Consider the following 288,358-nt stretch of genomic DNA (forward strand, 5'->3'; position numbering starts at 1 on the left):
GGGATTTCTTAAAGGACTCCTTTCTCATCTTTTGCTTGTAGTGCAATAGTGTGTAGATTATGAGTGGTTAAGAGTAAAGATTTTGAAATCAGACTTTTGGGTCCATATTCTCTACTACTTAGTTGTGTGTTCTTGAACAATTCATATTTCAAAGTAATATTGGTACTTACCTTATAAGATGATTGAAAAGATGAATTAATATGTGTATATATATATATACATTTTACATAAACATTTTACATATATATTTATATTTATATATGTAAAATGTTTGTAGTGGCTAGCACATATTAAATACTATATAAATACCAACTATTCTTCTTCTTTCTCTAATGATATTCCTTACTTGCAGTTTTCCAAATTATAACAGTAATAGAAGTCAGTTGTAAAAAAAAAAACAAGATAAATAACACAATAATAAAAATCAGCCACTCATATTCTTTGATTACTTATATGTTTACATATAATTTTCTTTTTTAAGGTTAATTTCTCAGGAGTAAGCTTGTTCTGTCCTGAAGTTTCAAGAGATGTTGCCAGTTTGCTTTTTCCAAGTTACTGGAACAATCTACATTTCTACCAGTGAAAATTAGTTTTACCTTATATCCCTATAAGCATTAGGTCTTATACTAAAACATTTTTTTTATAATATGTTTCCTTATTTTCATTTCCCTAATTTGTAGTGAGTTAGAATGTTTGTTGTATTTATTGATCTTTTGCTAATTGTTCCTTCTCCTTCGTCCATTTTCTATTAGATTCTGCCTTTTTCTTGTTAGTTTATGAGTTCAATATATATTTCTCTTATCATATTTTGATATTATGTTTCGTAATATTTTTTCAAGTCCAATCTTGTTTATTAACTTGATTATAACTTTTGCCAGTCAAAGATTTTAAACATTTTTTTGGATAAATATAACCTCCTTCCTTTCTTTCTTTTTCTTTCTTTCTTTCTTTCTTTCTTTCTTTCTTTCTTTCTTTCTTTCTTCCTTCCTTCCTTCCTTCCTTCCTTCCTTCCTTCCTTCCTTCCTTCTTTAGTGAAAGTGTGAGCAGGGGAGGGGCAGAGGGTGAGGGAGAGAGAGAATCTTAAGCAGGCTCCATGTGTGGAGCCTGATGTGGGGCTTGATCTTAAGATCATGAATCATGACCTGAGCTGAAATCAAGAGTCAGAAACTTAACCAATGGAGCCATCCAGGTGCCACTCTTTTTCCTTTTTTAGATTCTGGATTTCCTCCCTTGGTTAAGAATGTTTCCCCAGCCAAACTTTGCATAGAGTGTCTTTTTTGCATTTTTGTTTTTACAAATTTTATTATAATATTTTAAATATATTTTAAACATAAGAGATAAGTACCAACTTTTTATATTTTTTCAGATATGATCATTTTCCAGTACAACTTATTAAACAAACAACCTTTTTATATTGTATTGAAATGTCAGTTTTGTCATTGTGTTAGTTTTTTATTGCTGCATAGCAAATTACTAAAAACTTACCAGCTTAAATAATGCATATTTATTATGTCAAAGTTTCTGTGAGTCAGGAGTCCAGGCATAAATTATCTACTATTCTGCTTAGGGTGTCATCAGGCTGCAATCAATGTGTCAGCTGGGGCCTTGATGTCATTTGTGGCATGGAATCCTTCTCTATGCTCACTGGTTTAGAACAGAATTTAATTCTTTATAAGACAGAGGTCACCATTTTCTTGCTAGCTGTCACCTGGGGGTTGTTCTAAACTTCTAAAAGCCATTCTCAGTTTCTTGACATGTGGCCTCCTCGATAAGCAGTTGCCAACATGTCTGATTGCTTCTTCCAGGGCAGCAAGATTATCTTTCCCACTTCCACTCTCCCAGCAGAGTAGTCCTGAAAGGTCAGACTCATAGATGATAATGTCCCCTTTGATTTTAACTCAACATCAACTGATTGAGAACTTTAGTTACATCTGCAAAGCCCCTTTCCCATATAATGTAACCACGTCATGGGAATGAAATCTTGCCATTTTCACAAGTCCTGCTTATACTCAGTGGGAGGGGAATATACAGGGTATGTACATTTGGAGATTGAAAACTTGAGGGAGACCTTAGATTCTGCCTACTGTAGTCTTATTAAATTCCCTATCTGTAGATTCTTTCTTCTAGTCTAGTCATTTGTCTATCCTCCTGAGTACTATAAATTCAGTATCATATTGATTTGATTATAATGGTCTTATAGAATTTTCTGATATCTCATAATTCAAATTACTCATTATCAAGTCATTTGTGCATCATTTCATACTTTTCATGGCTGTTCTAATGATTTCTTTTCTTTCTTATTAACATTAAGGTGACTTTTATCCATTTCCCAACAAAATGAAACAAAACTGTGAGGTTTTAATTTGAATTGCACTAAAACTATATATTAATCCTCAGAAAAAATATATTTCACATCAGGGTGCCTGGGTGGGTCAGTCAATTAAGTGTACAACTCTTGATCTCAGCTCAGGTCTTGATCTCAGGGTCATGAGTTCAAACCCTGTATTGGTCTCTGTGCTGGGTATATAGCCTACTTAAAAAAACCAATATATATAAAATATACAAATATTTATATACAAAAATTTATATTTATATATATATACACATATATATTTATATTTATATATATACTCATTTATCTTTGTACTGTATATCTTTCAACCTAAGAATAGAGGATATTTTAGAGTTGTTAGATACTGTTTATTACTCTTGAAAAAAGATTATAGAGATTTTAAAGGTCTTAATTTATGTTTATTTTCTAGTTTCAAAGGCAGTGTAACTTAATAATTAAACATACGGAAGCTTTTTTACCTTGGGTGATTTCTTAACCCTTTTATGCCTTCATTTCCGCATCTGAAATGTAGGGGTGAAAATAATAGTACATTATTGTGCAGATTAATTAACTTAATATATGTAAATCATTTAAAATATTACCTGGCATATAGTCAACACTTTGTGAGCATGTAGGTGTTGTAAGCATGTTGGGTGTATTACGGTATCTTGTGATTTTATTTACATTTTCTGATAAACAACGAGGCTTAGAACTTTCTTATTGGCTATTTGGAGTTTGGAAGGTGCCCATGCAAGTCTTTTGCTCATATTTCTATTGATCCTCTTTCATTTTCATATTTCTCTGTGTTTTGTATATATCCGGATACCAGTAGTATGTCAGATATTTGTATTAGAAACTTTTTTCAATTTATTTGTTGGGCTTTTCACTCTTAATTTTTTCTTGGGGTGAATAAGACATCTTCATTTCAATGTAATGCAACTTCCCAATTTTTCTCTTTATGGTTCATTCTGTCAATTTGATGTTTAAGAAATTTTCCCCTGTTGCAGGGGCATAAAGTTTTTTTTCTTTTGTTATCTTTTAGAAATTTTATTATTATACATTTGTAAATTAGGGCTATCATACATCTAAAATAGATTTGTCAAAGTTCATTTTTTTCCAATTGATGACACCATTTATTGAAAAGATCCAGTGCACTTCAAGATTACTTTTTTTTTAAATAAATCAAGTAACCATACATATGTATGGTTATACATACATACATATGTAGTTCTTTTCTTATACCTTCTGGTGTTCCATTGGTCTTCTTATCTAACACGGTAATAACTTTTAATATTTCTTGGTCTAGTAGTGTTAATCCTCCAGCTTTATTTTTTTCTCCAAAATTTTCTTGACTATTGGCCCATTTCATTTACATATAAAGTTTAGAAAATCTGCTTGTTAATTTATACAGCCGAACACATGTAAACACATGCATGTGCAACACACACATACAGAGATTTCTATGATTTTGGTTGCGATTACACTGAATTTATAGAACAATTGGAGAATAATTAACATCTTCATGATGTTTCAACCCATGAAAATAACATGCTTCTCCATTTAATTTTGGCCTTCATTACTGTCTCTTAGTAACATTTTATATTTTTTAGTAGAGGATTGCATAATTTTTGTTAAATTTATTGTCAAACATTTAATGCTTTTGACGCTATGAATGATATTGTTCTCAAGTTTTAAGTTTTGTTGCTAGCATAAGGAAATGTAAGCAATTATGTGTTCTGTAAATAATAATAGTTTTCTTTTTTTTTTTTCTCTTGCCTTATTGTGCTGGTCAGTACCTCCAGAACATTTTGACATTGATATGGTAATAGCTGGCTTCCTTTCCTAGTTCTGATTTCTGGGAGCAAATTTCAGTTTAAGATAGGTCTTTCTATTCTATTTGTGTGTATATTTCATGAGTTTTAATTTTATCAAATTATCTTTTTGTATCTAGCTAAGTGAGCACATTATATTTCTCCTTTATTCTGACTTTAAGTATAAGACATGTGAACAGCATCACCATTTATATATGTGGGAAGAGATAGATGCCATATGATACACTAGAGAACTCATGGGAAAGATCTTAAGGTTATTGTAGGTAGGTACAGTTTGACTTAGGCAGTGGTCAAAGGATAAGCCAAAAAGGAAAACACTGCTATCAAATAGTTGTGTTATAAAAATGGATAAAAGAAGTCCAAATTAAGTGTAGTGCAAATGCCTAAGAAAAAATATTCAAAGCTACAATAAGGATATTGGCATAAAGATCTTGAATTAAGGATATTGGCCCATGGTCTAAGTCAATAAAGACTAAATTCTTAAGTACTTAAACTTGTGAGTAAAAAAAGAAAAAGAAAAAGAAAAAAAAAAGAAAAAAAAACTTACTGGTTAACTTGGATTGGGATTCAGGTAAATTGGAATAAATAAGTTGATTTAACTGCTGAGCCAGAAGTTGGATTCTCTAATATAAGTTGATTATTCACAATTTGGTTACCTTGTGCATGTTATACACATTGACTCTTGAGAATGGTAGAAGAGATTATATATTGTAAATGCCCTGCTAAATGGCCATTTTAATTACCTTCTAGAGAAGAGAAATTATTAATAACAAAAAGAGCAAAGTTATATTTCACATGCTTATTCATAGTGGATATAGTAATATAAGTTGTGCTTTCCAATTTTGTAACAGATGGATTAATATGTATATGAGTACTTAGTAAATGTACAATACTACACTGATATAAGGAATAGTTATTATTACTGCTAAAAAAGCTATCCATATTTCTTCTCTAGGTGATGACTGAACAAAACCATTGGTGGTATATCAATCATTGAGCAGAGAAACAGAGAAGTGATATGGAGTAAAGGGTTTATTATAGGGATTTCGCATGATGCACTCGTGAGACCTGGGTAAGCAGTTTACTATGGCTGTTATTTCCATGTATGTTTCTAGGTCTGTAGGCAGCCAGGGATGGCAGTGGAGCAGGCAGTATTAAAAAAGAGTCAGACCTGAAGGTGGGGAGAAACAAAGGCAAACTGAAACTTTCAATGATCACCCGGAAGAATAAGGTCAAACTGGAAACCTCATCTTATCTTTTTTTTCCGATTTTGAAGACTGGGTGATCTGCTTGAAAAGCTAATGCCTTTCTTCATGAAGCTAAGCATGCCAGGAGTTAGAGAAACTAAAGAAATTCGGTCCAACTTCAATTCAGTCTGGGCTGGAGGAGACAAATCTCACCAAGGCAGACCAGGAGTAGGGCCACCAACTGTCCTGATCTCAGGACTGAAGAGTTTCCCAGGAGAAGGACTTATGGTACAGAAACTAGGACAATCTCAGTTAAATCAGAAATGTTGATCACCCTTGCAGGAGTCCCCCAATAATTTACTTGACCACTAGATTTAATACTACACTGAATTTGCAAGTGTAAACACGGCAGCTGCTTCACTTCCACCTTCCAAATCTCATGCAAATTTCTTACGAGGTCTGTCCTACCAATACAAGGAAGGGAACTCTGGGAAGTGAAGTTCCAGTTTAGCTGAGTTTGCACAGTAATGTAATCTCTAGAGGTAGCCGCTGAGAATTTTTCTGACTTGATTATATGTTTCAGAATAAACTATAATCTCCTTTACTAAGCAGTTTTGCTGTAGCAAATGCACAACAATCCAACTCTTCAGAACTGTGAATATGTCTAATTCACTTAAAGTGAGGCATAAGTGTTTTAGCCAAAACTGATAGTAACTTGTAAGGTATACATCGTAAAATCATGAGGTATGTAAAATAATTTAACATCCCCAAGTCCCTTTGAATGTATACTTTATTTTTAGATAAACTAATATAGTCTACAAATATCTCACTTGATCAAGTTCTCCTCCATTATTTATAAGTATTTTTTTTTATTTACACACCACAAATACATGGAAAGCCACCTCTGTGTTTCTGATACATAATAGACTATATCTTATCTTGTTCTCTGTGATTTTAAAAGCACCTAATGAATTTCCTTTAAGTTATGATTACATTAGTCCCTCCTTATCCACGGTTTTGTGTTCTGTGGTTTCAGTGACCTGTGGTCTTCTGTGATCCAGAAGCAGATGATTCTCCCCTGACATATGGTCAGAAGGTCTATAGTAGCTTAAAGCGATATCTGTATCTGCATCATTCACCACACTTCATCTCATCAGGTAGGCATTTTATTACCTCACATCATTATCAGAAGAAGGGTGAGTATAGCACAATAAGATATTTTGAGAGACTATATTCATCTAACTTTCATTACAGTATATTATTGTGGTTGTTCTATTTTATTATGAGGTATTGTTGTTAATCTCTTATTGGGTCTAATTTATGAATTAAATTTTATCACAGGCATGTATTATTAGGAAAAATCATAGTACACATAGGGTTGGTACTATTGTGATTTTGGGCATCTAATGGGGTCTCAGAACATGTCTGTATAGTATATGAAGAAGCAACCTACCTGTAAAAAAGAGATGCTGTGACCTTTTTATCTAAATAGAAGTGATACAGATGATGCATTTACACATATTTTAATTATTTATTATTAACTGTACAAAATTGGAGGCCATATTTAGGCAAATTAGGGCAATCAAGAAATCACTGATGGGCTTGACTTTATAATTTTAACCTCCAAGAAATTCCTTTTCATTTTTTTTAATAGACTTTAACTTTTCACAATTTAATTACTATCAGATTAAACCATTCTCCTTTTTAAAACCAAGCCTTCAATTCTGGAGAATATAGAGGCCATTTCAAGCAAAATTGCTGGAGATTCAACAGTTCATTGCCATTAAACACTCAACCCGGTGCCATGAGATATAAATGGGAGTAGCCAGAGGAAAACTTAAGTGCAGTCTTTTAGCAAATTGAAGCTGCCAAACATATTTAGTTTTGAGAAGAAAACCTCATGAAAAAAAAAAGACTTACATAGCTGATTTCAGTTATTTGAAAGGTTTCTGTGTGGAAGATAATGGATTGTATTTTCTATATGATTCCAGAGAAAAGAGGTAGAACTCATCAGGAACTCCCAGTGAGTTCCTAATGACAAAATCCAGTGGCCATGGGAGGTTAAATTTCAAGTATCTATTTAACATGAGACATTTAAGATTGTTGAATTCCACCTTCTCTTAAAAATTTTCTTGTTTTCTCTTGCTTGAATGCCCCTGCCCATTTCTTTGCTTTTATAGTTCCTTTTCCTTTGCTTTAATCCTAAAACTTGGATATTTCTGAAATCTCATCATTGTCTCTCTTCTCTTCCCTTCTCTATCCTACCCTTCCTTTTCCTTCTCTGCTATTCTTCTCTTACTCTACTTCTGGCTTCTCATTTCAGAACTTGAGCTACTCATTTTCAGAACTTGAGCTACTTTCTTTTCCCTACTCTGGAAATCCAGTCCAGTATGATTTATTTTAAGAAGTTCTAGATCAATATATCCTACTAAGAATCTCTCTTCAGAATGTTCCAATGTAACTGAAAGCTCAATATCACTTATTTCGAAACTATTAACATCCCCTTTCCTAAATCCAGTTGTTTCTCTTATAGTTTGAATTTCTGGAACTGGTAGCATCATATGCCAAATCACCAAATCCAGAAATCAGGAAATGATCTCTTTTTCTCTTCTTGTATCATTATATTCAATTGATCAAGAATTCTTTATCTCTTGAATGCTTTATCTCTTCAACATGGCTTGCAACTGATCTTTTCTATGTATGTAATGCCTCTGTAGCTGCCACAGTTTTGTTTTTCAATTATTTTTCAACCATTGCAAGTTTCCTGGTTAGCATGCCTGAGTTCAAATTTTTCATATTCTCATTCGTCCTCACCTGTATGTTAGATGGGATGTATTATAGAGGAAAATAAAGGAAGATAGGGGTTGGAAAGTGTTGGGTAGTATTTAAATTTTGTAAAAGACTGGTAGGGTAAGTTTTCCTGAGAAGTTGATGTTTGAATCATGAATGGAAAGAGACCAGAGAGCATGCAATGAAGATATCTAGGGAATGAATATTTCAGACAGAGGAAACAGCAAGTCCAAAGGGCCTGAGATTGAAGCATGGGCGCCCTTGTTACCTGAAAGGAATGAGTTAAGAAGAAAATAATAAAAGATGAAGTTTGAAAGTTACTGAGAATATTTGGGGGTGGCCAATGATGTAGAACTTAGTCAAGCACACAAAAGATGATCAATTTTACTCCCAAAGAAATGGGAAGCCACTAAACACTACAAGCTGAGGAGTTAAATGATTTTAGGTTTTATAAGGATTATTCTAGGTGCTGTGTTGAGGAGGAAGAGGAGGGGCTGGGTAAATGTTGTAAATAGGGAGGAAGATTTGGAATAGATAAGAGTGAAGGTCAGTGGTACATGGAACCAGGATGGTGTTATTGGAAATCTTGGGAAGTTACTGGAGTCTTAATAATTTGAAAAGAGAACCTAGCGGATTCCTCATAATAGATAAAGTGCCTGATAATTGTAATCTACTGTTTTTTCTTTTTTTTTTAATGCTGTCTTGACCTTGTTTTGATCCATTCCTTTCCTTGAGCAGCCAGTTAAGTTCACATCCTCAATCGCCTTCCTTATCAGGCTCCCACATTGCTGGTCACTGTACATTTATCTTAACTGTCCCAAGGCCAAGCTCTGGACACTCTGGGACAAGCCCTATTCTTTAGAACCCAGCTTAACTGATTCAAATTAGCCACTCCTAAAAGTGTTCGCCCTTCCCTTCCATTGGACCCACAATAAAGATGCTTGCTTATGGCTTCCCTCCATTCCTCTGCTTTGTGACCCAACTTAGTACTTCTCTGAGTGGCCTTATGCCATTTCTCCCCAGGGACCTGGGAGCTGCAATAACAACAGCAGCAAAAGCAACACTGGAAATCTCTGCAGCTTCTGTCTCTCTTGATATGCCTCTGGCCTCACCATACCTCTTTCAAGGTACTGTGGCTAAAACAAATAGACAATATAGAGTCCATAAATATATTTACTGAATGAGCTATGCTTCCTGGAAAGTGCTGTAAAAATTTAAAGAAGTTCCAACAATTGATAGTTGCTCAATAAATATTTGATGACTTTCTTGAATTTGTGTTAAAAATATTTTCTAACAGAGATATCAGTAGGGAAGATACTGCCTTGATGTATGTACTCCTTAGAGACTTTCACTTAGTGTGTTAATTCCGAAGAGACTCAAGTACTGGTAGGATAATTATAATGTTTCACTTAGTTTTTATTTTTTATAGTATTCTAAATATCTTAAATTAATGTTTTGCCAAGCCTGAGAGTTTTTAATTCTTTGATAGCTGTTGTTGATAATTAAAGTCTACTGAGATAGCGCAAACCAATGCAGCAGAAAAGCACACATAAAAGAACTGTAGAAACATTAGAGCTATCTTCTGTATTAAAAGGTTGTCTTTCAGGGCCGATATTGGTGGTTGGCAAGTATAATTTTCAAAGAGGACAGGACTTTGGGAGAAAAAGAGAAGAGTATTGTTAGCGCAAAAAGTATTGTGCCTTGGGTTTTAAAACGGAGGTAGTTAAAGAATTAGGAATCTGCACCCAAAGTAAAAGCAGGAAAGAGTCTTATTAAAACAACTGTACACTCTCTAAGGGAGAGCAGGCAGGTTCCTTGAGGTGGAACAGGCCCCTGTGTTCTTTTGAGATTACACATTATTGGGTCTCTCTGGGCTGGGTGGAGCTGTGACATACAGGAGTTGGTCCCTAGTGGGGACTGCTTCCAAAGACTTGGGGGACTCCTTCTGTACATGCGGGGGACGTTTGACCTATAAGCTTTGTACCAGAACACTCCTGGCAGTCTTTCTACCTAGGGGGAAGGCTGTAACTGCAATGCAAACTCATTATAATGAGTATAGGGGTTACCTTGGGGCAGAGGTGGAAGACGAGAGGCATGCTCTTCACCAGTGCCTCTTGGTCTGTAAGCCACAAGGTCAGGATGTTGCGTCTTCACATTTCTAATGTGTAACCTGTGTATCACCATCCTTGTCTCCAGCCCATGTTTCTGTCATTCCCGCCCTCGAGGACTGAGGACTCTGCCTCTGGTATTCCTTCCACTTCTTGTATCTAGCTTCTATCTAACATAGTATTCAGGGGTTTCTGGCAAAAAAAAAAAAAAAAAAAAAAAAAAAAAATTCTTGGACATCGTTCAGTGACATGTAGCGATGAGTCTTCTGTGTTCAGATACCTGTTGATTTCCTTGGTTGGACTGAGACTGAGATCTGCGATACATGAAAGCATTTAGATAAAGTTGACAGATCCAGGAACCATTATTATTTAATAATTTTATGTTTTCAAATTATAATGCAGTGTAATTAACCTTTTTTTGGACATACTTCTATGGATTTTATCAATTGCATAGTTCCATATGAATATCACCACAATCATGATACATTCTGTCACCCCCCAAGTTTTTCTCATGCTATCCCTGTACCTCCTCTCCCTACCAGCTCCTGAAATCACCGATACAATCGTGCCACTCTAGTTTTGTCTTTTGCGGAATTCTATATAAATGGAATCATATGTAAAGATTTGAGGCTAACATTTTTTGCTCAGCATAATGCTTTTATGATTCATCCAAAGGATTTGAAGGGCCCATAGTATAGTATGATGGTCTTACTCATTCACTCAATGAAAGACATGTGAATTGCTGTCAGTTTTTAGAACTTAGGTATATAGCTGCTGTAAACGTCCAGGTATAGGTTTTTGTGTGAACATAAACAATTATTTCTTTAGGGGAAATACCCAGAAATGGGATTGCTGACTCATATGGGGAGTGTGTGTTTAACTTTATGAGAAAGTGCTAAATTGTTTCTATATCATTTTATTTTCTCACCAGCAGTATAAGAATTCCAGTTACTTTACCTCCTTGCTGGCATGAGATGTCAGTACAGCATTTTCATTTCAGCCATTCTAATAGAGTGTGATGGTATCTCATTGTGTTTTTTTAAATTGTATGCATACATCTTTTAACCTTTGGTTTTGAAATAATTGTAGATTCACATGCACTTGTAAGAAATAAAGAGATATCACATACACCGTTCATCCGGTTTCCCTAGTGGTAACTATCTTGCATAACTATACAGTAATATCACAACCTGAAACTTGAAAGGTATTGATTAATTAAATAAAAAATATTGAACACATCAAATAAATAAACTGGCTTATTCAGATTTCACCAGTTTGACATTACCCGATTATGTATTTAATTTCATGTAATTTTTATCTCAGATGTAGATTTATGTGACTATCACCATACTCAAGATACAGAACAGTCCCACTGCAAAAATTTCTCAATCTACCCTTTATTAGTCACAGCTACCTTCTTCCTTCTTCTATCCCCTACTTCTTGGCAACTTATCTTTCTCTACCATTTTTTCATTCCAAGGGTATATAAGTGAAATAATGTAGTATGTAACATTTTAAGATTGACCATTTAAAACATAATTCCATGTGATCCATCCAAGTTGTGGCATGTATGAACAGTTCATTCCTTTTTATTGCTGAACAGTATTCTGTGTATGGCTATTTCACCGTTTGCTTAACCATTCACTCACTGAAGAAAATTTGGCTTGTTTCTGGTTTAATGCTATTATGGATAAAGCTGCTGTGAACATTTATAAACAGGTATTTGTATTAACATGAGTTTTCATTTCTCTGGAGTAAATACCCAGAGGTGCAATTGTTGGGTCATATGCTGAGCATATATTTAGCTTTGTAAGAGACCGCATACTATTTTCCAGATTGACATACCATTTTCTAGTCCCACCAGCATCAAATGAGTGATTTGATTATTCTGTATCCTCACCCACATGTGGTGTTATCACTATTGTTTTTTATTTAGCCATTCTGGTAACTCATTATAGCTTTAATCTAGATTTCCCTAATGGCTAATGATGTTTCCAGGTCATGTGTTCCTTTTTCATCTGTATGTATCCTATTTGGCAAAGTATCTGTTCAAGTTTTTTGACTATTTGTTAAATTGGATATTATATTTTTTTAGGGTTGAATTTTAAGAGTTTTTTGTATGTACTGTAGGCATGGCCTTTGTCAGATAATGATGTGCAAGAATATTCTACCAGTCCATTGCTTGACTTTTCACTCTATAAATAGAGTATTTTATACAGCAGAAATGTTATTTATTTTTCTTAAATCCAACATATCGATTGTTCCTTATGTGGATCTTGCTTCTGGAGTCATATTTAAAATCTCGTCAAACCCATTTATGAAGGTTTTCTCCTAGGTTTTCTTCTAAAGCTTTTAGAGTTTTATATGATACACTTAGATATCTATTCACTTTGAGTAAGTTTTTGTGTACAACGTGTGATTAAGATGAAGATTATTACTTTTTAAGTCATGTAGACTATTTTTAATGTGTTTCCTTTAGTTTGGTTAATATTTTATATTGTGTATGTTAATCAGTATTTATAAGAAAGGTTGTTCATACAGATTGGCATCTGAAACTTGTCTTGAAGATCTTCAGTAAAAAATCTGTAGAGGGAGCTATCTTTTCACTAACGTGAAAGATTGTCAGTTGAAGTTTCCCCCAACATTATATTTCATTGTGGTCACATCTAGATTTCTTGTTTGTTGTGATTCCTGGATTTGTGTATTCATGTTTTTTTTAATCCGTTCTAGGAAAATTATAGCCATCATCTCTTTACAAAATAGTTTCATTTCCTCTTTTTCATTTCCATCTTCTGAGATTATCTTGCTCTAATCTTGCATATTTTCCATCTCCTTATCTCTCTTTGACATATACTATATAAATTAGATAGACCTTGTAGTTCATTAATTCTCTTCTCAAATGTGTCTATTCTGATGTACATTTAACCTGCCTTTTGAGATTTTGACTTCCATGATTGTACTTTTTCCTTCTGGAAGTCCATCGTTTTTGAGTTTATATTCTTATTTGTGAAATTTTTCTAGTGTTTGTGTCCATTTTTGCAATTCATCTTTATTTCTTCAAATAGTTCATCTACAGAAATTCTCAGGTTTAACATCTTTAGCTCTTGGATTTCTAAATCTGCCCTTTCATATGTTGGTGTCACATTTCATAGTAACCTGAGGTGCTAATGAGGGATTCTTTCCTTCAAAGGGCCTTTGACCTCACTTCTGTCCTTGTATATATTATTGGGGACAAGTCCTACCTTCTGTCTCACAGGCCTTTTTGGAGGCTTTTGCATCAGAGTTGGAGTCTCAGAATTGGCTTCCTTGGTCATTACTGATCCAATGGTCCATGTTATCTATTGTTACTCAATCTTGATACAAGCTTACCCCTCACTGTTACCTACAGATCTATCTTGGTTTCGTATCATATTGACTTTCTCTCAGTTGGGCTCCCCTACACCAACTTCCCGATACTGAATCCTGGTTCCCACATTTTAGGGACCAGCTTCTAGAATCCTGGCCTACCTGACTCAGAGAAACACTTTGTCTAAAGGTGTTAGGAGCCCATGTTTTTTGTGCCTCCAGGCTCATTTCTAGTTAATCGTTCTGCTTGTTCTCAGTTGGTGAGGTGATCCTGGAAATCCCTTCTACCTCCAATGAAACTAAGGATGCCTCTAAGCCTGCATCTTATCAGGAGTCTAGTGGCTGTGTTGGGAAGAGAGGTGGTATAACCCAGCTCCTACTTACTCATAATGTTGAAGCAGAAATCTAGAATCTCTCAAAAACTAAGCAGTTCTCTAGAGAAAATTAGAATAGTTTGCCACCAATCTCATTTTTCATATCATCGCATATTATTGGGAGGGCATGTATTATTGTATGAAACTATTTGCCTATGCCAGAAATACTGGTCTTTCCTTAGTAACCAAAGCATAGCCTTAATAAAGATGGACAAGAGATTCAGCATTTTTCTAAGTAATGCAAAAGCAGTTTAAGAAACATGTCACTGATAAAACTCAACAGAAAGCAGAGTTCAGCAAATTTTGACCTCATGACTACAAAACAAACCTAAATGTCATCCAGTGATAGCCATTAGATATACATGTTCTACATTTTTATTAAGCCCTTTCCAAATGGTTCTGGAATACAGATAGGAATATTATTTTTTCTCAAAATGTCCTCTACTTATTTCTGGGTTGCCCACACCCCCACCCCTACACCCCCCTCATTAGATCCTCTCAAAGCAAAGAGTCTCTGCAGGATTCTTACGATGCTATGATGTTCTTCTCTTGCTCCCTCTCTGCTGGTACACATTGAAAGTCCACAGTATCACTAGAAAGAGGTGCCTACCCTGAGAATGCCAGTGCCTAAGCTAGTCACATATCATCTGCCTCTTGGTTTGCCAGATTGGATTCCATCCAGGGAGTAAGAAAGTACTTCTGTCTGCAAAGCTAAGCCTCATTCAGGTCTGCCTTTGTGCCCTGTGCTTTACAGAGGGTCCACAGTACTCACAAAAATCATTCTACTCTCTCAGCAATCACATTTACCTGTCTCAAATTATTTCACAAATCAGTCCTAGCAGCTTCTAGTCCTTTTCCATAGTAAACCTACTCCAAGGGATTAATCAGAGAAGAGATTTCACGTCACTACTGTGTTCAGACTTCTCCCACATTTTTGCTTCTTCCACTTTTACCTCCCACAGTTAATAATCATAACACCTCTATAAATAGCATTGATAAGCTCCTTGGGTGAGGTAGGTGAGGAGGCACACAGCTTGAGTGTACAAGTATTACTTGAATCCTGATTCAGGTAGCCAAAATATCCTTTTCCTAAAACAAGTTTATTTATTTATTTTGAGAGAGACAGAGCAAGTGAGAGTGGGGGAGGGGCAGAGAGAGAGAGAGAGAGAGAGAGAGAATCTCCAGCAGGCTCTGCCAATTCAGTGCAAAGCTGGATGCAGGGCTCAATCTAATGAACTGTGAGATCATGACCTGAGCCGAAATCAAGAATTGGACACTTACCTGACTACTGAGCCACCCAGGCACCTCAAAAATATTCTTTTATTTAAGTTAAACAAGGGTTTAATAAGCTAGGCTTAGCATTCCATTCCTTCACTTTATATGTCTCACCTGATAAACTCAGCCACCAATGAGGGAGCAGTGACATCATCAATAAGGAGTATTGGGGCAAAACAGGACAGCTAGTTTGAATGCTTATTTGATAACAAATAATCAAGGGCCCTTAGTCTCATTACAAACACACACACACACACACACACACACACACACACACACACGTTTTAGAAAGACATTTCAAACATTTTTTGTGCTCATTATTTGCTTATTCAAAATGTAAGAAAATAAAGAATTAATATTGTGTTCTATAAAATTTTTAAATATCTCTATCACAAAACACATATTTTAAAAGGTAGTGAAGGTTCTATTTCCATTAAGCTTCAGTATTTTCCCTGGCATTGATTTCTGTGACATAGTTCTAGGATGATTTTTAATAAATACCATGGCAATTTTGTTAGAGGTTTTAAGATTCAATAAATAAGGAGAAAAAATATTTTTTTCTTATCTAATTCTCAGCTGAGCAGGTTCATTTTTTCAATTGCATCTATCTTATAAAAAGCTCTTTGCAGTTCAGCTTTTAAAATTAGGTTGAACATATGAAGTCACCATTTTTTATAAAGCCCAGAATTTATTCTAAATTCCTATATTGACTGCATCCTCCTTATTGCCAAATATTGTCAAATTGTTCATTCCTCCTTATTGCCAAATAGCATCCCATGAACTGGATGTACCACATTTTGTTTAACTCCTCACCCACTGAAGGACATCTAGATTGGTTCTAGTTTTATGAATTAATAAAAATTCTTGTGCACAAAAAATAAAAATAAAATCCTATATTTCTTCCCTGTTTGTTTTCTTCTTAAATGGCAAATAGTTTTATGTCTATGTGTGTATGCCCTCTATGCATATATATGCATGCAAACTTATCCATCTGTTGCCCAAGCATCTATTATATATGTACATGTCCTAGTGAGTTTATGCTCACACATTTCAATAATAACATGTATTTGACAACTTGAATCTCTGAATGAGTCTTAAGCATAGACAAGTGAAAAAAATAAGTAAATACAGTCAAGCTTTTTAATTGAAAACTGGATGAGAATTTCAAATTTTAATTCACTCCATGGTGAAAGTAATAGGAATCTAGAATACATGGCATATATTTTCTTGAGTTTATCAAAGTTTATTGAAATTCCATTCAGTGTTAAATCTGGTCGTGAGGGATGGTATTTTTTTCCTTCAGTTTATCTCCATTTTCTCTCTCTTCCTTTCTTTCATTCCTCCATCACAAAATTATTGCAAAGGCACTGGTTGAAATTCTGACTTACATTGACTTCAGAGAGAACCATTGTTTGGTCTTCTCTTTAACACATTCTGTGTGCCTTACATATAAAAGTATTTTGGTGTTTTTAATAGTTTATTTTCATTAATGCTTTAATTAAAATGGAGTATACAGTTTTGCCCTTTAATAAATATTTGAGTGGATTTTGTACTAGTATGATTTTAAAAAGATTTTTGTCTTTGAGTGTTAAAATAATATGGGCTAAATAATTGAAAATTTTAAATCCAGAGAAGACCAGTGATAAAGAACTGGTTAAGAAAATGTGATATAGCATGATATTGAGATATTATACAACTACTAAATTAATAGTTTATAAGTATTTAAAAAACTGATAAAAATATAAATGAGTGAAAAGGAAAATAAAGCTGCATATATAGTATGATTTATTTTCAGCAATATGCACCTATCTTATTATATGTATGCACATTTTTGTGTAATGAAAAATATATATTAAGATACACAAATATTAAGCTTTAATCTCAATACTCAGCCAAAATCTGCCATTAGGCACTGTCTTTGAGTTTTGAAAGGTTAAAAGTCCACTTAAATGTCATTTACAAAATCCCTGAACTTTGCACAATCAGTGGTCCTATGACTGTATTGCTTATCATACATAAGCATCATGACAATGTCAACAGTGCATAGAAAGCATGTCATTGGGATTTATTGTTAATATTTGATTAACTAAATACCTATTTCAAATATACGTCATCATTCTTGTTGCAACTTCTATTAAATCTTTATGTGCTTTATATGGTTAAATTCTATTTGTCAGGAGGAGTATGGAATTTTATAAATGTTCTAATTTAATTAATAATTCTGAAAACAGTTCCATTATGTAGTCACTTTTTGAGAATATTTGAATGTTTATATTTGTTAAAAAGCAGATTAATAATAGTAATGCTAGAAGAGAGAGCATCAATTAGATAACGTTTGCGAGAATGTATCTTTTTTAACCAATTAATATTTATTTATAAAACTCTAATATAATGCAGAATAAAAGACAAATGAATTATTTATTTATTTTTTAATGTTTATTTATTTATTTTTTAATATTTATTTATTTTTGAGGCAGAGAGACAGATAGAGTGTGAGCGGGGGAGGAAAAGAGAGACAGAGGGAGACACAGAATCTGAAACAGGCTCCAGGCTCTGAGCTGTCAGCACAGAGCCCGATGTGGGGCTCAGGCCCATGAACTTGGAGATCATGACCTGAGCCGAAGTCTGGCGCTTAACCCACTGAGCCACCCAGGTGCCCCAATATTAAATGAATTATAATGCCAATGTCAATCTTTGCAGACTTTTTTGTGTAACAACATTTATACATTAAGCAAACCAAGAGCGCTACATGATTCTTAGATATTTAATTCCATTTAGCCCAAGTCTTTCTAGCAAAGAACTTATTTTGTAATTTTCTGCCTATTGTGAGGATGAAATAAAAGTAGAATGCCAATGCTACCAAGTCAAAATTTCGTGAGAAGGAAAAACATAAAAATTATGTCAATAATAAATCATTTTTCAATAGAGTTTTTTTTTTAAACATAGAGAACAAGGAAACTAATGGAGTGTTAGGGAATAAATGAGTTACCCCTAAGTATCTCGCTTTTTCACTGACTTCATTTGAAAGTGAACATCTATTTTCTGTTGTCAATTTGCAATATGCTGACTGCAGCAGCAATCCAGGAGATGTCAGTGAAGGGAAATTATTGTTCCTATAACATAATTTGAAGCTGTGAAAATTTAGCCATTAAAACTTTTGATGAAGCCAGTTGTAACTCTAATTTTGGTATGTTGGTAATGTTTGCAATTTATTCTTGATCTCACAAGGTCATTACAGGATGCTAATATTCTAGGTTGAACAGAATAATATGATCACCTTTGGCTTTGGGGCATTTGGACAAAATGCATGTTCAGAGCATCTCTAAGCATACATATTCATAGGACAATATGAGGAAATTCTGAAAAGAACTCATTCTTGATTAGCTCTATTATCTTACCTTGATGCGTGTTTTATTTCTTTCTTCTTTCCTGGCTTTATAAGGTTGTTGTTTGAGACCCTTCACTAAGTCAAAGAGCCAACATCAATAAAAATGATTGGTGTTTCTTAACAGTAGGATGAAATTGTGTGTTATTGAGATTTGGTAGTGCAGTGAACCAAATCACCAATGCAAAACACAATTATGTTGAATAAAAATCGGTTTTAACACAAAGAACTTAAAATGTGTCCATTACTATTGATCTTCAACACTGCAGTTTTATTTAATGTTTTTTAATGTTTATTTTGGTAGAGAGTGAGCACGAGTAGGGGAGGGGCAGCAAAAGAGGGGGACAGGTAATCTGAAGCGGTCTCTGCATTGACAAACAGAAGGCTCGATGTGGGGCTTGAACTCACGAATTATGGGGTTATGACCTGAGCCGAAGTCAGATGCTGAACTGACTGAGCCACCCAGGCGCCCCTCAACACACACAGATTATTCACAAAACAGGTATTTATGGCTCACAAATCATGTGGCAAGTATCATGTTAGGTATTATGGAAGAGGAAGTAAATAATAATAGGAACCACAGGAACTAACATTTGTTGAAAGCTCTTTATATGTTAGGCCCTACCCAAATGCATTATATACTTATCAATATTCACGATAACAAAATAACATCTTAAAGATAAGGAAAGTAAAGTTAATTGGATGACTTGTTCAAGGCTATATAACAGCCAGTGTAAGCGCTAAGTCGGATCGGTGTCTATAGAACTTTAATATCATTGTGTTCAATACCAGTGTACGATGTAAACCATTGTTCCTCAGTGCACAGGGAAGGTGGGGACAAATCTAATATATATCAAGTAATTTGTGAACAAGAAAGAAGGTTTAAATGGTGTGGTCAAGACAATATATATGGTTAGAATTGAAAGAGAGAACTGAGGGCTGGGGCTTTAAGGATGATCAGGGGTTTATTTGGAGGAAGAGATGAGGGAAAACATTCTAGATAAATAATCAATAATGTGAACAAAGATACTTGAAAGGCTGATTTTTCTAGGGAAGTAAGGAAATATTTTTTGGTAGAAGGAATAGTGAGTTCGCCATCTATATTATTTCCCTAAGCACATTTCCACATTTTAAATTTTTACAGTTTGGATGCCCTGTTATTCAACTACTTTTATTAAAGATACAGATTCTGATATAGGCTGGTTAAGGCGTTTCCTAATAAAATAGCACACCATGTTAAAATTGATGATTAATAGATAATCTTAAAGTTGATAAGATGGGAAATGCAATGACAATAATACTCTCTAAGTATTCTGGCATAAATATTTCCTTCCTTCCTTCCTTCCTTCCTTTCTTTCTTTCTTTCTTTCTTTCTTTCTTTCTTTCTTTCTTTCTTTCTCTTTTTTCTTTTACCACTGCAATGAAGTTGATCATTGAAGAGGTATTTCTCATTTACAGATAAGGATTCCATAACAGAGACAGAATAATTTGCTCAAGACACAGAACTGCTTATCAGAAAGAAGGGATTCTAACCCTGTGATTTTGGCAAGCCAGTACAAGTCGAATTTTTATAGAAGCTTATAGCTGTTTCTCACATATTTTTCAGCCTTCAGACAGTCTTTTCTCTACATGAATACTTACGAAATTCAATAACTACAATTCTTTCACTTAAAAAGATTGTCTTCTACTTTGGCATTATTTCAGAGTTTGATTTCTGAGACTAAAATAATCAAAAATAAGCATATAACTTGTGACTGGGTCCGTTATTACATGAGGAATAGTTGTCACTGTATATCTGGCATTAAAATCTGTTAGACTGAAAATATTTCAGAGAAAGTCACTGATGTGCTACATCACTATATCACTGTGTATTAGATTTTTTATTCGATGCCCTTTTTTTTAAATCAAGAAAAGTGAAAAATTTCTTATAGCCAGGCATCTGAATACTGGATTTGGACTGCACATTTGATGGAATTCAGTTGCACAATTTTTTTCCCCAGTAAACTTGGAATATTACATATATTGCTGTTCTGAAATGCACTTTTTAGATGCCAGTTTCTGGAGGGAAATACTGCACAGAGATGGATTTCAAGGTAACCATCAGAAGCCAGAGATGTCTGTCAGAGACTCAAGGATTCTCTTTCAAAGTCAGGTATTAGAGAATGAACCAGATGTCCACAGTGTGTAAGCATACGTGCGCACACACACACACACACACACACACACACACACACACACAATGGGTGGAGGAGGAGCAGAAAAATGCTAGAGGGAGATTATTTAATTTCGAAATCTTATTCTGCCATCATAGACCAGAAACGCATGAGGGGATAGGAAAATTATTATTTACAGTATGGACTGTGGAGAACAGTATTATGGAGAGATGAGGGTGAGAAAACATTACTTTGGGCTAGGTACTACCAATTCCCCACTCTATTCTAGGAGTTAATAATGTGAAGATAGGAGACTGGGTTTCCAATCTGCAAAGTAGAACAGCAGTCAGTAGATTGTTAGAATTTTGTATTAATCAACTGCAAGCTTTTTTATAGGACCACTTTGTAAGTTTTAGAAAGCTGTATAAATGTTTTGTTATTAGAGCCAACACCCATTGTTCATAGAATTCACCCACACGGGAATTTTGGAATCTCTTGCTATAAAGGTTCCTTTCATTTCCTACCTTTCCAGAATGTCAGAGAATCTCTGTTTACCTCCAGGATGCCTCTGGAAACCACAGGAATTATTTCTCAGTCACTTTATTTAAGTTTGGGGTTTCCTGCCAGGAGGCTGAGTATGGAATGGTGTTAAAATTCTATCAGGACCACACAGAGGTTAAAATGCTGTGCAAATATGACAAATGCATAGGAGAGAAATACACTGAAATAAAAATGGGGGTTGTAATAAGGTGATACATAATTTTTTTCATTAAATAACATTCATGTAACTTGTTTACTAAAATTTCCAGAAGAATCAAAATTACATAAATTAGGAAGGGGGAAAACAAACGCTTAGGTCTTTAAAAGTACCAGTGTTGCTTCATGACAAAATTTTGGAGTAGAAACTCTATCACAGCTATACAATTATGGTAATTACATGCTTTTCCACTTTTTATATTTTAGAACCTCAGCAGTAGTGCAACATTTGGAATAGTAAACAAGCCTGAGTAGCTTTAGAGGAAGGCTCTTGTCAATAAAAGCATTCATTAGCATTCTCATGGATACAGTTTAGTGCTTTGCCATAGGAAATAATATTGCTGCAAATTAGATAACTGTAATTAAGTATTTTTTCCAGCTTTAATTTTCATTATAAAAATATGGTTACCTCCACATCTAAATTTGCTTTCATTTCCCTCATGTAAGAGCAGGTTGCAAAACAGGTCATTTGTGCTCTTTGAAAAATATCTATAACTTCATGGAAGAATGGCCCATATTTACAGTCTGGGAAGTAACTGACCTGGAAAATCTAATGTTATGTTTCTGCTGATTTACTGTCACTTTAATGCTGTGTTATCACAATCCTCTTATACTTTTATAGGCTAGGGTAGTTTTAGGTTAATGCACATTTAATAAAAAGTGAAGTGAATGGTACTGGTCATATGCAAATCTAACTGCTATCACCTGAGTGAATTGCCTCTTAATATTACATATAGCTATTTCTAAACTATAACCCTGTACTGTGGTAATTGAGAAGGCAGAATTTTAAATCCATGATAAGTTGGAGATGAGATAGGTTATAGGTTTGTCTGATAATCAACACCTTGTTTAAAGACATCTCTGTCCTTACTCATGGGCAAGTAAGGCCGAGGATGCCGGGGTGAACAAATGTTCCCTCCTCTTTTGGAGCAAATACATTTTCCTCTGCTTTTGCAGGAGAAAGGAAAACTTTATGGGGCAAGGTCAGCTTCGCAATGTCGTACAATAATGTTTGACTAGGAAAGAGAAATGAGGGTGCATTTTTAAAGAACTATTTATCTGCCATTAACGATGCCTCCCCTCAAAAGTTTCTTGTTTGTACTGTTTACATATGTCTAACTGGAAATATTATTTGGGGAAGACTACTGGAAATATAGACTTCATAAAATGTCATCTTTATAAATGAAATGTAAGAAATGGAGCATCTTAACTGCCTTGGTAGATAGGTGAAGAACATGAAACCCTGGTGTCTGTGGTGGCCCAGAATGGAGACCTAGGTTTCAGACTTACTCAGCCACTTTTCCTTAAGGAGTACTTAGTTTCTTTATTTGTATGACATATGGTTGTCTGAGATTTTCTCAAAGTCATCTCAAAGTCTTTTATTCTATTTTTCTGAATGAAACCTTGAATTCAAAATTCACCTAAGTCCTGCATCTACATGGTTCATGTTATTTTGCTTAACCCTCTTCCCCCCCCACTTTGATGAAATGAAGGTTTTAATTTTTTTTTTAATTTCTCTAAGCATCCTAACATCTTTTGATGTCAGTCAAACTTTTAAAAAAGCAGATGTGGGAGGTGATCAGATTGAATAAATGATTTTAATTTATAAGAATATTAAAAAGTCATTTTAGTTCAAAGACTGTATCAGCAAAACAAACAAAAACACAGACAGGTTATGATTATACCTTTCCTTATAAGTAAATAATTGGATTAGTACAGAAATCTCCTTTACAAATTATACTAAGTCCATGTTCTGAAGGAAAACTCATTCACAGATTGTAATCCTTGCTTTCTTTCTATAAATTTTGCTTAAAAAGTGATCTAATTGGGGAAAACTGGAACCATGTCTGTGGATCTGAAAAAGTTAGTAATATTAGCTGCTGCCAGTGTCTTCCTGTGTCCAGGTTGAGCTACCTGTGATCTTGGGGAAAGCATTCTATTTATAGGAAATTTGGGGGTGGAGGTGGAAATTTGAGTGTTAAATCCTGTTGGGGAAATGGATCTGTGGTTTATGATGGCCTAAGGAGGAAGAAAGAGGAAGGAGAAGAAAGTGAAAATAAGCATGCATTAATGTTTCTGAAGGTAGAATTAGCAGATTGAATTTGCTTTTGAGGTTCATGGCTTTCTGCTTTTGTAAAACATTGATATTCAACTTGCTTATACAAGAGGGCAACAGTATTTGTTCAAGGAAAGTAGTTCGTGACAATCAAGAGTTAAGTGCTTTGCACAAAGATGTGGAAAGATTGTATTCCTTGAATGAAAAGATGATTGTGATGTGAAATTATTTTTGGCTTCTAGTTGGGCCAGAGGCTGCAATTTGAAGCCTGAAATTTGAGAGACAGAGGAAAGCAGGCAGGGGAGAGATGGGAAATATCAATAGCCCAAAACAAAGCTGAAGAGAGGCTATCGCCAAACAGATAAACTGGAAAAGAAGGAAATGCTAATGGGATAATACCTTGAAAAAATATTCAGGTTTCAGTTTCCTTCCTTGCACTATAATTTCATTGTTGCTCTGGAAAGCCTCATAGTGTTGAACACTTCAGCCTTGTGTCAGTTGTAGGCGAAGCATTGAAAGGTATGGGTGTCACTGAGCCATCTGAGGCATAGTGAACTGGAGAGTGAACATGAAATGATACGTGTAAGGCAGGGGTGCCATACAGAGCAGGGAGGGTGAGAGGGACAGTAAAGATAATATCAGACATTTGTTTTATTTCTATTCTAGAAATAAATAAGTCTTTAGGCCATGGAGAAACGGTCCATGACGTGGAAGCCAATCCCATTACCAGTTGTAAGAGCAAATGCTATCCAGTCATGAGACCTGGAATCTGAAGATCAGAATTCTAGTTCAGCTTTACAGTATCTTAGCTATAAATTCTAGGACAAACCTCATGATTTCCTTTAGTTCCATTTTTCATGCCTACTAACAGATTTGCTAGAAAGATAAAGTGAGATTATATGTAGAGGTGTTAATTTTAAAGTCCTGTATATTGTTGGCCATTTTCATATTCTTTTTATTCTCCTTTTCTGGTTGTACCTTAAAAGACTGGTGAAATGACAAGTTTGGGGGATGGGGTAGGAATGAAATTAATGAAAAATGCTAAATTAAGAACAGTCCTTATCTACAATATTCTGAGTGTTCCTCCTCGGTTCTTCAAGCACTGGGGCAAGATATTCAGGGAATCTGACAAGCCACATATTTTATCATCTTTCTCGAAAATATAAGTCTTATGTTGATTGTTGATGGCAGTATTTTTCCAGTTTTTAAAAAATGTTTATTTGAGAGAGAGAGAGAGAGAGAGAGAGAGAGAACATGCAAGCAGGGAAGGGGCAGAGAGAGAGTGAGACACAAAATCCGAAGCAGGCTCCAGGCTCTGAGCTGTCAGCGCAGAGCCTGACATGGGGCTCAAACTCAGGAACTGTAAGATCATGACCTAAGCTGAAGTTGGATGCTTAAAATCAACTAAACCACCCAGGTGTCCCATTTTTTCAGTTTTTAATATTACAAAAAAAAAAAAAAAAGCAAAACCTGAGACCCCTCTATCAGTGGTGTATTATATATATTATTCACTAATTTCCTAATCAGGAATATTATGGAGTAGAATATAAAGACTAATAAAAATGAAGATCAGAATGAGATCTACGTATAAAAATATTTAAAAGGTACCACTTTCCCTATTGCCCATTAAAAGCCTAAAATATCCAGGGACATGTTAATGATTTATCATGACAAAATAAATGTTTGAAACTCTTTTTAAATAGTTTTAAAGTTTATTTATTTTTGAAAGAGAAAGAGGGAGGATGGAAGCAGGGGGAGAGAGAGAGAGACAGAGACAGAGAGAAAGAGAAAGAGAGAGAGAAGCAGAGAGAGGCAGAAAGAATCCCAAGCAGGTTCCGTGCTGCTAGTGTAGAGCCCAATGTGGGGCTCAATCCCATGAGATCATGGCCTGAGCTGAAATCAAGAGTTGGACGCTTAACTGATTGAGCCACCCAGGCACCCCTTAAATAGTTTTGAATAGTGGGATTCTTGTCCTCATACCACAGAGTCTCTTCTTGTCAGAACCTAAATAAATTAATTGCCATTTATGATTCAGAACTCTAAGAGACATCAGTCCAAAGAGTTTCCAACAGTCATCCTATCTTTCAATAAAATGTAGATATTTATTGTTAGATCAGCTTTTAAATAAAAATTAAGAGATCCAAAAATGTTAGTGGCTTGCCTGAAATCACTCAGTGAAAATATAAGGACTGCAATCCACATCTGATTTATCCTCTACTGCTTTTCTCATTATATTTCATAGCTTCTTATATATTCATGTTTCATATATATTCTGTTTTTAATAGAGTCTACTCTACAGGCTTTCTGTATTTATTTTGATCATTTATAAAGTGTACTCCTTTCCTAGATTAATATTCTGTAGAGGAAAAGAATAAATCTCTTTGACAAGAGAAAAGAAGTTGGCCTCCTACAAAGCTCCATAGAAACTAGCTACAGCCAAGTGCATGGAACATTCAGATCAACCATAAGGTTTGGAAACTGTCCCGGTCGTGCTGGTGTTCACCTGGCCATGTATTCTGAGCAGGCAGGGTAGGGCTGGAGCCAAGGTTCTGCCACATTATAGTGCTGTTGTATTACAGCCTGTGATCACATGCTGGGGTGCTGAAACTTGCCTAATCATAAAGTTCAAAAGCCCCACAGCCCAGGATCAGAGTTTATTATTTTCCAGAGTCTGCCACCCAGTGCTGTCAGATTGCTGTGAGCTGCTCCAGTGTGTGTGGGATAGTGGGGGGACCCACCTGCCTATGTATGGTCCTATCTCTGTAGGGTTTTCTCCAAGGGATCTCCTCCAGCAGGCCTGGAAGACATGCTGCTCAGCACTTGCCCTTGTGTTATGGTCTGGTCTTCGAGAGTCCTATCTATGTTTGTGAGTCATGAAAATCAAGCCCACAGACACTGCTACATATCTCAATAAGCATCCTTTGTGATGGTTTTATATAACATATAGTAGGTTGAACCATATCAAATTCAATTAATTAAATAGTGGTTGTAACAGTAATTTCATATTGCCATTACTAGGTTTTTTTGTTTATTTGTTTTGTTTTTATCCAGGGCAAAGTAGAGTTCAATGAGTCACAGCTTCTCCTTTTTCTTTCTTTCTTTCTTTCTTTCTTTCTTTCTTTCTTTCTTTCTTTCTTTCTTCTTTCTTTTTTATTTTTTTTAATGTTTATTTCTTTTTGAGACAGAGAGAGACAGAGCATGAACGGGGGAGGGGCAGAGAAAGAGGGAGACACAGAATCAGAACCAGGCTCCAGGCTCTGAGCCATCAGCCCAGAGCCCGACGCGGGGCTGGAACTCATGGACCGCGAGATCGTGACCTGAGCCGAAGTCGGACGCTTAACCGACTGAGCCACCCAGGAGCCCCTCCTTTTTCTTTTTTTAATTAAGGAAACATTTCAACATATACTATTCAGTCTAAGAAATATATGTATGCAGAATTCAGATTTAACAAATGTTAACATTTTCCTATGTATAGTTTTATTATATTTTAATTTTCTTTTGGAAAAAAAAAACATAGGTATAACAGAAGACCCCTTAACATCCCTCCTTGAATCTGTTTCTTTTCCTCTCTCGTTACGAACCTAGAGAGAGAAACTCTCAGGGAGCTGCTGAGATAAACAATATATTTTTCTTTTGTTATCAAACTATTGTGAGCACTCTATAGTATTATTTTATATGTCTTTATAATTCTTACATTCGAGTGTGATAGTGGTATTGTGGTCATACAGGAAGACATCTTTGTTAACGGGACACATTTGTATTTAGATATGAGATGTCATGGGTTTGCAAATTGCCTTCAAATGGTTCAGGAAGATGTGTATGCATACGCATGTGTGTAACGAAGCAACAGACATGACACAATGTTAGAAATTGGTTATTCTGGGTGGAGACTTTATTGGTGTTTGTCTTACTATTCTCTCATTTTTTTCTTCTGTAGGCTTGAAATAAAAAAATTGGGAATTTCAAAGCATCATATAACTAGCATCCTATATGTATCAGTAAATAAGTTGCCTTAATTTTTTCATAACTCAATACTCCATTTGAAATTTATCCAACTTGTCACATAAATGTATAATTCATTTATTAAAACTCACATATATACTAACCTTTCCCCTCTGAAAGGGTCTTTAGGTTTTGTTTTGTTTTGAGTAATGAAAGAATGGGCATCTTGTACACCGTGCAATAATTTGTGTACATGTAAGAGACTACTACATAAAAGTTACGTGTATCTTTTGCTTTGTTTGGGGGACCAGCCAGAATAGTGCACATTTTTTCATGTTGATGAGAGATCTTGGCTTTGGGGCCAGACTTGAGGTCATATGCTTGAGGTCCAATTAATTGCATCATATTCAAGACACAGGATGTACTCGCATTGAAACGGAAGGTGGTTGGGCTGTGAGTTCTGGGTCCTCCATTCCCTGTATTTCTGGGGCTTAATGTTTAGTTGACTCGCAAACTCAGTTGATATCTCCCTTCTTTCCTGCTGTCTGTGGTCCTTTTGATTCCATGCTCTCAGTCCAAGAGGATGATCTTTCAGACAGGAACATTATTTGTTCACAAGTAAGCAAGTAATAGGGCTTTCCTGTAAAACAAATATTTTTAAGATAAATGTGTCAAATATTCAATTTAATGTAACAGGGCACCTTTCATCTTGTTCAACTTATGTAACTTTATTTCATTACTGAAATGTATTTGAGATAACTTAAGGTTTAACTTCCCCTTCAGCAAACAGCAACTTTTCATAAAATCCCCTTCAGCAAACAGTAACTTTTCAAAAATGTGAATTTTAATGAAATAAAAAAATAGTTTTTTTTCCAGTATAAATTGGTGCCTCCACTTTGGAATACAAGTTTGGCAGTTCCTTGGAATGTCAAGCCTGTAGTTACCATATAACCCAGCAAGTATAGATTCCTGGCTATATACCCAAGAGAAATAAAAACATGTCCACACAAAAGCTTGTATATGAATGTTCATATCAGCATTACTCCTGGTATGCAAAAAGTGAAGCAACCAAAATGTCCATCAAACAATGAATGGGATAAAAAAATGTGTGGTACCTCCCTACAATGAAATGTTATTCAGCAATAAAGAGGAATGATGTATAGACACGTGCTTCACCACAGATGAACCTTGAAAATGTGCTAGAAAATATGATAGAAACCAGTCACAAAAGACCATGTGTGGTATAATTTGATTTGTTATGAAAATTCCAGAATAGGCAAATTAATAGAAATAGGAAGTGCATTAGTGGCTGCTTGGGACTGGGGTGGGGGGAGGGGAGATGAGGGGTGACTGCTGATGGAGTGGAGTTTCTTTGTGGGGGGAAGGCCAAAATGCCTAAAATCAGATTGTAACAGTGATTGCACGACTCTTCAGACATAATAAAAACCACTGAATTGTATACTTTAAATGGATGAATTTTATGGAATATGAATTATGTATATTTTAATAAAGCTGCTAAAAATAGCCTTTTTTATGAAGTTAGGCAAAACAAAATCTTTTAAGACTAATTGCATATATGAAACTATAAAGGTCTTTGCTTATTTTGAATCTTAGAAAATGCCAATACACTGAAATACATTTTTAATATATAAAAGTATATTAAATATACTTTTAATATACTGAAAGGTGGGCTACAATATTAACATCAGGGATAAGTAATTAAAGCTGACCTAGATTTATTTGAAAATGTGGCAGTTGTCGGGTGCCTGGGTGGCTCAGTCGATTAAGCATCCGACTTTGGGTCAGGTCATGATCTCATGGTTCATGAGTTTGAGCCCCATGTCAGATTCTGTACTAACAGCTCAGAGCCTGCTTCGGATTTTGTGTCTCCCTTTCTCTCTGCTTCTCCCCCACCCGTGCTTTGTCTCTGTGTCTCAAAAATAAATAAACATTAAATTTAAAAAGAAAATGTAGCAGTTGTATCATATGTTGATACAGTGTTTTTCTGATCGTAGTTCAAACCCTGTAGTTTACAAAGAGGCTAGAAATTGTCAGAAGTGCATTTTTTGCTCTTGACCTATGCTTATTTAAATTTTGGATGAAAAAGGAAAGGAACATTGAAATAAAATATGCATAGATTTTAAGAAAGAATGATTCATTCTTTTTTTTTTCCATTTCAGAAAGGACAATATATATGCCCGTTGTGTTTTGATTTTTCAATAAATTAAAAGTCTCCTAATTACATGAACAGTCTATATAAAAGTCACTCACTTGGGATGTTTTAAGTTTTATGCAGCAAACCAGATACTTTAAACAAAACTCTCCACGAGACTTACTTTCCAGGAGTAGTTACAAAATTTAAACAGTAAACCTAATAAATAATTGAATGATTGCGTGTTAGAAAATAAAAGAGCATTGGAAAAGAAAAAATGAGAGCAAAGAAAGGGGAGCAAAAGTACAAGGGGCAAAAGGTTAGAGTTGTCACCACTGAGATGGGGAGGCTAAAGGAAGAGCGGTTTTGGTATGTCAGTGTGGGAGATCACAAGTTCAATTTTGACATGTTAGTTTTGAGATATCCATTAGACATGCAAATGGAGAGGCTGCATTGGCAGTTGCACAGATAAATGTGCAATTCAGGGATGTGATTTAGGCTGAAGGCATTAACTGTGACACAGTAAGTACCAAGAGGTTGGTATTTATGGATGTCATACTGGATGAACTCATCAACGTAGTAAGTGTAGAGAGAGGAGAGAATCTGCAAATCTCAGAGGTCTTATAGAAAAGGAAGAATCACCAACAGAGACTGAGAAAAGAATTAGCTATTAGTTCAGCCACAAACAAAAGTTATGTGGTGTACTATGAAGAGAGGGTGTTACCCAGAACTGGGCTTGAATATAACTTGGGCATTTTTAGCAGCTACAATCGCAAAGACAACATTGGACTGAGAATTTCTTGCTGATCAGGTTTAAGCTACCCACACTTTAGATCTTACTGGATCACCCAACTTGCCTCGAGTTATGGTGTTCATAATTATCAGCTTCAGTGGAGAGGGGAGGATATCTAAACAGGCAGTTAATAACTGTTGGGGAATTGCTGTATTGGGTGAAAAAAAATTGGGGAAAGAGGAGAAAAAAACATACTCAAATTTGAAAGTTGGAGGCTAGGAGTCATTATAATTTGATTATTAAAATCCATTTTGTACCCCAAAATGGTAAAATTGGCTTATGTATTACAACAAAAATTCCACATTCTAGCAAAATGCTTTATGTAAAATAATATTCCTTTAGATCAGAATGTCCTCAGTGCATTTTTGTTTCCTGGTAATAGGCTAATGATGCCAAGCCTAACAAAAAGATTCCAGAGACTTAAAATTAATAAAAGTATATTGCACATCCTTTTCACACATGCAGTGTAGATAGTCACTAAACACAGTAATTTCCAGATCCATCCATAATGAAATAGGAATTGAAACACATAAAAATTAGCCAACCTTCAACAGATAGGCAGAGGTTTTCATTCATTTTAATCACTAGAGGATCATAGCTGAAGGAAACACCAACAATTTATGACACTATCATCTCATTGTGAAGCTTCAAGGGTTCTCCATGACTGGGTCCAATGTAGACAATGAGGATTGAATATTAAATGCTCAGGCTCGTTATGACACGTATCTCTTCAGCTCATATTTTCCCGATGAAAACAAAACACTTGGCTATCCCTAGTTTTCTGGGTACAAACAGGTGCATCTTCTGTGTCTGAAAGCAGGCTCCCAGGTGTGTTGGGGGATGATAGTGATGTCTGTTAGATCCAAGTGTCTCTTGTGGCCTGATAATCAGAACTGCTAAGCCTGCACCTGCCTGTTGATTCTCCCCTCTGCATTTATTAAAAAAAAAAAAAAAAAACCCTTAAAAATTTCTTTTAAGTTTAGTTTATTTATTAATCCTGAGAGAGACAGACACAGTGCAAGTGGGAGTGGGGAAGGGACAGAGAGAGAATCCCAAGCAGCCTCCCTGCTGCAAAAGCAGAGCCTGATGTGGGCCTCGAACTCACCAAACCATGAGATTATGACCTGAGCCAAAACCAAGAGTCAGATGCTTAACGTACTAAACCACTCGCGTGCCCCACCTCCCCTCTGCATTTGTAAGTACTGTGTATTTGACTTGAATTGGAGAAGGTGAGGAAAGAAAATAAAATAGTTCACTATGACCCTTAAAGAGTTTATCAAGAAAAGGCGGGGGGGGGGGGGGATAGCATGATAGCAGGAAGTGTGGAGTGTCAAGAATTTTTTAAATAGACAATCTTAGATTGTGTTTGTAACGAAGTATTTTGAATTATTGGATGATGCGTTGTTATGTCCTTTTCTTCTCCGTCACCATCATTCGCCCTTCCTCACTAGGAGGACATTCCTGGTAGTTAGAGTAAGCCGTGTCACCCATTGATTTGGAGACGGGTGACCATAGCAAAGAAATGATGGCAGCAAAATTAAATTTAAATTTATGAACTCAACTTTGAAATCTCATATAAAAAAATTTTAGATTTGAGCAGTAGTTTTGTGTTTGTTTTTCCTACTCTCAGACTACATTGTGACTCCTTTGGCTAACAGAGGATTATTAGAGACAGCCCAAAGATATAGGATGTGGGAAGAAAGAACAGAGGAGAGACTTTCTTCAAAGATTTTTCTGCAAGTCTTAGATGATAAATGTTTCAGAAAAGTAGACACACCTGTGGTAAGTTGGAGAGTAGTGGGGATGTGAGAGGGCAATAAGTAGTATCTGGGAATATGAACAGATGAAATCTAACAAAGAAATTGATGAAGAATAGATAGTAGGCTTAAAAGGACCAAGATGCACTGAGGGAATGTAAACTTGGTGTGAGGTAAGTAGGTTTTGGTATGAAAATTTCTTCTTTGTTGCCTGAAGCAAGAGAGAGGAGAAATGTCGGGGAGATGTTTCGGGGCATGGCAGAAAAGGTTATATAAGGGAAATTTAACAGAAAACCCTGGGGTACTACCAACAATACCATCTTAAATAAAAGAATTATTATAAACTAAACTAAAATACTGTAATATACCTTTAAAATTGTTCAAAAGCAAACTTTCCAAGGGGGAAAAAAAATCATCTTCCTTAGAATGCCATTTTAGAAGCTTCTGAATTGTTTATTTGTTTTCTCAGCTCTGGAAATGTTAAAAGCCTTTGGGAATATGTTGATGTTAAAAGAAGTTAATACATTCCACATGCTTCTATGATTTTCTATTAAGTTCAAGTTATTATACTCATAAGAAGTGACACAATAAATCCTTTTGATTTTGTTCACTTTACCTCTAGAGTCTATGAGGTTTTTCTGGATAAGAGGAAGCATGGTATAACAGTAAACACAAACACCTGATGGCCAGATACAGTTTACTAGATGTGTGTGCCTCAGTTTTCCCAACTGTAAAATGACACTCAACATACACACTTCTCAGGTTTGTTGTGAAGACTAAGTGGCTTATGTGTGTAAAATGCTCAGCAAAGTACCTGACACAGGAAAGGCTTTATGGCTAAGGTAGATTACTTTTTGTGTTACAAGAGATCTTGGTCTTTAGAAGCAGCTGTTCTCTTGTGATAAAATTTCTTTATAAAGATAATAGAAGGTAGAGCTAGATTGATCTCCATAGCATGGACTTCAGTCTCCCAGCAGAGCTGGACTTGTGTCTTCAGAGTTCCAGATGACATTCCCCCAACCTGCCCTTGAATAATTTCATCGTTAGCACACACGTGATGTTAAAAGGGTGCTAGACCCAATGGAAGAGAGCGTCAACTGTTGAAACATTGTTCTACTGATCCAGCTTTCCTTCCTCTGAGAGTCCCACACATTGGTATTTGTTCTGCCTGTGGAACTATATTGAGAAAAGCCTTTGCTATCTTCTATGGGGAAATCCTTGAAATAACAACATATTTAAAATGTTTCCCCTACACTTATTCTTCAGGGCAAAAATAATCTTTGTTTATGTATGTGGATTATAGTAGAAAATCCTTATCATTCAGTAAATACTCATTTTTTGAGAGCACAATTCAGTTTTAAAATATAATTTAAAAAGGTTACCTCCCTTTTTTTTTTCTCTTCTAAAGTAATATTACTATCCGTCACTCTTTAAAATGTGGTAGAAACAACAGTGATATATGAAATAGAAAGTCATAACACATAAAATTTATCCAAATCATTTGTAGGTTAGGTAAAATTTAAAATGCTGTATCACTTGTTGGAGAAATATAACTGAAAACAAAAACTTCCCCCAGCCCAGAAAATATCTCCACGAAAGTAGAAGAGAAAGAAAACAATTTTGTTATTGTATGAACATTAAACCAGAATGCGATGGGCACTGGTGTCCATCTGGTAAGAGATTGGAGAGACAGAAAGAAATCTCACCCTTCTTTATAAAGCCAAACCTATACCCGCTTCATACATGCTTTCAAGATAAACCATTAGATCTCAAGTAAGAAGAATTAATAGCATTATTTATTATGCATAGTTTATCCTAAAGTCACCTGGTAATTGGGGTGACCATCTGTGTTAGTGTATTGGTTTTATTCAAAGGAAAAATAAATTTCTATCTTTATGACAGGACGTAGTTTTATAACTGGGAGCAAAGCACCCACCACAGTTAAGCTCCTTCCCTCCCACAGATACAGGAGCCATCTCTCTGGATGTTTTCTATTTCAAGAGGTGGCCCTCAGGTCCAATAATGCCCTATTCAAGGCAACGAGGCTTATTTAGTTTCTAAAAGGATTTACGTATATTTCAAAGCGACAGAAGAAGAACTTACAACCTTTCTAAAATTAAGTATATAAAAAAAGACGGGGGGGGGGAGAAATATCTCCCTTTTTTTTCAGTAGAGAGAATTAAGTCTCTTATTTGTAATTTTTATCTGTCTTTACACCCTTTAATCCATGTTTGTTATTAGATTTTGGATTATATAATTATCATGGAATTCTATGAACTAGACAAGTTCTTTCCTGGAAACTGGTAAGCCCCAATATTTCATGTGTCATGTAGGGACACGAGAAACTCGAAGAAAATAATGAAAGGAATTTGGGTGTGTTGCAAAGAGACTTTGACACCTAAATTTATCCATTAACAAGATAGAATGATGGGATTTTCATTGTGACGTGTGGAGAGTTTGAACATTCATCCTCACTCAAGAAGAAATGGAAAGAAATAATCTCCTCTTTAGGGCACAGTAGAGCATTCTTGAACTTGATATTTATAAAATGTATGCCTACGTTGCACACCAGGGTTCCATGAGGCTCAATGAAACACTGACTCCCAAGACACTTGGCATGAGTCTACTCAGGACAGGAGCCATAACCTGTTAGCAGGGCAGCCCTGGACATTCCTTGATCCTCTCAGCAGGAATCCCTGTATTAACAGTTTTTGCAGCAGTTCAAACACTTGTACGGAGTTTCCTTCTCCCCAGGTGACAGCTCATGTTCAAGGAGATGGAACCCACATTGCTCACATGTGGGAACTGTCCTGATTCAAAAGCTTCTGCTTAGAAGCTACATGGACCACAGGAGAACATCTCTCTTACAGCAACTGTATAGATAAAGGATCCAGGATTCCTGCAAGCAACTGTTTATGAGTCTTTGAACCCAGGGAAGCTAAAACCATGGCATGTCCAACATTGACTTATAACCCACTCATAGTTTCTTCTATTCCAGTACAATTTACCAATCTGGGTTCATTTTTGTAATAAGCAATGTATGTATATCTACATGACATTTTATATTTAACAGAGCTATGAGTTAAATTGAAACTGAAATGGCAGCAAAGGATTATGTTGATCCATGATCCATCATGATTTTATGTAAACTCTTCGTCTGTTTTCATCTCAACTTTCTCATCTCTAAAATGGAGGTCATGTCCTTATCTCATAGTATAAGCTGTGTAGATGTGACATGATAAGGTGAGAGAGAGTGTCAGTCAATCATTAAGTGTCTTTGAAGCTGTCAGTGATGGTGTATGAAGTTATGATTGCTCAGATCTTGTTTATGGAAAGTTCTGTTCTCTAGAGGCGTTGTTGAGAGAGTAAATCTGGAAGTGATGAAAACAATGCCCACTCTCAGATCTGGAAAACTCCTCTTCAAGGTGTAATAATCTGTAGCTGAATTGTAGCAAACTCATGGTTATGACTAACCTTGAACACAGGTTTCACGTGAGTGGTGGGCAAGGCGTGAGGCCAGGGGATCTGGGTTTCAGTCTAAGTCCTATTGTGGTTAGTTGTATAGAAATCATGTAATCTACTTTAAGAAAACATTAATCAAGGTAAAGCAATAATATATTTTAATATATGTGTGTATGTGTGCATATGGATGTGTATTAATTTTTGAACCAAATTTCTTCCTTGCTTCTCAGTCTTCAAGCTTTATCTTACATTGTACCTTCTATGGAAAATCACGTTCAGAAACCATAGCTAGTGTTGATCTCTGCTTTGAAACTTCATACCAATTATATTCAACTTATTCCATCTCTGATATATACCTAATAGATTTGTATTTGTTAGAGCACAGGACTATATTCGCAATACTTCAAGTGCTCTTTTTAAAAAATTTAGTACTCTACGTAGTGGCTGAAATTTGATGATTGTTTGACAAAAGGTGGTTAAAAGCAATTTGGAAGAGTAAAGTCCTCTTAGTCGATACCTTCTTCCCTATCCCAAATTAATGGCAGGCTGGATTAATTTGTTTCTTCCTTTATGTGGGGGCCTCATCAATATTTCAATTCCATGAAATATTCCTGAATCTTGTTCTCTTTTTTTTGTGCTGAATTGTGTTATCTCCTTTTCCAGCCCTTCCTAGCAGTAACTATTAATAAACTCCATGTGCAAATTCAGTCCTGTATTGTATTGGAGTCAGGGCAGGAGGTATGTCAGAAAACCAAGCCTTCCTAGCTAGAAAGGCAGTGTTTGTCTTGCTATATTTAGGCCCTATAATTTATATGCCCAGACTGAATGCTGGCATCCTTTGAGCCTTCTCTCCTAGTAGTTTGTCTGCTCTTGTCTCACTCTTCTGTGGGGTACAAGGATTTTCCTGAGTCTGGTGCTCCTATCAGACCAGCCATTCACCTCACTCTTGTTAGCCCCGTTTGTTCTGGACTTTTCTCTCTCTTCCCAGTTACCTGACTTTATATTTCAGTTTGGCACTCAATTCTGTCTTGTAATACTTTTAACTTTTCCTAGTAGGTTTAATTACTCATATTAAAAATAATTATCTCATAACTTCTCTGGCCTCAAACTACTCGCACACCCAGTTTCACTATCATCTAATGATCTTCGTTCATTCTTCAGTTCTTTCTGAGAGTTTTCTCATGTCCCAAGTTCAAATTTGGAAAACTATAGTAATTTCAATGTATTGTCTCCTTCTTCCCATGTATAATATTAAAGGAAGTGCCCTTCATCATGGCCTATGAGGTTGAATTCTCCCTGTCTATAATTTCCTCTTACTGGCACTCACCTAAGTACTCACTACATGGCAGCTTTTATCTGGAATGTTCTTCCCTATAGTCTTTGCATGACCACCTTCTTCCCATTCACTGAGACTTATTCTGAATGTTACCACCTTAGAGACCCCTTTCCTGACCACCCGACCAAAGAAGATCCCCCCACTGTTACTTGTGTAGAGCTCAGTCTGTAATCGATTCCCTGCAGAGTGTCTATACCTTGTCAGCCACCTCCACTAGATTGTAATCCTTGAAGGGAGGAATTGTGTCTCTCACCTTGTCCCATCCATTGCCTCATGTCTTGGTATATAAGTGTCCTGCCAGTGTTTGATAAGAAAATAACTGTGATTTCCAAACTAAAATGTAAACCCGCCATCGCTACCTCAGTTTCTACCTCTTACACACGCCCCAGTGCAACTGGACGTATTGCATCTCAGCTAAATATTTGGCATGCTATGTGTTTGGTTCCAAGTTGCTGCATGTGGTGTTAACATTAAACAAATCTTAGGGCCACCAGAAATTTGTATAGGAAATTCATCAAATTATCTAATGACTAGTTACATGCTCCATTACCCAGACACCTCATGGGCTCACAGTTCCCAGGTTTTCTTTATCCTTGGACAACAAAATATAGAAAAATCCAGATTTTTTTTCCCCCTGCATGTAAACACTTGTTATAGGACTCTTACCATGTGCTCAGATGCTGCTTTTTAAATTGGACCATTCACACCAGATTTGCACTGCTTGGCTGACTTATTGGACTCAGTCTCTGAGCAAGACAAGATTCTCTGAAGCAGTCTGGCTTTGTTCCATGCCCAGTTCTTATGGCTGAGGTTCACACGTGTTCTACACAAAAGACATTTGTTTATAAGTATTGTTTGGTTTAGAAGGCAAAACAAAAATTTTAGAAAAAAGTCCAAACAACTAAAGCACAGGGATTATTAAATTGTAGCAAAGCACTATAAAACAATGTATTATAATAATTACTAGAACTTATTAGCTATTATATGTAATATTTTCTATTTCTTTAACTTTAATGGTTAAGAGTGGTAAGAGAAACATTAGTGCTTATATAAAGCTGCAGATGTGATTATCTTTTAGCATAGAAAATATAGGCCGAGCTTGAAAATATAATTTTACTTCTTAGTTTTTTGAGATCCTTAAAAACTTAAAAATTTTTAAAATGTTTATTTATTTTTGAGAGAGAGAGAGAGGCAGAGAGAGAGAGAGAGAGAGAGAGAGAGAGAGAGCACAAGCAGGGGAGGGGCAGAGAGAGAGAGGGAGACACAGAATCTGAAGCAGGCTCCAGGCTCCGAGCCATCAGCACAGAGTCTCATGCGGGGCTCCAACCCACAAATCATGAGATCATGACCTAAGCTGAAGTCAAAAGCCTAACCTACTGAGCCACACAGGTGCCCCAAGATCCTTAAGAATTTTAATTCAGTAAAGCAACTTACCTATCTAAAAACAAAAAAAAAGCTATAAACTTTCTTCTTTTAAAAGTTTCTGATTATTTTATTGTCAACCTGTGTGGTCTTCAACTTTTAATTAGCTGGATAGAATATGAACATGCGTTTTGTTCTCAAGGCTAAATGTGAGTAGTGTATTTTATTTCCAGAGAAACATTACTCATATAATGGTCATATGATTTCAAAGGTTTCAATATATCCAATTTTTTAAAAAAATCACTGTTGCATGCACACACACACACACACACACACACTATAGATAGATTTTTGTAGGACAGAAAATGTTGAGGTAAAGATAGAGATGGAAGAAAAACTGCAGATCAACAAATTTCCTTTCTTGAATACAGACATTTACCAGACTGATGTGGATATGTGCAAGGTATTTTATGGATATAATTATGTGAGTATTATGAATATAATGTAGGTACTACACTAAATTAGCCTACTCTCTGGTTCAGATAGATTAAAAATGTCTGGAGATGGGGCGCCTGGGTGGCTCAGTCAGTTGAGCATCTGACTTTGGCTAAGGTCATGATCTCACAGTCTGTGGGTTTGAGCCCCACATCAGGCTCTGTGCTGACAGCTCAGAGCCTGGAGCCTGGTTCCGATTCTGTATCTCCCTCTCTCTCTGCCCTCTCCCCCACTCTCACTTTGTCTCACTCTGTCTCTCAAAAATAAATAAATGTAAAAAAATTGTTTTAACTGTCTGGGGATATTATTTTATGGTAATGTAGTTTTATACTTCCATTAATGTGGGAGATAGTTTTAAGTAACAGCTGCTATCACCCCAGAAGCCCTGATTTGAAACAATGGCATATACTGGTAAGAAACTGAGTATTTCAACTCAAATGAATTTACTTCAACTTAAAAATTGTTTCTCTTGCATACTTGGAAATTGCTCAGAGTAGATTGTAAGCGTTCTCAACACATACACACACACACACACACACACACACACACACACACACACGCGCATTATGTGAGATGATGGATATGTTAATTTTCTTGCTCTTGGTAATTCCACAATGTTAATGTCTATCAAACAATCATGCTGTACTCTTTAAGTATATACAATTATATTTTTCAGTCATTAAAAAATAGTTAAAAAATGTTTCTCTTACAGGTACCGTGTAAAGATTTTTAACTTCCTTTCCTGTTAGGTAGATCTTTTGGCTGTAATTCTGCACATATCTCCAGACCAAATCATCAGGCCTTGAGATTCATGTCTTCTTTAAAACAATATTCTTTGGGAAGTGTTTCTGGAGACATTGGTTCTAGCGGGCTGTTTATGCCCACAGTAGCCTTTGCCTTTGTAGGTTCCAAGGTTCATTGTGACTATGGGCCTGTATGAATGTTTCACTGTTACTGGGTGATGCTTTATTTTTCATTTTTTTGAAATGCGATTGTAGGACTGAACATATTATAATACATAACAGCTCAACATAATGTTTTTTTATATTTTTTTAAGTGTCCTAACATAACTTTGTTCCTATATGCCTCAATAAAACAATGTCTGTAGCAAATGAAAACAGGTATATTGCCTAGCAGTCATCTTTCCCACGCAATCAGAGTTACTTTATTGATAAGAGGGGATTTAGGACAGAGTATTAAGATTTTACCCATCTTCATCTTGAAAGGTCCTCTAGACATGAAACTTTTATTGTCACCTGTACCTGAAAGTGACAGAAGGAAAGGTCTTATCCAAAGAGCAGCTGCCCCAATTATAGAGATTTTGTGAAAATCCCACCATTAATCAATCGGGAATGTTGACGATAGGTTAAAACAGCAAATGCCCTTGACATCTGTTTCTGAGTTGCCATTTTTCCTTGATTGATGGTGGCATATCCTGAGAAGAAAGCTGTAAAGCTGTACAGGAGGATTTGTTAAAGATAAAAATATATTTTAGAAAGTTCCAGGAAGTGATAGGAGAGAAAATAACTGATGATTTGATTTGACATAATTTTCTGTAAATTTAGTACTGATTCAGTAAATTCAGCAATATGAAACTAAATAAATCACGGGATTTCATACTGAAGAATGTTGTGACATAATCATTTTGAATTATGTACAGACGTAATGTGGTTCATTACAATAAGCTGTGGGAAAACAAAGAGCAAAAAATAATTGCTCCAATAATGATTCTACTACACTTATATTAAAAAATGAAGAAAAACTATTAAAATCCATAAGGGCCAATAATACTTTACTAAGTAAAATTTGAAACAAAATTTGCAGTTAATTTGGGAAAACATATGACACAAGGGAAATTTTAAATACTAGTCTAAAATTAATTGCAAACATAAAATATTAATATTTACTTTTGAGTTGAGTAGAAATTATGCCACTCTAGCCTTGTGGTATATCCCTGACACATTCGACTCCCACCATTGCTACACATTCTCACTCTTCTCTACTTTCTTCTCATATCCAAGGTACCTTGCTTTGAAGAATGTCTCTTATTGTGGCCGGTGATATTTAAAAAGTAAAAAATCCTTTTATCTTTCTCTAACCTGTACACCATCTTGGTAGTGGAAGCTTATTGGGGTCAAAGTTCAGAGATATCAGAAAGGATCTTTTTTTGTCAGTGAATTCTCCTTTGACCTCAACAACCTAAAATTTATTGTTTTCCTCATGTCATTTAGGAGATGGTTGCATTTGCTACCTTTTTTTTTTTTTATTTTTTTAACATTTATTTATTTTTGAGACAGAGAGAGACAGAGCATGAACGGGGGAGGGTCAGAGAGAGAGGGAGACACAGAATCTGAAACAGGCTCCAGGCTCTGAGCAGTTAGCACAGAGCCTGACGCGGGGCTCGAACCTACAGACCGCGAGATCATGACCTGAGCTGAAGTCAGACGCTTAACCGACTGAGCCACCCAGGTGCCCCTACCTTATTTTTTACTGTAGAATGAAAAGGCTTTGTCTCAGTGTAGAGGGTTGCGAAGTATCATTAGCGGGTAGGGACATGAACTTATCTCTGAAATGGCATCACAAAGATAGTCACATACTCTTTTCCAACCAAAGACAATCCCTGGGTCAAATTCACCTGTGCTATGACCCTTGAAGTGGATTACTTTATATAAAATCATTTAGAAAAACAAAAATAAAGTGCAAATATATACACACATAGAGGATAGAGTATTACAATTCTCAATGGTAAATGCATCAGAATTTAAATCTTAGGGTGCCTGGGTGGCTCAGTTGGTTGAGCATCCAACTTCGGCTCAGGTTTGAACCCTGCATTGGGCTCTGTGATGACAGCTTGAATCCTGGAGCCCGCTTCGGGTTTTGTGTCTCCCTGTCTCTCTCTGCCCCTCCCCAGCTCGTGCTCTCTCTCTATCTTTCTCTAAAAAATAAATAAATCAACTTAAAAAATTAAAAGAAATAAATCTAAGACATGGGCTAGTTTGATCCTGTTAGTTATTGAATCAGATGTCTTCCAATATTATAAACTCCTTTTCTACTAAAAGTGCTTCTGAAAGTGTTTAAAGCCTATATGTGTCCTGAGGGGAAGGGGCTCCTTCTCTCCAGGGCTATGGAGAGATTATGCATTACTGGAGATTCTTGTTTCTCTTTTTGAAAAATCATTTAAGAGCATTAATTTTTTTTTTTTGACACCGGTGATGAATTGTTCCTGCTCACTGAGAACTGAGTTAATTAGATAGCCCAGGTACTTTAAATCAGCAGAATTGTTCACATGACATATTTGAAATAACCTAACATTTTAATTATATACACTATATAACTGAGAATATTAGGTTGTCATTAAAAACATGCTATAGAAGAATATTTAGTATCTGAAGAATTGGCCAAATTATAAAGTTAATGAAAATAAAAGTCAGGTTACGAATCTCTATGGACAATGGATCCAACGTAATCTGTGTTGTATTTATACAATTTATATAAAAATGGAATGGAGTTTTTATTAGTGGTGGGGCCACAGATGAACTTAAAATATATTCAGCGCTGGAGTCAGTATTTTTCTTTCTGTTTATTTTTATTAGTTTTAGTTTTTGTCCAAATTGTACATGCCTGTAGTCTGAGTCAAAGTATTCTATCAAGTTATTTCAAAACTCAGCCGTCCTTGCTATTTCCCCCTCTTCGAGAGTCATCTACTTGCAACTTCTGTAGCAAACTCTGTGGCATTTCCCTCCACGGCTAACCACTTCTGTGTAGTTCCATCTGTTGGCTCTTTAGTATAGGTGCTGTCTTTGGGCTTGCTTGCTTCCATCACTTTCCACGAAATAGGAGCCAGTTCCCTTGACACGATTACATGGCACTTTTGGTTACGTCAGTATTCAGTGTTCACATTTTATGATGAGACAGATGCTGTTTTCATCTGAGCTGTATTAAACAGTATGCTATTTTTCTTCCACAACTGTTTGGTGTTCCTGGAAGTCCTAATGGCCATGACTTTTGTTGGTGTTTTTGTTGTTTGCTTATTTTTCTAAGAATTTCTCACTAATGTAAATTCTTGACCAGTTGTCCAATTCTGCTCTCTAGGCATCTGGACAGATTATGTATTACATGAAATTTATCTTTTAGAGTGGTACTTTTGATATCTTTTGTTGTGCTCCAGTTTGGGATGGTTGCCTCTATGCTACTACTTGGGAGCTCCTTTTGACATTCACCTGGGCATATCTGTGTTATTTCCAATGTTGGATCTCCTGTTTATTGGATCTCTCTCCCCTTTCTTTTTTTTTTTTTTTTTTTTTTTTATTTTTTTTTTTCAACGTTTTTTATTTATTTTTGGGACAGAGAGAGACAGAGCATGAACGGGGGAGGGGCAGAGAGAGAGGGAGACACAGAATCGGAAACAGGCTCCAGGCTCCGAGCCATCAGCCCAGAGCCTGACGCGGGGCTCGAACTCACGGACCGCGAGATCGTGACCTGGCTGAAGTCGGACGCTTAACCGACTGCGCCACCCAGGCGCCCCTCTCTCCCCTTTCTTAAGTTACTGTCCCCTTTTAGGTGGAACCTATCCTCCAGAGGCATCCTGAGAAAGATGGATGATGAAAATGCCCTTATTCTCCATTTACACTGGATTGATGGTTGGATTGGACACAGATTTCTGCATAGGGAATTATTATCTATCATGATGTTGAAGGACTGGCTCCAGTGTTTCTAGCCTTTGTATTGCATTTGAGAAATATGATGTGTTTTGATTCCTGCTTCTTTTGTTTAGCCTTTCTTAATTTTTTTCTCTAACCCTTTGGCAGCTGATAAGATCATCCTATCCAGAGTTTTCTGAGACTGTAAACATTAAGTTAATGAAGCTATCTAACTTTATCCATTATGTGGGCATTAATAGATCTTTTTCACCATGAAAAATTGTGTCTCTCAGTATTTGCTTGCTTGCTTGCTTATTTGCAGCTTTAATTCTCTCCATTGTTTATGATCTCTTTCTTTCTGGAATGCATATTACCAAACATTAGATCAAATGGGCTGCTGTCTGATTTTCTTATCTTTTCCATTATGTGTTTGTTATACATTTCATGACTTTCAGGGAAGCCTTCTAAACTTTATTTCCAAAATGACTTGATTTTTTGAAATCTCTGCAAATTTTTAATTTTCAAGAGTGTTTTGAACATTTCTTTTATTTTTAAAGTTTTTAAAGTTTATTTATTTTGAGAGAGAGAGTGAGCACGCACAAATGAGCACAGGTGGGGAAGGGGCAGAGAGAGAAGGAGAGAGAATCCCAAGCAGGCTCCATGCCATCAGGGTGGAGATCTCAAGAATCGTGAGATCATGACCTGACCCTAAATCAAAGAGTCTGATGCTTAACCCACTGAGTGACCCAGGTGCCCCTTAGCATTTCTTTTAACAATGCAATATTTTCTCTTTTTCTCCAAGGCTGTTGGTTTAGTCCTTGATTTTTCCCTGTTGCTGACCATAAGATACAGGTCATTCTTTTCTTTTTCCCTCTTCTTCTTCTCCTTTTCCATCTTTCCCTCCTCCTTCTACTTTGGTTTTGTTTGCTTGTCTACCATTTATCCATCTGCTCTCCAGCTTGTAAGAACTCTATTACTATTATCACCACTCTTCCATTCCTGTGGATTTATTTCTCTAAAAACTCTCTTACTGTTGCTTTATTGCTTTGTGGGGAGAGAAGAAAATCATTTTTTCCATGTTTATCTGGACAGATACTCTTTGCTTTTTTCTCTGTGTTGAAAAAGCTATACTCTAAAGGAAGTTAACACATCTAAGGTCACCTGTTCATTAGCCTGGGTTTTTGATTTGGGCTCCAGTGCTTTTTCTATTACAATATATCATGGTTTAATTATGCGTGTGTGTGTGTGTGTGTGTGTGCGTGCGTGCCCACGTGTGTGTTTGAGTATATATGCTACCTAAGTTATGGAAGCACCAGATTAGGTAACTTGCCTAAAATGATTAATGACAGAACTGATATTTAAGCCCTAGCTGAGGAGATGCCAATGATTTATATGTCCCTGCAATGTTGCTGGTGCATTTGGTAATGTGGTAGTGTTCCTGTCAGGCATTCTAAAGCTCTACTTTGATTCATGATGCTGTGTAACATTGGAACTAATTGCACATATGAAGAAAACAGTCTGGCTAGATATGACTCCTGTGTCACTGTAAGCAAGTTACTTATGCCCCATGGTGCCTCGATTTGTTTCTGTGTAAAATATGTATTGTAATAGCATTGACCTCGTAAAGTTATTGTGACGATTACAAGAATTAAAATATTCAAAAGAGTTTGAAAGTGCTTAGCATTAGGAAACACTCTTCAAGTGTTAGCAATTGTTATGGACTGAATCCTGTCTCACCACAATCCACATGTTGAATTCCCCCAATGTGACTCTCTGTTGAGATAGGGACCTTAGGGAGGTAATCAAGGTTAAATGAAGTCATGAGAGTGGGCCCTAATCTGATAGGGCTGGTGTCCTTATAAGAGAAAGAGAGGGAGTGGAGTCTCCTCTCTGTGCTTTTACAGAGAAGAGGCCATGGGTGAAATAATAAGAAGGTGGCTGTCTACAAGCCAAGAAGAAAGGCCCAATCAGAAATCAACTCTGATGGTACCCTGATCATGGACTTCTAGACTCTAGAACTGTGAGGAAATACCACCTAATTTGTGGTATTTTGTTATGACAGCCCACACAGATTAATACAGCTATCATCATTTACCTAATGACTTTCAGTGATTTTTTTTGCAAAATGCTAATTAATCATCTACCCCATCTGTGACCATAGTCCCATGTGACCCTGGTGCTGTCCTCACCCTCCTCAATGATAAGTATTTACTGATGGTATTTGGCTAGAGTCTGGGGACCCAAAGACCTGTCTGGCCTTTGGCAGGTCACTTATCCTGGCTCAGCTGTAGTGTTTTGTCTGTGAAAGAGGATGTTAGTAATAGAGCCTGATGTGTTGTCTATGTTTACCTTTCAAACACTTGTCAAATAGTATTTATGAACATGGCGTGAAGCCGTTTATCACATGCGTGGGGTTAAATAAAAAACTGAGAGAAAACTAACAGGAAAATTTTGGAGAGGAGCACTGGGGCCACGTTTTGGACAACACTGAGTCATAAGTTTTAGGGTTCACCCTCAGAGGCACCAAGGAAATCCTGAATGTTTATAAGGATGGCCATGGTATTGTTTCAGACCAATTAAGCTGTAACCTCGGAGTAGGATGTTTTAAATAATGACAGAATTAATATATACATATTAGTCATATTTTACGATATTTTAGGAGACAGGATGCTGATTAGCTTTACGGTTATAATATTGGGAATATGAAAGGAAGAATTATCAAAAAGAAAGTAGTATCATGTGGTATGGACAAAATATATGTGGGGGAGTGGGCCGCAGGAGGTATGATTATGAGATTTTTGAGCCTATCCTAGTATCAAGGCAAGTGATGGATAAATTATATTGCAGAGGCAACTGTGCTATTTTTGTTTGAAGTGATTCACGCACGTCTATGGGTACGTCTACACGAGCGTGCATTCGTGTGTATGTGAATATAATATGTACCAAGCCGAGATACTTTAGTAGACACTTCAGCCATGAGGCTGAATGAAAATATCTGAAAATAAATATACATCTTCTGAATATAATGGCATTTACATAACAATAGAAGACAGACTTTTAAGATAATACTGGTTAATGTGACAGAAATAAACCGTGTTTTGTTGCTGTTGCTTAATCACATAAGCAAAGAAGATTTGACTCCAGCCAGATGCGATCAGTAGAGCAAAAAAAGTTCAAAATGTCTATTACATTTAAAATTTGAAACTTAAGGGGCGCCTGGGTGGCTCAGTTGGTTAAGCGTCTGACTTCGGCTCAGGTCATGATCTCGCGGTTCGTGAGTTCAAGCCCCGCGTCGGGCTCTGTGCTGACAGCTCAGAACCTGGAGCCTGTTTCAGATTCTGTGTCTCCCTCTCTCTCTCTGCCCCTCCCCCGTTCATGCTCTGTCTCTCTCTGTCTCAAAAATAAATAAATGTTAAAAAAAAATCTATAAAATTTGAAACTCAAATCTAAATCTCAATGATGTTAATATATTTGTGGGTCATGTACATTTTAGTTCTTGTTTGTTCACTCACTTTTAATACCAAGGCATCAAATCTAAAGTCTGAGTGTGATGTATATAATTATTCAGCATGCCTTAGGAAAATCAGAGAGCAACCCAGACCAGCACAGACTTTCACTTACTACTTTAGAATAACTGTGATTTTCTTCTGTCTTGTGTGGTAGCTTTCTGACATTTTTTTCCTTGAAACTTATAATCTATGTCTTACTCTAATGATAGATTTTAGATGAGTCAAGGCTCAAAATTAGCAGGAAGGGGCAGAGACTAAATGAACCTTTGCATCTCTTGTGATTCGAAACATTTCCCGTCTGACTGTCCGTCTTGTAAAAATCTTAATTCAACACCAATTTATGTTCACAAAGCAAGATGGGTCTAAGGAAAAACATTTCTAAGAGAGTATGCAGTCTGCAAGAAAGCATTGATTTTAGTAAGAGTGCAACCTTACATGTTCCGCATTATGAGCTATATAATATGCGTAAACTTTTCCCCCTTCTTTATAGTTAAGTCATTTTAAAGTAGTGTTCTAAGGAACTTACGACTATAAAGATTTTATTTTTATGACAGCTTCAAAGAGCTGGATTAAAAAACAAAACCAAAATGAGAAGCCTTCTGTTGTTAACTCAAACATTTATTCTTACCTAAAATGCAGAAAACCCAATTTTCCCTAAAACTTGTATTGATAAGTCTGTTTTCCATCTTTCTCAATTTAACTTTTGACTGGCTGAATTCAACAGTTTTTTTGTCATGTAGGTAGTAGGTGGAAGGGAACATTACCTCAATTTAACCAAAGTTCAGTAGGGTGAATTTCTGTCACACCAGCATAGATAGACTTTACAAAACAACTTTGGGAACTAATTATAGCTAACATTTATTGAGTGTTTACCACCTTAGGCACTGGGTTCAGACAGATTAAGTCATTTAACCATCATGACAACAGCAGGTGCTATTAACATCTTTATTTTACGGATGAGGAACTCTAGTCTTATTACTCAAGTCAATAGTTCCCAAACTTTGGTGTGTATGAGAATCACCTAGATGACTGCTAAAGAATATGGAGCCTAGACTTCTTGAAATAGAGGCAGGTCTGGGCCTTTGTATTTTTACTGATCTCCCCAGGTGCTTCTGAATGCCGCCAAAGTTATAGAAGCACCAGCTTAAGTACCTTGCCTAAAATGATAAATGACACAGCTGATATTTAAACCCTAGTCAATGAGATGCCAATAATGTATGCTCTTAACCAACATGCTATATAGTCTCCCACGGTATTAGAAAGTAAAGGCATGGCAGAAATCGGCCCATAGTGGAAGGATGTGTGGTTAAAGGTGACGAATTCTGAGATGCCTGCCAATCCTGCGAGGCTAGCCACACACCTCTCCAGCTTAAAATACAATGAAACGAACGTTGAATACTGGGCTGCCCTTATGCACTGGGCATTCAAGTATTTGCACTATTAAGAGTCTAAACTGAAGCTAAACATTAATGGTTTGACAGAGAAACCATCCACTTTGCTGCTCTTATTCTAGATCTGTTTTTTTTTCTCCCTTAAACCAGATAGTTCAGCCCTGAACCTCGCCAACAACTACTGTCCCCATGAGAGACACTGATAGCAACTACAGATGTAGTTAAGTTTTCGTCTTTCTGGCCCATGAGGATTTTTTCCCTGTGTGTGGAGTAGAAAACGATTTTCAGTTTGTGGGAAGATTCTGAAAAAGCTCTGACTTGCATTTACGGACATATGGCTATAGCACCCCCTGCTGGTGACTGCTGGGATTGACATTTGTGCGATGCGGACCTCAGAATCCACAGTTCCTCGAGCCATTTCAATTTATTGGTGAGACGTAAAAACAATGCTACCTCAACTTGTCTTATCCGATCTTTAAACCGCTGTTAGGTTTCCTCTGAGGTTCTAAATCCTCAAATTTCACTGGGCTATTGATAATTTTTATGACCTGTTGGAAATTTGTTCATTCATTCAACAAATATTTATTGAGTGCCCACTCTAGCTGAAGATGTTCTAGTTGTCCGTGATGTAGGTGTGAACCACACAAAACTTCCTCCCTCATGGGTTAACATGTGGGGAGAGAGAGACATAGAGACAAAGAGAAGACAAAGGCAGGTGCATATATAGTAAATCTGGTAATGACAAACATTATGGGGAATGAAAAAAAGAAACAACATGACAGAAAAAGCATATGCAGGTGAGGGTTGGGAGAGTCTCTTTTTTATAGGTTTATCTGAATTTTGTGGTTTCTCTTCCCACCGTTTGAGAGAGTACACTAAATACAAACAAAAAGAGAGATATCTGATTCATAACACAGCTACTTTAGGAAAATGCACAAACAACTGCTCCATGACTTTGTTTCTAGCGCAAAGAGCTTCAGGTTCTCCTGCAGCAATGATAATAGTAAAAAGTCCCTCACAGGAGTCAAAGCACAAAGGGGAGGCAGTGCTAGGCAACCCACACCTGAGGGATGGAGTGGGGGGCGTCTTTGCCTTGCATCAGCACCACATCTGAGGTGGTTTTTGAGATCAAACTGCTTTTATTTATTTCCTTTTTAAACATCTGAATTATCTGTCACTTATAAAGCTAGTGGAATAGAGTGCTACAACAATGATACAAGGTCACAGCTGTTGGCACATTGCATTTCAAAATCTGAAAGCATGTTATTATGAGACCGTTTTTAACATGAGCACATCTGTGCAATGGAGGGGGAGGGCCTTGAGCTTCGTTTCTGTTTCTGGCCCCTGTCCGGAGACCCCCCTGGGTGACTATGGCCTCACATTATCCATCTCTGCTGGTCAGAGCACAGAGAGACCACTTGTATGGAGCTCATATGAGCTAAATCTCAAAGTAATGGAATGAATAATTTCGATTTCCAGTTATATTGAACCAGGAAAGGGAAAAAAACATAGTTGACTCTATTAAATAGTGTATGTCAGTAGGAAAAGTGTATGTCAGTAGGAAGATGGCAAACACCGCTAGGGCATGGATTGCCTTTTATTCCTCTGTTTCTTCTCCCCATGTGTGCCACCCCCGAGGTCAGCCCTAACTCTGAATCGATCAAGGCTCCTGCCTTCTCAACATTTACACCTGGGCTGCTATACATGTTCAAGAAAAATCACATGATTTTGTGGGATTGGGAATGTGACAGATTCAAATGGAAAATGGTCCTCAAAATAGCCTGGAAGGTTCTCAGGGTGTTTCTAGTCAGTTCTGATTCCTATTTTTGACCTTGGCTTCCCTCCTTGACTGCTGATGTCATCACACCTTATCACAGCCTTCCGTCTCAGGAGAAGAGCTACCTTTGTATCACAGGCAGAAAATAGAGAGATACTACCTGGTTGCTATTTCTTAATCTTTCTGACACGTGCAGCACCTGCAAATATTATGAGCATCTGCGGGATTCTTCCTCGTCCCCTCTTCCTCTGGAGGCAGAGGTCTTAGTCCAGCTGTCCTGGGATGACCCTCGCACATGGTCGCTGACGTGGCCGTGTCATTCGCACACCCAGCTGTCCGTCTTCTGTCTGCCGCCTTTCCCAGGTCCTGTGTATTACAGTAAACGATGGGCTTTGGAGTTAGAGGGAAGCAATCCTGGACAAGTTGTAGAGTTTCTCTGAAACTCAGTTTCCAAATTTGACAAGTGGAGATCAGGGTACCTCTCCCACGGGGTTTTCGTAAGGATTAAATGACATAATATGCAAGACCCTTGAATCACTGCAAGCATCAGGAAAAAACAAGAGCTTTTAGTATTGTTTGTAATTACTCCTACTGCAGCATCCTGGCCATTTCAAAACGTGTTTACAAACATTTTGAATTTTATCTTACAAAAGCTTACAATAGAAGCAGGACAGATCTTGAAATGCAAACAAAATAAAGAAGTTGCTTTCTCGAGGTCACAGAAATAGGTTGGTGGTGAAATTGGGACTGGAAATTAGATTTTTTGAATCCTGTTTCAGTGTTTGTGCACCTACATTTACTGCCTCTTTTAGTAGCTGATTCCTTATGGGGAGTGTGCTACTGTCTGTGAATTTTGGACTCAGTTGAACTTAGGAGCAAATGAGATGCTATTGTTACAAAATAAAACTTGTATCTCTCTGTGCAGATATCACTCGTGTTTTCCTTTGTATGGCAGGTTCCTTGCAAGTTCGATGTTCTTTATATATGCAAAGTGGTACAGGCATTAATTGTATTACCTGCAGCAAAGAGTACAGCTGTGTGAGGTTAATGAAACTGCCATAGATTTTACAAAATGCTTTGTGAATAAAACTCCAAACGCTTATGACAACGACTGTATAACATATGGCTTAGCATCCATTTACACTTGGAAATGTACAGCATCCAGGGGGAGGAAGTATGTTTTGTGTTTTGTTTTTTTGTTTTTGCTTTAGTAGTTTTTTTTTTAATAGGCTTGTGGTTTAAGAGAAATTTTGAGGAGTCAATTAGTTAAGTTGGCTGTTTTCAAGAATATACTTAGGTCACTGGAGTTTCAAGATGCTTTACAGCTTATGTAAACAACTTCCATCAGTATAAAATCACTTTATGGGAATGGTTTCTTTATTCCATTTGGCAGAGAAATCACTTTATTTTTTTGAAGTATTAAAATAAGAACAAATGTAGTAGATGAAGAATCAGGAATATATGAGGAGGTGCTGGCATAAATTAAGATGGAGAAAACAAAGTTCTTGCAGGAATTGTCAGGATCAAAGTACTCATTCTCCTAATTGCTGGGAATGTTGGAATTGCTGAGGAGGAAGAAAAATGCCTCATTTGAGATCATGTCTGATGCCAGGGACAGCCCCCATCCAATGGCCAATAAATGGGATGGTAGAAACGTCTGGTCTTCTTGCCCCAACTGCAAATGGTTCAGAAGGGTGTCAGAGAAAAACAGTACCAGACCCTTGTTAAAGGTGGCAAGACATATTTTATTCACACTACTGCCCTAGGAGAGACTCTACTATGAACTAAGCTCAGCTCCAAGACAAATGTAACTGAGATTTTTAAAGGGAAAACAGAGAGAAAAACACAGAGGTTGGAGGAAGTGAAAAGGTCGGGCGGGGGTGGGGGACAAAAAATTGACCAAGGGCCTACTCGGAAATGGAAATTACAGAAGGGGAGTAAATAGGAAATTACTGAAAATGGCTTGGCAACGTGGGTCGGGACAATGTGCATCCTGTGGCTTGTCAGCACTGCATTTTGTTATGCAAAGGATCAGCACAGGGTCACGGTGGAAGCCAGGCCAAAGCTTGGATGAGTCTCTTGGCAAGTGTTCATGCAGGTCTTTTGTGCCGTGTGGGAGCTCCAATTCACAAGGTCATACATTTTTCGGAACTTTCTTGTAGGCCTGAATGGGCATCTACTGAGACTGCAGTGGGGCATGACTTCTCCCTCTGTGCAGTTTGGCCTCTATTCACTCTCCTTTCTTCCATAGAGGTGGATCCTAACATCCCTAATAAATGTCCTACATGCTAACCTCCATTCTTTTCGGGGTATCCAACCTCTAGCAATGTGCTTCTTACAACAACAGTCACTAGGCAGTTTCTAAATCTGAAAAAGATGTTGTTTTTTTTTTTAATTTTTAAAAGCGTATTTATTTTGAGAGAGAGAATGAGAGAGTGACACGAGCAGGGGAGTGGCAGAGAGAGAGAGAGAGAATCCAGGCGCCTGGGTGGCTCAGTCGGTTAAAGGTCCCACTTGGGCTCAGGTCATGATCTCATGGTCTGTGAGTTCAAGCCCTGCGTCGGGCTCTGTGCTGACAGCTCAGAGCCTGGAGCCTGCTTTAGATTCTGTGTCTCCCTCTATCTCTACTCCTCCCCTGCTTACACTGTGTCTCTCTATCAAAAAAAAATAAATAAACTTTAAAAAATTAAAAAAAAAAAAAAGAGAATCCAAAGCAGGCTCCTTGCTGTCAGTGCAGAGGCCAATATGGGGCTCGAAACCCACAAACTGTGAGATCATGACCTGAGGCCAAACCAAGAATCAGATGCTCAATCAACTGAGCTACACAGGCGCCCTGAAAAAGACGATTCTTTACTCTCCCCAAAGACATCTTGTGATGTAAGTCAATCATCATTATAGCCTTAGAATATGTACCAGCTAAAGGATTGTGGCACTTCATTTTAGCTAAAAAGATATGATTCATTTTGGCTAACATGTTTTGAAGTCATCTGTATGTGGATTTCTTCACATTCTACATTTGAGTTTTTGTTTTTTTCTTTTTTGCTATAATGGTCTATAATATCCCTAAATAACTGAAATGCATCATTGGTTCAAGGGTGGCCCACTAAATCATAAATATAAAGAGACATCACAACATAAATGCCATAGCTCAAACATTATAAATACAAATATATTATATTTTAAGTACAGAATTAATTGGATGACCACAGCAAGTAAATCTGACATAATGCTTTTACACAAGTGGTCAAAAGAGTGTCAGCGAGAACTGTGTGTATGAAAACTGGATTTAATTGGACCAGTGATCCATCCACCTCTACTCCTTGCACTCTGTATTGAAAGTTTGTCAAATAACGTCATGAAACCATTGAAGCTATTGCATAAGTTTCAAACAAAGCAATGATCTAGCAAGTCAACCGGGTTGTTTTTTCAAGAATAAGCGAAAAGTATTGCTTTGTTGCACAAAATTAATGAATTTAGTTGTTAAACATAGAGAAGGACCCAAAGTTTTAGTCCTTGAACAAGATTCCTACTATTGCCAAAAAAATTTAAAACCCAGTACAAAATTGCGAATAAATATTAGCTTCATAAAGAAACAGAAGCAATTGTCAAAATTTATTTTATTAAATATCGCTGATGAGTATCAAATTATATAAACACATACATTATTGAAAAGTAGTCTCTCAAATAACCTTATGGTGGGACAAATCCTTGATATGCAGGGAGGAAATGAGTTCCTGTTACATATGTGAGACACACGTGAGAAGTAAGAATCCTACCAGATTCTGCTTTTCTTTGTTTTTTTTATTTAAAAAAAAAAGGTTTTTTTTTTAAGTTTATTGTTTTATTTTGAAAGAAAGCAAGCATGAGCAGGGGAGGGGCAAGATAGAGAATCCCAAGCAGGTTCTACACTGTCAGCACAGAGCCTAATGTGGGACTTGATCTCACCAACCAGGAGATCATGACCTGAGCGGAAATCAAGAGTCGGATGCTTCACTCACTGAGCCACTCAGGTGCCCTGATTCTGCTTTCTTTATTATGAAAACCCCATGCTACAGAAGAGTTGCGTTTTGATTTTTGTAATGATTACTTTGTTTCAACATAGTGAAGCCTAGAAAAAGTGTGCTGCTGTTAACACTGAAGAAATATCATTTATATCAAGGCAACAATGAAGTCCATTGTTGTTTGAAGGCAGCTATACATATAACTACTACAAAGTTTATAATATACACATATTATACATATGCATGTACATAGTATATATTAATATAATAATTATATATAATATTCAGCCATAAAAAAGAAGGAAATCCATGTCATTTGCAACAACATGAATGGATCATGAAGGCAATATGCCAAGTGAAAGAAGTCAGAAAGACAAATACTGCATGATCTCACTGCCATGTGGAATCTAAAAACATCAAACTCAGAGAATGAGTAGAATGTTAGTTGCTGAGGGACCAGGAAAATGAGGAGATGTTGGTCAAAAGGGTATGAACTTTCAGATAGAAGGTATGTGTCCAGGACCTATGGTGCAGCCTGATGACTATAGGTAACAGTATTATATTGAATACTTGAAGGTTGCTTTGAAAGTAGAGCTTTAAGATTCTCATCATAGCGAGAAAACAACAACAAATTGGTACTTATGTGAAGGGTGTGTTAACTAACCATATTCTGGTAAACATTTAGCAATATGTGCATGTCCCCAATAATCACATTATGCACCTTAAACTCACAGAATGTTACATATAAATTATATCTCAGTAAAACTGGAAGAAAGTTGAAGTACACAGATATTATGGATGTCCACTATAGTAATACCAATCCTAGAGAGTTTGGGTGGATTAAAGTCCAGATTTTCTGAATAATTTAACAGCTTTAATAAACACCAGAAGTATTTTTAAAATAGCCAACTTCTATATTAGTTGTGCAAAATATTTTTTAATGTTAATTTATTTTTGGTTATCACCATAAATTATGCAGAGATGCTAGAGTTCATTATCTATATTTATTAGAATTTATGCTTGTGTCACAAATAAAATCAGAACATGATTCCATGGAGGTATACGATAGTTAAAAGGCTTAGAAGATTTCAAGATGTGAAAAAATTAATGTGGAGTTAAGCTGTGTTTCCCGGTTTGGTTTTTACTATGCACAAATGAAATATTAATGATAGCAAAGCTAAAGGATGGAATGAGCAGCTCCAAACTGAACCTGTTTTATTGGTTAAAGTTCAGAATACCCTTAGAAGATAAGATACCTTTGCTTCCATCCCGAAGATGGTGAAATTAATAGAGGCAATGATTGTCGTGAAATTACATGGTAGTTGGGTCAGGAACAGATCTATGCATTTTGGGTCTCAGAATGTTTTATTCTTTGTAACAATATTATACTTGTGTTACAAGTACCACAGGAATTAAGGAACTAAACCACAGCTGATTTAGTATTTTCCCGTGCTGTTTAGGTTTTCTTAAAAGAAGGCGGGGTACCATTTTCTGTGGTGAAAATTCTTTCAGCCTGAACTGGTGGTTTATGAATGGGCAGTTGGTTCAAAGGCAAGAGAAGGCAGGGCAGGGCGCCTGGGTGGCTCAGTCGGTTGAGTGTCTGACTTCGGCTCAGGTCATGATCTCACAGTTCGTGGGTTCGGGCCCCGCATTGGGCTCTGTGCTGACAGCTCAGAGCCTGGAGCCTGCTTCAGATTCTGTGTCTTCCTCTCTCTCTCTCCCCTTCCCCTGCTCACACTCTGTCAATCTCTCTCTTGAAAAATAAATAAACATTAAAAAAAAAAAAAGCAAGAGAAAACAAAGCTACCAATAAACCAGAGCATCAAAGTCCATAGCTACTCTGCCAGCAGGATGTCTTAATGTTATTGTTATCTACATAGAAACTCATATTGAGCTTCATGTAACGAATGCCAATTTAATTTTGCAATAGTTAAAATTTTCTTATTAAAAAAGTAAGGCCCAAAGAATAAATCCAAGACAAAATGAAATGAAACAAATGTGACACCTTTTTTTCACAAGATAACTGATGTTAAAGGTGTAGGCTTTATTGTATATGTGTGAACATGTTTTAATGAACATAGGATATTTAAACGAGATATTAGATATAATAACCTTAACCTGCATTCTTCATTTATCAGTATGTTGTGAATGCCTCTTCCTTACTAGTGAATACTCTTCTACATTTTCTTTTCTTTCAAAAATATTAACTTTCTTTTTTATATGATAGATAAGACAGCTAAAGGAATAGCTAAAGGTATCATACAATTAGATTTTAGAGAAAGAAAATTACAGCATTTTTAAGAAGAACTAATTTAGATATTTAACCTGAAGTTAGTAATGCATCAACACTAGAATTTATCTTGTCTATACTCAATCAGTGTTAGATATTCAACAATGGGAAAGTAAAATGAAAATTTATATTTCTGTGAGTACATGATTGTGTATGCCTCTGTGTGTATGTGTGTGTGTGTGTGTGTATTTACGTGTGAAGGTTAGCTTAAGAATTTAAGGAAAACATCTCTTTGCATAGTATGAAGTTCAGAAGAATATTTGTCAGGTGTCCTCATTGCCATAGAAATATTTCGACCAGTAGAGAGGAATTCTTAGAAGAAATAGATTATAGGGTGGGGCACCAGATGCTGAGAAATCCCCTATTACTAGAAGAAAATATCTTTGGGGGTACACATAGCCCAGCTGGAGAAGCAGGCATGAGGAGAAAAGGCAGAAAGTAATAAAGTGTACCTCTTTTGCTTATGTAGATTTACAATAAATCTGCTGTACTGGTGAGGAGGGAAAAACTCTTTTGGTTCTCTCTACCTCAGGTTTTATGGCTGGACCCCTGTAGATTAGACTGACAAAGACAGAGTAATGAAAGAAAACAAACAAACAGAGGTTTATTAACCTTTGCATCCTTCATAGGCATGGAAGTGCTAAGGGATGAGTAACTTAAAGCGATGGTTAGAACTTAGGCGTATATAGCATTTTAACAAAAGAACAATCATCTTTTATTTATTTATTTTTTAAAAAAAATTTTTTTACGTTTTTTATTTATTTTTGAGACAGAGAGAGACAGAGCATGAACAGGGGAGGGGCAGAGAGAGAGGGAGACACAGAATCCGAAACAGGCTCCAGGCTCTGAGCTGTCAGCACAGAGCCCGACGCGGGGCTCGAACTCACGGACCGCGAGATCGTGACCTGAGCCGAAGTCGGCCGCCTAACCGACTGAGCCACCCAGGCACCCCAGAACAATCATCTTTTAGAAAAGTGACATAACAAAGGGAAAGAACTTTGAGCTTCTAGGGGTGGCAAACAATGGGAAGGCAAACATATGGGGAAACTAATGGTAGATAAGGGATAGTTTATCAAAGTTTGTTATGTGGAATCCTCTGGTGCCATATCTGGGCTGGGAAGGGTCTAGATTCATCTCTGGTGATTAACGTCTGTCAGTCCTGGTAGAGAGGGAAGAGGAAGACATCTTTACAAATTCGCGTTCTGATCTTAGGCAGATAGATGGAGGGCAGAGAGCTTTTCTTTTATCTTCTTGTCAATTGCTGTCAGCTCAAAGTAATCCTTATGCCAAAGGGTCATATTTGGGGATGACATATTCTGCTACACTCAATACCATTCTACAAGTTAGTACACATTGCTTGTACATCTGCAGTCCTAGTTAAAAATAGGTTGAAGTAAAACCCCCTTTAAAATATCATATAAGTTCATTGAGCCGAAAGTAAAGACAAATTCATTCCTTTTTCAGACTCTTGATTTTAAACTTTGGTTCATCAAAAAATTTAATAGCCTCTCCACAAATGCAATTTATACATTATAATATGAGCCTGGTATCATCATTTTTTTTTTTTTAATTTATTTTTGGGACAGAGAGGGACAGAGCATGAACGGGGGAGGGGCAGAGAGAGAGGGAGACACAGAATCGGAAACAGGCTCCAGGCTCCGAGCCATCAGCCCAGAGCCTGACGCGGGGCTCGAACTCACGGACCGTGAGATCGTGACCTGGCTGAAGTCGGACGCTTAACCGACTGCGCCACCCAGGCGCCCCTCATCATTTTTGATATCATGACACAGCTTCAGTTTCCCGAGTTGCACATTCAAGCCACATTTAATGCTTGTGTATTTGCCTATATCATAAGTTTTATTTTTGAAGATCCCTTCCTTGATATTAAGAAACATTTTACTGACTGTATATGACATAATCAGAAATTTGGCATGAAAGAAAATGAAAAAAGGCTGAATAATAGTGTAATATGCTGATAATGAGGTGAAGTGTCACATAATTATTGCCTAATAAGAAGATTTCACAGACCACTGACAGAGACAAGGGTTAATTCTGTGAAGGAGATAGTTAATGAAAAAGGCATACTAGGATTATTCAAATAGGATAATAACAACATATTTGTAATCTAGTTTTCATTTTCATAATACTGTCAAGAGTGGTATCAAATGCCAAGTTGTTAACCAATATCACCAGCTAAATATGCACATGTTTTGGATTTATAATTAAATCATTCAGTAGTTCAATAACACAGAATATATCAACATAAATTATTGCATAGGAGGCAAAGACAGTTGCTAATCACATAATTCTTAAGTACTTCTGCTAGTTCTTCAAATTGGGTTTTACAATCACCTCATCGTTTGTGTTAAAATTTCTAATTCCTTTTCACCAAATGTTCCATCTTTTGCTGCTGCTGAAGCGTTACTGTTGTAGGGGCACCTGGTTATTGTAGGTGGCTCGGTTGGTTAAGCACCTGACTTTAGCTTGGGTCATGATCTTACAGTTGGGTTTGTGGGTTTGAGCCCTGTGTCCATCTCTGTGCTGACAGCTCAGAACCTGAAGCCTGCTTTGGATTCTGTGTCTCTCTTGCTCTCTCTGACCCTCCCCTACTCCTTCTGTCTGTCTCTCTCTCTCTCTCAAAAATAATAAATAAGCATTAAGAAAATTTTTAAAAAGTCTTAATGTTGGAAATAAACTCCACTTCCTCTTGCTGAATTGCAAAATCATCAGCATCAACTTCATTAATCCTACAAATATTTATTAAGCCCCTATTAGGAGCCAGATAGTGTTCTAAATGCTGAGGTTACAAACTTATGAGGTTAAGTGTTGTTTGTTTTGTGAAAAGTATAAGCCTAAGTTCTATTTTAATAAATCTATAAACAAGTTTACTCTTATATCACAGAAGAACTCATTAAGGGTTTAAAGGGGTCACACATTGTTTCATGCAGCCAGTTGCATGGAAGTTTGGAGAGAGTTATGGGGTGCCTGGGTGGCTCAGTGGGTTGAGCATCTGACTTTGGCTCAGGTCATGATCTCACAGTTCGTGAGTTCGAGCCCTGCGTCAGGCTCTGTGATGACAGCTCAGAGCCCGGAGCCTGCTTCACATTCTGTGTCTCCCTCTCTCTCTGTCCCTCCCCTGCTCATGCTCTGTCTCTCTCTCTGTCTCAAAAATAAATAAAACATTTAAAAAAATTAAAAAAAAAAAGAAAGTTTGGAGGGAGTTTGGCAGATTGGTCTAGCTAGTCAGTTTGTAATCAAGTATTCCCCAATAAAGGGAAGATATCTGTTTTATATATAATATCGAGACATGGTTCTTTCAATTTTTTCCGGGCTCTCCTCTGCACTCCTTCTCCATCCCAAATCCAACGTGTCCTATATGATTGAGGGCTCAACTTAGTCTTCCTATTTTCTTCATTTTGCTTCATTACCATCTCATTTTAATTGGTGAGTTCACCTAGGGTCTATAGCTTCCACAAGACTGAAAAAAAATCAGTGCAGGCAGTTTTCATCCTGACATTTTTGGCTGAACCTAACATTATACAAGACACAGTTGTACCCTCTTTCTGGGTCAGATCAGTCCTTCCTGTTGTCTGTACAGTTTCTACTTTTCCCAGAGCTAAAGAAGCCAATATAAATTCTCTTTACTTAAACATCTTTACTGCAACAGAGAGAAATATGTATCTTTACTTCATACATAGGGTTGTATGTAACAACGGAAGAAACAGAATATGTACTTATGTCCGCTAATAAGGCTTTGTGCTTTCATGACATACTTGGATTCTCAAAACGAATCTCATTATTTATTTTTGGGAAGTGCAGCTCTGAATTGTTCAAACAAATCAGTAAGTTGATTGTATACTCAGGTGACTGATTACGGAGAACGTGTGGAGTATTTATTTGGTTGGGGAATTTTTGATGCCAAGCTGTTTTGAGGATTTTATAACAAAGCGCTGCCATGTAATGAAAAGAACCAGATAGACTGAGGCGTAAGCCTCCACCCTTTGGCCTCTTTTGTGTCACTTAACTTCTGTGTGACCATATGTATATTATTTAGTCTTTTTGGTTCCTTATACACTCATTTACGTATCATGAGATTATGTTGTCCTGAACTGAAGTGATATCTTGAAGTCCTTTCTGACCCTCGCTGCTCTGATTCGATGTCTTTCGATAAGATCGAGAAGGTTAAACATGGATTCCAGTGTTAAAGAGAGGAGGAAATGGATGTTTTATTAGGTTCTAATGGGTAGGCTGCTTTATTATGCTGAGAAAGTGGATTTCTTTAATTCTAAACCTTTGTTCTGTAAATTTGTCTAACTAGCTACTAGTTAAATAGGTCTGTAGTGCATTACACACTTTCAAATAAATTTTAAATGTGAGCCTGATATGTGTGGGTTTTTTTTCCCACATTCCGTCAGGGTGCAGAAATCTGGATCATATAATCCCTAGAGATACTTTTCGAGCTCCTTTAGTCTCTGAATCTATGTCAGAAAATAAGAGCAAAATCCATTTAATTTTTCATATCCGAAAGAGTTCATTGTACTGAGGCCTTCACAGGCCTGGAGACTTTATTCACTAATTCCACCCCTGCTCTCCTTACATGCCTCTTACTTATATTTGATCTGAAATGATTTCAGGCATAAGTTTGTTCTGTCATAGAATAGTTATCCCTCGACTCTATTATATTGGAATCAAATAAAATGCATATACCAAACCAAAAATACATTGCGCATGGGTACAAGTTAAAGTGATCTGGCATAGGGGAAGGAGATTGGGGGGACGTTGCAAATCCATGTGACTTTTTTTGTGAAGCATTTTATTCTCGGTTTTGGATGTACAGATCCATAATATGTGAAATCAATGATGATACATTTCTATTTACAAATTTGGGGATCATCTAATCACTCTTGGAGTTTAGGGTTTACTTTAACTGTGACATAATGGATGTAAAGGATTGACTGCTTCTGTGTTAAAACATTCAGCATTTCCTGAAAGTTACAGAAGTGAGGAAGGCTTTCTCTTGAATACCAACACAGTGCATAGTAATGCTGATTTTCTTACTCAAACTCCTTGGACATTAGTGGTTTTTTTTTCTGTAAAATGATGTCTTACTGATAAACTAAACTTGAATTTAAGTTATTAAATTGATTTATAATAACTATTGTAATTGGGGTGCCTGGGTGGCTCAGTTGGTTAAGTGTCTGACTCTTGGTTTTGGCTCAGGGCATGATCTCACAGTTTCCTGAGTTTGAGCCCCACATCTGGCTCCACGCTGACATTGCAGAGCCTGCTTGGGATTCTCTCTCTCTCCCTGTCTCTGTCCCTCCACCACCCACGCTATCTCTGTCTCTCTCAAAATAAATAAATAAACTTAAAAAAAATAACCATTGTAATTTCTTTTTTGGTTTTGTTTTGTTTCCATGGCTTTAGTTTTTTATTTGTAAGGTTGTGTAACACTCGCTTGAGTAGTTTCAAATACTAGTTATCTTTTATGAATTGGCAACGAATCAAAAATACAGTCACACCTGCCACTCTGGGTATTTTCTGTTTAAAAATAGGTTGTATTTATTTTACATAGCTAAATGTAGAAAAAATGTTTTTTCAAATAAGAATGATTATAAGAATGTCCTCTAGAGGGATCCATTTTATTGCTTTATAGCCACAGGCTTGAAGTTACCCTAATTTTTTGTTTAATACCTATTAGAATATTGAAGATTTACTGCCATGACTAGTTGGGGGTGATGGGGTGGGGAGGGACAAAATCACCAATAAATCATGAAAGATTCAAAAATTCATGTTTGTTTTCTTTTTTATTTTTTTGGTAGAGATGGAAAGTTCATTTTATTCAGATAAACATCTTTTAATATGGTATGAAACTGATGATGAAATAGACTTTCATGAAAACAAAGAAATTTCTTTTTCCTATATTAGAACTCTTAGACCCTCAATATTAATTGGAACATACAATGCCAGTTAAATTTGAATCTTAGTTTGATACAGTATTCCTCAACCCATAATGTCAAGTCATGAATTCTCTTTGACATTCTGAACAGATGTAACATGGTGGCAAATTATGAAATGCTACAAATTTTCATTGGTTAAAATAAAACCATTAAAGTTATAGCATAACTAAATAAAACTAAAAACATTATGTTTTAAGTATTTATGTGTAGGTATTATATAATGTGTAGGTATTAAATAATTTATGAGTTCATTTTGATTTCATATTTATAATTTTGAATTCAGTTTCTTTGAGGCATTTTCTAAAACATCCTTTAAGCCTATCATTCCTTTAAATCTATTGTACCATTTATTTTAGTTATATTAATAAAGTAATCACATATTATTCTAATATTAGTGATAATAAGGAAAGTAATGCTATGTTTTGTTATTTTATTATTATTATTTATTTTATTTTATTTTATTTTATTTTATTGTTTATTTTTTTAAATTTGTATCCAAATTAGTTAAGTGAAGCAATGATTTCAGGAGTAGATTCCTTAGTGCCCCTTACCCATTTAGCCCATCCCCCCTCCCACAACCCCTCCCGTAACCCTCAGTTTGTTCTCCATCTTTATGAGTCTCTTATGTTTTGCCCCCTACCTGTTTTTATATTATTTTTGTTTCCCTTCCCTTATGTTCATCTGTTTTGTCTCTTAAAGTCCTCATATGAGTGAAGTCATATGATTTTTGTCTTTCTGTGACTGACTAATTTCACTTAGGATAATACCCTCCAGTTCCATCCATGTAGTTGCAAATGGCAAGATTCCATTCTTTTTCATTGCTGAGTAATACTCCATTATATACATCTTCTTTATCCATTCATCCATCGATGGACATCTGGGCTCTTTCCATTCTTTGGCTATTGTTGATAGTGCTGCTATAAACATGGACGGGGGTGCATGTGTCCCTTCAAAACAGCACACCTGTATCCCGTGGATAAATGCTTAGTAGTGCAATTGCTGGGTCATAGGGTAGTTCTATTTTTAGTTTCTTGAGGAACCTCCATACTGTTTTCCAGAGTGGCTGCACCAGCTTGCATTGCCACCAAGAATGCAAGAGAGATCCTCTTTCTCCGCATCCTCGCCAACATAAGTTGTTGCCTGAGTTGTTAATGTTAGTCATTCTGACAGGTGTCAGGTGGTATCTTGTTGTGGTTTTGATTTGTAGTTCTCTGATGATGACTGATGTTGAGCATTTTTCACGTGTCAGTTGGCCATTTGGATGTCTTCTTTGCAGAAGTGTCTATTCATGTCTTTTGCCCATTTCTTCACTGGATTATTTGTTTTTTGGGTGTTGAGTTTGAGAAGTTCTTTCTAGATTTTGGATACTAACCCTTTATCTGATATGTTGTTTGCAAATATCTTCCCCCATTCTGTCAGTTGCCTTTTAGTTTTGCTGATTATTTCCTTTGCTGTGCAGAAGATTTTTATTTTGATGAGGTCCCAATAGTTCATTTTTGCTTTTGTTTCCCTTGCCTCTGGAGACGTGTTGAGTAAGAAGTTGCTGCAGCCAAGGTCAAAGAGGTTGTTGCCTGCTTTCTCCTCAAGGAGTTTGATGGCTTCCTGTCTTACATTTAGGTCTTTGATCCATTTTGAGCTTATTTTTGTATATGGTGTAAGAAAGTGGTCCAGGTTCATTCTTCCACATGTCACTGTCCAGTTTTCCCAGCACCACTTGCTAAAGAGACTGTCTTTATTCCATTGGATATTCTTTCCTGCTTTGTCAAAGATTAGTTGGCCATACATTCGTGGTCCATTTCTGGGTTCTTTTTTCTGTTCCATTGATCTGAGTGTCTGTTCTTGTGCCAGTACCATACTGTCTGTCGGACGCTTAACTGACTGAGCCACCCAGGTGCCCCATCCCCTTATTTTCAATCTGAAGGTATCTTTAGGTCTAAAGTGGGTCTCTTGTAAACAGCATATAGATGGATCTTCTTTTGTTATCCATTCTGTTACCCTACGTCTTTTGACTGGAGCATTGAGTGCATTGATGTTTAGAGTGAGTACTGAAAGATACGAATTTATTGCCATCATGATGCTTGTAGAGTTGGAGTTTCTGGTGGTATTCTCTGGTCCATTCTAATCTTTGTTGCTTTTGGTGTGTATACATATTTGCACATATATACATTTACTTATTTACACATATTTGTACATATATTTATACAATTATTTATTTTGTATATATGTATACAATTTATACATATATGTACATGTATGTATAAATTTGCATCTTTTCTCCCCTTAGAGAGTCCCCCTTACAATTTCTTGCAGGGCTGGTTTAGTGGTCATAAACTCCTTCAATTTTTGTTTGTCTGGGAAACTTTTTTTCTCTCCTTCTATTTTGAATGACACCCTTGCTGGATAAAGAATTCTTTGCTGCATATTTTTATGATTCAGCGCATTGAATATATCCTGCCACTCCTTTCTGGCCTGCCAAGTTTCTGTGGATAGGTCTGCTGCACATGTGTCTTCCCTTGCAGGTTAGGGACTTTTTTTCCCTTGCTGCTTTCATGATTCTCTCCTTGACTGAGTATTTTGTGAATTTGACTATGATATGCCTTGTTGATGGTAGGTTTTTGTTGAATCTAGTGGGGGTCCTCTGTCCTTCCTGGATTTTGATGTTTGTCTCTTTCACCAGATTAGGAAAGTTTTCTGCTATGATTTGTTCACATAACCCTTCTACCCCTATTTCTCTCTCTTCCTCTTCTGGGACCCCTATGATTCCGATGTTGTTCCTTTTTAATGAGTCACTGATTTCTCTAATTCTTAAATTGTGCTCTTTTGCCTTCATATCCCTTTTTTTTCTGCTTCATTTTTCTCTATAAGTTTGTCCTCTATATCGCTGATTCTCTGTTCTGCCTCATCCATCCTTGCCGCTGCTGCATCTATCTGTGATTGCAGCTCCGTTATATCATTTTTTATTTCATTCTGACTAGTTTTTACTTCTTTTATCTCTGCGGAAAGGGATTCTAATCTGTTTTAAACTCCAGCTAGTATTCTTATTATTGTGATTCTAAATTCTGGTTCATATATCTTGCTTGTATCTGTGTTGGTGAAATCCCTGGCTGTCGTTTCTTTGTGCTCTTTCTTTTGGGGTGAATTCCTTCTTTTTGTCATTTTGAAGAGAGAAAATGAATTAATGAGGTAGAAAAATTAAAATAAAAAAATAAAATTAAAAAATTACACACATGTACACACACACATCAAATAAATGATGCTAGATCCTAGGTGTGTTTTTGTCTGGGTGTTGAAAGTGATTTGACAGATTAGAGAAAAAAAGAGTGGGAAGGAAATCATTTGAGAATTTGAAAAAATGAATAACTTAAGTAGACTAAAATGAGATGATGGGAGTAAAATAGAATTTGGAAAAATTTACACAAAAGTAAAGAATATAGTAGAAAAAATTAAATAAAATATTTTTAATAAAAATTAAAAATAAAAATGTTTTTTTCTTTTTCTGTATTCAAGAAAAAGAGACAAAAAGGAGAAAAAAAAGGAAATTATTTGAAACCTTGAAAAAGTGAATACACTGTAGTAGACTAAACTAAAATGTTGTCAGTAAAATAGAATTTGAAAAAATTTACATGAAAGGAAAAAATATAGTAAAAAAATTAAATAAAATATTTTTAATACAAATTGAAAGTAAAAATGAAGTTTTTCTGCATTCAGGAAAAAGAAAAAAATGAAAAAGAAAAAAAAAGGAAATCGTTTGAAAATTTGCAAAGGTGAATACACTGAAGTAGACTTAAATAAAACGATGGAAGTAAAATAGAATTTGAAAAAATTTACACAGTAGTAAAAAATATAGTAAAAAAATTAAAGAAAAATATTTTTAAAAAAATTGGAAATAAAAATGATTTTTTTTATTTTTCTGTATTCAAGAAAAAGAAAAGAACTGTAGAAGAGAAAAAAAAAAGAAAAGAAAGAAAATTGAATAGATGGACCTGCTAACAGATTGAAATAGGACTGAAATTACTTCGTTTTCCCCTAGAAGTCAGACTATGTAGTGCTTATAGTCCATAAACTAGGTGGTGAGACTAGTGTTCTTGAAGAGCGAGATTGGCCCAGTTGGGCGGGCTCAGTGTAACATCTCCATCCTCCACTAGATGGTGCTGCTAGCCTAGTCGGGTGGAGTGTTGTGGCGCTCATAGGTGTGTATGTGCATGCGTGGGAGCTGTGAAAATGGCGTCACCCAGCTACCCAGTCTCTAGTATCAGCACTCTGTTCTCCCTGGTCAGCAATCGTGCACCTGTTCTCTGTCTTCAGCTTTTGTCCACTCCCCATTTTTTCACTGTCTGTGACCACGCCCCAGGCAGTACCTCTCTCCCAAGTTTTGTCTCTGATGTGGCTGTTTTCCCTGGCCCCTTACTTCTGAAGGACTGCGGCTTTGATCCTTTCTGCCCCTCTGCAGGAAGGGTCTCACCGAGCAATGGCTGAATGAACAATGGCTGAATGTCAGCTGCACCCAGGAATGCTTGCTGGACCCTGCTGCTGCTGGTGCCCCGAGACTGCAGCCAGGTGCCAGCCCGCCTCAGAAAAAGTTCACAAGATAGTGTAACAGTAGCGTTTCAGGGATTATAGAAAATCACAACACACATCTGACACCAGGCTTCACCCTTAACGACCTTGTTCCAGCAGCAGCGAATGTTGCCATTTTCTGGGGTCTGCTGGGACCAGGTGGCTTCAACAGTCTCTACCAAATGTCCTTCCAATAGTGGAACTGCTTTTCCCCGTGTGGCCCCAGAACCTCCTGCACCCCACTCTATTCCTGGGGATTCACCCTTCCCACCAGAGCACGGCCAGATATTGAGCTGTGGAGTTGCAGCCTTTGCGCTCCCCTTGTTTACAGTCTTAATGGAATTTAAACCCTCTCCTTTCTCATTTCTCCTTTTTTAGTTTAGTCCCTGCGGCTGTTTCCAATTTTCTGCTTTCTCTCCAGCTACTTTTGGGGAGGGGTGCTTTTCCTGTATTTCCCCCTCCCCACCAGTCTCTGTCCTCTCTCTGCTCACAAAAGCACCTCCCTTCCCGTGCCTTCTGGCTCCCTAAATTCACCTCTCCGTGCCATGTACCTGCTAAATCTGTGGTTCAGGTTGTATAGATTGTTGTGTTAATCCTCCAATCAGTTTTCTAGGTGTGCAGGATGGTTTAGTGTTGGTCTGGCTGAATTTCATGGACGCGAGACACGTGAAAAACTTCCATGTTGTTCCACCATCTTGGCTCCTCCCCTAAGTTTTGTTATTTATGAATAATGGATTTTGCTGGTGAATTATATTAAAGTAGCATGTTACCCCAGTTATGTTTATCTACCTTTAAGTTTTTGATGTATGTACTAGTATACAGAATACAAGGGCTGGTTTGGAGCTCAGAAAATATATATCCTGGAATAGTTCTTCCCTTTGGTCAAGTGTCATTGAACAAATTCCTCTTTGAAACTTAGTTTCCTGAAATGACAGGAGGGATGGAAGGAAGGGAGGAAGGAAAGAGAGAAAGAAGGAAGGAAGGATGGATGAAGGAAGGGAGGAAGGAAGGAAGGAAGGGAGGAAGGATGGATGGAAGGAAGGAAGGGGGAAAGGAGGGAGGGAAGGAAGGAAGGAAAGGGGGAAGGGAGGGGGCAAGGAGGGAATGAAGGAAATTGTAATCCATATCTTAACTATGTCATTCTATTTTTGGAATGTTAAGAAAGATTGTGTATTCAGAAAAGCTTTGTAAACTATAAAGAATTTCATAAGGGCAAAGCATCGTTAAAAGTCATATGCACCTGTTGGAAAACATTTCTGGGCTCACGAGTGAACATTTCAAGAGGCCCTTGGCACCCATTAGCTGTCAAACAAATGACTTTTGTGAGATATTTAGATCTATGCCTTAGGTCTTTCTACTGATGTTTTCCTTTGCTATAAAGATCACTAAAAGTTTACACTTGATTTTGTTAAATTTCGTGAGATTTCTCTTCATTGTAAGTGAGGTTTCCTGCAGTACACAACTGCACAGTACACAACAAAGATGCGGTATTATTGTTTGCCCTGGGACCAGAGCTGAAGCAACTTTGAGTGAAAATAAATTGTGTACAAATTCCACCTAAAAACTAGGAAAATAGCAACAGAATAAACTTGAATACAGTAAAAATGAAACTAATAAATATCAAACATGAAAAAGGTACAGAAAAGAAATAGATACAATTAACAAATATTTTGGTAAAGGTTCATAAAATATATAATTACCCAGAAAATATGCTAAGAGAATATGTGAAAAAAAATTTTATTTTTATTTTTTTTATTTTTTTTTTTTTTCACATTCTTGAATGATTTATTGTACCCTCAAGTTTCAAAAATTTTAAATCACAAATACAAGTGTCAGGAATGTGAAATAAGATGTACCCATGGCTTTGGTAGAGTGTTAATCAAATGTTAGGAGAAGATTACAAGAAATATTTAATTTTTTATTTTTATTTATTTTCGCTTTTTTATTTAAACATTTGTTAATGTTTATTTTTGAGAGAGAGAGAGAGAGAAAGCACAAGTGGGGGAAGGCAGAGAGAGAGGGAGATACAGAATCCGAAGCAGACTCCAGGCTCTGGGCTGTCAGTGCTAAGCCCGACACGGGGCTGGAACTCGTGAACCATGAGATCATGAACTGAGCCGAAGTCAGACGCTTAACCGACTGAGCCACCCAGGTGCTCCAGGAAATATTTTTAAAAATAAAAAATAGGTAAGAAATGGACAACTTTCTAATGAAGTATAAAATTCCCTAAACATATAAAAATTAAATATATTATTAAAATTATAAGAATGAAAGTTTTCTAACACATTCCTAATATTTTTTTTCTTTTTCAGTTTTCTTTTTCCCCAGTAGGATGTACTATTTTACTTTTTTAATTTTTATTTTTTACTGATTCTTCTTAATAGCCTTTTTAAAACTAGGCTTTTTAAAAAATAAATGCAATCTTCTAATGGTAATTTTTGCCTCCATTTACTTATTGCAATCAAGGACCATTTTAGAAGCTTTTCTAGGAGTTATAATCCTAGAATTTCTTAAGAGCAAATATAGTTATCACCTCTATTTTATGTATAATTTTAAGAATAAATTGTCTGCTATTTAAAAAATACTGCATCCTTGAGCTGAAGTATTAAGTTTTTGTTCTTTATCTTTCCCTTACTTGACACAAAAACTTCCATAGAATTTTTGTACAAAATAATAGAATTTTTTTGAAGGTATGACTTTTTATAAAGTAGTAGCTTATGAACTCATGTTTTTATTATTTATCTCAAAACCAAAGAGAGAGTTGATGACGTTTAGTCTCTGATAAATAGATTATAAACAATTGTGCCTCAAATTGTTCTTTAAAGAAAAGACAAAAACCCTGCTTGAGTTTGGTTTCCAAGTACTTCTTTAATTATTGTGTACATAACATTGAAATTCTCCATAGTGTTTTATTTTCTTAAATGATTCTCTCATTGTGAAATAATTCTATACAAAACATTCCAGTTCAATGTATGTTCATTATACTGTTCTTGTTCTAAACATAACACTATAAAAGAAAATAAAATCTCAACAAGCTTTTTTTTAACAAGCTTTTTAAATAGGGACTGTAAATTGTTTTTGATGCCTTTGAAAGTCATATGGGAGTTGTTTTGAAAAACATGAGTTCTCAAAAACTGAATTTTATGATGCTATTTTATTATTATAAAGTAACTCTACAAATGATTTTTGAATCTGAAAGGGGAAAAACTAATTTTGTCAAGAATCAAATATCAGATAAATTAAATGGCATCATCTTTCCTCAGCCCAAGCCCTCCTATAATTTTCTTGCATTTTTGGTCTCAGTAATTGGTATTTCTTTCACCTAATTCAAGTCATTTTACATCCATCTTGTCTCTTACATCCCTAACTCATTGATAGCCAGCTTCTCCTCAATATTTCTCAAGTCTATTCTTTCACCTCTCTCTGAAAGCTGTCATTGGCCCCTATTCCCCACCCCCTGGCCAACTCTGTATCTGCTCTTAGCTCATGTTGGTTGACCTGGCTGTTTGAGAAGCCAGTCTTGAACACATGCATGATCTGTTGGTTGTTTGCAATTTTTACCTGCATAACTGTAACCTTGCTTTTGTTTACTAACTCCTGTTAAATTTTAAAGTAGCTAGAGTAGGGGCGCCTGGGTGGCTCAGTCGGTTAAGCGTCCGACTTCAGCTCAGGTCACGATCTCGCGGTCTGCGAGTTGGAGCCCCGCGTCAGGCTCTGGGCTGATGGCTCAGAGCCTGGAGCTTGCTTTCGATTCTGTGTCTCCCTCTCTCTCTGCCCCTCCCCCGTTCATGCTGTGTCTCTCTCTGTCTCAAAAATAAATAAACGTTAAAAAAAAATTTTTTTTTAAAGTAGCTAGGGTTGTAATTACAAGCTGCCTCAATTAGATATCACACAAAAGGTATCCTTTCAGGTTTTCTGGTGGATGTTTTTCCTTTAGTAGGTCTCCAGGTTGTTGTTAACTGTTTGGTCTGACCCTATGATTACCTCCAATTAATCTTTAGAATCCAAAGGTTACTGAGACAAAATGCTTACTTATGTTATTTTAAACATTAGCTAATCTTTAATATGTCTTCTTAATTCCTATTAGCTTTCCAGTTTTCTGACCCTATATTTGCCTTATTTACTATTTTTAATACTAAACATTATACAGATTATTGGTCAGAGAGTTCCAGGCTTCACTTGAGGGTTGGCCAGGTTTTAAGACCTATTTACTCAGCTTTTTGAGACACATTTGTCAATAATAAATGAGGATAATTATATCTATGTCATGAACTCTTTGGGAAAACTTACCTAGAAAGCATATGTGAATCACCGAGCATAGTACCTGGTTCACAAAGGTACGCAATAAATATTATTTCCTTCCTACCTTCTATGTGCTGTTTTCTCCATTTTGGCCGCTTACCAATACATTTCAACCTACTGCTGCCTGTCTCTGACCCCGTATTGCACAATTGGGAATATGTTGTTTGAAGCATATCAGATAGAGGAGAAATGAATTATAGCATAAAGCATTCCTTGACCTTTCTACCTGTACTAACCAGTGAACTCTGACAGAGCTAATGGAATTTGTCTGCCCTGGAAAATTTAATAAAGTCTCAGGGTTATTTCATGTTGATGTGATTAGTCAAGCCAATGCTATTTTGGTAAATTCTCCTAACCAGTAAATGCTATTTTGGTAAATTCGTCAAACCATTGGGGAAAGGAAAGTCTGCATGGAAGACACTATACTATTTCATTAAATACATCTTACACAGTCATAATTAACAGATATATTAAAGGTGGGAAAATTTCTCCTTAGGAATACTCTTCCAATTTGTCATTAACTGTTAACAATAATGTGCTTCAATAGGGAAATTATATATATATGGAACATATATATGGAATATATATATGTGGAATATTTATGTATGGAATATATATATGGAAAATATATGGAATATATATATATGGAAAAAATATATATGGAATATATATAGAATATATATATCGAATATATATATGGAACATATATATGGAATATATGTATATGGGCCATATATATGGAATATATATATATATATATATAGAACATATATATACATGGAATATATATATATATATATATATATAGAACATATATATACATGGAATATATATATATATATGGAACATATATACACATGGAATATATATATATGGAACATATATATACGTGGAATATATATAAATGTAACATATATATACATGGAACATATATATATACACACACACACACACATGGAATATATATATGTGTATATATACATGGAATATATATATATGTAACATATATATACATGGAATATATATATATGTATATATATACATGGAATATATATGTATATGTATATATATATACACACACACACAGGGAACACATATATACATGAAACATATATATGGAACATATATATACATGGAACACACACACACACATATATATATATATATATATATATGGAACACACACATATATATATGGAACATGTATATATATATGGGATATATATCTATGGAACACACACATATATATATGTATGTGGAACATATGTATTTGGAACATATGTATCTATGGAATATATAGATATAGAACATATAGATGGAATATAGATATGGAACATATAGATATATCCCATATATATATCTACATATCTATTTATGGGATATATCTATACGGAAAAAGAAATATAAATACAAGAGTACCTGTATTTGAAATTTGAAATACAGCTTGAAAATTTGATACATGTTGACTCCAACATGGATAAAACAACAATTTAATTTTTCTCATAAAAATATCCCTGCATTATAGTCCCTTAGAGCACATAACAAATATAACTGAATACATATGAGAGCCCTGTCTTACTTAGACATCAAGTGTGCTCAGAATCTTGTCAGAGAACAAAACCCCCTAAAGTCCAAGAATACATATTGTCTTTTTCTCCATTTAATGCTGAAACCTCCCAGTGATTGGCATGGGTCCCCGCCTTCTGACACTCTCCTGCACCTCATTATCTACAGCCAGAATGCTCATTTTATACCAGCTGCACCCTATCCTCATTAACTGTCACAGAACCCCTAGCTTCGAGGCCTCTCCTTTCAGCAGCCAGGCAGAGCCGCATTGCCTACAGCAAGGCATCACCTGCGCCTTCAGATTGAAGTAACTAGCCGGGTGCTTTGGGAGACAGGCTGCTGAGAGGGAAGCAAATAAAGGCATCTGATGAGGAAGCAGGAGAGGAGGGAGCTGGGGTCACAGAGCCCTCAGCAAGTCGGCTGTGGACATGCTTAGCAAAAGTTGCTGTTGATGTTTTCTTTCTTTGTTTTGACTATACCCTTTTTCTTCTTTTTTACTCTTTTAGAAAGTGGTTTCTTCAAGTCACCCGGGTTCAGAAAGCCCTCAGTCCATAAAATGTTTCAAGCTTACCTTTATGAGCTCTTTAAACTCTTTTTTTTAGGCTACAAATTATGATCATATGGAAAGGGGTTGTTTTTCTCATTAAAAACATTTTTTTTCAAGAGGACAGAAGAAACAGCATGAAAGGAATTATTGTTGCGAACTGTAAACAATCCACCAACCTAATGTTTGCTATAAGTGGGTAAAAGACTCCATTTTATGTTATCTTTTATCATTCTGACATGTATTTCACCTAGTTCCCCCTCCAAAAGACAAAATTTCCAAGTTTTATAAACTTACATTTATAAAAACTAATTTGCTGTGGAACCTACACATACTGCTCTTTAAGTCATAATGGATTGTGATATGAGTAGATATTTTACTTATTTATTTATTTATTCATTTATTTATTTTGCGAGAGACAGAGACAGCATGAATGGGGGAGGGGCAGAGAGGGGGAGGGGAGAGAGAGAATCCCAAGCAGGCTCTGAACTGCCAGTGCCGAGCCCGATGTGAGGCTTGAACTCGTGAACTGCGAGATTATGATCCAAGCCAAAATCAGGCAATTGAGCCACCCAGGTGCCCCAGGAGTGGATATTAAGTACAAATAGGAAGTGGACAAATGGCCTTGTATTCCTTGCTACAATCTCAAAAGAAGTTGAATTTTGCCTTCAACATACATGAAAAGTTAAATGCAGTGGAACTGCTATAACGTAACTCTTCCATATGCCACAAGTTTGTTTATACTATGCATCAACGGAAAGAATGTGGCATATAGCAAATAGCAAGAGCTTTCAGAGTTCAACAAGCTGTGGTTTGTATTTCCTGTATGAATATGCAGGCTATGCAACCCTGGGAAAGTTAATTTGACCTTTTTGAGTCTTAATTATCTTCTCTGTCAAAAGGAAGAAACAGAATGCAAACTGTGATCCAGTATCATTCATGCAAATTAAAAGTATGCACATAAAACAGTACTGTATATTAAAAAAATACATGTCTAAAGAGATGGATGGACCACATTAAAATAAATGCCATGCAGAAGGGAAAGGAAATATGGCTCGGGAATGTGGAGGCAGTAAAATAAAATAGGACGCTTAGCTCATGCAGTTACGAGAGTGCGGTCAGCCTCTTTCCACAGCCACCACTGTCATCACGTAATGAGCTCCCGAACAAAGTGGCATGGTGGCAGGGATGGAGATTCTGCATGGGCTCACTAACATGGACTTCCACTCACCAAGGCCAACCTGGCTACATCCACCACTGAGTGACCAGTCTGCCAGCAGCCGAGGCCAATACAGAGCCCCTAATACGGCACCATTCCCGGGATGTTCAGCCAGCTGCGTGATTATATTGAGCAGCTCTCATCATGGAAGGGCAGCATTTTGTTCTTATTGGAGTAGACACTTACTGGATATTGATATACCTTCTTGGTACATAAGCTTCTGTCAAAACTTCCATTTATAAGCTTGAGGATTGCCTTATTCACATTCATGTTTCCCGTGCAGCATTGCTTCAGAGCAAGAAACTCACTTCACAGGAGAGGAAGTGTTGCAGTAGGCCCACACTCATGTAACTCACCGGTGTTACCGTGTTCCCTGCCGTCCTGAAGCGACTGTTTTGATAGAATGGAGGAATGGACTTGTGAGGACTCAGTTATAGTGAGTGCCAGTTAGGTGGCATACTTTGAGCTCTTCCTTCCTGTGAAGCAACTGGCAGGGACGGGAGTTACATGTGTTGGATGGGGTGATTGATCCCGAATACCAGAGGGAAACTGGACTGCTCTTCCACAGTGGAGGTAAGAAGGAATATATTTGGAATACAGGAGATCCCTTAAAGTCTCTCTTAGCATTACTATGCCCTGTGATTAAAGTCGATGGAAAACTATAACTACCCAATCCAGGCAGGACTACTAGTGGCCCAGACCCTTCAGGAATGAAGTTCTGGTTCATCCCACTAGGTAAAGAACCATGACCAGTGGGGTGCTTTATAAAGGCACAAGGAATACAAAATGCATACTAAATGAAGGTAGTTATGAATATCAGCGATGACCACATGAGCAGTTATAGAAATGAAGACTGTAATTGCCATGAGCAATTTGTTATGAGTATGTGTGTGTATACATATACACATGTATACACATGTGTATACGTTTCCCATTTTGTTATGAGTATGTGTGTGTATACATATGCACATGTTAAGCAAATATGTTTGTCTTCTTTCCTGTCCATTCCCTTATGTAACATAAGATATATTGACTTTATATCTGTATTTAAATATTATTAATTTTATTTCATAGTATTTAAGTTATGGGGTATGAGAAGGGTAAACAACACTCAAGGACTTTACTTTCTCTTCAGGGGAAGAGGTTTTAATGCTTTTTCAGTTGTACACAGGATAGTTGTATCATCTTAGGGGGAGTTATGAATATGCTATACTTTATTTGGAGATTAAGCATGGTTTAAGGAGATGCAGAGATTTCTTTTATAGATATCCCTCAGTTACCACCTGGGCTTCAAATTAATGATCAAAAACTTTCCAATCAGTAACCTCTAAGTTTACACCCACTTTAGAAGCTGTCTCTAAGCTTAACTCTGCCTGTTCCTCTTCCTGTGGTCACTAGGGCCATAAGAAAGACATTCCTAAGTTTTTCTCCTAAATTATGGATGTTTCTGGAAACGTGAAAAAGCTTAAGATCCTAAACCTGGTGGAAAACAAAGGAGCTAACAGAAAGCTTTCCCCATCCTCATCACTCATATCACTTCTGTTTTGAAAGGTTCCATGGTGTTTGCTCAGAAAGGGAGATCTTTAGTTGTGGGGTATAGAGTTGTATATTTCCATGAGATCAAGCTTGCTAATTGTGTATTAAAACCTTCTCTGTTCTTACAACCTTTTAAAATGTGATTAAACCGTCAGTTTTTGAGAAAATTGTATTTCAGTTTTCCCATAATGATACTAATTTTCAATTTATTCTTCTCCTTGTGTTAGTTTTTGCCTTAAAATTGAGACAATATTATTAGACACATGCACATATATAATTGCTATAGGCTTTTGGTGAATAATTCATTATATCATCTTTATCCCTAACTAGCGTCTTTAGGCAAAATGTCTGTTTGATCTTTCTTTGATATGGCTTTTGCAATTGTTATTGTTGTTAGTGTTTGGTATGCAATGTCTTCTATCCTTTAATTTCAACATTTCTCTGCTTCATATTTTATAGGAGTATGTTATAAAGGGTAAATGCCCCAATTTTGCTTTTTAGCCAATTTTTAAATCTGTCAACCAGAATAGTTGATTTCTTTACATTTATTGCTTTACTGATACATTCACATTCATTTCTGACATCTGCTTTTGGATTATCTAGTTGTTTTTTTATTCCTTTTCTTTGTTTTATTGTCTCTTCATTTCTATTTGTTTCTGATTTTTCTGTATTTCATTATCTCATGTAGATAAGCTTTGCTATTTTTTTGTGCTGGGGACAGATTTTATTGTACTCCTTACTTCCTTCAGTGTTGTAGACCTTTAAAAGACCCAGAGTTAGACCAGGGCATTTTCTCCTTTCCTTGCATCCAAAGTCCCAATGTCAGTGGTTTCCCAAGTGCACTTACCCTGTTAAAGAATATCTGAGATGAACTCCCAAACTATGCAATGCTCATTTATTTTTAAAGTTTATTTATTTATTTGAGAGAGATAGAGACATCCTGAACAGGGAAGGGGTAGAGAGAGAGGGTTGGAGAGAGAGTTCTAAGCAGGCTCGACTGTCCCAGCTCAGAGCCTGATGCGGGGCTCTAACTCATGAAACTGCGAGATCATAACCTGAGCTGAAACCAAGAGCTAGATGCTTACCCGACTGAGCCACCCAGATGCCCTGCAGTGTTCATTTTTATTTGTAATTGTTCACTACTACATTACGATACTAACATATTGAACAGCCAAATTTAGAAAGTAAAATATTATATTTAAAATAAATGTAAATAGATAGTTTAATATTTTGTTGCAGCTCCCTAGTGGAATGTAGCGGGATATACCCAGTGTCTCAGGGTATCCACACACACACCTGACCTTAAAAGTTGATACGTTATGTACACAATTATCTGCCAGAGAAGCCGTAAAGTGTTATTGGGGGCTGTCATTTTCCTGTTTTCAGTCCTTTCATCTTTGACCCCTGGAGATTTCTCTTCATTTTTGTTAATTCCCTGATGCATTTATATAAACAAATAAATGAACAATTCAGGATATATATCTATCCAAGATTTCTAGATCTTTTGTGTTCCTTCTGAAGTTCAAATGCCATTTTATCTGGAATATTCCTAAAAGTTGAACCACCTACTAACCTTTATATATTATCCCCCCCCCCACATTCTATTTATAAAGCTGAAACTATTAAATATATAATGAAAATATGCCCTAGAAGTAAAAAACAATGGCAAAAAAAAACCCTTTTCTACTTTTTTTTTTTTACTGATCCTTTTGTTTTAATAATTCATATTTAACTGACTATATACCATTGATTTAATTGGAAACTTTTCTGTCAAGAGAAATAGAAATGTCAACACAGTATTCCTATAGCAATCATTTTCATCATTGTTATTACTATTGAACATATGTTGTTCTAATATAATTGAGACAAAATTGAGTAGTTCTTGAGGCAAATACAAAACATATAAATTTTTCTGGCAACAGTTTTTTAATGAACACAGGGTTCTGGTAATCTAATAATACACACTGGTAACGTTTTGTCAGATGACATAAATGTTTGGGATGGTTAGCCTACTGCTGTAATACTCTGGGCTTCTCAGACATCAGAAAAGGAGAATAAAAACAAACAAACAGATAGGGTGGGATTTTCAGAAAGATGGGTAAGGAACTCAGGAAATCTATCTTCCAAAGAGACATATATTAATCTAGTCAGAGTTAGCAAAGACAATCATCCAAAGTTTATAGACATTGACCAAAGAGCTTACAACAAATTGAGAAGCATTTATTCCACAAAATCTATGAAAACTCAATAAGAATGAGAAGTCATGGCACTGGGGATAGAGACTGCACCTGTCCCTCCAAAGCCATGCCTAGAGAAAGAACTGATTCAACTGTTTCAGCAGCTGAGTGGGTCTCACCCTCTCCCACATGTTCCTGGGGGTAGAAGAGATATTGGGGGTGATTTGGCATCCTGACTGTTGCCATTTTCTGAAACCTACATGCCTCAGATGGCCTAAATTAGTGGATCGTGGCAGTCAGGTGGTGGTGTCCATTTCCCCACCCCAAGCTCCTACTTCAAGAGGTTCTGGGTGGAGGGATGGCAAAGGGTGAAGCCACTATTCTGGCATAGCTCTATTTTGCAAGAAAGTGTTCAAGTAGGTTCAACCAAGTGGCAGCTCCCAGCTCCCCCAGCTTCATAGTGTGGAAGACCTATTCTGGTGGATTTTGCAGTCACTGAAAGTTGGGAGACCCCTTTCTCCCTAATTCTGGGCTGCACATTACTAGCAGCCAAGGTAGCAGCCAAACAGTGGCACTGGTTTCCACCCTCATGCTGCTCCCTTTCCCCCTCCACTCCTGTTCCCCAGGAAAGATCCAGTGGGCAGTCAGCGAAGAGCAGTTTTCCATTGCTGCCTTTTAGTTCTGTTCCAAGGTACAGAGTTTCCACCCAGGGGAGGGTCATAGCAAGGCTCAAAGATTAGAGCTTCCTGCCAAGGTATCTGACTTCAGTTTGTTTCAGACACTGGAGCAGTTCATGTTCCAAGGAATTATAAAAAACAACAAAGGCTAATAGCTATGAGTGATGCCAATAGAGGAAGACCAGTTAGAAGTCTAAACAGGAGATCAGGAAAATAATTCGGGAGAATCCAGTTCAAACCACGATCATTCCTAATGGTCAGAAAGCCTTCATGCAGTCTTGATGAATGACATCAGAGGCTTCACACTGTGGGAAAAATAGATTCACTGACTGGTCCAGCCAGTTCACTAAACAATTAAAATAAGCAAGCAGAAATGACAGCAAGCCTAGAGTCAAGAGATATCAGTATCACAAATGTTTCAATATATTAATTAAAAAGTCTAGTTTTTCACAGAAATATTGAACGGTATTAAAAGAAACAGGAAAGTGTGACAAATAAAACAGGTAATATAAACTGCCTTGGAGAATCCAATGTTGATCTTAGCAGACAAAGAGTTCAGAGCAGCTAATTAGAAATGTGTTCAAAGATCTAAAGGAAACCATTTTTAAGGAATTAACAGAAGATTTTATGACAATAGCTCGTTAACAATAGAATATAAATAAAGAGATCGAGATCATAGAAAGAACTAAATGGAAATTCAGGAGTGAAAAAGTACAATGATTGAAATGAAAAATTCACTCAAGGGGTTCTGCAGCTATTAGCAATTAATAAGACTAACAGCCAGAACATTTAAACAATCTCAAACATCTTTTAGGCCTTTGGTGTTGTGGAGGCAACATATTCTTTATTTATGAATTTTAATTCAACTCATTTATGCCGCTACTCACAAATTGATCCACCTTGAAGTAAGTCTCCCCTCCCTCCAACCAAAGGCTCTAGAATCTGTCCAAGCTGTAATAGAACAGACACTCTCGATAATGCTCCTAGAAACTCCTTCACTGTAGAGTCTTTAGCAACTTCCTTTCATGCTTCCATGAGTCTCTGGACCACTCATGGATTGCTATACGTTGCCTATGGGCTTCTGACAAGAAACTTCCCTCTTTGGCTATGCACCATGCACCATTAGAGTAGCACCTGCTATCTACATACTGGAATCTCTTAGAAACAGAGGCTTGTGTAGGTCCTGAGCCAATGACCCTCTATACTCTGCTGCCATGATGCTTTGGGTTATGGAATTAGGCACCCCCCCCCCCAAGCTTGGCATGGCTACTAAGCCTTCTTGCTATAGGGTGGAACCCAACCTGGGCCCTATGGCATATTCTACCCTCAGGTGCAGGTTGTCACCCTTGGCCTCAGTCCCTTCCTATATGCCATGGGCCTGGAGTAGGTCACTCAGACCACTTGACAACCTGGGGAACACTTGAAGCTTAACTGAGTGAGCAGCAAAGGGAGTTCATGTACTTTACATATGGACTTGCCACCATTATTCATGGTGGATCTCAGTGGAATGTTGCTATTTTTCATCTCTAACCTGGATATCTCTAGTAAAGGACAGGGTCCAAGGTCAGCATAATTGGTCAATCATCTTGGCACTGGATATCCTGGTCTCATCTCCACATTTTTTATAGACTCCTAGGCTACTGATCACAGTAGTCTGGCCACACTGATACAGCCAATGAACAACAATAAATCCTTGTCCAAGACTGTTCCCTTTGGGTAAGAGTTCTGGGAATCACTTGTTTTATAGATGCCAAAGTAAAAATCAAGGCCACACATGTCTCTGCATCTAGTAAAGCCACAATACAAGACCTCAGCAAGACTCTCATTCCCTTCAAAGCTTCAGATATCACTGATAGATTTTTATGGTGTGTTTGATTTTAAAAATCCTTATTGAGGTCTTTTCAACACAATGCAACTTTCAACAAATACAAAACTATTGTCCAGATCATACAGGCAGTAATGATGTTTGAAGTCTTTTCTATTTCTTAGTTTCTTCATAGCCTACACTGAATGTTATTTGTTCATTGATAGCCATGTTGTTGCATTCATATTGTAAGAGTATTTCCTTGTGACAAGATCTATTCAAATCTACTTATGGTTAACAATCATTTAGAAGTAAGATATATACGCTAAGAATTTGGATTCAGAAAGAATGGAGTATGAATTATGGATTTTTTACTGAATGATAGTTTGATCTTAGTAAAGTCAAAAATTTGAGCCACATTTCTTTTCTATAAAGTTGGAACTATAGCACTTACATTATTGCATTGCTGTGAAGAATATATGAAGGAATGCATATAAATACTTGTCATAGTGCCTAGTACAAATTGGGTACTCCATAATGGGTAGGTATTCTTACTCTTCTTAGAAGTGCTACATTTTTTTGGTACAATATATTTGTTTATGTATGTGGTGAAACAGCATTAAAAAACAAAAAAAAACAGAAATAGGAGGAGAAGAAAATAACATTTGTCATTCTGTAATGTAACATTTAGGATAGTGAAATTTGCTGCAAGCCACCATATCCCAGGGATTGCTTAGAAGTAAAACTGGATACCCACTTTTAAATACTTCACTCTATTCTTCACAACTACTGTGAAACAGCTATTATTATGCTCATTTGCTATAAGAAGAAGCAATTTGAGAGGTCTTAAACTTAAGGCATCCCCTGATCAACTTCCCCAACAGAAAAGAAGAGAAGGATCAGTAAAGACGTCAGTGCTTCTGATTACCACACTCACATGACGTTCCTTAAGTTTATTTTCCCAATCAAATGCCTCCGGAAGTTTCGTTGACAATCAGTTGATCTGCAGATGCCTAATTCTTTTCTGATAATTGTAAAGTGTGTGTGTGTGTGTGTGTGTGTGTGTGTGTGTGTGCGCGCGCGCGCGCGCCGCGCGCGCGCACGTGGGCACAGACATTATCAATGGCATTCTTCCTACCCGTAAATATTTTTTTTTCAAACAGCTGGGCTAAAACATTATTTTCCATCTCAATATGACTTTGAAGTAAAAACAAGGTAGGAAACAAAATTCAATCCATTATGAAGTTTTGATTTACACACTTGGCAAATAATTAATTCATTGGCCCTAAAGATAAATTATCTTTTCTGAAAATTTTGGCAACATTTTTGAAGGAAGAGCTCAAAATCAACTAAGCATCAAGTAAATATTTATCACACTACACTGGAAATGGGTTTAGAAAATGGATTCACGGAATGGTTTTAGGAAAATATCTCCCAGCATCCTCTTTCCATTTATTGCTGTCCTTCTCTCTAAGCACTAGATTTGGTACATTTGTTCATTCTTAGTACTTCTGTAAAGTGTCACTCAGTTCCTCCTAAACCTATCAATGGCTTAAAAGTGTTATAAAATGTTTTCTGAAGAATCTATAGAAATATTTTATGAACCCAAATCAATACTCAGAGAACTGGTATATGTTCTATTATGAATTTCTGTTTTTAGAAGTTGGGGTTTCATTCTTTTCTGAAATGAGAACGGGTGAAATGAAATCAGTGTCCAGAATACTTAAAATATCAGCCATCTATCTTGTATCATTAAATTAGTATTGATATTCTCTAACAAATTTAGCAATTTTTTCTACTTCGTGAGTAATAATGACCAAATATTTTTTTTTCTCATTCTAAAACAAAACAAAATGACATTACGGAATAATAGTTATACCTCATTTTTGCAACTCTAACAAACCTGACTTTGAATCATTGGCTCTTCCTTTAACTGCTTGTATAATTTAACTGAGAAATTAATTTCTTTGAAGTTCAAATTTCCCACTATAACATAAGAATTTTCATTCTTTAAAAATGTTTATTTATTTTTGAGAGACAGAGAGAGCATGAGTGGGGAAGGGGCAAAGATAGAGACAGACACAGAATGTGAATCAGGCTCCAGGCTCTGAGCTGTCAGCACAGGGCCCCACCCAGGGCTCCAACTTACAAACCATGAGATCGTGACCCGAGCTGAAGTCAGACTCTTAACCCAGATGCTTAACTGACAGCCACCCAGATACCCCTATAACATAGGAATTTTAAAGATATCTACATTAGAGTGATCTGGTAATGACTAAATGTGCTGATCTGTGCAATGTGCTTAACACTGAGATTAGTAAAAAAAAAAAATCTTAAAAAATCTGTGGTACAATGTTATTTATTACTGTATTTACTATTATTACAAAAAGCATAGTACAAATGGGATTATTACACAAAGGATTTGACCATATGTGGGATCAAAGTCTTGAAAATTTCCTACCTCTTCATACTCTCTTATCCTCCACTTTCTCACAACTATTACTTCAGTTTGGGGGAAATAATTATGTTGGGTCTGTTTGTTGAGGTCTTTTTCTTTTTTGTGGGAGAAGTGGGGGGGGCGGGCTAATTCAGAACTAATCGTGGTCATCCATTGTTTTCATGTGACATATCAAAGGCATTTCTTTCCCCTGGTTGCCTGGCTTGGGGCTCAGACTGGATCTCAGGCCCCAGCTCCCACCCACCCCAACTTCAGGTCCCCCTACTGGGTGCATTTGTGCAGTACACTCATTTCATAAACTTTTGATATGGCCATTGGCTCAACAACTAATATGCCCTACTCATTATGTTTTATATTCCTTCAATTAATAAAGTCATAAGAAATACCTTCCATGTGAAAAGATCTATGCCAGATGCTACAGAGGACACAGACCTTCTTCTGAAGGTGCTTTCGATCTGCAGTGCCAGAGAGACAACAAAGACCAGAAGCTTTTAAGGCAGTGAATGTGCAATTTGCATCGTGGAAATACTGTCACAGGAACTAAGAGGAGATTGAAACTGCTTCTAAGTGGGGAAATTCTCGGGAAGGAAGTACATTTGAGGTACACGGTAGTTTTGTGGTTGCTGTGGAATGTATGTATCACTCTTGTATTTCAGGGATGCAACATCGCTTCTCAGCTGTGAAATTAGCCTTCTAATTAATCTTAGTATTTACAGTATTTCCCTGATTCAGATCATTCTCTACCTCCCTGTCGGTTAGCTTTCTAAAATACAAATCAGGTTGCATTATTCACCTGCTTAAAATCCTTTATTGATTCTCCATTTTCTTCAAGATATGATAGGAACTGCTTTTTTTTTTTTGGTTTGAGTTTATCCCTACTTATCTTTGTGTCCTCCTCTGGAGCAACCTGCAGAAATGTCTGACAGTGACCTTGGGAACTCATTCTAAGTTGCTTGGTCAGTGAGGCAGCTGGCAACTATGACCCTTTCTCTGAAGAGATGGGTCTGTACCCAAGTTCTGTCTTGAAATCCTCATGGGACATCAGGCTTTCCAAGACAACTTTCATAAACAAATAACTGGAATCTAAAGCCACACTTAGGTTTGGTCTTTTTTTTTTTTCTTTTTAGAAAATGCTTGCATTTCTGCTACTCTCAATTTTTATATGATAATTTCCCTTTCCTAGAAAATAATCCTGTAGATCTTCATGTCACTGCATGCCTTTCAGCCGGGATGACAAGAGATTAAGACACTGTTCCTTTTCTTGCTGATCCCTGGCTCACAAGATGCCTCAGTTAGGCCTATTCCTTAACCCAAACTGGATGTGGTGGCATTTGTACCGAGCCCTGTCGGAGACCATGAAGGAGCCCCCTTTCCATGACTCTTCCTAATGTTTCCTTCTGAATGCTTTGATTTTACTTTTGGCATCTGAAGCATTTTGAAATATAATGCCTTAATACTAAACCCAATTTTACCATTTTGAGATGATGGTATTTGTGTCAAAAAGTCGTATGATATTAAAATATAAAATCTACTCTTTCCTTTACACTTTATAACTCAGACTTTTGTAGCCTTTTGCATATTCCTGTTAATCACTAACCAAGTGGTTCTTTGGAATCTAGAAATGCACAAATTCGAAACTGCATATAAGGTCGTGTGTATGTGTGTGTGTAACAAATACATTGTAAGAGAAAAATCTGTGTTAGATCTAGTTGTCAAACTTTTAGGGATAAGCTTAGCAGACAGGCATGCCCTGAATGTCAGCAGCTTCCCAAACACTGGTATATTTCTTGCTCATGTTAGGGAGCTCTGAAGTAGCTACAGCTCTCTTTCTCATGTCTGCTTAGTACAGCATCCAGGCTGGGGAAGCTGCTGCTTTCCAGGATGTGCTTGTATTTATGGCAAAGAAAAAAAAAAAGGAGGCAGAAATGCGCAATGGTTCTTAAGGATTCTGCTCAGGTGTGGTATATGTCACATCTGCTCTGGTGCCATTGACCAAAGCAATGGGGGTGAGGACCTGTAATTCCATAGGAGGTCCTGGATGTCATGTGGCAATGGTGGGGTTCCATAACCTCTTACTGCAAGGAGAGCAAGTATTTTGGAACAATAATAAAATTGAGTACTATTGCTCTCTGTATTATATCCACATTTAGTATTAACACCTAGGCAATAATACTTAAAAAGTAGCATGACTTTGATGTTTTTAATTGTATATGTATGTAACACAAAGAGGGAAAAGATACTTTTTAAAATTAGAAATGGTGGTAACATTTATGAAAGATTAATTTTAGGGGATAAGAAGAGGTTTATTTGTCCTTTAAAAAAACCTACGTATAAATCACCACATTCATATCATACGTTGAGTAAACAGGAAAAATCAGTCTTGTGAATTTCCAATGACATACCAGTAACTGAATCTTAAAAAGAGAATTGAACTGGCATAACAAAGTTGAGAAATCAAAATAAACTCAAGTGGTTTTACTCAGGCACTGATGAGAATTTGGCCCTAAGATCAATAAAAAAATATGTTTCCTAGGTATTGTTGTTCTTGTTCAAAGAATGTTTCTGCATATAAATACGCGAATTAGTACTAAAGAGACTATTTTAACATACTGTATACTAATCTTAGTTTGTAACCTTCTATTAAATGGTATTATTTTCGTATGCCTGCGTTTCTCAGTTGGTTACGTGTCCAACTCTTGATTTCAGGCTCAGGTCATTATCTCACAGTTTCATGAGTTTAAGCCCCGCATTGGGCTCTGCCCTGACCCTGCAGAGCCTGCTTTGGATTCTCTCTCTCCTCTTTCTGCCCCTCCCCTCCATGTGCTCTCTCTCAAAATAAATCAACTTAAAAACATAAAAAAAAATAACCGGTATTATTTTACAGTAGTAGAGAACTAAGTAGTTTATAATGGGCTTTACCATAGAGTTCAGTTGTTTAATTACTTTGTAAATTAAACACATTATCCTATTTATTCTGTAGCCTCCATATATTTTAATGAAAACCAGTGTTAAGTGGAATTTAAATTAACATTTCCTGGTCTTATTTCAGTTGTGTGGGTGTTTAGGATTGACACAGAAATGTTTGAGATTTAATATAGATATTTTCCTCCAAAACATGTCTTGGTATAAAGGAGGACGGAAGACATCACATAGGTTCTACCATATGTTCTCGGTATTTGTCTTCTTCTTCCGTAAATTCCTTTCATAAATGTGAGGTGCAAGTTGCAAAATTCCTGTAAAATCAAAACTTCAGTACAATTTGAAATGATACCTGCTTTAAATGAGAAAATTAATAAAGATCTGTTCGCCAAAAATGTGCTGCAATTTATCCAGTGCAGACAACATAGTTTTTTAGTACTTAACAACCAAATAACGTATAATTTTCTAGTAAGTAGGAAAATACGGCAAAACTCCCAGATTATTATTTCAGGCCCTTTAATTTATATCAAAATCAGTTAATTGAAACAAAAATCATGCAACTTAGAAACCATATATGTATAGAATAGGTCTCATGCTCAATATTAAATTATATTAAGCTACCCAGCAAGCACAGAATAAGTACTGAAATACATTCTGATCGAGGTTAAAGGCTGTGGTCTGAATGTAGACTGTTCCTGTCTCTGATATTAGCATGAAATTAGCCAGTTTTTGTGTAATCTTTGGATAAATAGTATTGTCTTTTATTTTCAAAGACGGTGTTTCAAAATTGTGACTAGAATGTATGTATTTGGCTAAAGAGCTAAAGTACTTATTGTCATATTTTCCATGTGACATTATTTCCTGCATGAACTGTGTTTAGTGTACGTGGCCAAAATTCAAGGTCATTGTCATTGTGGTATTGCTTTCATTGAGAAATGGCAGTCCCATAACTTCTAGCTATATATTCATATAGAGCCATATTCATAAAGAACCCTGTATTCATATAGAGCCATTTATTTATTTAAAATTAGACATGAGTCAAAATGGCAGAACCACCCATTCTATGTGAAGACTGTATTCTCTCTATAGGCAAAGAAAAGTGAACAGTGAAACTATGTTAGAATGTCATTTTGCAGTCTCAGAGTCAGAATAAGATTTAAATAAATAAAAGACATGATGACTTCATTTAAAAATAATTTGTTTAGAGGCACTTAGGTGGCTCAGTTGGTTAAGCATCTGACTCTTGATTTTGACTCAGGTCATAATCTCACATTTCATGGGTTTAGAGCCCAGTGTCGGGCTTTGCACTGACAGTGCAGAGCCTGCTTGGTATCTCTCTCCATTTCTCTCTGCCCCTCCCCTGATTACACTCTCTCAAAATAAATACATCAACTTTAAAAATTATGAAAAATAATTTATTTAATATTTCTGAAAACAGAATCAATATTTTCAAGGCTTTCAACTACTAGTTTGCTTAATTCTCATAATAATCCTGTAAGGTAATGCTACTATTTCGTCTGATTTACAGATAAGAAAATTAAGCCACAGAAGATTAAGTTATTTGCCTAAGGTCACAAAGTTACTTGCCTGACTTAGAATCAGGCAGCCTGGACCCAGAGTGAAATCTATACTATGCTGTCTCTCTGAGATTCTGACATATTCATCTTATAAAAAAAATAACTGAACATATCTGGACATTGAATTCTTAATGGGTGCAGGCATTTTTATAACTGCTTTATTTGTATTATTTCATGTACTTATCATAATAATCCTATGTATAGTGAGCCCAGGGGATTCAGCAAAGGGCTATGTCTGTCTACCTCTCTGGACAGGTCCCCCTCAGCCTCCTACTGCTGAGGGCCTGAGCCCCAGACCCTGTCTTCCTGGGAAGAGTGAGGCTGTGGGCCAGGTGCAGAGGCCATATCCCTGTGGGGCCCACCTGTAAATATTGAAGCGCCACCTCACCCAACCACCAAGTAAGTACTATGTCCAGACGTGCTGAAGGGCACACCCTCTCCTGACCCCTAATACCTCCCCTCTCCTCACCCCCTTGTATTTCTACCCCAATGATTCCTTCTGGAACCTGGATCCTTCTTGAAGACACGATGTGCCATCCTGACAGCATACACCCAAATGACCTTCTTTTTAATATTTTTTATCTTCATTAATTCATTTTGATGAATTTTTATCTTCATAAAAACATTTTAAGATACGGTCCAAGGACAGTATGGAAGAAATCAAAGACCACATCTATTTTAGTTAACAAGGAAATGATTTAGATGTTGTCCATAACATCAGGGAACTGAGCACAAAAATGTGAAATGTATTGTCCAGAGTTGCATGTAGGCAATGGAGAGGTTTCAAGACCAGGCAGTGTGACTGTAGTCCTAGGTTCTTGAGAATGCTCTTCCCAAAGGGACAAGAATTCTCAAAGACACTTGAATATGGTCCCCTGCAAAAGGGACCCCTGGTTCTTTTCTCTAGATTGTACTTAGATGAGCACTGTCACCAATGGCTTTTTTTTTTTTTTTCATTTCCATAGTTTCTAAACAGTTTTTCTGATGACGTGTCATTCTTTAGGTGTGTTAGTACATACTATCTAGTTTGAAGCTCTAACATCTGCTTCAATCCATTTGTGATGATGTGGCTATTACACGCTAGTGAGCGATGTTTTGTTTTCCTAAGCAAATAAATTCAATGTTCTGCTAAATCCACTTAACTGTGCCAAGGTTTCTTCCGGCCTTGAAATCCTATAGTAGTTCTTATTTAAGACTGTAATGACTTATATGTAATTATTAACTTACCTGTTGTTTCGTCCATTTTGAACAATTGTTTTAGGATCATGGTCAATACCTGAAGAAATAAAATATTTGTATGTTTAATCGTAGTATTATTTTGCTATTTAAAATTAAATATAAATGCTAAGGAATCTGTATTAGATCAGAGCAAATAAATCAGTGATTTAGATTACACATAGTAAATTTTCCATAAATATTGGTTTGCTTTATAGTAACTGGGAAGGAACAGAAAAATTTGTAACTGTATGTATAAACATTAAAATTTATATGATCACACAAGATAATTCTGTTTATCAAATAAGGTGCTTTAAAAAATGTTTTTAATGTTTATTTATTTTTGAAAGACAGAGCATAAGCGGGGGAGGGGCAGAGACAGAGGGAGACAGAATCTGAAACAGGCTCCAGGCTCTGAGCTGTCAGCACAGAGCCCTTATGTGGGGCTTCAAATCACAAACCATGAGATCATGACCTGAGCTGAAGTTGGACACTTAACTGACTGAGCCACCCAGACGCCCCTCAAAATAGGGTGCTCTTAAAATATGAATCATGTAGTGATCTTATTTGCTATATCACTGTTTTTCATTCACTAAATCTCTCCCAATTTAGTTTCTCTTATGTTTAATTTAATCTTAAATTTAATTTAAATGGCATTTTATCTTAAAACGTAAACAATTGTTCTGGACTTGACTTTCCAATAAGGGTAAATATTTGAGTAAATTTATTTCTAGAAGCTGTGGAACTCTTATATATGAAGAAACTTTTATTCAAAGCATCATCATAAGGTATAGAGAACCATATGATTGAAAAACTCATGGCCAGGGTTGCCTGGGTGGCTCAGTTGAGCATTTGACTCTTGATTTTGGCTCACGTCTTGATCCCAGCATTGTGGGATTGAGCCTCACACCTTCTAAAATGACAAACCTGTGGTTTAAAAGTTAAAATATGTCAGTCTTACCATCATATTAGCAATCTACAGATCGGTATATGTCCGAGGACAAGGAAAACTAAAACCTCTAAGTATCTAATCATTCCCCAATATTCTTATTCCTACAGCTCTTTCATATCATAATTCTCATTTTTAATTCTTTCATAATTTATGAGTATAAATTTTTATTATATATCAAATAAAATATTTTATATCTGTGAGCTAACCAGTAGATACAAAACAGTCATTACATAGATATTCTAGTTTTTCTCAGGATATCATAGTGAAATGTCCATTCATGAAATAGGGAAAACAAAAATGATTGAGGTAAATTATCCTTTTTTTCCTACAGTGTCACAAATTAAAACAAATATTAAAAAGTACTAAAGCAAAATTTTCGGTTAGAAAACATTTAAGGAAGCTATGACTATATAATGAACTATTTCTAATGGAACAATCTAGTATTGTTATTTAACAAATTTCATCTTCTAGAATATGTTTTATGTTATTTTTCTTATTCAAATGAGTTCATACTCATTTATATACTATTCATTCTCTTGATTTAACACTTTTCACATAAAACAAAAGTAGTCTGAAAGCTGGCCAAGTACGGAATTATTACAAACTTAGATAATATCAAAATTGAAAATTAGTAACTTCTAAAAAGCAGCTTTATAGATTCATATGCAAATGTGAATGGCTTAATTTGTTTAATGCTGAAACTCTTCAAACATTTTCACCATAATCCAATGCAGAGCTTTTGTGTAATTATATAACATAGCTTAACAAGTTATTTCCTTGATGTTGTTTTGCAAAGATAAGGCAAAAACTTTGTTTCAACTCAGAACTTTGACTTTGTTTACAATACAAATAGATGGTCTTTATATATTTTTTAGTTTCTCAAAACATGTCCACCTTTTATACTTTTAAGTTGTTATAAAGTATATCAAAGTTACAAAATATATATATATATATATATATAGTATATGTTCATGGTTTAAAAATAATAAATAAAAGAATATTTTTTTATTCATCACCCAGCTAAAAAAATAGAATATTATATACATCTTTGAAAGCTCTGTTTGCCCCTCTCCAAATCTGTCTGTATAGCTGCCTCATGAATTTGATGTTTGTAATGCTCTTGTTCTTTTTTTTTTAAATTGTTTTACTATGTATTAATATATCTCTAACATTACACTATTTACCTACTTTATAAACTTTGTAGAAGTGGAATTAGACTCTAATATTCCATGACCTTTTCCCCAATTTTATTTTTTATTGTTATCAATGGAAGAGGTGCTAATCTAAGTTCCATTCCTGTGCAGTATTCCCTATGGACTCCACCCCATTTTATTTATTCCTGTATCAATGGAAGGTTGTGTTGTTTCAACATTAGCCCCTCCAAATGATGTTGCTATGAACACCCTAGAGATTTTCTCCAGGGCAAAAAATAAAACAACCAGAAATAGCATTGCTGGGCCATATGGTATTCACATCTTTAGATTTATTAAATCTAGGTTTACTAATGCAAAATTGATTTCCATAGTGGTTATATAAATAAATACATCCATTAGCAGTTTATAAGTATTTTCGTTGTTCCATATCCAAACCAAGAACTTTCTTGTGACATTTTAATTTTTGGCATTTAACAAGTACAGAAATTTTATCTCATATAAACCTGCCATGTTTATTTCATGGGGAAAGGAGGAGAAACTTATGCTGTAGGGCAGAGTTCCACATAAGGAGATGGAGTCTCTTGAGTTGGGCAGCCTCTGTTAACGGTTGGAATCAATTGTCGCAATCAAGAAAGATAGCGTTGTTTGTGTTCAAGACTTAACACTCATCAAGCATCTCATCTTACTTGGAACTAAAGGTTTATTTCTAGAGGAAGGAGACCTTCTTCTGGAGACTTCGATTGAAGAGACAGTTTTGATTTTTCATAAATTCATTTTACACTGTGGAGAGGGAGAGCTTTTAGTGAAGGGTCACTTGAAAAGAGGCTTTCTCGGGATGAAAATCCCCATCATCATCATCTCTTCCGATTCTGTTTTCATACCTGTGCTGAAGTCTGCCATGCTTCTTCAAGGCAATCCTGGTCTTACTGTTTGGGAAATATAGGTTGTGGGAAGAAATGTGTGTGTTTTCAGTGGACTGGTAAAACTAAGCCAAGCCTTAAGAATTTAAATATGAATAAAACACACTGTGACACTTGTTTCGGATTGGGGTACTGAGGAAATAGGATCTGGGAGGGTCAAAGCCAGTGACAGAGCTTCATTTTCTGCGGGATGGTGGAACATACTAGGCAAAATTAATACCTTGATAAGAAATTTCTCCTGGTTAGACTAAATTCATAGCTAAAGAAAAAGAAGATTGGGCCGCAGAAGATGGACATCTTAATAAGATGAAAACCCGAGTTATATATTTTTTGGAAATGTTCATTTTCTCTGCCTAATTTAGACCCCAACCAATCAAACTATTTTCAGAGCTCTTCTATGACCCATGACAAGACATAACAAAATTCTTCTCTTGGGAAATGCTCTTGCTGTAGTGGTTGTGTTTGGTTTCAGATATGGCAGCTGCAGTGATAGGAGCTATGGTTTTGATATGTTCTTGTGTGCTCCAATCCAGTTGGAAGTGTGGAAAGGTTGAACACTGTCATAGGCTGAATTCCGTTTCCCCCAGATTCATACGTTGTAGTCCCAACCCTCAGTATCTCAGAATATGACGGTATAGGGAGGGCCTTTAAAGAGGAAATTAAGGCAAAATGAGACAAATCAAGATAAATTTAACCTTAGAGTTAAATTTACAGGCATCATTCAGTAAAAGTTAACTTGGATCATGCTGCTAAATAAAGAGTCATACTTACAGCCAGTCATCAGAATATTGCTCATTTTGGCTTTAAACTGAGCAAAATATGAAATTTTGGAGAAGAAAATGTTGTACGTGAGTTCATTCTGTCATTTAATTCTATAAAGGAATAGGACTTTATTTGGGGATTTTCATGTCTCTCTGAGAGTTTTACAATTAGAGATGGTTTTAAGTTTGGGGCATTTGCTATTATATTTAGCAGGCATATTGTAAAATCTCTGTGAATTATGTTAGACAACATGAACATTACTTAACTGACTGCTTATAGTGGGATGTTCAGTGAGCTGAATACATAAAGAAAGCTGAATAAGAGAGGGATGGACTCCAGTACCTTACAGGTCAGCATCCATGTGTAAGGCCCACTTTCCCCATTCCTGGCTCCCCATGTTGTAAATAGCATCTCCTGCCCCTGTGAGATACCTTGCATATTAGCATTTACTGCAAGGTAACAAACTGCAGCTCAAACCAAAATATTTTTATAATTCTATAGCTTCTGTGGATCAGGAATCAGATATTGGCTTAGCTCAGAGTCTGTCCCAAGTCTCTGATCAAGGTGTTAGTGGTAGCTGTAGTCTAGTCAAGACTTGCTTGAGGCAGGATCGGCTTCCAGGCTCATTCAGTGGTTGGCAGGATTCAGTTCCTTATGGGCTTTTGAACTGAGAGCCCGAGTACATCCCTGGCTGTTGGACGAAGGCGATGTGAATCGTTCCACAGCGCAGCTCACAACATGGCAGCTTGCTTTATGCGAGTGAGCAAGAGAGAGAGTGAGGAAGTTCCAGCAACAAGGAAGTCAAAGTCTTGTGACTTCATCTCAGAAGTGACATACTAACATTTGGGCCACTTTCCCTTTGCATCCTATTTTTTGGCAGCCACTCTCCAGATGCAGCCCACCCCCAAAGAAAGGGATTACACAAGGGCAGGGATCATTGGGAGGCGCGTTAAAAGGCAGCCTAACTTTTGGCTTTGCTATCTGTAACTCTTTCTGGAGCTCTACACAGACACTACTTGGATCAAATATATCCTCCAGCTTGGTTTACAGATTAAAACATTCCACATCTAGGAGAACTTGCTCAGGTCCCTGGATCTAAATCATATTTTCAAACATCGGTAAGACTTGGATTCTGGGGATTCTATTTTGCCCAATTATTAGTGGTACTTTGTTTCCCATTTTCGTATTTTTTCCTTTTATATAATCATTCAGTGTTAGTGTCATCACCAGGAACATACATCAGAGTGGTTTGGTAACCAGCGAGCTGCAAAGTCTTGTTTATATATTTAGCTACAAATAGTAACTTAAGAGCAGTTTCAGAAGATGATTAGAAACAGACAGAACACTGAAGTGTATGGAATACTGAAGAGGAAGAAGAGGAGAAATACAGCAAGTGTTAACGTATGTTACTCACTTAGAACTATTTCTTCAGTGTCTTCTCATTATAGGACACGACGTAGAGGCACAGAGATATTGTGATGAATAGTTTCTAAGCCCCATTTTAGTGTGAAGAGAGGTTTTAAATAATAAATTATTGAGTTAATTTTTAACAGCAGTCATGATTGGCATTATGAAGGACCTACCCATGAGGAACATAAAAAGGCGAGTCCTGTCAGGGGTTATCAGAGAAAGCTACCTAGAAGAAAATGACAAGTGAGCTGGCCCTTTGGTAACTACCAGGAATTAGCTATGCATAGAGGGAAGAGAAGAAAATTCAAATAAGAGAACAGCATACGCAAAGGGTTTGAGTTGGGCGATGCATCATACACCCTTTAGAAAACCAAAAAGGCTGGAGATGAGTACAGTAATGGTATCAGTTGAGGATATTAAAATAAGTAAATGTAGGGGCGCCTGGGTGGCTCAGTCGGTTGGGCGTCTGACTTCAGCTCAGGTCACGATCTCACGGTCCGTGAGTTCGAGCCCCGCGTCGGGCTCTGGGCTGATGGCTCAGAGCCTGGAGCCTGCTTCTGATTCTGTGTCTCTCTCTCTCTCTGCCCCTCCCCTGCTCATACTCTGTCTCTCTCTGTCTCAAAAATAAATAAACGTTTCAAAAAAATTTAAAATAAGTAAATGCTGCATAAGATATGTTTAGAATTTAGACAATGGGAAGAAAATAATAATAATAATAGTAATAATAATAATAATAATAATAATAATAATAATAACAGCAACAACATGGCCCCATGGCCAGAATTGTTAAAAAAAAAACACGCACACACACACAAAACAACCTTCAGCGTGTAAATGGATTGGAGTGAAAATAAATGCAAGGAGACATGATAACAGACTATTTAATTGGTCCAGTAAAATAAGTGATCAGATTGAACTTAGATTTTGAAGATGAAGAAAGAGGTGAAAACATTAAAAGCTCCTACGTGAAGTTTGGAGAAGAAAGACAGCAGTAGCTGGAGGGAATTCTAAGTTGAGATTTTTAGTATAGCGGACACTGGCCATTTTGAGGGGGTTAGGGAGAAAGCGCAGGTAGAAAGAAGAATTTGGATTTAGTACTCCTGAGAAACCTATGAATCAGTAAAGCAAAATGCATACTCTGTGCCTGATTCACGTAATCCCGGTTTCCAGACTGTTCTTCAGAGTGTAAAACGGACAAGACTTTTCAGAAAATACTTCACATGTTTCTTCTGAAGCACTTCCCACTTGGCTTCCTTTCCCACTCTAAATGCTTTTAATTCCTTATCTTAAGAGTGTTTCTCGGGAGAAAGGTCATCTGACCCTGTATTTATTTGACGTTCACTGATGGAAATTCCATAGGAGAGAAAAAATAGAGTGACAAGGAAGAAGCAGAGTGACAGGGAAGAAAGAATCCAAACGTGTCCTCAACACTTTTTCCCTCAGCCCTGGGACTAGCCAATCTAGGTGTCTTATATTCATTTTTTCCTATCTAATGAACTTCCTCATAAAAATATTGATGCTTACTTGCTAGGGGAAATAGGTGAATGTGGGAAAGAAAGGATATCTGTGTATAGCAGGAAAAAATAATATGTGTCTGTATATAACCATTTACATAGTGTAAAAGTAATTTGCTTTTAGGTTTCTGTAATTAATTTTTTGTAACTTACATATCATTGTCTATAATCTTATTCTTTTTTTTTTAACGTTTATTTTTGAGACAGAGACAGAGCATGAACGGGGAGGGGCAGAGAGAGAGGGAGACACAGAATGTGAAACAGGCTCCAGGCTCTGAGCCATCAGCCCAGAGCCCGACACGGGGCTCGAACTCACGGACTGCGAGATCGTGATCTGAGTTGAAGTCGGACACTTAACCGACTGAGCCACCCAGGCGCCCCTATAATCTTATTCTTAAAACCCACAGCACTTAATTTCAGAGTAAAATATCCTCAAACTTAAAGATATCTCAGTCCTAGTTTATCACTCTTTTGAAACTCTTCTGGTTTTGGTTTTCAAGGTTTTCTTTTATTTCTCTGGATGTAATGAAAACGTTTATGCTATTTCATGTCATAGAGGGATAGAACTCCGGCTTTCTCTGTGGATTTATGTGTTGTTCCATGTGTCCTTGGTGGCTTGGACTGCAAGAGAGTAGTGAGATTTGAAAGCTGTGACCCTCGCTTGAATTGGTTAATGGATGAGCACTGCTGCTGGTCAGGCTCTTTCTACCCGAACGTCAGCTGCGTGCCTCTGACCACAAAGTCCTTGAACGCTGAGCTCTCTTTATCATGGATCCAGACTTTGGTTAGTCTTCTGGTCATCTTACCACATTCACATTCATGTGCAACCCCATTCCAGTTGTGATATATTGGATTTTGTGGATATGCCGCGATTCTTACATAGCTAGTCATGGGGACCGTTGGCTATCTAAACAGGTCCTTCCCAAACGTGCTACATTATTGTTTCTCACCATGCTGAATGCCTGAATGGAGGGCTTGAAGCCTCTTCTAAGCTACACTTTGAGAAGCATGTTATTGTTGGGACACCTGGGTGGCTAAGTTGGTTGAGTGTACCACTGTAGCTCAGGTGGTGAACTCATAGTTTGGGAGTTTGAGCCCCACGATGGGCTCTCTGCTCTCAGCACAGAGCCCATTTAGAATCCTCTGTCACCCTCTCTCCCTGCCACTCCCCTGTTCATGCTTTCTCTCTCTCTCAAAAATAAACATTTAACAAAAAGTACCCTATTGTCTATAGCATTTTCATATTCTTCCAAATTATCTGTATATTTCTACTGTATGTCCACATCAAGTAGCATCATTTAGATGACCTCATGGCCTCCTTCAAAGGCATTTAAGGAACTGAGAAAATTATCTTTTTTTTTAAATAGTGTATGACTTTCATTTCTTTCATGTTGGTATAAATTTTTTTTCCAAGTTACAATTTTGGAATTAAAAAGTCTGTGTGTGGTAACCCATTGCATTTTGGCTTCATTTGGAGACTTAGTTCTGGTATTTTACTTTACACAGGGATAAGAACCTATGTTCTATGTGGCTACTGAAACCCAAAGCTCTAGGTTTGCTGAGTTCTTGTAAAATCCCTTCGGGTTAGGCATCAGCTTACTACCTGGAATCATGTTCTTCCTTAATATTTTTTTCAGGTAAGACTGTTTAGTTTTCTGTTTTTCAGGCTCATTTATTCGTTTGAAATATTATATGTACTGCTTTTAAGTATATAATGTTTTAATTTAAATATGTAACATTATAAATGTTTTACAGTGAGAGGGTCCTCAGAATATCTAAAGGTCACTATTACTGCCTGATTTTGTTTTGGAAGTGTCTATCCTGTTTTCTCCTCTAACTGTAATTCAGAATAGTTTATTTTTTTCTTATATTTTTTCTTTGGCACTACCAAATTACTTCACCACATCCATTGTTTTACTGTTCCTTCTTCGGAATCGTTACTCTTTTCTTTGAGATCTTTTAGAGGGAGTAAATTTTCTTTAAATTCTGTAACAGAATTGAATAGCGCTATACTTTTAAATTTCTTTGTGGCTTAGATTTTTGTAATGTTTCTTCTTATTCATATGTTAATAGTTTCTTCATAGAGTTCATATATTAATATTTCTTTCCTTCCTCCATTGGGATATATGCTGGTTCCCTGTGGGTTACGAGTCTGTTCTAACAAGTGACTGAAAGAAAGTATGAGAGAAAAGGAATATGAGGCAGAGCCCAGTCAGCAGAAAACTTGGCTTCTGGTCTTCAATTCCATTCTCTCCCATACTCCGTCTTTGCATCTCTCCCCTCTAGGCTGATATGAAGTGACACCCAACTAACAAGGAAATTCCATATTTACAAACTAGGGAGACTCTGGTTATCTTAAATCAACTGCAGAATTCTTTTTGCCTACATCTTCTCTTCTGTCCTGGAAAAAGAGAGTCTCATTCTTTTATAGCTAACCTGTCTGAAAATGTCCTTGTTCTACATCATTCCCCTTGTATTCACCAACATGAAACAGCATGCTGGTTTGGGGCTTCTGGACTTGCAACCTACTTAGAAACAAGTGTAGCGGGGCGCCTGGGTGGCGCAGTCGGTTAAGCGTCCGACTTCAGCCAGGTCACGATCTCGCGGTCCGTGAGTTCGAGCCCCGCGTCAGGCTCTGGGCTGATGGCTCAGAGCCTGGAGCCTGTTTCCGATTCTGTGTCTCCCTCTCTCTCTGACCCTCCCCCGTTCATGCTCTGTCTCTCTCTGTCCCAAAAATAAATAAAAAACGTTGAAAAAAAAATTAAAAAAAAAAAAGAAACAAGTGTAGGGGCCAAGGAGATGGGCCACCCTGGGATGGATATTATCTTGTGTTAAAAGCAATCCAAACCCAGCAGATTCAGAAAAAGCTCTTTACCTCTCCATCAACTGCCTGCCTTACCGGGAAGAGAGCATGAACAGAGTCTTCTTTATCTCAGGAACTTATCGGTATAATAGGGAAACCTTCATTTTCCAAACATTTTCTTTCACTTTCCTGCTAATGGTCCTTCTTCACTTTGTGTCCTTAGACCCCTACCCCTCTCCTTAGCTCATATAAACATCCTTTTGCCTAACTGTCTTTGGAATTTCCATGTCTGTGTGGATTCCCCATATGTATACTATTAAATTTGATTTTCTCCTATTAATCTCTCTCATTTCAATTTTGTTCTTAGTCCAGCTAGAAGGACCTTGAAGGTGAGAGAGAATTCTTCCTCCCCATCACAGGGCTACTACTTAATATCTGCAGCATTCCCTATAGGCAACTTCATTTTACCTGATCCTATTTTCCTTGTTATACAGATTATGGCATTGTATTGGAGCTGTTTCTAGTTGAATCAAAGATGTTATTTCATCTTCTGATTTTAATTCTTGTTGATGTGTTTATTTGAATGAGGAAATTGCATCGCAGCAAAGAAAATGTTACCTCTGTGATCTCTAAACATAAATAGAACAGTACAGTTTTCAGCATTAACCTAAATGTGTGTTTGCAAGCCAAGTCCAAGTCATCTTTCACTAGTCCCTCCTTCCTTCCCCTTTATTTATTCATTCATTTCTCTTTTTGTAATAAACCCTGAAACTCTTCAAATTCCCTTTAGTGGGTAAGCGAAAACATAAAGAAAAGAAGATAAGATACTCTATGACTTAAGAAATAAAAAGATAGGTTTGTCTCCCTCACCCATATTTAACATTACCATAAATATGGTAAATATGAGGAAAATAATAATTCCTAATAATTGATAGATATTAATATGTTTCAAGTAAAGCAAACCTTAAGGCAGACAGCTCTGTTTCTCTTGCAATTCTTGTTATAATAGTGTTTCTTTTACTTTGCTTTGCCTTGCTTTTTTGTTCTGCCTTGAAAGACTGGGAAATGACCATAATAGCTGTTTTCCTTGGGCAGTGAGCAGTGAGTGAATGTCGAGCTCCCTGTGGACTAAGCATTTTGATGCAAATTTCCTCAGAAAAAGAAACAATGTGGCTGATTGCTGCAGAAGCACTGTACCTCTGAGTAGGGAATGCTTCACTGCTCTTTTATCCTGGGGCTGAGTATTAACTACACTATTGAACAGCAAGTGCTTATCATCCCTACCATTCAGGCCACATAAATCTCTGGAAAGAGACAATGTCCCTCCAGGGACTGTAGCTAGTCCATAAAATGTCAAAAAAAAAAAAAAAAAATCAACCTATATTTAGTCCGAAGAACTGCACAAGCTAAAGTAATTGGGGCTATTAGAAAAATATTTATATTATTACTATCATCAAAGCAATTGATTTCCAAGAAGGCTTTGGTTTTTTTGGGCAGAAAAGAGTAATTTCTTTAAAAGTATTTCAAATGGAATGGAAACATTCAATAATTCTGCATATGTTTCACTTACTGTTACTATTTCATCGCGTGGCCAAATTATTCTTAGATACCTGCTAGGTATACAGAAAACTCTGAGATGGACCAAGGAGAAGTATGAGACCGGGTACCCCTCCCTGGTGTTGCAGTTTTCCCCAACTCTTGTAGCTATTCCTAATCCTGGGAGGCTCTAAGGGATCAGGGAGAAGGATTAAGGTCTGCAGTTTCCAGGTCGCACTGTGGAATGATGGAAATAGCAAGGGTTTTGGAGTTAGTTCTATTAGTTTTATTGCTTAAAAACTGTTCCATTACAGTATGCTAATTTTTTAAAGTTTTTATATAAATTCCAGCTACTTAACACACAGAGTAATGTTAGTTTCAAGTATACTTAGGTAGTATTAGTGTCAGGTGAACTAGCGACTCGACACGTGTACGACACCCAGTGCTCCTCACAACAAGTTAGTGCACTAATTTTTAACTGGGATTATACTGAAAAAGAAATGGAATGATACATGCATATAGTAAAGTATTCTAAGAGCACACAATTCTAGAATTACAAGTAAGTTTCCCTTGTACCTAGACCCAGCTCCTATTCCCAGCAGCAAAATTCTGCTATCATCCTGTGTTCACGTATATACATTAGAATATGCACTCCAAAATATGCCTCATTGGCAAATGGATTATTTTGAACTGAAGGTCATCGAGAAACAACAGATGCAGGAAAAGCTCTAAATACTCGGCAAAGTTTTCTTTTTCCAAAGGAAATTCCCATTTGCAAAGATATTTCCATCTCCTACACCAGGCAGAAGAGGACTCTTAACAACTCTTATCAACAGAGGAGACAAAGTCTTAAAATAGCATAATAAAGCTTATAAAAAGGCCTTGTTTATTACTCTTCTTCAGGTCTTCTTCCTATAACTTGCCTCCTCCCTTCAGAAGCCCCAAACCCCTTTTTCTTTGTTTAGCCTAAATTGGTATACAAATCCACGTTCTAACCATTCCTTTGGGTTGCTCATCACTGGGTTCTTCCGTGTGTACCTGAGCAGTGCACTTGTTAGTAAACTTCTGTTTATTTTTCTCTTGTTAGTCTTTTACCAGTCTAATTTGCAGGGCACCAGCTGGAGAACCTGAGGTGGACAGAGGAAAAGATATTTTTCCCTCCTCTACAATATAAAATGCCAGTATGTAAGAATATGTGTATGAGTATTTACACAAATGAGTGTATGCTAAGTAAAAAACACAAAGTCAGTAAAAATGAGTATTTCTGTAAAAATCAGTCAAGTGATCATAGTATAAAAGGATGTAAAATATGACACTACATACCTAAAATGGGGGAGGGAGAAGAGTAAAGAATGGGTTCAAACTTGAGCAAGTATCAACCTAATATAGACTGTACTATGCAAATGTTATATACAAACCTAATGGTAACCACAAATCAAAACCAGTAATAGGTATGCAAAGGATAAAGAGATGGCAATCCAAGTTACCACTAAAGAAAGCCAACAAACCATGAAACAGAGTAAGAGAAGAAAGGATCAGAGGAAAACTACAAAGCAACCACAAAAACACGTAACAAAATGGCAAAAAATACATATCTGTCAATAATTACTTTGAATGTAAGTCAACTAAACACTCCAGTCAAAAGACATAGGGTGACAGAATGAATTAAAAAAACAAGACCCATTTATATATGCTGCCTATAAGACAGCATATATTTCCGACCTAAAGGCATATACAGTGAAGAGATGGAGAAGCATTTATCATGCAAATGGATGCCAAAGAAAGCCGGGGTAGCAATACTCGTATCAGACAAAATAGAATTTAAAACAAAGACTGTAGCAAGAGACAAAAAAGGATACTTTATAATAATAAAGCGGACAAACCAACAAGAAGATACAACAATTGTAAATATTTATGCACCCAACATGATAGTGCCCAAATACATAAAACTGTTAATGACAAACATGAAGGAAGTAAACAATAGTAATACAATAATAGTAGGGAATAGTGGTAGCTACATCAAGAGACAGATCATCCAAACAGCAAATCAACAAGGAAACAGTGGCTTTGAATGACACTGGACCAGATGGGTTTAACAAATATAGTCAGAACATTCCATCCTAAAACAACAGAATACACATTCTTTTCAAGTGCACATGGAACGTTCTCCAGAATCAACCACAATAGGCCACAAAAACCAAGTCTTATGCACATTGTTTTTTATTTAGCAAAATATTTGAGGTACTTTCCCTATTAATACATGTAAGTCTTCCTCAGTTTTTCTTCCAGTTGCATGGATCTATCACAATATTTTAAATCAATCCTTTAGTAGAATTTGAGGTTGTTTTAGTGTTTTGTTATTACATATAATATTGAAATGAATATTTTGTACATAAATATTAATAGATTTCAATCTTCTCTATGACATATAACTAGAATTCGTCATCTAATAAAAAAAATCTGGACTCAGATACAAATGACTTTACTTGAGAAAAAAAAACAAACCCAAAAAACACTTGCAGAGGGGAAACGGATTATTACTATAGAGGAAGAAGCTGCAACCTGAGATCTGCAAGTGTCTCAAAGGTCAGGCAGAAAGGGCTTTTCTTTGAGGAGGAGGATTAAACAAGGCTAGAAAGAACTGGTTTTGAGGGAAGAGGAAGAGCAGGTGGAGTTGTTAGTGGGTGGTGAAACTCAAGGTTCTTGTCTTCTCCAGGGAAAGAATTCAGTTGAGAGGCTCAACGTAGAATTAAAGTAGCAAAGGTTTCTTATTTAGCAAAAAGTGACAGTACTCTCCAGAGACAGAGGAGCAGACTGACCCAAGGCTGGTGGCAGTGCACTGAGTTTCTTACCGTGTTTTTCTATGGGAGTTTGTTTGGTCTCCTCCCTCCCATCCTGCCATTATCAATACATCCTTGGCTCTGCCTTGGTTTCTTCCGCTCCAATCTTTTGTGCAAGTCTGTTAGTCATCTTCCCATGAGCGCCGAAGTGTAACCTGGGGTGGGAATTGGGGGGGGGGGAGTGCAAACCATAATGCAAATAATATAATAATGATAAAATAATAAACACAGGGTTACTAGTGGACAGGTGTTTCTGAAATGCACCTGCTCCAGAGTCGGGGCAGTCTCTGCAGTCCGCATCTTCTGTTTACCTGTCCGCGCTAAATCATAAGAAAGGTGGGTCTAAGGGGAAGTAATGGTCTCTGGGTGGAGACCGTGTGGTCGCTGGCAATTGTCCACCTGTCATCTTCCTTTCTCCCTTCCTGCTCTTGTCTAAGTGCCTACTCTACCAGAGTCAAGAGGAGGTTTATTGGGGAAGTCTTTCACTTCAGATCAGTGGATTCTCTGGAAGGGGCATTTAGGTGGGTTGTTCTGCATTGCAGTGCTTGCTTAAATCCAAACATAATTCAAGGTCCGAGGCCTGTGGCCCAGGGAGAAGGCTGATTAAGATCAGATCAAAGCATATGAGTAGACAGTTTGTCCGGATTGATCAATAGGAGAAAATAACTCAGCTAATCATTTATGAGACCAAACTAAATAAATAAATGGGAATTTGGACAGTCTGTGTCTGGCCTTTTCATAAGTTATTTTATTTATTTATTTATTTTTAATGTTTTTTTTTAAGGTTTTATTTATTTTTGAGACAGAGAGAGACAGAGCGTGAACAGGGGAGGGGCAGAGAGAGAAGGAGACACAGAATCGGAAGCAGGCTCCAGGCTCTGAGCCATCAGCCCAGAGCCCGACGCGGGGCTCGAACTCACAGACCACGAGATCATGACCTGAGCTGAAGTCGGATGCTTAACCGACTGAGCCACCCAGGTGCCCCTCATAAGTTATTTTAAAGGAATCGTCAGCAAGTCTATCTTATAAGTCATATGCAGCAGAGTGTTGCCTGCAGTAAGCTGTTTGGAACATAAAAAGCAGGAGGATTTCTCAACGTTCACTGTTTTTTTTAGGAGCACAAGGCTCTGATAAATTTCAACGTTGTCAAATTTGAGTGTCAGGATATTTGTATTTATTTTTTTTAAATTTTTTTTTAACGTTTTATTTATTTTTGAGACAGAGAGAGACAGAGCATGAACAGGGGAGGGGCAGAGAGAGAGGGAGACACAGAATCGGAAGCAGGCTCCAGGCTCTGAGCCATCAGCCCAGAGCCCGACGCGGGGCTCGAACTCGCGGACCGTGAGATCGTGACCTGAGCTGAAGTCGGATGCTTAACCCACTGAGCCACCCAGGTGCCCCAGGATATTTGTATTTAAACTCTGATAGTGTTCATTTGCTTGTTTCTTTTAATCTCTGTGTTATTCTTCCCAGGTATTTTTTTTTCTTATGGCCTTCTATCATTCCTCCATTTAGTACTTTAATTTTTCAAACAATATTTATCTTTTCTCCAGTTAGATTTTAGTCTCATTAAAAGCAAAGACTGGTTTTTTAAAATTTCTTTGTGTGTTCCATTTAATTCCCACTCACTAAATAATCATTTAGCAAATATATATACTTGAGCAGATATATATGCAAATAAGAGTAAGATACCCAGAAAATATTTAAATGCCTCTTCATGATAGGATTTAAAATTGCTCTAGAACATGTTTTTAACTGGGATTCTGTGGAACCCTGAAGGTCCATGACTTATTGTTAGGAATTCAGTGAGACAGCATGACTTAAAAAAACAAAACAAAAATGTATCTTTTTGAACTTCGCATTCAGTACAATGCTAGCACTTTCACACGTTGGTGGACCTTGATGGAGTAGCCCTATTCGCAATTTCGTTAGAAATCCTTTAGTCCTTACGGCAATGAAAAGTTGGATTGAGTTTATACGGTTGTCATTTTTTGATGTGAGATGGGAGAAGCCACTGATGATTGCTGAGAGTATAATTTGTGGAAGGGAGGATAGTAGGCTGATGACATCAGATACCTCCTTGGATATCCAGATGTCTTAGGAGAGTTAACCAACTGTACTGGGAAAATAGAAAATCAGAGGGAAATTTCCACTCTAAAGATGTTTTTATTCACTGTGATACAGCTTCTCCTTCATATTTTGCTATTGTAAACATTGCAAGGTATGGATTGTGTAGATTAGAAATGAATTGTGCTATGACTTTTTCATGTATTTTGCAATTTTATCATTTAGTTATTCATTGGTTTTGCTGTTTAAGAAACATATCTGATGATCCAGGGTGACCATTTTTTGAAAGAAAAGGGTGAGATAAAAGGGAGGGTTCTACACCTAGGACCATTGGCAATTCTGATTAAATTGCTGGTGAAAAATTATGTTTTGATTCATTTTACTCAATGGTACAACAGGAATGCAAGAAAAGCCTGTCTTCACACTGAATGGTACTTACCAAGAACTGATATAATTCCACTCTCAAAGAGCTCCAGAAGTTGTCATACTGAGTATGTGTCAAAGAGAGCTTCTTTAGGGGCACCTGGATGGCTCAGTCAGTTGAGTGTCTCACTTCAGCTCATGTCATGATGTCACTGCTCATGGGTTCAAACCCCGCATCAGGTTTTTTGGTGACAGCTCAGGGCCTGGAGCCTACTTTGGATTCTGTGTCTCCCTCTCTCTCTGCCCCTCCCCCACTCACTCTCTGTTTCTCAAAAATAAATAAACATTAAAAATTAAAAAAAAAAGAGAGCTTCTTTATCCAGGCTGATAAGTCATCAGATTTCCCTAATACATGTACTGTAGCATCTGTAAATTTGTAAGTGATGGCAAAATTCAAGAAAAGTTTAGCGTCTGTTAAATATTGCCTGGATCAAAGGCTTCATGTTTTGTCTACACATTTGTGACAACAGTAAAAGAGATGCAGTGTGATTTTCCAGTGTGATTTTTTGCCTGATACTCTTGGAATGTTTATTGTTTAAATTCAGTCACCATGCCATGATGAAACCCAAGAAGTCTATGGAGAAATCTGTGTGACAGTTCCAATCCCAAAGCCCTAAGTTCCCAGCTGTGTGCCAGCATCTTCTTGCCATTTCCACCAAGCTCCGCCCTAATGTCCAACCCATAAACAAAACAAAGGATTATTGTTGTTTTAAGCCATTAAGATTTGGGTGCAGTTTGCTTCACAGAAATAAATAACTAGAATAGATTTGGGCACTGAGTGGACTCCTGCCATGACAAAAACCTTAGGGAGTGGCATTGGCTTTGTAACCATGATAGGTAATGTCCACAAGAATTTCTAGAAAATTACTAACAGAAGTCTAAGGAGACGTTGAGACATAGTTTGCAGCGAGGGCATGAAGGAAAGTAAGGAAAATGCTATCGGAGGCTGAAAGAAAAGGGACACTTGTTATGTAGTGGTGGGAAGTTTGGCAACACAGTACTGTGCAGTAGGGTGAACCACAGTAAATGCACTCAGTAAACTTGATGATGTAGGTAAGAAGATTGTGAGACAGAATATTGGAGTGCTAACTTCTTCTAGCTATCAATAGGCAGATGGCAAGAGGAAGGAGATGAGCTCAAGAAAAACCTATTAAATCTTAAGTGAAATCTCAAGAAAATATAAATGAACCAGGACTTAATGGGTTTGAAATTAAATCGGAAAACTGTGTTTTTTGTTTGTTGTTTGTTTTAATTCCCAGATGGTCCAGATAGCAAATTATTCTGAGATTAAGAAATTACTTCTGGGGGAAAACCCCATTCAGAATAGACCTGTGAGATCCTTAAAGACCTCAGGAAAAAATATTTAGAGTATTGCTTCATAGACCCTTTCAAAGAGCCCTCAGAAAAGTCAGGGCAGGTCTTACAAACTCTATTACAGTGATCTTCTAGGAATCTTCAAGCCACTGTCCCATAGATTTTCTTAAACTATGGGTATGTATTGTCTAATAGAGTAGATTATAAATGGATAGGCAAAAAGCCTAAACGTTTTTTAAAAAAATTGTACCAGTTTGGACTGGAAATATCAAAAAGAGTACAAAATAGAATGATGCCTTACATTCAGAAATGACTGTGAGCAGGAAGCAGGCAGAGAAAATTACTGCAAACACAAATTGTTTCCTATGGAAAAGGAAGAGTGACTCAGAAACCAAAATCAATAGTCTGGTGGGTGGAGACAGGAGCTACAGAGAATAATTCTCAGGCAGTAAACCTGAGCACTAATCGAAGAATTAACAGTATATGCCTGTCTGTATTTCAGAAATTAAAAAAAAAATTAAATGTTTTATTTATTTATTTGAGAGAGAGTGAGAAAGAGAGAGTGAGTGAGCAGGGGAAGGGCAGAGAGAGAGGGAGGCACAGAATCTGAATCAGGCTCTAGGCTCTGAGCTGTCAGCACAGAGCCCGACATGGGGCTTAAACCCACAAACCATGAGATCATGAACTGAGCCGAAGTCAGACATTTAACTGTCTGAGCCACCCAGGGGCCCCTGTATTTCAGAATTTTTATAGACCAATAGCTGCTGTGTCTTTTAAATTTCCGCCTTTTAAAATGAGAGTGTTGGTAGTAATGATCCTACCTATCCCTCTTGCCTAGCTTACCACTATATGTGTGTGGTTGGTAAATAATACCTCTTTAGGTTCCTACTTCTTTAGGTGAAGAGAAACAGTACTCAAAAAAGTTGTATCTGAATAACCCTACCCAAAATGTCATCTACACCTGGAGCTGATTGAGATGACAAGTTCTGGACTTCAAGCTGACACTGTAAGGGGATGTGTCTTAGGAAAGGAGAGCATACATTTTGCTTGTGGGAGGATTCTAAATTTTTGTGACCAGAGGACAAACTATGACATTATACTTTCCAAAAATGGCTACTGAAACATCTCCCACTTCACATATTCTTATTACAGTATGAGTTTGATATTTCTTGATTTGAAATCTTGGTCGCAAGTGGCTTAGCTTTGGATTTGGATAGGCTGTTTACTCTGGTGGAAGTGAGACATTTTGACTTCTGAGGCAAGGTCATGAAATGTGATACTGCTTCTGCCATGTTCTTTTCGGGTACTTGCTCTTGGAATGTAACTTCCATGCCACTAGGAATGCCGACCAACTCAGGGAGAGGCCCGTATGAAATGAAACTGAGGCCTCTGGCCCCATTTAAGTGTCCTGTGACAAACAGAACACACTTGTCAGCCATGTGAGTGAGTCAACTTGTAAGTAGATCCTCTAGCCCCCAGTTGAGTGGATGCTACATGGAAGCAGAGAAGGACTGTCCTTTGGAACCTGCCAAATTGTAGAATTGCAGGGCAAATATGTTCCTTTGCTATTGAAAATCGCTATGTGGGGAATGCCTGTTATGTAAGTAAAATATAGGGATTTCTCAAGACCTAAAAATTATTTGAGGATTGGCCCAAAATGGAATAAATTAGAGAAGTGTGCCTCTAAAGTAAAATTTCTTTTGTCATAAGGTTTTTATTTTTTCCCACCTTTTGGTCACAGTACTCTTCCCAGGATTCTGATTGTAATGCTTTCTTATGAGAAGGAAATTTGTTTCATCTCTCTGAGGACCATAGACGTGATGCCTATTTACTTTATATATAGTGCTTTTAATGCCAGTGCTGAATAATAATAATAATAATAATAATAATAATAATAATAATAATAAAAACAGCACAAGTCCCACAGGTGAAAATTTTCAGTCTCTTGATATTTTCAGTGTATATCTGATGGTTTTAGGAAATATTGCACTTTCCAAAATAAGCCTATAATTATGGACTCTGGGTCTAGGAAGATAGCTTCACTAGAATCGCTCAGACAAATGCCTAGTTACTGTCTGGAATAATGACAATATTATCAACCATTAGTTAACATCTGCCTGAAGGTACTACATGCCACACATATTGAGGAGCACTTCAATAAAATGACATGAGATACAAGCATGAAAAAGCCAATAGCTTGGAGTAGTCCTGGATCTAGGAGCTACGTTCTGTCATCTTGTATTTCCCCGAAAGAGTGACGATGCCAGTTTTTCAGCTGAATTTGGTATTGTGAGGATAACAAAACATAGCAAACAGTGGAGCATATTTTCAAAATTACATTAATTCAGTAAGAAGACCAACTGGTGCTCTTGTGTGGCCCTATTTTCGCTGAATGTATTCAATTACATTGAGTTAATTCAAGTTTATTTCATTAGTGCCAGCTGCTAAACCTTTTTAAATGTTGATTTCTTTCCAAATGTAAAGAAAATCCTTAGCAAATCCGGTGTTTCTTTTTTTTTTTTTTTTTTTTTTATTTATTTATTTATTTTTTTTCAACGTTTTTTATTTATTTTTGGGACAGAGAGAGACAGAGCATGAACGGGGAGGGGCAAAGAGAGAGGGAGGCACAGAATCGGAAACAGGCTCCAGGCTCCGAGCCATCAGCCCAGAGCCTGACGCGGGGCTCGAACTCACGGAGTGCGAGATCGTGACCTGGCTGAAGTCGGACGCTTAACCGACTACGCCACCCAGGCGCCCCAAATCCGGTGTTTCTTATTGAATTTTGAAAGGTAGAAAATGAATCTTTATTGAAAATATTCTGTAAGAATCTGAAAAATTGAATGTAACTTCAAATTGTTTTATAATCTTGACGAAATAGCCCTTGAAGGGGTGTAGAACATGCTACCCCAAAATACGCTATTTGGGATGATGATTATTTTGAACTAAAGGCAATCAAGACCCAGCAGACCCAGAAAAAACTCCTTACCTACTACTTAAATGCCTAAAAAAAAAAATAAAAATGTTCTCATTGGTGGGGGAAATCTACCTTTATAAAAGAAATTTATGTTAGAAATTTACATACCTGTGCCAGGAAAAGAGCTAATTCTAGAGATCATTTTTACTTTATTTACATTACCTTTCTTCCACTCACCTTCCAGTGAATGGCCTCCCCAGAAACCCTAACTCCTGTCCCTTTTCTTCACTCAGGATGGTATATAAGTCTCAACTGTTTGGCTGCCTTTTGAATCTCATATCTCTGTGTGGCTCCCATGTGTATGCACATAATTAAATTTAGTTCTGTTTTCTCCTGTTAATCTGACTTATGTCAATAGAATTCTTAGACTAGCCCCAGAATCTAGAAGGGTAGGAGGGAAAAAATTCCCTCCCTTACATACTATATCACAAAGTCCTCACTTGGGAACACAGGGGAAAAAATAACCTTTAGAATATACGCCTCCTTCATTCTCTCCTATGATAATATAGGAACCGAGGGCAGCCCACCCTAGGTTGGGTCACTTGGGCATGAAGATTGTTTTGAGCTGAAGGCAATTGAGATCCTAGGGGATCAAGAGGAACTTATGCCCCTCCCTTAACTATATAGAAAAATCTAAATTAGGGGTCTTTCCCAGAATAAGGATTAATAACAAAGATAAATTTTATGAGTGACACATCTGTATGGCAGGGCAAACATCTGCTCCTCTTATCTTCCCGTGAAGTGCATTTCTTTCCCCGGAAGTCCCAGGCCTTTGCCTCCTTTTCCTTAGTTCAGCAGGGCATATATACCTAATCATGAGTGTCTTTGGAATTTCCCTGTATGGATGCCTGTGTGGATGCTGTTAAATTGGATTTTCTCTTGTTTATCTGTCTCACGATAATTTGGTTCTTAGTCCAGCTAGAAAGACTCTTGAAGGAGACAGGAATTTTTTCTCCCCAACAACAATTTTGTGCAGAAAAGAACATAATAATAATACTCATTTGGAAAGGTTATATTATGAATAAAGTCAATTAGTGGGATATTCATTAAAGAAAACATGGTTTTTGCTTAAAATGATGTATTTCACATTTCTTTCTTGTGTAAAATGTTTAATAATTAGGAAATATCTATAACTTCAACCATAAAAATTTTAAGACTTGCCTTTCTGATTTTCTTGAAATTTTAATGAATTTTCTAATCAATCTTTACTTTTCCCCTTTCCTCTTTATATTTATTACAACTTGTTGACTTGTGTTGATTATAGTACTGTTTTCAAAACTTTTGGGATTTATTTTTCTACTAATGATTTTTAAAAACCTTTCTGGCAAAATATCTCACATAAGGATTTTTATAAAGCAAATCATGAAATTTCAATGTATGTGACACAAATGAAATATGTTGATACAGTTATTTTTCATTTTATATATTCCATTATGTAATTATAAAATATTATAGTTAGATTAATATGGAGAATAGGTAAACAGTTCTTATTTTCTTTTTGTCTCTTTTCATTATGACATCCTTCAATTTCATCTGACTTCCTGGCTCAACTATAAACATCAGAACTAAATACAGTAAAACCTTGGATTGTGAGTAAATTGTTCTGTGACTATTTTGTAAGATGAGCAAACATTTCTAATAAATTTTAACTTGTTAAATGAGTGATATCTTGCATTATGAGTAGTACCTGTTGCTGAATGTCACATGATCACGACTGAACCAATGTTTTGCCTCTCTCTCTCCCTCACTGCGGAATTGTGGGTGTTCATCTACCATGCTCAGATGCCTGGTCTCATGCTGCTGTGTTTGACAGAAATCGGTGATTTTTCAGAATGTTGGAAGGTGCCCACAACTGGCACTAGTGGATTTTTTGTTACTTCAAAGTACCAATGGATAGTCCTTTGCTTTTCCATTCTAGTAAGCTTAGGAATGCTTTGCTTCATTTTAGGTCAGGCTGCCTGCAGATATAGACCCTTTCCTCTACTGCCTTATTGCCAGTTACATTAAATACATTACATTAAATGACAAGAGTTTATTAATACTGTGCTATAGTCAACATTGGTGCTAGTGTATACAACATCTCCCACACAGGAAAAGGTTGAAAAGAAAGGCGGTAAGAAGGAGAAGACGATTATGGTACAAGTTAAGAAGGAAATCATAAAGAAGTACAAATGAGCTATGCAAGTGGCCAAAATGCAAGATTTTATAAGCAGTCTACATTTGCATCTCGTTTGCAGAGGAGTAGGAGAAAAAGGTGGAGGAGGAATCCCTCACTTCAAACGAGATTAGGGAGATGTGTAAAATGTGGGAAACAGTGCAAAATTTTGTAGAAAAGTACCACCTGAATAAGGCTGTAGCAGCGTGAGCATTGAATCTGTTTAATGACAATTCAATGTCACATTTCTGTGAAATCCTCAAAAGGAGGCAAAAGCAAGTGTCACTGGACAGGTTCCTTGTTAAAGTTGTACGAAAAGAAAAAGATTCCGTTGAGTCAATAGATAGCGGTGATTCTGTGATAGTGGAAGTCTTCCTACATAGTAACCATCCAGTCTTGTCTCCCTCACACCAGCCAAGAATGTTTTCAAAGGGAAGTTCAGGTCAATTTGTTTATTTTTCTTTATATTTTATATTTTCTTTACTGTTTTGTATTGTATTACACTATGGTGATCATTTTTTTGTTTCATTTCAATGCATATTATTTTCTCTTGAGCACCATTGATAGGAACCCTAAATAATATGGAAATTACAACAGAATAGCCTAAGATCTTGTTTTTGTGGTTTTATTTATTTTTTATTTTATATTTTATTTTTTAAAAATTTATATCCAAATTAGTTAGCATTTAGTGCAACAATGATTTCAGGAGTAGATTCCTTAGGGCCCCTTACCCCAGTGCCCCATAGCCCCTCCAGTACCCTGAGTTTGTTCTAGATATTTATGAGTCTCTTCTGTTTTGTCTCTCTCCCTGTTTTTGTATTATTTTTGTTTCCCTTCCCTTATGTTCATCTGTTTTGTCTCTTAAAATGCTCATATGAATGAAATTATATGATATTTGTCTTTTTCTGATTAATCACTTAGCATAATACCTCCAGTTCCATCCACATAGTTGCAAATGGCAAGATTTCATTCTTTTTCATTGCTGAGTAATACTCCAGTGTGTGTGTGTGTGTGTGTGTGTGTGTGTGTGTGTGTGTGTGTATACCACTTCTTATTTATCCATTCATGCATCGATGGACATTTGGGCTCTTTCCATACTTTGGCTATTGTTGATAGTACTGCTATAAACATGGGGTTGCATGTGTCCCTTCGAAACAGCACACCTGTATCCCTTGGATAAATGCCTAGTAGTGCAATTGCTGGGTCGTAGGGTAGTTCTATTTTTAGTTTCATGAGGAACCTCCATACTGTTTTCCAGAGTGGCTGCACCAGCTTGCATTGCCACCAACAATGCAAAAGAGATCCTCTTTCTCTGCATTCCTCGCCAACATAGGTTGTTGCCTGAGTTGTTAATGTTAGTCATTCTGACAGGTGTCAGGTGGTATCTCATGGTGGTTTTGATTTGTATTTCCGTGATGATGAGTGACGTGGAACATTTTTTCATGTGTCGGTTGGTCATCTGAATGTCTTCTTTGGAGAATTGTCTGTTCCTGTCTTTTGCCCATTTCTTCACTGGATTATTTGTTTTTTGGGTGTTGAGTTTGATAAGTTCTTTATAGATTTTGGATACTGACCCTTTATCTGATATGTCATTTGCCAATATCTTCTCCCATTCTGTCGGTTACCTTTCAGTGTTGCTGATTGTTTCCTTTGCTGTGCAGAAGATTTTTATTTTGATGAGGTCCCAGTAGTTCATTTTTGCTTTTGTTTCCCTTGTCTCTGGAGACGTGTTGAGTAAGAAGTTGCTGCAGCCAAAACCAAAGAGGTTTTTGCCTAATTTCTCCTCAAGGATTTTGATGGCTTCCTGTCTTACATTTAGGTCTTTCATCCATTTTGAGTTTATTTTTGTGTATGGTGTAAGAAAGTGGTCCAGGTTCATTCTTCTGCATGTCGCTGTCCAGTTTTCCCAGCCCCACTTGCTGAAGAGACTGTCTTTATTCCATTGGATATTCTTTCCTGCTTTGTCAGAGATTAGTTGGCCATACGTTTGTGGGTCCATTTCTGGGTTCTCTATTCTATTCCATTGATCTGAGTGTCTGTTCTTGTGCCAGTACCATACTGTCTTGATGATTACAGCTTTGTAGTATAGCTTGAAGTCCGGGATTGTGATGCCTCCTGCTTTGGCTTTCTTTTTCAAGATTTCTTTGGCTCTTCAGGGCCTTTTCTGGTTCCATACAAATTTTAGGATTATTTGTTCTAGCTCTGTGAAGAATGCTGGTGTTATTTTGATAGGGACTGCACTGAATATGTAGATTGCTTTGGATAGTATCGATGTTTTAACAATATTTGTTCTTCCTATCCAGGAGCGTTGAATCTTTTTCTATTTTTTTGTGTCTTCTTCAATTTCATTCATAAGCTTTCTATAGTTTTCAGTGGATAGATTTTTCACCTCTTTGGTTAGATTTATTCCTAGGTATTTTATGGTTTTTGGTGTGACTGTAAATGGGGGTCGATTCCTTGATTTCTCTTTCCATCTCTTCATTGTTGGTGTATAGGAATGCAACTGATTTCTGTGTGTTCATTTTGTATCCTGCAACTTTGCTGAATTCATGAATCAGTTCTAGCAGTTTTTGTGGTGGAATCTTGTGGGTTTTCCATATACAGTATCATGTCATGCGAAGAGTGAAAGTTTGACCTCGTCCTGGCTGATTTAAATGTCTTTTATTTCTTTGTGTTGCCTGATTGCAGAGGCTAAGACTTCCAATACTATGTTGAATAACAGTGGCGAGAGTGGACATCCCTGTCTTGTTCCGGACCTTAAGGGGAAAGCTGTCAGTTTTTCCCCATTGAGGATGATATTAGCGTTGTGTCATTCATATATGGCTTTTATGATCTCTAGGTATGCTCCCTCTATCCCTGTTTTCTTGAGGGTTTTTATCAAGAAAGGATGCTGTATTTTGTCAAATGCTTTCTCTGCACATATTGAGAGGATCATATGGTTCTTGTCCTTTCTTTTATTGATGTGATGAATCACGTTGATTGTTTTGTGGATATTGAACCAGCCCTGCATCCCAGGTATAAATCCCACTTGGTTGTGGTGAGTAATTTTTTTAATGTATTGTTGGATCCGGCTGGCTAATACCTTGTTGAGGATTTTTGCATCCATGTTCATCAGGGAAATTGGTCTATAGTTCTCCTTTTTAGTGGGGTCTCTGTCTGGTTTTGGAATCAAGGTAATGCTGGCTTCATAGAAAGAGTTTGGAAGTTTTCCTTCTATTTCTGTTTTTTGGAACAGCTTCAAGAGAATAGGTGTTAACTCTTCCTTAACTGTTTGGTAGAATTCCCCTGGAAAGCCATCTGGCCCTGGACTCTTGCTTTTTGGCAGATTTTTGATTTCTAATTCGATTTCCTTACTGGTTCTGGGTCTGTTAAAATTTTCTATTTCTTCCTGTTTGTTTCAGTTTTGGTAGTGTGTATGTTTCTAGGAATTTGTCCATTTCTCCCAGATTGCCCATTTTATTGGCATATAATTGGCATAATATTCTCTTATTATTGTTTTTATTTCTGCTGTGTTGGTTGTGATCTCTCCTCTTTCATTCTTGATTTTATTTATTTGAGTCCTTCCCTTTTTGTTTTTGATCAAACTGGCTAGTGGTTTACCTAATTTTAAGAATTTGTTAATTCTTTCAAAGAACCAGCTTGTTTTCCTTGATCTGTTTTATAGTTTTTTTTTTGTTTGTTTTTTGTTTTGTTTTGTTTTGATAGCATTAATTTCTGCTCTAATCTTTATTATTTCCTGTCTTCTGCTGGTTTTGAGTTTTATTTGCTCTTCTTTTTCCAGCTCCTTATCTTGATCATTTTTATATGAATATTTTTTGGGTGTGGAACGAATCATCTGAGTTTCCATTATTTCTAATGGGAAATTTGCTTTGACATACAAGTGCTTTGAAATAAAAGCTTGTTTGTGGTATGAATTATGCTCACAGACCAAGGTTTTACTGTATGTAGGAAATTAAAAATGGAGATAGAAGTATAGGTGGGAAGTAGGAATTTATAAGAACTATCATTGTTTTTATGACATGAATTATCATGACAGTACCTTTCATATTTTATAGGACCACAGAGATTGCAAACTCTAGATTAACCCAGAGACATAGCTACTTTCTTCTGTAAAAAACTGAACCACAGACTTTCTCTAGGACATTTTGTGACTTTGCTTGAAAGTTAAAAGCAGAGAAAAAGCGTGAAAACATGCTTAAAAGTTAAGAAAAATCAGTGAATTAATAGGTTTAATTTACAAATATTTCTCACTTAATTGCCTGGGTACATAGCCTGGATTTTTAAAAGAATCATGATAGTTACTAGACATTTCTCATAAAAAAGAAAAAATAATTGAACATCGTCGAATACCTTTCCTGTCAGATTTGCACATAACAACAATTTAGTCACATCGAATAGCAGTATTAAGGACAAAATATACTATAAGATCTTGTTTGGCTATTTTCTTACGGATGGTGTTGAAGCAACATACCCACAACATGGAGACAGCAATCAATAATATTCTTTGTCAGGGTCTAAGTACCATAGATTGCTTGCAACCACCCATCAATAAGTCCTTCCTGAGCTTCTGAGTGGTATATCCCTGCATTTGTGTACCCAAGTATTGAACAGATTTTCACCGAACTAAAAGCAGTAATAGGTTAGCCTTTACAAAGTGGTCATGCTGGGCACTTAAAATAGATTATCTTTAATCCTTACAACAATCTTGTAAGATAAGTATCATCATCAAAACCATTTTATGATGTGGACATCAAAGATTGTAAATATTAGGAACATGTCCAACGTTACAGTTTGTCAAAGCCAGGATTCTAACCTGCTTCTTCTCTGACTCCAAGCCTATGTATGCTTTTTCTTCTCCACCCTACTTCTTGAATACAATTATGATAATAATGATGATGATGATGATGCTGGCAATGATGATTAAGTTACAGTTTTTTTAAATGCTTTGTATTAACTGCAGTGTTGAGTGCTTTGTATATATTTTTTTCATTTTCTTACATTATCCTTGTAAGTCTCTTTGTAATAATTAAGGAATTAAGGGATTTTTAAATTTAAATCCTTGATTATTATAATTGGACAAGACTGAGAAGTTAAGTAATTTGTCCTAAATCAAGAAGCTCATAAATGGATGAGCTTGGATTTAAACTATGGCTAACTCTTAGCTAAGATCTTTAATTTTTACAGAGTTGACTTAAAACTGAGGCTTTGAGAAAAAGAAAAGAGAAGCTGAATGTATTTAAAAAGCATAGGATCATCTTTTCAAATAGCTCTCACTCCTCAAGAAGATTCTGTGGTCATTGAATAAACCGTCTGGTGACTGTGCTCATAGTAAGAATAGTAATATTTTTCTCTCTTTTATTTGTTTACTAATATCATCTGTGAGCTTGGATCGCTTATTTTGAAATAAGGCATTCAGGAATATCTCTTGAGTTCTCTAAGAAGAAAATGAGATTGGGGCGCCTGGGTGGCTCAGCCGGTTAAGTGTCCGACTTCAGTAGGGGTCATGATCTCCCAGTTTGTGAGCCCGAGCCCCATGTTGGGCTCTGTGCTGACAGCTCAGAGCCTGGAGCCTGCTTCGGATTCTGTATCTCCTTCTCTCTCTGCCCCTCTGATGCTCACGCTCTGTCTCTCTCAGTCTCTCAAAAATAAATAAACATTAAAAAATTTTAAAAAAGAAGAAGAAAATGAGATAAAGAGAAAGAGTTTTGGGGGAAAGGAATAGTGTTCCTGGGGAAAAAAAGAAACTTTTGGGGGCTTGTTAGGAAATAGTTCTAGAGGTATCATTTTCTTTCAGTATATGAACTATTAGAGAAGTTTTTTTTTTCAGTGTTCATTTATTTTGAAGGAGGGAGAGAGAGAGAGTGTGTGTGTGTGTGTGTGTGTGTGCATGAGTGAGGGAAGGACGTGGGGGGGGGGGGGTGGGGAGAGAATCCTAAGCATGAGCTGACAGCACAGAGCCTGATGCAGGGCTCTATCCCACAAACCATAAGATCATGACCTGAGATGAAACCAAGAGTTGGATGCTTGACCAAGTGAGCCCCTAGAGAAATGTCTATAAAACTTTTTCTAGGCATCTTTAACATCTGAAAGAAAAATAGAACAGACAACTAAAGGGACAGTGGAGAAAGGGGGAGAAGGAGCTGTGGGGATGTGTAAATTACTACACTTCTGCTGTGCTGTTGCAGAAAAGGCTAACTCATCATTTCAGGTCCTTTGGAATTCACACACTGCATGTTTTTGGATTGGACTGTTGTGTTTAATGAATGTGGAGTTTCATGAGAATAAAATAGCAAGACACCACAATAAGATGAAATGCTGCAACTACAAATACTTGAGACATTTGGAAGATGGATCCTTTAATCCTAAATTTTCTTTATAAGACCATTATCCTAACAGAAAGCAAATAGGTTATAGAGTTAATTAGATATAAATATCAACTCAGATTTAGTATATTTAAAATCTGGGGGACCTTGTGCATTTACCTAACTTTGCTGCTTCTTGGTTTTTTGTTTGTTTGTTTGTTTTTGTTTTTGTTTTTGTTTTTGTTTTGGTTTTTGTTTTTGCGTCTTTAAATCTGTCCAGTAGGAATAATGGGAATAATGATATCTACTGCAAAGTGTTGTCAGGGAGACTCCACCTCAACATAGTGCCTGACATATAGATGATTAATGAATAATGGTTATTTTTATTTTCCAAAACATAGTTTCTGCTTCTAAGATGATTCTAGAGTGTAACTGTAGAAAATACAGAAACCAACAAAATTAAATTTTTTTTAACGTTTATTTATTTTTGAGACAGAGAGAGACAGAGCATGAACGGGGGAGGGGCAGAGAGAAAGGGAGACACAGAATGGGAAGCAGGCTCCAGGCTCTGAGCCATCAGCCCAGAGCCCGACACGGGGCTCGAACTCACGGACCGGACCGTGAGATCCTGACCTGAGCTGAAGTCGGACGCTTAACCGACTGAGCCACCCAGGCGCCCCCAGAAACCAACAAAATTAATGTTAATACTGTATTAAATAAAATTCTTTTTCTCTCAGCTCCAACACATATAGGACAAAACATTACATGGCACGTGCTCCCACGTTCAAAAATGGGGTTTTAGACCACTGCAGCACACTCAAAGGAGGTGGTCAAAAACCTTTTGAGTCCACTTTTACGAAATTTTCACTTGAGAGTTCAAAAGGGATGCCAGAATTTCTTGGAAGATAGCTGTGTGTATGCGATGAAACCCATCACCCTCTCTCATGGGAAAGAGACACTTCTCTTCTCCCTCACTTCTCCTTCAATGAGAACACTTGATATTTACCAAGCCCAGTCTGGACTCACACTTGAAAATGTCTCCAGGCAAAAGTCTGGCTGTATCTCTCTGTGATAGAGAAGAGGAGAGAGGACAGCAGCGAGAGCAAAAGCACTTCCACCATTTTTCCTTGCCAGGATCTGTGACCTTCTTTGGGCCACATGAATACCCCAGAAGTTAACCAAGCTGAAGCCATTTAGAAAAGACTCTGCCCCAGGAAGCAGCCTTCCAAAGCAAAGTAACCCAGAAGTAAATGTCTCTGGGGTTTATATCTTTTGAGATATGACTGGGGGAGGGTAGGATATAAATGGTTGCTTGGAGAGTAGACTATTCCAGGGATCTGGGCAATGGAGAAGGTCATTAGAAACCTCCCAAGAAACCACAAGTATGCCTCCCAAAAGAGATATCAGTTCCGATTCTTTTTTTTTCTTCTTTTTTTTTTTTTAATTTTTTTTTTTTTAACATTTATTTTTGAGACAGAGAGAGACAGAGCATGAACGGGGAGGGGCAGAGAGAGAGGGAGACACAGAATCGGAAGCAGGCTCCAGGCTCTGAGCCATCAGCCCAGAGCCTGATGCGGGGCTCGAACTCACAGACCGTGAGATCATGACCTGAGCCAAAGTCGGACGCTTAACCGACTGAGCCACCCAGGCGCCCCTCAGTTCCAATTCTTTATGAAACTCAGTAAACACTAAATTTTAAATAATACCAAGATCAGAGAGCTCTACTACCAGATCATGGTGGTACTACTTAAGTGAGGGCTTTCTTATCTTTTTTTCTATCGCTGTTCATGCCCTAGAGGGGTCAGACACCAGGACTAGCAAGAGCTAAGGAGAAAATAGCACAAGGCTGCAGACCAGAGAAGATGCTGACAACACACCTCTTCTTCTCCTTTTCCCTATAGGTTTCCAGGGGATGCTCCTTAAAGGAAGAGAGCAGCTTGAACTTTAAGTTCGGAACTTTAATGATGTTAGATTTGTATTGGTTTTCCATTACTGCCTAACAAATTACCACACATATAGTGGTTTAAAACAACACACATTTGCTAGATCACATCCCTGTAGATCAGAAGTCCAAGATAATTTCACTGAGTTCTCTGGTTAGGGTCTGATAAGGCCAACCTCAAAGTGTTGACCAGGACTACATTTTCATATCTGGAGCGTGGAGTTCTCTTCCAAGACTATGCCTCTTATTGGCAGAGTTTACTTCCTTTAAGTTGTAGGAGTGAGATATTTCCTTGTTGGATGTCAGCAAGGACATCTCTCACCTCCTTAAGAACACTCAATTCCTGGGGTGTCTGAGTGGTTCAGTGGGTTACACATCTGACTTTGGCTCAGGTCATGATCTCATGGTTCGAGGGTTCGAGCCTCATGTTAGGCTCTGTGCTGACAGCTCAGAGCCTGAAGCCTGCTTTGGATTCTGTGTCTCCCTCACTCTCTGCCCCTCCCCCCTCACATTCTGTATCTTTCTGTCTCTAAAAATAAATAGATGTCAAAAAAATTAAAAAAAGAATACTCAATTCCTCCTCATGTGACCTAATGTATGTTTAAAGGCATACCGAGTCTTTCTCACACTTCCAGTCTCTCTGGAATCATCTGCTTCAGCCTGAGAAAAGCTCTTTGCTTTTAGGAGCTCATGTGATTACATTAGGTCCACCCAAATAATCTCTTGATCTAAAAATCAACTGTGCATATCATATAACACAATCACAGGAGTGATATTTCATCATATTCAAATGTTCCAGGGATTAGTACAGCAAATGTCTAAGAGGCCACTGAGACCTACCTACCAGAGGATTGAAACTTTTAGTTATTGCAATGAGGTCATTTTTTTGGTTGTTATTTGGATTCCAAGCGACAAGAGAGTGTTTTATTATCTGAAGTAACCAATAAAATAGTAGGCCTAGCAGAAGATTCCATTTAAGTGTGAGAAAATAATTACCTTCATAAATTGGGGTGAGTGGACACTGATGGTGTTTGGTGAGAGAATTTTCTTTTTATTTTGCTGTACCCTACCGATTGCTTTAAACAAAATGAATTTGCCTTAAATAAGCTGTGGTTTGTGGTAGAGGGATACAACCAATATATAGTGATCTCCCCCTTTCCCTGCCCCAGGAATGGGTTAAGCAAATACATACTATGATCCATTTTATTTACAACCTAGGATATCCTGCTAGAATCTTCTTGGACTAGAGGGCAAGAATCTCTTGGAATCCATGTAGGTCAGTGTCCCAATGCCCAAAGAGGTAGGGAAGATGCTGGAAAGTGGATCTGAAAGAACAAGCAGTAATTATTCTTCACAATAATCTATTGTGATAAACTGAGCAAGAGGTGATGATGACTTGGGGGAAGATGGTGGAAATAGAAGGAGAGAAGATTCTAGATATATTTTGAATATATAGTGGGTAGATTTTGTCAAATGGATTAGCTGTGGGGTGTGAAAGAGAAGAAATCCAAGGTTTGGGGTTTGTGTAAATTGCCTAATTGAGATGCCATCTAATGTTATGAAAGAGATTTTAGGAGAGCAATTGTGGGTCTGCCATTAAGAAAATGGATTATTACTGGGATGCCAGTGTGATTCAGTTGGTTAGCATCCAACTTTGGCTCAGGTCATGATCACACAGTTCCTGGGTTCAAGCCTGGCGTGGGGCTTTGTGCTGAAAGCTCAGAGCCTGGAGCCTGCTTCAGATTCTGTGTTTCCCTCTTTCTCTGCCCCTCCCCCACTTGTGCTCTGTCTCTCAAAAATGAATAAATGTTAAAGAATAAAAAGGAAAAAGAAAATGGGCTATTACTAAAAATTATACCCATTTTTTATGTATTAGTTTCCTAGAGCTACCAGAGAAAATTACCACATGCTTGGTGATTTAAAGCAATAGAAATCTATTCTCTCACAGTTCAGCCAGTGGCCTGAAAGAAATCAATGTATTGGGGTGCCTGGGTGGCTCAGTTGGTTATGCATCTGACTTTGGCTCAGGTCATGATCTCACAGTTCCTGAGTTTAGGCCCCACATCGGGCTCTGTGCTGACAGCTCAGAGCCTGGAGCCTGCTTCGGATTCTCTGTCTCCCTCTCTCTCGCCCTGGCCCCACTTGTGCTCTGTCTCTCTCTCTCTTTCCTCAAAAATAAATAAACATTAAAAAATTAAAAAAAAATCAAATTATCAACAGAACTGGTTTCTTCTGGAGGCTCTGAGAATTTTTTCCATTCTCCTTTCCACATCTAGTGACTCTGGCAAACCTTGTTATTCCTTGGCTTATAGATAGACCTGTTCTTTTAATCTCTACCTCCATGTTCATGAGGATTTCCTTCTATGTGTCCCTTTCTTCATGTCACACATGAAAACAGAAAACAAAAAGCTGAGTGGCAAGTCACTTTTCAGTGAGATCTTCCTTTCTGACTTCTCATCCGTGCCATATTTGAAATACCTATGTGCTATTCTGTAAGTGCTACAATCAAATACACATTAACCAACAGGTAAAAAGAGATGCAAATAACAGACATATGGACAAATATTTGTTGAAAATCAATTACATGACAATCATAAGGTAGGAAAAACACAATACCTCTTAGAACAGATGCATTCTACAGTTACACCAGTTCTAAGAGTTAATGTGTTTTTCCTACTTTAAGATGAGTAAATGGGGAGACATATTAGTGTTCATTGCTTCATGGTACATTTGCAAGACTGTGTATTAAATCTCAGGTTTTTATATTTCAAAGCCTTGTCTCCATCACAATGTACTTGAGAAATATAATGCAGACCTGAAAGACTATAAAATATTCAAATAACAAATCCTTCATAATTGATTCTGAAAGAAATAAATACAGTTATAAAAATGAACTATGTAAAAAATTCTTTTAATGTTTATTTTTGAGACAGAGAGAGACAGAGCATGAATGGGGGAGGGTCAGAGAGAGGGGGAGACAGAGAATCCGAAGCAGGTTCCAGACTCTGAGCTGTCAGCACAGAGCCCAACGCGGGGCCCCAACTCAGGAACCGTGAGATCATGACCTGAGCCAAAGTCAGATGCATAACCGGCTGAGCCACCCAGGCACCCCAAGATGAACTATTTTAAAACCAAATGATATGGCCAAAGTTTCTTTTCTTTTCTACTAAGAGAGAGCCCCAGATTTAAAACTGTTCCAGTAGCTAAATAATGTTAATGTACAGCATGTTATTCCTTGACACCTGAAAGATATCCAATGTTTGATGACAACATTTAAAATCTTGTGCCTTTGTCTTCCATGGTTTTGTCAAGAACTCATCATAGAGATTCACATCCCCATATGATCTCATATATCGCCTAATCTTCCTCATCCCTTTCTCCTCTTTGGTTCCATAGTGACTTCCGAGCTTCTGGTCCATCATCTAAAAATCCTCCACATCCTTCCTCTCTTCTCTACATGTCCTCTTTACCTTCTCCACCTACTGAAATGTGAATTTCTCCTAAGGATTCTCCTCCCTTGTGGTACTTTCAAGCTATAGTCTCTGTTTCTCCACACTGCACATGGCTTGTAGGTGGAGTGGGTGTCTTCCTTGCTCATCCTTGCTACTTTCAGACTAATTTTCTCTTTTCCCTAAAATCCCTTGCCTTTGAAGATTTTGTTCCCAGTCTATAATATACTTCTATGTTGTGCTTATTCAGACTGATCTCCACTCAGTATTTAAAGATTTAAGTTTTTGGCTCAAGAACACTGTATCTCACAGTACTCTTATCCTACGTCACAGTGGTTGCAATGTTCTGATGTCCTAGTTTCTGGATACTTCTCTTTCAGTATTCTCTCTTCCATATCCACTCTGTCTATTCCTGTGGCTGTTCTCCAGACCTTGATATTATGAATAACTGTACCTCCTCCATGATCTCAATATGAAAAACCTTACTTTCTGATCTCCATTTCTGTTCAGCTCCCTCCTCTAAGAGCTTTCAGTCCCTTGGTTCTATCCTCTTGTCATGGATGCTTGATTCCCATTATCAGTGTCCGTCAGTTATCAAACACCAGGAATAATAAACCTATAGTTGAACAAGTTGGGTTAAAGGTTCATTTCAACAAGGGTCAATGCACACCATAAGGGCATCTGAGTAAGAGTGTGTTACAAAAAACTAATTCTTAGGAATTGGGCTCATGTTATGTGATTTTAGGAAGGGTTTAGGACTCAGGACTTCACTATGCATTTGGATGCTCTCAGGCATGTGGCATTCTGTGATTGGGTATCTGAATACATCTTATCTATAGGGTAGGAAGAATGAATCCATACCAAAGCTATGATTGGTAAAAGGAGCCACAGACATTCATATTATCTGGGACAGGGAGATGTTTGAATATTTTTGTGTTTGAACAATTCAGTTTTCTCTGTGTTTAGACATGGTTACAGAATGATCTTTTGTCTTGATCCATCATGGTCTGAGTGACCTTATCGAACGTTAGTGTTCTGTCAAATTACATTCAACAGGAAAACACCACAACCTAGTGCCAGGCCAACTTCCTGATGTCAGGAACTGCTTTTTTCTTTCTCACCTTGGTCTGTCACTGCAATCACACCTTGCAAATCTCATTCCTCCACCCCAACCCCACCAGCAATTCTAGGTCCACCCTGACAGGAATTCCCTCGTTCCTTTTAAACAGATTTATTTTTTTTTTCTGCATGTCACTTATAATTATATACCATATTATAATTCTATTATATATTTTTCTATTGTCTTTCTAGTGTTAAATTAGGTTCTTTTTTTGCCATAGAATTGCAGTTATAGAATAATTCAGCCTTTAAAATAATCAATGTGCTAGTGCTAATAAGGCCTATATAAATTAGTCATAAATTCTATTGATTATGTAAATTAAAAAGGCATCATTTATAACTTCAAAAATATTGTGATTGTATTTGCTGTCTTGGCAGTTGACTTTTAGTGAATTAAAGCTAAACCTTTTTTATAAGAGAGACATTAAGGCCATGTCAGAGAATAACCTAAAAGATTAAAATATAAAGAGATGAAGGCAATTTGTGGGGGTCAAGTTGGGTAATAATGAATTGAAGATAAATATAGGGCTCTTTAGTGTAGATATTTTTAAAAGAAGCAGTTTTGACTAAAATATTCTTTACAGTTATTAGTGATATTTTAAGGGCATAACATTTAGGAAGAAAATGAGACTATTTGCAAAGATTGTATAGAGAGATTGTGACACAGCCAAACTTCTAACCTGTTTCAGTGTTGGACATGTGCATTGTTTTTCCCCCACATCTTATTTCATAGCTACAGTGTGTGAAAAGTTTCCCCTTCTGGTATAGTTTCTGTAGCCTAAGGGCCAGTGTGAGGAAGAAGGGTTAGCCTTGTATGAGGTCCTGGTTGCTGCTGCTGCTTCTTCTGTTAAATGTTCTGTACGAGGATTTATTCCACTTAGTTTGAAAACTGTATCTTCCCTCCTAAGGTAATATCCTGGGGCATCAGATCATTGCTTCAATTCAGCATGCATGTCTAAGCCTGCTGAGATCAGAGAGCCAGGCCAGATTTTGCACTTATAAGTTCCACCCTTCTCTTCCTAGAATCGGCAGGGAGAAGAACGAAGTGATGAATAATGCAAGGTTATGGTGTTAATCGGTTCCATGGGCAAGATAGCAGTGTAGAGGAGATTTCAACTGCGGCTTGCTTGATGACTTTTCTCTGGGATTTCTGGTCCTTTAAAGGGTGTTATTTATCTTTGGTTTTCATGTCTGCCAAATCCATCACTATGGCTGGGAGGTAACAAGTCTAACAGTAGGAAATATTCTGCCTTCCTTTTTGGCTTTCCCTACAATTAAAATAAGCATTTTGAGCATTGGTGGGTGGTCTGAACTTTTTAAGAAATTGAGTGGACATTTTGCATTGCCACTCTTCTTTCCTCCCCAAACCCACTTCCCACCTAACCACATTCTCCTTCCTTTTGTCTATTGCTTTCTCCAGGAGCCAACTCTAAATTTAGTGACCACGAGTAACATTCAAGGTAGTTGCTACTTACTTTCTTTATTTGCTTTGTGTGCATGGGTTGGAGAGGAAATTAGAAGCTATGCCCTTGTAAAATCTTTTTTACTTCTTTTACCTATCACTTTTCCTTGTTTGGATGCTGTCAATGTATTTTTGACTTGCTTATTTCGGTATTTTTGAACACATTTTGTTACGTGTTGGGAAAGGCAGATTCTGTGATACGATTTCATTCTATCATTTTTGCTTTTTGTTTTGGTTCTTAAATAATATGATGGAAGAATACATGTCATGAATGATTTTGTATTTGAACTGTATATCATTGTTTAAATATTTATATATCATAATATTCTCTTTTTGTATTTGGAAACTTGTTTTGTTCCAAGATAAAAATGGAAGTTATTATTATAATGCAGGAGGTCTGAATGTCAGTATATAATATGTAATTTTAATTATTTCAACTAGAATTATTCAACTAAGTTTTCAGTTATTTTAAGTTTCCTTCCTTTCCCTTGTCCTCTTTATTACTCTGTATTTTCCCCCATTTCCCCCTTTCAACTTTTTTTTCTTATTTACTCCTTCTCTATTTTCCAATTACCAGTATTTATTGATTATCTACTATATCCCTCAGGATAAAAGACACAAAGGTAGAAAAGATGTATGTCCATGAAACTATAGCTGATTGATCTTGAGAGCCAACTAACTACAATGAATAAGAAAATATATAACAACACATATAGATTTAATTAATTAACTTACTGATTGATTGATTTGTGGATGTATTTGTTTTATTCAAAATAACGTCTACCCCAGGAGACTTTCCTCTATTCCCCTAGGTTTGAAAGCTGGGTCTGTGGATAAACTGATAATAGGCTGACTGATAGGAGAAAATAGATGCAGATTTATTAATTTTTAATATTATGTGCACAGGAGAATCTTGGGAAAAAAGTGAATACATAAAAAAGTGATGAAATTTGAGAGCTTATGTGCCTTCTTAATAGGGAAAGGAGAGAGAGAGAGTAAATGATTTTTTTTTCTTCCAAGATTTTATTTGAATTCAACTTAGTTAACATATAGTGTAGTATTGGTTTCAGGAGTAGAATTTAGTGAGTCATCACTTACATGTAACACCCAGTGCTCATCCCAACAAGTGCCCTCCTTAATGCCCACCACCCGTTTAGCCCATCCCCTCACCCACCTCCCCTCCAGCAACCCTCAATTTGTTCTCTATAGTGAAGAGTTTCTTATGGTTTGCCTCCCCAATGAAATCTTGACATTTGCAACAACATGGGTGGAACTAGAGTGTATTATGCTAAGCAAAATAAGAGAAAGAAAAATACATGATTTCACTCATATGTGGACTTTAAGAAACAAAACAGATGGCCACAGGGGAAGGGAAGGAAAAATAAAATAAGATAAAAACAGGGAGTAAGTGATTTTTAAGATTTTTAAAAAATGTTTTTAATTTATTTTGAGAGAGAGAGAGAGTATGAGCAGGGGAGGAGCAGAGAGAGAGAATCCCAAGCAGGCTCGACACTGTCAGCTCAGAGTCGGACACAGGGCTTGAACTGACAAACTGTGCGATAGTGACCTAGCAGAGATCAAGAGTTGGACACTTAACCAACTGAACCATCCAAGTGTTCCAGGGAGTAAATTGTTTTTACGGAAGATGAATAGGCCGTTAAAAGAATAAATGGGGGATATGATAGTTTGTGAGAAAGTTTGGCTGTGGTGTGGACTTCTAGTTTTCTCTATGATAAAAGTCATCTTCTCTGGTTGATGAAACACTTGGGAAGGGGATTTATAACTATTGCATTCCTTTTGGAGTTGTTTTTTTCAAATGGCTTCAGCTCAAAATAATTAGTATACCAGTGAGGCATATTTTTGGTGGCATGTCCTGAACTTCACCCAGAATATTCCATAAACTGTCCTATATACTAGGTATAGCTAGTTTCAGATACGGACATACTTGTTAAGTAAAATCTTATTAAAAGTCCTTCTTGGTACATGAATAAACACAGCTTTAGTGAGATATTAAGGCAAATGGACATTATATTAAATTCAGACTATTACAGAAATTTCCATGTATTTTGCCACTAAATTGAAATGCTATATTTAGTACAAGTAAATATTTCACTTTTTTGATTTTGGGTGTAACCTTCACTTCACTGTTCTGATATTTGAATTTTTTTGGCTGAGAATTGAAATCATATCACATTATATCAAAATTAAATTGCAATTATCAACTCTTGCTGATGTTAAGGTAAATACAAGTGGAAACTTTTGTTGATAAATCTCTACTCAGGAAAATGGCATGCTATATAAATCTTAGGTTTTAAGAAAAGAGCTGAAATCTGAACATTATTTGCTTTTCAAAAACATACTCCCTTCATATTCTCTGAATATGAGTTTCAGTTTTCTTTAACTTGCCAAGCTAGAATTATGATTTGAATTTTAAGTGTTAGGCCCTAGATTTCTTCTTTTTTACAAAATTGAATCTGACAGCACAAAAATGCAACTATAAGTAAAATACATTTAATGAGTGCATTAATATGGAGCAATTAGTATTCAGAGTTCTCCATCAAAATGTGAAATGTAATTAGGATCATTATTTTGCCAAGTTAGATCATAGTTACTAAATTGAATACCCAAAATGTTAGAGTATATAAAACTTGAATATAGATTGAAAATAAACCTACTTCACGTAAATATAGCACTTAACGTAAATTTTTCTAGTCTTCAGTGTTTCACTGGAACAAAAGTCTTGAATTAATTTGGTTAATAGCAAAATGCTTGTTGAATTTTTTTAGTTAAAAATATGTGAATAATATGAAACGAACTAGGAAAGTATGAGAATCAAGACTGGACCAAATATAATTTCCATTTTAGGCTTTTAGTAGAACTTTTGGCCTAATAACTAACAATCCAAGCCAGTGAATTTAAGGGAAAGAGAAATCAAGATGCATCATAGAAACCTTGGAAAGTCACTAAAAGCAAACTAATAGTTTCAGGTTTCAGTTCTTTACACTGTCCCTTATCTCTCTAATTTTTATTGAACAACATAAATACTGACTTTTGACATATTTACCAGTATCCTAAAATTACACAACTTCAAAAAGATTAGCAATCAAATTGGGAACATTACATTGTGTTAGGTGATTTTTATACATTAAATCTTTATAATACAATAATCTTTAATAATATAATACAATAATGTTTAAAATTAAATTTTATAAATTTCATCTTTTATGTTAGATAAATATTCTTATTGCTGTTTTAAATTCAAGGACATTGAAGTACAGAGAAGTGAAGTCATTTACCCAAGACAAATGATTAAAATATGTTCCTTTTTTTTTTTTTTCTGGCATCCAACCATCTAATGTGATATATCAGTTTTCAGTAGACAGTTGAAAATGGAAATATTTTCTTTCTTAATACAACCCTGTTTTCTGATTTCATGCTCATAGAATTTTGCAATGTTCTGAATGGCTTGGTGAATTAGTTATTTGAAAGCCCTAAGAGGTGAACAGTTTTGATTACATCAGAAGTGCTCTGCTTCAAAGAAAGATCCTAAATGTACAATGTAACCTTACACCTAAAGGAGCTAGAAAAGGAGCAGCAAAGATATCTAAAGCCAACAGAAGAAGGGAAATTATAAAGATAAGAGCAGAAATAAGCAATATAGAAACAAACAAAAAAGTAGAGCAGATCAAAGAAACTAAAGCTGGTGATTTGAAAATATAAACAAAATTGATAAACTCCTAGCCAGACCTATCAAGAAGAAAAGAAAGAGGACCTAATCAGATAAAATCATGAAAGAGGAGAGAATGCAATGAACACCACAGAAATACAAACAATTACAAAAGAATATTATAAAAAATTATATGCCAACAAACTGGGCAATCTGGAAAAAATGGAAAATTCCTAGAAACTCACACACTACCAAAAGTGAAACAGGAAGAGATCATCCATAACCACCAAAGAAATTGAATTATTTATCAAAAATCTCCCAGTAAACAAGATCCTGGGCCAGATGGCTTTCTAGGGACATTCCACCAGACATTTGAAGAAGAGTTAACACCTATTCTCTTCAAACTATTTCCAAAAAATAGAAACAGAAGGAAAGCTTTCAAACTCATTCCATGAAGCCAGCATTACCATGATTCCAAAACCAGACAAAGACCCCATTAAAAACAAGAATTATAGGCCAGTATCCCGGATGAACTTGGATGCAAAACTTCTCAACAAGATACTAGTAGATTGAAGTCAACAGTACATTAAAAGAATTATTCACAGCAATCAAGTGGATTTATTCCTGGGATGCAGGGCTGGTTCAATATTTGCAAATCAATCAATGAGATACACCACATTAATAAAAGAAAGGATAAGAACCACATGGTCCCTTCAATAGATGCAGAAAAAGCATTTGACAAAATACAGCATCCTTTCTTGATAAAAACCTCAAGAAAGTAATAGAAGAAACATTCTTCAACATTATAAAGGCCATATATGAAAGGCCCACAGCTAATATCATCCTCAATGGGGAAAAACTGAAAGCTTTCCCCCTAAGGTCAGGAACATGACAGTGATGTCCACTCTCACCACTGCTGTTCAACATAATACTGGCAGTCCTAGACTCAGCAATCAGACAACTAAAGAAAGAAAAGGCATACAAATTGGCAAAGAAAAACTAAAACTTTCACTCTTCACAGATCACATGATACTCTACATGGAAAACCCAAAAGACTCTACCAAAAAACTGTTGGAACTGAATCAACATGCAGAAATTGGTTGCATTTATATACACCAATAATGAAGCAGCAGAAAGAGAAATCAAGGAATCAATCCCATTTACAACTGCACCAAAAACCACAAGAAAACTAGGAATAAACCTAACCAAAGAGGTAAAATATCTGTACACTGAAAACTATAGAAAGCTTAGGAAAGAATTTGAGGAAGGCACAAAAAATGGAAAAACATTCCATGCTCATGCATTAGAAAAACAAATACTGTTAAAATGTCGATACTACCCAAAGCAATCTACATATTCAATGCAATCCCTATCAAAATAACATCAACATTCTTCACAGAGCTATAACAAAAATTCTAAAGTTTGTATCAAACCAGAAAAGACCCCAAATAGCCAAATAATGTTGAAAAAGAAAACGAAAACTGGAGGCATCACAGTTCTGGACTTCAAGCTGTATTACAAAGCTGTAATCATAAAGACAGTATGGTACTGGCACAGAAACAGACACATAGATCAATGGAACAGAATAGAGAACTCATAAATGGACCCACAAATGTATAGCCAACTAATTTTCGACAAAGCAGGAAAGAGTATCCAATGGAAAAAAGACAATCTCTTCAGCAAATGGTGTTGGGAAAACTGGGAAGTGACATGCAGAAGAATGTACCTGGACCACTTTCTTACACCATACACAAAAATAAACCCAAAATGGATGAAACACCTCAATGTGAGACAGGAAATCCTCAAAATCCTCGAGGAGAAAACAGGCAGCAACCTCTTTGACCTCGGCCACAGTAGCTTCTTGCTTGACTCAGGAGGAAAGGGAGATAAAAACAAAAATGAACTATTGGGACCTCATCAAGATAAAAAGCTTCTGCACAGTGAAGGAAACAATCAACAAAACTAAAAGGCAACCAATGGAATGGGAGAAGATATTTTCAAATGACATATGGGATAAAGGGTTAATATCAAAATCTATAAAGAACTTACGATACTCAACATCCAAAAAACAAGTAATCCAGTGAAGACATGAAAGTGTCATCCAGAAGACATGAATAGACACTTTTCCAAACAAGACATCTAGATGACTAACAGACACATGAAGAAATGCTCAACATCACTCATCATCAGGGAAATACAAATCAAAACCACATTGCGATACCATCTCACACTGGTCAGAATGGCTAAAATTAACAACTCAGGAAACAACAGATGTGGGCAAGGATGCCGAGAGAAAGGGGAACACTTTTGCACTGCTGGTGCTAATGCAAAGTGGTGTGGCCACTCTGGAAAACAGTATGGAGGTTCCTCAAAAAATTAAAAGTAGAATTACCCACAACCCAGCAATTGTACCACTAAGTATTTATCCAAAGAATACAAAAATGCTGATTCGAAGCTGATCCCAATGTTTATAGCAGTGCTATTAGCAATAGCCAAATTATGGAAAGAGCCCAAATGTCCATCAACTGATGAATAAATAAAGATGTCTTATATGTGTATGTGTTACATGTGAATAAATAAAGATGTGTTTTTTGTGTATACGTGTTATATGTGTATACACACAGACACACACACACACACACATATATATAACAGAATACTACTCGGCAATCAAAATGAATGAAATCTTGCCATTTGCAAAAACGTGGATAGAACTAGAATGTATTATGCTAAGTGAAAAAGATCAGTCAGAGAAAGACAAATATCATGTGATTTCACTGTATGTGGAATTTAAGAAACAAAACAGGTGAACATAGGGGAAGGGAAGGAAAAATAAGATAAAAAAAACAGAGGGAGTCAAAACATTAGAGATTCTTAAAGACAGAGAACAAACTGAGGGTTGCTGGAGGGGAGGTGGGTGGGGGGATGGGTTAAATAGGTGATGGGCATTAAGGAGGGCACTTGTTGGGGTGAGCACTGGGTGTTATATGCAGGTGATGAATCACTGGGTTCTCCTGAAACCAATACTACACTGTATATTAACTCACTTGAATTTAAATAAATAAAATTTTTAGAAAAGTGCTCTGCTTCAGATAACATGATTATGTACATCATAATTACCTACAATGAAGATCCAATGGATGGCCACATATCCCAGTACTTCAGAGATAAATCTACTTGTTAATAAAAAATTCTGAAAGACTTGTAATGGTAATTTATTAAGTTTATAAGGGAGAGCAATGGAAAATCTGTGCTTGCAGTCTTTATTTAGAAATGGAAACGTGATAAGCGGAAGGAAAAAAATAGGTTTTCCACGTAATCCAAATTATTTAACCCAGTCTATTTCTTTTTGCAAAGGAAATCAGGTTTATAAACAAGCTCTCTTTGAGGCTAACAGCGTAATGTTTAGATTAAATGAGTGCAAAATCACCTTTGTACCACTGACTGTGCAGAATAGACTCACTAGCTTCAATGCAATCAGCTTCCATTCTGGGCTATCAGTACAGACAAACCAGATAAACCAAGATATATCCCTTCGATATAGCTTCAGTCCATCTTTTATTTTATTTTATCTTTAGAGGTGGTGATTGTATTTTATCCAAAGCAAGCAAGATTCTCACAACTACAAAATGCCTGCAGTTTTCCCGTATGAAGTGACACCACATGTTGTTCTGCTTGTTATTCCTGCATCACTGGGGTAGCACTTGTCTGTTTGAATGCTGTATGGCTGCCTCAGCGATTGTTAATCTAACGATGGAATATTTCCCCGGAGGTTATAGGTACCATTTTCTGAGCCCCGTGCCTGCAGGCTGAATTACAAGATGATTGATATCATATTTTTTTTATTCTTTACTAACATATGCACATATTTATAGTAATAGGAAGTTATGGCTGTGATCCTAACAAGAGCACTTTCCAAGGAAGCATGGTGCAGCCTTTGCAGAAATGACCAGTTTTTCTACAATTCAATCTCTTTCACTGACATTGAGCTTTTTCAAAACATGGGGAAGCCAAGAAAATAAAAATGTCAGCAATTTATGCATTCTGATTTCACTCCCAGCTGAATTTCAATGTAAATATATTAAATATACATTATGTAAATATATTTAAATATGCAACACATATTTACATTTAAATGTAAATTGAGGTAATTTACATGTTAGATTCTTAATGTCAGTTATTAAAATTCACTGATTTTCTGACCCAAAGCTACCAATCAGAATGATGTATGTGTGTGCTTGTTAATTAACCATTTACTGAGTACACAAAAGGTGAAAATGCTGACCCAGGTGTGTACAGTAATTTGCAAGATGGATCTCTCCTTAAAAGAGCTACAAATTGGAGTTGTAGGGGCTGAGGTTCAGAGGTGGAGGGTAGATACAGATAAATATAGAACTAAAATAGGAGAATAGAAAAACAAAGGACTGGGGTGCCTGGGTGACTCAGTTGGTGAAGTGATTTTGATTTTGGTTCAGGTCATGATCTCCCAGTTTGTGGTTTGAGCCCCACATCGGGCTCCACACTGACAGTGCAGAGTCTGCTTGGGATTCTCTCTCTCTCTCTCTCTCTCTCTCTCTCAGCCCCTCCTTCATGCTTTCTCTCTCAAAATAAATAAATAAACTTAAAAAAGAAAAAAAAAAGAAAAGAAAAGCCAAGGACCAGAGGAAGAATGTAAATGTGCAGTAATAGACTCAAGTTTCCAAAGAAATCTATGCTTTGACTTTTAATATCTGAATTTAGAGGAGTGGTGAAATAGCACATTCTTCTAGGTAAATAAAGAACAAAAAATATATGTGTACAGTTCACCTATTAATGACAAATCATAAGAGATTCTGTCATGTCAGGGTTAATGGTCTGCCAGGAGGGCTCACTGATACAACCTTAGCTCATCCTACATATTATTAAAGCAGTCTTTTATTTTTCCCTGTCTTCAAGTATGACTTTCTATTATCTATTCTATATACTATCTAAATTTTCTAAACAATCCTTCTTTACACAAATCTAATCACATAATGTCCCCCTTAAAACAATCAAATACGGGGTGCCTGGGTGGCTCAGTCAGTTAAGCATCCGACTTCAGCTCAGGTCATGATCTCACAATCCCTGAGGTCAAGCCCCTAAAGGGCTTTGTGCTAACAGCTCAGAGCCTGGAGCCTGCTTCAGATTCTGAGTCTCTCTCTCTCTCTCTGCCCCTCCCCCACAAGCACCCTGTCCCTCTCACAAAAATAAATAAACATTAAAAAAAAAAATCGAATACTTTCCCAATGCCTTCATCTTCAAATCCAAATTTCTTTAAATGTGGTTTCTTTTTTCTTTCTTTTATTTAAATGGTTTTTCTTAATCCTGCTTTTTGATACACATCCAATGTCAACTCCTGGCATCTCTTGACTAACACCCTACAATTCTGTCATTTCAAATTGCTTGACATTCTCAGTGATCTCACTTTTGTTTGTTTTGTTTTTGCCCTCCTAGAATGCCCCTTTATATATATATATATATTATATATATATATATAATATATATAATATATATATATGAGTTTTTGGAGGAAGACCTTCCTCTGCCCTACAAGGTCCTCCTAGCTGGACTTAGAATCAAATTGACATGAGATTAAAAGGAGAAAATCAAATTTAATAGCTCACTTACAGGGAATCCACACAAACAGGACATTCTAAAGACAGTGAGGTAACAGGAAGCTTATAAGACCTAAGTAGAGGGGCAGGGCCTGAGGTTACAAAGGGGAGGAAGGCCATTGGCAGGAACACAAAGGAGATGATTTGAAAAACAAAGGTTAGCCTATTATGCAGATAAGTTTCTTAAGTAAAGAGGAGCTCTCTTCCTGGTAAAGACTCTCCTTTCCACTATAAATTTAAGTAGCTAAGGACCAGGAAGAGAGCTTTTTCCAATGCTCATGCCAAAGTGGCCCATGTTGGGGCAGCTTGTCCTTGACCCCTACATGAGTAATTCCTACTTTTCCTTTGAGATCCAGGTCAAGGCTGATCTGCTGTGGAAGTTCTTTTATCCCCATTTTCCCCAAATATGTCCACATTGCTTCTTCCCAGGTTCTTGGGAGAGATGAGGTATCAAAAGAAGATAAAGGTGTAAGACATTCAAGAAAATGCATCAATGTCGAGCTTTTTCTGAGGCCTGTGTTCTCAGAAAGCAGCAGTGTTGGAGAAATCTTCCCAGCCTTTTTTGTTTGTAAAGCATCATCCTGCCCTCACAGTTTCCTGCACCCTTCCTCGATGACTCCCTTATTTTATACAGACCTATCTCTATCCTTCCTCTTGATGCCCTTATTTTATAAAACCCCAGGTTTTCTCCATCTTTTTAAAAAAAGGTTCCTCCTTAATGAATGTTCTCTCAATTGTCAATATCTTAAACACAGTCGTCTCCTTTATCTGTCCTGAGCATTTTGTCTTCCACACTGACAACTTGGGCTTCTGTAAGTGAATTTGTTAGAGCTCTTGTCATATTTTACTGTGACTGTTGACTTGCTTGTTTGTCATCCTCCTTAGAGTGAGAATTCCTTGAGAGTTGGGGAAAAAATGTCTTATTTATATGTTCTCTAGTGTACTCAGTGCAGTACCTGGTGACACATAGCAGGTGACAGATCAACGTTTGATGGCCACCAAGTGAGAGTTTGCTATGTGTTTATGCTTCTGTTTTGCTAGAGGAAAACCATCCAGGCTCCCTCTTTTCCCCGACAGTGCCTTGTTAGCACTCTGAATCAGGCTCAGCCTACTCATCCATAGCTTCTGAAATGATTACAGAAAAGTTCACTTTCACCGTAGATAAAAATGGCTATTTGCTAAAATCCCTGTTGTTTATAGTTTATCATATAGAAACATAACCCTTACACACATCCCTTATTATATGTCAAAGTCATGTTACATTGGGATATGAATAGGAGAGGAACTAATGATGGGAGGGTGAGACATCAAAAGATGATGTGTAATTGATTAGAGAAAGCATGGAAGAAATATTTTGCCAGAAAATCTAATTTCTGGAGAGTTATACAGAGTACTGGCAAATCAAACTTCAGGAAAGATGTCTAATATTGAGGCAAATATAAAATTAGAAAGTGGCAAAAAAATTAGTGTTAGAAAAGGTAATGATCCATTGGTTTCTATATCTATGAAGAAAATAAGAATTAAAAATGAAGAATTTAGTAGGCTTACACAGTGGAATATTCATTTAGAGTTTGGTGAGTACCTTTTGTTTGCTCTGGTGTTTCAAGATTGGTAATGACTTGTGCTTTACTAAGTCATACTGAGGTATACATTGTGTGATTATAGGCTTCTGTTCAGAAAGTTTACCTACTAGTGAGTGAACCTAGCTTACCAAACAGCATTTCAATCTAGATTCTTTGGTCCCAAGTCATCATTTTGAATGCACCTGCTCTCTTAAAGTCAAGCAACTAACAAACCATATGGTGAGTGTGTGTGTTTATGCTTCCGTGTGGGTGTCTGTGACTGAAATATTATCCTGTAAAGTGTGTCAAGTATTTTTTTCTAGTACTGAAATATTATATGAGAATTCTTTCAGGCTTAAAGATAGAATGGCTCTGCAGATTTTTATTTTTAAATGTAAAGTTCACATACTGTGAAATGCACAGATCTCAGTGCAGTGAAATGCAGAATACAGTTCTGAGTCTTGACAAATGCATAGCATTGTAACCTAGCCCCTTTGTATCATCTGAGAAGCAGATGCCAATGGGATTAGATGTGCAAGAGATTTGAGGGAAATGTCTATGAAGGATAAAGGGAAAAAAGGTACAGTAGGCAGGGACAAGCTGACAGATACGAAAGGAGAGGGTTAGAAAGGATTGGGTAGACGTTTCAAACCATAGCAGAGTTTTGAGAAAGTTTCAGCCCAGTTGATGAAGAGTCCCTGAACAAAGAGTGCTTATTGGATGATTCTCATATTGAACAGGGGTGGAGGCTATGGCTGTCAGTTAACTATGCTACCTGCAGAAGGTTCTCTTGATGGGTATCTGATGTATCTCCACTCTTAAGATATAGACCATTTATATCTTCACCCCAAAAGCCCAACCCTCCGTAGGAGTCAGTGTTTTGATTTCTATCACCAGAGATTAACTTTTCTGGTTCTAAAATTTCACATAAATAAAATCATACAGTAGGTTCTCATTTTTTCTTTGCTTGTTTTGTTCATCATAATGCTTTTAAGATTCATTTATGTTGTGTATATAGCTTATTCTTTTTTTAAAATTTCTGAATAGTATCACATTATATACAGTAAATCCATCCTCTTTTTTTGAAATTTATTTTGAGAGGGAGAGAGCGGCACACAAGAGCATGAGAGAGCACCAGCCAGGGTGGGGTAGAGAGGGAGACAATTCCAAGGAGGCTCTGCCCTGTCAGCAACCTCAAAAACCACAAGATCATGACCTGAGCCTAAATCAAGAGTTGGACACTTTACCGACTGAGCCACCCAGAAGCCCCTCCATTCTCTTTTTGATAGATCTTTGGGTAGCTTCCAATATTTATCTATTAAAAAAAAAACTTCCATGACTATTCTTATACAAATTTCTTTTTGGATATGTGTTTTCATTTCTCTTGTGAAAATACAGGTTTACTGCTGGATCATAGAGTCAGTCAGCATATGTTTAACTTTATAAGAACCTATGAAACATTTTTCTAATAGGTTGTAACATTTTCTCCTTTCACTGGCAATCAAATTTCCTATTTTGCATCCTTGTCAATATTTGGTATTGTTGATCTTTACAATAATAGGCATTCTAGTGGTTTTAATTTGTAATTTCAGTATGAATAATGACATTGAACAACTTTGCATGTACTTGTACATATAATATATATAAAATATAATAATAATATAAATATAAATAAGATAATATAAAATCATATATTTTTTTTCTGTCAAGTGTTCATTCTTCCATGTTTAATTACTTTATAATTGCTGATTTGTGGGGATTTTAAAATATATTTTGAACATAAATTTTTAGTCAAATATAAATTTGCTATAGTCAAATATAGTCAAATTTTTTGCTTCAAAAAATCTCGTTCAGTACGTGGCTTGCATTTTTAATATACTAACATTGCCTTTAATGAACTCAAATTATTTTTAAAATTTTGATGTTCAGTTTGTCCATTTTTTCTATTATTGTTAGTGTGTTTTGCAACTTTTCCATGAAATCATTTCCCCCCAAGCTTATAAAAATAGTCTTTTATAAGGATTGGTGACTACAGCCCATAGTTGTGTTGCCTATTTTTGAAAAATAAAGTTTTGTTGGAACACATGTAGACCATTCATTCATTTATTGTCCGTGACAATTTTTGCATTACAGTGTCATAGTTGAGTAGTTGTGACAGAGAGAGTGTGACCCTGGACCTTTAAATATTTACTATTGGCCCTTTAAGAATGTTTGTCAACCATTGTTCTAGAAGCTTTGAGGTTTTAGAGTTTATGTTCTTCTCTATAAGTGATCTTCAATTAATTTTTGCATGTGGTATGAGTAGGGGTGGAGCTCCATTCTCCCCCGACTATGTAACAGTTGTTGCAGCACATTTAACACGACTTTATTTTCAACATCAAATGGGTAGCTCATTATCTGGACTTTCTGTTCAATTTCATTGATCTGTTTACTTATCCTTACACCAACATCAAACTCTCTTGACTGTTATAGCTTTGTATAACTCTTGAGATCATGTGCTGTTAGTTCTCCAAAATTGTTCATCTTGTTCAGGATGCTTTGTGTTCCTCTAGGTCCATTGAATTTTGATATAAATCTAAAAGTCTATATATCAGTTTTACAAAGATTTCCATTGTGATTTGAATGAGATAATATGGAATCTACATATCAGTTGGGGAAGAAAAAATGTTTTAACATTTCAATCCATTCAACATGGATCTTTATTTGGGTCTTCTTTATTTCTCTTAGTAATATTTTGTAGTTTTCAGTGTTGAGTTTTTAAATATCGTTTGTGAATTTTTTTCTAAATATTTTGTTATGTAATGATATTGGAAATACAATTGTATTATATTTATACGCAGGTTTGAAGACAGAGTAAGAGTCTATTACAATGAGTCCAGAAAATAAATGTTTTTGGTGTGGAATTTGTCATTACAAGTTACATTATAAATCTCTGATTTTTACCAAGTGCACTTGTTTCCTCATGTTGCCACCTCACCCACATTTTATTGCTGTTTTTTGAATAGTTGATGGTAATATTGACATATGATGAGGGTATACTAAGAATAAAATTCCCTTTTAAAGAAAGAAGTGTGATGTTATATAAATCATACCTTTTCTTATTTAGCATCTGTTTTATACACAGTGTCTACATGCACTGCAATTTTTCTATGGAATCACAGAAAATTTTCAGCCCAAGTAAGTTATTAATATAGTCAGAGAAAATATGAAGACAATGTAAACTACTTGGAACCCACTACAACTTTTCCTTTCAAATAAAAAAAGAAAAAAGTTGGATAAGCAGAAGCATTAAAACATTACCAATTGTAGAGCTGTTTAGAGTTGAGAAAAAGTTTCCATGAGGATTTCAAAGAGGAAAATAACTTCGAGGACCAGAAATAATCCTCACCCAAAGGGCTTAGTTCTTTCTTTTTGGAACAAGCTAAGTGTTCTCTGTGGCCAGAAATTCTCACTAAAAATGGGCTGTGGAACTGCCTACTTCCTTCAAACTGTGCTTATTTTGAAATAAAAAGAAAAGGGACAGGGTTTTATATTTACAATGCTTAGTCTTTAGGAGCCTGGTTTTCATACCTAACATTTGCTATAACTTTTTTCTTATAAAATAAACCCCATTAACTTGTAATGTGTTTTCTTTTGTGTTCAAATCTGCTAGCTATCTGTTTTTATCTAAAGTTTCCTAAAATCAGCTCATTTCTCTATCTTCTCTTATGCCACATTCAGTATATGCATATTAGTTTCTGTATGTATATTAGTTTTTTAATGCAAAATTTCAAATGTGCTTACATGGCAGATATGTAAAGAATATGCAGTGTACTTTCTATAACTTACGTGACTTTCTTCATGAGCTTCGAATCTGCTACCTAAAGGAGAAAAACTAAATTTTAATATTTGCAATAATAGGGTTTGTTAATATGGATAGTCTTCTTGTATCAAATGCTAATTTTTTCAGAATCATTTCTTACCAAATTCTACTTCTTTCACAAATAAGTTTTCGATATATGTGAAAGTGGAAAGCCTGTATATTTGGGAGAAAGAGACAGATCCCCGGCCTTGTGTTGTTTGGTGGAGCATTTAGGCCAAGATCTACTGAGAAATATTTGCGTTATCTGATTCTCGAGTATTATTCCTTGGATCTGCTACTAAATATTATGGCTGATATTACTATAGTAGTACCACTTCCAAATTATAATAATGGGACTGGCATATGATAGACATTTCTATTCTAAAAGTAGAAATCAGAAAAAAAGGAAGGGATTACAGGCCCCAAGGAAGTCCTAAATTTAGCAGGGCATATTTCATTCGATTTTAAGGTTTGAGAATTATCCTCTTTGACTTAATGCTCTATTATTCCAGCCCACCAGGGAGGTGGCCTTGTTTTCTGGGCCCACTAATGTGGTGGTCCCACCTCTTCTTCCCTGGGTATAGGTGACTTGCCTCTCTGAAATCAAGGAGGTGGCTCCACTCTCTGGAACTGAAGGTGAGGTAGCTTCCTCAACCCAATGGACCTGTGCCCTCTGAACTCCTGGTGACAATGGCAGCCCTGCTGACATTTGAGATGTCTTTGAAGTCATTCTTCCATTTTCTTGGATGATAATGCTTGTTTGCAGCTGGATAGCTTTACTGGTCCAGCCTATAAAATCCCAGAAATCTGACAGCCTTCTTTCATTTTGTCCTATGTCTGTCCCTTTCGGTCTAAGCTGGCAGGATTTATGCTGATGTAAAATTTTCAAAACCTTTGTTGGCCTCCCATGTAATGCATGGGGGTCCAGCCATCAGACAAAAGGGTTGTCCACAGATCTCTCCTGGACAACTACACCGCTGTCCCTGGCTTCTACTGGAGATGGTTGACTTCATCAGTGTATCACACCAAAATCTCAGCAAGTGATTGTCCAGCCGTACTCTTGATAGCTCCTCAGAACACGCTTTCTATGTTTTGCAATTTGGCTAGGCTAAGGATTTTCCAAATCTTCAATTTTCTCTTTCCTTTTTGCCTCATAATCCCTTTTTCAGTTCCTTTTGTCCTCTAACATTTTACCGTAAAGTAAAATGGGGGAATAAGCCTGCAGTTTCAGTACTTTGCTTAGAAATCTCCTCTGCCAGATAAACAAGTTCATTACTTACAAATTCTACTGTCCACAAAATGCTGGAATGTAATTCTGCCAAATTCTTTGCCACTTTACAAGGATCACCTCTTCTCCAGTTTTCAATAACATGTTTCTTATTTCCATCTGAATCTTCAGAATTGCCTCCATGTCCATATATCCACCGACCATCTCTTTAAGGCAATCCAAGCTCTTTCTAACATGAACCTCAAAACTCTGCTAGTCTCTACCAATAATCTAGTTCCAAAGCCACTTCCACATTTTTACATATTTGTTACAGCAGCATTCCACTGCCTGCTACAGAAATATGTTTTGGTTTGCTAGGGCTGCCATTACAACCACAGATGGAATGACTTAACAAAAATTTATTTTTTCATGGTTCTAGAGGCTAGCTGTGCAAGATCAAAGTGGGGCTACTTTCTTTTGAGGCCTCTCTCCTTGGCTTGCAGATGACCATCTTTTCTCTGTGTCTTTATATGGTCTTTCATCTATACCAGTATTTGTCCTAATCTCCTCATTTATAAGGAGTCATATTAGAGTAGTGTTGACCCTAATGACCTCATTTTAATTTAATTGCCTCGTTAAAGATCTTTTCTCCAAATACAGTCATATTCTGAGATACTGGGGTTTAAGGACTTAAATATATGACTTTGGAGAGAACACAATTTATCCATAATGATTACCCATGATACCCTAAATTTACTTTGGGTCTTTGATGTCTGATAAAGCCTCAAGTCCTGCTGGCTCAGTAGACCTTCTGAGTCTCTGATGTCCCTTACCCAGGTCTTGCCTTAAGTGGTTCACCTTATGTCTTGCCGTTATATTCTCCCATGCAATCCTCACCTCTGGTATCACCACCCTCCTGAGGAGTCTGGAAAATTCTTTAACAGATGAAAGCTCAAAAAGGCTTAGGAGTAAAATGAGGGGTTTCTTCTGTCTGTCTGATCTTGTTATTTGGCTTAACAGTACTTCTTCTTAGAGTGAGATAATCATGCTTAGCTGTATAATCCCACGGTCTCAAATGGGACAACCATTTGATTCTGTTCCTCCAACTGGTAACAAATTCATTCTATCCTTAATTCTCTTTAACTTACCTTAAACACATCTTTTCTCTGAGCCTTTTTCCTGGGGAGATAGGTCCAGAGGATATCATTGAAATCAGGTATTTGATCCCTGCTTTCTCAAACTCTGTGTCTTCTTCACCAAACTCACCGGATCAAAGTGGTGTTTGATCCAGTGGATTGTTTTAATTCTTTAGACCCTGTCAACTTTCTACCTTAAGGCAAGTGGCTTTTTGACCTACCCATCATGGGCCCAGAGGAAACACACTCTACTTCATGAAATAAATTCTCTAATACGAGTCTTTAGGGCTACTTTTGATAACTTCAATGGAAACTAAATTTAGACAATCAATTTTTAATAAAGCGTGGTTTTGAAAACCATTTTTAAATTAATAAAACACAGTATAAAATACTCCCTCCAGTCTCTCACTGATAATCTTCCCAAAGCATATGAAAACTTTAGGGTAAAAAGGTAAAATACCTGTAAATACAAAGAAAAAAATAACAATGAACTGTTATTATAGCCATTATGTTTTTTTTTAATTGTATGTCTAACTCTGTTATGTCATATGACATCTTTTGGGGAAGTTTACTGGCAAAAATAATACACATAGTAAATGAAAAAAAAATGTTACGTTTATTTATTTTGAGAGCAAGAGAGAGCATAAGCAGGGGATGGGCAGAGATAGAGGAGAAGAGAGAGAATCCCAAGCAGGCTCTGCACTGTCAGCGTGAGGTCTCATGCAGGGCTTGAATTCACCAATTGTGTGATCATGATGTGAGCTGAAATAAAAAACCAGACACTTAACTGACTAAGCCACCCAGGTGCCCCTAAGTAGAATTTGTTTCTACTCACATAGTCCTATTTAAGGCATCTGGAGAAAAATCTCTTAAATAAGTGCTTTACTGTTATATTCTGACTGCTCAACATCATTTTTCAAAGGTTAATATTGCTTAGGCACATATTTCATTTAGGCTTCCTTTTTTTTCCCCAGTGGAAGTACAATATATCCATGCTTAGCAATATTAGTATATTCCTCACTGGAAGGATCTGGGATCCAGGTGTTTGGAGCTTGAATCAGCCAATGAAAATTAAGAGATTATGGAGCCAAGTGTTCGGCTTTAGACTTCATTTTATAGATTGTAACTTTTACTTTTGCAATTAATCTCACCTCCAAAATTGCATACACAGCTAATTAAGCCACCAGGTGGCTTATTGCGAGGCTATTTAATTGCTTCCATCTTATTTTGAGGGCAATGGTTATAATTATCAAGTTGCAAGTGAAATTAAATATGATGCCATTTCCCTGCCAAATGAATTGTGATTAGAAAGGAAGGCTAACTTAGGCCAACCTGGAACACTAGTGTTAGAGGAAATATAGTAATTGCTTTTCAATTTCACAATGCAGTCTCATTCTTAAGCTCTCTGCCAATTTGAATGGCAAAAAATATAACATCACAAGCTGGATTCTTCTGGAATGCTGTTCTTTAGTTAAAAATTAACCACACAGAGATTCATAGTCCTCAGAACTTCACCAGATATGTTCAGCAGACCAAAGGTTTTGAAGCCCATTAATAGATATACTTTACATACTGATTTCCAAGGCCAAATAAACTTAAGAATTCTGAATTACCTAGATGTGAAAAAATGTAATTATTATTTTTAATATTTCCCCATAGCGTATCTCCAAAAGTATGCAGTATCCTAGAATTTATTTAAGCATGTACACCATTTTTCTCAGAACATCTTAGAAGTAGGGTGAAAGGAGGCTAACCCTAGGTTTCAATGAATTCATTTTAGGAGACATCGGATTAACTCATCAGTCATATGTTTCACTAATAAAGCCCCCCAAATGATAGGTCTAGGTCAATAAATGTTATCAGGAAAAAAATGCATATTGTAAAATGCTTAAATGACAGATCAACTTTTTTGTTAATGGTATAAGTTTTAAATGATTAATTAGCTTGTTTTATTGAATCCAAAAAGATTTTGAATACACTTTAAAACTAGGACACTCTATAAAACTGGGTAGTAAACCATGGCTCTGATTGAAATTTCTTATAGACATTGTAGACATAAAACTTGGTAAACTTTTGACACATTTATGGACTTACTAAAATGTCAATGGTTTAAAGACTAAAAGTGAAAAAATGACCTGTCAAGAAAGCTGTCTTTATGAACTTTTATTCATCTTAAAAATGTTATTTTTAAGACAACACAGACAGATTAGTTTTCCTAATATTTTTCATAATGGCATTCGTCACTCCACCTCATGAGAGGAAAAAAAAATGCAGTATTTCCTGCTCCTTAGGTAGCAAAGCAAAATAAAAATTGATTTTGGTCAAAGAAAAAAAATCCAAAGTACATTAATCCCATAAAATGTACACTGGAATCTTTCTTTGTTAGAATTTAAACTGTGGATGTATTCTCAATTGCCTAAAATAGGCTAGGATATAAAAATAGCTAAAGTTAAGGGAGGGCAATAGGACCTCTTAGGATTCCATCCACTGGTTTGATCATACACAACTGGTTGGAACTGCTCCACAACTCAGCATATATATCAGAAAAAAATCAGCTTACGCTACTACCTGTCAGGGTGCCTGAGAGTCCGGTGGTATCTTCTTGGATTAACCCAGTTCCTCCAGATCTTCCAAGAACATTAATTGTGTGTGTGTGTGAGTGTAAGAGAGAGAGAGAGAGGGAGAGAGTGTGTGTGTGAGGGGTAAGGGTGTTGTTGATGTTTACATAGTTTACATGAGACATTAATTTGTTTGGTCATCTTTTTCCAAGCAGGAGACCCCAGGTGTTTGGTGATAATGATGGGTATGTGGTTTTTCCCTAAGTCTCATTGTCTTGATGTTGAAAGCTGGTCCTTCAACCTTTAAATATACTGCTATGGTGGAGTACTCTGACAGTATGAGGTCTACTGATACATTTCCAGGAAATTATGTGCCTTTGCTAGAACACGACAGTGAAAGCAACTCCACTTTAGAGTGCTAGTTTATTTAAGGCAACCTTGGTTATTTCCTGGAAGCCCTCAGAACCCAGCCCTTTCTGTTACACACTTTGCAATTCTCATCCAGGACCCAGCCACCCAGGAGACAGTAGACCAGGCTAGTTTGGATGTCTGTCCTGTCTTTCATTACATCCAAGGCTAATCTTTCTAGTTCCAGGAAATCCATCACTGCTGGGTTGTTTTCATTTCAATATTCTAAGCACTAATGAACTCTTGTACTCTTCCCCTCCCTAACTATTGATTTATCCAGATAAGCCTCTCTCTCTCTCTCTCTGTCTCTCTCTCTCTGTCTCTCTGTCTCTCTCTCTCTCTGTCTGTCTGTCTCTCTCTCTTTTCAGGAAGGCCTCATTGCCAGTAGTCATGCTCTCCAGTTTGACTTAAACACAAAAGGCAGCTTTTGCCTCATTTTTGGATAATAGGCCTGATTGCTTCCCTTGTGCACAAGTGTTTGAAATCGAGTATCTTGTTTAAACATACTGGGAAGCAAAATTTGTCTAACATCCTGAAAGTAAATAAGCTCATCTCTTATCTTCTGGGAGACAATCAGGACAATAAAAAACAAGGCTTAGGGGTGCCTGGGTGGCTCAGTCAGTTGGTTGCCCTACTTCAGCTCAGGTCATGATCTCACGGCTCATGAGTTCCAGCCCCACATCAGGCTCTGTGCTGACAGCTCAAAGCCTGGAGCTTGCTTTGGATTCTCTGTCTCACTCTCTCTCTGCCCCTCCCCCACTCACACTCTGTCTTTCTCTCCTTCAAAAATAAATAAACATTAAAAAAAAACATAGTTTAAAAGTATGTTTATATACATTGGAATATTTATTTTTTCTTTCTTTCTTTCTTTCTTTCTTTCTTTCTTTCTTTCTTTCTTTCTTTTTCTTTCTTTCTTTCTATGAAGTTTATTGTCAAATTGGTTTCCATACAACACCCAGTGCTCATCCCGACAGGTGCCCTCCTCAATGCCTATCACCCATCCCCCATTAACCCTCAGTTTATTCTCAGTTTTTAAGAGTCTCTTATGGTTTGGCATATTTCATGTTCTAAGTTCTTATAGGTATGATACTAAGGGGAATGTCAAGGTAGAAATTGTAGATACAGCTGCAGAATTACAGGGAAGCTTTGTCTCTGAGAGTTTTAAGTGCCACAATAAAGTGATATAGAAACATTAAAAAGGTTAAAGTGGCAGAGTGACATAATGGGCATGCAATATTGAGAAATTAATCAGAATATATTTTAGAGAAACAAAACATATAGGCAACAAGGATGTATAAGAAGCAATTGTATTAGGCAAAGTGAGGGACCAGTTAGTAAGGTTGGTTTTCTCTTCTTGAGCTTGTTGCAATTTCATCCATTAATATAAATAATGGAGGCATAACTGAATTGGAAATGTTCAGCTCCTCTCAGTATGCCAATCATTTCATGTTCCAGAAGTATTACCATTCATTCATTTCCTTGTTTCCTTCACTACTATCTCCCTCTCTCTCAGCCTCCTTTCAAGCTCCAGTAGGACAGAGATCTATTTTTAATTGTGATGTATTCCAAACATGCAGAATAATGCTTTGTCTGTAATAGGCAACACAAATAGACATAAAATACAACAAATATTTGCTGTATTTCTTTATTCATTAATTTATTCGGTCATTTTATTTATGACACTTCTAATTCTAAAAAAAACCAGTTGCATGGCTTATAGAAATACATATAATACAGCAACATAAAACTTAAATTAAAAATAGGTGAGGAAGCCAGGACAAAGAAAAATAAGGTTAACAATAGGTTAAGTGAAGCCAGAAATAAATAAAAGTTACCAAATGTTTTTGCAAGATCTTATTAGATTCTCTATATAGGCAAGTCACAAATCTGGCTTGAAATTTTATAGTAGCAACTAGTATAAAAAAGGAACATAACACATGACATCATTTATGATTCAGTGCTACGCGCGCACACACACACACACACACACACACACACACACACACACAAATGATAGTCAGGGGATCCTAGCTATTCATGATGTTGAAATCAAAGAAAACTTTCAGAGGAACTTCATAGATGGGATACTTTGTAAGGAAGTAGGTAAGTATCTCAATGACAAGTCAACAGGTACAGTACTAATTTTGATAGAGTTGTTTCTTATGATTCCTACTATGTAAATGGGTTGTTTGAAGGCTCTGTGAAGGATGAACTGAATTGGAAATGTTCAGCTCCTCTCAGTTCAGAAATACCTAATTATATAAGAGTACTAAGCAAAGATGATGCCTCCTCGTGTAGATTACACCTCAGGTTTTTGTTGTTGTTGTTGTTGTTGTTGTTTTTGTTATTGTTTTTAAGGAGGGGCAGTGAGAGAGAGGGAGAGGGAGAATCCCAAGTGTTGTCAGCGCAGAGTCTGATGTGGGGCTTGATCTCATCAGCCTTAATATCAAACCCAAGCCAAGATCAAGAGTTGGATGCTTAACCGACTGAATCGCCCAAGCGCCCCTACAGTTCAGGTTTATCAGAGCACTTTGTTAGGTGGTTCTGATGAAAGTTCCTATGGTAGACTGACCAACAGTCTCTAAGACCTGGCATAACTTCTCCATGCTTCACTTCCCTCATCTATGAAATAAACTTAACTATAATAATGTACTTCACATGCTGTTATGAGATTTGAGTTATTTTGTGTAAAATTCTGCATAAATCAGTTTGGTAAGAGCTTTTCCATGTAGGTTAAATTCCTACAAATTTGCCAATAATTGTATATTTACAAAATGTTTCAGATATCTACCCATTTTAACAGTGAAGTCTTTGGAAATAATGATCTTTCCTATGGGACCCATTGAATTTAAAAACAGGTTAATTGGATGACAAATAAGTACAGGAAGATGCTCAACATCATTAGTCATTAGGGGAATGCAAATTAAAAACACATGGAGACACTATCTCATACCCACTAGTATGGCTAAGATGAAAAACATAAACCAAAAGAAAGTAACAGTACCACACGCCAGAGAAAATCTGGAGCAACTTGAACTCTTAAGTTCTTTGAGGAAATAAAAAGTGGTACAGCAACCTTTGCAGTATTTTGTTAAACATGTACAGTATCTTCCTGGGTATTCACTCAAGACATATATTCCCCCCATCAGTGTATGAATGCTTATAGAAGTGAAGGCTAACAGAATACGCCACTTCAAAATATGTCACTTTGGTATAAGGATTATTTTGAGCTGAAGGCAATTGAGAAGAAGCAGGTGCAAGAAAACCTCTTTGATCTGCCCGTATTTGCCAAAAGGAGAATATAAATTTACAAAAGATGTCCCTCCTCACTTCTTTCCGAGGAAGGGCAAAAATTAATTCTCTAAGGCAACTTTAGACATTATATTCGCTTTATTCATAATTGGCAGAGGCTGGAGTACCTCAAAAGGCAATCAACTGGTCCATAAAGTGGAGTCAATTTATGTGATAGAGTAGTACTTTTCAATAAAAAGGATTGAACTAATGGGGCTCCAGAATTGATCAGTTGGTTAAGCATCCCACTCATGGTTTAGCTCAGGTCAGGATGTCATGGTTCGTGAGTTTGAGCCCCACATCGGGCTCTGCACTGCAGGAAGAGAGCCTGCTTGGGATTCTCTTTCTTTCCTTCTCTCTGCCCGGCTGCTGCTAATATTCCCTCTCTCTTTCTCTCGCTCAAAATAAATAGATAAACTTAAAAAAGGGAATGAACTACTGATATATTAACTAACAGAGATGAATTCTAAAACCATTATGCAAAGTGAAAGAAACCATTCTCAAAGGCTGCTACTGTATGATTGCATTACATTTTTAAAATTATTTATTTTTTGGAGACAGAGACAGAGTGCAAGCAGGGGAGGGGCAGAGAGAGAGGGAGACACAGGCTCTGAAGCAGGCTCCAGGCTCCGAGCTGTCAGCACAGAGCCTGACGCGGGGCTTGAACCCACAAAGTGTGGGATCATGACCTGGGCAGAAGTCGCACATTTAACTGACTGAGCCACCCAGGTGCCCCCTGTATGATTCCATTTATATGATATTTGTAAATAGCAAAATTATAGGAAGAATGGATTCTAGAAGTCCAAAATCAAGATCTTAGCAGGGGTGGTTCCTTCTGAGGGTTATGCTGGACAATCTATCCCAAGTTGCTCTCTTAGCTTCTGGTTTGTTAGCAATCTCTCATGTTCCTTGTGTCTGCTGCATCACCCCAAACTCTGCCTTTGTCTTCACATGGCATTCTTCCTATGTGCATGCCTGTGTCCAAGTTTCCCCCTTTTTTATGGATACCAGTCACGGAGGATTAAGGCACTGTCCTATCCTACACCAGTATGAATTCATCTTAACTGATATCCACGGATGGCTTTATTCCCAAACAAGGTCACATTCTGAGGTACTGAGGGTTAGGACTTCAACATGTGATTTTGCAGTGGGACACAATTCAGCCCTTAACGGTGCCCCTCAAGTAGGGCTATGAGCTGTGCTCTTGGTCATGCGGCACTGCTCCCTGGGCTCCACTGTCTGTGCTCTGTAATCACTTCTGGTTGGGCAGGGTTGCAGGCTATGTTCCCTAGCAGGGCAGTGCCACTGGTTGGACATGATTGGGCTCTGCAATCAGCCCTGGGCAGGTGAGGCCAGCTGCAAGGTGGTCTCTATGATTGGGCAGGCTGCTTGCTGTGCTCTGCTGTTGGGAAAGGTGCTGGCTGGGCTCCATTGTCATGCAGGGAAGGAGCCAAGGCTCACCACTTGAGAAGTGCTGTTGGCTTGGTTCCTGCCAGAACATGGCTATTGGATAGGCTTCTTGGCTTCCCAGGGGTACTGGCCGGACTTCATTTTTGGGTGGGGTTAAAGGCTATCCTCAGCGGTTGGATGGAGCTGTTTGCTTGGATCCCGCCTGGGAAAGATTGTAGGCTGGACTCTGAGACTTTCCTGGGGTTGTTGATTGGGTCCCCTGGTCAGGCAGAACCTGAGACTACCTCTGCAATTGAGCAATGCTGCTGGCTTGCCTCTCTGCCTAGGAAAGTTGCAGTTTGGGCTCAGTGGCTAGTACAACCCATTTCCTGGGGACTCAGATCAGGTAGAGCTGCTGACTCTGCTCCCTGGCCGGGCAGGGCACCAGATCTGCTCTGCAAATGGGCAGAACTGCTGACTGGGATCTCTGATCAAGTGTTGTCCCCGGAAGAAATGTGGCTTACTGAGATCCCTGTGCTTGTTGCCGAGAGTGTCACTCCTTTCTCCATTTCTAGCTGATCTCTTATGGTCTCATCCAGGCTCAGGACTCATTCCTTCTGTAATCTCTATATGGCAAGACCAAATGGGCCTCCTAGAAAATATCCTGTAGTTCTGGGGAAGCTGGATATCCATTCAGGGCTCTCTTTATGTCACTGGGAAAAAAACCCACAGGCCCAGGGGACTGTCTCAATGCTGTGCTGTGCCAGGAGGGGAAGAGACGATGCAAACTCTTCTTACCCTTCCCTTGTGGTTTTTCTTTTTTCTTTCTATCTCTTTCTCACCCCCACCCCCTCTGTCTCTGTCTCTCTCTCTCTCTGCTTTTCTGGTCAAAGAGTGTACTTCAGCCTCACCACCGGGTTGTGGGATTTTCACAAAGGTGTCTCATCTATGTATAGCTGCTGCTAGTTGGTCCTTCTGTAAGAAGTTCTGAAGTTAGGAACCATCTCTTCTGCCGCCTTGGTGGTATCACTTCACCTAAAAATTATATTAAATTAAAGATTCAAAAGCTAGAAGCAATGATATAAGTAATTTAATGAAGAAGATTGAGAAATTAAATCCAAAGTCTATGAATTATGTAAAGAATAAAATTAAAGAAATTACTAATAATATTAAAACATTTAAACGTGAGTTTTTAAAAAGGCATGCTTGATTTTGTCCATGTACCCCTTCAGACGCACTCTCCATCCTATTTTTCGCTTTTCCAGGTCCAGGAGGTGGGGTGGGGCTTTGGCGGATGATGGCTGCAAGCACACCCTCTGGTCTTTTCTTGAGGTTGGCCAATGGGGCATCAGCAAATACTGGACAGAGTAGGAGGAGAGAGGGTTTGGGGCGTTGTTGCCCTCCTCGACATCTTGAGGGACATCATCTACATTCCATTACTTCCATTCTCTACCCACTGTGTTCCAATTTTAACTCTTTCTCTTTGCCCTTCAGTCCCAGGGGGCAATTGACTGCCAGCTGATATTAGTTCCTTGCTGTCTTGCCTGTCCTTTTTGCTTCCTTAACTCTATCCAAACCTCTGTAAATGGTCCCTTCATTATGTTGTCTTCAATCTCTACTTTTGACTGTTCCTGCCACCTATTTCCTGACAGGACCCTGACTGATATAAGAATGTAAATAAATATTCAATATGAGGGAAAGCAAGAAGCAGGAGAAGGAAGCCTAAAGAACAAAAGTAGAGCATATGCTTAGACGTAAAGAACCCTCACAGTAACAACAAGATATTCTGAATGATATCGGCTTGTGTTCCTTGCAATTACACACACACACACACACACACACACACGCACGCACGCACACACACACACACACAAATGCATAGGTCAATTGGAAACAAAAGAAGGAAAGAGGAAGAACAGGTGAGGGCTAGGACAGAATAAGAAAACCCAGAAGAAATTAGAATATTGATACCCTTTCTAGGATGCTGTTCTCTGTTGACACGGTTTTTAGAATAGAATTTCTCAAAGCTATTCAACTTTTAGGCTGTCTTCTTTGCAACTTGGTCACAGAAGACTTGATGTCCAAGAATCATATTTCCCTTGCCTTTCAGCTATTTCTTTTCTCTCTAATTTGGTTTATTTTTCAGTTTATCTTTCCTAGAGAATATGATCATTAAAAACAATAGTAGATGAACCAGAGTTGAGATAATCACATATACTGAGAGCAATCTTATTCTAGCAGGAAAATAAGGCATCCAATAAAGACAATCACCAGTCAGAATTCAGTGAATACGTTTATTTTGTTCCTGTAAGTTTCTAAAACCATCTCTTATTTACCAAACGTTTATGTTTTATCAAACTACGTATGAAGCGCTATTTAAGTGCCTTACAAATATTACCTGCTTGAATTCTTTTAACTGTATGAAGTAGGTACTTTTATCATTATTTTACAGATGATAGAAACAAGGCATGGAAAAGTCAAGTCACTTGCCCAAGGACTCGAGATTTATAAGTGGTGAAGAAAGGATTCAAACCCAGACAGTCTGGCTCCAGATGTTGTGCTCAGTCGCAATTGCTGAATTAATAAATATAAAAACCTAACTGTCTTAGGAGAGACCATTTGAGTTTCTCAAAATGGGGGAGATACACATTGATCATGTCCTAGTTAAGATGATTTGATTAAAAGAGGTTAGAGTGGGAGAGAGCCAAAGCATAAGAGACTGTTAAAAACTGAGAACAAACTGAGGGTTGATGGGGGGTGGGAGGGAGGGGAGGGTGGGTGATGGGTATTGAGGAGGGCACCTTTTGGGATGAGCACTGGGTGTTGTATGGAAACCAATTTGACAATAAACTTCATATATTGAAAAAAAAAAGTTACAGGCACCAGCAAAAGCTACCTAATTAACAAAACAGGGATTTTCTATGAAAATTTAAAAAATACTTTACATAAATTAATAGCAAAAATGAAGCAACAATATGTGAAGGAATAAGATGGTGAAAAATAAAAACAAACCAGACATCGTGGTAAACTTTTCTATCTCCTCTCATTTTCTTTTTTGCTTCATTCTCTCTCATACTAGTTTTTTGGCTTCTTGCTACATGAGGCAAGTCTAGTAGAATATCGTCTCCAGGTAGCTTTTAAGTTTGTATCTTCTCCACTCAGGATGCCAAGCTCTCAGTATTCCCTTTGAATACCTGGAGAGAGTCTCTATTTTTTGGCTATGATCTGTTATCCAGTTCTGGTCTGATGGGCAGAGGCAGGTTGGCCAGAGACAAAGAGTTCAGGTACAGCTGACAAGAACTGAGGGCAGTTCCCAGAGAAAGGAGGTCACTCTGTTGTAGGGAGATGCCACCAAATGTGTCCCATAGATGTTACCCTGAAAATTGACCAGGTGGGCATTCAGTGTGAGAGAAGCCTGGTGGAATGTCACGCTTCCAAATTTGAGAATGTTATTCAGAACAAGAACTCAGAACCCTGAAAAAAATCCACAAGGATTAAGGAAAGCAACAAGAACACTCTTAGAAAAATACTTAAGGTATAAGAAGCGAATGTAGCTTGAGGTGGAACAGGTACTTGTTATAAAGTGCATGCATGATGTACTTGTTTCTAAAATGTTCTTTCCTTTCTTAGTTACTTATTCATTCAACAAATATTTTTAAACATTTCCTATGTAAGAAACATAGTGCTGTTTTCCAAAATCATAGATGACTAAAACATACCCTTCTTTTTTGCTGAAGGGGATCACAGATTCTTTGGTTTATATCACACAATTACACTATCTACTTATCATTTTCAAAGAACTTATAGGAAAAAGACATATATTCCTACTGTCATTCTTATTTAACATTGTTCTAGAAATTTTGGGTAAAGTAAGATTAAAAAAGAATTTAGTTGTAAATTTGTGGAAATTTTCAAAATATTAGCAAATGATATGCTGTCTAGCAAGTAAATTAAAGAGAAACACTAAAACACTCTGAAATGTTCAAGTGAATTCCGTATGCTGGTTAAAAATTATACAAAATCAATATATTTCTACTCTATGAGGAACACTCTGTTGAAAATAAAATGGTAAAGGAATATTGTATATAATAGCAACTAAATAAATGAAACAATAAGCAATAAATAAATAATAAATAAAATAACAAGAAAGAAACTTTAAAAAAATTTTTTTTAATTTTTTAATTTTTTTTTTTTTTGAGAAAGAGAGACAGAGTGCAAGCAGGGCAGGGACAGAGAGGGAGAGAGAGAGAGAGAGGGAGACACAGAATCTGAAACAGGCTCCAGTCTCCAAAGTGTCAGCATGGAGCCCATTGCGGGTCTCGAACTTGGGAACACCGAGATCGTGACCTGAGCCGAAGTTGGAGGCTTAACCGACTGAGCCACGCAGGTGCCCCCAAGAAAGAACCTTTTAAAGAAGTATGCTGAACTGTACAAAAATGTTCACAGTTCTGCCATGCAACAAAAGTGATGATTTTAGTAAGAGAAGCATAACACAGATCTGTACTGGAATACATAATAAATATGTCCCAATATATGCAAAAATACATTTTCAAAGAAACTTATTGAATTATAAAGTTTACTTCCAAAAAGAAATGAACTAAAAAAAAGAGCAATGAGAGAAAAATTCTAATCATATAGTTCAAAATATGCTATAATATTCTTACAATTTATTATGGCATTTGCACACCATCAATCACATAGATCACTCTGTCACAGAATAGGGAGTCCAAAATCTTGTCCAGAAGAACTATGATGATTTTAGTGCATCATAAAGATAGGATTTTAAGACAGTGGAGAAAGAATGAATTATTCAATAAATGTCTTAGTGTAGCCTGGCTCATTATTTGGAAAAAAATCTCTGGGTCTCATCATAAAATATATAAATACAAATTAAGGATGAAATAAATACATAAAAAAATAATATTCAGTGTGAAAAATACTGTCACAAAATATTGATGAATATGTATATATTCTCATGGGACTAGTTTTTCAAAACTTGAAATCAAAAGCAAAAATCACAAGGAAGATATGGATTACTGAGTATTTTAAAATGTAAAGCCTTTTTATGAAAAAGTAAATCACTGTTAAGAGATTTATGATTAAATCTACAAATGCTTACCTGGATTTAGAATATGAGTCGCAAAATTAAAACTTTTAAACTTTAAATATTGGCATTCTATTTAATTACTTCTGAAGAGAAAAATAAAATATCTCAGAAATGCTTATCTCTTGCTATAGCATATAGCATTTTAATTAAATTCTGTTCAGATTGAATTTTTGGCATCTCATTATGAGAGCTCCAAGTAATCTATTTCAGATAACTCTTACTTTTCATTTACTCCAACTACAAAAATTTTCCTATCTCCTCGAAGGCAGGTATTTCTTTTTATACGCTCACTAGTCTGGTTTTCCTCATACAAAATACGATAATGATACCTCTGTGACTAAGCTGCTAGGGTTATTGTCCTGACCACACTGACATCAATGGCAATGTCACTGTTGATGATATCTTTTGGATTCAGACTGTTAATCCCATCATTATACCTAGGTGAATAAAACAAAATACTTTTTCGCTGTTATGGGAAGAAAAAAAAATCCCATGACTGTAGGTTCCAATAATGAAACAGATCATGCATAGAAGACTTTGAGATTTGGTGCTAAGGCAATAACAGCTTCTGTCAGATCCCGGTAACTTCATTTGACAGGAGTAATGTTTCTACTTTGTCTTCATTTAGGACAGCTTTGCTTCAGTGACTAGGAAACATGACAATGGGTTGTAACAGCTAGCAGTTCAAACTACTTTTCCAACTGAATCCCGAGGTGAAGCTAACAGACTTTTGCAAATAGGGAAATTGATGATTTTCACAAGTTCCCTCACGAAGTCACATAACTATGATTTTCTTTAAATGTAGATATGGAATGATAATTGAAATCATTGTGGGAAACTATATTGAACATCAGGAATAAATTTAAGTGAGAGTGACTCTTGCTGCAAGGGATGTTTTTGTCTGGGAATGCTTCTCAAAGCCTGGATTTTACGCTGCAGTGATTTTATTCGGCAATGAGGCTTGGGTTTCAAGTCATGCAAGCATTGGTAGATTTCCTCAAGGATCAAGGTGGAGGAGTCAGAGGTCTACGCTGAAAAAATGTTGTTGAAGAGAATTAAGGTGCTGTATTGACTTAATTTTAGAACAGTATAAACAAAATTAAATTACTTAATGAATCTCTGAGTGTTCAGAAAAATACAAGGTTAGTTTGTTCTATTATAAATGGAGCAATGATTCAGGAGATGGTGCATTCTGAGCCCTCCTTTGCTAGCTGTTAGCTGTGTGACCTTAGAAAATTCAGTTCACTTATTTGGATTTGGATTTTTTCCTGTCGAAAGTGAGGAGTTGCATTTAATCTATCTTAGGGTGCTTTCCATGAGAGGTCACTCTGAAATTTCACCGAACATTAAAAAGTTAAACTTTGGGGGTGCCTGGCTGGCTCAGTCAGTTAAGCATCTGACTCTTGATTTTGGCTCAGGTCATGATCTCATGGTCTTGAGATTGAGCCCAGCATTGGGCTTTGCACTGGGTATGGGTGAAGCCTGCTTGAGATTCTCTCTTTCCCTCTCCTTCTGCCCTTTCCTGCTCATACTCTCTCTCTGAAAAAAAAAAAAAAAAAAAAAAAAAAAAGCCACCAAAAAAACCAAAACAGAACAAAGCTTTTAAAATTTACTTTTTAGGTGTTACTCTCTACCCCCAAAATTCTATATACGTGATGGTTAATAAAATCACTTTATCTGCATTCCCACATTCCAGATAAACTTGACTTTTCACTTTCCACTCTTTCTAGCTTGGATCTTCCATTTTGAATATTTATTTCCTAAGTTCTAGCTCACATTTTCCAATTATGCTGAGACTGAGGGAAGAAATAGGGCAAGCTAAGGTGATAACAAATGTTTTTAGAGCACCAATTGTATCTGGTCATTTTATGTTATGTGGTTGCATTTAAGCTTCCCAATCAGCCCATGATGTAATTATTATCATCATTCAAATATTAAATATGAGAAAATATGAGAAGATTGATAACCTTTCCAAAATTTAATAGCTTGCAAAGGACAGTTTTGTGATTAGAAGACACCAATTCCTCCTTTTTCTAATTCCTGACATGATTTTAAAAGGGAAAGATTTTGGTTAGACATATTATTTCACGTGATAAATTAAATACAAAATAAAGCCTGAATTTTTTTTAAGACTCATTTTACTATCTCATTTTCTGACTAGTTTCAAATTAAAAACCTGAATTTAAGATTTTTTGTTAGATATGAGCATATGTTTGCATTAGTACAGGTTTACATGTGTATGTATATTAACAGGTAAATATTTTGAGTGATAGTTATCTGAAAAAGATTTAAAAAATTAACATGCACACACAGTGTATGTTAATGTTTCCATAAAGAAGGATTATCCTTCAAAGAAAGAGAAGGAGCAATTAGAAATTGGAGAAAAACAGAGTAGTGTGGTCTCACGGATACCAATTCTAGAGAATCTTCCCTTAGGAATAATGTGTGATTTCGAAACTCTTGAACACTATCGTGTATCTAAATATCCGTCTTTTCTCTTCAAAATGTGAATTATAGATAGGACTGATTTTTGAAATCTATGCTGAACATTGTTTTCCCTCAGAACTTTTAAGACTCTCTCCCACAGTCTTCTAGCATCTGTGTGGCCATTGATAAGTCAAAGACTACTCTGACTCTAGCCTAACTTACAGAAGTGATTTTTGGTAAATGGAACCTTTAAGATTATTCATTACCATTAGGGTTCAGAAATTTTGCCTTGTTTCTCTTTTGGGTGAGAGAGGACCTTTAATATTAATCCTTTTTTAGCATGTATTGAGCGCTTTCAATTTATGGACTCATTTCTTTCCATTCCAAGAAATTTTTTTAATGAAGAAAAGCCAACCTTGAGCTGTCATAGAGGATGAAAATTACTTGGTAATGCGGAAGATCATAGAAGGGAAATTTAAAAAATTTAGAATTCAAATGAAGTTTATATGGCTGGAAAACAGGGAAGAGTAGTAACTCATGAAACTCAAGAAGGATATGATGTCAAGTTTGAGATAGAAAATTTTAATATATAATCTAATGAGTATTAACTTCTTAAAAGGCATAGACACATTGGAATTTTTCATTTCTTTTTTTTTAAAGTTTATTTATTTATTTTGAGAGAGAGAATTTGAGCAAGGCAGGGGCAGAGAGAGAGGGAGAGAGACAGAATCCCAAGCAGGCTCTGTGCTAAAAGTGCAGAGCCCAATGCAGGGCTCGAACTCACAAATCGTTATCATGACCTGAGCCGAAACCAAGAGTCAGTTGCTTAACTGACTGAGTCACCAGGTGCCCCTGGAATTTTTCATTTCAATGTATTGAAAAAATATTAGATATTTGTGTTATAAAGATTATTGTAGACGGAAGACTGGAAGAAGGCAAGAGTTGAAACAAGGCAGCTTAGAGATTATCACTGGTCCATTTTGTAAGGAATAATTTAGTTAAAAAAGGTTAATAGTATATGTAAAACTACTTAATCAGGGACACAAATATGTAATATTTGGCTAGAAAGGAAGAAAAAAGGAAGGGCACTACTCTCAGCATCTGTCTTCTGGAACTTTCACGCTTCATGCCTGATAATTCCCTGATAGTAAATAACATGTCCTCTTTAACATCAAGACTGAACTCAGAGAGGGCACCATATTAAGTGTCATATGAAATATTAGTAATATTAACTATCTACTTTATTTTTGCTAAAATTAAGTATGAAGGGTCAATTCTATTTTTGAAGGATGACCACAAAAATATTTCCTATCCTACATACCCTCCTAGAACCTTACCATTCCTCCATCAAAAGGTGTAGTCTATGCCTTCTGTTTAGTGTGGCAGGGCTTTGTGACTGCTTCAACTAGGTGAGTGCTCAGGAAGTGACTTCCAACGCAGTCTAGCTTCCCCCTAGCTCTCTCTCTTCGAAGGATGCTTCCTTTTTGATCCCACTTACCTTGTTAGCAGGTCATGTGTACATATTCTTTCTGGAAGCCCCAGTCCAAGTGCTAGCTGACTTTATTTGTGCTGTCATGTATGTGAGTGAGGAATCTGACCGGTGATTCTAATTCCCTGCCATCTTTTGAGTATCCCCAGCGAATGCCATGTAGCAGAGGCAAGCTCTCTCCATTAAGCTCTGCCTAAATTGCACATTTATGAGCTAAATAAATGATTGTTGTCTTACATCACTAAGTTTAAGGTAGTCTGTAATATAGTACTTGATACACTAGGGCAGGAAATTAATGTATTTTGTCCACATTTCAGTGGCTTGTCTTTCACACACCACTTTGAAGAGAATTAACCTAGGTTATAACTAGAGAAATCTAAATTATTTGAGGTTAGAGAAAGGATGAAAAATACTTTTTCCTGTCAAGGGGCTCCTGGGTGGCTCAGTGGGTTGGGCATCTGACTCCTGGTTTTGGCTCAGGTCATGATCTCATGGTTTTGTGGGTTTGAGCCCCGCGTTGGGCTCTGCGCTGAGTGTGGAGCCTGTTTGGGATTCTCTCTCTCCCCCTCTCTCTGTCCCTCCTCTGCTCATGCTGTCTCTATCTCTCTCAAAATAAATAAACTTTATGCAATTAAAAAAATACTTTCTCCTGTCAATATTATAAAACATGAGCTGCTGTCTTGGATGATGGAAGTCACTCTGTACAAAAATATTACTTTGACCCAGCTGTCATTCTGCCCGGGAGTCCACCCACTATGTTATTTCTCAGATTAATACCATGTTATTCTATTGAAATATAAAGACTAATATATCAAACTGTTATATATAAATAAAATGATTTATAACCTATTCTTTTTCACTATGGAAGTAGGTGAATTGGAAAAAAGGTGTTTTTTTTTCTTTTTTTAATAAAGGAGGGATTTGTATATGTGGTTATCTGAGGGAAAAAGGATGGGATGGACATACAGGGTTGACTTATCTCTACTAGCTTTTAGTGAAGACCAGAGATATCAAAGATGAACATAAAATCTTTGAAAATAGCCCTGAGAGGCTCCAAAGAAAAATTATATATCATAGTCATTTTTATAATGGACTTATTTACCTCTGTTCAATGAGTTCTGATTTCAGGGGTATTTTAATTTTCCTCTCCTATTCTGTCATAGTTAGGAACTCATTATTGTACAATAAAAGTCATGGCTGCTACTGTATATATGATTTATAGGAGTACAGAAAGGTGTTAAGTAGAGGCTGGTGTCATTGTTTCCTTTTAATTCTGGCAGGTTTGTGGGTCTTACAACTTGGATAGGTTGCTGACAATTGAAAAGAGCAGGTAGAGGTGAGTAAGACTTAGTCACGTACTGAGTGTCAAGAATGAAATTGATTCCAATAAGGTATATATGTGGGTTAGAGGTCCTTGATGCAGTGAATTATGATATGGTTTACTTTGGGATTGATTAAAATCTTAGGAGTGTAAAAATGTAATAGACCCTTTTACTCATGTTTCGCGTAAAGCTGCAATGAGCTGTCTCCCATGTGCTGTGTTAATGTTCATTGCTGACATCTTTGCTACTGGTAGGTCCTTCTTTTTTTTTAATAATCAGTTTTTTGACACTGTGGTTATTAAACCAAAACATTCAATATACTCTCTCTATCCAAGCAAAGATTCATTTTATTATAAATGTCACATTCTTACAGCATTGCAAACTCCACTAAGTTTTTGCTTATACTGAAATATGATTCCTGATAAATAAGGCGGATACTTTAAAAATAATTTTTTGTTTTTCAGATCCTTTTTGACATCTAAATATATGTGTTATATATAAATATCATCTTATTATGTTAGCTAGACGATCTCATTGTGGTAACTTAATATGAGTTCATAACATAATATATTTTTAATGAAGTTCATTTATATTATGTTGGTCATAGTATTTTACAGTGGATTTTGTGATTTGTCTAGTGGATATTTTGATTATTTTTCTATCTCAAGTTTGCCAAAGTGGTTAATTCAATGCGGCATGATAACAAAGCTCACGAATTCATAATGAAATCTCAGGTGGTGCAAATTTAGATGAATTTGCATTGTGCTGGTCATTTAATTAAGGAGGATCTATAATTAGGAACAAAGCTTCACCCATCCACCCTACCTTTAATAACTTGATAATGGTTAATTTTTTATACATTTAGAATACCTTTTAGCGATAGTGGTAAAATCTCAAAGAGATTTTTTTAAAGACTTATTACCCTTATTCTTATATATTATTCATATATATATATATATATATATATATATATATATATATATATATTATTCTTTTATGATTATTCTTATACATTGTGTCCCAACACATGCATACTTTCCTTACCATAAACATTCCCCGCTAGAGTGATAGATTTGTAGCAGTCATGAACCTATAGTGACACATCATTATCACCCGAAGTCCATAGTTCATGTTAAGGTTCTCTTTTGTTGTTATGCGTTCTATTCGTTTTGACAAGTATTTAATGACATATATCCACCATTACAGTATCATACAAGGTAGTATCATTGCCCTAAGAATCCTCTCTGCTCCATCTATTCATCCCTGCCGCTTTCCTAGACTCTGGTAACCACTGTTTCTTTGTCTCCATAGCTTTGCCTTCTCCAGAATGTCACATAGTTGGAATTGTACAGTATATAACCATTCAATTTGATTTCTTTCATTTCGTAATATGCATTTAAATTCTTCCATGCCTTTTCATGTCTTGATAGCTTGTTTCCTTTTAGTGTGGAATAATACTGCATTTTCTGGATGTATAGCAGTTTATTTTCCATTCACTTACTCAAGGACATTTTGGTTGCTTTCCAGTTTTGGCAATTATGAATAAAGCTGCTATAAACATGCGCATACAGGGTTTTGTGTGGGCTCAAGTTTTTGATGACTTTGGCTAACTATCCAGGGTCATGATTGCTGTATCACAGAATAAATGTATGTTTAGTTTTGTGAAGAAGTGTCCAAATCTGTTCCAGAGTGGCTGTACCATTTGGAATTTTCGCCAGCAATGAATGAGCATTTCTGTTACTCCATATCCTTGCCAGTATTTGTTGTCAGTGTTTTGGACTTTCGCTATTCTACCAGGTGTATATTGGTATCTCACTGTTTTAATTTTCATTTCCCTAATGACATATGATTTTGAACATCTTTTCATATGTTTATGTGCCATCTGTGTATCTGCTTTGGTGAGGTGTCTGTTCAGGTTTTTTACCCATTTTTAAATCAGATTATTCATTTTCTTATTGTTGAATTTTAAATGTACCTTGTGTATTTTGGATAATAGTCCTTTATCAGATATGGGTTTTTTTTGTAAATGTTTTTTCCTAGTCTGTGGTTTGTTTCCTCATTCTCTTGTCAGTTATTCATAGAGCAAAAGTTTATAATTTTAATGAAGTCCTGCTTATCAATTTTTCCTGTTATTTTTAATGGAAAAAAATCCCTCATAGTTTCCTGTAAAACACAGAACTATTAGCATAATATTGTGTTCAATTATGCTTTTATTTCTTGGTTTGCCCTTTTTAAGGATGCTGTTTCTACACATGTCTCGTTTATACTCTGTAATAACACTCATTATTCTCAAAGAAAATATACAAAGTATATCCATGTTTCAAGCTCTGTCTGTTGATACGAGTATTCAGAATGAGGACTGCCAGAGAGCTGTAGCACAGCTTACAATATGAAGTGGTGGGATTTCAGTGTAGTTTTCTACATTTAAGAAAACATAGTGTATCAGTTCAGTCTCACATGGAGAAGCTGAACCAGTAGGGGATACACATTCCAAGGTATTTTTTAAAGACTTGCTTTATGTGATTAGTGAGGGCTACAAAAGTCTGAAATTTGTAGACCAGACTCACAGAAGGGGCAGTCTGGAGGCTTAGGTATGGGCTGAAGCTGCTATTTACAAGAGAAATGTTTCCTTCTTCAGGTAGACTTCAGTTCTGCTCTTGAGACATTTCAACGGATTGAATCAGGCCACATAAATTATTTAGGGTAATCATATATATTTATATGGGTTAATATGTTTATATATAGTCATATTTATACATAATATGTGGAAAAATATAACCGTGCTAGTTCTCATTTGCTCATCTGGTCATATGATCATAGCTGCTATTTATAACTACCTTCTTTCACTATCTATTCCATACAGTTTTTGTCTTCCAAAAACACCTCAGTGGGTTATGGTTCTTTGTCTGGTAGTTTGACCAAATCTTCATTTGGGAAAGGGTGTGGGACTTTAGTAGTCCTGTCCAAATTAGGTTATAGGTTTTCATTGTCGAATCACAGGACAATAGTACTAAGTGATGTCCTAAGGGATCTCCTGTATTTCGGACATACTCTCAGCTCCACTGGGAAGTGGCATTTCAGTTTCCCCTTGGTAATCAGAATCAGTCACCCTAACAATACATTAATCTCCTTCTTTGCCTCTGAAATAAAAAGCATAAGGGGTCCAAACTGGCCTGGTGCCAACTTTAGTTCGCAACTCAGTGAAATCATTGTTTCTCCCGGTAGAAGCATTCATTCATTTGAAACTAAGACCTCTAGACCAGCAGAACCTAAGGTGACCAAGATGAGAAGCAAAAATTTTTGCTAGTGAATCACCACTAGCGAGTGGATCATCAGCAGACAATAATGACTGGATCCATTCCCATCTCTACCTCTTGATTCCTGATCATGAGTTCTTGTTGTGAGAAAAACAACACCATGTATTGACTGCTAATTTGGAACACACACGGCATCTTGGAGAATATTACCCTAGCTTGCACTGTAACTGAGTCTTCAAATATCATCATACCATTCTATCAAGCCAGATGCTTTAGGATGATGCAACCTGAAAATGGTAAGACCAGTGAGTTACATGAGCAAAGGCCTATTGTTATATTTACTATTAAATGAGCTCCTTGACAAAAAGCAATGATATGGAATGCCATAATGGTGAACTAGGCATTCTGTAAGTCCATGGTAGTTTTAGCATAAAGTTTGCATAGAGATAAGACAGATCCATATAGAGTAAGCATCTATTTCAGAAATAATAAAAAAATATCCTACCCCTTCCGTGACAGAAACTAACATGATCAACCTGTCACCAGATACCTGGCAGTGGTGGTACATTGCCCCAGGAAATGGTGCCATGTTGGGAACTCTGTTGGTCTCTGCTGCTGGAAGATTAGGCAGTTAACAGTGGCTTTATTTAGCCAAAGCAGTCTTGATGAATGGAATTTCATATGGGTAAGCCCGTATATAACCTTCATCCATTCCACCATGGCTGCTTTGGTCATTAGCCCCAAGCCACAAGTGTGGCTGGAAAAGTGGCTCACTGGCATCCACAGAGAGGTCATCCTAGTCATTATTTGATTATTAAAATCCTTCTGAGCTGAAGTGATTCTGGGTGAGTCTTCACATGGGAGCCAAATATCCTTATATTTTTTTCCCTTAAAGAGCTATATCCCCATACCTCATCCACAGACCTCCTCTTCACCAACTTTCCAGTCATTTTCCTTCTAAGTCCTTGAACCATCTACCCAAATGGTTGGACACAGCCTGTGAACCTGAATAGACTTGTAGGTCTATTCATTTCTTCTTCCAGGAAAAATAAACAACTGAGTGTATTGCTTCGTTTTGCGCTATCCTTCAGTGCAGTGCCTGAAATGAGTTGTAGGGCTATAGCTTTCTACTTTCAGGTGGTGCCTGCCTGAACCATCTGTAAGAAGGGTCCGTGTTTTCTTTTCCTCAGTCAACTAATCATGGACTATTCATGAGACTATTTTTCTACCTATCACAAATGGGAGGGTTAACAAATGGAGTAAGATTAAAAAAAAATATCTATGAGCAGTTTAAATGCACAAGAGAGAAAATGATGGGTTAAAGATAACTGGTATGTGTAATCAAAAAAGAATGAAAAATATGAATGATGAATGCAAGTATGTGTGTTTACATATTGTGTAAGAATAAAGTATAGACAGCAGTAGCTTTCATGATTGTATTTGTAATTTTTTTTTTTACATTTTATTATTTATTTTTGAGAGAGCATGAGCAGGGGAGGGGCAGTGAGAGAAGGAGACACAGAATCTGAAGCACAAGCTCCAGGCTCTGAGCAAGCATTCAGCCACAGAGCCTGATGAGGGACTCAAACTCATGAACTGCGAGATTGTGACCTGAGCCGAAGTTGGACATTTAACCATCTGAGCCACCCCGGCACCCCTTCATGATTGTCTTTGTAACAACAAACAGAAATGTGCGTTGATAAAGGAAATATCATAGAATAATGAGTCGATAATTCTGAAGTGGCCTGAGAGATAGCTTTATCTATATTCCTTATTTTAAGATGAGTAAGGTTTAGAGAATCTTTCATTGCTTTCTATTACCCCTTTCCAGCTTTCTCTTCTGAAGTTGAATTTGCCAATAAAGGCAATTAACCAATGCAAATTTGCTTGGAAATAATTTGTCTTTCCTGTTTTCTCTACCTGTACTATGTTTCCAACTGTCATCATTTATATTTAATATAGCACAAGGATAGAGGATTAATTTTTAATTTTGCAAATGATGAATGACTACTATCCTCAATTCCAAACCTCTGTCCAAAAGTTGTTATCTTGATATGTAACTTTCTAGACATTTTGATATATTGTGTTAATATATAAAGAATTATAAACATCTATGTATAATCTATGTATTTATGTGTCTAAATTGAAATACTTCTGTGTCTACCTACTTCTCCTAGGGATATGGCTCCACTTATTGTTCCCGTTCAAGGCTGTTGCCAGAGGTAGTTTTCTGATTAAATTGGCTTTGTTCTTATTGACACCTGATTATTAGTACTTATTGAACTGAGTGGGGTGATATTCTTGGAATTATGGAGTAACTGAGTATATTACTTGGTAGCAGGAGGTTTGGAGAGAAATTTGTGAAAAAGAGAGTAAGAGGGTAACTAGGTCATATTAATGGTGGAGGAATAATAAGAGATTCAATAAACTGTTGCTCTAGAATAAATTGTCCCCAAATTGGCCTTAGATTCTAAATGAACTTTGAAGTTTCAGGTGGGTGGATGTGTACCTGCCTAAATGAGCATTTGTTGTTTGATGACTGGTATCCATTTCCCATTCTGGTGACTGATCTTTATTTTCCTTAGGTTTAGGAACCACTCTCTGTGCATGTCTGTGTGATCTTGACCTTACTACTGATTCTTGTGGTAGGACCTGCATTGGGGCTTATGTCAATCACTCTATTATCCCTAGCCACAAGGATTCATCGGAGGAGAGGCACAGGGTCCAATTTAAGCCAAGAAGGTTAATTCCAAAGGAGAGAAATGGCCTTTTTTTCTATGTTGAACTTGGAAGCATAAAGGTATGGTTGTTTAGTTCTGGACAGACATTTTACCACCTCAGTTCATGGACCTGCTTAAGAATGAAACCAACCACTTAAGAAAGCTGAGTTGCAACACACACACACACACACACACACACACACACACACACACTCTCACACACACTCACACACACCCTCAGAGACCTGATGACATTTTTAAGGTTCTAGATTGCAGTCATACTTAAAGCCAAAAGACCTCTAAATTTTTGTTTTGTCAACCATTTTAACAAATTTCTTAAATCAGTTTTTTAAAAATCTTCTTTCTACCTTACAACAAAAAAGTTATGATTATGATTCTTTCTGATGTGACTATTATTAAGTAAGCTTTTCTTAGTTAAATCTTCAGTATGTAGGGCAATCATGTATCACCTAACTCAGAATTCTTTTTTGAGTAAAAAGGGGAACTATTAATTACACAGGACCAAAAGGTATGAATGTGACAGTCCCTGGAAACCCCAGAAGAATGGTCACACTAACCACACTGCAAATATTGGACTGATTGGACAGGCTCCACTCCTGCAGCAAACAAATAAAAGGAGCACAGTGCCTTTTTAGGAGAGGCACTCTAAGTGTTTATAGACCTTGACTGTGTATGGAGTGTATTTACAAAAACAAATTGGAGAGGATAAGAAGCAGGAAATAAAAGTGTGCTTGCTATAGCATTATTGCTGTTGTTTATTTATTTTTTCTTCTTTTGATTTTCTAGCATTTTTCTTTTCTCACTTCATTGGTTTTTTCTCTTCATGCTTGACTAACTTGTCAGCCATCCTCATTCACAATGTACATTATAAGCTTGCTAGTGGCTATTATTTTTCAATAAATACACATTTCAAATTTTACATTGGAAATCTGTGGAAAGAGGAATAAATAATAGAAATTGTATGTAACACTTTCCTGGAATTAGCATCCTAAGGAATCTCTGTATGCCTAAAAATATTTTTAAAAAGCCTGGAGATTTATTAACACTTCACAGAACATATTGTAAATTAATTTTTAAAAATTGCAGAGTATGGTTTTTAAAAGAATATAATTGCCAAATATTTCCTGCTCCATTTCCTCAAATTATATCAGAGAAAACAAAAGCCTTTTAGCTTTCTTAGTTCTGTAGGAAACTCATGATTTAAAAAAACATTCTTTTAGTGCCAGTTCTTGATTGTAATTACAAATTAGAGCATGTGAATGGGACTGTTGAAACATACTACTTTTAGAAGGATAGTCCCATTTATTTTCTCAAATGCAAGACCTGAAACTTTTTTTACTTCATAAAGGAAGAGGTTCAGCTACATTTTACCCCCAAATGGTGCTTATAAGAATTAGTTTACAATGCACATATAATTTATAGAGTTACTGCCCGTGGTAAATCATTTACCCAGATATAGCTGCAAATCACTAAGAACTTCATATCCATTTGTCAAAACTCATTCTGTCATTTTCTCCCACATTGTAAGTTTCAAACCTTGTAAGTCTAGGTTTTCTCTCTTTACAAAGAGAACTTATGACACTTCTCAGTGTCATAGTCAATGAAATAAAAATTTAAAAATGGTTTATTCTTTCCATGCGGCCATATTACAGCAAATATTCTTGCACTCCATAACTGGTTTTGAAAATATAATTTCTGATGAAGGAATTTTATAGAATAGTTGGATTTAGGGAGAATTTCAGTCCCTGTGAAAATTATCTTCAACTTCTGATAATATATAATTATGATTGACCATTGCATTTAAATGGATATAACTATTTTTATAAGATATAAACACTTGTATTTTGATTTTTATTGGGTTAATATAAATTCTTAAGCATGTTCCCCCTTCTGCATGTATGGAAGTAAAATAAAATGGTAGACTCTATTAGATTTGTTTTTATTTTAATAAAAGCTTAGAAACTCTTTGACCATTTAAATTAGCACCAGCTTCAAAAAGACTAGACTTTTTGCATACAACTAATTATTGAAGATAGGAAGAGTTCATGTGTTTTTACCACTATTATTATTTTTAGCTATTATCAGTATAATTGTGAGACAATCTGTGCATACCACTTAAATTTTTTTTAATGTTTATTCAATTTTGACAGACAGAGAGAGACAGAACACAAGCGGGGGAGGGATGGAGAGAGAGGGAGACACAGAATCCGAAACAGGCTCCAGGCTCTGAGCTGTCAGCACAGAGCCCAATGCAGGGCTCAAACCCATGAACTGGGAGATCATGACCTGAGCTGAAGTTGGATGCTTAACTGACTAAGCTATCTAGGTGCCATGTGCATATCACTTAAAAATAACTGTCCCAGTAGGTGAAGGTACTGAACATACAAGTAAAGCTTTTCTTTTCCTCACAAGACCCTTTGCAAAGCCAACTCTCCTGAGGGAAACATCACCTGTGTTTCTCCTGGGTTTAGTTCTTCAAATGAGTGAATTATAAATTTATATTTATAAGTTCATACTTTGTATATGGGTATATTAGTTTTGAACAGGATCTCCTGGCTATCACTGGGTTGCATTCTCCTTTCCTTTCTCCCTAGTTTCTTAATTTTAACACTTAAATTTTTAAAGTATATTTTAACAAATTTCTGAAATGTATTTATTTTTGACAGAGAGAGAGACAGAGAGAGAGAGAGAGACAGAGAGAGAGAGAGAGACAGTATGAACAGGGGAGGGGCAGATAGAGATAGGGAGACACAGAATCCGAAACAGGCTCCAGGCTCTGAGCTGTCAGCCTAGAGCGCCATGCCTTCTGGAACCCACAAACCGCAAGATCATGACCTGAGCTGAAGTTGGATGCTTAACTGACTGAGCCATCCAGGAGACCCTAGTATATATTTTCAAGTTTATTTATTTACTTTGAGAGAGAAAGAGAAGGTGAGGAAGGGAGGGGCAGAGAGCAAGGAAAAGAGAAAATCCCATGCAGGCTCCGTGCTTTCAGCATAGAGCCCCATGCAGGGCTCCATTCCATGAACTGTGAGATCATGACCTGAGCTGAAGTCAAGAGTCGGAGGCTTAACTGACTGAACCCCCCAAGGAGCCCCTCAGTACTGACATTTTTGTGGTTTCTCTAATTTCTCTTTCACTTAAAATAATATGCTGTAGATATTTATTCATTTATATTATTTATATAATCTATATATTTATTTTATATTTCTATATAATGTATATTATTATAAGATATATTTATAATTGACATATTGAATCTATGTTATAATCTAATATTTATATATATAATTTCATTAAAACAAGGTTGAATATTGGTTAATTAAACACAAAAGTTACGGGGCGCCTGGGTGGCGCAGTCGGTTAAGCGTCCGACTTCAGCCAGGTCACGATCTCGCGGTCCGTGAGTTCGAGCCCCGCATCAGGCTCTGGGCTGATGGCTCGGAGCCTGGAGCCTGTTTCCGATTCTGTGTCTCCCTCTCTCTCTGCCCCTCCCCCGTTCATGCTCTGTCTCTCTCTGTCCCAAAAATAAATAAATAAAAAAAAAACGTTGAAAAAAAAAAACATTCAGGTTATACAAAAATCGTTAACTCTAAACAAAATTGTTTACTCTAACATACTGTTGTTAACTCCAGAGAGACAAAAATATAATCATATGCTATTTCATGTCCACCCATCAATGGCTCTATCTCCACAGATCTCTCTATATTTTTCTTATCTTCTGTCTCTTGCTATGAACAGATACATTAAAACTTCATTTACTTTCATCAGTAGATTCTTCCAGTTGTGCTTGCTTTGCTAATTCAGATTTGTCTATCATTTTCATGTTGTTTGCTTTCTTCAAATGTCCGATGTTAAGATGGTCTGATGTTATTTACGACTCTAAGACTATAGTGTTTGTAGCTGGTGTAGATTTCCTTCACAAGTGTGTTGTTTTGTTATCCTTGAATGCGGATGACTCATTTTGGTCTGTGTAAGAATCTCTGAATGGGCAGGAAGTCAGATGGAGAGATTCAAACTTTCCACATAAAGAAAAGTTAATTTACAGGTTAGATTTCACTGACGCTATCAGAGCGTAAATTGTTCCAGAAAAAAAATGGGGTCTAAGATTCTAATTCTACCTGGCCTGTGTCTTGGAAAACAATTTGCAAATACTTCTTTGAAGAGCACTAGAGGGAAGTGTGCATACCCAGCAGTGAGAGCAGTGTGTGCAAAAGGTGAGAGGCACGTGGAATGTGGAACATATACAGAGTTGAAGTAGCTCAGTGTATTGGAGCAGAGAGTATGTTCTGGATTGTCCCACATGACTTGCTTGAAGATGGAACAGAGATTTTAAAACCACATTCAGTTTTTTTTCCCCCTCCTTATAAATGGACTTTATTTTTTTTTTAGAACAGTTTTAGATTCAACAAAAATGGAGCAGAAAGGACAGAGAGTTCCCATATATCCCCTATCCCTACACATGCCCAACCTCCCCTACTCTCAACAACCCCACCAGAATGGTACATTTGTTAAAATTGATGAACCTGCATTGACACATCATTTTAGTTTCTTTCACTTAGTAATACGAGTAATATGCATTTAAGTGTCCTCCATATCTTTTCCTTTTTATTATTTTATTTCATTTTGTTGTTATGAAAAGTTTACTCTTTAATCCTTACCACTTATTTCACCCATCCCCCACTCCCCTCCCCTCTTGTAACCATCAGTTTATTCTTTATTGTTAAGAGTCTATTTCTTGGCTTGCCTCCCTCTCTCATGTTTTTCTCTTTTCCTTTGTTTTGTTTCATTGAAATCATATGGAGTCTTTCTCTGACTTCTTTTGCTTAGCACAATGCTTTCTAGCTCTATCCATGTCATTGCAAATGCCATGATTTTATTCATGTTTATGGCTGAATAATATTCCATTATTTATATATACCATATATTCTTTATCCATTCATCTATTGATGGAGACCTGGGCTGTTTCCATAATTTGGCTAAGGTAAATAATGCTGCAACAAACATAAGAGGTGTATATGTCCCTTTGAATTGGTGTGTTTATACTTTGAGTAAATACCTAGTAGTGTGATTACTGGATCATAGGGTAGTTCTATTTTTAATTTTTTGAGGAAACTTCATACTGTTTTCCACAGGACTGCACCAGCCTTCACTCCTACCAACAGTGGAGAAGGTTCATTTTTCTCCCTATCCTTGCCAATACTTGCTTTTTTTTATGTTGTTAATTTTAGCCATTCTGACAGGTATGAGGTAATATCTCATTATGGTTTTGATTTTCATTTCCATGTTGATGAATGATGTTGAGCATCTTTTCATGTGTCTGTTGGCCATCTGGATGTCGTTAGAGATATGGCTATTCATATCTTCTACTCTTTTTTTAAATTAGATTGTTTTTTTGAATGCTGATTTGTATAATTTCTGTATGTATTTTGGATACTAACCCTTTATTGGATGTGTCATTTACAAATATCTTCTTCCATTTAGTAGGTTGTGTTTTAGTTTTGTTGATTGTTTCCTTTTCTGTGCAGAAATTTTTATTTCAATGTAGTCTCAATTCTTTATTTTTGCTTTTATATCTCTTGCCTCAGAAGATGTATCTAGAAAAATGTTACTATGGCCGATGTCAAAGGAATTACTGCCTCTCTCAAGGAGGCCCTCTTCAAGGATTTTTTTCAAGGATTTTTCAAGGATTTTTATGGTTTCAGGTCTCACATTTAGGTCTTTAATCCATTTTGAGTAATTTTTGTGTATGGTGAAAGAAAGTGGTCCAGTTTCTTTTTTTTTTTTTTTTTTTTTTTTTTTTTGCATACTGCTGTCCAGTTTTCCCAACATCATTTGTTGAAGAGACTGCCTTTTTCTCACTGTATATTCATTCCTCCTTTGTTGAAGATTGATTGACCATCGACTTGTGGGTTTACTTCTGGGTTTTCTGTTCTATTCCATTGATCTATGTGTCTGTTTTTATACAAGTACCATACTGTTTTAATTACTACAGCTTTGTAATATAACTTGAAATCTGGAAGTGTGGTACCTCCAGTTTTGTTTTTCTTCTTCAAGATTGCTTTAGCTATTCGAGGTCTTTTATGGTTCTATACAAATATAGGATTTTTTTTTCTAGTTCTGTGAAAAATGCTATTGGTATTTTGATAAGGATTGAATTAAATCTCTGTATTGCTTCATGTTTGAGAGCTCATTTCTTTTTAGCATAGAATAATATCCCATTGATTGGATTTACCACAGTTTATCCATTCCCTAATGAAGTAGATCTTGATTCCAAGTTTTTGTGAATAAAGTTGATATAAAAAAATCCTGGTACAGGTGTTTTGTGGACATATTATTACGTTTTTTTTTTTTAAGTCAGAAACAACCCACTATTGTCAGAAGGCTCTGAGTTTTAAAGGTTTGTTTGCTGTGGCAGTTACAAATAATTATTTCTACTAATACAGCTGACCATTAATTACGTTGAAAAATCACACCCGTACCTCAGTTTGTATCAGGGAATTTCAATCTTGCCAGTTTATTTGATCTCCAAAGCAAAATAATTTGATAATTTTTATAGTATTTTTTAACTCAAAGATTCAATAATTTTTTAAATTGTCAAGTTAAATATATGCTTTAGGAAAAAGATTCAGATAAAATAAAAGCAAACTGTATGTATTTATTGTTTACAAACAGAATAAGATGGTCCCTTCTTGCCAAGTGATTTGGATTTGGCTGAATTGTCTTATTTTTATTGTAACAATATAAGAAGATATGTATTTGTGTGTGTGTGTTTGTGTGTGTGTGTGTGTGTGTGTGTGTGTGTCTGTATGTGAAAATATTCAATAAGTTATGAGACTAGGGCTAAACAAAAATACATTAGGAAATTATGCAATTACCAAACATAAAACATAAAGGTGTGTGACCTTCTACAACATTTGTGATATAGCTAGTATCATTTATTTTGATAGCCGCTCTATATTCAAAAAAATTAAACTCCTTCAGTTTGTCAGTAATCGTGCTTGACATTAGATGTAAGGATGAAAATCCTTGGACTGTGCCCTCAAGTAATTCAATCTTGTATGGAAGCTGCATATAAACAAACAACACAATGCTTGGTGATAAGGGCATCAATAAATGTCTTAAACATATTACAGCAACAGCACAGAGGAGAAATACAAGGTTACCAAGTGTGTAATTCCTTCTAGTGATTGGAAGGCTAGGTGAAGATTCAAAGAAGCAGGGCTATCTGTTGAAACCTGAATGATGAGAAGTAAAGGTCTTACATCTGTATTTACAATTTAAGACATTGCAACTTGCACGCTTACCTTGCCAGACTTTCCAAATACATACATAAAGGTATCTTATTTATCAGGCGTATAAAATTATAAAGGTCTTGAGTAAGGCACAATTTAGAGCTGATATATTTGGGATAGTGGCGTCCTCACAATACCGACTAAGCTAGAAGTACATACTCCAGTTTCAGTAGTACCTGTAATAGCCTCTGCGATGGCTTGCTTCTCCATTGCTGATAATATGCCTTTAAAAACAATGTCCTTTAGGGTTCAATGGACCATGAAATAGTCTCTGCAGAAGTACCCCTGGTGCCAGCACTGAGACAAACATTCATTTTGGCTGTCAGCTAAAAGAACTTGGAAGAAATGAAGCACATTTATTATGTACTGATATATTCTGACTAGATAATCCTTTTGAGTTGGAGGCACTATAAAAGCAAGTGCAGATTACTGTTGGCAAAATAGGAAAAAATAAAATTCAGTTGAGCTGCAACAGTATTGCTTCCAATTTCACAGCTGGGTAATTTTCTTTATAAACTTCTATTAAAAAGTTTTGTTGGGAATGAGTATATTATTAAATAAACAATTTATAATATACTAAAGTCAGATGAATCGAGACTTTCAGAATGATAGTCTTTTAGATTTTCAAAATTTGATGGTTTTCTATGTGTTATATGAGAAGTGGATTGGTTAAGTCACTTAATAAGGATTGGCATTATTATTAGCATGAAGGTGCAGTTATAGTAAAATTTTTATAAAATTTTTATTTTAGGGAATGTTATGTAGATATCCTTTGTGTTTATAGCTGTGGGAACTAAGTCCTAAATATTAGCTTTCTAATATTCTGAAATATTAAAACGATAAGCTATTTCCTATTTATCCATGGCCTTAAAAATGGGTGGCAAATGTTATTAGAAGGTAAAAGAATAAGATTACATTCCTTTTTTCAGGAGTAAAGAATAGCTACCTTAAACACGGTACAGCAACAGGCTGACCAATTTGCCATCTTTTGGAGGAAAGAGACACACATTAAACTGTATTCTGCATTGTAAGAGGTCCCTTCGATCTTTATCTAAACTGCTATCTTTTAAAACGGAAACTGACTTTTTTTAAAAAACTGATTTAGGGGCACCTGGGTGGCTCAGTCGGTTAAACCTCCGACTTCGGCTCAGGTCACATCTCGCGGTCCGTGAGTTCGAGCCCCGCGTCGGGCTCTGGGCTGATGGCTCGGAGCCTGAAGCCTGCTTCCGATTCTGTGTCTCCCTCTCTCTCTGCCCCTCCCCCGTTCATGCTCTTTCTCTCTCTGTCTCAAAAATAAATAAACGTTAAAAAAAATTAAAAAAAAAATAAAAAACTGATTTAATCGAAGCCAGTATTTGGCCATCTCTTACTGTGATTCAAAGCACTTTAGCATCTCGCCCTGTTCTATATTTATTCCAGTCATGGGTGAAATGGCATTTGCACTTAGAATGGTGTCCGGGTATTCTGATCTGGAAGAAGTGACACCGATTTTTACACCTAGCGTTTCTGCCCTTTTACTAGCGACACTCTTGGGCTATGCTATGTCTCAATTCATTGTGTAGGACAGATTGACAAGAAAAAAGCATACATAAGCATATTTTAATTTTTTTTTTTTTGCATGTACATCAGAGCCTTCACAAAAACATGAAGACCCAAAGGATCAGTTAGAGTTAATATATTAACTCTCAATATATTAAGTTGGACAAAGTATCAAATTATGAAAATGTGAGAAGGCAAAAGGGGTTGGGCGAGGGTAATTATGAAAAAAATGATTAGGAAAATAAGAATTAGTTTAACAAGGTTTATTTGTACAGATTTCTTGACTCTTATCTCTGGTGATAGGAATGTTTCTTTCTTGGGGTGCCTGGGTGGCTCAGTTGTTAAGCATCCAGACTTTGGTTGCTGCTCAGGTCATGATCTCATGGTTCATGAGTTTGAGCCCCACAGTGGGCTCTGGGCTGACAGCACAGAGCCAGCTTGGGATTCCCTTTTCTCCCTCTCTTTCTGCCCTGCTCTGACCTGCTCATGCTCTCTCCCTCTCTCTCTTTCTCTCTTTCTCTTTCAAAATAAATAAACATTATTTTAAACAAGAAAATAAAACAATGTGTCTTTCCTCCTGGTATGGGAAGAATATCAGGACATCTTTCCCAGAAGAATTTTATCTCCTGCTTTCAGAGGGGAAAAAAAAAAGGAAGGCCAAAGTGTCCTCCTTCTTGCATCTGCTGCTTTTTAATTGCCTTTAACTCAAAACAGTCAACATCATGTAGTCATGTATTTTTGGGTGATGTGTTCTGAACCCCTTCATAAATTACCGCCATGTAGTGTATTTTATCAACTTGCTATTGTTGCTCTAACAAATTACCACAAGCTTAATGGGTTAAAATAACACAGATTTATTTTAACAGAGCTGGAAGTCAGGAGTACAAAATGGGTCAGCAGAGCTGTGTTTCTTTTGGAGTTCTAGGGGAGAATCCATTTCCTTGCCTTTTCCAGCTTCTAGAGGCCACCTACATTTTTTGGTACATCCCGTTCCTCCATCCTCAAAGCCAATAGCAGAGCATCTTCAAATTTCTCTCCTGTCCTTTCTTCCCTCCAATACTTCCTATCTGCCTCCCTCTTCCTCTTCGTCTTCTCTGCCCCACATCTCTTCCCAATGATCATATCTGCTTTGTCATCACATCAATTTCTCACTCTGATCCTCCTGCCTCTCTCTCATGAGCACCTTTGGGAGTGATCACACTGAGTCCAAATGTATAATCTTCCTATCTCAAAATCCTTAATTTAGTCACATCCGTAAAATGCTTTTTCTTTTTCTTTTTTTGAATACAAAACAAAAGATCCACAAATATTGGGAATTAGCATGTGAATCTTTTGGTGCCATTATTCTACCTACCACACACATATCAAAGGAAAATATATGTGGAATAAATTACTTATGGTCTTTTATATTTTCATATCCAGAGTCTTTTAAAAAATATTTATTTATAGAAATATAAAACACTTATTAAGAAGGTATAAAAATCACATGTACAGAGTTCAATAAAATATTGCCAAGTGAACACCTGAGGCATGAAGGATAAAAAATAGAATATTGCTTGTATTCAAGAAGCTCATCCCATCTCTGAACCTCTTCTGCCTCCTTCCTTTCCAAAAGTAACCACTCTTCTCACTTATAACACTGCTTTCTGGTTTGTGTACTTTGAACTTTATACAAATTGAATGATAAAGCAAGGCTCTGTGTGTGTAGCTTGTTTTGTTTAATATAAACTCTGAAATGAATACACTTTATTGTGTGAACTGTAGGTAATTCATTTTCATCGCTGTGTAGTATTTCATTGATAGAATATAACCACAATTAAAAAAATCTATTCTGTAGTTTATGAACATTCTGGTTGTTTTCATCTTGAGAATATTTTACGTAATGGTTTTTTTTTTTTGAATAATCAATTACCTGTCTCTTGTATGTATGTATATGTATATGTTGGTTCATTGGGTGAAAAAAATTTCACCTACTGGTGAAATAACACAGTCTTTAGAAATATGTGTATTCAATTTGGGGAGATATCACTATGCTAATTTTCAAAGTGATTGAACTCATTTTTACTCTCATGCGTGGTGTATGAACATTTTAGTTGCTTGCTTTAGAGTTTCACCAAGAGTTTATTTATTAATCTTTTTTCACTTTAGGCATTCTGATGTATATGTACTTGTATGGCACAGTAAATTAGTGTTAGGTATTGGCATTTTCTTGCTTACTAATGAGGTTGACCACGTAAACATATTTTCACATTTACTGTCCTTTTGGATATCATCTTTTGAAAAGTGTCTACATAAGCATCTTGTTCATTTCTCCTTTCAGTTATCTGTCTTTTTTCTTTATTATTTAGAGAAGTTCTTTTTGTATTCTGGATCCCAAGTCATTGTTAATCATGTGTTGCAAACATCTGATCCCATACTGCACCTTGCCTTTACATACTTTTAAGGTGATTTTTTGATTACAACATTTTTGACTTTAAAATTTTTTAACGTTTATTTTTTTTTGAGACAGAGAGAGACAGAGCATGAACAGGGGAGGGGCAGAGAGAGAGGGAGACACAGAATCGGAAGCAGGCTCCAGGCTCTGAGCTGTCAGCACAGAGCCTGACGCAGGGCTTGAACTCAGGGACCGTGAGATCATGACCTGAGCCAAAGTCGGACGCTTAACCGATCAAGCCACCCAGGCGCCCCCGTTTTTGACTTTTAAAGTCCAACTTACCACACAGACATTGCTACGTGGTTTTCACACCATAGGATTTATCAATTGTTTTGACCACCCATGGTGGGATAGGCGAGAAGTGTACTATTATCCCACAGTTCTCAAATATATATTTTTATATTTACATACTTACACAAAATTTTTCCTCTGTTTTCATCCTAACAAGGTATCTTCCTGGAGTAATTTTAGTCCCTGAGGAGCCCAATAATGCAGCCTATTTCTGTGCCCAAACTGGGCATGTACATCCAACTCCTTGTGTGACCAAATCATGACTTGTGCAGTGTTTGCCCTTCTAGTCTCCCCTGTTTGACATCTACCTGGTCTGTCCCAATGCTAATCCTAGCGCTAGTTTGCTTCTTCTGGGCATGTGCTAACCATATAATGTTTAGTGATCAAAAATATGCAAGGAAACATTCACTAATGGGTTTAATAGGCACCAGCTGGAGTTAATATCACATGTTTAAAAACTGTCTTTGTTCTTTGTTTCTATGTGTTGGTCCAAGTCGTTTACTCCTTTTATTAAAGGAGTACTCAGACTTATTTTTATAATTTATTCATTTCTAGCATTGTAATTTCCCTCAAATCAGAGTTGCAAATGATTAGGTTGTGTAAAAACAAACACACAAAATGACTGAATTATCATCTTTCCCAAATAGCTGCTGATTTTTCTCCACAATTAAATATAGGAAATTTTGTTGTTGTTGTTGTTGTTGTTGTTGTTGTTGTTGTTGTTGTTACCCAGATTAAAAAAAGTCATACCCACATTTAATTCTCTATCTCAGAAGCTGTCAAATCTTATAGATTGCACTTCTGCTTTGTTTCCTCATTCTCATTCTCTTTTCTGGGTCCCAAATACAAGAATTTAGGGTTCTGAGTGGAACGCTTTTCAAGTCAAACAACGTAGTGGGTTGCTGGATTATCCTTCCTAATGCATAAATTTAATCACAACATTTTAGACCTTTGAACCCTAATAACTCCCTATTGCTGACAAATTAATGGCCAATGATTGTGATTAAGAAGGCTTCCTAGTGTGTTTTTATTTACTTTTTTGGAGTGCATTAGTCCCTATCTCTGATAGCTAACCTTTATTCATTATGTCTTGGACTTACCCTATGTATTTTTAGCTCTACAGTTTTGTTCATCTTTTATTTCTAGAATGTTATATGATATATACTCTTTTGAAAAAGCACATTCATCCTTCAAAGCCTTTTTCAAATGCCTCCTCTGTAACGTGACTTTTCCTGACTGAGCTGTGCCTCCACTGGATATTGGTGCTCCTGTCTTTGGCTTTTCGCTTCGATTCCCTCTTACAGCTTGAGTCAAGACGCTCCCATGAATTATAAACAAAGTAGTATAGCTATGTACCATCCTTCTTAAGGGATGGCCCCCGGAGGGAAAAATGTCGATGTTCTCTTCAAATATCCTTGGATCCCTCCTACTGTCTCTACCCTCACTTCCTCGACTACGTCCACCTCCTTGTGCTTTTTCTTCCAGCAGCCAGAACCTGCATTGCTTTACCAGAGGAGTGCTCTTGGGCTACTGGAGCCTGCTGGCTATAAGGTACAAGCTGTGAGAGCTGCAAAGGTCTGTGCTTTATATTCTTAGGCGGAAACCTTTAGCCAATGACCAAACTGTAGCTACAATCTGGAAGTCCAGCTCCCCTGCCCAGGACAACCCAGAAATAGCTCACGTTGCCATTTCCCCCCGGGCTCCAGCTCATCTCCTGCCTGAGATGGCAACTTGCTTGGCTGTCCTTCCTCTTTTTCCTTTCCAGTTTTTTTTTTTTTCCCTGGGGTTATGTTTTTGATATCATTTACCCAAATGCTCATTTCAGGGTCTTCTTCTGGAGGATCTAATCTAAGACTGCCACATAAGAGCAGTCCAAATATGTCCATTTGTTTCCCAGTTTATTCTAATTGGACATATCTCAAAAGTAAGTCAGATTGCTTAAGTCTTAAAACATCAAGGGCAAGATACTACTTCTCTGGTATTCTGGACAGGTTTTAATAATTGTGGACAGGTTGCTTTTGGCCCAGCTTTGAAAACCCTGTGGGTGTTTAAAAGAGGCTGTGAAAGAGAGAAGGTTGGCATTTATCATTTATGTTTGTAATAACTGAGGGCAGACATGCTTACCCGTATAAGCATATTGCTATAATGACTCTGATGGAATTGGCTATAGTTTGTGTCCCTGGCTTGAAGAGTTTGAACTCCCTTGGGCTATTAGAGTCTAGAATTTGATTAGTGTTGGCTGCAGTCTAGTCCCTTATCAGCTATTTCTCTAACATATCAATTGTGTGTCATTCAGAAATGTCTTTGCTGGGAAATAATTCTGACAATCTGGTCTATTTTAAATTTATCAAATAATTGTATGCAGCCTAGTCTTAGTGGATTTTCCACTAAAATGCTCCATATTTTTTTTCTTGACAAGCTTCATCTCACTTTCTGTTAAGTTGTGATAAGCAGCCAGTGTCTGGCTAAGAGGCCATGGATTGCTGTATTTTCAGTTCTGAGGGCTCTATCAAAATACCCAAAGTGAAAGATGGGGTTTATAGAAGACCTTTAAACTCTATCATTCTTAGAGATTGTATAGATATTGCTAAGTCTGCCTCTATCATTTTTATGACCTTGTTTCTTGAAATCAAGTATTTCTGCTACATTTTTCTTTACAATTCTTATTGTCTTTTATAAACATGGCTACAAGATATTTATACAACATAGGAGAGCCATAATTCCAGGCACATCATTTTTTCAGTTCTATGCATTACATATACATTCACAACACTGTATTTGTGTGCCCTACAAATGTCATTTTATAGTATGCTTTGTAGATAGAGACCTATTATGGCTACTCTTTGTTTTGTTGCTTTCTTTACTCTTAAATAACTTGAGTTCCTTTTCACCATAGGGAATTATTTTTATTTCCAACAAAAATTCTACTTATGTCTAGCAACTGACAGTTTTAACTAGGAGAGTCAATTACATGAGTCAAGATCTTTACTCTTTATGCAAATACAAAATATACTGAAACCGAAAATAACAATTTGCATTCTTTTTAATTTACAAAAATTGTGTTTTCATGTAAAAAATACTCCTCTGCCAGTTGAGAATATTTTTGGTAAATGTTTTGATATGCTTTAAGGATACATTTTGTATTATTAATAAGAAATAGCAGTTGATCAAATATAATAATAGTTCTTGCTACTTTGTTTAGTTTTAGGAGGATGTAACTCAGAAAAAGGTACATTCTTGATTCTGATATAATGGCCTTAGAAGGAGGAGAAAAGGCTAGTGAAAAGCTGCTTTTGTTATAAAGGATTAGAGTTCGAACAACAGTTTAAACACTTGAGCTCTGTCCAGAGAGGTGTTTGATATATAGTCACGATTGAACGTTTCCCTTAGGAGGAAGCACTGAAACCCGATCACACTACTCTAGTTCTACCATAGGGAGAGTGGTAAGAATGAGGACGACTGATATAGGTCACCCATAAGCTACAAATGCCTCCAGGGAAGAAGCCACAGACTCCTAAGAGTCTTATTTGGAATGCCATGGATGTCGTTGCTCCAGTTAAGTGCCTGATGCACCTCCTTACGCTTCTTACTCTGATCTCTTGCAATATGCATTAGCTCTTTTCACATCAAACCTGAAGGAACTTTAGCCTCCTTTACTATTTTCCATAAGAGGCACAATCACACGTGGCATGTTTGGATATTACAGCTGTACTCTTGACTCCCAGTTAATGGTATAGAATCATAGAGGCCCTGCATGGCTTCAGTTACATCACTACCATCAATCCTGATATTCCCTGCCTTCTAAAGCCCACCCACTCCCTTCTAATTATTCACCTGCCACATGGAGCACCCTAGACAGTGTATCCCTGTTCTCTGCTCTGCTTTATTTTCTTGTTGAGACCAATACAGCTACACTACTTCCCCTTCTCCAATGCTCCAGATAGTTCTGTCTGGCTAACCCCCTCTCATATTCAGATAAATGCCCTTTTATCCATCTTATTGAATAAGAATTCACTACCTTGTAATATATATACTAGAAAACAGCCATGAACAGAGTGGTATGGTAACACAAAAGAAGGAACAGTTCCTTCTCATGGACTGGGAAACTATTTTTCAACTGGTACTAACATATTTAGTAGGACATAGGAGATCTAAATGGTGAATACAGGATAAAAGAGTGTATTTATAAATTAAACACACACACACACACACACACACACACAGCTTTCTAGGTGTAAAGTGCTCTTGTACATCAAGTCATTGTGGTTCATTATCTGAGGTTGACTGCCATGATAAACAGATTCTGAGTTGGAGATTTGCCACAGGGTTTACTGAGGACAGCTCTTCGGAACAACCCATCACTGAAGGGGGAAGCAGGACTGGGCAGAGGGAAGAGTTGAACCATGATGTCCTTAGAGCAGATGCCTCGGGAGATCTTCTGAAGCTCCGGAATTGGGCAGTCCCAGCTCTGGGTGGCATACCGCAGCGTGTACCACACTCTTTGTGGAATTCATGTCTTCTTTAGTTATCAAGTTTGAGTAGATACCCGCTGCTCTCTTTTTGCACTGAGAGAGAAATTATAGCATATAATGTAACCATATACATGAGTAGAACTGACGGTCAGTTTTATTAAGTACTGGAAAGTTAATCCTCCTCAAAAGAGTTTCTGTTAATTTTCCTGAGATATACCGGCATAAATAATGTCTAAATGAGGCACCTGGGTGGCTCAGTCACTTAAGCGTCCAACCTCGGCTCAGGTTCATGAATTCCAGCCCTGTGTCTGGCTCTCTGCTCACAGCTCAGAACCTGGAGCCTGCTCTGGGTTCTATGTCTCCCTCTCCGTCTGCCCTTCCACTGCTCACACTCTGTCTCTTCTCTCTCAAAAATAAACATTAAAACAGTGTCTAAATATTGTCTTGAAAAATGTCAAGTAAAAGAGATCTTTTTTTTTCTTTACTCTGAAAACCACATTTACCATCAGACCATCTTTACCCTGGCTAACAGTTTTGAAGGTTTGTGGCAATTGGCTAATGGATTTGAGACCCTCTAATTAGGCATCTGTTTAGGTTTACTCTTGTAGGGATATAAAACATTATCTAGGGGTGCCTGGGTGGCTCAGTCGGTTAAGCGTCCGACTTCAGCTCAGGTCACGATCTCACGGTCTGTGAGTTCGAGCCCCGCATCGGGCTCTGGGCTGATGATGGCCCAGAGCCTGGAGCCTGCTTCCGATTCTGTGTCTCCCTCTCTCTCTGACCCTCCCCTGTTCATGCTCTGCCTCTCTCTGTCTCAAAAATAAATAAACGTTAAAAAAATATTAAAAAAAAAAAACATTATCTAAACTTATTTGGAACTAAGGGACCTCAATTTTATTCTGGCATATGGTTAAATCTTAAGATAGTTGAGCCAGTCCTCCTGAGAAATACAAAATGGTAAATGTTGCTTTTCTAATACGCATATTATATTTAATACAGGAAGCTCACAGGTCTAAAATTACAAATAGGCCTATAATGGATTTATTAATGATGTGACACTATCAAAAGTTAATATTTCTAAGTGTCTTGTATCGCCCCTTATTTTTTTATATCACTATAAGCAGTGGATTGCTTTACATTACAGATTTTATACTACAGTGATTACAGTAATTAAGTTCATTGAAGTCTGACTAAGTTTAAAGTGTAAAGATGTATGAATAGACATAGTCTTGCCACCTTTGCCCCATGAAAAATGCCGTGCCCTTTATTTTTGAAGACTGAGACAGTTTATTAGGAATGCTCTCATTTTTAAATGTGTTTTTGATAAGCAGAAAAAGTAAAAGGGAGTTAACTGGTTGATTTGAGTGGAAAAGTACTAATTATTCAAGAAAATTTGTACTATATATCTCTATATAAATTAAGTTAGCAAGTGGGCTAGATAGCTAGATTATCTAGATAATCACTTCATTAAATAACAATAAAATTTTTTGGCTAAATTCAGCACCCATCCATTCATTATTAACAACTGAGTGAACTAAGAACCAAGTGCAAGTTCCTCAATCTGATAAAGAACGTCTAAATATTTTGTAGGACACATGAAATTCTAAGCATAAAGTAAAACAAACAAAAAATAAATGCACACACATACACCCACACACTACCCACAATGATAAAGTAAGTATTATCAACATTAAAAACTGCTTTTCAAGAGATACCAATAATACCATGGATATGGGTAATGCTAGTGTGTGAAACTCCCACTCCAACAAGCACCCCAACCTTGAAAACCTTTGTCATTGTGTGCCAGAGAGTAAAACAGAGTGCGTGTGGAGAGGAGGAACAACAGATTTTCAAGTGCCTGTGAGATAATAACAAAAGGTTAAATATTCGTATCATCAGAGCCTCAGGAATAAAGGAAAATGAGAGTGGGACAGAAATAATGCTAATAACTTCACAAATGTTGTCAAACACACAAACTGATAGATTCAGGAAGCTGGGCGAACAACAAAAGAGGATTAGCTTGAGGAAATACACATCAGTACAAAGGAAAACTAAAAGAATTTGTCACTAGCCAACCAACTACTACAAACTGTCCAAAGGAAACTTTGAAGACAGAGGAAATGATTAAAAAAATACTCATAGAGCGTCAAAAAGAAAGAAGGAAGAAAAGACAAAATAGAAAGAGGGGTGCGTAGAATAGACTATATTTTTCCATGTACATTTTTACAAATTATATTTGATGATTTAAACAAAAATTATAGCATGAATATGATAAAACAGAAAGTGTTCTCTGAATGCGATAGAACCAAACCAAAAATCAATAACAGAAGGACAAAAGGAAAATGTCTAAACATGTGGAATTTAATGAACACTCTTCTAAACAATGCATATCAAAGAGTAAGTGTTGAAAGAAATTTAAAAGCATAGAAAACTTAATTAAAATACAGTACAATATATCAAAATATGTTCCATACAATGAAAGCAATTCTGTGTGGGAAATTCATAGTATTAAGTGCTTACATTAGAAAATAGGTAAGGTCTCAAATCAATTGATTTTCTGTATGTTCCAATTCATTTTATTTATTTATTTTTTTTGAAAAATTTTCAGATCCCACTTTAATTACAATTTAAAGATGGTTTTCCCCTAAAGTAATGTTATTTTTTTAATATATGAAATTTATTGTCAAATTGGTTTCCATACAACACCCAGTGCTCATCCCAAAAGGTGCCCTCCTCAATACCCTGCAATTCATTTTATTAATCCACCATTACCCCACTACCCCCCAACATACAATAAAAAATAACTGAGATCAATTTCTCTCATAAACTCTGATGCAGAAGCCCTCAGCAAAATATTATCACACCAATCATGACCAACGTGTGCAAGTATGGTTCTACATTCAAAAAACAATCAGTGTAATCTCTCAAAAAACAGGAAAGGAAGAAAAATGATATGATCATATAGCTTGATGCAGAAAAAGCATTCAACAAAATTCAGCACTCATTTGCAATGAAAAAAAAAAACAAACAAAACCCAAAAGCTATTAACAGTTTAGGAATAGAGAGAAATACCTAAGGTCGATAAGAAATATCTACACACATGTATTCCCCACTCTGTACTGGAACACACTTTTAATTTCAGTCCACTCTGTCTCCCAAATTACAATCCTTAAGAGCCCAAATAGATGCTTTGGCTGCTTTACAGCCTCTTTTTGATCAACAGTTTTCTTAGGAAGCATAAAGTTTTGAGGATTAAAAGCATAAAATTAAATAAGAAAACAATATGTCACATTTAATTAAAATAAGCGATTACTTCAACGTGATGTAAAATGCATTCTCTTTAATGACATTACTTAGAATAACTTAAAGCTTAAAAATTGTCAGTGAGTAACTATGACTGCCTGCTTTATTTACTTAGCTGAATTTTGTTGTTGTTTCAATAACAAGTCGTTTGCTCTTTAAAAGACTATATTTAGGGAACGCTAATCTGAATTAACTGGACAAAGATTGTTTATGTCTAATGTCTATTTAATCAATCTAAAATGTAATAAACATGTGTGAGATATTTGTTAAACAGTAAAACTTCAGATCTTGTTCTACCTACCCCCGATCTTCACCATTCAATAACAATTTTCCGAGGTAAGGTATGTTTTATTTGAAGACAGATGTTTTTAACTCCCACATTCATCAAAATTCATACTATATTATTTCAAGAAGTACTTAGTGAGTATCTGTTCCAGGAAAGACAGTAACAGAGAGCACTGAACAGCATGGGGCCTATACACAACAACCTCCGGATCCAGTCCATATTAAATACGCAACAAAAAGGAGTTGTAAAACCCTTTAAATTATAAATGTGCAAGCTGGGCCTCTATTCTCTGAATGTTCCCAGTTTACACACTGGAAAAATTATCATTACCTAAAACATGCCAAGGTGAAGCGAAGGACAGAATGAGGAACTAGAATGTCAAATCTTTATTGTGTTTTTATGGCTGTCGTTATTTACTCTGTGAAGAGTGTTCTCCTCTAGTAGTTGAAGCAAATGAATTGTGACACATCTGTAATTATCATAGCTAATTGAATTATTTATTTTTTTTTTCGTTTCTGAGTACAAGCACAAATCTTGGCATATAAGCACATTTTCCATATTTTTGTTAATAAAAGAACAATACTGAAAACAGACCAATGCATGCTAGTTTTTGTTTTGACAAGATTGAGTTTGTTGTTCACACATTTTAACTGGGGGATTTTTGTTATTTGTGATTTTGCAGAACAACCTGCTTGACAGTACCCGCGTCTGCCTATATAAAACATAAATACATAAAATATACTCTGAGATGATGACTTTCTTTTTACAATGGGACTGATCCAGGTCCGTGTCAGAGCACCAGACTGCTTCTCACCACTGTCACGTCATTGGAGGATTGATTTGATTCCTTCTGCATGAACGTTTTTAGGCCTGCCATTTTGCCTTTTTGCTTCCTACACCTCTCTTTTGAAACACACATTCTCTCTCTCTCTCTCTCTCTCTCTCTCTCTCTCTCTCTCACACACACACACACACACACACACACGCACACACACGTGTTCAATAGAATTAAAAGTATCTTTGATAGTGCCTGGGAAAGCATGTTCACATCCAGATTTATGTAGGTACTAATGAATAGGCTTTGGGAAACAGTCTCTATTTTGAATCGGTTTTATGTGATTATTAGGCAGTTTTTTAGGAGACACTTTCCAAATTCCATTAGCAAATGAGCAGAACTTTGCTCATCAAAGTATAACTCCTAAATTAAAAAAAAAATGTGTATTTCCATATTTGGAAAAAGGAACTCTTACTCTTCTCGAAATATTTCTGGAGGGCACTAATGGAAAATAAAATAGTTTAAATGCATAGTTAATCCCATTTGTAAGTCTGGACCTGCCTATTCTATTAAGTCGCTAGATGGGATGCATTCCCCTTCGCATTCAATTTGCCAATCACACTTGTCTCAGTGTTTCAATGAAGATAAATTATAACTGCTGGTAATTAGTTAATTGGTAATTTGCTCATTCATCTCCATATTGTGAGTTTTTTTTTCCTCCCATCTTGCTTATTACATTATTCTTTCCTCTTTTCTATTTATGAAAATGGGGAAGCAAATTTAGAATAAATATCAGCCCCGAAATTCCCAGGTAACATAAAAACCAAGCACCTTTTACTGCTTAGAAAATTAGATTTAATTTAGCAGTGAGTGGGGGAAGGCAGGAGGACATAAAATAAGACCCATCCAAAGTAAAACATAAAACTGTAATCTTGAAATAGTGCAAGAGGAAGAGTGAAAGTCACGGTAACTTTTCTGCAAAGTTCCTTTTGCATAGGAACTTTGTTCTGCAAAAAGCAGAACCCTTTTTGCGGTTAGAAGAATTAGGCTCATTCTGACCCTTCCATTCACCGTGGAATGACTGTGGGTGAGTTAGTTTGCTTTTTCTAAACTTAAACTTCATTGTACCAGCCAGGATTCTTAAATTCACGCAATGAAATCACTTTTGTGAGTTAGAGAAGAAAAAAAAAATAATTAAAGTATATTAGACAATCAATCTACACTCAGGAGGATCAGGGAATCAGATCTGGACACTGTGGAGCGAGGACAAATGTCCCTATCATGCTGCATTAGCTGCCGTAGGAAAGCCAACACTGCTGTTTCCACAAGGCATCGAAACACAGCTCACACCAGCGATGCTGTGCACCACAAGCCAAAATCTCCACCGTGGAGACAACTTAAATCATGACACATCCTTTACCTCTTAATCAGATAATAGTTCCTTCAGGATGTTACTTCCTCATTCAACTTTTCCAAATCAAGGACTTAAACAGTTCCATTCCATTATACAGCCTTGGTTATATACCTGTGCCCTGTTTTCAAGAAAGTTTAGGAAAGGAGTTCTAGCTTTTTCCTTAACATGTAAGATGTAATATAAATAGCTTAATATAGGATGGAGGAGTCTTCAAAAATGCTAGGTGACCACAAAATTCAATAAATATACAGTGCTGTCTCTTCAATGTCAATATATCATTTTTTTTTCCATTCTTAAATTTTCATACAGAAAAGTGATCCCATGCAAGTTGATGTGACTTTTCTGTACAGAAAGAAACAAGAGTGGCACCTGGCTGGCTCTGTCAGTAGAACGTGGGACTCTTGATCTCAGAGTTGTAAGTTCGAGCCCCACATTGGGCGTAGAGATTACTTAAAAATAAAAAATCTTAAAACAAAACAACAACAGCAACAACAACAAAAAACCAATATGATCGCCTCCTGAAAAAGTTGAAAACAGTAGTTTTGGTAGTCAGTGAATACTGTCCCTAGTCCAAGATATCTAGGTGATGTCCACCCCCGCTTTTCCTCCGCAAAAACGCATACTGATACTCTGTAACCTATCATAATATGCAAAATAAATCTCCAGACTTTTACCTTACATAAAATAACACAGAAAATGTTAAAAGGATATGAAGAATCAGTTATTATATATATATATATATAAAATATTATTACTATTTTATATATATATGAAATAGTATGCATGATGTTAGAATAAATGTATGTTTAGATGGTAGAGTCCTTATTATTGCAAACGGTCCGAGATTATAGTCTCTATTTGAACTTACTTCTCTATGTTCCCTTTTCCCGCAGTCAGAATTTTAACTTGTTCAGAACTTTTACCCGGCACCACAGCCCAAACATTAATCCCATATTAAATTGATGCCTCGGCGATCTTGCCTGTTGAAGTTTGCGGTAGTCTTTTCTTAACGTCTACATGAAATCACTCACAGATCTTGAAGAAAACCCTCAATTCCAAACATACATCTCTCAGCAACCATTTACACTTCATATGACAATCAGGTCAATCTGTGCAGTCAGCATTATAACTTTTTGTGTGTGTCCATTGCTGGCAAGTTTTTAGCAATTTTGGCTTCCAATTCAATGGAATCGGTGTCTTTCACTATGTAGAGATAATCCTTTCTTGAGTTCTGTGACAGAAACCCTGCTATGTGTTTACCTCATGTCTTTCTCTTTCAAGCTCCAGAGGAAAACTCTTATCTTTTTTTTTTTTTTTTTTTTTGGTTTGGTTTGGGCCATGTGACTGACCTTTGATTACTGTAACGTTGCCATAGGAAGTAGCAGCTGTTTCCAGATAATGGTTCTTAAAAGGATCCCATTGCAACCTATAGTTCTCTCTCCCCTTCAGCAATGGGGTTGGATAACACATGTTCTAATTGTAGTTAATCGAATGGAAATATTGCCTGGTCTGCATCAGACTATGATGAGTGTAAGTGAAAGAAGTCATGTCATGCCAAAAAGATTTAATTTTATATCATAGCATAACCTATCTTATCCTCACTTTTCTGGTACTAAGACTTCTCACCCAGCAGATTTCAAAAGCATAAAAATGAAACAGAGTCTCTGAATGGGTCAAACAACTGACATTCCAGCTTCCACCCCTTTGTTCCTGGACCCACACATTTTGGCGTTAAAAAAAAAAGTACTACATTGCCCATTAATTATTGTTATTTCAGTGGGATGGTGAAGGGGGTACTCCTTTTGTCCTTTTCTTTTCGTTGGGATAAAAAATAGTAATCTAGTTCAATAGTGGCCGCTTAATCTCTGATAAGTTTTTAATGCTAAAGAAATTAAAGTTCATGCTGGTGCTAAAGAAGAAGAAAGTAACCGGAAATTATTCAAAGGTAAATGTTGAAAATTATATTCTAGGATTTTAATAAATGTAGTAGAGGAAGGGATGGTTTGATATAGAAGGAATTAAAGCACTCAAGTTCATTCTAATACCATCCAATGCCAGTTGTATGGCTGCTCCTGGATGTTATATAGATTCTCCAAAATTCAACCATCTTATTTGTAAAATGGTCTTAATATGAACAAATATAAACAGTAAGTGGTTCACTTACTTAAAAATTATTATATAATATACTAGATAAATGTTGGATCTTAACACAAGTAACACCACTTTTGCTGTGTTTCTATCTTAATTTCTAGATCTTGGACATATAATGAATTTTTCTTCTCTGCCTTGACTCTGACTAATATTCCTTGTGAGTAATATGTTGACACCTATTTCTAGCCAAATATGTGACTAAAATTTCAGAAATTCAGAAATCCTGCTTCTCCATCTATAATGCAAGGGCAATAAATTGTGACATAAATCAGAGAAAGAATCTGATTAAAGAAATTATTATTTTAAACGTATTTTAGAGGCTGGTCCTCAAATTACCAGAGACACATATGGTGAAGATGAACTAGAAATATTTTTGTAATTAAAGATCAGAACACCTTTTTCCCAGTAGGTAAAGAAGGATAATGAAGGAGGTGAAAGGTTACAAAGCGAACAGCCAACCTCCAGGTTGATCTGCCTTGAAATCGGCAGGCACGCCTGCCTCTCTGTCCCAGCTCTTCTCCTGTTAGCCACCTAAAACTCCTGTCAGCTTCAACTTCAAAATATATGTTCAATCTAACACTTGCCTTCATCTGAAACTGTTACCTTTGCAGACAAAGTCATGATCATTTCTTGCTTGGATCTGCAATCAATGCTATTTTTTTCCTCCCGTTTATATGAAGACATGTTTCAAGTACAGGGAACTGCATATATTTAAAGTGTATAATTGGATAGGTTGGGACATAACTATACAACTGTGAAACCATCACTTGAATCAAGACGATGAACATGTCCATCACCCCCCAAAGTTTTCTCATGCACCTTTGGAATCATCTATCCTTTCTCTCCATCCCCAGGCAGAGAGGTTTGCTTCATGACATTGAAAGCTTGCGTTTTCTGTATATAAAGTCATACCTTATCTCTTCTTCCTTTTTCTGGCTTCTTTCACTTTGTGTAATTATTTTGAAATTCATCATTTGTTGCCTACAAATTTTTCATTATATAGATACACTAAATCTGCCTCTCCATTCACTTCTTGGTGGTATTTGATTGTTTCTTAGTTTTGGCTATTACGATTCAATCTACCATCAACATTTGTATACATTGTTTACATGGATTCATGTTTTCTCTTCTCTTTGCTAAATGTCAACATTTGATAGAGGCTTAATTTTAGCTATTGTGAGTGGCGTGTAGTGTATGGACTAATTGTGTTGAGCATCTTTTCATATGTTTGTCATTCACAGATCCGTGGTTGCTATATTTGCTCACACCCTTTGCCCATTTTTAAATGGGTTTGTGTGTTGCGTTGTGAGATTTCTTGACTTCTTGACAGAATCCTTCCCCCGGCATCAGTGTGGCAAATATTTTCTAGTAGTCTGTAGTGTAGTAGACTCTTAACTGGTCTTCCTGCTTTACTCTTTCATACTCTCAAAATATTAATAATTTGAGATTCAAGTTGGTCTTTTGCTTAAGCGCCTCGAGAATATTCACTTTGACTTAGAATAATATCCAACCTCCTCACCATTGTCTCAAGGCCTTTTGTAATCTGACTGCTGCTATTTTTCTGGTCTCATCTCCTCCAACTTTCTTCCTCACTCCTGCCTCCACCCATCCGACCTCCTTTCTGTACCTGGCATGCCAGACTAGTTCCTGCCACTGCTCTCCTCTCTGCTTGAAACACTCAACCCGAAACGTTTTCTGACTGTCTCCTTTTTATTGCTCAGGACTCTGTTTGAATGCAAGGTCTTCCCTAATTAGTTCTAAATTAATCCCAAATGCCCACTCTGTTTCACGGATTCACAGAACTTATCAAAAATCTGGTGTTTTTAAACTTTTGTTTAAATCCATTTTTAAACTTTTGTTTTCTGCCTGCCCCAAATAGAATGTAAATTTCATGTAACTAGGGACCATTTCTGCAATGTTTACCACATATCTTAAAACAGTACTTGGTACAGAGGAGCTCAATAAACATTTTCTGAATGGATGAAAATTAATGACCCACTGTGTAGCAGTCAGCAGTATGCTGGTGTTGGCCGGACTGACTCAGGGCACCCATGGTGTGCATCTCTCCCCAGCTGTCCATCAGAGACTGACTTCACATTGTTAGCTTGAGGCAGGTCATAGTAGAAATATTTCCACCATGGAAAATCAGTAAATGCCACAAATCAAGACTATTTTCTTTCTTTCCTTTTTTTTTTTTTTTTTTCTTGTCAAGTCAGTTATTCAACATTTACTAGTATAGCCCAGGTTATAGTTTTTCTACTGCATGGTTGTTAACTAATTTTTGATGAGTTCTATTTTGACTGTCAAGGGGTGCTGGTTTTGATCCTCAGGGCTTGGTGTTTGCCACCAGTGATAGTAGGACGAGACAGCTGAATAGCTGGTGAATGTTCTCCTTAATTCAACTTTATGGTCGGCTTACTTCTAGTCCGTCAGAATTTGCTGGCTTTAGGGAGCAGGTCTCAGTGCCCATACTCACTGCTTTAGCCTACAAGTAAATGCCACTGTTGACTGCTGCCTAATCAAGGCATCGTATGGGCTCCATGGCTCAGGCTCCATAATGCAAAATCCAGCTGATCACATGATGACTGCCCCAGGGTCCCCCCTGCCTTTTGCTTTCCATTCCTTCTTGACTGACTAACAGATTTCTACCCCCAGAACAATTCTCTCCCTTGCATATTTTCAGCTGTGGCTAACTCTTATCTTTTCTCCTATCAGTCCTATTGTTTCTGAATCCTATAATTTACAAATTTCTCCTGGTTTTTATTCAGTGCTTCACACTGTTAATTTTATATACTTTTAAAATTAAAGTTGTTAATTTAAGGGATTGGGGCAAGATATAAGGTACATATTTCTGTGTGGTGGGCCATATAATCCTGTGGTATAACATGATAATGTAAATGTGAGAATGAATGGGTTAATCAATGACATGTCATACTTTATAGTATATAATATTACTGTATTAATGAGAAACTAATCTCTCCATGGAAAGAGCATAGGATAGCTGGCTGACTAAATTTTATGCTAATTTCTATGCTATCTTTTCTACAACTAAAAAGTAGTTCATGTAAGAAACTAGAATAAAGCAAGTAGTTTAAATTATGTAATATCTTTATTTCCTTATAGTTTTTTTTAATAAAGGTACTAGAAATGAACTTAAATCTCTTGTTCTTTACTTGCCTATGACAAGGAGAAGCAAGGAAAAGGATGATAAATCCTTGCTAAGTGAACCACAGTAAAATGAAACCATTCAGCCATTTAACATATATTACCAAATGTAAACTTTGGTCCCTTTATAATTATCGACCTATTTCATTTTAGTACACATGATGAATATGCCTAATCATTCACTTTGATGGCATTGTTGACAAGTGTTTATTTTTTTAATGAAGAATGCATTAAATTGAATGAGAAACATCTTTTTTTTTTTAATAATTTAAGGTATGTGGATCAAGATTATATAATGACATTCTATACAGAACAGGACATGAATAATAGTAGCTGGAAAAGGGTTGAGATATTTTTGTGATTGGAAATATAGGAAAGTGCATATCATTGTAAATTGAAATAAAAGTAACTGCGTATGTGTACAATCAATTATGAGATAATAAACAAGAAATAGTAGGGTAGGTTTGGTAAATATTTATGCCTGTAATTAAGTACGATTTCAAATTATAAATTCCTTATAATTGCGTAATATATTATAAATACGTTCTTTTTATATATCCACTTTATATTTACCAACTAGTTTTATTAAAAACTTATGCTTGTTAAAGGTAGGGACAAAAAGAATTTAAGAATAGCCATAGCCCCTCAAGCTATTAAGAAAAAAACAAAAAAATGCATGAATACTTTAACATGTTTTCTTTTGTACTTCTTTTCTAAACACACTTAGTAATTTTTGTTTTCTTAATTTCCTTCAATAAAATTGGCATAATATTACAGCCCTAAGTATCATGGTGAGTTCTGTCCAGTGCAACAGCTTTTTCCAGAGGAATGCATGGGTCCTAATACATAGTTATTTCTCTAATGAAAGATACCACATTAGAATGAAATAGTTTACTTTTATTATTCCTAAGGCAATTAGAACTTTTATCTCTCTTATGAACATACTGTCAAATTTCATCATGCAAAATTTTGTTAAATGATGATTCTTCTGAAGACTCTTAACCAGCTAACTCTCCTGAATAGTGACAGTTTTAGTTGGGCAAGATACAAATCATTTGATACAGTGAATCTTCCTATTGACCTCTTAGTGTTGACTCAACCATCAGTTTATTTCTTTATATCTTCAAGTGATCTTTCATTTTTATCAAATCATAAGTTTACCACTGTGAATCTGAAATAGAATTTCCAATGCTATACCAACGGAAGATTGCACATAAATAATTGTTGATCACAAACTAGAAGCAATGTACTTTTAAGTGCTGTCATTCAAAATAGTGTTGACAATTCTCCATATTCTTCTAAAATTCACTTTTTCTAGGGGCGCCTGGGTGGCTCAGTTGGTTGAGCATCCAGCTTCGGCTCAGGTCATGATCTCACGGCTCATGAGTTTGAGCCCTGCATTGGGCTCTATGCTGACAGCTTAGAGCCTGGAGCCTGCTTCGGATTTTGTGTCTCCCTCTCTCTCTGCTCCTCCCCTGCTCATGCTTTGTCTCTCTCTCTCCTTCAAAAATAAATTAAAAAAAAATTAAGAAAATTATTAAAAAATTCACTTTTTGTATATAACTTTTTAAAATTTAACTCAGGGGCGCCTGGGTGGCTCAGGTCATGATCTCATGGTTGATGAGTTCGAGCCCCACGTTGGGCTCTGTGCTGACAGCTCAGAGCCTGGAGCCTGCTTTGGATTCTGTGTCTCCCTCTCTCTCTGCCCCTCTCCTGCTCACGCTCTGTCTCCCTCTCTCCCTCAAAAATAAATAAACATTAAAAAGAATTTAATTTTTATCTTCACCCTTGACACTAAAAAAAGATGAATTCCTTACATGTCAGTGTTTAAATAACTTCACAAAGATCATTCAGCCAAAAAATAACAGAAACTCAGATTCAAACCTGGATCAGCTGCCCTAACTTCCAGGCATTTTACATTACAAACAAGTAACTGAATTATTTAGTGAAAAAATATCAAAATATATCAGAACTGTTTTTTGCTCTTTAAAAAAAATTTGTATAAATTAAGGAATTCAAGGGTCTTTTGTTTGTTTGACCATATGGGTGTTTAATTTTACCAGGTTCTTCAAAATCTGTTAATTCTGTTCCCAGAAAGAAGGTAGTGCTTGATTCTAGATTCATATACAAAGGATTAATCTTTCAATGATCAACTTAGATTCAGTGTAGCAATCCTTTAATGATTTTTTTTACAAAATATAATTGGATTAAATAATAAAACATTAAATCTGGAGTCTCAACTGTTGAATTTTTAACTCTAGCATGCTCATTTAAAAATAATTTGTGTAATAATAGTTTGAAGAAATATTAATATTTGAATTGAGCCAGGTAATATTTTATTCTAATCCTATAGGCTTTACACCTATTTCTTAAAATTAATAAGTTTTCCTTAGTGAAGATAAGTAGATGATAGCATAAAGGTGACCAAAGGGACTCTATTTAAGTCAGATACTCTTTAGGCTTATGTGAGTTTCGGACTCAGTTGTCCCATCTTTGATGATGCCACAAACTTTGGTCATTATATAAATAGTTTTTCTCATATTTGACCAGTATTACTCTTTATTTGCCGACTTAAAGTGATTAAAGTTATATATGTAATTAAAAACACTAGATAGGAAATAAGTCAAAAAATTTTTGAGTAATTAAATTTTCAAATGATTCTTTTATAAGTTTGTGCCATTATGTTTTTGAAGTTATTGAGGCTCAAAACTGCACTATGATTTGGGGACCACCCTCTAGATATAACTGTGTTTTCTAATCAGTAGAAAAATTTCCTTCTACTATTTTGTCTTTTACTCCAGTTTGTGATAACAGTGCCACCTGCTTATTCAATTCTCTTTAATATCTTTTCCAGAATGAATTGTATTTATGTCATGGATTCACTGAGTCATACAGCTGATCATAATACTTTTGTTGTGTGTGCAGCTATTAAGAAGCTCCGATCCTAATTTTCCCTTTGTATCTACCAATGACTATAGGAAAAAATGAAATATATTATCTACAATGTAATCTCTCTCCCAACTTATATGTTCCTTTCTGATTTTCACACATTAGTGTTCACTCTCTTATACTCTGTGTGACTTTGTCAGCTGCCTGTAAGACTCTTTATTGAGCAAATCTGTGTTTAGAATAAACAGATGAATTGCAGTGTCTCTTCAGACTTGCTCGGTGATATGTCTGTGATGTAAACTCTGAAAAGTTATGCTACCATTTAATGCACTAAAAAATGAGGTGTTTAAAATTGGTCTTGTAAGGAAAGGGATTGTTTAGGAATATCGATTGTTTAGGAGTAAGGACTTTCATTTCTGGCTGTGCAACCAAAAGAACCAAGCAACTAATTCTGAACCTATGGCAGGTGATATTTATTGCCAACAGATCTCCATGTGAAGAAGTATATTATCTTCCATCAGGATACTTATTATTTTGAAGTGAGATTTATAATCAGGATTTATTTATTTATTTATTTATTTATTTATTTATTTAGTAGGCTTCATGCCCAGCACAGTGTGGAGCTCAACTTGGAATTTGAACTCACAACCATAGATCAAGACCTGAGCTGATGTCAAGAGTTGGTTACTTAACCAACTGAGCCAGCATTATGTCCCTATATTCAGAATTTTAAAAATCCTTATCCCTTAGCCTGGCTTTTGTAGTTCTGTACTAATTTTCACCAGTACTCTGACTCAAGAAAGCTAGGTTTTAGTCCCACTTTTGCTATTAATTAGTTTTTGACCATAAGCAAATATTTAATTTGAAAGAATCTCAGTTTTCTGTTTCATAAAGCCAGGGGCTTAGATTGGGTACTTTCAAATGTTGGTTCCAGCTTTTAAAAGTACATGACTCTGGGGCACCTGGGTGGCTCAGTCGGTTAAGCTTCGACTCCGGCCTCAGGTCATGATCTCACGATTTGCGGGTTTGAGCCCTGCCTAGGGCTCTGTGCTGACAGTTTGGAGCCTGCTTCAGATTCTGTGTCTCTTGCTCAAAAATAAAATAAACATTAAAAAAACCTTTTAAAAAATTAAATAGATGTCCATCATTCTGTTTCTTTTCATATTTTACAAATATTTCATATGTATCCAGGGAATATGATTGATATGTATTATTACAGTGAATAAATGCTTAATTTCTCTTTTTTTAAGTTAGTTATTCCCTATCAAAATATTTATGATAAACAAAGTTAATTTTCTTTCTCTTACTAAGTTCTTGTCTCACAGAAGAAAAATTGCAGAGCCCTGAAATTTTAAGAATTAGAAGGAATGCTTCACATCCCTAGAGTATGTATTTTCAAGGGGACAAAATAAATAAACCATGGACTCTTATTTTTCCTTCTTTAATAATGAACCGTTATTCTATATAGAATTCCATATTCCAATATAGATTGCATAATATGCATTTAAAACATACCCTAATAAGTCATATTGCAAGATCTACACTGAATTTACTATTATAAATTAAATGAACACTAAATATAACTTCAAAATGTTACTGAAATTCAGAAAAAAAAATATTTAAACCTTAAATTTAATTTAATTCCAAATAATGTTTCGTATCACTTGGAGTTATTTCAATTTGTCATATTTCACCGAACTATTCGGGTAGTGATATAATTTGGTGGCTCTATGCATTTAGTTATTTGTAGTCATTGTCTGACCCAAGTTTATTACCCAGACTTAGCAAAATTACTTTCCAGTACGTCAGCACTTTATATTTCTGTTTCATAACGTGACGTGATTTTTATATTTCAGTGAAAAAATTTGTCAAGGTACCTGAAAAGGAGGGAATCCCACCACTATTACATCCTTAATGTTGAAATTTGGGGCTTAGTATAAAAGATCCAAAATGAGGCAGAATGATATGGAAAAGACAATTATGTACTTTACTGATAGCCGTGTGGCCTTAATAGGTTAAGAGCCTAGATTTTGGAAATGGGTGAGTATAGGTTTAAACCAGTTTTAATCACTTACTTCCTATGAGTAGCCTGACTTGAATATTAATGCTTTTATCTTCACAACGATAAAAATAAGATTAGCACCTTGCTTCATAATAAATTGCGTTATGTAAGATGATTAACGGAATACTCGATAAGTTGTAACTGGTCAGTACATTGGAGTTGTTCTGGGTTTATTACTATTTTTGGTGCTTGGAATACTGAAAACAGGGAGAATGTGCTTTTTTTTGGTTCCTGCTGAATTTCCTTAAATCTTGAAAATAATGTCTTAGCAGACACCCTGCCAAAGTAAAAGTTCTTCACTAGAGAGCTTTTACGAGAAACTGGGAGGAACATGAGATATCACAATGAGATTGCTAAAATCTAGTTCAGCATAGCCTAGGCCAGCATTCTACACAAAGAAGAGAAACAAAGGGTAATGTCTTGGTCTTTAATTATCTGACTGTAATGGCTCTTCTACTGTCGACCCTGGATTGACAACTAACCCCAAAACATTCATTTCACTGTCCTCACAAAGTAAGACCAGCAAATTATTTGCCATTAAATTGTTGGTTAATTATAGGACCTCCAATTATCAGCCATTATCAGCAAAATGTTCCATTCACTGGACAGAGTACTTTGCTTCCTTTGGCATGGTAATTTATATGTATGTTTAATTGCTTTGGTAGATGTTTGTCCACAATAAATATCCTTTCTCCAAACATTATAAGAAGAATTAATACCATAACTTTTTCCTGATGCCCATTTGCTCTTACAGATCTTCCTCACTTTATGATGTGGTTACATCCTGATAAACCTATCATAAATTGAATATTATTAAGTTGAAAATACATGTCTTTTCTTTTTTTAATGTTTACTTATTTTTGAGAGAGAGAGAGAGAGAGAGAGAGACATGATGCGAGCCGGCAAGGGGTAGAGAGAGAGGGAGACACAGAATCTGAAGCAGGCTCTGGGCTCCGAGCTGTCAGCACGGAATCCAATGCAGGGCTCGAACTCATGAATCACAAGATTATGACCTGAGCTGAAGTCAGACGTTTCACCAACTGAGCCACCCAGGGGCCCCTGAAAATGCATTTCATACATTCACCTATCAAATACTATAATTTAGCTCAGCCTACCTTAAATGTGCTCAGAACACTTACATTAGCCTATACTTGTGCAAAACCATCTAACACAAAGCCTATTTTATAATAAAGTGTTGGATATCTCCTGTTTGCTTGCTTATTTATTTATTTATTTATTTAAATTTTATTTAAACCCAAGTAAGTTAACATATAGTGTAATAATGGTTTCAGGAGTAGAACCCAGTGATTCATCTCTTACATATAACACCCAGTGCTCATCCCAACAAGTGCCCTCCTTCATACCCATTACCCATTTAGCCCATCCTGCTACCCACATCTCCTCCAGCAACCCTCAGTTTGTTCTCTCTAAATAAGAGTCTCTTACGGTTTGCCTCATGTTACTGATTGAAAACTGTACTGAAAGTGAAAGCAGCATAATTGTGTTCACGAAATATCATAAGTATTTAGGTGGTTCACCCTCATGACGCATGGCTGCCTCAGAGCTATGGCTGCTTCTGCCCTTGCCCAGCATCAAGAGAGAACAGCTACTGCGTATCACTAGCCCAGGAAAAGAGCAAAATCCAAAACTCCAAGTACAGTTTCTACTGAATGGATGTTACCTTCACATCATCATAAAGTCAAAAAATTGTAAGTTCAGTCATTGTTGTGTCAGGGACCATCTGCTATTTTCCTTTCAGTTTAGCCTTCATATCTGAACTTTTAAAGATGTTATTTCTATTTATTTTCTGAGAGCTATAACATTTCTTTCTAGGTGTTTTTGTTGTCTACGTGTCTCACTTAAATCTTTTTATAATTCTAATTTGTGTTCTTCTATTCCAACTTCTAGCATTTTGTTCATATCTTTCAGACCATTTATTGCATAGTGTTCCTCTGCTTTTGGTTATTGTTTTCTGAGGACTCTAGTTTCTCAGGTAATTAGTTTTACAGATACCCATTTTCCTCCATTATCCTCCTTTGCTTACAGTATATTCTTATGGGGATCAAAAATCACCCTTAGAGGATGGAGTGGACCAGCAACCCGATTCTAGTTCTTCCTCTTCCCAACTAAGACCACTCCAGTACTTTCTGAGTCATAGTACTGTATTAGTCTGTGTTCTCCAGAGGATGGGGCATGTGGAATGAAATGATGCTGGAGGAATAGACATAAGTCGTGTTGCTTGGCTCTATTGGTCCTAAGTAAGACAACTGGATATTTTCCCAAGTACAGTGGGGAGTATTGGTAGATTTTCAGGCAGGTCAGTGACATGATTCAATTTAAAATTTATTGTGTATATTTAGGAATGTATTTTTTTTTACCTTCATGTATTAGGAATGGTTAACCTAATAGTACCCCAAGGTAGGGAGGAGAAATGCCAAGAGTAGAACCAATTTTGAGGGATCTCTAAAAAATGGCATTAGCCCGACATCAGGAAATCTCAGTCCAAAGTTAAGCAGGAATGGCTTTTTGAACATGCCAGAAATGGTTCTGTAATGCCTCAGACTCAAAGGCAAATGATGCAAAGAACTGGTGGGTGTCCTGGAGCAATGAAACTGGTGATTGCTTGTGGAATAGTAATCAGCACCTCCATGAATGACAACCTGCTCCGCCCTATATCTATATATACATCAATTTCCCCCTTACTCCTACTTTCCTCCTTTTTTTTTTCTCTCAATTGAACTATGACAAGCAGAGGCCTTTGCTTCAGACAGAAGAAACTTCAGCCAGATAGACATGGTAGAGCAAGAGAGAGTTTTAACTAGGAACAACAGATATTCTCAAATCTCAAAGATGAATTGTTTCATACTTTACCCTTAACATTCTTTGTGATTTCCTTCTCATCATCAGACACATCTTTTTTTTTTTTTTTTTAACGTTTATTTATTTTTGAGTCAGAGAGAGACAAAGCATGAACGGGGGAGGGTCAGAGAGAGGGAGACACAGAATCTGAAACAGGCTCCAGGCTCTGAGCTGTCAGCACAGAGCCCGAAGCGGGGCTCGGACTCACGGACCGCGAGATCATGACCTGAGCCGAAGTCGGTCGCTTAACCGACTGAGCCACCCAGGCGCCCCTAGACACATCTTAAAGTAGATAGGAAGAACAGTATTGGAAATCTGAAGGGGAGAGGGTGCCTGAGTGGCTCAGCTGGTTGAGTATCACTCTTGATTTTGGCTCAGGTCATGATCACAAGGTTGTGGGATCAAGCCCATGATGGGCTCCACACTCAGTGTGGAGCCTGCTTAAATTAACATTCTCTCTCTCTCTCTCTCTCTCTCTCTCTCTCTCTCTATCTCTCCCTCTCTTCGTCTGCCCCTCTCCCCCACTTGTGCATGCTCTCTATCTATAAAATAAATAAAATGAAATGAAATGAAATAAAATAAAATAAAATAAAATAAATTTTAAAAAAGCTGAAAGTGAATCTTAATTACAAATGCAGCCATTTCATTGAATGGTCTAAACTCAGTGGGGTAAAAACATAAAACAAGCTTATTTTATCTGATCACAGCTGTGAATATCCCTCTGTTATACTTCCCTGGATGTCCCTTAACATTTTAAGGAAAGCTAATTTTTTGATCACACATTTCATTATTACTGATGTCCTATCTGAAACTTCTATCTCATATCCAGCATATGCGTAAGCCCTCCCCACCCCCCACCCCCCCCACAGATTAGTTTTCAGAGCCAGCTACTTGAAACTGAGGAGTTTATAATCTCTGCTTCTCTTCCACATGTCAATCTTCTGTTATATTTTCTGTTATTTGGCAGGGAAGCGGGATTTGGGAAATTAGTCACTAGTTGTTGTTGATTTTAATTACCTGGGTATATAATTTCATTCTTCTGTGGGCGATGTTTCTCTGGCCATAATGATGACCATTAACGACTTCTGTGAGCAGGTGACCAAATGTTGGTCCTGCAGTGAAGTGTGTCTACACTAAATGGGGAGCACGTGAGAGGCTACTCTAGTGAAGAGTCAGTCTCCATCTGACACAAACATTGACTTTTGCTTCCAGAGTCTCTTCACTTACAAGTCATCATTTTTGATGCCGACAAGTTATGCCTAGTTGGCTACACCTCTCTTGACAACCACCTAACCCACAGGAGATCTTGGCCATCTTGAAGCCTGAGTGTATCAGCTGGTCTACTGCGTGTCCATTTCCTCTACAGGTTTCCTACTGCCTTTCTCTTTTCTTGCTGGTCCGGGAGGAAGAACAGCCAGTGTACCGCAGGGCACAAGTCCAACCAGGGAATTAAGGGTCCATTTAGTCTCCTTGCAGGTATCTCTAGGCTCTGAGAGTGGCTTCCTTGTGGCACACCATTCACCTGACTAGAGGTTGGAAGAAGTATTTCTCTGACAATGTGAGCTAGCAATAGCAAGTATTGGGAGCGGGGCACTGGGAAGATGAAACTAACAACAGCTAGTGTGGTCAACCACTTGGTTAAGCCAGAATGGAATATCTTACCCCATTTATTTTTTGGGTCTCTATAGTGGGGTACCTGATACCTTATGATGTGATATACTGAGGAAGACCTAATACTACTTAAGTATTATTCCACACCAACCCCATAGCCTCTACTTAATTAGAAGACATAATCAGAGAAACCCAAACTAAGGGACATTCTATAAAACAACTATCCTGTACTCTTCCAAAATGTCAATGTCATTATTCTTTCGAAACACACTGAATTATTTAAAGGTGAAGTTTCATTATGTCTACAAACTACTCTCCAATGATTCAGGACACAAATAAATTAGGAAAATAAAGTGTGTCAAAGAGGTGACAATCGGTGAATCCAGATAAAGGGTATATGCAATTTATTGTATTATCCTTTACAATTTTTGTGTAGGTTTAAAATATTTCAGCAGAAAAATGTTGAAAGTGGATTGAACAGTAATATTTACACTATTTTCCTGATCTGATGATTTTAATGGTTTTTGAAAATACATCCCTATTACACAGGAATAATATATGTGAAAGTTACTATTGTAATATCGAATTTTGCTAGCGTAATATATCAAATTACCATAAACCACATGGCCTAAAACAACAGAAATATTCTCTCGCAGTTGTGGAGGCTTGAAGTGCAAAGTCAAGGTGTCTCTAAAGCCATATGACCTCCAGAGTTCTAGAGGAGCATCCTTTTTTTTTCCTCTTGGGGCGTCTGGTAGCTCCATGTATTCCTTGGCTTGGGGCTGCAGAGCTTCAGTCTCTGCCTCCATAGTCACATAACCTTCTCCCGTGAGTGTCTCTCTGTATTAAATATCTCTGCTTTTCCTCTTATACGGATACCTGTCCTTGAATCATGGCCCATTTTGCATACAGAATAATCTCCTCTCAAGATCCGCAGCCTGCAGAGAATCTATTTATAAATAAGGCCACATTCACAGTGGGGTTAGGATTGGGACATATCTTTTGGGTGTGGGGGGGTCACCAAACAACCCAATGTAGATACATAGATGTCTTTGAAAAAATTTCTTATAGCTAAACTTATAATATGTTTCATTATTAATGAATATTAATTCCAGGCTTAACTTTTCTTTTTAAAATTTTTTAAATGTTTATTTATTTTTGAGACAGAGAGAGACAGAGCATGAACGGGGGAGGGTCAGAGAGAGAGGGAGACACAGAATCCGAAGCAGGCTCCAGGCTCTGAGCTGTCAGCACAGAGCCTGATGTGGGGCTTGAACTCACAAACTGTGAGATCATGACCTGAGCCAAAGTCGGAAGCTCAACCGACTGAGCCACCCAGGCGCCCCCAGGCTTTACTATTTGAGTGAAATTTTTCCTGTTTACAATCAGGTATATAAAAATATTTTGTTACCATGTTGTTAATAATACCAATAAACTGGAAAACACTCGATCATCTATCTACATAGAAGTAATCAAATAAACCATAGTGTTCATAATATGTAAAACTATGTCCATAATATGTAAAACAGTTCCTAATGCGAATGATGTAGATTTTTATGATTGGCATGGACTAATGCCCAATAGTATTTTTATACTAAAAAAGAATCAAAATCACATAAAACATGTATAACATGATCCTGTTTATTTTTTAAACATATTAAATAAAATGGTGGACTTAAAATGCAGAAACATATGTAAATGCATAGGAAGACATGAATGAAGAATATATATCAAAATGAAAACAGTGGTGACCTCTGAGGAAGAGTAGCATCTTGAGAAGTGGGCTGACGAAGGGGAAGATTTCTTCTATTATTTTACTCTATTTTACATTTGTAACTTGTAAAAGTGAATATTTCAAAATAAAATATGTAAAATATAATTTTATGTAAGCTTATAAAACATAAGAAAGTGAAGACATTCTTAAAAATGGCCACAAAGAGTAGCATATAAAGAAATGTGATGGTAGCTGGAAGTGATTTGCCTTCTAGGAAAGGGTTTGGTTTGTTTGCTTTTTAAGTAGAGTACATTTAGAAGCTTATGGGAATGATCTCATACAAAGATATGATATAAAAATAAAATATGAGGATATAGCATATAATAAATAAAATATAACATAATACAATGTAATAAAGTGATGGGAGATGGAGCTGATAAGGCTGAACGCAGGGGAATTTTGACTACATGTGGAGGGACTAGCCTTGGATAAAAGCAGGAGTATTCCTCACCTATGATCAAAGTATAGAAGGAGAAAATGAATGAAGATTCAGGAAAACCATAATATTTGTCATGGGAAAATAATAGAGTGTGCATCTGATAGGTCCAATTTTTCTTTTTAATTTAATTTTATTATATTTTTTTAAGTATTCTCTACACCCAACAAGTGGCTCAACCTCATGACCCCAAGATCAAAAGTCACATGCTCCACCAATGGAGACAGCCAGGCATCCCCAATAGCTCAGTTTTTTAATATGCAGTATGAATGATGTCATCAGTTGAGATAGAGTTTTAAAGGCAAATGGGAGTTTGAGTACAAAGAATATTATGAAATGGACACTTAGGACATGAGAACTTAAATGGTGAGTAGTAGTGGTACCAATTAGGTCTTGGTGTTGCTTTTTTTCCTCTGCAATACTTAGCTACTAAGCCAACTAGCATAGAGAATGCAGAGGTAAGTCATATATAAAGAGAAGAATTTTCCAGAAGACTAGGAATGAAGTATTTAGGAATAAGGAAGGTGAGAAAAAAAAAAATCATTGTCAATGAAATTGAAATAGTGTTTTCCTTGAATATGTGGACTTGGAGGAAAATGGGACTTTAAAATTAGGGTTTGGAAGGGCGCCTGGGTGGCTCAGTCACTTAAGCTTCCAACTTTGGCTCAGGTCATGATCTCAGGGTTTGTGAGTTTGAGTCCCGCATAGGGCCCTGTGCTGATAGCTCAGAGCCTGGAGCCTGCTGCAGATTCTGTGTTTCCCTCTCTCTCTCTGTCCCTCCCTCGCTCGTGCTCTGTCTCTCTCTGTCTCTCAAAAACAAATAAACATTAAAATTAGGGTTTGGAAGTAGTACACTTTCTGATGATGACAAGTTCAAGGTTTAACTATGGCAATGTATGACTGCACATAAGTGCAAGACACTGTTAGGTTAGGTATATATGGTTATTTATTTATAAGTTGAATTTACTCAAGATATTAATTAAAAATACTTGATGTATGACCACTAAAAATAAATTTGTGATGACAGCGACAGGACTACATTGGCATATTATGATATACACGCTTTCATTCACTCATTCATCCATTCAAGAGCTATTTATTTAGCATCTACTACATGTGGGAAAGAGTACCTCTAAGGATTCAAATTGCTTTCTCTCTTTTTTTTAATTTTTAAAAATGCTTATTTTTGAGAGAGAGAGAGAGAGAGAGAGAGTGAGAGAGAGAGAGACAGCATGAGCAGGGAAGGAGCAGAGAGAAAGGGAGATACCAGGCTCTGAGCTGTCAGCATGGAACCCGATGCAGAAGCCCCACGTGGGGGCTCAAAGTCATGAACCCGTGAGGTCATGACCTAAGCCAAAGTCCAATGCTTAACCAACTGAGCCACCCAGCCGCCCTTCAACTTACTTTCCCTTAAATGTCTGATGTCTTGAAACTTATTTTCTAATGGTAATTGTAGTTACTGCCTCTTAACTTTACAGTGGTTTCGCAAACTTAGAAAAAAATCTGAAGTCCAGAATATTTCAAGTAACCAATAATTTGAAATATTTCTTTGCCAATATAAATTCATTGTAGGAAAATAAGAAAATCCACACAAGCATAAAATGCACATGTAAAACTCAAAATTCTATTAAACTTATAGATGTGAGGTAGCCAGACTAAAGTCAAAGAATATTATTAGATGTTAGATTTTAATAGGTACTGGTAAGTTGCCTTCAAAAAAGTTTTATTGCTGATTAATATTATGAGTGATTTGAAAGCTAAAGAAAATCTGATTGTATTATTATCATCTCTGTGAAGATTTAACTCTACCTCTCCTTAATATAATTGTTCCCTAAATGTCTCTCCCTTTTTCTTTCTTGGCAGGGGTGATATGAGCATAATTAAAATTTCTAAGACCCAGAAACACATCTTGTAAATAGTTTTGTATATACTCTTTTTAAAATTTTTTATTGTCTTATTTATTTTTGAGAGAGAGACAGAGAGACAGAGTGTGACTGGGGGAAGGGCAGAGAGAGAGGGAGACACAGAATCTGAAGCAGGCTCCAGGCTCCGTGCTGCCAGCACAGAGTCCGACGCGGGGCTCAAACTCATGAACCATGGGATCTTGACTTGAACTGAAGTCGGACCCTTAACCCGCTGAGCCACCCAGGTGTCCCAGTTTTGTAGTTACTTTTATGTATGGGCTACATTTTAGAAATCAAATATATATAAAGGCTTTGCAAGATAAGGAGAGCCCATCTTTGTGTAGAAGTAGGCAGTATAAGCTGCCCCTATAGAACAAACTGACAACCATCTGAGCAAATACAATTTGTACTGTCAGTGTAGTGGGAAGAGGATCCTGGAACAGTGGGAATTCATTTACTAAAGAACTCTAGAATCGTGATGCAAAAAAGATTACTTCATCATCCATTTTCACCACTTTTTAAGAGTTTTGCAGTCTTTATTCATACAAACTAACTCAATATGCTATACTAGTTCTCTCTTTATTATATGAATAAAAGTCAGTGTTATGGGCTGAATTGTGTCTGCTTGGCCCGATTTATGTCGGAGCCCTGATAACCCAGTACCTCAGAATGTCACTGACTTGGAGATAGATATGATAGATGTGATTAATTTCAATTGAGGCCATACAAATGGGCCCTAACCTGATCTGACTTGTGCTCTCATAAGATCAGGAAATTTAGACACACAAAGGGACAGCAGGGAGGTCATACACAGAGAAAAGACTATTTGAGAACACAGCAAGAAGCTAGCCACCTATAAGTCAAAGAGAGAGGCCTCAGAAGAAATCAAACTTGCTAAAACACCCTGATCTTAGTCTTCTAACCTCCAGAACTGTGAGAAAATAGATGTTTGCTGTCTAAGTCACTCTGTCTGTGATATTTTATGGCAGTCCTAGCAAGCCAATACAGTTTTTAAGAAAAATGTGAATTTAAGTAGGAAGTGCTTTTTACTGTGCTTAATATTGTTGAAATTAGTGATCACAGTTTTAGGGTTAAATTAATTCAAATAAAACTTTTATTTAATTATGCTTATATTTGCATTATAATATATTATAAATTACCATTGCAGGTTTCTAATTATCAGAGATTATTTCTCCCCAAATCATAATAATACATATTTGCTACTAAGGCTAATAAATTTATTGTCCTAGATTTTAGAGCTTGGAAAGATGTTAAGAGATTATTTAATCAAAATTAATCTACTTTATGTATCTTCACTTTTGCGAGTCATATGATATTTTTATATTTCTCATTAAAAATAAAGGGCAATACAATGATTAAATTATTATTTCTTCAATTGCATGCACCAAATTGCACGTTAAAAAGAAATCTTTCTATGTCGTGACTAACAAATTTTTGAATTTAAAAAATTATCCAGTTAAATTTTACTGATTCTAAAATGATGCATCACTTCATAATTTTGAAGCTTTACACTTTCAAGAGGATAATATTATAATTTTTCAGTAGAGCATTCTTGACTTTTTGAAACAGGTAGACATAACAAGATAGAAATATCCACTATTAAACTGCAAGCTAATAAACTTGAAGATTTATCATGTTTGAAGGTAAAAAAAAAGCTTATGGGCTGAAGAGTGTGGGTTCTGGAGTTAGGGTGCCCAAGTGTTAATTTTGAAAGGTTAAAGTAAATTCCTGAGAGTTCTATAAACATGCGAAATTTACTTTAGTGTCTTCATGACTCAGTTGTTTCAATAGTAATCTGGGTTCTTAAAATAACTAAGTTACAGGATTAAATGTAACAATACCTGTAAAGAGAGGCATCTCGGTGGCTCAATCAGTTGTGTCTGACTCTTGATTTTGGCTCAGATCATGATGTTATGGTTTGTGAAATTGAATCCCACCATCCAGCTCTGCAAAGATAGCATACAGCACAGAACCTGCTTGGTATTCTCTCTCCCTCTCTCTCTTCCCCTTCCCAGTTGTGCGCTTGTGTTTTCTCTCTCTCTCTCTCTCTCTCTCTCTCTCTCTCTCTCTCAAAATAAATAAATAAACTTCAAAAAGTAATATCTGTAAAGAGTTTAAAACAATGCCATATTCCTATTATTATTATTATTTATGTTCATATGAAATGTGTGGCAGAGTTTAACCTCGACATAGTGTTTCTTTAAAAATAGTGGGTGCATAACTTCTTCAGCAATAATACGGCTTTGTAATGTGATATTGAATACCAGAAGGAGAAAATTGTTTTGCATTCGTTAATTTTCAACTAGCATCCAAAGTTTACTTACCATTACTACAGGTGCCTCTTCACACATGGTGGGTACTCTGTCCACGCTTACTAAAACAAATTCATGTCGTTTACTTGGAGATGGAATTGTCTCTCACCAAAGTTAGTGAAAGTTACTATGAAAAATTATTTTCCATTGGGTAAAAAAAAAAACAAAACAAATTTTATCAGAATTTCTTTTAAACGAGCTGGATGTAATCAAGGGGAAAAATGGAAGAGTTAATGTGAATTCAAAATTTGTACTTATAACTCTTTTATCCCGATAAGAACATTCTTCTCTAGTATTTATTAAAGAGCTTAAAGCCCTTTTGCCTGTTTTTATCTCTACTGGAGAAAAATGCATAAGCTAAGGCATTACATGAAATAATAGTGTTATTTGACAGAACTAATTAATCTAGCTAAAACTTAAAGTGATTTTAGAATAAATAGCCCCCTGTCCCAAGTACATTATGTGATGACATTGTAGATTTTGCAGTTCCAAGAGGATACGGAAATACGTAACCAGATTCAAGAGAAGATTAAATGATTGCTAAAAATAGCCCTACTTTGCAAAGTAAGCATGGGAAAGATGTAGATAATTAAATCTGCAGCTTAGGGCATGAGATAACTACCTTTGGGGAATGAGAAAAAAATTAAGCTACATCCTCCTTACTGCACAATTTCCTAGTTCACCACAAAGAGAAAAATCAGCAGATACTTAATGTGTCCTAAGAGGTTACTTACCAGAACAAAATGAAAAATAGTTTTATCCAAATGTATATATGTAAGTAGAGTGTCCATGTGTATGTAAATAGTGTGTGTGTGTGTATGGTGTATATGTGCATATAATAGTGTCCACGTGGGCGTGCGTTAGCATTGAGCCTTCAGACGTGTATTCCTAAAAGTAAATTCTGAGAAGAGGCATTGTCTAATCTTGAGACCAAATCTATCTGTCCTTTCAGCATAGACAATTTCTATGAAAGATGTTTAGGTAACTGTGGCACACTGATAATATATGACCACCCTGAAGATAGGGTGAGCTCGAAAATAAACGCATTGAAGAGCTATTTACAAGTCAAATTTCTTTTCTGCAACCTCGGTAAAATGTGGTAAACACTGTATAAAACATCGGGACTGGAGAACCATAGTTCTCCCCTAATTTTTCTGGTAACAATAGAAAGAAATACTGCTGCTACTCCGGGATTTGATTATGTCTGCTTAGAGAAAATGCTTTATCCCTCCAGAGGAGAATTGTTTAGTGTGGAGTCGAGGATCTGTTGACAATAAACAGAATTTGATTGAATTATCTTGTGCTCTATGTTCTCACTACTTAGGCCATACTATCAACCTGTGCTGGGAAGTAAATAATATGAAAGTGTACCTTAAATTGGATATACGTAACATTCTAATCCTACTAACTCACTTTATATCTCACGTTCGGGCATGAGGAAAACAGTAAAAATGAAAAAACAAATTTTTCTACCAAGCACCCACATTCCTGCTTTTCTACTGAAGAAGCTAAGAAAATGGGGCTAGAAATGAAATAATATTAATGTGATTTTTATTGTAAAAAAATATCCAAAATATTTGCTTCAAGCCACTTTTCTTCACATCTATTTTATAGACATGTCTGTCTCTCTAATGAAAGAGATCGATGTTCGTTAAATAATTTTTGGTTTTCACTTGTCTATACTGGGCAAGACTCAGTCATATGTTCTCTTTAAAACTACTTTTAGTTTTATATATTTTTCTAAAAGGTATTTAAAGAGAGTTTGTCCCAACCTCATTCAGGGGTTACTTAATCATAAGTTCTAATAAATCTTTAGCTCGAGTGATTCATCCCATCCTCTGTATCCAGGTCTGTGTCTCACCACAACTACTGCCTAGTAGTTTTGAGAATTTTCTTCTCAAATGCTACATACTTTTCCAGAAAATAGAGAAGGAGGGGATGCTTCGCAATTCATTCTGTAAGGCCAATATTACTTTGACACCAAAGCCAGATAAAAATATCATATGAAAAGCAAAAACAGATCAGAATCCCTTATTAACATTGATGCAAAAATCATCAACGAAATATTAGCATACTAAATCCAGCAACATAACTAGGATTATATATCTTGACTAAGTGGGATTTATCCCAGGAATTTAAATTTGCTTAACATTTGAAATTTAATTAATTAAATATACCAAATTATTGGAATAAAGAACAAATAACACATGATCTTCTAAATATAGAGAATAAAGCATTTGATAAAATCCAGGATGCATTTATGATAAAACCTCACAAAAAACTTGGAACAGAAGGAAAATTTCTAAACCTGACAAAGGGCTATGAAAAACCTACATCAAACTTACTTAATGGTGAAAGCCTGAATGCTTTTCCCTTAGGTGAGGAAGAAGTCAAGAATGTTTATTCTTGCCACTTCTGTTCAACTCTGTACTGGAGGTTGTAGCCAGTACAATTGGCCAAAAGGAAAAAAAAAGAAAATGTAAAAGAAAATGCATTCCAACTGGAAATAAAGAAATAAAAGGTAAAATAAAATTGTCAGGTGAATCATGTTTATATGTTTTTGTTCATTGTTTCAGATTATGGGAATGATTTATGTGTAGTACATAAAGTAGGAAAGAGCAAAAAATTGGTGAAGAAAACCAGTCCATATTTACACTGCCAGAATATGCCAAAGTCAACATTTTGGCATCATCTTGGTCTGTTTGGGCTGCTATCACAAAATACCACAGGTCGAGTAGTTTATAACAACGGAAATTTATTTTACACAGTTCTGAAGGCTGGCAGTCTTAGATATGAAAGCCCATGTGGTTGGGTGAGGGCCCACTTCTGGGTCATAGGCTTCTCTTTATAACTTCATATAGAAGTAGGGCCGAGAGACCTCTGTAGGATCTCTTCCATAAGAGCATTAATCCCATCCATGAAAGTTCTAATGATCTAATCAAATGGTCTAATGATCTAATCAAATCCCAAAGGCCTCACCTCCTAACATCATCACATTGGGCTTTCGGATTCCAACATGTGAATTTGGGAAGGACCAAACATTGAGACCACGTTGAGCATATTTTATGTTTCCAAGAAAATTATTTCCTGCATATTCAACATTGTATGATTGTATGTATGATGGCAGTTTTCCATACATAATGGTCAAAAATGTATTTAAAATGTAATTGTCAGTTTAATGAATTACAATATTCCCCTTTGTTGGCCCTTTGGTTTCCAATGCTGCTTCTATAAATCATTCATACAATGATTAATCTATTAGATATACATTTTTTTTTTTCATTTTAGGTTAATACCTTGAGATTTCTAGAATTAGATTAGGACAAATATACGAAAGCAATTACTATGGATTGTCAAATAATTTTTCAGAATTAAAAAATATATATATTTACCTATTTTGAGAGAGAGAGGGATGGAAAGTGAGTGGGGGAGGGGCAGAGAGAAAGGGAGAGGGAGAATCCCAAGTAGGTTCTGCATTTTCAGCACAGAGCCCTACATGGGGCTCAAACTCATGAACCATGAGGTTATGACCTGAGCCCAAACCAAGACTATGCTTAATCAGCTTAGTCACCCAGGGGCCCCTTCCAGAATTTTTTTGATCAGCATATTCACTAACAGTATTTGGTAATACTGATAGCATCACACAATTTCCAGTATTATGTGTAATTTAATTTTTTAGCAAATTAAATATAAAGTTGATGCTTTACCTAGTTAGTATTCTTATGATGACTAATGAAGTTGAAGTCTTAAAATATATACATTAGACATTTGTATGTTTTGATCTTTTTGTTGTGAAACAACATACAGAGAAGTTTGTGAAACAATTGTAAAGTTTAAGAAATCATTATAAAGTGAGGGCTCAGATAACAAACAATCGGTTCAAGAAAGAGAAATCATCAGTCCTCCAAAAATTTTCTGCCACAACTTCTTCCCTACCACCTAAGAATAACAGCTAATCTGATTGCTGTGATGGTTCATTTTTTCTGCTTTTACTCATATTTTTACTATTCCATTGTTGGGATATATACTGTTTAATTTGTTATGTTTAATTTGTTATGTTTTGAATGGAGCTCAGCAAACTGGGGTTATATAGTATGTAATCCTGGAGGCTCTTTCATAATCACTGTATTTGTAGGATTCATCCAGGTTATGTGATACTATATTTTTATTTTTTGTGCATTTCACTGTATGTACGTACACCTTATTTTTTTTTTCCATTTCTACTGTTGATGGTATATCTTAGTAGTTCCCAGTCTTGACTTTTAAAAATAAGGGCACTGTGATTATTCTTGTAAACACCTGTCTGTGCATATGCACACACATACATTTTTGTGGATTATATACCTATGTGTGGGGTTCTGAGTAGGAGTAGTTGTGCCTGTTCGTCTTTAGTAGATGGTGCCAAACTTTTTACCAAGTGAATCTATTAATTTCCTCTGCTTCCAGAAATATATAAGAGATTCCCTTGGTCTAAATCCTTGCCATGCCTGCTCTGTCAGTCTTTTTCCTTGTAGCCATTCTTTGGATAATCATAGTACTATCTTGCTGCTGTAATATACATTGTATGGCCTTACACTTATTGGCCACTTAGCTAGCCTTTCTGTCCTCATGTATGAAAACTGATATGCCATTGTCCTATTTTTTTGTCAGTTGGTATATAAACTAAATATAAAGTCTTCATCTGTTGTATGTGAGGTTAATAGCTAATATATTCTCCCACCCTGTGGCTTATGTGTTCTATCTCTGAATGATGTTTTTGATGTTATAAACATAGTCAAATATACCCAACATTTCCCTTAGGATCAGAAAATATTCCTACCAAAGGTCATAAAAGTCTTTTTATATAAAAGTTATAAAAATCTTTTTGTTTGGCCATTCTCACTTATTTAAGAAAGTCTTTAAATACATAGGAGATTTAGAACCTGAAGGCACTGACTAGTATAACCTTGGATTTCCTGATTTTGCACAAATAGGGTTCACCTTCTCCTAGTCCATTGCTTGACAGCAATATATCATTCCCTTAATTTTTGATGTCTACAGTTAATTAATAAAAGTCCCTGTTAGTGACCTTTGTCTTGGCGATGTGTGCGGTTCAATCAGGGACAGAAAAGTTGATTAGATTTTATTTGTGAAAATTTTTCTCAGGCAATAGGGCACATTGAGGTAACTTCAACTACCTCATTTGTGCTACCATCCCAGGGAAGAATAAACCACTCAGTTACAATGACAGTCCTGCCGTATAATCAATGCAATCCATAATGAGCACAGACAGCAGTGTAAATATCACACTGCAACACATGTCAGGGAAAACAATTCTTAAAAAAACACCCATTTTCTCTAATGTGTTTCTATAGGAACTGAAATTGGATGTCAGGCTGATGCCTGTAAATAGATTATTTTTGAATCTGAAGGTCTATGCTGGAAGAAGCCATTAGTTCTCAATCCTGAACAAATCATGCTGCATCATGAAAAGTGGTCTGGTGATAAATTGATCTGGTTATTGTGTTTTAGAGTCTAAAAACTATGGAAGCAACAGTCATAATTAAGCATCTTTTTATTCAAGCACATGGGGAAAGCACTTTAGTTTTCAGTCAAGAACACGGATCTGAATTCATTCATATTCATTCATCATCAAACCTTCATTGAATGCTAAGTCTGCATTTACCGCAGTCACTGTGTTCTCCAGGAGAGTTTCAGAAACACCTATTATTTCCCTTAAGGACCTCTTAGTTTGGTATAAACATGTCTTCTGTGCCAGAAAGATTGCATTCTCAATAATCTGCTCAAAACTACGTGAGCGCGTGTCTCTGAGTGTGCGCATGCACACTTCCTAAGGAGGGCTTGCCTTTGTGTCTCAAGATAACAATAAATATTGAATTACTAATTACCTTTAAGGCTCTGATGAACTTAAATTAGAAGTCAGTGTAGGACTTCATTTATTCTGAAAAGCAATTTTGCAGTATTTTCATGAGGCAAAATAAAGCACCAGCCACTTTATAAACCTGAAAATGTATATGGAAAGACCATATTAAATATTTTAAAACTATTAGACCAATTAAGTATTTAAAACTCATCAAGGCATGTGTTTCTAAGCAGGCAAATTTATTCTTCATATTTTTACAACATAATTATACTCTACCTAATCATCTCTATATAACATGAAATACAAAGCTTTTGAGAATTCGTGTGTGTTAGTTATGGTGGTGGTGGTGGTAGTAAATCGACAGCAAAAAGTGCAAAACTTTGGGTGTAGATGTTCATTCTGATGACTGGATTTTTCCTATCGAATATGAAATTTTCTTTTTTTCTAAAAATATTAACACAGTTTCCTCTTTTTTATCCTGTTCTCATACTTGCCTTCCTCTTGCATAATATGTATTTCACTTATTTATTTGATTTATTGTTAGCCTCCCTGTAGCCTTGTTAGAATATAAGCTTCATTAGAGCAGAAAATATTGTCTCTTACTTCGTGGACAGTTTTGCTCCTAGCCCTTCTAAAAATGCCTGGTACGTAGTGAGAGCTCAATAAGTATTTTCGAAGGAATACTTCTCAGTGAATATGTTTGAACAGCTGAGAACAAATTCTAGGAGTAATTTCCAGGGTAGCAAGAATTTTCTACTAGATGCTAAACGTTTGCATGGCAGTCACAATTTATTATTGTTTAAAAAATACGATCAAACAATTAACACTATGTGCAGAAGAGTAACTTCATTCCTTTCTTTTGCCTGTGTTTTCTACTCCTCTCACGGCCAAACCACCCAAGTTGCCCTCTTCTTCAACTCCTGTATAGCATAAAGAAAACCCTATTTCTTATACTTTCTGATTTGGATATAGACACCCTGCAGTCATATGGTTATTTGCACCCCAAGTTATCACCCTAGCTCTCTTGTATAGTAAGAAATATGGTATGGTGCCAGCTTTTGGAAAATGTCCTCAGTGTTCTAGAGGGGCATATACACTGTTACCATATTACCCAATTACCCAAGGTAAATGAAACGTGTGGACCAAATAGAAAAAGGATGGGGGCGCCTGGGTGGCTCAGTCGGTTGGGTGTCCGACTTCGCCTCAGGTCGTGATCTCGCAGTCCGTGAGTTCGAGCCCCGCGTCAGGCTCTGTCCTGACAACTCAGAGCCTGGAGCCTGTTTCAGATTCTGTGTCTCCCTCTCTCTCTGACCCTCCCCCATTCATGCTCTGTCTCTCTCTGTCTCAAAAATAAATAAACGTTAAAAAATTAAAAAAAAAAAAAAAGAAAAATGATGAGGGATCTGGCCAAAGCTTCACTGAAGAAGCTAGCCAAAGACCTATTTTATCGGGTATCATGGTTTCTGACATATACCAGAAATATTTGGTATAAATAAAAGTGCTCATTCTAAACAAGACCTGTCATTCTATAAACGAATCACGTGACAATTTTTGAAGAGAGAAAGAAGCCATCTGTTGCTCATGTCAATCAGAATTCACTCTAGGTTGATATGTCTTTCCAAAATAATTACCACTTTGGCGTAACTAACGCAGTATAAACATGGCTTAGTCCTTTGTTACTGCGTTTATCTGGCTCTTCTGTTTTAAACAAGACTGAGCAATTCCTGCCTGATTTCCTCAGTAGTCCTATTAATTATTACCTTCTCCTTGTTGCCTAGAAGTCACCTTTGGTTTAATAGTAAGCCTATGATTAACTAACAACATTTTATCACCAAGAAGCATCATGTTTGGAACCAAAGAACTCAGTTCTGTGAAGAAGGTCAAGTAATGTGTCATCTCATAGTATTCGTGCTATAAAATGACTATGGAGTGTCCTTAAGAAGTGTGGTACGGTTCAGGGTTCGTGCCCTGCGTCGGGCTCTGTGCTGACAGCTCAGAGCCTGGAGCCTGCTTCCGATTCTGTGTCTCCCTCTCTCTCCAGCCCTCCCCTGCTCATGCTCTGTCTCACTCTTTCTCTTAAAAATAAGTAAACATTAAAAAAATTTTTTTAAAGAAAAAAAAAGAAGTGTGGTAAATTGTATACCTTTTGGAAATATGTTTTATTGACTTTGTGCTTTACAGAGAATATGAATCTTTGGGATTTTCTTATATTGCTTTGTGAGCATTAATTTGTTCAAGTAATTAAAGTCACAGTAACAAATGTTTTTCCAAACCACACAAATCAATTCCAAAAGATGATTGGAATTCTATGGCTCCAATTTATATAATGTTTACTAGAGTTTCTTATTCTGGTAAGAGGGGTAATTGGATCATGTAGTCCTCTGTAGGATATATTTTGTTTAATTTTATTTATATATATATATATTCTACACATAGTTTAAAAAGGCAGAGGATTCAAAGGCCCAAACCAAAACCACAATTTCCTGCACTAAACATAACACACTCATTTTCCAAGCTCCAGAGGAAAACACTTTCAATTCTTTATCTCTTCTGATATAAACATAGCAGTTACCAAATAATAGGTTTATAGAGCTGTTGTTTTCCTACGTACATTACCTATCATCTGCTACTACTGAAGAGATAAATTCTCTTAAATTTATCGCTGAGAAAAGATGCTTTGGAAATAGGCCTTTGAGATCTTGCAAATCTGAAAACTGCTCATTTTACCTTCACATTTGATTGGTAATTGTATGGATTTAGCTTCTCAGTTGCAAGTAAATTTTCCTTAGAATTTTTAAGACACTATTCCTTGCTCTTCTAGCTTCTTGTGCTCTTGAGAAGTCCATTGTCATTATCATTTTGGTCCTTTACACGAAGACCTGAACTTTCTTCCCTCACTTTCAAAGCTTTTAGCATAATTCTTTTTATCTTTATTGTTTTGCAATTTCACAAATGATGTGCCTTTGTGTGTGTGGGGGGGGGGGGCAGGGGAGATCCTTTATTGTGGTGAGCATTTTGCATACCTTTCGTGTGAAAACGCATATTCTTTAGTTCTGCAATTTTATTTTTCATGTAATTTAAAAATAATTTCTTCAGCTCCATTTTCCTCCTTTTTTTCCCTTTCTGTAACTCATGTTGGCTAGACTAAGTGTATTAAGTAACTTTCCTATCACTTCTCTGTTATTCTGTCTGATTTTTATTTTTCTATTCATGATATTTCCTGAACTTTCTAATCTGTTTAGTGGTTTTAGAGTCTGTAATATATATATTTTTTTAATTTCCAAAGGCTTTTTGTTATTATCTAAATGTTCCCTTTTGCCTTTTTAATAATAAACTGGTCATGTGTAAGGAACAAAATATCTTCTTATGTCTGTGAGTGTATTAACTGTAGATTTTTTCTTAATGTTTATTCTTTTTTTTTTTTTTTTTCATTTGTGTAGGTTGCTTCTCAGGTTAAGAAGTTTTGTTCACTGAGGTGTCTCTCTCTCTCTCTCTCTCTCTCTCTCTCTCTCTCTTTTTATGGAGGGTGTAATAGGCCACGGACTGGGGCCAAGGAAGAGGGGTTTCTTTTATGTTTATTTTTGAGTGAGGAAGAGCAAACAGGGGAGGGGTAGAGAGGGGAAGACAGGATCTGAAGCAGGGTCTGTTCTGACAGCAGAGAGCCCAATGCGGGGCTCAAACTCATGAACCACGAGATCCTGAGCAGAGCTGAGGTCAGATGCTTAACTGACTAAGCCATCCAGGTGCCCCAGGGTGTCTCATTTTTTAGAACAGCAATTGGTCAACAAATACTTGTTGATTGAATGAATGGATGGACGAATATTTGTCAGTGTTTCTTACTTAAAAAGGAGATACTAAAAATCTAGTAAGAATTTCTATGAGCATAGGGTGACCTTGTTAACATCTCAGTTTTAAGTGGAGAGGCCACAGGGAGAGAGCTGGACCATTTGGTTTGATGACCCTCAAACATTAGTATCGATGGACCTTTTCTCTTGGTCTTGTTCCTAAAAGGGTTTCCTAATCTCCATCCTGATGGGGGTGAGTATGGGTAATGCTGCTTTCTAGAATCTGTAACCTGAGTGGGGAAAGAATACTAAAGGATCTCACACTCTTCCTTATCTAGACTCTCTCTTAATCCCAGTGTTTTCATAATGGTACCTCACCTGCCTTGCCCTAGAGAGTACCTGTCCCTAAATCCAGTTTCTGGTTCAGTTTCTTTAGGGAGCAAAACCCATTGCCTGCTGGTAGCTGGAGGGGTGTTCTCTTCTACGGGTGGAGTGAGAGATGAGATCTCGAGATGACAATGCTTCTTGTATGTACTTTCAACTACTTCCTATACAGCTTTATGCATCACTTCTTTTCAATTTTTTTTTTAACGTTTATTTATTTTTGAGACAGAGAGACAGAGCATGAGCGGGGGAGGGGCAGAGAGAGACGGAGACATAGAATCGGAAGCAGGCTCAAGGCTCTGAGCCATCAGCCCAGAGCCCGATGCGGGGCTCGAACTCGCGGACCGCGCGATCGTGACGTGAGCTGAAGTCGGACGCCCAACCGACTGAGCCACCCAGGCGCCCCTATGCATCACTTCTTACACCACTCTCCAGGCAGGTGAAAGGTTTAGTTTCTAAAATTAGAGGGTGCTTAGTTACATTTGAATTTCAGAGAAATGGTGATTTTTTTTAAAATAATAAATATTTGCAACAATATCTGTGCCAAGAAATATTTAATTTTCAAATTTAACTGAGTGTCGTCTATTTTATGTGGCAACTCTATCAGAGTCACATTTGCCTTCAGTTCCTAATCTCATCTTGAGTATTTTTGCTATACATTGAATTCCATTTCATTAGCTTTCCCCTCCCCTGGTTACTAGATTGCAACTTTCTCTAGTCTGGAAGTCATTCATCCACATGCTTTGCATCCTCCTAAAATATTGTTAATATATTTCATCTGCTTTCTTTTCCTTTATGTTTCCTATGTGTTTGAGATTATATTCCTTTTGTTCATTTATTATCTTTTTGTTGGAGTTTTTTGAGAGAGTGGCAATTAACAAATGTTTACTGGGAAGTCTTTGTGATTATTTTAAAACTTTGAGATTTAGTGTCCAAAATATTCCTTCACATAATATTTTGCATTTTTCTAGAATAATTGTCTAGAGTGAATGAAAACATGCTAATATTTTATGATTTTGTGCTATTTCGCTTGGTTTTATATGCAAATTGTAAAATAAAACCTATAGAAAACTTTTATTTTCACACCTAATTAAAATATTTAAGCTCAATAATTAAATATTTTGATGTGATGAAATTGTTTAATTAAATTCTATATGGGCCACTAAATTATATGATGTACACATGTGGAAAATAGAAATAGTTCTGACATGCATGCTTCTTGTCACACAAACAAGGATGAAATCAGTAGTTTCAAACCTAAACAATAAAGTCAGGATGGATTTCACACTGTCAAAGAGATCTTTAACAAGAGAAATGGATTTTCATATATTTGCACCTAGTAAACTCAAATATACATGAGCATGTTTAGTAAATTAAATGGAAACATTGTTTTATTTGCCTTAAGGAGACATTACAGTACATTCTCTAAAAGATAAATGAAGAGAGTTGAAATACGGCCTAAGATTGAACATTTGTCAAATCAAAATTGAAGGCAGCAGGCAGTAAATTGGATTTTCTTTTACAATAACATGTAGTTCACCTTCTATCATTGTAACAAATATTATAATGTATGCTTTATGACATCATATCTTTCATCTACTATTGTTGCTGAAATTTTAAGAATAACATGGGTCTTTATTGTTGCTATACCACAATTCCCTCACATGCAAAGTGTTTCCTTAAGGATGTATTTTTCCACAGAGGAAATATTAGCCATCACTTGTCAACTCAGATACAGAATAAATAGCACTATCAGTACTCAGTTCAGGTTCAAAGGAGTCTCTGAATTGTGGTGTTGAGCCTGCTAGAGGTACTAATCATCTCTCAGAGCCCAGCTGCTCTCAACTGCAGGGAAAGATACAACTTGGGTATTTTATTTCATTGTATCTTTTTTTCCCCAGATGCTAAGGAAGAGCAGGAAAAAAATAGCCCTGCTTCTTTCATCAAAACACAGAAAGTATCTGCTAACACAGGTTATGTCTAAGAATATAACTGAGTAAAAAAAGGATCTTCCCCAGGAATTTTATAACATTTATACTGTGATGTTTTGAGGTTTGATCAAGAGATGCTAACTGATTTGTGATCATTGATGGAAAATATCTGATGATTCTCATTTCCCCTCTTGAAGAGGAAATGCAGTTTCCCTGGGACTGTATTCTTAAGCTAATGTGAGATGTTTGATACAAAGAATTCTAAAAATTGAAATAGCACTCAGTGCTCAATGGGAGAAAGCACATACTTTTATGGCGTCCTTTACGTTTTTAAAGAGAAAGCCTGGTGTAATTGTTAAGTTTCTGCTATGCACTTGAGTCTAATCTGCTGCTGTTGGACTGGTTCCTTTTATGTACCTCTCATAATCTTCCACATGTGGTGAGTATTTTTACAGTCATTTTACAGGCAAGAACAATGGGTTTTAGAGAGGTTTTTCAGTCTTTCAATCAGCAACTAATAAGTGCTACATAAGGGATTTGAGCCAAGACAGACCGATGTGAAATCTGCTTGTCCGCTACAGTGAGTCACATGGTTCAATCAATCACCCATTCATCCGTTCTTGAGAGGGACAAATACTTTTAAGTATTGAAACATCCACTTGCCTGCTGATTGACAAAGATTTTTTTTTTTTTTATCTGAAAGCTTTAGCGGGGATTATTTATGGTAATTAAAATATTGAAATGTTTTAAATGATCCTGAAGAATTAAATTTATTCTTTAATTGAGGAGCTAAGTCATAACATGAAGATAGAAGATAGATAAGTGATAAATAGATCAGGTAGATAGGTAGATAGATAGATAGATAGATAGATAGATAGATGATAGATAAATGATAGATGATAGATGACAGAGAAACAGAGGTGACATTTAGAGTGACTACTATGACAATCCAGGGAACAGATGTGTTCATGAAAGGAAATTGCCCAATATGATACCTCTTCCAGAGAATTCAGTAAACATTTAAATTACTTCATAGCATTAATTACTTTTAACATTATTTTTGAATATATCATCATTTGTGACTATAAGGAAGCACAGATTTTATTAGGTTAATATTTAATACTTATTAGATGCCAAGCATGATCCTAGATGTTAGAAATACAAAGATGAAAAAAAATGAAATGAAACAAAGCAAAACCATGATTCCTGCCTTCATGAAGATTTCAGCTTAATAAGGAAGACATATGTGTAATAAAGAAATAATCATGCAAATGACAGTGGAGTCACTATTTTCTTAAGGGTTATGGGGGAAACATAACAGTACATTTTAAGTAAAGATGATGGGCAGGGAGATATTTTGTTTGTTTGTTTATTTATTTATGAGAGAGCACATGCTTGTGTCTATGAGTGAAAGCCAGGGAGGGGCAGAGTGAAAGAGAAAGAGAGAGAGAGAGAGCAAATCCCATGCAGGCCCTACACTCAGTGTGGAACCCGACGTGGGACTTGATCTCAGAACCTTGGGATCATGACCTGAACCGAAATCAAGAGTTGGTTTCTCAACGGACTGAGCCACCCAGGTGGGGCAGGGAGGCATTTTAAGTTGGGGAAGTTACATTTAAACACAAAACTGAAAGAGTATAAAAAATTAAAAGGCCAGGAAGAACATTCCATGCAGAGGAAGCTACCAGTGAGAAAGCTCCTGAGACAGGAGACTGGAGGAAGGCAAATAATGGTAGAGAGAAGTGAGACTGCTTGGGTGGGTATGAATTAAATTCAACAAGGCCTAGGATTAAATATTTACAGGCTTTCCTCCTCTTCTACCTACTATTTGCAAAGCACTGCTCTAGATGCTAGGAATATAATACTTAACCTACCAGAGTCCCTGCCCTCATGGGCTTCTATTCCAGTGGAAAATAAAAAGATGATAAAATGATATATGTAGGTGATATGTGATGTGAAGAAAAGTACAGCCAGGAAACAGACTGGACAAACATGGCCAAATAACAGCTAGTGGGTCAAATGTCACCCATGGCCTGACTTTGTACAACCACAAGCTAAGAATGTTCTTTATATTTTAAAAGTGTTATACAAATAATAATAATGATAAAAAAATATATGCAACAGAGACTATATGTGGCCTGTGATACCTAAAATATTTACTACCTTGCCCTTTACTGAAAGTATTTGCCGACATGACCCCTGGGTTAGAGAGAGGCAGGGAATACTATTTTTGATTGTGTGGTGAAGGAAGTCATCCCCGGTGTTTCGGTAAAGACCTCTCTGGGGCAAGAGAGTATCTTTTCTCCTATCAGATGATCTGCCTTAGAGACAGAGGGAATAGCTAGGACAAGGATGCTGAGAGAGGAACAGGGTTGTGGGCACAGAGAAGCGAATAAACCAGTGATACTTCAGCAGTGATGGAGATTTCATAGATGAAGACGGGAAGAGTAGTATGTTTGGCTTTATCAAGGTTTTCTATATTATTCCAAGCATGGTGGGAAGCCTTTGAATGGTTGACAGCAGAGAAGTCATATGATCCAGTGAAATGTTTAGGTGAACAGCTGTGTGGAAAAGAGCCTCCAGGGGCCAGGGTGGAAGCAAAGAGTTTGGCTAAGAGGCTTTCATGACTGTGGAGAGAGGAGTGATGGTGGCTAGTCTAGGGTGCTCAAACTGTTGAAAAGTTAGGAAGTGAGCAGTTGTTGGATTCATGTGATATGTTTTAATTAGAGCTGATAGAATTTCATTATGAATTAAATGTGAGAGATGAGAGAAAATATAGTAAGTATCAAAAGAATTTTGCTATAAAGGGGAGTAGAAAAATATGACAGTGCCTGTTAGGGGTCATGGGATCATGGTATTTATTATTTTGTGATTCTATTCTATTTACTTTATTCTGTTCTATTTTATTCTATTTTATTTTGAAGAAAGTTATTAAGGGATACCTGGGTGGTTCAGGTGGTTAAGCGTCTGATTTATGATTTCAGCTCAGGTCATGATCTCATAGTTCGTGAGATTGACCCCCGCCATTGGGATGGGCCCTGACAGGTGAAGCCTGCTTGGGATTCTCTCTCTTTCCCTCTCTCTGTCTCTCTCTCTTTCTCTCTGCACCACCCCCTCTCAAAATAAATAAACATTAGAAAAAGAAGAAGAAGATATCTAGTAAACATGTTTGGTAGCTGGTGAGACTGGCTCTGTGCAGAGAAGAAAAAATTAATTTGAAGGAGAGAGGGGAGATATTTCTAAGGGTTGAATTCTTCAGTAGGTAGGTAGAGATAGAACCTATTAAAAAAATCAGTGGTTTATCTTAATTAATGGCCCAGGCAGTTCATCTGTTTTAATTGAAGAGAAGGCAGAATGCATATATGCATGTGCTTATTGATAGTGGGAAGATGGAAAAGGTAACATATTGATTATTTTATTTCTGTGAATTTCTAAGCAAGGTCATTAGCCGAAGGGGGGGGGGGGTGAAGATAGTGTTAGTGGTAAAAGCAAGGAAAAATGTGAAATGCAGAGTTTGTAAGAGGGAGTGAGAATTTGCTAGCAGCAGAGGATAGATAGTATTACTATAAGGATATCAAGATATCAGCAATTAAGAATATTTTTCTGAGTTAACACTAACAAAACACTTGTTTCCCAGATAAATTTAAATTTGTGTCCTTAACACTCGAAAGCTACCTTTGCAAGGAAGTAGCTGCTAGCTGCGTGTGGCTGTTAAACACGGGAACCGTGAATAGCGCGTGTTGTTTGCATGCAAGTGTATGTGCGCTCACTTCATGTGTTATGCGCAGGCAGGATTTCACACATACCGCATGTATGTTGCATTGTATTTTCAATTGCATATATGAGACTGTTTTGCACCAGACTAAAACTTTAGACTAAGTTGAAGGAGTGAAGGAATACATGTACACATGGTCTTATAGAAAAGGAGATGAGTTGACATTCATGTAGTTATTGAGTGCTTATAATGTGCCAGGCACTAAATGAGTGACATGTTTCATTTAATCCTGGCAAAATGCCTTGAATAGGCATTGTTAATCCCTCTCTAAAAAGCACAAGAAAATGGTAGTTAAGGAGCATAGAACCAGAAAAGTGGCAGACGCCAGATTCAAAACCTGGTCTATTTTCCTCCCAAGCCCATGTGCTTTTCACCTACTTCCTGCTGCATTACTATTTTCCATGAAGACAAAAGTTAAATGTTTCTAGAGGCACAGACTCTTCTAATTCCCAGGGTCTCCCATAAATCAGGAACACTCGTCCCGCCTGGGGGCCCCAAAGTCTGGCCTTCATTACCCAATCTCACTTTTTTCCTATTACTGCTATTAAAACGTTAACAAAAAGGCAAGACCTGATTTCAGAACTATCTTTGGATACACGTGCAAAACAAATGAATAGCATTGAGGGCAGAGGGGAAAATTCTTGTCAGAACCACTCTGATCCTTTGGGCTTGGGATTCCTTGGGTAGTGACTGGGTCATGAACTAGGCCAAGCCTCCACACCGAGTTCAAAACAATCATTCTTTGAAGTTGTGTATGTTCAGGAACATTTCTTTCTTCCTTTATAGGCTTACAGGGATGAAAATCTGTTAGATGACACGCAACCTGCCCTTTCAAAGCTCCTCAAGGACCCTGGGGATTTTGCAGCCATCTGGAATTTGCTGTCATGCTGTGATTTCTGCAGGTTTGTTTAACTTTTAATCTCTCCATTCACATCTTTTATTGTACACTCCATGCATAATTTTTGCATTATATAGTCTTTTTAAAAAACAAAAAAAACAACAGTGGGCTGAAGTTGCTCGATTTAATCACAAATGTGACTCTGAAAGGACTCCATGTCTTACAAGTTATTTCCCTCCTTCCTCACATTTAAGAAAAAAGAAACGTGTTTTGGCTGCAACAGATTTGTTGCTCAGAAATTAAATCCCATCCTCCCGAGGAATGCAGTATTGAGCAGGTTAGAATGAAGGCTAGGTACTTTCAATAACCATTATTAGAAACCAAGATAACTTTAATTTATTTATTTACCATTTGTATTTTCCTAGGTGTTAGTGTCCTTGGCTTTTAGCTGTGTATCATGTTTCTAAATCTTAGCATGTTAAGACCAGAAAAAGAATTACTGATTATATAATTATGGACAGGATAGCTACCCCAAAGATGAGTTTGGTAAAGATTAACTACCAGGTAACTGTTCTCATCCTTTTTTGAATACAGTGGTGCCAGTTTATATCCTTTCTTCATAATAATTTTCATTTTAATAATTTTAATCTTAGGGGCACTTTCCATTTTCTTCCGGGGGGTCCCTTGATGCCCTTGACCACCATTTTGAGGGCCTGTACCTAGTGCTGCTGTTCTGAATCTCTCACACGTGTGGCTCTGTTGAACCATTCTGCTGAACCACATGCCTCCTTGCATACAAACTCATCATCTTTTCTACAGCCATAGCTGTGTTTGCTCCAGTTCTATAACCAAGTATCTCACCATTTTATTTTTGGCTCTCTGGGTCTCTCAGAATTCTGCCTGAGTCATCACGGTATGGTTTGCCGGGTTGGATATTGACCTAAACCCAATCCATGAGTGGAATTCTACTCCTAACTGAATAGAATATCCAAAGCCACCACTCTGCTGTCCACTTGACTCATAGCATTTCTCGTGTCTAGGAATTGTGTTCTTTCTTCACCTACAAGAACTGACAGCTTGGATTCAGCTGAATGTCCCTCTCCTTTCCCAGTTACTTTAATTTATGTCTCTATCTCCCAGGCCAGAAAACACCCTGAGCATAGCAGACAGTAGGGTTTTCAGCTTTGCTACTGTAAGTGAACCAAAGGAGAATTTGTCCGCCCCTAATACATAGCAAGCCAATAAAAATACTGACCCTGAGCTTTTGCAGTGAAGAAAGATAGGCTTACTTATAGGTGTGGTGACACCCAGGAGAATGGGGATCTAATGCTCCAAAGTCCTGAGTTCCCTAAGGGCTTGCAACTGAGGGTTTAAAAGCCTAGTTTTACCTTGTGACTAGATGAGCAGACTGTTTCATTTCTCGTTCCCTTGGGCTAGATTTCCATTATCTTAAGGGAAGCATATTCTAAGTCCCTTCCTGGTGTTCTCTCCAATCTTTAAATGGGCTATGTGACCTCCAGACTTAATTCTGTTGGCGGGTTCACTACTATCCTTCTCTGTACCAATCATTCAGTTATTCATACATGAAGTATCCTTAAATGGCTACTATGCACTGAGCACTGCGATACAAAAAGATACAGACCACACAATGTGTACGAATATTAAAAAATAAAAGGGAGGGAGTATTTAATTTTGAGATAAAGAGTCAAAAAAGTCAAAGCCATAAATGAAAAACTTGATACGTTTCATTATATCAACTTTAAAATATTTTGTTGAAAAGGATGTGGTTGGAGTCATTCTAAAGTAGATTTGGAATGAGTAGCCATTGGAAAGAAATTGCTTTTCTTGCCTGTGTATGAACTGGACCCAAACCTCGGGACTGGCTGAAACAGCAACCTTTTCAGGCAAATGTTTGAGAAGTCAGCAGGAGAATGGACGTCCTGATCACAAGACTGATGATTATAGGCTTTCTGAGATAAATCAGCAGTTAATTCATGTATAACACAGAGTAGTTTAGCTTGTTAAAACACCCACACAAAACTTTTTCTCTCCTTCAACTCACCCTTTCCTTTTTCCTCATAAAACACCCTGCTTTCACCCTATAAGTAGAAACACTATTTGGGTTTCTACCTGAATCTGTGCTTCTCAGATTGCATTTCTTTAATCCCAAACAAAGATTTGTTTGACTCTCTGTGTGGCTCTTTATGTTCAGGTTGACAATTTTATGTGACAAAGAAAACAAAAAAAACAAAAACAAAAGGAAACAAATGAGCAAAAACCCACTATCAAATCAGTTAAAGGACAGGGAAAGACTAGGGGCAATGTTTATATCAAATTATGTGATTCTTTAAAAAAGTACAAAGGGAAATCTACAAGTAAATAAGATAAAGATCGCCAATGTAGTAAATGCAAGTCAGGCACATAAACAGGTGATTTAAAGAGGACAGTATACAAAAGCTTGAAAAGATAGAGATACCTTGGTAACAGGGAGAAATTTAGCAAGTCTAACTCCATATTGTTTGTTTCCCTTGCTGCTGCGACCCACAGCTTAGAAACTTCTGCTTAGCCCTGCAGACAGGCATGTTAATCATCCAAGGAATTTTGCTTACAGCTGAGATTTGCAAAACCTGCTTTTTACTGGAAACTTACCACCCCCAAAGATGTAAGGAAGTACATACAGAAATCTCCATGTCATGTTTAAGATTTACAGAAACAACATGGCCAGTTTCCTGTATGCAAATTTGAACTAAGGACAAAGAAGTTCCATGACCTTCCGCGGACGTTTACCAACATCAGTCATCTTTCGACTTTAATCTCCTCCTCCTTCCCCTGTTTGCTAACATAGGAAAAGCTCCAGTTTCATGTGCGTGTGTGTGTGTGTGTGTGTGTGCGCGCGCGCGCGCGTGTGCGTAGAGGGGAGTTCTTTAGGACAGTAGTCCACCTCACCTCAGTTTGTTGGCTTTCTGAATAAAGTTGTTTTCCTTACCCTAACACCTTGCCTCTTGACTTATTGGCCTGTCGAAGTGAACAGAACACCCTTGTACTGGTTGTATCTTTACTTATTCATTCATCGAATATTTACTAGTTGTGTGTTAGGGACTGTGAAAACAATTGAGATATACTAGTGAAAAACAATGAAACCTCATGCTCTTGTGGGAAGGTACAGAAGAACTGATCCAAAATGAAAAAGCAAAGGGGTGTCTGGGTGGCTCAGTCAGTTGAGCTTCTGACTTCAGCTCAGGTCATGATCTCAGGGTTCATGAGTTCAAGCCCCGCGTCAGGCTCTGTGCTGACAGCTCGGAGCCTGGAGCCTGATTCGGATTCGGTGTCTCCCTCTCTCTGTGCACCCTCCCCCACTCGCACTCTGTCTCTGTCTCTCTCTCTCTGTCTCTCTCAGAAATAAATAAATATTTTAAAAATGTTAAAAAAAATGAAAAACAAAAAAAAAATGAACAGTGGGTATGTTTTTTTTTGTTTCTGTTTTTGTTTTTGTTTTTGTTTTTTTTTTAGTGAAGAGCTAATGTGAACAAGATAAGCTCAATCCTCTTGTTTTGACAAATGCAAATGAAAATAATGGAATTCACTCTTCTCCTATTGCATTGGAGTAGAGGAATGATGTCAACATTTGGGGATTTTTACGGATTAAATTGTGTGCCCCAGAATATATCGTGAAATATTAACCCTCAGTACTTCAGAATATGACCTTATTTGGATATGGGAACCTTTACGGAGTTAATCAAGTACAAATGAGATCATTAGGTCTCATTCAGCATGACCTGAGTCCTTGTAAAAAGGAGAAATTTTGACACAGAAACAGACCCGCACAGAAGGAAGACAATGTGAAAACACACAGTGAGAAGATGGCCGTGCTGCTGGAATGATGCATTTGTAAGCCAAGGGACGCCAAAGATTGGTGGCAAACACCAGAAGCCAGATAAGGCAAAAGGTTGTCTAAAGCCTTCCAGAGAGAGCATGGCACACTGCTGATCCCTTGATTCCAAACATGTGACCTCCACAGATGTGAGACAATGAATTTCTGTTGTTTTAAGCCACCTAGTTTTTGGTACTTTGTTAAAAGTAATACAATGAGATGGGGGTTATTAGCAGATTCTGTTAAAAGGAAGCTATTCAAAGAAACAAATAGTACAGTATAGCTTGAGCTATGTTAGGATAAAGAGAAATAAGTTCCCATGGCAATTATGCAAAGAGCACCTGATCCATAGAGATTGGATGGAGAAAGTTTTTCTTGGGATATGTAGCCTGAACAGGTACACTAAGGCTGACCCAGAACTAGGTAGTATAAGAAGAGTTGGACATTTCTGTGGCAGACAAGCAACATGGAGACCAGAAGGCATAGGGTTTCTAGGATGACAATTATGCAGTCGTTGGGGGAACTGTCAAAAGGTCAGGGTGAAGTAGGCAGAGGCTTGTCTACGCAAGGCCCTGCTTGACAGGCTAAGTAGTGGGCAATCGCTCTGAGCAATCAAGAATCACCAGAGGAATTCAAGGCAAAAATAACATCTTAGGCAAAAATAACATCTTAGGCAAAAATAACACCTTAGTGCTTCTTGATGACCAAATCCATTTAAGGGATTAAAAGTTTCTGCTGGAATACTCTGCTCAAGACCACTCAGCCCAGAAGTGAATGGGAAGCTGAAATCCAACCTGTGTTCTGCCTCTTAAGCCACATACCTGATGTATGGAACAAGTGGCATTCTCTCTGTCATTTATCAATCTGAGAGGAAAACTTTCTCAACGATGCCCTTGCCACTAAGCATCCACCTATGTCATTTACTAGGCTTTCCTAGAAAGTCAGAATAAGTGCTTTTAAGCCAACGCCAATGTGTTTTCTTCTGTAGTGCTCATCAGCTCTTCTGCTGATGGTACCTTTCTTTTTCTGCTGTCAGGAATCAACTTATCAGGGCAACTATTTCCTCTATGATCTGACCTCAACTACTAGATAACAACTCCCTTCTTGGCAAAAAAGTCCTCTGCTTTAGAGGATATCAGTTTATTTCAATCTTATAAATTCTTTGTGCTAGAAACTCCACTATCTCTGGGCTTCAAAACATTTATTTATCTCTGTAGCCTAGAGGTTCAAGCTGACCTTGTAAAAATGGACCAGATGTAGTCTAGATGGGGCACAGAAGAAGGTGTGGAAAAAATGCCACTTCTGTAGGTGGAAGAAGACTTAAGAATGAAGCTCTAAAAATATTTAGTGCTTGATCTGAATGTTAATAATGAGAGTAAAGATTTTCCACTAGCCTACAAAGAAAAGAGCAAAATATTTCAGGACAAAGAGTCAGGCTGAGGTAAGGAAATGAGACACGGGTCTACATGGTTTATCTGGAGAAGCTAAAGTCATTTCCAGGACTAGCCTTCAGGAAGGCAGGGTTGTGGAAGGAAAGAAAAGTGGGAAATAAGTCTAGAGAGTTAAGGAGGCACAAGTAAAAGAGTCTGTATATCCTATCTTTATTAGCTTTGAGGAGGTGGAAATAAAACTACTTTTTTTTCCCTTTCTGAGTTCAGATCCAATTGACAGATAATGCACCATAACCAGACAGGTGTAGGTCAATAACGGCTTTACTAATGATAAACCTGATGTGCAGAATGGAGGACTCAGATCCTTGTCCTCATTCCCCTTCATGCCTGGGGACTGTGATAAAACACTGAGACTGTACAGAGGGTGTAATACCTAGCATTGTTCTTTACTGTGCTAAACAGAGTGGGAGAGAGTGACACCCTCGGTTGTAGCAGCTTCACAAAACTGCAAATCATGCTTTCTGGAACATTCTTGTGTATTCTAGAAGTGGAATAAATTCAACGTCGGATAGACCCATATTCAACCTTGTCAGATATTGACAGTTGTTTTCTCAAGTCGTTGTACTGTGGAAGTCATGTGTTTTAGGTTTTCCACAAGATTGTATGTTGTGGGAGGCCCCACATTTGAGTGTGAGATATATTACACATACAGGATAGTGCAAATATACATGTATAGTTTAAAGATATTTGTAAATGCTGTGTACTGCAGCCCCCATCAAGCAAAAGAAAGTTATCAACACCTCAGAAGTCTACCCCGTTCTCAGGTATCATCCCTCCTCCCCTCTCAGCTAGCTACTATATGATTTTTATGACAATACCGTCTTTGTTTTAACTCATATATTATTACTTAGGAATAGATCCCTAAATAGTATTATTTAGTTTCACCTGTTTTGGATCTCATTTGTACACGTGAGATCATAATGAATGTATTCTTTGGTATCTGGCTTCTTTGTCTCAGCAATATGTTGTGAGACACAACCACGTTGTTGCATGTAACAGTAGCTAACTTTTGTTGTTGTATTTTGTGTATGTTGTTCTATTTTGTGTGTGTTGTTGCATCCTCTTATATCAATACAGAGTAAAATATATACCCTTCTGCTTTGGATGAACATATGGGCTATTTCTAGTTTATACTATTATGAAAGTTGGTGTCCTCAACTATTGTATATACCCTGGTACATATGTGAAAAGTTTCTCTCGGATGTATTCCTTCCAATGGACTTGGGGTATTTCTATCTTCCACTTACCAAATAATGCCTGTTTTTCCAAAGGAGTGGACCAGTCATTCTCTGGTACATGTGTACCAGGCGTAGTGCTCCCATCATCAGGGTTAAAATTTCTCATGTCTCATCATCACTGATGCTGGGAATGGTCAAACTTTAAACATTTTAGCTAATCAGTGTGTCTCTAGAGGTGTTCCTTTGTCATTTTAGTTTGCATTTCTTTTTTTTTTTTTTAACATTTATTTTATTATTGAGAGACAGGAGGACAGAGCATGAGCAGGGGAGGGGCAGAGAGAGGAGGAGACACAGAATCTGAAGCAGGCTCCGGGCTCCAAGCGGTCAGCACAGAGCCAGACGCTGGGCTTGAACTCATAAACCTTGAGATCATGACCTGAGCTGAAGTCTGAATCTCAACTGACTGAGCCACCCAGGAGCCCATTAGTTTGCATTTCTGTGAGTACTAAGGAAGCTGAGCGCCCTTTCATATGTTTATAGACTGTTTGGATAGTCCTGTTCGGGATCTGCTTTTTTAAGATTTTGCCAGCGTTTGAAGGTTATTCTATCTTCTTCTTTTATCCAAGTGGCATCAAACGCTAAATATGAAAGGTAACACTATTAAATTTCTAGAAGAAAATGTACAAGCACAGCCTCTTGATGTAAGAGTAGGAAAGGACTTCCCAAACAATACACAGTATATTCAATGTAAAGGAACAGACTGATACATTCAACTTAATATTTGAAACTTCACCAAAGGCACTTTAAGTGTTGTAGAAAGATAAGTGAGAGATGATATTTATACACAACATAACTGAAATAAATAACGGATTCCCACCTTTACTAGTTTAATGGGTTAGCTCCAACCAGTTAAAAAATCTTCAGTTCAAGGAAATGTCTGATTTCTTGGGATTGGAGAAAGGGAGTGGGGGGAAGGAGTATCAGGGCTGTGATTCTACCTGATGACTCTCATGGAAATGAGATCAGAAGAATAGAAATTATTTTCTATGGTTCCCTGAGTTCCTGTTATTTGTTTGTTTGTTTGTTTTCCTATTAGCCAGATGGGTTTGACCTTTACTTCTTTAGTCATCTAGGAAAGTCACTGCCTCTTTTGGGGGAAAGAGATGAACAATCTATTAGGAGAGCCCTATTTCCACTTCCATAAAGCTGGCCTACAAAAATCTATTTTCTCCTTTTTTTTAAACATCAAGTTAACCAGTCTTTTCCGTCAGTTTGTCAATTTGTCTACATTTTGAGTCATAGAATGATTTGTCCATCATCTGTGTTTTTCTGTAATACTTGTACGATTTATATTTTACATACAGATTTTAGAAATTTATCCTGGCGTCTGGTGAAGAGTGAATCTATTTTATCTTGTTTCCTGTTTCCAAGTATCCAGGTGTCCTAGCATCACTCATTATATTGTGTTAGTTACAGATATTGTCTAATATATCTAACAAAACCATTTAGTCCCTGATATCCTTCCAAAGCCAAATGCCCTAGTCACCATTGTCTTCAGGCCCAGTGATTCAGCCCTGCTCATTTTTTGTCCCACTGCTGTTTCATACAGATGGTGTGGTAGGTGGTGTGGACTGAATGTTTTTGTGCTTTCCTCAGTCATGTGCCGAAGCTGTGATCCCAAGTGTGATGATGTTTGGAGGTGGGGCCTTTTGACGGTATTAGTGTTTTTATAAGTAGGGACACATGAGAGATGATCTCTTTATGTCATGGAAAGATACAGCAAGATGAAAGCTTTCTGTAAATCCTAAAGAGGGCCCTTGCTAAGAAACCAACCACGATGGCACATTCACTTGACATCCAGCCTCCAAAAATGTGAGAAATAAATGTTTGCTGTTGAGCAGCCTAGGGTATTTTGTTATAGCAGCCAGAACTCAGACAGCAGGCAAAATAATGGCCCACCAAAGATAACCATGTCCTAATCCCCAAAATGTGTTAGTATGCTGTGATATCTGGCAAAGGGGAATTGAAGTTGCAGAGATTATTAAGGTTGCCAATCAGCTGACCTTACAATAGGGAAATTATCCTACATTTTCTGAGTGTGCCCAGTGTAATCTAAGGGTCCTTGAAGACGGATGAGAGAAACAGAAGAGAAGGTTGGACTGGTGTGAAGGGGGAAGGACTCCTCTCACTGTTGATGGATTTGAAACTATGAGAGGGGTTATGAGCCAAGACTATCCGGCAGTTTCGAGAAATTTGGAAAAGACAAGGAAATGGATTTTCCTGTAGAACATTCAGAAAGATAACATTCCTGATGCCTTGATTTTAGGCCAGTGAGAGTTTTTTTTTTTTTCGACTTTTAACAGACAGGAAATAAGAAAATTAATTTCCGCCATTTTCACCAATTAAGTTGTGGTACTTTGTTACCACAGCAATAGACAGCTAATATAGATAGTCATTCCTTTTGGACTGGAAGTCTCTTCCTGTTTTCTCCCTTTCTCGTTCACATATCAGTGCCATGTTTTAGGGAAAAAAGGATATAACTTCTTTGGAATAAGAAGTTAGTCGACTGTCTGAAGTGTGCTCATCATTCTTCGGCTACATCTTCCGCAGTTGTGAGATATGCATGAGGTATAATTTTCCTTTGATGCACTCCTTTTAAGTAGGCCTACTTCTGCATTTGTGATGCATAACCTGGCCGTGAAGTTGGTCGTTTTGCTTCTGTGTGTCTAGCGTTGGGCAGCGGCATTCCCCTCCCTCCTTTATCTTTGCTTTTGCTTTTGGGCGCCAACATTTTGGGTTCAAACGCTTTATGGCTAGATTTTTTTTTTCTTTGAGTTCACTCTGAATAAGAAATATGAAATTCAATCACTTCTAAGTGAGCAAAACGTATCTGTTATTTAAAAAAGAAAATCTTGGGGCGCCTACGTGGCTCAGTTGGTTAAGTGTCTGACTCTTGATTTGGGTTCAGGTCATGATCTCACGGTATGTGAGCCTGAGCTCTGGGTCTGGCTCTACACTGACAGCACAGAGTCTGCTTGGGGTTCTGTCTCCCTCTCTCTCTCTCTCTCTTAGAAATAAATAAGGAAACACTAAAAATATAATTAAAACAATCTTTTCTACCTTTACTTCTCTGAATTGGACAATAGCATACAGGAGATGGTTTCTAATAGGCTAACAATTAATCCAAGAAATCATTCAATCTACCATAAGCCTGCCAAGAGCCATTTCAGTATATCTCATATTCTATATCAGTATAGATCACAGGCAATACCTACATCTCCAACCACAGTAATTTTGCCATGTGAAACTCTCCTAGTAATATTTTAATACTTTGTCTGACATTCCTATTTTTGCCTCTTAAATCTGTTCATCTTTTATGTAACCACTTGGCAGAGTTGGCTCAGTCTTTAATGGCTTGTTCATCAATTGCTCTCATTACAGACTCTCTACATTAACAATATGAGTCCACACCCTGTATTGGATTTGGGATCCCTCTGGACGTATCCCTCCACCGTGACTCTCTTCATTTCCTTTTGGGTCATAATTATTCTCTTGGCTTTAGTAACACCTAAAATATCTTTCTTTTGAAATTTTCTCTTCAAAAGCAACTAGGCTCACGTTCATTTCTTTTTCATATCTGTGTATTCTGTTCTTCAAGATTTCAAACATTCTCCTAAGGAATTCTCTCTCTTCTTCCAGTTTAACAAGCTTGTTTTCCTTTGTAATTCTTTCATACCCCCACTGCTTCAGACTTCTCCTGTTTTGAAGATAAGATAAAAGTAAAGAAGCAGGCCTTTAAAGAAAATTTATTATTCTTTGATTTCATATGAAAATCTCATTTATGGAAAGGTAGTTTACCAGGCACACATGTTTCACATTTTCTTCACCTTTGGTTTGCAATAATTTCAAGAAGTTTTTTTTTTTCTTTATTACATCCAAGAAGGCGGCATGTTTCCTTCATAATTAGGACCCCTGTTTTTTTCTCACATTTTCTTTTTTAAGCTCTAGCTTCATATGTGATGGTCAGAGTCGAGGTGTCTGAAATCTAAATTCAAGGGTAGAGTTTAGGTGATTAACACATTCAGAGCCAACTGAGACCCATGTGGCACACTGCGAGTGTGTGTTCGTGACATGAATCCCACAGCGCATTTCCCTCACATGGCCATGAATGAAGTCAAAACAACAAGAAGGAAAGTATAAATTTAGACGGTGAACCTAATGCCTCTTGCTAATCATAGCACCTTGTATTTAGAGGCATGGACATTATTAATTCATAGCACTTTTTATTTCAAGGCATAAATCGATGCATAATTTAGGTTGTATTCAGTCCTAGCCTCCCACCTGGCTGAAAAATGCAGTTAAAAAAAATCGCCCTCTTCACCAGTGCCCCGAAAGCCTGAGGCTGGAGAAAACGGAATTTAACTGAAAGTTGGGAAAGTTAAGTATATCCATCAGTATATCCAAGCAGTGTATATCCATCAGAGAAATGGCATGTGCCAAGTTGCTGGGTGTGAAGAAGCATAATTTGTCCAAAACAATGCAGTATGGCTAAACTGTAGATTACATGCAAGGACATGTGGTGAGAGCAAGGAGAGAAGACAACAGAGAAAATATACTTTAGGGATATATATTATATAAATATATATCCCTTACAAATATATATTATATAAGTATGGCATCCTATAAACTATATTAAAGAATTTGGTTTTTACTCCCATATCAACCCGATGGCTGCTGAAATATTTTAAACAAGGAAGAAATAGAAAATGTTCATTTTAGAAAGATCACTCAGGCTTCATCATGAGAAATGGATTGAACACATATAATCCATGAGTCAGAAATGTTCACTAAGGAAGTGTCAGAGTCAGCCGGGCAAGAGATGTCTGTGGTCAATTCTTAAAAACATGCAGTAAATATGGAAAATAAGTGGATGAATCTGGGAGGCATTAAGTAAATAAAATCCATGGAATCTGAGAAAGTGCTGGCCGATCACAGCACTGAATCATACTGTAATATAATTCTTTTCCCACTGTGTCTCTCACTAGACTGAAAGCAGTGGGATAGCAAAGGAGCACAGATTGTGGATGATTTTGTCTGAATGAAACTAAAAGTGAAGGGGGACCTGAGTGGCTCAGGCAGTTGAGTGTCCACCTTCAGCTCAGGTCATGATCTCAGGGTTCAGAGCCCACTTAGGATCCTCTGTTTCCTGCTCTCTCCACCCTCCCCCCCCCCACCCTCACATTCTCTCTGTCTCAAAAAATAAATTTCAAAAAGGTGGAGATAATTTTTAAAAAATGGAAATAATATACATAAAGTCACGGAGAGGTAGAGGAAGGAGCTAGTGGTGAGAGCATGCAATGTTTTTTATTTCAGACATGGGATCTTTTTTTGTGATATATTTTATGTTATGATCCTGATTATGATTGATTGAAATACACTATAGCTGATGATTGTTGGAGGAGAGAAGCTAAATAATTTGAGATTGATTTGCTGGATAAAGTGTACATGTTGACAGGTGTGTGTGTGTGTGTGTGTGTGTGTGTGTGTATGTGTGTGTGTGTGTGTGTATGCACGCACATGTATTTCTTTTATGGTAATGGCAGAAATTGGATTGAGGTGGAAAGTTTTAAGCTCTTCACACACTTCCTTGGTAAAAGAGTAGTGAGACAAAATGATAAAATGATAAGTCGGCAGTCATGAATGCAGAGTCTAGACATAAAGATCATCAAAGAAGTAGAAATTTTAATACCAAAAGTAATGGGATAAAAGATGACAATAAACATTAAAGCATCAGACTGTGATATATAATCTTGGGAGACTAAACAGTCAGTGGGTAAGAGAATTCTGGAGGGAGAATTTTCCTCTACATAGAACTAGGTGTCAGGTAGAGCCTTGATGTTTTTTCAGATAAAGTTCTGAACCCTCCAAAGATGTTCCTGCAGATGAATGAAAGACCACCAATAATCCAGCAGGGATCAATTGGATTAACAAAAATGGTTATAGGCAGTAAAGAGGCCTGAAAGCGTGAAGAAAAGGACATTTCATGCTGGACCATAGAAGAATGTTATAATAAATAGTTCATATCTCCAGAGAACCCTTCTTTCTAGATTTACCTAAAAATGTTTCAAGTAGAAACTCTGAACTGAAGCATTTCTAAGAGCAGTAAAATACACGTGGATATTTGTCTGAGAGAATGTACATATGAAACAACAGATGGACAGAATCCAAGTTTGTCTGTCCTCATGCAGACACAAACCTCCAGAGACACAGACAAGGACACACACAAGCACAGACACAACCAAATGATGTGCAAGTACCTCCGAATGAGGAAACCTATCTTCTTTTTATTCAAGTTTTTTGAATAATTACTTTAAAGGTATTTAACAAAATGAGAAATATTTGTGTACTGTAAAGAGTTTCTACTTGAAATATTTTTAAATAAATCTAGCAAGAAGAGTTCTCTGGAGACACGAGCTATTCACAAGAACATTTTCATCAGGTAATTAGCTCTTATGGCATTACCGTGGTTTGAATATAGTTACTCCAGGAGAGAAAATAGTACTTCTGTCAACAGTCTCAGGGTACACTTATCCTTTTTTATTCTTGTACCATTTCTGATGACAGCTGATGTCAAGCTTGCTTTAGTTTAGAAAGGACCCAAGATAGAGTCGATTTCAGCAAGCAAATGGACTGGCTCCATTGGTATGTGTCAAACTGTGCTTATTCTCAATGATTTTTTAAAAACTGGTTCGTTAACTTGTTTTTGGAAATTGTGTGCTGAATGATGTGATATCAGTGACTTAGAACTGCTCACTTGCTTCATTAGCATATCATCTGGGAATGCCGAATTGCCTTAAAGGCAATGGCTTTTTGTTCAACTATCCTCAGGGCTCAGTATGTGAATGTGAATGTTAGCGTGTGAGTGTATGCTTGTGAAAGTGTGTGTAACCACATTCATTTGAGTTTTGTTAATATTCTGAGTCAATAGTATTGCCTTTCTCATTTATAATTTGTGTAAAGTTTATTTATTCATTTTGAGAGGGAGATAAAGAGAGAGCGTGTGTGCACATGTGCTCATGAGACAGGGAGGAGCAGAGAGAGAGGGAGAGAGAGAGAATCCCAAGCAGGCTCCACACTGTCAGCACGAAGCCCAGTGCAGGGCTCCAGCCCACGAACTGTGAGACTGTGACCTGAGCCAAAATCAAGAGTCAGACATTTAACCGACTGAGCCACCCAGGTGCCCCTCTCGTTTATTATTTTTGATGCAGTACTTTTGGTTGGCTATAGTGATTCCAAGGGGCAGGGGAGATATAAAAGAAATTCCTGGAGCATGGAAGATAAAGAGGAAGATGATGGGACTAAGTAGGTTTAATACTATACTCATGAATGGGATAAACAGGTTACTTCCATAATTATGTTTGATACAATTTTAGGTTTTATTCATAATGAATAAAATATGTGCTATGGTCTGAATGTTTGTCCCTCCAAATATCCCAGTCTCTCCAAAATTCATACGTTGCAATCTTTACATTTATTTATTTTTGAGAGACAGAGAGAGACAGAGCACGAGCGGGGGAGGGGCAGAGAGAGAGGGAGACACAGAATCCGAAGCAGGCTCCAGGCTCCGAGCTGTCAGCACAGAGTCTGACGCGGGGCTCGAACCCACGAACTGTGAGATCATGACCTGAGCCGTAGACGGACGCTTAACTGACTGAGCCACCCAGGCGCCCCTCATACGTTGCAATATTAATCCCCAAGGTGATATTATTAGGCGGTGAGGCCTTTAGACAGTGATTGGGCCACCCTCATATTTGGGATTAGTGCTTTATAAAAGAGGCCCCACAGAGTTCCCTGGCCCTTCTGTCATGTGAGTGCACAGTGAGAAGATGGCAGCGAGTGAGGACGCAGGCATTTACCTGACACCAAATCTGATGCCTTGATCTTGGCCTCCCCAGGCTCTAGGAGAGTGAAGGGATCGGCTTACACGGTTACAGAGATCAAGGAGTCCCATAATCTGCCCTCTGCAGGCTGGAGACCCAGGAAAGCTGGTAGTGTAATTCCAGTCTGAGTCCAAAGGCTTGGGGAGCAGGTGTACATCAGCTGATGCTGTGAGTCCCAGTCTGAGGGCAAGAGAACACTGAAGTCCCTGCTCAGGTAGGCAGGCAGGAAGGGGACACATTCTCTTTTGTTCTAATCAGGCCCTTAATGAATTGGATGGTGCCCACCTGCATTGCTGAGAGCAGTCTGTTATACTGAGTCTACTGATTCTAATACTAATTTTAGCCGGAATCACCCTTATAGACTCACCGAGAAATAATGTTTAACCTGGGCATCTCCGGGCCCCCTCAAATGGACACATAAAATGAATCATCAAGGTTTCTATGCGATTTGCTAACTGCTTATGTTTATTAGGCTTTACTGCTATCCTCATTTTAGTTTGTGGCTTTTAGTATTATAACGTATCTCTTCTTTGGTCTCACTTAATGCTTTTTGGCTGAAGTCGACTTTCCTATCAGATTTCTAAGCTCTGTTTTCTTTTTGTCTGGTCCATCTTTACGCATTCTGTTATTTTCGGCCTGTTTGAGTCACCGAATTTTAAGTGTGTCTCTTGTACATACCACACGGTCAGATTCTGTTTTATAAGCCAATTTTAAGTTATTTTTCTTTAGAGAGCCAAGTCAAGCCCATTCGTATTTGTCGATATGATTCTTACGTTCGGTCTCAATTCTGTCATTTCATCTTTTGTATTTATTTATCTTTAACTTTTTTATCTGAGTAGAGTCGATACATGATGTTGCATTAGTCTCAGGCGTACAACATAGTGGTTTCACTTCTCTGTATGTTATGCTGTGCTCGCCACAATTATAGCTACCATCTGTCGCTATACAATGTTATTACAATACCGCTGACTATATTCCCTATGCTGGGCCTGTTATAGCTGTGACTTACCCATTTCATAACTAGAAGCCTGTGTCTCCCACTCCCCTTCACCCGTTTTGCCCATCTCTGCAGCCCCCTCTTCCAGCAGCCATCATCCTCTGCTCTCTGGTATTTATAGGTCTGATTCTGCTTATTGTTTGTTTATTCATCTGTGTTTTTAGATTCCACATATGAGCGAAGTCATACGGTATTTGTGTTTATTCGTCTGAGTTGTGCCATCTTATGTTCTAAGTACTGTGTTTCTTTATCTCTTTGCTTTTCTGGGTTCTTAGTTTTTGTTCTTGCTGTTTCCCACTGCCCTCTAATTTCTTTGGGCTTTCAGGAAGGTTTGCCTTTCTGTTCTGGTCACTACTTTTGTATTAATACTATTTGCAGATTCTTAAACCCATTTTCCTTAGTTAACTTTTGCTTTCTTTAAATGATATCCTTTGAATCCCATACATTCTCATTTAGTACAGTCAATTTATACTATTCTACATTACCTTCTCTTCTCCTCTCATTTTATTAGCTGTATTATTTCCTCTTTGTCAAAATAAATTAGAAGTGCTATTTCTATTGATAGACTTTTAATCCACGAACCCACCCTTGTTTTAAACATAGCTCTCTAATTAAATCTGTGAAATGCTTACCTGCCAGTCCTTTTACATTGCTGTTGCAGTTATCTTTTGGCTGAAGCTCATCCCTGAATAGACTTTTTTGGAAACATTTGTAAAGTATTCTCTGAGTTCTGCCATACTCAAGCCTGTTTTCTTGTGCCCTCGAAACTTGGATAACTTGTCCTGCACTTCTTTAAGTTTTATGGTTTTTCCTTTATTTCCTTAAGTTTCTTGAAAATTCTGCCCCGTATTGCCTTTTATTACATATTTGAAAGAGGAATTTGATATCATTCTGATTCTTTTGCATTTGTGGATTTATTTTATATTTTGCCTCAGGCCCTCTGGATTTTTTCTTTCCCTTTCAAGTCTTATAATTTCACTGGAGTAGATGTTAGAGTTGTTTGTTCTTGGTCAGTTTCCTCAATAGGCTCCTTCAAAGTGGAGGTTCACATTTTCTTTTGTTTCTGAACATTTTTCTTGAATTACTCTTTTAAGTTTTATTTTATTTTAGTGTTTTGGCTTTCTTCTTCATAGTCACCATTTGTCACGTACTCAACCTCATCTGTCCATCTCCGACTTCTTTATATTTGGATTGTTTTGTTTCCTTTTTTTTCTTAATCTCATTTTCATTTTCTTGGCTGATTCCAGCTCTTCTTACAAGTTTTTTTAAAAATTTATTTACTAAGTTTTCACTTGAATCTACCCTCCCTTGGGAACCTTATACATTAGTCTTCAAATCTGATATGATTTTGCCTATTTCTTATATTACTTTCTTAAGTTCATTTAAGTTCTTATTTCAATTGTTTCTGGTTTTTGTCTATTTCTTTTCTTAATTTTCATATATCTTTTTTCAAGTTAGTTAACATACAGTGTAGTCTTGTCTTCAGGAGCAGAACCCAGTGATTCATCTCTTACATATTTAACCCAGTGCTCATCCCAAAAAGTGCCCTCCTTAATGCCTGTCACCTATTTAACTTACCCCACATGCACCCCCCCATCAACCCTCAGTTTGTTCTCTGTATTTAAGAGTCTTTTACAGTTTGCCTCCCTCTCTGTTTTTGTTTTTTTAATCCTTCCCTTCCCCTATGCTTATCTGTTAAGTTTCTCCAATTCCACATGAGAGAAATCATATATCTGTCTTTCTCTGACTGACTTATTTCGCTTAGCATAATACACTCTAGCTGCATCTATATCATTGCAGATGGCAAGATCTCATTCTGATTTAACCATATCTCCTAAAGAATGTTCCTGTTAATATATATGAACCTTTATCATTCTTTCAAAATGTTTCATGCTACTCCATTGCATTTACATATCATGACCTAGACATGTCCCTATAGGTGGGCATTAAGTTTGTTCAAAAATTTTGTATCACTACAAAAATTCAGGCAAAATGACCCTTGTAAACACTTAAGAACATAATAATATAAATGATCCACATATATAAGTGTGTTCCAGGAGTAGATAATGTAAAAAAAAAAAGGTAGGATTGCTGGGGTATAGAGAATGTCTATTTCTAAATTTAATAGATACATCAAATTTCAAGTGTTTCTTTTCCTAACAACTTCAAAGAAAGTAGATTAAAAATGTGAGAAAATCAGAAAGTTCTTGGTGACTTTTCAAGGAGAATTATCAGAGTTCAAGAACAAACGCAGTAAGAATTTTTAAAATGAATAATATGAAACTTTTAAAACTGTGTTTAAAAAACACAAAGGGGGGGGGCACCTGGCTGGCTCAGTCAGTTGAGTGTCAGACTCTTGATTTTTGGCTTAGGTCATGATCTTATGGTTTGTGAGATGGAGCCCTGTGTTTGGGCTCTGTGCTGACAGGGCAGAAGAAGCTACTTGGGATTTTCTCTCTCTCTCAAAATAAATAAGTAAATAAATAAATAAACAAACAAACAAACTTTAAAAAAGAACACAAAGGGTGGACATGGAAATGGTGTTTCCTCAGGACATAAAATACAGTGATTCAACGAATGAATTAGAATTATCTTGAAAGCAAATGCCATTTTACAATCAATCAAGAATGACACTGACAGAAGAGCATTTATAGGAATAAACCTCCAAAGAAGAATTACAGAGAATACCTTAGTTCACCATCTATTTTATCCACTACATCAAGGCCTTCATTCGCCAAGGCCAAATAAGAGACTTTATGAAATAAAAAACCTGTGACTCTACATAGCATGAGGACTTTTCCTAATGAAAATAACACCTGACCATTTATCAAACAAATCGGAAAATAGAATTTGTCTATAATTGTCTTCTGAATAACAAATGGTTCTTTCAAAGATCTGATCTTTAAACTGATGAAGATATCCACAAAGAAAAGAAAGCCCATCAATCTGACGTGCGGTCATAGCTTCATCTAGAATTTAGGTCTTCATATTTAGTGGAGAAACCACACAGGAGAAAAGTCTTTATACAAGTGGCAGCAATTTTAGAAACACATCATGCCCAGTAGACACTAAAGGATCCCTGCAGGAGAGACACTTTATAGTTACTAGGTTCTGTGGCCTTTACATGGAGCTTATATGTTCAAGTTCATCTGAGAGTTTAAAAGAATATGCCTACTTGTTAATGATTATAGTAAGGTCTTCCTTTACAGTCTGACTCTTGACACCTCCAAAGTCCACCCAAGAAAACAACTCTGACAAAATACAAAGATGACAAGGTGTTTCATGAGAGGTCAGTCTTTGCATCCATGTGGGTGTCTGTAAAATTTATATGAAAAAATAGTTATAAAAGGAAAAACTTCGAGTATATATGATGTTAGGAAAGAAATACTCTTTTACCCTTTAGTGTGCTAAGAAATATTTACCACTATCTCTTAAAAAATATAATTTTATGTCATTTAGCTACTCTGCCTTCCTCTCACTCAATTGGAAATTCTTTTAAACCTAAATCAATAGCTAAATGCCAGATTTTATCCACAGAAGTGTATATTTTGTGTTATATGCCTCCCATGTCTTTCTAATTGAAAATGTCACTTGTAGAATCTGAGGTTCTTTTATAGAAACTTTTATTGCATAGTTGTCTATAAAAGACAGTAGAAGTTAAAATATAATTAGTCGATTGATTAGTAGTAAAGATGAGTTTTATTAACAGTTCTGTCAATATCTGTGCATGCTAACTCATTTGCATTTCTCCCCTTAATCCAAGTATAGTAGTAGCCTATGGAGTTGAAAATAGGCCAGCCACATTTTGAAATTACTCCTGTATTCATTTCAACTCCTACTGAGTTTTTCATTTAACCTACAAGTATTCCTGAGATCAATCTGCTTATCTGCTCTTGAGATTCTACCATAGATTGCTTTAAAAGTACTTTATATCTATGAATTATATAAAAACCTGATATCCAAAGGATAAGCCTTTCAGGGTGATCTTATGAACAAAATTTTAAGCAAAAAGTATGGTCCTTTGTGCCTTTCCGACTTACCTCGTAATGGCTGTAACACACATAGTACAAAATAATTTTGGGGAATTTGAAAGTGGCTAAATGTGCATAATAAAATAAGCAAATCTTAAAGCTTTCTCTATACAATATTGCTTATTATATTAGCACTCAAAAGATTGAAATGGATCATATATTTGGTCATGAGCCAACCAAGATCTCACTGATAAATTCCTCAGCAGAACTGAATTTTAATGCAAATCTCCCTACTAAAAAGATAGTTTATTTTACATGTGATTTAACATGCAAACTATTTTGATTACCTTCCATAAAACTGCAAAGGATAAAAGTGAATATTAATTTTAAAAGCCCAATTTACAAGATTGTCTGAACACTTTTTATATCATCATTCTGGAGCACTGCAAAAAGATTTTCTACATTTTAGTTAGTAGAAAAGAGGTTGAAATATGATTAGTAGGCTGATTGATTCGATAAAGATGGTTTTCATTGACACTTCTGTTAATGATCTTTGGATGCCAATATTGTCAACCCCTTGACATCTCTGCACCTGTGTTCTCCCTACAAACTTGGCATTACACTAAATAACTTTCCAATATTCTTTCCAGTTCTATCATTCACCAGAAAGCTGAATTAGGAAAAAATATATCATTTTATCATATTCTTCTGGGAGAATAACTCTAATACTAATATGACTATACTAACATTGTCATGAGTGAGTGGTATGGGATGTTCTAAGAAAAATTCCACACAGTGTAAATGCCCAGGAATGCAGATGGTATTTTTTTCTTCTCAGCAAATACAATTATTGTCATTTAGTGCTTGATCATTGCCTGGAAGGGGAGTGAAGGATGAAAACATATGAAGGCCAGGGAATTTGTGGAGACATAACTATCTAAACCTTCCACCATATTCTCCATTTTATTTAAAATTACATAATCATATTGCTTTAGCTGCATAGGCCATTTGAGTGGCATGAAAGTTCAGGAAGTAACTATTAAAACCCTGGAGAAAATATCCAGGGATGGAGGGGACAAAGGCTGACTTTGCCGCCTAGTTCAGAGTATGAATGTTTCTATGAAAAGTCAGGCTTTCTCCCTGCGGAAGTGACTGTGCTGTCACTTATGGTTCAAAGGTGTATCTTGTTGCCTGGGTGGCTCAGCCAGCTAAGCATCCGACTTTGACTCAGGTTATGATCTCAGGGTTCATGAGTTGGAGTCCTGCATGGGGCTCTCTGCTGTCAGCACAGAGCCTGCTTTGGATCCTCTGTTCCCCACCTCTGTCTGTCCCCCCAATTGAGCTTTCTCTCTCTTTAAAAAAAAGTAAACATTAAAAAAAAATTAAAGGTGTACCTTGTCTAATGATCCTACAGTAGTGCCTACAATATCAAGCCATAGCCATCTTTATTGTTTTGAATCTGTACATGAAGAGATGTATATATATATACATACATATATATTTACATTTACTGATTCCAAAGACAAACAATTTTATAGTTTCCTGATAGATGATAAAAACATGTTTTGTTTTGTAAAGGTCAATATGCTTTGACAATTTTCCAATAGATTAAAATGTATTGTGATCTGTTTTGACACAATGAGGAACAAAGTTGATAATCCAGAGTCCTTGTTGATTTAATATCTAAAATAACCTGTGCTTGAGGTACGTATAAAAAATCCTAATGTGTTTAGGACTACCCAGCATATAGTAAATGCTCTAAGTCTTTCTCTACTTATAACTGTGAGAAGCTGCATTTTTGGACAGATATATTGATGGTTCAGTATCTCTAAATTAGGCAGAAATCTGGCAATAAATATAGTGGTTAAATTTGATATTCATACTGTAGTCTGTATTGTCTGCCATTTGTTAAAAATAACAGCACAACTATTTTCAATTTAAAGTTATAAGTTCTTTATGACACAATTCACTTGTGAATGCCTGATATTCATTTAACTCTAATAATTCACCCAGTGAATATTACATGTGTGCATAATGGACTGCTCATTATAGCAAGAGTTGTGCTGTTGCCTTAGAAGTTTTAGCAGCACAAAATTACCAACTACCGTTAATATGTAGTGACTTTTAAAATACATTTTAGTGAAAACGTAACATAACCTAGCATAAAATAATAAATTACTCTATTCCTATTCTCTGGATACTATCCAGTTTTAATTTTCTTCAAGGTAAGGTAGGTGTGTCAAATTGATTAAAGGCAGAGTACAAGAATATATGGAAAAGAAAGGGAAACTGAAGAGAGAAAGTAAAGAGATTCTCAGAATACGTTTTACAGCTAAAGAGGAAAGAAAGGTATTCACACTGAGTATCTGGGACTCTATGATTGCCTAATTCTCTTGCTTCTTTTTCAACAGTTTCTCTGTTTTGTTTACTGATTTGGCTACTTCCTTTCCTACTCACAAGTAAGAATTTCGAAAATTCTTTTCTCTGTGCTTTGCTTTTCTCTATCTGAATTTTTTTTCCTCTAGATTGTGATAGCTTTCATCACTTTGAGTTTTCACATACGGTGCCCATAGCTGTACCTTTGATCCCAGCATCACCCTGAAGATTAATACTCTCATTTTTATCTTCCTGTTGGACTTAACTACCTAGATGTTTTCAGGTATACCAGATTAAATCTTTTAATAACTTACTACCCCAACCAAGTTCGAGAACTTGACTCTGAATATCACCTGTATTAAATGCTTTGGATTTATGCTTGTTTCTCCTTTTTCTGCTTTCTCATAATTCACTGGTTACCAAGTCTTATGAAATTCGTTCTATAAGAGAAAAAGAACTCAAGGCACAAATATGTTCAAGTGACAAAGTTTTGAGAAATAATATGTTTTTACTATTATTGTCCTGATAATGCGGTTTGGACTTCATTGCCTTACTTACCTCCTACTTTGTTCTTAAAGACAGTGCTTCATCGAGTAGCTTTCCCAGATTCCAAACTCCTGTGGATTTTCAGGTTCAAAAGACTCATTGTTCTTGAAGTCTCCTATTCTCAGGCCTGAAACTTAAGGTCTCATTTGGCTCAAGTAAATAAAATTCCAGGGAACCTCCAGATTTGCCTAATCAATCTCAACGGACTTCCTGCCAATTTCTTTTGGAAAATAGTTTTATTTGGCATCATTTGACAATGCAGTGTCAATGGAATGCACACCCATTTTAAAATTCTGCCTTTTTCGGATAAAATTTACCTACAAAAAAATCATCCATTTTAAGAGTTCAATTTTATGAATTTTGAGAAACACATCTAATTTTGGGACTACCATCCAAATCAAGACATAGAGTATTAGTATCACTGCAAAATTCTCCATAGCAGTTTATATCAGTCCCTTCTTCTCTTCCATCCTGCCTTGCGTCTACAACCAGAATTCTGCTTTGCTTTTTTGGGATGGCATAAAACAGTCTTTTGGGTCTAGCTCTCTTCACTCAGAAAAATACATTTAAAATTCATCTATATTTCTACATGTGTCAATCATTGACTTTTTACTTTTTATTGCTAAATAGTGTTCAATTTTGAGTATACTACATTTTGTATATGCATTCACATTGCTGGCCATTTGGATTGTTTCAAGAGTTTGGCTATTAAGAATAAATTTGCTATATACCTCCTTTTACTTGTCTTTCACTTGCATAAGGTTGGATCTGCTGGGTTTCTTCATTGTAGTTTTAATATTTTTTCCCTTTGTGATTGATAAATATCTTAAGGAGGATACATTGTTACTATGCTTATATTCTATTGCTTCCAAATTTTTACTCACTGATTCTTAGCAAACTGCAGAAATTACTACTGTTTGCCTAATGGCACTTGGTCATTTCCTTCATTTCTCTAGCATTTATTAACAGGAATTCTTCTATAAGCAAATCTGTCATTTGTCTATTTATTTATTTGTTTATTTATTTATTTATTATTTATTTATTCAGTGATACAGTCATATCAGCATGGACTCGTGATATTGATTTTATCTTTTGTGTCATAATCCAGTATTACAGTTATTTATTTATTTATTTATTTATTTATTTATTTATTTATTTTTCCCCCAAATTGTTTCAGTTTTGGATCCTGTGTCCTTTTTGCCATTCCCCCCATCATTTTTTCAAGGACTTTTTATTGCCTGACACTACAATATATTCCAGGCTTACCTTGTGTTTTCTCTGTCCAAATACTAGTAATTATCTACTTCTCCAAATAATGTTAATTTCTTTTATTGGAGAATGGAATTTAGAAGCCAAACTCCAAGACTAAGCATATTCATTGCTATTGGGATGTCATTGTTTCTAGGTCCTCTCAGCAGATAGGGCTATGATATATATATATGATATCTGAGATATATATATACATATATATATACATATATATACATATATATGTATAATGTGTGTGTGTTCTGACTAGTAATACACATATATATACACACATATATATATATACACACATATATATACACATATATATATACACATATATATACACATATATATACACATATATATATGTGTATATATATGTACACACATGTGCAGAAATAAACATAATTGTGTGAGCACTCTTGAGTCAGAACACACACACATTATATATATATATATACACACATATATATACACACATATATATGTGTGTATATATATGTACACATATATATATACACACATATATATACACATATATATGTGTGTATATATATATAATGTGTGTGTGTTCTGACTCAAGAGTGCTCACACAATTATGTTTATTTCTGTCTCTCTATCTTAAAAACCGCAAGTTCTCTGATTTGTCAAATCTAATAATACTACAGGCTTATGCTAGCCCTCTCCCTGTTCTTATTGTGACACTTTCTTTGGTGGCCAGAAAACCTCACTCTTATTATTTATAATACATTTATTTATTTAAATAATCCTACAAACACAGTAATATTTGAGTTGCTCACCCATGCCCCCATGGGAAACTGATTTACTAACTAATGTACACTTCCTATTTTTAGCCTTAGAGAAAATGCTGTTTTCCAAAGTTACATAGGTTAGTTCTTTTGTTCCCCATCTCTGGAGAACCCTGACTAATACACTATGTGTATTCCATTTTGATTTCCTTCATACCTCAGTGATTTTAATTATTAATTTGTATTTTGCTTGTGTGAAACTATGCCATAGTTTGTGGAATCAAAGCTATTATGCTCAGAGAAATAATGCTTTCTTTTTCCTTCCTTACCACCATATTTCTTCATGCCAACCTTATCAACGTATTTCCTAGTAGGTAAATAATCTCTTTAGTTTGTAAATGATCTGTAATTCTTTAGTACCAATGAGCACATACATCTCTGTTTTCTCTATCTCCTATATTTTTGCTTGAAATATACTATACATTTTGTGTGCATTTAGCGTGTTTCATTTAACAATATATTCTGCAAATCACTGCAAAACTGTGCATAACGATCTTTCTGCTTCTTTTTATGGCTACGTATACTTGCACTATGTAGGTATAGCATACTTTTTTTTCAATATTCTCCTATGTAAGGGATTCAGGCTATACTATATGTGATATTTTGAAACTAAAAGCAATGTTAAATTAATTGGTCCATATATATTTTTGTATTCTTAGAGGCGCTTTAGGATAGAGCCTTAGAAATGGGACTGCCTAGTCAAAAGATAAGCACATATGTATTTGTGATTTATTGACAAATTCCCCTCCAGAGCAGTTGTACTAATTTGTGTTTCCACTTGCATTGTATGAGTGATTGTTTGCCAACAGAATTTGTTATGCTTTGCATCTCTTTAATTATGAATATGACTGAATCTTTATATATATATGTATATATATATATACATATTTACACACATATGAGTGTTTATGCACATACATACACATATATGATGGTTCACATTTTTTTTTCCATTCTTCTATTGGAAATGGTAGTAACTTGGGGGAAAGAAGTTGAAATTAGATCTGTGTATGATAGATACTAGTAAATGTACTAATAAGCATACTAATAAATTGCAGAATGATTGGAGACCTAAATGTAAAACAATCAAACCATGCAAGTGCTAGAAGAGAGGGGTCAATTCTTTTTTAATCTAGGTGTTGAGGAAGGCTTTCTAACTGTGTTTCAAAATTCAGAGGGAATTGAAGAATATAATTGACAAATTTTACGACGTAAAAATAAAAACACTTTTGCATAGAAACTAGCACCACAGGAAGTCACAGGACAGCTGGTAAATAGGAGAACGTATTTGCAAAATAGATCAGACAAGGTGGGTTTGTTTGCTTGTGTGTTTTGATGGTGAGAAAGGGATGTGAATTCTATTTTGTGGTTCTCTTTTGCCTTATAGGACCCCAAGATTTTTCTTTTCTTTTTACCTTCACCACCCAATTGCCAAACACTTTTCTCCTCTTTATGTTCATTTTTCTCCACTGGAAGGTATGCATTTCAAAACCTCCTTTATATGCGCCTGTTGCTTAAACCATGCCTGTCCTTACATTGTATTTCCTTTTTTTTTTTTTTTTTTTAAATAGCACCTGCTCCTTCAAACCACACACACTTTGAAATCTCTTCCCTGTAGTCGATGCTCTGATCTGTCTTAAAACGTTTCCAGCAATTATAGGTAGGGGATGGATTTAATATTTCTGGCGATCATGCCAAATCAGCCTTTGGCCCCTTTGCTAGTTTCCATCTTCTCTCTTCTCCTTTTCTCATTATGGCTTTGCTCTTCACATAGCCTTGTGGCCGGTTAAGGTTAAGGCAGTAGCATGAGAAATTACATGCTAAGATTGGTGATTTTTCTCTTTTCGTTCACAGTTTGTACTTTCTGCTTTCAATCATGCCGAGGGCATATTTTTGTATAGAACTTACTTATCCCTTCTTATTTTCTTACTTTTTATGAGGGAAAACTTAGGGATGCAGATAGCTATGTGGCTGCCTTTATCCTCAGCTACACCTAGAACTGATAGCATTTTATTGGCTTTGAATCAAAGACAATCAGAGCAGACTAAAGTTGAATCACTGGAAATACATTTCATTTTTTTAAAAAGAATCTACTGTAATAGGGAGAAAGTGACCTCAGTATAGAACCAAACTCAATTCTCAATACAATAAAGAAAAGTGGGTATCGGTGGATGGAAAATTACTGAAGGAAGAGTTAAGGGTGAGGGGGATTCTGACAAAACCAACTTGACATGATTTTTGCTGAGGACAGGCCAGAGTGATCAGCTATTAAGGCTGTGGGATGCCGAATTTGATCAGATATTGAGGGAGGGTGGAGACTCTTGCTAGATAGACTTGACATGATCCTTGCTAATACTAGACTGTACAAAGAAGGACACAGAAACCCTGGATTTGAATGGGAACTCAGATGAGTCTGTTTAAAGTTTGGTCATGGAGAGAATTTTGTCAGTTTCCAAATATTATTAATTTCACATTACTAAGTGTGAGATTTTGTTGTGTTTCTTTAAGTAATATGCAACCTCGTTCTTTCACACAGGCAAGCTGGTCAGGATCGGTTTGCAACTTGACAAGCTTGTTTGATTAGTCTATGGTTATTTTGTCACCTCTAGTAAGATGACATCATTCTGAGGTCTCTGACTAATGCACTGTGTATAACTAGGTCAAATAACTGTCAACTCAGATCTCTGTCTCCTTAACTGCTCGACCATGTTTCTGTCACCCATCCTGCACTACAGCCTGAGATTTGCCTCCAGGATGTAAAATGGGGCAGTCGCCTTGTTTGTTTCCTTCTCGCAAGATCTTATCCCTCTGCTAGCTGTTGTCCCATTTCTCCACCAGAAGCTATGCATTTCAAAACCTCCCTTATATGCGCCTGTTCCTTAAACCAGGTCTGCATTTACATTGTGTCTACTTTCTTTTATATAGCACCTGCTCCTTTAAACGACACACACTTTGAAATCTCCTCCCGGTAGTCGATGCTCTGATCTGTCTATAAATGTTTCTGGCAATTATAGGTAGGGGATGGATTTAGTATCTATGTGATCATGCCAAATCACCCTTTGGCCTCTTTGCTAGTTTCCATTTTTATAAAGTATTTTTTTAATGTTTATTTATTTATTTATTTTGAGAGAGAGAAAGAGCAGGGGAGGGGCAGAGAGAGAGAGAGGGAAAGAGAGAATCCCAAGCAGGCTTCATGCAGTCAGCACAGAGACCTACGTGGGGCTTGATCTCATGAACCCTGAGCTCATGACCTGAACCAAAATCAAGACTCGGAGACTTAACCGACTGAGTCACCCAGGCACCACTATCGTCCCATCTGAAAATGGTTGTTTCATGTGTTTTGCTTGGTTGTGTACTTATTTATAATGAGAGGGCAATTCCTATAGCAGTTAATTCATCCATAAAATATGAGCAAGATCTTAATTCTTACCATAATACTTATTTCAATAACATGCATGTCTATTTGAAGTTTATGACAATGGTGAACATAGCTGGGGAAAATATAAAGAAAATTCATGTATCCTTGATCTATAATTTCCTTTTGTATTCTTTTAAAGTAGGGCAACTGCTTCATGCCCAGCTGTGCCCAAATTCTTCAAGGTAATCCATGTGTAACATAAGAAAATAGCCTAATCTATCTTCTATATTAGGAAGAAAAACAAACAAACAATTTATCTTCCTTTGCCTTAATTAGAAAATGGATGGCCATACTTTCAAAAAATGTTGATTACAAGTAGATCCTTTCTTTCTTTCTTTCTTTCTTTCTTTCTTTCTTTCTTTCTTTCTTTCTTTCTTTCTTTCTTTCTTTTTCTCTCCAAATGGTAAATTTTAAAAGGATCCAAGAAAAGCTGAAGCAAATATTCTTTTGCCGATACATGATAATTACTCTCTCGAGATGTAGGTTTTAGGGTATGCAAAATATAGAGATAGAAATATAAAATACATAGATTATAAAACATGTAAATTTTAGAATATATAAAATAAAGCATTCCTCATTTCTTCACCCCCCCCCAAAAAAAAACAGGTTGTGATTTTTTGACTAATGACATGCATTTGAAATATGTTAACTGAATCCTCTGGTAATACATATGAAACAACATGATCATGAAGAGATATGATGCTTCTAGTAAAACAGATGGAATTAGTATGCATCATTAAAAACATATGAGGTATAAAGTATAATAACATTTTGTCAGAAGGATTTGGTGAGCCTCAAAAATGCGTATCTGTTGAGAGAGCTCATAGATTTCTAAGTACTCTTATTTATTACTCCATTTTAAAATTTTACAGGAACCAATTTAACATCATTTATTTCGATGCCTTTTATCCTAACCTTTCATTAACTTAAAAACAAGAAAATAAAGATAGAACTGGCAAAAAACCCACAGAAGTATTTAGTCTGTATATGAAAATTTGACTTCTATCTGATTCTAGCTCAAAATTCTTGCTGGGTTTCCTACCAAATTGCAGTTACATCAATTTTAAAAGTATCCATTAGAGATATTTTTGAGAATTAAGTAGTCTGAAAAAAACAGTCAGTCAGCTAGTATTTCTCACTGCCCAGCTGTGATATACTAATTAAGTATAGAGAGTTAACTGTTTTTATTGTCTTCTGTCATTCCTAAGTCTTTGGCTTGTCATACACTTTCATATGTGGCATCATTCTACCTTACTGGCAATTTCCCCATGCTATCCATTCCGACTCCTATATACATAACAACATATTACTAATCACCAGTACACAAATTTTCTTGCCATGACCTCAGAATATCAGGCAACTTTATTTACTTTAGCTTTGAATCTGTGAACTAGCTTTTTGTTATACCTGTAATGTCTTTCAGCTTACTTTCCTCCTTTTTCAAACTTGGAAAAATTTTTACTAATAAAAATATATTGGGTTTTAATAAAATCTAGGCGATGCTTAGTGATTTTTTTTTACAGCTACTACGTAAGCCATATATTAGCATCTACCTTATATGCAGAAAAATTCTGACTCCTGATTGAACACTTCCCCATAACCTGAAAACACACCTGTGATTTTTTAAATTACTTTCTGCCCCTGGGGAATTTCAAATGAACTTTTAATGTGATTGATATAGAAAGGTATCTGAAAAATCTCCAAACATTGGTGCACTAAATAACATTGCCTATGTAAAAGTACATAGGCAAAAGAAAATTATAAAGTTTTTGAATAGAATAAAAATAAAAATACAATATATCAAAATTGGGGGATGTTCCCGGAATAGTACACATGGAGAAGTTATAGAACTGTCTATGTCAGAAAAGAAGAAAGATACCAAGTCAATGACATTTGTGTCTGCATTTGGACATTAGAAAAAGAATCACAAATGTAAGCAAGTGAAAGGAAATAATACATGGCAGAGCGGAAAAAGATATAGAAAATAGAAAAAAATACAATAGAGAAAATCCATGAATCTCAAGGCTGTTTCTTTGGCACAAGAGATAAAATCACTAAAACTTTAACAAAATTGATCAGAGACAAAGAGAGGTATGACAGCTTACCTATATCAGGTGATGATATGAGATAGGTGGTATATGAATGATAGCGTAATGAGAGAGAAGATATCCCTACCGATTTTACAGAGATTAAGAGGATACCAGGGAACTTTTGCCAATAAGTGTGGCAATTTAAGTGAAATAAATTACCTAAATGCCACAAACTCCTCAAGATCATTCAAGAAGAAAATACCTAAGTGGAATAGTCTTATTTCTGTTAAAAAGATTAAATTAGTGGTTAAAAACTTCCTGCAAGGAAAGCTCCAGATTGCATCATGGGGCAATTCTAAGAAATATACAAGAAAGAAATACTGTGAATTCTTATGTTTCATTTCCGTATCACTTCTTTTATTCCTAACTCCATCTCATCCTTTCCTTCTACATTTTTGGTGATACTTTCTTCCGTACTTCTGAATTTAAAACAGAAGAGATAATTTTCTACGGCAGGCTTTCAAGATTTGCAGTATTCCAGTATTAAGCTGAGACCACAAGGTAAATAAATAGTTAATATAAACAATTTAAGCATGAGTATATGCTGTTCCAAGGATTATTTTACAGAAAAATGATCTAACACTTATCCTTTCTTTTGCAACTTCTCCTATATATAGTTTGCTCCCATGAGCAATTTCTAATGAAGCAATGCTCTATTGCACTAATTCCAGTAGCATTTAAAATGGTTCTTTTCGGGGCACCTGGGTGGCTCAGTCGGTTAAGTGTCCGACTTCGGCTCAGGTCATGATCTCGCGGTCCGTGGGTTCGAGCCCCGCGTCAGGCTCTGTGCTGACAGCTCAGAACCTGGAGCCTGTTTCAGATTCTGTGTCTCCCTCTTTCTCTGACTCTCCCCTGTTCATGCGCTCTCTCTCTCTCTCTGTCTCAAAGATAAATAAATGTTAAAAAAAATAAAATGGTTCTTTTCATTCTCTCTCACCTTTGTAATTTGGGAAAGATGTATAAATTCAGATCATTGTAAAATATGTATGATTTATACCCTGTATATTCTTAATTTTTCAGCTCATAACATTTTTTTTTTTCGAAATGATTTTCAACAGTAGTATTTTTTTGTTGTTGGCCAATGAATTATCCTTAGGTTTTGACATATATGCATGCACTCACACACACACACATACACAACTTTTTGCTTCATATTGAAACATTTTTGAAAGAAGCACAATATAATTTTCTTTATTTTTAAAGAAATATTGATACTAAGTATCCCTAGATTCTGCTATGACATTTATCTCCTTAACTGTTCATTAGTTTGCTGTTGTTGGGAATGTTTCTTCATGTTATATAATTAAGACCATACATTTGAGAATATACGAGCCAGACATACTACATATATGCATTTAAGTTAAAAACTATTAGTATTTTGCTATTTTGTAGCTACTTTAGCTTACTGTCTATCTTAATTTATATTTAAATAGTGGAATAGTACAACTATACACTTATTCAAAAACAATTAACCAAATATTATAAGTGTGACATATCCCCATAAACCTGAGATAAATGTTCTTAGATTTGTTGCTCAGGCAGAGAACAAATTGATTATTGATGCAAATCTGAAGGATCAACTCTTCACTTAGCCACTAGTCCTAAAAAATAACTTGTATTCTCTGGGAAAAACAAACATGAAAGAGAAAAATAGTGTTGCTCAGACAATCCTATTATTTTATACATAATAATCAATATCTAATTAAAAATGACAAATTTTAAGAAGAAACAGGAGGCACAATGTGGGAAAAATTAACACAAATTAATTCCTTAAATAACCTGGATATTGGAACTAGCATAAAAGGACTTTAATCATTATGCATGTCTGATCAAACATTCATGGGAAAGATGGAGAGAATGAGAGAAAAGGCAGGGAATCTCAGCAATAAAATTAGAACTTTTTAAAACAATATGTTCTTGAGTAGAAAAAACACTTTCTGAAATCAAAAATACAAACTACTAAGTAAATACTAGTGTGAAAGAATGAATTCTTGAATTGAAAAATGTCTATTGAAATGATCCAAAATGAAGCACAATAGAAGAAAAAAGATGGTGATTGGAGATAATATCGATAAATTAACAAAGCTGTTTGGAGTCTTAGAAGGAAAGGATGCAGGATTGGGTAGAAAAAATTAAAGAAATAATGGAGGAAGTTTTTCCAAAATTAATTAAAATTATCAATTAATAAACACAAGTAGCTCAGAAAAACCAAACCTAAGCACATGAAAGTCCAATGGCTGAGTATAATGAGAAAATACTAAGATCGGTCAATAAAAAAACACGCACACACACACGAAGGAGACCAACTGTAATGACAGTGCTGACTTCACATCAGCAATAAATACAAAACAGAAGACAATGGGATTACATTTTTAAAGTACACACAAAAGTAATACCAGAATTCTATGTCCAGTTAAATTAATTCAAATTATATTTTCTGATCAATTAAAGCTAAGGGTTTGTTGCCAACAAAATAACTAGCACTGTAAGAAATGCCAAATGAAATTCATTAGAATGACACCAGTTGAAAGTTCCCATTTACAGAAAATAATGAAATGGTAAATAAGTATTGAGAAATAGAAATTAGAGGTTATAATGTATTCCTCAGAGTAACAACTAAAAAAAAAGAGATACAGAGAAAGAATATGTCAAGAAATATAGCTGGGGCAGTTTCTGAGTTTGAGCCCTACATTAGGCTCTGTGCTGACAGCTCAGAGCCTGAGTCCTGCTTCAGATTCTGTGTCTCCCGCTCTCTCTGCCCTCCCCTCGCCCATACTCTGTCTCCGTCTCTCTCCATCAAAAATAAACATTAAAAAATTTTAAAAAAGAATTACATTTGAATATTATGTAATGATTTTTTAGTCTCAGAGAAGTTGGGAAAGCTGAATCAAAAGAACAACAACAAAAAAAGAAAACTGGCAAGATGATAGTCTTAAACACAACTCTATGTATAATTACATTAAAAGTAAATAGATTTAAAAACGTCAAATAAAAGGCAAACATTACCACAATTAATGAGAAACAGCAAGGCCTGATCATAGGCTATTTATAAGATTAACTTTATACGTAAATGCAAATACTAAGTATAAGCAAGTTGGAGTAACTACATTAATAGCTGACATAAGTCAAGATACAGAGGTGATAAATGTTTTATAGTGATTTTATAGTGATAAAATGTCCATTATAGAGGAAATTTTTAATAGTAGAACTTCAAAGCACATGAAGCAAAACTGATCAAAATTCAGGGAGAAGTATGCAAATCTGTACTGACAACTGGAGATTTTAACATCCTCTCTCACTACTTAGTAAAACAACTAGACTTAATAGACATTTTAAAACATTCAATCTAGGGGCACCTGGGTGGCTCGGTTAGCTAAGCATCCGACTTCAGGTCAGGTCATGATCTCACAGTTCATGGGTTCAAGTCCTGCATCGGGCTCTGTGCTGACAGCTCAGAGCCTGGAGCCTGCTTTGGATTCTTTGTCTCCCTCTCTCTCTGCCCCTCCCCAGTTGGCGCTCTGTCTCTCTCTCTCTCTCTCTCTCTCTCTCAAAAATAAAAATAAACATTGAAAAAAAATTGAAAACAATCCAACAACTGCAGAACACATTCTTTTTTAGTGTACGTATATGGATGGATATTATGCTGGAACAGAAGAAAAATCTCAATAAATTTCAAAGACTTTACAGAATATGTTGATGGCAGAGTTGAATTAATAATCTGCAACAGGGGCGCCTGGGTGGCTCGGTCGGTTAAGCATCCGACTTCGGCTCAGGTCATGATCTCACGGTCTGTGGGTTCGAGCCCTGCGCTGGGCTCTGTGCTGACAGCTCAGAGCCTGGAGCCTGTTTCAGATTCTGTGTCTCCCTCTCTCTGTGACCCTCCCCTGTTCATGCTCTGTCTCTCTCTGTCTCAAAAATAAATAAACGTTAAAAAAAAATTAAAAAAAAATAATCTGCAACAAAAGTTATCTAGATAATTCTCAAGTACTTGAAAATTAAGATATTTTATTTATTATTATTTTTTAAGTAGTCTCCACACCTAATGTGGGGCTTGAACTCATGACTCTGAGATCAAGAGTCTAAGTAAAGATATTTTAAAACCTTTTAGTCAAAGGAGCAATAGATTTTAAGGTGTCTTTACTTAGACTCTTGATCTTGGGGTTAATAAAGGAATACTTAGTAACCAAAAGCATATGTGTATTTTCTTCTTGGTTCATGATTGTGTCAGATAAACAACCTCAGGGTGGTTTAACTTTGCCAATATACATGCAAGCATGTCTTCAGGCTTTGGCGTAGTTTAGATTGATGCATGGCTAAGTGCATCCATGTGATTCCCAGTTGGGCAGTTAGTGATAATAACTTCAAACTAACACACTTACAATTATTGGGACTGAAGATTTATCCCTCACTGGTGTAGAGTTCATATTTATTTTTCTTTGTGTAATTTGAAACTTAAATACATAGAGCAAGACTAGGACTGCTCACTGCACTCCAAAATTCAACTCTCTACAAATAATAATAATAATAATAATAATAATAATAATAATAATAAATTTCTTTGTAACAGGTCTCATTTTATTCTGACGACAGAAGGAACAAAACAAAGTAAATTTAACATTGACAAATAAATGTGGCTCTACTGTTTACAACAAAGAGCCTCGTATGTGTATTATTCTAACACTTTAAAATTCACATTGTGTATCATGGTTGTTCACTCCTTTTGTCTTTGCACCATCACCTTCTTTCTGCCATGCTGGCATCTGGGTCAGAGAGAAGCCAATACCTTCATCACTACCTTTATCCCCAACATACAGGTACATGCCAATCAACACACTGGTGCATAATCTAAAATTAATATATTTTTACCAAATGAAACTACAAAACCGTATGCCATGCAGATTGAAGGTGTCAACACTGACATACATTGAATAAGGTGCACCTGTCCAGTAATTTAGTTAATATTTAGAGTAGTATAGACTAGACATACTATTCATTATATTACTTTCAGATTTAATATCTTTGCATAAGCCAGTTGTACTGGAACACAGCACTTGCCACAATTATTTCAAAGTGTTATTTTCATCAATAGTGTATAAATAAATTCACGATATGTAACAAGACGTTTTTATTCCAAGAAATAAAAAGACATTTGAACACACGTTTATACATTTAATTCTATCAAATAATTTGGTGCTTCTGGTAATTCAGCTCTTTTAAAGAATAATTGCTTTGAAATAGCTTCATGGTTGAATTATTCTTATCAATGAATTGAATTTAAGTTCATTTTCAAAAACAAAATTTAAGATTTTTCTCATAATTCTGTACTTTGTGACTCCCATGTTTCCATATTAAAATGACCCCTATATTGAAGTCAGTTTCTCATAATCATATATGAATATGATCCTCTCTTTAATATCTACCCATCTGACTACTATACACACACATCCATGAAAATGTATCATACATATACTATTTTCCCTAAGTTTTGAAAATTCTGATTATTGGAGCTGGTTTTAAGCAGTTCAGAGCTCAATAGCTAAGGGAAAGTATTGCTTGAGAATATTTGAATCTAGCAAGGAAAGAATGGATAAAACTCATAAGCTGCTGTAAGTATACAGAAGAAGTTAGTAAGTAGAGCTTGTATGAGTTAACCGTAGAGAGGATGGAAGGACTAAGCATGATTATTCATGAGGTGTTAAATGTGCATGAGGTACCAGAAGCACTAAATAACAGGATGCGGTAAGTATACATGAGACATATGAAGCACTCATTATTCATAAGATCTTAATTCAGCCCCCCATTGGTGACACCCATTTTGGCCCTGACAATTCTAATGCCCAAGAAACTGACATGAAACCCATGACTGTTCAGCAAGCTGATTGGCAACGTATAGCTATTAGCCAGGCCACCTTGTCCTGTGTCTCTCTGATAAAGCAAGAGTGTGTCATTTGCCCTGACCTTCTTCCTCAGTTGGGTTTTCTTGCTTGAACTTCAGCTATCATTCTAGTAACCATGTCAGTACAGGAAACGCAAAGCAATAGAGCAACTGAATATTGTGTCCCACGGATATAGTGAGATAGTCCTTCCGAGACACTTGCACCCCATCCTAAATGTGTTAACTTACTCCATTTCTTTCCTCTCGTCTTATGCTATATGTATTAAATGTAATTAATAAACTTTGTGATTTGAGCATTTTAATTTGGTCTGTGAACCTTTATGTTGCTGACTACCGGGAAAGTTTTCTTGTTAATTTATTGCATCAAGGTAATTCCCCACACAACAAAGGTACCAGGCCCTGCAAGTCTAGTAAGTATTATCTTCTTTGTTATTTTGTTGGCAGAAAATGGAAACAATGTTACTTTCAGATGAATATATACTGCAGGTGTTTTTTATTTTCACCTTCACAGAAAATCGACAATTTTCAGATACAAATTTTGTTAGCATAGATAGACCTAGATACATATTCATCTGTAGAATGTAGGTACCAATAACTCATACTCAAGGATTAAACTTATACACACACACACAGACACACACACACACACACACACACACACACACGCACACACACACAAGAGGAACTGATGCAGCTGGTAATTGTAGCAAATGAGTAAATGTGTTTGTTGGAGATGACCCTGGTAGGTAGGACTCTTTTTAAAGGATCCCTTGACAATTAGTAAAATTACAAATGTTAGCTTTGGAACAGAAAGATGTTACTATGTCACAACAGCATTCTAGTCTGTTTGCGATAACTTCTTGCTGAGACATTAGTACCTTCACTAAGGCCTTCTTGGGAGAGGTCTGTGGACTCCTCACCAGGGAATCAAATGTTTCTAGGTTAAACCCACCCAGCCAGTGTTGGTATCATATCCCCGACCTTAACCCACTGAGCAACACGAAAACACTGGTTACTGCAACTGCCTTTGAAGAGTCTCGATTAAACCAACATTGAATGCAGGGTCTAATTATCAAACCTGTGACATTACTGAAATAAGCAAAAAGCCCATTAAAATGTGCTGTGCCTTCTGTTTGCTTTTTTGAAATGCTAGTTTGCAGACGTGTTTTTCAGCCTTTCTTTGCATGGCAAGAGTTTACTTAACTCCTTTGTGGTAGTGTCTGAGTTTTCCTACTGCTGAGGCAAGGTTATCTATTTCCACATCTTTTTCTTCAGAATCATCTTTTGAAATGTAAACATTGCCCACAAGTAACAAAAACTAAAAAATAAATGTGAATATAAGAAAATATCCATAGCCAAATAACAAGTGTAATTCAGTGATGATTTTAAGAATTACAGTAATATATTTCTTACATTACCAACTTAGGCCAGACTTAATCCATAAACAACAGGAAACCATGTTTTTCCATCACATGTCACCTTTTGAAATTTTTGGAATCTGTTTTTAAGTTTGAGTTTGGTTTTAACTTTTCCAAATTTATGCATGTATATGTATGAATACACATATACACATATGTATAGTGATGTGTTATATTCTTTTGTTAAATATATTTATAATGTTAAATATAAATATAAAATAACATAATTTATATATTGCTGTAGGTTAATACTAATTTATATTAAGCATAGCGTTCTTTACATTATAGTACATAAATATTTACTGATCCTAATGCAGTGATACATGGTTTTGCTTAAGGTGATAATTGTGTCTCTGCAAGGTATCAAAATACCTGTAAATGTTTTTTTTCCTCACAATATTGCATTTTTCTGTAATCTTTTATTTCATGGACAGATTATTCAAAAATGTCAAGTTCTATAATATTAACCAATTTGATTTGTCAATAATGAATGATTTCTTAAACTGTGTTATAGGATCTAAGTATAGGTTTATGTTCATAAAACAAAGTTCAGTAGTAGAGAAATAACTCTCATTATATTTTTAAAGATCTTATTTCGAATACCCACCCTGTGCCAGGAATTGTGTTATGGTCTGGTTATCCAAAGACAAATACTAAACATGCCTTGCTCTCAAGTGGCTCATAGACTCAGATGGCCGTATGTACGTTGAAGTGCTGGAAATATTTTGCAGGTGGTAGAGGTGATGGCGTCACACCAGTGTGCGTGTACCAAACGTCATTGGATTGTTTCCTTTTAATTGTTGGGTTTCGTCGTGTGAATTTCACCTCACATTATTAAAAAAAGAGCTGGGCGGGGGGCACCTGGGTGGCTCAGTCAGGTAAGAATTCAACTCTTAATCTCCGTTCAGGTCTTGATCTCAGGGTCATGAGTTCAAGCCCTGTGTTGGACTCCACGCTATGCTGGAAGCCTACTTAAAAATATATATATTTATTTTGAGAATTGAAAAAAAAAAGAGCTGGTTCAGAGAGCAAAATGAAGAGAGAGTGCATCATGAGTACCAACTGCTCTGGATTGACCCTTTGATTTCATTTGAATAAACTTTGCTTTTACACTAAACCACAAGGAAGTTGGGTTGCATAATGATTAGAGATAGAAATGCACACTGCTTCACAGGGTGGTAAGGAGGCTGCTTTCAGGAACATACAGTAGGAAAGCTCAACTCACGGCATAGGAAATTCATTATCTTAGATTACCTGAAACTTATTGGTATGAAATTACCAGGTTTTATTATTTGATCAAAAACCCCAGTATTTTTCGGGTTCCGCTCTGCCAAATTCAGTGTGCTAGAAACTCCTCTTTCCACCTCTTACATCAGCAACAGTTCTCATCTCATTCAGACACAACAACATCACATAGAAGAAAGACTATTTCACCCGCATGAATGTCCTTTTAAATAATGGACATTTTTTCCCAAAAGTCCCTGAAGACATTTTTTTCACTTATTATTGACCAGAATTGAGTCCCATGCCCATGAACTATCCACTGGAAATAGTTCACTGGAATTGCCACCATTGACTTTCAGACCAACTCAGATATATACTCCCTGATATGGGAATAGAGTTATCTTCCATTAAGGGGGAATAATTTGGTGTCTGTAAGCAAAGGAGAAGAAAGTAAAGTTATTTTAGAAGAGAGTCACCAGAGGCTGCTATAAATAATAATGTAAAAATGCATAAATATTATATGAAATATATGAGAACTAAAATAGTAAATCTCTAGATATGGTAGAATTTTGTAATTGATGTATCCATATATACAATATGCAGTTTGGGCGTGATTATTTAAAAATTAGTCTAAATTCTTGCTTAAGCCATGTAAGAAAAATCTTTCTGTATTCTAATCCTAATGTTTCAACTGTTTTAAAGTCCATTTCAGTTCAAATTTACAAGCAGGCGGTCTAATAAAAAGAGCATAATATTTTTGCTAGAAAAACTTAGGTTCAATTTCTTTTCTATAGTTTCTTTAAATGATTAACTCTGGGCAAAGTGGTTTACCTCGTTAGGCCTCAATTTCCTAATTTATAAAATGAAGATAAATGAGATTGTACTTTCAGAATTATTTTAAAATATAATAAAATACCTGTGCTTGGCATATAGTATGTTATCTATTTTTAATTTTTTGTAAATAGAATAAAAATACATGGCAAGCCAACCTCTTCATTAGACTTCCCCTTTTAATTGTTTTGTTTTAGTAACTAAAACAAACCAAATGAGTGTATTATTAGTTATAATATATGATGTGAAGATCAGTATTGTTTTTCATTTTCCAAATGAAGACAAATCATAACAAAGAATGCTAGAATCGGGATAAATCCAACGATAACAATTATTGAAATATTTTTACATACATAGTAATTATTGAGACATTTTACATAAGTAGTAATTTATTTGGTTTCATTTGTCAAATAGTGAAATGGCTAGTTTAAGTGATAGATGAAACAATTTATATACGGAAGTTGAACTCATATAAACCAAGAAAATTAATATAATGAGTAATTAACTCTAATTATTTATCATCTGTCACACATTTTGGTAATTAATACCTACCTGGAACTCCAAGTCTTCTATAATTTTCTTTAGCCATCGGGTTTTTTGCCTCTAATGTAACTAGAAGTGATCCACACAGAAAAATGGCCTTCTTTCCTCACTAATCTTTATGCCTTTGTGTACTCAGAAGCAAATTTATTTTATATGTTATTTATCAGATTTTTATCAAAACACCGTTCACTATGTGAAAGGTATCCCTAAGAAAAGATGTAACGTGATAGACACAGGGAACAGCACTGTAAAGGGAAAGGGATTGTTTTGGAATTTTGAAAATTCAGCTTGGTAAATAACACCTGGAGGTGGTTAGCTCCTTTATATAATGTGTTGTTTTTGGTTCTCAAAGGAAATTATCCACTTCAGTGACTTAAATACTGTTTCTGAAATATTTGTGAACGATTTGGTCGTTTACATTGAATATGGGGCGGTCAAAACAGTGTTCCCACAGGCATGCAGAGAGCATTTTTCAGCTTTGGTGGAGAAAAAAAAAATTAAAAGGGCCTTTAGTAATGGGAAAGAGGCTAAAACCTTTGCAAAGGACGTGCTTTGGTGTGGGGAGGGTCCGGCTTTCCCACACACCCTCAAACCTGTCTTTCAGTTGTATTCCTTGTGTTCTAGGCTCATGTGAAACAGGTAAGTTAGGCTGTTCTAGAATCAGAGATTAATTAAGTTCTAGAAGAAGACCTAACTCAATAGAACAGTCTGCCTCTCTCCAGAGAGCCCTATAAGGATCAGATGAGTACAGAATAGCTGTACTTTTCTCTGTTGACTTACAGGAATTTAATTATATTTGATATATAATTTGTCTGTGATTAAATTTCAAGGGGCTATCAATTTATCTATTTATCTATCCATCTATTTATTTTTCTTCTTACCCACATATTTATTTCAAGAACAATACTTACCATAGCCTGGGCCTTACTCCCAACTGATGAATAAAATACCACACTTCAAGGACAGTCTCTTATTATTGAACCATATTATATAGAAGTAACTATAAAAATTATCTGCAGCTATTAGAGTGATGAAAATTTTGTGCATAGTAAAAACAAAAGCATGTATTCTTAAAATGTGAAAGTTTAAGTATTATCGTAATCTTATTTTTAGTTTGTTTTACTCAAAATAGTTTTAGTTTGTTCTACTCAAAATAAAACTATATCTCATTCAGGAAAAGTGAAAAGATTTGTGAGTTAGGTTTAATTTCAGAAGCTTGTAAAATTTCTGTGTATTTTTCAAACTTTTTAATTCCACCCTTTTCTACTGATTTTGGATACATCTATATGTTTACATTTGGTCTTTATTACTCTTGTTTTCCCTAGTTCCGTGTGGCTCTTGACAACCATTTATGTGTCAAATGACATTTGTCTATGAAGAATTTCTCCTTCCTCTTCATCCTCAAATTCTCATGCTAAGTGAGCAGGAGAGAGAGACCACTTTTAGTTATCACATCTTGGGCTCAGTGTTGTAAGTGGCGCTTTTTCCTAATCACTCAATGAATAACCACAATACTGTCAAATGACATACTGGTTAGACGTGAAAAGTTCATTTTCTAACTTTGAAATGTACTGAATTTTGTGAACTTAATAAAGCAGAACAGATCCTAACTGTGCACATAAAATCAAAACTAGTTGGATACTGAATTAAATTACCTTTGCCATTCTGCCTATAAGGCAAACATCTTTCTTATCTGAATAGGACTCCATATTACAGTTCTCTTGTGTTGGTCCTATGTGTAATAATAAAACATTTTTGCCTATTGTGTGATCACAAAGTTATATGTTTCCATAAATATAAAAATATAACTGTTGAGAAGAAAAAGAACAAAGAATACATGGCATAAATATAAAACAAATAGCAAGATGACAGTTTATACAAAACCTTATCTATATTTAAATTAAATGTAAATGATCTAGAACAATCCTGTTAACAGGGTTTACGTTACAATTATGCACATTTTTAATTTAAATTTTCTTTATTTGTGAATATGCTAGGAAGGACTGGAAAATTAAATTGGCATTTAAAATATAAGTGAATGGGATTTGCCTGAAAAATTAGGGAGCTAAATGTAATTCTAATAATTAAGTACTACCAAAGAGGATGATCTGAAATGACTTAATCTTCTGAAATTAGAAATTACGTTACAATGTTTACCAATTATGCTTAACTATATTGTTATCCTAGCTACTTTTATAATTCATTAGTTATAAATGTTCATTCACTCACATTCATTTTCCACTTACTTAAACATTTTTTGAGCACATTTTACATGCCAAACATTATATAAACGCTATTGAAAAAAACAAAATACACACACACACAGCCATTATGTGTCTGTATATATTATACACACACACGCACCACACATATGTACATACCCAGGAGTATAAAGGAGATCAGGGGTGGATAGAAAGGAAGCGTCATGTTACAATTTGGACAAAGTAAGACTTAGTGTGATGGTCACATTTGAGCAGACTTGGAAAGGTATGGAAATTGGCAAGGCAGATATCTGAGTGGAGAGCATCCCAGTGTGGGAAAATGTCCTAAGCTAGGAATGGACCTGGCCTGATCAAGTAGCAGCAAGGAGAGCCTTGTGGATTGAGCAGAAAGAGAAGCAAAGAAAATTTGGCTTTTATTTTTAGTACAATGTAGAACTGCTGTAGAGTTTTGAACAGAGGGGAGACATGATTTGATACACATGTTTAAGAGTACAGCTGAGCAAGGATAGAAACAGAGACTAGCTAAGAGGGTATCACAGTGGCCCAGGACAGAGATGATAGTGGTGAGGGAGAAAATTGGTCAGTTCCTGGATATAGTTTGAGGGGACAGCCAACAGGATTTCCTGAGGAACTAGATGTAGGGTACGAGAAGATCAAACATGTCTCCAAAGTTTTTCATCTGAACAAATAAAAGATTGAATTTCCCATCAAATGTTATGTAAAAGGCTGTGCTTACAGCAGTTTGGGAGGTGAGGAGATCAGGAGGTCAGCTTTGGACAAGTTGAGTTTTGATATTTGTTCGAGATTTGGGCAGAAATACCAAGTAGAGAATTGGATGTTCAGGTTTAAATTTGAGAGAATTTTCTTTGTTGGAAATATAAATTCTGTATCATCGAGGTTACAGTGATATTTAAAGCCAGAAACATGGGATGAGATCACCAAATGAGTGAGTATAGACAGAGAACATGATTAGGGACTGAGCCTGGGGCATACCGACTTTGAGAACAAATATAAATATTAACAATATATGAAGTCCTTCTTCAAGTTACTGTTATTTTTATTTGTGCTCAAAATATATAATCCAGTAGCAAGTATATTTAAGAATTATAGGTACAGTTTTATCATGTGTATTCTTGGTGTCTAGATAAAGTTTAGTGTTGGCTTTTGGCATAAATCAAATTTAAAACATGATTTCCCATTTTACTTCCTGTTTCTTTCTTCTTTTACTTTTTAAATTTTGTTTTGTTGAGTACATTTGTCTAGCAGCTCTTCTTTAGTAATATTTTTTTTTATTTTCATTTTTTTAAATATTTTGTGTTTTGAGAGACAGAGTGGGAGCAGGGGAGGGGCAGGGAGAGAGGGAGACCCAGAATCCAAAGCAGGCTCTAGGCTCTGAGTTGTGAGCAAACAGCCCAATGTGGGGCTCGAACCCATGAATGTGAGATCATGACCTAAGCCAAATTTGGACACTCAACTGACTAAGCCACCCAGGCACCCCAGTAATATTTTTTAAAACAAGATGAGGCTATCATGAGCCTATGATTTGATCGAAAAGAAAGTGAAAATATGAAATCAAAGATGCATTATTATGTTTAGTAAGAAAACAGAATAAATGCACTTGAGTCAAGTCAATTCTGTGTTGACTGGTGCATTTAGTATTTAAATTATTTGCTGAAATTCTCTTAATTGTCAGTTTCTAAAATTTTTGGTTGGCTCAAACATAAAAGGTAAAAGGATTTGTAAACATCTTCAGATACGCAATCTGGTTGCTATCGTTTCTTCGTAGATAATATATATAGCATTTTCCATTATATTATACATGCTTTTCAAAGTGCAATTGGAAACTTTGGTTTTTAGTTTTTCTTTATAGGATAGCATTATGATTATTTATGTGTGGATTACAATTTTACCTTTAAAAACTGTAGTTTCACCTCAATTTCCTGTAAAAAAGATTCATACCATGTTAATTTCAGACTTGTTTTGTAACATGTCAGCTCAATGTGTTCAACATGAATCGTAAATATATGGCAATATTTAATCATTCCCAGTATTCTTCTGTAGCACATGATTACATCCATTTTTCTTATTTATAAGTACATATTCAAATGTATAAATGTGTACTTCTTCCCAGTCACATCCCCTCCCTCCAACAGAGGTAACTAATCTGATTATTTTTGTTTCAGTCCCTTGCTTTTCCTGTTTCTTTTGTGGGTTTTTTGTTGTTTGTTTGCTTGTTTTTTACACAAATGAATGTTTTGTTAAACACTGTGTTTATTCTTGTTTTAAAATTTGTACCAATGTTATGTAAATGAAAAACACGATATGCCCATATTCTGGACATCTGTTAATAATCCTATTCTGTAAGTTGTTTTCCACATAATCTTAGTTAGGTTTCTCAGGACAGTATTTTTCTTCCTGTGCTAAGTAGTAAAATCCCAGCATTCTGCCTTGAAAAACTTCAGGTTCTGCTAACAGTTCACTAAAAATGTCATTGCAATGTGGAGAGGAACTATTGCCTTCTCCCCTTCAGCTACAAAATTATAAATAGTCTTTAGTATCATTAATCTGTCTTTATAATGCTGATATGAAGCAGTCTTACAAACTAAGACCTGTTAAGGTAATCTATAATTTTTAAGACCTTTCTATTCTAACTAGTCTTTTTATTTGAAAATAATATTAACAATAATATCATTCAGGATCCAATTAGAAAATGCAGGGAGCTTTAGGGGCACCTCAGTGGCTCAGGTTTTAAAAAAAAATCATCAGGGATGTAAAGCACTCTTGGGCCATCAGCAATGGGATTCTGTTGCCCCGTTGGGAGCTAGAAGAGGGGGAAATGGAGAGAGAAACTGTGGATGCAGCTGTAGTTGTAAGAGGGACAGGAAGTATGACCTTTGGTAGTGGAGTTTCATCGCTATCAACCTGTGACTTTGACAGAAAAATAGCTATGCCATTAAATACACTAATTTCACTGTCCTCTTATTACCCTATTCTGGGCCAGTGCTTCTAAATTTTTGAACATAATACGAGTCAGGGAATAAAGTAGCCTATAAATTGTTGTTCATACTGTTTGGCCTCCTGGAGAGGAGGAGGGTAGAAGGTATACCCAGATGGCAAAGGGAGCGTATCTGAGAAAATTGGTAGTATTGCTTATTCAAAGACATAAATATTTGTGAATTTTCTTTTTTAAATTCTAGCAATGTATTTAGCCAAATCCTCGGGTTCCTTGGGTGCATGTCTATATTCCAAGTTACCACAGGCAACGGTTTTAACAGTTTTTCCACCACTATATAATACAGCTTGCCATTTTTCCAGGCCGGCCTAGCAGCATTGTTGCCAGTTTTCCAAATTCTACAATTTCCTTGCGGCTTTTCCAGTCTTCACCAGCCCCAGGCCCAAAATGAATGCAACATGTTTTAGCATTTTGTTCCAGCAGCACCCCATTTCTCGATATTCATTTATCAGTTAGATTTTGATGTATGACAAAGAAAATCTAGAACTTAAAAACTTAAAAAACGTATTTGGCTTAACAAACGTATTGACTTAAAACGCTAACTGTTTCATCTAACTTGTGATTTTATTAGTGGATAGGTAGCTTTTCTGGTCTGAAGGTGTTCAAATGATTTCTGCTGGGCTCTATTATATGCCTGTGGATAGCTGGCCGGTAGGTTAGATGATCTAAATGACCTACTTCCTATCTCTGGAAGTAAATTGTGACAAAGGGTGATCACACTCCTTCTATGCACGCCCTCATCTTCTTGTACACTATCATGGGCTTGTTCATACGGTTCTCTTGTGGTTTCAAGCGTACCAAACAAGAGCAAACTCCAGTGCCTCAGTCATTTCAAGTCTCCACTTGCATCACATTTGCTGCCATCCCATTGGTAAAACCAGGTTACAGGCCAAGTCCAAATTCAAAGGGTGGAGGAAGAGATCCCACTCCCTGATAGAGCAGAAACCTCTGCTAGCTTTCATCATACACGCCATCAGAATTAGGCATCGATAGGCTGTTTTAGGCCCTTGAAATTTTGGTATAGCTACTATAGCATGACCTATCCTATCCTCACTAAAAGTCATTGGAAGTGAGGTTACCATAACAGATGTGTGAAAAAGCTCGCATTATTTTAAGGACCAGGTGATGACCAATTCAGAAAATAATTCCTGAGAATGGAAAGATGGTATTCTATGTCGTGCAATGACAAAACATCTAGTAAAACTCATCAGACCTAACTTGAAGCCTAGATCATAGGCTTTGTGAACATTTTTTTTTTTTTTTTTTTAGGTTTGGTGAACTTTTAATTCTTGGAGAAAATGTAGGAGAACTGAACTATAATTTATTGATTATTATTGACTGGATTTGACTAGGTGTTAGATGCAAATGATAAGCTCAGAAAATAACCAGATTGTTTTCAAGCCAGAATAGAAGGTAATAAAGAAATCTGAAAATTTCTGGGTGTACAAATATTGAAGCAGTAAATTGCTTTTAACTTTTACAATAGGAGATAAAACCATGAAAATATGTGAGCAACAAAGTCCTTTGAAATTCAGCTTTGAGGCAAAAATCAGATTAAGGGTATAGCCCTTTTTCCTTCTTTTTTAAAAAATTTTTTTAATGTTTATTTATTATTGAGAGACAGAGCATAAGCATGGGAGGGACAGAGAGAGGAGGAGACACAGAATCCGAAGCAGGCTCCAGGCTCTGAGCTGTCAGCACAGAGCCCGACACAGAGCTTGAACTCACAAACCATGAGATCGTGACCTGAGCCAGTCAGACGCTTAACTGACTGAGCCACACAGGCATCCTGGGTGTAGCCTTTTTTCTTACTGCTAAATTTCTTACCTGATTAAGACGATTCAGGAAAATATATCCGTATAATGGTATGACAATTGGTAATACATGTCAGTGCATAATATGATTCAGGGTATAAATCTGGCTTTGCCAGAGAAGCCTGAGAGGATAATTTGTGAAAGAGGCATTTGGCAAAAAAGTAAAGAAAGCAGAACTTAAAATGATTTTTCAAAAATAACTAGCACATGGAATTGACTGGATTCAAACATATATGAACAAAGACTGCAGTGCTGCTAAACATACTATGAGTCTAGAGTTTACAATTCCTGTGACTTGGGGCGTCCGAGTGGCTGAGTCGGTTGACTGTCTTTTGATTTCAGCTTGGGTCAAGATCCCAGGGTCATGCTCCCAGCATCGTGGGATCCAGCCCCACGTTGGGCTCTATGCTGAATGTGGAGCCTGCTTGGGATTGGCTCTCTCTGTCCTTCTGTTCCTTCCCCCGCTCGTTCTCTCCCTCTCTCTCCCTCTCTCTCTCTCTCTCTCTCTCAAATTAAAAAAAAAAGAAAAATTTACAATTTTTTTGTGATTCTATGAAAATAAAAAGCCCTTGGGCTCCCCATCTGCTGTGAGTATAGAAAGGACTTGAGGCTGGGCATATTCCACAGCAGCCACCGAGGTTTGGCCACTGAGGCTGAGAGCAAGGGAAATGTCCCTCTATCAGCCAACTCAGGTGCCATTAACAAATACCATACCCTCTCATGGCCTTTGTGCAGAGAGAGACAGACAGAGAGCAAGCACGCTGGTGTCTTTTCTTGAAAGACACTGATCCTGTTGGATCAGGACCCCATCGTTATGACTTCATTTAACTTCATTTACTTCTTGAAAGCTCCTTCTCCAAATATAGCCACACTGGGGGGCTAGGACTTCAACATGTGAATTTGGGGAACCAACAAGCATTCGGTACATAACAGCCTCCAAGAGTGCAGAGTCAGGGACCATAGAGAAAAATGAACAAAGCAGTCTCTGCTAAAAACAAAATCAATGCCTAATTTAAGAACCATTCATTAATCCCAGGAAAAGCACCCTCACGATATCAACCCTCACAATTTCAGAAATGTTATAAACCGCTTTGTCTTTCCACCAGGAGAAATTCATTGTAATTGGGTTATCCCCATGGGGTCACGTACAAAAATATGAAGCAACAGAAACGTGATTTATCAGGTCCTCTGGACCAAGAGGAGACATTTTTTGGAATGATATAGGGAGGACCACCTATCACCCAGAGACCACACACGCTGAGTGGAGAAAGTATGTGTTTTGTTCCCTTAAGAAGGATTTGATTGTGCTCCATTTAAGAAAGGAGCAAAAGGATACTTGGGAACTAGAAGGAAACATTAATAAAGGGACATGCTGACCACCTATTCACTGTCCCCAGCTCCCTTGTAGGGAAGCATGGCCATGTGACCAGTTCTGACAGATGATCTGTGTGTAGAAGAAAGGTATGCCAGGTCAAGCACGGAAGCTATCTTTTCCCCGGTTTTAAGAAGATTGCATGTTACCTGTGGTACAGTTATGTGCCTTGGAGCCTCCAAAATCCTGAGTGTTGAGTGACTGTGTGGAATTAAGCCCTCACATTCACCCATGTGGAACAAGAAGTGTGAAAAAGAACATTTACATAATAGTCCACCAAGGTCCTGAGTTGTATAATACAAGACTACAAAAATGCTTGGCCTGTTTTAGGTAACTAACTTCTACTGAAAATTAAAAAAATATATATTTTAAAAATAAAAAATCAGGCGGGGCACCTGGGTGGCTCAGTCGGTTAAGCGTCCGACTTCAGCTCAGGTCACGATCTCGCGGTCCGTGAGTTCGAGCCCCGCATCCCGCTCTGTGCTGACAGCTCAGAGCCTAGAACCTGCTTCGGATTCTGTGTCTCCCTCTCTCTCTCTGCCCCTTCCCTGCTCATGCTCTGTCTCTCTGTCCTCTCTCTCAAAAATGAATAAACATTTTAAAAAAGTTGTTTTTTTTTAAATCAGGCAACCCCCTTTTTCTCACTACAGTGAAATAATATTGGAAACTAGGAACAAGAGAGCAAAATTTTTAAATAACTGAAATTTTAAATATTCTGCCCTGGAATCAAACTATATCTGCAAATTACACTTAGAAGAGTGGAAGGAGTAATTGGTAATTATATCAGAAGCAAAGTGGCCCTCAGAAAAAGTATAAGGATTTAAACAAATTTATTGAAAAATCACATGAGGAATACAAATTTGTTAACAATAAGCTGACATATAATCTGACAATTTATAGAATGTAAATATTTATATAAACAATAATCATTTGAAATACAGTGCTCAATCTCAGTTGCAATATGGGAAATGTTAACTGACAAAGCAATGTGAAAATTTCAATTTATTTTACTAGCAACAATTATAAAGATTTTTTTAATGTTGGTAAGAGCACAAGATTGTTAATTCAGTAAACATTCACAGACACTACATTATGCCGGCACTTGGGATATAGCTGTAAATAACAGGAAAAAAATCCCGATCAAGTAAATGAAATTATAATTACCTTTTATATTTGTTAGAAGGTAAAATGTGTTACGAAAAGAAGTTATATAAGGAAGTGGGAGAGGGGTGCCTGGGTGGCTCAGACTGAGCACTGGACTCTTGACTCATGATTTTAGCTCAAGTTATGATCCAAGGGGCGTGGGATTGAGCCCCGTGTCAGCTTCCATGCTGAACATGGAGCTTGCTTAAGATTCTCTCTCTCTCCCTCTGCCTCTCTCCCCTGCTCTTGCTTCTCTCTCTCTCTCTCTAAAATAAAAAAACAAAAACGAAAACAAGACAAACAACAACAAAAAAAGTGGGATTAAAAATTACTAATGACAAAATGACAAATTATATTTTGATATATATCCAGGGGTGATATTGACAATAATTCACTCCTTTGGCCATTCAGAAGAGGTGCTGACTCTCTAGGGCACAGTGCAAGATCCGAAGGCCTTCTTTTAGGCTAAGTGTTCACTATGGGACTCCTTAGGGAGAGGGAAGTTAGCTGGAAGAAAATGGCTTGGGGTAAATGCTACTAACTATACACGTATGGAATTATTTCCACATTTTAGAAACTGCCGTGATCATATCAGAATATCAGTATTAAACTTTACAAAGATCAAACATGATCTTCATATTTGAAAACTAATACGATGTGCACAAAAATAAACGTGTTCCAGCTTTATTTATAGCTCAAATGTAACATATGTAACACACACATTTACATTTAGACACAATGTATATCTATATAAACTTTACACAAGGCATGTTATCAGATATTATTGCTTGTAAATATACACGAAAAACCTAAAACCAGTAACTGATAATGGGAGATGAAGCAGAATAGGAAAGACAATTGTAATTAGTGACTCATTTATCATTACAAGTCTCACATTTTTATAAGGAGAATGAATTTTTTGTATTGTATTGCTGAAAACAACCACATTTGTTGTGTATATTAATATTTTGTCTCCCATCTTGAGAAGAAAATGAAGTAAACAAATATGTAATTTAAAATCAAGCAAAATAAATAACTATTTTCTTGATATTTTGTTGCTAGAACCTTACAGATACTCAAGAAAGGTATAAATGATTGAACAGAAATTTGCTGTGAAGTGACTGCTTTTGTCACATGTCAATGTCAATGTCACTTTTTTCCTTTTGTTTTCGATGCAGGCAATGGTTTTGCAGCTCATCAAACACAATGAACATCTGTTCTTTCAAGTGTAGAGAATCCTACAGAGATTGAAGTGCATTTGCTGACAAATATTTTATGCAATACATCTTAGATACTGTCTGGACTATGACATGACATATTTTTCAGTTCTCTTCCACATTTATTTCATTTTTTTCCCGTTCTATAACCATCATTAACTTCTAAGAGCCCAGTATATGATATGCAAATGGAGATTTGAAAAGGAAAATAGATCATTTGGCTTTGTTAAGACAGATTTTGTTTCTGTGGTTGGCAATTATGATTATTACTATGTCTTTGCTTTTGTTTTGGGGGATTCGCCATGTGTTTTTGATATAAAATATATGTAACTTTAGATATATAAATAATGTAATAGATTTCAGATTGATTACCAACATGTCTTGTGAAATTCTTTGAGTCATCGAACTTCTCTGTGCATTAAAGTTCTTACTTTTTTGTCTATAATGTAGAAGCCAATGTCAAGCCAGCAGGGGAAGTCTCTTTAAAACCATAGGAAATTGAACAACTTAGATTGACTTTATGCCTGAGAAATAGATCTTAGATAAGGTGATCTGCCCCAGTTACCCAAGGAGCCTTTGGTAATGGGAGAACAAAACTAGATCTAAACCTGTGTGTGCTAAATTTATCAATACCTCTCTTTCTCAGGAATAAATTTAATCCTTATGTATCAAAAATGATATTATGATTGGGGCGCCTGGGTGGCTCAGTCGGTTAAGCGGCCGACTTCGGCTCAGGTCACGATCTTGCGGTCCGTGAGTTCGAGCCCCGCATCAGGCTCTGGGCTGATGGCTCAGAGCCTGGAGCCTGTTTCCGATTCTGTGTCTCCCTCTCTCTCTGCCCCTCCCCCGTTCATGCTCTGTCTCTCTCTGTCTCAAAAATAAATAAACGTTAAAAAAAAATTAAAAAAAAATGATATTATGATAAAATAAAGTAATAGGTAATAATTCTATGAAATATGTATGTCATAAATACTAATTAGCAAAAAGCTGTGGCTGTTTTTTCTCCAAACATAAGATGTCAATTCACTGCTCCTAAAGCAGGCTGTGCTTTGGTGAGTAAAACATGGATGATAACATGCAATTTGTTTACTTCCAGATAAAGATGTTGAGCTTGGGCACAGTTCATCATGTGCACTCCTATCACCTTAGCAAACATGGCACCCCCCCCTCCCCCCCCAACGAAGTCGATTTAGCAGGAGCCCTCGAGTGAAGATAAGGTAGGGGAGAGCCCCCAGCTGATCCATGGTGGACATTTGCCATGTGAGATATTGATGTTGGTTTTCTCAGCCACTGCAGATGCCAGGTAGTTTTAGCATATGACCGCCTCTCCTGATGGATACACATTAAGTTTGTCTGCTTCATATATCTGCCCTGGAAGGCAAATGGTTGAACATAAAATTTTAGGCATAGGTCTTATCAATTATTCATTGAAGATACAGAGTCCTGAGTCATTTCTAGTCACTTCACTCGAAGTTCTCATGTGTTCTCCTAACATAATTTGGACCTATATACTGTGGGGCCTGCTGCCCCGGTCTAATGACATATTTGTTCACTGCACCCCTGGATTAGATTTAGATCCTGTCTTCCTCTTTTATATTTTCTGGTGCACTTCTTCAGGTTCTTTTTGTTTTCACAACTGATATTCAGTTAGCATTGTTAGTAAACATCAAACAGAAATGGCTCATTTGGAACCATCTAGAATTTTGTTGATTGGGAAAATGAAAGATCTTAGAAACTCATTTTATTGTTGAGAAAATTGAAGTGTTTTGGAAAGATTATCAGGAAGAGAAGTGTTTTTGGTCATTATATATGTGAAAATACTTTAATATTGCCCTCACATTTGACTGTTTTTTGTTTTTTTTTTAAATTTTTTTTTTTTTTGTTTATTTATTTTTGAGACAGAGAGAGACAGAGCATGAATGGGGAAGGGTCAGAGAGAGGGAGACACAGAATCTGAAACAGGCTCCAGGCTCTGAGCTGTCAGCACAGAGCCTGACGCGGGGCTCAAACTCACGGACTGTGAGATTGTGACCTGAGCCGAAGTCGGCCGCTTAACCGACTGAGCCACCCAGGCGCCCCTTGACTGTTTTTGTTATATATAATTCAAGGATCAGTAATAGTCAAAACATGGAAGACAAGGGACTTACTACTTTGTCAGTAATTGGCATTAGACATAACTAATGAGATAATTCAGTCTTATTCTCACTATGTTAGAGGTAAAGTTGTTGATGTTATTATTATTATTATTATTATTTTATTACTAAAAATTTAGTTTTTAAAATCTTTTTAAAATCACAAGTATATGTTTAGATATATGTATATTTAATTTTCTGCTTGTCAGTGGTGAACTCTGTGAAGATGAACTGAAGTGAGAAGACGTATTCTCAGCTATCATTTACTGCCGTAAATTCAGTTTTCTCCCGTCAGTACTTTTATTTATATGGCCATTTGAACTTCTGGCTTTGTACTCCAGAACTCTAAACTTTTATATTACATTTGATATTGCTTTTACTTATTTTTGAAACTTCTGGGAGATTTTCTAATTTTAAATTGCCAGTCGCTTATACATACATTCTCTATTCTATTCTATTGAATGTCTTTAGAAATTACATTGTAATTTGTAGTTATTTCTTGTTTTCTGATTAGAAGTTCTGAGAAGTTCATAAGGTTTTCTGTATATAACATGCTTTTGATTCTATGATTACATAGTATTATGCTTTTGTCCTCAGATTCATAGATCCAGTTTTTGACTAGACCAATTATTCTCATTGTTCATAGCGAATTTTTCTTTCTTTTCTTTCTTTCTTTCTTTCTTTCTTTCTTTCTTTCTTTCTTTCTTTCTTTCTTTCTTTTGTTTTTTTGAGAGAGACAGAACACCGTTGCAAGTCAGGGGAGGAGCAGAGGGAGAAAAAGAATCTTAAGCAAGTTCCTCACCCAGCGCAGAGCCTGATGTAAGTCCCAATCTCATGACCCTGATCATGACCTGAGAGGCAATCAAGAACCTGACACTCAACTGACTGAGCCACCCAGGCACCCCCATAGCAAACTTTTCTTTAATATTATTTACATTTCTCAAATATTTATTTGCCTTTTGGTGTGCTTTTATATTTGAGAGGAACACTATGAGAAGTAATATATTTTCCTTGTAGTTGTGTTAGTCTAAAGAGACTAATTAGACTCTAAAGAGTCTAATTCTTCTGAATTAGCTGCGTCTGGGCATCCTCTGAGCATGTGGCTGCTGTAAGCAGACTAAAATAAGGATGGTCCTATGTTGGAGTACCTGAGGGTAATGTCACATTGTTGAATGGAGGGACATTTAGATTTTGTCCTTTTCATCTGTGTCCCCTATAGAGGTCTGTAGTGAATTTGACTATGTTCTGCTTTTTAACCATATGAGCTCCCTATGCAAATATTTTGCTGTGGTTAGAAAGTGATTCTCACAGCTTGAACCTAGAAGCAAATGCTGTTTATTATACTTGAGGGGAGGCGTGGTTCCAGACCCAATCTTGGTAGGTGGTCCATTATTTATTTAACTATGCTAGTAATTTTCAAACTCTCTGGTCTTAGGACTCATTTCCACAGTTTTATTTATGTGAATTATCTCTTCTAATGTTTACCATATGAATAATTAAATCCCAAAAACGTTTGAAACCCAAAGCTATACAAACCCCCATTCCATTAGCCTTCAGAGCGATGATGTCACCACATTATGCAGTCTCTGAGAACTTTTCCACTCTACATAGTGAGAGAATGAACTTGAAAAAGAGCAATTATATGAAGAATTTTCATTATGACAGAAATAGCCCCTGGGCAACAGTTTGAAAACCACTAAACTCTTATTCCATGGTCTAGCTAGAGTAAACAATACTTGGAAGGAACATAACATGTTTCCTGAACATTTTCTTTCCTCACTGCCTTTGCTAGAATTTGGTCTGGAGCTCTACAAGTTACTGCTGAGTTGCACCTGGTGACATATGTCATCTTTCTCTTTCCTCCTTTGCTTTATCCATGACCTGAAAACTGATAGACACATTACTCATTTCATTGGTTCACTCTGAGCTTTGACTCTGTTGGGACAGTGACAGCTAACTCTGAAGCAACCCTCTTTGAGTTTGATCAGCCTCCTGTGTTCTTTTGTGTTGGTCTCCTTTCCTCATTCCCATCTCCTGGCAACCATAGATCACTATACTTTGCCTCTGTTAGAACTTAAAAAAATGCAATCATCCGATATGAAGTGGATTTTGATGGACTTCCTTCACTTAGCATAATGCCTTTGGGATTCATGTATATTATGTGGATTGGTAATTTGTTGCTTGTTATAGCATAGTAGTTGGATCCATTTTATTGGTTGTTCATAGACATTTGATTGTCGATTTTTGCTATTCTAAATAAGGCATTATGTAATGAATATTTTGTACAGGTCTTAATGTGGAGAGGTTTTCATTTAACTAATTTATTTTTAAATGTATTACTTTATTATTTTGATCTTGAAGTTACTTGCCATCTGTTGCAAACATGTAATTTTTCATGTTAGTAAAGAGATAGAAGATGAAATAGAGATATTAAGTGAATTGATTTGAGCCAGAAAGGTTTCTTTTCAGTTTGTTTGTTTGTTTGTTTGTTTGTTTATTTATTTATTTATTTTAGTAATCTTTATACCTAGTGTGGGTCTCAAACTCATGACCCCCTAGGTCAAGAGTTTTACGCTTTTCCAGCTGAGCCAGTCAAGTGCCCCAGAGACAGAGAGTTTTGATACAAGGTCGGTTGTAATGGAGGAATTCTACATCAGGGCATTTTGAAAAATTTCAAAGGTGTTGGGAATATTTTGTTATCATAAGAGGTCATAACACAAAACAGGACTCTTAAATAAATTGATTTGTTATAAGTACTTGTGACTTACAATTGATGCTAGACTACAATAATAAAACTTTATGCTTTTAAAAAGGTCGTAGGTCTTAGTATTTTAAAAGTTTATTCTCTAGCATAGGAGTATTACTATGTGTTTTGGAAATATTAGGCTTTATTAAGCCTATTGATTTTTTTGGTCTTTAAACCTCATATTTGTTATTTTCATGGTGTTTCTCATTCTACAAAGTAGTTTATTTTACTCATTAATCAAATACTTGCTGGGCATGTGTGTTAAGCACTATCAAAGAGAAGAGATATAAATATGCAGAGAACATTTCATAGCTGAAGACACAGCTTCAATTGTGTCCTGTAACCATGGACATAATGACACAGACAAAAGGCAAATTTCTGAGAGTGCCCATCCTTAATTTTTGTTAGTTTCCTCCCTCACCGTTTTTGCAGTTCTTTATTCTCTATTTGCAACTTGCCCCCCCGAGTGGAATTTCATACAAGTAACTATCTCTAAGTAAAATATTCTATTTTCCTTGTACTTGGTTGGTTAACAAAAATTTCTGTTACTGCTGAGGCCTCTGAACTCTGATTGGAATTCTTCAGTCATAACCTATTCTTTTCAAGTAAAAAGGTGTTTTTAGCAACTGCTTGTCTGGTGGAGACAACCTATCGAGAAAAACTGGCCAAACTTCTTAAAATCAGGGAAGGTCCTATAGTTTTGTACCAATATATCAACCTACCAGGAATCTCTAATAAATAGAAAATGATGAGTAAATGTGGAATGATTTAATAACTAAATGAAATTTGAATGAATGAATAATGAAAAACTATTCTCTGTATGCAGGGGAAAAATGGTCTTTCCATTAATCCTATAGGTGTGCAAGTCCCCATTAAAATATTTTAATTATATAAACTTGAGCAGCTTAAAATGTGAATAAAAGAAAAATTTACAAAACAATTTCAATAGTAGACTAGATCTAATATCACTGGGATGATAGAATGTTGTGGGGCACCTACAGAAGTTGATGCTACTATCTGAGGACACAGGGAAGTCTTAATTTGTTTAATAACACGATTATTAAAAAAATAAAATTTAATCTTTCACTAATAAATCAGAACTCTGGTGCCACATTTGTATCAATTTATTCTACAGATATTTAGAAGTTTTCATGGACCTATGAACTGAGGCTAGGTGTCCAGTTCTACTCAACTATGTATAATTACAATACTAAGACCTATTCTAATTTGAAATATATTCTATGAAGGGCTATAGGGATTGACATATCATATATCAACTTGAGAGTAGTGACTAGAAACTCTAGAAAATATAAAAGAAATAAAAAAGAAATATAATATGAATATAAAAGAAATATAAAAACATAAAAGAAAATATAAGAAATAAAATATAAGAAATAAAGAAATATAAGAAAAGAAATATAAAAGACTAAAGCCCTCATTTTCCCCCAAAACATGTATAGTACTATAAAAATCACATTTAAATATGTCATATTACCATCTCTTCTCATCCCTTTTTTTTTGAATTAATGTTATTCTATTGGAAATTATTAGATGTCATTTTAGCAGAAATGTTATCAGGATTTTTATTATGATTATTATTATTTGAGAGAGAGAGTGTGCGAGAATCTTAAGAAAGCCCCACCCTCAGCACATAGCCCTAGGTGGAACACCATCTCACACCCCTGGGATTGTGACCTGAGCCAAGATCAAGAGCTGGATGCTCAACCAACTGAGCCACCCAGGCACCCCCAGTACTTTTTATCAAAAGATCTCATTGAAAAACGAAATGAATGAACCAACCAAACAAGAAAAATCTCCTTACTTTAGTTCCTATTTTTTGGCCATCCTTTCCCAGTTCATCTCTTAACTGCTCCAGGAGAAGAAAAAAAAGTATGTCACTATTTTCTATTTGAAATAACTTGACAACAATCGATGTTTACTTTTGAAGGTAGTGTTTTCCTTGTTGGTTTGAATCAGAAGCCAAAGATTTTATATATGCGTGTATGTATATATGCATGTGTGTTGTATATTTTTGTAAATGGAATCAATGAGCCTAAAGCCTTTGATTTCAAGGCGACAGTGTTGCACCAATGATGCCACAAGCCGTTTGTGATTTGTGCGTGTTATCTGTTTAGAAAATGACATAAACCAGGATAAATCCAGATATTTACGAGGTGCTTTTGTGGTTTTATGAGTGATCTCATGAAGGAATCTACCTTCTAGATCAGAGACTCTTATGCCAACTCTGTTTAGTCCACTAATAAGCCCATCAAAGGCCTTCTTCATTTCTGTTACAGTGTTTTTGATCTTCAACACTTTGTTTTGGCTCTTTCTTAGAATGTTCATCTCTCTGCTTAAATTGCCCATCTGTGCTTCCATGGTGTCTATTTTACTCATTAGAGCCCTTAGCGTATTAATCGTAGTTGTTTTAAATCCCCAGTCTGATCATTCCAACATACTGCCCTGTCTGATTCTGATGCTATGCTTTGTCTCCTCAGATTGTGTTTTTTTTCCTTTTGGAATGCCTTATAATTTTTTCTTGAGAGCCAGATTTGAATTACTGGGTAAAAAGAACTGTTGTGACCAGGCCTTTATTAATGTGGTGGGAGGTGTGGAGGAGAAGAAATCCTATCCATCGTATAATCCTATGGCTAGAGCTCAGTCTTTTAGTGAGCCCATGCTTTTGGTATGTAAACTTCACAACTGTTTTTTAAGGTTTTTGTTTGTTTGTTTGTTTTGTCTCCAATTAGGTGGGAAAAAATGCCTAAAGAGAACTGGTGTTGTGTATTTCTCTTCTCCCAACTTAAGCTGGCTGGAATTAGATATTCTCTTTTCACAGGTCAGTTTTTTTTCTTTTTTTAAGTTTATTTATTTATTTTTGAGAGAGAGACAGTAGACCGCACGAGTGAGGGAGGAGCAGAGAGAGAGGGAGAGAGAGAGAATCCCAAGCAGCGCAGTCAGATGCGGGGCTCAAACTCACGCAACTGTGAGATCAGGACCTGAGGAGAAACCAAGAGTTGGAAGCTTCACCCACTGAGCCACCCAGGGGCCCCACAGGTCAGTTAGGCTTTGATAGTAGCACAGCAGGTTAGGCTCTGGTTGATCAGTTTCCCCTGAAGGCAGGCCTTGTTAAGAAGAATGGAGTACTCTGACATTTTAAAATGGTTCTTTCCCCCCTACTTCTACTGAAAGCCTGGGGAGGTTTTTCTCCTGTCTTTACTGTGGAAATCTGGTTGAGCTCCTGGAGATAAATCTCACAATGTTGTGGATGCCCACCTATGACAGGATCCCCTGGGTGTTTAACACTCAGAGTTGTCCACACCAAGCCTCAGCAAATTGTCACTTACACTTTAGGTTTTCCTACTCTGACACTGGTTGTGTCCAGAGTTTCGATTTGTGAGTCTTTGCTCCCATAAACCATATATCCTTCTACCTGCCCGTCTGTCTCTCCATTCTTGGGGCTGATCCTCTCTCTAGATCCAAGAAGAGTTGTTGTCAAGTTTTTTTCATGTATTAGGACTGAATGGTGACCGCCAAGCTCCTTACAAGCACAACTGGAAATTGGAAGTCATAGTAACATTTAAAAATTATTTGAAAAGGGGTGCCTCGGTGGCTCAGTTGGTTAAGTCTCTGACTCTTAATCTCAGCTCAGGTCATGATCTCATGGTTCTTGAGCTCAAGCCCCACCTAGGGCTCTGATGACAGTGCAGACAGAGCCTGCTTGGGGTTCTCTCTCTCCCTCTCTCTCTGCCCTTCCGCCACTCACGTTCTTTCTCTCTCCAAATAAATAAACTTAAAAAAAAAATTATCTGAAAATAAGAAAAATAGGAAAACAAATAAAAAGATAATAGATGAAATCAAGGAATGATTACTTAGATATACTAAAATTGTATTACTGAGTTCAATAGCTCTTTCCTTAAAAAAGACTTTAGGGGCGCTTGGGTGGCTCAGTCTGTTGGGCGTCTGACTTCAGCTCAGGTCATGATCTCACAGTCTGTGAGTTGGAGCCCCATATTGGGCTCTGTGCCACAGCTCAGAGCCTGGAGACTGTTTCCGATTCTGTGTCTCCCTTTCTCTCTGCCCCTCCCCCACTCACACTCTGTGTCTGTCTCTCTCAAAAATAAAAAAAATATTAAAAAAAATTTTTAAAGGATTTTATTGTATTTTTTAACATTTATTTATTTTGAGACAGAGAGAGACAGAGCATGAACAGGGGAGGGTCAGAGAGAGAGGGAGACACAGAATCCAAAACACACTCCAGGCTCTGAGCAGTCAGCACAGAGCCCTACGCGGGGCTCGAACTCACGGACTGCGAGATCTTGACCTGAGCCGAAGTCGGAGGCTTAACCGACTGAGCCACCCAGGCGCCCCTAAAGGATTTTAAATGAGTAAATTTCAATAGCTGTTTGCATTTATCCCACAAATATAAGGTTGTCTGCTGCCATTTAGACTATTTATTAGTCTAACCCATTGTATCAATAAGAAAGGGCAACAAACAAATGTATTATAAAAACAGAATCTGAAAAGGTATTTCAAAGGACCCAGTCACTATTTCTAATAGAAATTCTAAATGACAAAATAATTAAAGTAAACATTCAAAGTATAATAACAACTACTGACTAGAAATCACTGCAAATATCCTGATGAAATATTAAAACCATTTTAATTAAAAGCAGGAAATAGACAGGATATTTGTACCAAGATCATTTTTCATATTACATTATGACTTCTGGCAAATTTAATAGCACACACACAGAAAACAACAGCAAAATAATAGCTCTAATGTATTTTATATTTTTCTTTTAATTTTTCTGGAACAGCAAAGCTTGGCTTCTTCATCACTCCTTCCATGTATCTTTCTCTAACTGAACTACAACAATCTATTTTCATACAATTTTTAAATTCTACATGGATACCAAATATGGAGCCAACTTACCACGGTCAAGAACCCCCTGAGCTGCCCAGTATCTCAAGCTTCTGGATATTATAAGATGTTTAAGGCAATAAGTTTTACTCTCCTTTGATGATATTTTACTTTTTTTAATCATTTTTATTTTTATTTATTTATTTTTAAAAATTTTGTTATTTTTTTAAATGTTTATTTATTTTTTAGAGAGACAGAGACAGAATGCGAGTGGGTTGGGGCAGAGAGAGAGGGAGGCACAGAATCTGAAGTAGGCACCAGGCTCCGAGCTGTTAGCACAGAGCCCAATGCAGGGCTAGAACTCACAAACTGCAAGATCATGACCTGAGTCAAAGTCGGACACTCAATCGACTGAGCCACCCAGGCGCCCCTCTTATCATTTTTAGAAAAAAAAAATCACTCCTTCAAAATTTTGGAGGAATTGACTATGATCAACTAGATCAATAATTATCTAATTATCAAACTGGAACTTGGAATATGGAAAAAATACTGATCATTCCTTCAATTTTACTTTGGTCCGACTTTGCATCCTATAAAATGAAAAGGCCCTAAATGTATTTCCAACATGTTTCTACACTGTGGAAACTTGGTATAAGTTATGTACAGGTAATGCTAGAAACATTTTATGCTATGAACTAATGCAAAAAAAAAAAAAAGTAAACATTGCAGTTTCTTCAGGCTTGATGAAGTGTAGCAAATATTTTATTATGTCTGTGATTTCCAAGTTAGTTTCCCTTAAACATCTAAATAAAAGTGTACATTTGAACAGAATGATTTAAGGAAAGGTTTTGATTGGTTTCTCAGTGATTCTGAATGAAATTTTGATAACATGTCACTTACTTTAGAATTTAGAGAAATTCTATTTATTTTATTAATCTCATTTAAAAGCGTACATTTGTAATTTGGGGTTTATATTTTTGTTCTTCTGATTGTGAGTTGCTTTATCTTAAATTTCTAACTGGCAAATTCCGGCTAGTCCAGACCATTCATCTGATAAAAATATGAAGATCTGTAGTCTCTCATTTAATTGTGTGTGTGTGTGTGTGTGTGTGTGTGTGTGTGTGTGTGTGTATATAAAGATAATAAAGAACTGCCTCTCCATAGAGGCATATATATATATATTATATATATATATATTATATATATATGTGGAGAGAGAGAGAGAGAGAGGCAGTTCTTTATTATCACTGCACGGATAACCTCCGCTGTGGGGGTTCTGATCTCTCATGGCAGTAACTCATTGTCCAAAAAA

The 288,358-nt window shown here is 36.5% G+C and overlaps 1 long non-coding RNA gene across 1 annotated transcript; it reads left to right on the forward strand.

Annotated features, from left to right (window-relative positions):
* The first annotated feature begins 4,938 nt into the window (after positions 1-4,938).
* LOC122230262 lies at positions 4,939-226,771 on the forward strand. The gene is made up of 4 exons (XR_006207362.1): positions 4,939-5,236; positions 6,388-6,508; positions 9,165-9,268; positions 226,662-226,771. It is a non-coding gene; the product is annotated as an uncharacterized LOC122230262 (long non-coding RNA).
* Positions 226,772-288,358: the final 61,587 nt, after the last annotated feature.

This window comes from Panthera leo, chromosome C2 (assembly GCF_018350215.1).
Source record: "Panthera leo isolate Ple1 chromosome C2, P.leo_Ple1_pat1.1, whole genome shotgun sequence".
Taxonomy (NCBI): Eukaryota; Metazoa; Chordata; class Mammalia; order Carnivora; family Felidae; genus Panthera; species Panthera leo.